Raw genomic sequence first — 261,241 nt, 5'->3', positions numbered from 1 at the left:
CATACATACAGCATAGTTTAATGAAATTACCTTTGCTTCACTGATTAAGTCACACCCCAGAGACCACCATCACTGAAATTCACGACAGCCAGTACCCCATATTAAAGGCTCCAGCGTGGTAAGGAGTGAGGGATCCCGAGACAAACTTCAGCCTGGGTCAGCCCTGACACCACTCACGGGGAGTGCAAGCACGACACTCTGGTTCCCTCTGAAAGGAGACCGCTTTGCCCACAAGCACCACCACTCTGTCCCCAGACGAGGAGCCAGGGCCTCTCTTGGCTTTGGCACTCTGCTCCCTGGAAGGGCTTCCGATTGGCAGAGGCAAGGAGGGCGTGGTCCAAAGTGGATCAGCAGCCCATCGGTGGTCCAACAGACTTCCCTGGAATCCCGCCCAGGCCAGGACACAGAGGCAGCAGCTCAGGGCAGCTGTCAGCCAGTCTTCACAAAGCACCACAGGCCCCTCCCCTCAGCCCCTGCCTCGAGCTCAAGCCCAGCAGAGAGGAGCTCCCTGGGACAGGAGGAGGGGCTGGCACAGGCGAGGGCTGTGCTGCTTCCCCAAGGCTCTAGGCCACACCCAACAATATGTCCAGGCGTGGAATGTGATCCCACCTGGAAGAAGATGGATGGCACTGTTTCCACAGAGGAGCACCTTGGGAAAATCCAGGATGCTTACTCTGAAACTTAAATCAAGAACATGGAAGCCACACCGGTATGCAGGTATATTCTCCTCTTCAGAATCTAGACAGATGCCTTAGTTTTCAAGCACCACAGGAAAACTTTTTAAAAACTTTAACCACTTATTAAAGGGTACGTGCTAAGTAGATTTTAAAAGAGACCCACATCTAGAATGGATGAAGCATTTATAACCATCCTCATGAAACATGGTTACCTCTGGTTTTTTCTAGTGAGATCTGAGATTAAACACGGAACTAAATTGTGCTTCACTCACAACACACAACCATCTACACCGCACGTACACATACAGGTTTACGCAAAAGCCCTTGATACAGCTCTACTTAGCCTTTCAGATTAGGTACCTAGGGCCAGCAGCCCACCCTGTATGTCCCACCAAGGACAAGAGCAGCAACTTTTCCACTTCACTACAGTTATGCGCAGAAATTATATAAAAGAGAAGCTCTTCTATAAAGTTCAAGGTAGAAGATAGAAAAATGGAAGACAAAAAAAAAATTCCCACAAAATCAAAAAATTCCACATTGGTCTTGTACTCCTTGAAACCCTGAGAACTGCAGTCCTCAAACAGCTTCACTTGGATCAAGGTTTGCCAGAACACTTCAGTATGCTTCAAACTGACTCATCATCAACTTCCTGCTGTATTCATAGGCCAAAAAGAGTGCCCCGTTGGCAGGGAACGCGCGAATCATGGTAGGTTTCAGTCCAGAATATAAGGCCGTTATTCCTAGAAAACAAAAGGGTGACCAAAGACTGAGCTCCCCCTCCTTGGAAATATCCCACGAACCCACACAGCACAGATATTTTTACAGTTACAAATCCAGACAATAGCGCTAAAAACCAGCAGCGATGGAACAGGTTTCCCTGGACTACTGGAACTAGACTAGTAGAAACAAGGGCAAGGGCAGGTCTGCCAAGCAAAGCTGGTGAGGCTCCGGGTACAGTCACCGATCCCGTGCCTGTTAACCTCCTGGTAAGCGGATCAGTCAGAGCAGGGGGCCTCACGTGGGCAGACGGGAGGCAGCCACAGAGCCACGGACGGCAGCAACTTCGCAGCTTCACCTGGGGGGCGAGGACCACGAGGCACTGGGCCAGAACACAGAGCACTGACATTGATGGGGAAGACCTGTTTCTAGTATTAGCACTGCCCAAGGCAGTTCTGAAGATCCAGGCAGATAAGGGAGGTGTAAGTACTTTGGAAAACTACAAAGTATAATGCAAATTTAAAAGGGGTTACTGTTAGTAATATGCAAGATGTCTGTGCTCTATTTGGGGTTAAAGCAGTTTCTGCATGCTGTTACTCTGCTCGCTTTCTCTCAAAATCAAGACAGAAAAGTGCACATTCAAGTTTTAAGACGTATAGTGGATGCTGGAAGGACAGGTCTTTACTCACTAGTGGCATAAAATTGGCTTTATACAAACACTACTTTTAAAAGTCTTTATCTAGCTGTATAACTAAAAACTGATAGCCAATCACCTTCAGAAATTGCTTAGTGCCTTTCTCGTTGCAGAAGTCTTATCATCAAGGATGTACATTCTTTTAAATGCCTTACTGATATGCTGTTAGAGCTCATCTCCTGCTGATATTGTTTAAAACAAGTGGTGCAGGACTTCCCTGGTGGTCGAGCGGTCAAGACTCATCCACGCTTCCACTGCAGGGGGAATGGGCTGGATCCCTGGTTGGGGAAGTTTCACATGCCACAGAGTGCAGTCAAAAAAAAAAAAAAAAAAAAAAGTGGTGCTAACTCTGAAACATTTGTCCTCTTAGACAAAACACATACTTTAAAAATTCCCACCAGGCTATTTAGAAACAAAATCCTGGCCCAAAGCTTAGGAATCAGAGCTTTAAACATTCCTGAGGGGACTTCCCTGGTGGCACAGTGGTTACGAATCTGCCTGCCAATGCAGGGGACCCAGGTTCAATCCCTGGTCCAGAGAGATCCCACGTGCCGTGGAGCAACTAAGCCCGTGCACCACAACTACTGAGCCTGCACTCTAGAGCCCGCAAGCCACAACTACTGAGCCCGTGAGCCACAACTACTGAAGCCCATGTGCCTAGAGCCTGTGCTCCATAACAAGAGAAGCCACTGCAATGAGAAGCCCACGCACCGCAATGAAGAGTAGCCCCCACTTGGCGCAACTAGAGAAAGCCCGCGCACAGCAACAAAGACTCAACACAGCAAAAAATAAATAAACATTCTTGAGAATAATGAAGCAAGCTAAAGAGAGGGGTCTGGAAACAAATCCACAAACGTGAATTACATACACTGTTAGAAAAGTGAGGTGGTGGAAGAGAGCGATCACCCATCTGATCAACTTCGACAAGACGAGCAGCCGAATGATCTCTCCCTATACGTACCTCCTCTGTTTCAGCAATTGGCAGACTCACCTTCATTCTTCACGATGCTTATGAAAGTTCCAATAAATCCTGCCTGTTTTCCAGACATAGAGAGAACTTGAATTCTGGATTTGATACAATCCACTGGGTAAACAGCAAGCCAGAGGCAGATTCCACCAAATCCACCACTTAACATCAAAGGGACAGGGCCTAGAGAAGAAAATGAGCAAACAGTGTTTTGTCTCAAGAACAGCTGATGTGATATGTCCAGAGGTCAGTGTAGTAGTGGCTGCAGGTAGGCGCAAATACAAACACTAAAGCTGCGGAACACAGTCCTCTGGGGCAAGTGTCAAGCTGTCTAAGAGCACAGGTTCTGTGTGGTAGCCTGGGGCTGTCCCTCATGACTCTAGGACAAGGGGCAGCCCTAGTGCAGGTCAGATTTAGGCTGGTCTCTGTGGCCCTCCTGCCCCGTCCTCCAGAGGCCTGGCCCCCCAAGAACCAGCAGGCCCCCAGCAGCAATGGCAATGCCCTACCATGAGGAGTGAGAACAGAGGCCACTGAAACACAGGCTGCATCTTTTTCAACTTTCCCTTAATTATTTTAATATATTAATGTCCCACAGCTCTGATTCTTCCTTTGCCATGAAAAAGCAAAGTTATTAAACGTAACAGTTAAGCCTAGGAGCTTGACTATCCCCAGAATAGGTCCCAAGCACTGAAGGGAGGTATTTAAGAAACAAGTAACCACTCATGTGAGCCGAACATCGATACAGTTGTGTCAAGCAGTTAATTAGGATAAACTAGAAAGAAGTACACTTCTCACTGCTCTCAAAACACTATCAAGATTTATTACTAAGCTTATTGCAAGATGATTTATAGGTGATTTCCCCAATTGTTGGTGATATCCTACAGGGAAGATAATGTCTGTATTCTCCGCTAAAATAGACCCAGAGCAAATGAACAAATGTTATTCCAGTAAAACCTGGAATTATCATTATTAAGTATTAAAATAACTGGAATTATTACTTGGTGGGGGGGAACCTTCAAGATGGCAGAGGAGTAAGCCGTGGAGATCACCTTCCTCCCCACAAATACATCAGAAATACATCTACACGTGGAACAACTCCTACAGAACACCTACTGAACACTGGCAGGAGACCTCAGACCTCCCAAAAGGCAAGAAACTCCCCACATACCTGGGTAGGGCAAAAGAGAAAACAGAGACAAAAGAATAGGGACGGGACCTGCACCTCTGGGAGGGAGCTGTGAAGGAGGAAAGGTTTCCACACACTAGGAGGCCCCTTCACGGTGGGGCTTGGGGTGGGGGGAGCTTCAGAGCCACAGAGGAGGGCACAGCAACAGGGGTGCGGAGAGATTCCCGCACAGAGGATCGGTGCTGACCAGCACTCACCAGCCCGAGAGGCTTGTCTGCTCACCCGCCGGGGCGGGCGGGGCTGGGAGCTGAGGCTCGGGCTTTGGAGGTCAGACCCAGGGAGAGGACTGGGGTTGGCGGCATGAACACAGCCTGAAGGGGGCTAGTGCGCCACAGCTAATCAGGAGGGAGTCCAGGGAAAAGTCTGGACCTGCCAGAGATGCAAAAGACCATTGTTTCAGGGTGCGCGAGGAGAAGGGATCCCCCTTCCCTGTCTGCCCACAGAAGGCAGAGCACTGCCTAAACGAGCTCCAGAGACAGGCACAAGCCGTGGCTATCAGCTCAAACACCAGAGATGGGCATGAAATGCTAAGGCTGCTGCTGCCACCACCAAGAAGCCTGTGTGTGAGCACAGGTCACTATCCACACCCACCCCAGGAGCCTGTGCGGCCCGCCACTGCCAGGATCCCGTGATCCAGGGACAACTTCGCTGGGAGAACACACAGCACACCTCAGGCTGGTGCAACGTCACGCTGGCCTCTGCCACCACAGGCTCGCCCCACATTCCAATTATAACTACCGTACCCCTCCCTCCCCCCCAGCACGAGTGAGCCAGAGCCCCCTAATCAGCGCTGCTTTAAACCTGTCCTGTCTGGGCATGAACAGATGCCTGAGGGCGACCTACAGGCAGAGGTGGGTCCAAATCCAAAGCTGAACCCCAGGAGCTGTGCGAACAAAGAAGAGAAAGGGAAATCTCTCCCAGCAGCCTCAGGAGCAGCGGATTAAATCTCCACAGTCAACTTGAGGTACCCTGCATCTGTGGAATACCTGAATAGACAACGAATCATCCCAAAATTGAGGCGGTGGACTTCGGGAGCAACTGTGGACCTCGGGTTTGCTGTCTGACACTGACTTGTTTCTGATTTTTATCTTAGTATAGTTTTTAGTGCTTGTTATCATTGGTGGATTTGTTTATTGGTTTGGTTGCTCTCTTTTTATTACTTTAAAATTTTATTTTAACTATTTTATTTTATTATTTTTCGTTCTTTTTTTTCTCTCTTTTCTTCTGAGCCATGTGACTGACAGGGTCGTGGTGCTCTGGCCGGGTATCAGACCTGAGCCTCTGAGGTGGGAGAGCCAAGTTCAGGACATTGGACTACCAGAGACCCCCCGGGCCCACGTAATATCAATCGGCAAGAGCTCTCCCAGAGATCTCCATCTCAATGCTAGACCCAGCTCCACTCAACGACCAGCAAGCTACAGTGCTGGACACCCTATGCCAAACAACTAGCAAGACAGAAACACAAACCCACCCATTAGCAGAGAGGCTGCCTAAAATCATAAGTTCACAGACACCACAAAACACACCATTGGACATGGCCCCGCCCACCAGAAAGACAAGATCCAGCCCCACCCATCAGAACACAGGCACCAATCCCCTCCATCAGGAAGCCTACACAAGCCACTGAACCAACCTTAGCCACTGGGGGCAGACACCACAACCAAAGGGAACTACGAACTTACGGCCTGCAAAAAGGACACCCCAAACACAGTAAGTTAAATGAAATGAGAAGACAGAGAAATATGCAGCAGATGAAGGAGCAAGGTAAAAAACCACCAGACCAAACAAATGAAGAGGAAATAGGCAGTATACCTGAAAAAGAATTCAGAGTAATGAGAGTAAAGATGATCCCAAATCTTGGAAACAGAATGGAGAAAATACAAGAAATGCTTAACAAGGACCTAGAAGAACTAAAGAGCAAACAAACAATGATAAACAACACAATAAATGAAAAGAAAAATTCTCTAGAAGGAATCAATAGCAGAATAACTGGGGCAGAACAACAGAAAAGTGACCTGGAAGATAAAATAGTGGAAATAACTACTGCAGAGCAGAATAAAGAAAAAAGAATGAAAAGCATTGAGGACAGTCTCAGAGACCTATGGGACAACATTAAACACCCGAACATTCGAATATAGGGGTCCCAGAAGAAGAGAAAAAGGAAGTGTCTGAGAAAATATTTGAAGAAATTATAGTTGAAAACTTCCATAACATGGGAAAGGAGATAGTCAATCAAGTCCAGGAAGCACAGAGTGTCCCATACAGGATAAATCCAAGGAGAAACACTCCTAGACACATATTAATCAAACTATCAAAAATTAAATACAAAGAAAAAATATTAAAAGCAGCAAAGGAAAAACAACAAATAACATACAAGGGAATCCCCATAAGGTTAACAGCTGATCTTTTAGCAGGAAGTCTGCAAGCCAGAAGGGAGTGGCAGGACATATTTAAAGTGATGAAAGGGAAAAACTTACAACCAAGATTACTCTACCCAGCAAGGATCTCATTTAGATTTGACAGAGAAATTAAAACCTTTAAAGACAAGCAAAAGGGCTTCCCTGGTGGCTCAGTGCTTGGGAGTCCACCTGCCGATGCGGGAGACGCGGGTTCATGCCCTGGTCCGGGAGGATCCTGTGTGCCGTGTAATGACTGGGCCCGTGGGCCGTGGCCACTGAGCCTGCACGTCCAGAGCTTGTGCTCCGCGATGGGAGAGGCCACGGCAGTGAGAGGCCCGCATACCGCAAAAAAAAAAAAAAAAAAAAAAGACAAGCAAAAGAATTCACCACCACCAAACCAGCTCTACAACAAATGTTAAAGGGATTTCTCTAGGCAGGACACACAAGAAAAGGAAAAAACCTACAAAAACAAACCCAAAACAATTAAGAAAATGGTAATAAGAACATACCTATCAATAATTACCTTAAATGTAAATGGATTAAATGCTCCAACCAAAAGACAGACCAGCTGAATAGATACAAAAACAAGACCCATATATACGCTGTCTACAAGAGAGCCACTTCAGACCTAGGGACACATACAGACTGAAAGTGAGGGGATGGAAAAAGATATTCCACACAAATGGAAATCAAAAGAAAGCTGGAGTAGCAATTCTCATATCAGACAAAAATAGCCTTTTTTTTTTTTTTTTTTGCGGTACACGGGCCTCTCACCGCTGTGGCCTCTCCTGTCACGGAGCACAGGCGCCGGACATGCAGGCCCAGCGGCCATGGCTCATGGGCCCAGCCACTCCACAGCATGTGGGATCCTCCCAGACCGGGGCATGAACCCACGTCCCCTGCATCGGCAGGCGGACTCTCAACCACTGCACTACCAGGGAAGCCCCAAAATAGACTTTAAAATAAAGACTATTACAAGAGACAAAGAAGGACACTACATAATGATCAAGGGATCAATCCAAAAAGAAGATATAACAATTGTAAAATATTTATGCACCCAACATAGGAGCACCTCAATACATAAGGCAAATGCTAACAGCCATAAAAGGGGAAATCGACAGTAACACAATCATAGTAGGGGACTTTAACACCCCACTTTCACCAATGGACAGACCATCCAAAATGAAAATAAATAAGGAAACAAAAGCTTTAAATGATACATTAAACAAGATGGACCTAATTGATAGTTATAGGACATCCCATCCGAAAACAACAGAATACACTTTCTTCTCAAGTGCTCATGGAACATTCTCCAGGATAGATCATATCTTGGGTCACAAATCAAGCCTTGGTAAATTTAAGAAAATTGAAATCATATCAAGTATCTTTTCCGACCACAGTGCTATGAGACTAGGTATCAATTACAGGAAAGAAAACTGTAAAAAACACAAACACATGGAGGCTAAACAATATGTTACTAAATAACCAAGAGGTCACTGGAGAAGTCAAAGAGGAAATCAAAAAATACCTAGAAACAAATGACAATGAAAACACAATGACACAAAACCTATGGGATGCAGCAAAGGCAGTTCTAAGAGGGAAGTTTATAGCAATACAATCCTACCTCAGGAAACAAGAAACATCTCAAACAAACAACCTAACCTTACACCTAAAGCAATGAGAGAAAGAGGAACAAAAATACCCCCAAAGTTAGCAGAAGGAAAGAAATCATAAAGATCAGATCAGAAATAAATGAAAAAGAAATGAAGGAAATGATAGCAAAGGTCAATAAAACTAAAAGCTGGTTCTTTGAGAAGATAAACAAAATTGATAAACCATTAGCCAGACTCATCAAGAAAAAAGGGGAGAGGACTCAAATCAATAGAATTAGAAATGAAATAGGAGAAGTAACAACTGACACTGCAGAAATATATAGGATCATAAGAGATCACTACAAGCAACTACATGCCAATAAAATGGACAACCTGGAAGAAATGGGCAAATTCCTGGAAAAGCACAACCTTCCGAGACTGAATCAGGAAGAAACAGAAAATATAAACAGACCAATCACAAGCACTGAAATTGAAACTGTGATTACAAACCTTCGAACAAACAAAAGCCCAGGACTAGATGGCTTCACAGGCGAATTCTATCAAACATTTAGAGAAGAGCTAACACCTATCCTTCTCAAATTCTTCCAAAATATAGCAGAGGGAGGAACACTCCCAAACTCATTCTATGCGGCCACCATCACCCTGATACCAAAACCAAAGATGTCACAAAGAAAGAAAACTACAGGCCAATATCACTGATGAACATAGATGCAAAAATCCTCAACAAAATACTAGCAAACAGAATCCAACAGCACATTAAAAGGATCACACACCATGATCAAGTGGGGTTTATCCTAGGAATGCAAGGATTCTTCAATATATGCAAATCAATCAATGTGATACACCATATTAATAAACTGAAGGATAAAAACCATATGATAATCTCAACAGATGCAGAAAAAGCTTTTGACAAAATTCAACATCCATTTATGATAAAAAGTCTCCAGAAAGTAGGCACAGAGGGAACCTACCTCAACATAATAAAGGCCATATATGACAAACCCACAGCCAACATCCTCAGTGGTGAAAAACAGAACCCATTTCCTCTAAGATCAGGAACAAGACAAGGTTGCCCACTCTCACCACTATTATTCAACATAGTTTTGGAAGTTTTAGTCACAGCAATCAGAGAAGAAAAAGAGAAGGCATCCAAATCGGAAAAGAAGAAGTAAAGCTGTCACTGTTTGCAGATGACATGATACTATACATCGAGAATCCTAAAGATGCTACCAGAAAACTACTAGAGCTAATCAATGAATTTGGTAAAGTAGCAGGATACAAAATTAATGCACAGCAATCTCTTGCATTCCTATACACTAATGATGAAAAACCTGAAAGAGGAATAAAGGAAACACTCCCATTTACCACTGCAACAAAAAGAACAGAATACCTTGGAATAAAACCTACCTAAGGAGACAAAAGACCTATATGCAGAAAACTGTAAGACACTGATGAAAGAAATTAAAGAGGATTCAATCAGATGGAGAGGTACACCATGTTCTTGGGTTGGAAGAATCAACATTGTGAAAATGAGTATACTACCCAAAGCAATCTACAGATTCAATGGAATCCCTATCAAACTACCACTGGCATTTTTCACAGACCTAGAACAAAAAATTTCACAATTTGTATGGAAACACAAAAGACCCCGAATAGCCAAATCAATCTTGAGAAAGAAAAAAGGAGCTGGAGGAATCTGGCTCCCTGACTTCAGACTATACTACAAGACTACAGTAATTAAGACAATATGGTACTGACACAAAAAAGAAATATGGATCAATGGAACAGGGTAGAAAGCCCAGAGATAAACTCACACACATATGGTCACCTTTTCTTTGACAAAGGAGGCAAGAATATACAATGGAGAAAAGACAGCCTCTTCAGTAAGTGGTGCTGGGAAAACTGGACAGCCACATGTAAAAGAATGAAATTAGAACACTTCCTAACACCATACACAAAAATAAACTCAAAATGGATTTAAGACCTAAATGTAAGGCCAGACACTATAAAACTCTTAGAGGAAAACACAGGCAGAACACTCTATGACATAAATCACAGCAAGATCCTTTTTGACCCACCTCCTAGAGAAATGGAAATAAAAATTAAAAAATGGGACCTAATGAAACTAAAAGCTTCTGCACAGCAAAGGAAACCATAAACAAGATGAAAAGACAACCCTCAGAATGGGAGAAAATACTTGCAAAAAAGCAGCTGACAATGGATTAATCTCCAAAGTATACAAGCAGCTCTTGCAGCTCAATATCAGAAAAACAAACAACCCAATCCAGAAATGGGCAGAAGGCCTAAAAAGACATTTCTCCAAAGAAGATGTACAGATTGCCAACAAATACATGAAAGGATGCTCAACATCACTAATCATTAGAGAAATGCGAATGAAAACTACAATGAGATATCATCTCACACCAGTCAGAATGGCCATTATCTAAAAATCTACAAACAATAAATGCTGGAGAGGGTGTGGTGAAAAGGGAACCTTTTGCACTGTTGGTGGGAGTGTAAATTGATACAGCCACTATGGAGAACAGTATGGAGGTTCCTTAAAAAACTAAAAATAGAACTACCATATGACCCATCAATCCCACTACTGGCACATACCCAGAGAAAACCATAATTCAAAAAGAGTCATGTACCACAATGTTCACTGCAGCACTATTTACAATAGCCAGGACATGGAAACAACCTAAGTGTCCATCGACAGATGAATGGATAAAGAAGATGTGGCACATATATACAATGGAATATTACTCAGCCATAAAAAGAAATGAAATTGAGTTATTTGTAGTGAGTTGGATGGACCTAGAGTCTGTCATGCAGAGTGAAGTAAGTCAGAAAGAGAAAAACAAATATTGTATGCTAACACATATATATATATGGAATCTAAAAAAAAAAGGTTCTGAAGAACCTAGGGGCAGGACAGGAATAAAGATGCAGATGTAGAGAATGGACTTGAGGACACAGGGAGGGGGAAGGATAAGCTGGGACGAAGGGAGAGAGTGGCATGGACATATATACACTACCAAACGTAAAACAGATAGCTAGTGGGAAGCAGCCGCATAGCACAGGGAGATCAGCTCGGTGCTTTGTGACCACCTAGAGGGGTGGGATAGGGAGGGTGGGAGGGCGATGCAAGAGGGAGGAGATATGGGGATATATGTATACGTATAGCTGATTCACTTTGTTATACAGCAGAAACTAACACACCATTGTAAAACAATTATACTCCAATAAAGATGTTAAAAAAAATAATAATAAGTTGGGGATGTCCTGCTGCAGCCTCTGCCCTGAGGAAGTTACCAAGGCTGGAGGATGGTGCTCGCTGTTACCCGCTGCACGGTACTCCCCGGCATCCAGGAACTCCCAGTGCCAAGCGGAACCCCCACAAGGGGCGAAGTGCACAGAAGCCACCGAGACTACAGCACTGGGAAGCAGACACGGTCGAATCCACCTGCTGTCCCTGCCGACACACTTACCTAGTTCATCTTTTGATCTCCCCGATGCAAAAAACGATCGGCTCAGCTCATAGCCACCGAAGAAGAAGAAGTAGCCCGGTACTTCTCGAAGTAAAGTGCTCGAGAGTCCATGGTAGAAGCCCAAGGGGCCATCCTTCCTAAGGATACTCTTCACGACAGACCAAACTGTGCTGGGGGGACACACGGGGTGACAGATAAGAACAGCATTCACACCCAACTAGCAGACCTGATGGAGCTCTAACAAGGAAGTAGCTCATTTTATAAACAGAGGAACCAGAATTCCAGCAATAAAAGGTTTTTGTGGGAAGGAAATATCTCTGAGAAAGACAGGTATACAATTACTTTGTAACAAGTTTTATTACTTGAACTAGTCTGTGTAAAGATATTTTATTACAACGAATGCATACATTTCTAGAAATCACTATCAAAGATCTAAAAGAGCCAATACCCATTTTTTCAATAGTAAGTGAAATTACAATGAGATTGTCCAAACTCAGAGAGAAGAAAATGGCACCGTACGTGCCCAGTCCCTTACCTGCCTTGATTCCTATCTCCTCAGCCTTTCTTTTGAGCTTGTGTATTTTGAGGGAATTGGTTCAGGTGTTTAGGGTTTGTTTTGTTTTGCATTCATCCAGGGAAGTGAGCAACAAGCCTTAAATGTTACTTAAAGGCAAGACAAAAGAAATTCTCAGAGCTGAGCTATAGCTCCTGTAAGGCTCTAGACGCACCCAGTATTTAGTTCTTAGCGGGGTAGGTGTGTAAAAATTTTTCACTTGAAGCAGATCAGAGCCTGCAGGAGCCAGAACACTGGCACTTTCTGTTGCAGGCTCCTCTTCCTGGTGGTGTAGGGGTGCAGGCCTATCCCTGGGAGGAAAAGCACCACAAACCACACCTATCAGCTTAGTGAGCCCCTCACTCCTCACTCTGTTCTCAGCAGGTGACCTGGCTTGGATCAGGGAAGGATCAGGCCCCCAGGGAACAAAGGCCACCTGCTTTTATTGATGATCTTCCTTCCCAGGCATCACCCCCTAGCCAGGCCCTGCCTGCAGTGCCCCCTCCTTCTATCAATACAATGAAGAAGTAACAAAGTCATCCCACTCCACACACTTAGCCTGCTTCCAATCCAGGTCTTAACCCCAAGCTACCAAATCCCAGGCTTGGGCACTGCTATACCTAAAATACAGTTAGCCAATATTTACTTTTGTACAGGGTGTCCGTCTACCTAAGTCCTTTGGATCTAACAATTGCTTTCTTTAAAAATACTTTAAACGACTTTTAAGGGACCCAAGGGCAACTTTCTGGGCACTGTTCATGATCTATTTCTTTATCTAGGTACCAGTTTACAAAGGCATGTTCATTTTGTCACTACTTGTGGAACTGCACACCTAGGATTTCCTGTGATTTCTGGGTGTGTTCCTGTTATTGTGTGTACACTGTATCTCAATAAAAAAGCATTGAAGACTTAAAGTTTTGAACTTCTAGGCTATAATAGATTTGAATTGGTTGTAATGAATCTCACAGGTGCAGGAAATAGGGCGCTATTATGAACCCCATCCTCACTGGATGGAAAGTGGTGACTCGGAAAAATGGTCAGTTTACCTAATGGTTTTTCCCAGGAGATTTACTGGCTTTGAGTTAACTTCAGCAACAACCACGAGCAAACCTTTAGTTTAGATAAATAAGCAAGTTTTGAGATTAACAAGGATAATAAACTGATTTTCAGTTCAAATATATAATAAATCATATTGTATATGATACATACACTCACAAGGTAACTAGAATCTGTTTTCAAGACAGAGTTGGAGAGTGACTGGATCACTGAAGACTTGCTATGCTGACGAGGGTTTGCGTGAATGTTTTCAGAAGCTGGCTTGTTTGTAGGTACACTTGAAGGATTCGGGAGGAGGTAAAGGAAGTCACTGCTAGAATCTGGGATGACCAGCCTGAGCACCTGTGTGAAACTGGGGAGACTGGGGAGTGAGCAAATACTCAGCCCAGAATCCAAATTGGCAGTTAGCAAAAGCCCTCAATCCCAAAGCCGCTGCTACGTGCCTCCCAGTATAGTTGGGGGTCATGCCTTGTGCACTCCACAGGCCAAAAGGGGTGTAAGCCCCTGCTTCTCCACTTCTGGGATATTAAATATTTGCCTACAACATTCTATGGGGTGGATGGTGATTCCAACCACCACAGACAGTGTGTTCAGAAAATTATCCTCAGAGTGGTGGTGGAGAGGGGTGTTTGGACTAGATAAACTGTTTCTCTGCCACTTAATTTTAGTACAACATAAAATTTAAATTTTAAAAAATTTAAAAATTTGAAAATACTGGATACACCAAGGCAACAAGACCCCACGTTTGTGGCCAAGCAGCACTTACTTCTGGCTTTTGGCTATCTTTCCCGACATCTCCATCTCATACATGGTCTGCAGCCGGCACTTCACGAGCTCGGTGGGGCAGAGGACCAGAGCAGCAAAGGCAGAGGCAAAGGAACCAGCAGCTGCATTCTGCAGATCACTGGAAGGACGCAAGCACAGGAGGCCAGTTACCCACCCATTATTCATTCGCTCGGTCTCAGCATGCCGAAACACTGGTGGTAAAGGAGAGCAAGCTTGAGGGGAGAAGAAGACTTCCTCAGTGCCCACGAGGCACCTGCTGCTTCCTCTGAGGAGCCCACGACCCTGTGAGGGTGACAGCAGTACCCCAATTTTCACATGGGGAAAATGACGCTTAGAGATGCCACGAACTGTGCTCAGAGTCACACAGCTGCTAAGCGGCAACGCTAGGTTTCAAACCCAGGTCTGCCTGATTGCAAGCCCGTGCTCCTTTTATTAGGTATAGCTCTGTGGGCTGGACGTTTGTGCCCCTCACCCCCAGATTCCTATGTTGGAAGCCATAACCCCCAATGTGATGGTATTTGGAGGAAGGCCTTTGGGAGGTAGTTAGGTTTAGATGAGGTCAGGAGGGTGCAATCCTCTTGATGAGATTAGTGTCCCTGTAAGAAGAGACCGGAGAGCTGGCTGGCGCTCTCTCCACCATGTGAGAACACAGCCAGCTGTCCCTCTGCAAACCAGCAGGAGGACCTTCACCAGACACCGAATCAGCCGGCATCTTGTTCTCGGACTTTCCAGCCTCCAGAGCTATGAGAAACAAAGTTTTGTTGTTTAAACCACCCAGCCTGGGGTATTTTGTTCTAGCAGAGCCAGAACTAAGACAGAAAGTGACACAGAAAAACCAAACCAAACCAAACAATGTGGGGGAAAGAATTCCCTATGGTCCCACCACCCCAACACACACACTATTAATACTTCAGTGTGGTTGCCACTGAGCTTTAAATAAAAACAGGTTTCGAGGCCATCCCTACGTGCCTCTGGATTCAGCCCAGAACAACCACAAGTGTAATGTAACTGCTACAGATGAAAACCCAGGATACATTCTTAACCAAAATGTTGCTCATTGAAAAAAGATTTCCCAGTTCAGCTGATGACCTCCTGGACCTCAGCAGCACAGAGGGCACGAGGTGGGCCGGTGGTGCTGCCAGTGTGAGTCAGCAAGCTCGATGGCTGTAGGGCAAATGGCGAAGCTGGAGATATAAACGGAAAATGAATGCACATAGTACAAAAATGCAAGAATTCACTTCATCTCACATGGGTTCAGTACCACCAGCCTCAGTCACCAGCAGGGGAGTGAAACTGGAAAGAATACGGGGTAAAGTACAAGAAACAAACTGCCAGGAAGACTCCTGAGAGCTCACGGGGGTCAGCAGAGGAGACCCTCTCCAAGCCCTGGGAGGACGTTCTATCACGAGAGCACAGCTGGCACCTACAGGGACGATCTTTAGTTGCACAGAAAGGACTGAGATGCTCACAGCAACAACTAGCTGTGACACTCGCCTGTTAACTGCCAGCATCCGGCTGTCCCTGGACGACCAGAACAACTCACAGACCTCCAGAAGCCCCCAAAGGTAACCCCCTAGGCAGCCTGCCCAGGTGGCGAGGTCCCCTCACGATTTCTCTTCCATCTGTGAGCAGAGAAGCCTAACAGACCTACCACATTCAACTGTCCTAAAGTTACAATAAACCACCCCACTCACACCAATGGACAGATCATCCAGACAGAAAATCAATAAGGAAACACAGGCCTTAAATGACACATTAGACCAGTTGGACTTAATTGGTATTCGTAGAACATTCCATCAGAAAGCAGCAGAATACACATTCTTCTCAAGTGCACATGGAGCATTCTCCAGGATAGACCACATGCTAGGCCACAAAGCAAGCCTTGGTAAATTTAAGAAAACTGAAATCATATCAAGCATCTTTTCTAACCACAACACTATGAGACTGGAAGTCAATCACAGGAAAAAAACTGTAAAAAACACAAACACGAGGAGGCTAAACAGTATTACTAAACAACCAATGGATCACTGAAGAAATCAAAGAGGAACTAAAAAAATACCTAGACACAAATGACAACAGAAACACTACAATCCAAAACCTATGGGATGCAGCAAAAGCACTTCTAAGAGGGAAGTTTATAGCAATACAATCTTACCTCTCAGGAAACAAAAAGAAAAATCTCAAACAACCTAACCTTACACCTAAGGCAACTAGAGAAAGAAGAACAAAACCCAAAGTTAGTGGAAGGAAAGAAATGATAAAGATCAGAGCAGAGGGCTTCCCTGGTGGCGCAGTGGTTGAGAGTCCGCCTGCCGATGCAAGGGATGCAGGTTCGGGCCCTGGTCCAGGAAGATCCCACATGCTGTGGAGCGGTGGGGCCCGTGAGCCATGGCTGCTGAGCCTGCGCGTCCGGAGCCTGTGCTCCGCGACGGGAGAGGCCACAACAGTGAGAGGCCTCCATACAGCAAAAAAAAAGATCAGAGCAGAAATAAATGAAATAGAGATGAAGGAAACAATAGAAAAGATCAATGAAACTAAAAGCTGGTTCTTTGAAGAGATAAGCAAAATTCATAAAGCTTTAGCCAGATTCATCAAGAAAAAAAAGGGAGAGGGCTCAAATCAATAAAACTAGAAATGAAAAAAGTTATAACCAACACCACAGAAATACAAAGGATCCTAAGAGACTACTACAAGCAACTATATGCCAATAAAATGGACAACCTAGAAGAAACAGACAAATTCTTAGGTACAACCTTGTAAGACTGAACAAGGAAGAAGCAGAAAATATGAACAGACCAATCACAACTAATGAAATTGAAACTGTGATTAAAAAACTCCCAACAAACAAAAGTCCAGGACCACATGGCTTCACAGGTGAATTCTATCAAACATTTAGAGAAGAGTTAACATCTATCCTTCTGAAACTATTCCAAAAAATTTCAGAGGAAGGAACACTCCCAAACTCATTCTATGAGGCCATCACCCTGATACCAAAACCAGACAAAGATATAACAAAAAAGGAAAATTACAGGCCAATATCACTGATGAACATAGATGCAAAAATCCTCAACAAAATACTAGCAAACTGAACCCAACAATACATTAAAAGGGTCATACACCATGATCAAGTGGGGTTTATCCCAGGGATGCAAGGATTCTTCAATATCCACAAATCAATCAGTGTGATAGACCACATTAACAAACTGAAGGATAAAAACCATATGATCATCAACAGATTCAGGAAAAGCTTTTGACAAAATTCGACACCCATTTATGATAAAAACTCTCCAGAAAGTGGGCACAGAGGGAACTTAGCTCAACATAATAAAGGCCATATAGGACAAACCCACAGTTAACATCATTCTTAACGGTGAAAAGCTGAAAAGCATTTCCTCTAAGATGAGGAATGAGACAAGGATGTCCACTCTGGCCACTTTTATTCAACATAGTTTTGGAAGTCCTAGCCATGGCAATCAAAGAAGAAAAAGAAATAAAAGGAATCGAAATTGGAATAGAAGTAAAACCATCACTGTCTGCAGATAGCATGATACTAAACATAGAAAATTCTGAACATGCTACCAAGAAACTACTAGAACTCATCAATGAATTCGGTAAAGTTGCAGGATACAAAATTACTACTCAGAAATCTCTTGCATTCCTATGTACTTACTACAAAAGATCAAAAAGAGAAATTAAGGAAACAATCCCATTTACCATCACATCAAAAAGAATAAAATACCTAGGAATAAACCTACCTGAGTAGGCAGAAAACCTGTACTCTGAAAACTATAAGACACTGATGAAAGAAATCAAAGATGACATAAACAGGGGAATTCCCTGGGCAGTCCAGTGTTTCGGATTCCATGCTTTCACTGCAGAGGGCCTGGGTTCAATACCTTGTTGGGGAACTAACATCCCACAAGCCATGTGGCACGGTCACACACACACAAAAAAAAACCATGCTCTTGGATTGGAAGAATATTGTCAAAATGACATACTACCCAAGGCAATCTACAGATTCAATGCAGTCCCTATCAAACTACCAATGGCATTTTTCACAGAACTGGAACAAAAAATTTTTTCGTCTGTCTGGAAACACAAAAGACCTCAAATAGCCAAAGCAATCCTGAGAAAGAAAAAAGGAGCTGGAGGAATCAGACTCCCTGACTTCAGACTATACTACAAAGCTACAGTTATCATAACAGTATGGTACTGACACAAAAACACAAATATAGATCAATGGAACAGGAAAGAAATCCCGGAAATAAACCCCCACACCTATGCTCAGTTAATCCATGACAAAGGAGGCAAGAATAAACAATGGAGAAAAGAAAGGCTCTTCAATAAGTGGTGCTGGGAAAACTGGACAACTACATGTGAAAGAATGAAATTTGAATATTCTCTAACACCATACACAAAAATAAACTCAAAATGGATTAAAGACCTAAATGTAAGGCCAGATACCATAAAACTCTTAGAGGGGACTTGCGCAGTGGTCCAGTGGTAAAAAAATCCACCTTACAATGCAGGGGGCGTGGGTTCGACCCCTGGTCAGGGAACTAAGATCCCACATGCCACGGGGCAGCTAAGCCCGCACGCCACAACTACTGAGCTCGTGTGCCTCAACTAGAGCCTGTGTGCCACAAACTACAGAGCCCACATGCTCTGGAGCCTGCGTGCCACAACTAGAGAGAAGTCTGCACACCACAAGGAAGAGCCCTTGCACTGCAACGAGAGATCCCACATGCCGCAACTAAGACCCAATACAGCCAAAAATAAAATAATAAATAAATCTTTAAAAAAATAATAAAACTCTTAGAGGAAAACATAGGCAGAACACTCTGACATAAATCACGGCAATATCTTTTTGGATCTATTCCTGGAGTAATGAAAAGAAAAACAAAAATAAACAGATGGGACCTAATTAAACTTAAAAGCTCTTGCACAGCAAAGGAAACCATAAACAAAATAAAAATACAACCTACAAAATGGGAGAAAATATTTGTAAATGAAGTGACTGACAAGGGTTAATCTCCAAAATATACAAACACCTCATGCAGCTCTATATCAAAAAAACAACAACCCAATAAAAAAAATGGACAGAAAACCTAAATAGACATTTCTCCAAAGAATACATACAGATGGCCAAAAAGCACATGAAAAGATGTTTAACATCACTAATTATTAGAGAAATGCAAATCAAAACTAAAATGAGGTATCACCTCACACCAGTCATAATGGCCATCACCAAAAAGCTCACAAACAATAAATGCTGGAGAGGGTGTGGAGAAAAGGGAATCCTCCTGCACTGTTGGTGGGAATGTAAATTGATACAGCCACTATGGAGAACAGTATGGAGGTTCCTTAACAAACTAAAAACAGAACTACCATATGATCCAGCAATTCCACTCCTGGGCATATATCCAGAGAAAACCAAATCAGAAAGATGCATGCACCCCAATGTTCACAGCAGCACGATTTACAATAGCCAGGACATGGAAGCAACCTAAATATCCATCAACAGAGGAATGGATAAAGAAGATGTGGTACATATATACAATGGAATATTACTCAGCCATAAAAAAGAATGAAATAATGCCATTTGCAGCAACACAGAGGGACCCAGAGATTATCATACTAAGTGAAGTCAGTCAGACAGAGAAAGACAAATATCATATGATATCACTTATATGTGGAATCTTTAAAAAAAGGATACAAATGAACTTATTTACAAAACAGAAACAGACTCACAGACTTTGAGAACTTATAGTTTCCAAAGGGGAAACATGGTGAGGGGGGGATAAATCAGGAGTTTGGGATTAACATATGTAACATATATATAAAATGGATAATCAACAAGGATGTACTGAGCACAGGGAACTCTACTCAATATTCTTTAATAACCTATATGGGAAAAGAATCTGAAAAAGAATGGATATATGTATAACTGAATCACTTAGCTGTACACCTGAAACACAACATTGTAAATCAATTATATTCCAATATAAAATAAAAAATTTTTAAATGTTTTAGAAAAAGTGTTTTGAAACCATAAAAAAAGTTACAAGGAACTAATAGTTATAGAAACCGAGGTCAAACGTTACTACAGGCAAACCTTGTTTTACTGCACTTCGCTTTATTACTCTTTGAAGATACTGCATTTTTTAAATTTCTTTTTCTTTTTTTTAAACACCTTTATTGGAGTACAACTGCTTTACAATGGTGTGTTAGTTTCTGCTTTATAACAAAGTTGAAGGTTTGTGGCAACCCTGAGTTATCAGAGGATGGTTAGCATTTTTTTTAGCAATAAAGTATTTTTAAATTAAGGTAGGTACATTCATTTTGGGACATAACACTATTGCACAGACTACAGTATAGTGTGAACATAGCTTTATATGCACTGGGAAACCAAATAATTTGCAAGATGGTCTGGAACCGAACCTCAAATATTTGACGTGTGCCTGCATAAAGCCAAGGGCTGCCTACAATCCCGGTCCCGATTTCCTATCCCTGGTGGTCTGGCCTTGGTGCCTCAGGTGGATGTGAAGTGGGTGCCCAGGGCTGAGCCGGCCTGTTAACACAGCCGGGCCTCAGAAGAGCTGGCTTGGAGCAGGCCTGCTTTCAGGAGGAAGACACCGCCTGCAGTGTGGCCTTCCTTTCGATTTTAAAGAATGATGTGTCAGACGGTCACCAGGAGAGCCAGCTCCACACTGTACTGGCACGTGGCTTTCTAGGGTTGGGAAGTGCCCGACGCCATCCCCTCCATCCTTCCCCCTTCACTCCTATTTAAATTGTTTGTCAAAACCAAAGCTTAAAGGGTTTGTCTCTTGGCCAGTCTGCAGATCCATACTTGGCCTCCCTCCGGGACTCTGTCAACCTGCTGACAGGCCGTAGTCAATCAGGGTCATTGACCAGAGTTTGCCAATCTTGCTGGAACAAAGGTGGTATCGACAGATACGGACGGCTGTTTCATCCGAGAGGCGGTAACGCCTGAACGAACCCCAAGCATGCTGATACAGGGCAACCCAGGGCCAAGTCAGATCTGCAGTGGACTTTGGCTTTCTAATAAATGCTTTCACCTACCAGTGCATGAGATGAGGGACTTGGGCCCCAGGCTGTGCCAATAGTAGAAACTTTAGAACTGGATCTCAAATGGCAATCGGCACAGGATGGGATTTTGTAAGAATCAACTGTTTTGTCACCCACTCAACAAACGTGTTCCTAAACACTCCTGCTGTGTCAGGGCCCGTCCAGCCAAAGGTGAAAAGAGAGCACTACTCAGGGAGTGTTCAAACCGAGAATATTTACTGTATCACTGCAGAAATTCACAACAGGTGATCACAAGCAGTTCCTTTCCCTGCTTCTGTGTAATTATTAATCTTTTCTCTAGACCTGACCCCTACAAAGTACTCCAGAGCCCCGCCTGTGGTCTTGAGGGAAGAATGCTGGATTGGGGGTGCAGAAGACACGGGCTGCAGTCCCGGCTCTGTCACTTATTAGCCCAGTGATCTTCAGCGCGTCAGTATCTGTACCAGAGTCTCCCCATCTATAAAACGGATACCATCACCTGCCTGGATCCTCGCGCAGGACCACGGTGAGGGCTAAGAAAGCACGACACGCACGTCAGAGCTTCGTAAGCTCTCAGGCAGCGTTTGCTCACTGGTAATGAGCAGCCACTGTTCTGCAGGATGAAAAAGCTGCAGCCCCCCTCCTGTCCCCCAAGTTCAAAGAAGACGCGGGTGCTGGGTTAGGCCGAGTGAAAGAGGAAGCTTTCTTCACTGCAGGACCTGCTCCAGAATCTCCTGTGGTTGCTCCATTTCCCTGTCCTTCTCCAAGGATGCTGAAGGAGACCTCAACTCCAGGTCTCCTCAGCTAGGACGTCTCTCACTCCAGTGCAAAGAGCTACAGTCACTGCAGTGTCCTTCTTGTCTGTCTCTACCACGGGACACCACATTCTCCTGGTTTATCTTCTGCTTATTTCTTTACTTCCTCTTTTTCCTGACCCCTCCCTGCTGGAGGGTCCTAGGATCTGTGCTCAGTCCTATAAACACTGTCTCCCTGGGGGATCTCATCCAGTCCCAAGCCTTTAAAAAACAAGTTCCATCTATCAAGATGGGATGCCTGCTATAAATGGGCACATCTCCAGGCACCCCGAAAGACTTCAGTACACAAGGAACCTACTTTAGCCACGTGGGACCTGTATTTGCAATAGGGTCTTGAATTCCCACCAAAACAACAGGCAAGACTGCCCTCAGCAACCACGAAGCTGATAACAATAATTTTAAATGATTTAAAATAAATCAATGGGGACTTTCCCGATGGCACAGTGGTTAACCATCCACCTGCCAATGCAGGGGACACGGGTTTGAGCCCTGGTCGGGGAAGATTCCACATGCCACGGAGCAACTAAGCCCGTGTGCCACAACTACTGAGTCTGTGCACTAGAGCCCGCGAGCCACAGCTACTGAGCCTGCATGCTACAACTACTAAAGCCCACACGCCTAGAGCCTGTGCTCCGCAATGAGAAGCCACCACAGTGAGAAGCCTGCGCACCACAACGAAGAGTAGCCCCCACTCGCCGCAACTAGAGAAAGCCCGCATGCAGCAACAAAGACCCAATGCAGCCAAAAATAAAATATTTTTTTAAAAAAGAGTGAAAACTTATAAAATAAATCAATGTTCAAAGGAGTAAACATCCCAGTGGTTTCCGAATTCCTTTTAGTCTCGGTATAATAAATACCCAAGGAATGACCAAATACACACCCAAGTCTGATGTTTGGGGCAGACTCGACCAATGAAACAGTAGGTTCACCTGCATCTTCTCAGATGCTCTGACCCTTCCTAAAATTCCAAGTTCTTCCTCAAACCTATTTGGCTCTTCCAATACCCTGCATTCTGCTGATGACGTGAAACCCAAAACTCGGGTCACAAGTTGCATCTATGGTTTAAGTTCTGCACTTCTGCCCAGAGAAGTGGCACCAACAGCAGCATTTGAAAAGCATCTTCCCCAAATATCATATGATATCACTTATATTTGGAATTTAATTTTTTAAAATGGCACAAGTGAACTTATTTACAAAACAAACAGACTCACAGATCTCGAAACCAAATTTCAGGTTACCAAAGGGGAAACATGGGGGGAGGGGATAAATTAGGAGATTGGGATGAACATAAACACACTACTCTAAATAAAGCAGATAATCAACAAGCACCTACTGTATAGCACAGAGAACTCTACTCAATATTCTGTAATAACCTCTATGGGAAAAGAATCTGAAAAAGAATGTGTATATATATATATATGTGTAACTGATTCACTTTGCTGTACACCTGAAACTAACACAACATTGTAAATCAACTATACTCCAATTAAAAAAAAGAAAAATAATAAAAAAATAATTTTTTAAAGAAAGAAAGAAAAGCATCTTCCTGAAGAATGGAAGGAACGTGAGGGTGGTTGTTTCTACGCAGTGGATTATGGGCAACTCTCCTTTTGCATAACACATGTGTTTCCCCAGTTTTCTATGATGGCAACATATGACTTCTTAATCAAAGGAAGTCGTTATTGTAAAAACAGAAATGTTCTTCTCCATAAGGTCTCATAAAAAGCTTGACTACACAAGTGTTGTTTCTCAAAGAGGTCTCAGTGACCTCAACTCACCTCAGCTTCGCCTGCTTTTCCAATCCAACCACTTTCCGTACCACCTGCTGGCAGAATCCGTAGCACATGAAGAGGACGGAGTTCTCGGCGATGTTGGCAATCAGCGCTGGGCTGGTCCCCTTGTAGAAGCCCCGGAAGCCCACCTGGGAGTAGGTCTTCAGGCAGCAGTCGGTGAGGCCCCTGTACAGGTCGGGGAACGTCTGCATCTTCACTTTCATGGTGTCGAAGGGCTGCCCGGTGAGTACACATGCTGTGCCCCCTGCAACCAGGACAGGAATCCTCGTCCAGCACCAGTCTACAGCCACGTGGTAGAGTGCGGCCTCAAGGACCCATGGAGATGAGGGACAGGCAGCCCACCACAGGGCTTACCTCTGGGTCACTTCATTTTGACCTCCTCCCCCCTTCCCCGCCAACCCTTCCAGCTCAGTCCAATAAAACTTCTAGGGGTCCTTCATGAGTCTGGCACCCCGCTCCAGCCCTGAAGGAGCTCAGCTCGGTAGAGGAGAGGACGTGTGTTTGACAGTCAAAGCCACCGGATGTGAAGGTGTGATGTGTGTTCAGGAGCATCGGTCAGAGGGACCTGGGCGCAAAGCCTGACTCTGCTGTGGAATCCTGGCTAAGCGATGTGACCTCCGAGCCTCGATTCCCTATCGGGTTAACGTGAGGATTAGGATAAGGCTCTAACGTATTGGCTGCTACACCACAAGTGGCTCATTTACAGCAGTTAACTGTGTCTGTGTGTGCGTCCACATAAAAGGAAGGGGAAGGGAAGAGTCTGGTGTTAATCACTCTTTTGCCTGATGCTCAGTGGTCCTAATGACTATCAGGGAAATAACAGAGGAATAGGCCACAGATAAAGAAAACAAAAGGTCTAATTAGTCCCTGAAGAGCTAAATGTTTGACCCTATGGGAAAACATCTTATTTGGACTCTACCAATTAATGATTTGTATTCAGACAGGAAATGGATTGAAACTTACCCCTGTTTAGCATAAATCATATATTTATATGCTTTTATACGACAAAAGCATTGAATTGCATTCAATTACTTGGATAAAAATTCTGAATGTAAGGGAAAGAATGAACTATTAAACCCTGTAATATCTCCAGACCCTGAACTGGGTCAGCATTTGGGGAACTGTCTGTCACTGGTGAATGCTTCCACCTCCCCTTGGGCCTGGGACGTCCTGTGCTTGTGTCAGGAAACAGCCACTGGATGAGGTTACTAAAACCTCAGCAAAATTGAAGAGAAGGCTTACATATTTCAGAAATGCAATTTCATAACTTAGACATAATACACAGTTACTCCAATGAAGTTGTGGAAAGTAGAAATGGAGGGAGGGCTGTTAAGAATAACTCCCAAGGGGCTTCCCTGATGGCGCAGTGGTTGAGCGTCCGCCTGCCGATGCAGAGGACGTGGGTTCGTGCCCCGGTCCAGGAAGATCCCACATGCCCCGGAGCAGCTGGGCCCGTGAGCCATGGCCGCTGAGCCTGCGCGTCCGGAGCCTGTGCTCCGCAACAGGAGAGGCCACAACAGTGAGAGGCCCGTGTACCGCAAAAAAAAAAATAATAACTCCCAATTAATTATTGGTAGATGGACATTTCCAAAGACTCTGAAAACTGATCTCTTAAGCAAGCACAAGTGTGATCTCCATGATCCTATCACCACTGTCCCTTTCTTCTAGGACAGCAATGACACATTTCTGCTTTGTTTTGCCACACTATCCCCAGTTCTGAATTAGTGGAATATAATTTAATAAGATGTTACCATAATTAGAGTTATTCTCTCCCAGGTACTGATGGGCTAGAATAAAATAAGATCCTACTTATGTCAAAAATAATCATTCCGGGCTTCCCTGGTGGCACAGTGGTTGAGAGTCCGCCTGCCGATGCAGGGGACACGGGTTCATGCCGGGAGGATCCCACGTGCCGCGGAGCGGCTGGGCCCGTGAGCCATGGCCGCTGAGCCTGCGTGTCCGGAGCCTGTGCTCCACAACGGGAGAGGCCACAATAGTGAGAGGCCTGCGTATCACGCAAAAAAAAAAAAAAAAAAAAAAAAAAACCATTCCAAAAGAGGTGAATGTCAGAATTTTTTAACTGGGTTCATAATTTTGACAACCTAGATGCATTTTAACTCTATCACAACAGATCCTACAGTCTATCTTTGATAGAGTGACTGAAGGATATAAAATTCCAAAAGCTGAGCATCCCTCATGGGGTAAAATGCCCTTTTGTTGCAGACACACAGACTGAGCCCAGGCATTCATGGGAAGGTAAGAGGATGCCAAGGGCAAGCAAGTGGGTCCAATGTTGCCAAAGTCAGCAGCCTCTGCAGTATGGCGTTGGGGGAGTGGGGGGTGGTGAAGGGGTCGGGGATGGTGCACAGGGCCTGGGGGGGCTTGATTCCACGGCAGGGTGAGGGGCTGACCCAAAGGCACTCAGCGCGTAAGAGGCCGTGGGGCGGAATCCAGGCAGCCCTTGGTTCCCCTGCTCCTTGTCGTCTCTGACCTGGGAGCACCCTCGCCTGAACTTATCAGTGTCTGCAGACTTCCTCATGAGCCTACTTTGGCCGATTTCTGGTTCATGGAAAAATACTTTGATCTTCCCTGAACCCATGATTTCCTTTTTACAATTAAGAAGACGACAGGGGACTTCGCTGGTGGCACAGTGATTAAGACTCCACGCTCCCGGGCTTCCCTGGTGGCGCAGTGGTTGAGAGTCCGCCTGCCGATGCCGGGGACACAGGTTCGTGCCCCGGTCCAGGAAGACCCCACATGCCGCGGAGCGGCTGGGCCCGTGAGCCATGGCCGCTGAGCCTGCGCGTCCGGAGCCTGTGCTCCGCAGCAGGAGATGCCGCAACAGTGAGAGGCCCGCATACCGCAAAAAAAAAAAGACTCCATGCTTCTAACGCAGGGACCCCGGGTTCGATCCCTGGTCCGGGAACTAGATCCAACATACACGCTGCAACTAAGAGTTTGCATGCCACAACTAAGGAGCCCGTGAGCCACAACTAAGACCCGATGCAACCAAATAAATAAATATTAAAAAAAAAAAAAAAGACGACGACAGGATGATAGAAGGCAGCTCTGACTACTCTTGATCTGTTGACCCAGGAGGTCCCACCAGATAAAAGGACAATGGGCAACGGGCTCCTCTGGCCTCTTCACTCCAAGGAGCGGTGACCCAATGTAAGAATCGGTGAGGGAGGCAAGGGTAAGCCAGGGTCTGCATCTGGGAAGTATGGGCATTCCAGCGCTCCTCCAGCCCTAGAATCATCCAGGAATCTGGAGAACCAAGTAACCACCCAGGCACTTCCAAGTCTGTCGCTTGCCTCAGGCTGAATAAAGGTGACCTTTCTAAAGAGTGGCCTGCGGTGGCAGGTGCTGCCCAGAACTCGATGGTGCCTAGTGGGGCCAGAGTCCGCCCCAGCACTCGCCCCGCCCACCACTCCCCGGCCAATCCTGGGGCCCCTCCTTTCAGGGCTTTAAGACTCAGTCAAAAGTCAGCCTGATTTAACAATGACATTTCTAAGGGTATCCTTTCTCTCGCCCAGCAGTTGCAAGGACAGTAACTGGGATTTCCCTGGAGAGATGGCACTGTGTTATTTTTGCACTCTAAGGCCTCTGAAGACTGCCAGGCTTGGGGTGGAATCCGGCATACCCCAGCCACATGGCAATGGACGAGTGGCTTCAGCTCTGAGCTGTGATATGTTCCAGCTGTCACCCGGGGACACTCCCACACCATACCCCTGACTCATAGCTCTAATACAGCGGGAACTACTCTACCTTCTGCTGTGTTTACAACACAGTATTACACCTGTATTAAGTGGATTCATTCCAGGGTTAAAGCATGTTGCTTCTGGAGCTACAAAGGCAATGTCTTCACCAGAGCTCACTTGCAGAAGGTATTTGAGGAACAAAGAAGGGGTTTTCTCCGGGATTACCTGCGGCCCCCGCCGTAAGGTCAATGGCAGCTTGGATGGCAGGATTGGATTTCATGTTTGCCCACTCCTCTGCTGGGCTCTGCGGAGGGCAACTCTCACGAGCTTACAATGGGCACCTCATATCCCTAGAAGGAGGCAAGAGTTCACCATCAGTCGGGCCTCTGCAGCCCCCCTTTCTCTAGGCCTGCTGCCTAGCTACTGGACTTGAACTTCAGGGAACCAGGAAACTGTCTCTACGTTGCTCCAAAGGAGGGGGCTCGAGCTGTCAGAGTAGCTTAGTGATCAGCCTCCCCTTCTCCCTGAAAAGCACACAGATCAAAAACCTTGCTCACGTATCACTGCTACAGCCACAGGTGAGGGCACTTCAACCAACCTTTCTGAAACCCTCAAGAAACGAATGCCAATAAGCAAGCCAACCGCACATCCCAAGCCCCATCAAACCAGTTTTTCAGAGGCCTAAGTTAAACCATCAATCCACTGGGCTCTGTTCCAAATTCAGACAGCGGCCTGAGACCCTAAGAGAAGGTCACAAAACAGTAGCTCTGGAAAGGAATGGGTTAGGAGCTCGGCCAAGTGACACATGCCTGGGTCTGAATGCTTGCTCTGCCACTGGTATGGTGGCCCTTTGGGCCCCTAAAGCTAGAGGTCCCCGTCTATACAAGGTAAAAAATAAAAGTACTATCACTATAATACGAGGGCAATGAAACAGCCACATCGGACAAATACGATGATGAACTGTGAACACACACCACGAGTTCTTAGAACAACTACAAAGCACAGCACCAAACATTACTATCATCATAGGCCTCCCAGAACTTCTCAACCATAAAACGTGCACACGAATCACCTGGGGACCTTGTTAAAAGGCCGATTCTGATGTGATTGGCTTCAAGTGGGACCAGAAATGCTGCCTGCCTTCACCTGCTCCCAGGTGAAGTTGATAATGCCTGGCTATTAACCATACTTTGAGAAGCAACCCCTGGGTCCATTGCGCCCCTAATTTGCTTGATAAGAATCACCTGGGACACTTGTTAAACATTCCAATAACCAGGCTGTTCTCCTGGAAATGTTGATTCAGTAGGTTTGAGCTGGAGCCTAGAAGTTTGGGAAAACCAGAGTCTACTCCTCTACTTTAGACAAAAAGCAACCATTGGCAAGGCATGGACTTAATTAATATTGACTAGAAAAGGAGAGGTGCTTCATTCACATAGAATAGATTAAAATAACCAATACAGAAACCAATTCTGTATGATTTTCAAGCTATGTCACTGACTTACACCTGAATAACAAGGAATGCTTTTTATCCATCACACTGAAGACCTGTGTGATCCCAGTCAGGACACCTCTCAGAGGAGGGGGTGGGCAGGCTGGATGACCAATGAATACCAACAGCTTCCTCATCAGCAGCGGAGAATAATTTTAGCCAAGAAGTTTTTTAACCACTTGAAGCATATCGTCAATGACTAGACACCAAGAATCTTTACAAAAAATGTGAAAACCAGCAACAACACAAGAACACTACTTAATAAAGCAACTAAAATTAGACACATACAATTAGATGTACAAAACACTGACTTTATGTTACTGATAGACCTTGGAGAGGCAGTACCAATTACTAAGGTTGATAAGACGGTGACCATCCAGTATCCAGAGAAGGGTATCAGGGTCCTAACCCAATCTCTTCCTTTTCCAGATGGAAAACTGAGTCCAGAGGAAGACAAGGACTCGTCCAAGGTCATACAACAAGTCCGTGGCAGAGACAGGATTCAACTCAAGTCTTGCCTTTTGGGTCTGTTCCTATCAAGCAGGGTATTCCCACCTGGCCAAGAAGAGAAAACAAAACACCCAACCCTGCATTTTAGAGGAAAATGGAGACAAGCGGGGAAAGGAGTCACAGACAGGGCACATCCAACGCAGCTCATTCCCTTGGGGGGTGGACATTGCTTTCTTAGAAGAGGCACAGCAGATAATACTGTGTCATCAATGCGAATTCAACCCTTTTAGATTCCACCCTTTTAGGCAAGTCAAACAAACACATCAACTCCTACAAATTACTTGTAGAATTATTAGAACAGTTAACAGTCCTAACAGATTAACTCAGAAAGGGCATCTGTTTCAAATTACGCGTAGCTTTGGCTTGAAGGAGGCATGGGGCGTGGAGGCAGCCAGACTGATCAACTTGAGTTAATTAAACTGATTCGTGAGCCTTCGGTACCAACTGGAAGAGAAAAACGGAATCCTTTCAGCGTCCCTTTACCCTTCCTTCAAACTACACCGTAGTCAAACTCCAAAAGAAACAACGCAGACCATGTATCTTTTTCATTCCTTCGGGAAATTAACTTCTCGTGTGGGAGAATCCGAGGAGGCCGCATTCCCCACTAGGTAACACGAATTGCTCCGGGAAGATTCGAGCTTCAAGGCCGAAGCTGGCGCCCGCCATCCGAGCGCCCAGAGCTGGTGGGGCCCACGGGCGCTGGGATGCAAACCAGTCTCGCCGCTCAGCAGCTGGCTCGGGAGCTCCTGCTCCGGGGCTCGGGATCCCGATCCGCACAAGGGTCAGCTTAGGGAGACGACTTCCAACTTTGTTGTCTTCCCGGCCCTAAACGTTCGCTGACTCTGCCACAACAACCTGCGAGGGTCTCTCATCCATAAGCGCCTCCGCCCTCCCTGCCTGGCGCGGAGCCGGCGTGACACTACGACCGGGCAAATGAGGGCAACCTTTCCCGGGACGTGACCACCGCGCGCAGGAGGCGGCGGGGCCCGAGTCTCCATGGAATCCCAGGCAAAGCGCGGGAAGGCGGCGCCCGCGGGTCCCCGGGCACGTGTGCGGCGCGGCGGGCCCGGGACCCCGGATCTCCACCCCGCCTCCCGGGAGGGTCACGCCGCCCGGGCGCGGAGGCCGGCCGGCCGGCCGGCCCGCCAGCTCCCGCTCCCTCTCCCTCCCCCTCCTCCCGGCCGGTTCCCTGCAGCCCGCGAGCGTCCGGCTGGGCTGCGCTCACCGCCGCGCCGACTGGCCACGTCCTACTCGCGCTCCGCCGCCCGCTCTCGACTCTGGCTCGGCGGCGGGGGCGGCCGCTTAACACCCACGTCGGCTACCGGCCGGCCCTCCGCCCCGCCTCCCGCGCCAGACTGCCGCCGGCGGGCGGCCCCGCGGGCTCAGGAGCGCCCCCTGCGGCCGGGACGGGCTGCGCTGGGGCTGGGGCCGGGGCCGGGGCCGGGGCCGGGGCCGGGGCCGGGGCCGGGGCCGGGGCCGGGGCGCCTCCCGCCCGCCCGCCGGGGAAGCGGAAGTCGGCGCGGTGCGGCGGCGCGCTCGGGCCGGGGGGCGCGCCGGGAGCGGGAGGGGCTGGCGGGGCCGGGGGGAGGGCTGGGAGCCGCGGCCTCCACGTCGCTTTCCTGCAGTTCGATTCCCGGAGGCCCTCGGTGAGCTCGTCTCTAGTTCGACCTCAGGCGGGGCGGGGGCGGGGGCGGGGGGGGTCCGGAGTGAGGACGAGGGACTGAGGTCTTCAGGCTGATTAGCTTTGCAGGGACTCGGGGCTCAAGGCTTTAATTTTATGTTATAATTGAGTGCGAAAGTACTGGAAAGGTAGTGATGAAAAATAAATTTGATTATTGCTGGTAAAAACAAAACCCCAAACATTTCCCATTCCGCCCTCCGCGAGGACATCCATCTCCACCGATGACATTTCGGAAACCACACCCACCAATGAAAACTGTAACTCTAAATGTCCTTTTAGTTTCCAGTGAATTATAGGCTAGTTCTATGGTTGTCTGGAATTTTATTAGAAAGCACAATTCGGGGAGTCTGTTGTGCACCGGGAGTAAAGGAATTTTCTCTAGTGCCCCAGGCAAGACCCGCACAGCTGGAAGTGTCTTGGTCTATTACTGACAGCTGCTCGGTGTTAACAGCCGCGGCCTTCGGAGTGCTTTGGTTCAAACCTCATGGATTTTCCTTTTCTACACCGTGTTTTCTTCCTTAAACCGTGCTGTCGTTTTCTTTTACAATTTTCTGCCCTGTTTGGATGTGGTGTTAGACTACGGCCAATGTAACTTCAGTGATTTCGGGTGAGGACCAGTGACAAATATTTGAGGTGACTTGTGTTAGTCCTTAAACACGGGTGCCAAGCTGAATAGACCTTGGGGGAGGGGGGACAGGGGGAGGTGCTGTGAAGGTTCAGAGCTCCTGATAAACAAGGGCCCTCCTCAACCCAGCCCAAGACCGTCTTCTGCTGCGCTTTAGAACTCAAGCTTCCGGAACATAATTTAATTACAGAAGCAAGCCAGGGCGTTTGAGTGACTTGCCCAAAGTGACATGTAACTTAACAAGTGGGAAGCAGATCAGGACAGAACCTATGGTATAACGTCCTATAGGACTAGGACTTTCAGTATCACCTGGCTTTTGCAAACCAGAAAGATGAGGCCCAAAGGAGCTAATTAGGACAGGCTTAGATCTCCTATTACAGATTAGAAAGAGCTGGACTTGGAGCCAGGCCACTTGTGTTAAAATCTCTGTGAACTTTAGTGAGTCATTTAACCCTTTTAAACCCCAGCCATCAGGTAACAGTATCTTGGCCTCCTCTGCACCCCCCTGCTGTGGGAGCCTTGGGGGCAATCCAGCATGGGGGCAGGGGAGGGCACTGCTACTCCAGATCTGGGTCTCCCTGAGGCATCAGCTCCCCCATGATACTTTGTCCTTTCTGGCTTTAGCACCTTCCTCTCCTACCCTCACAAGGGCTGTCCCAAACTCTCATCACTCTCCCCAAGCCTTTTACATTTCTTCTCTCCCTCGCCTCCCCTAAACAACCCTCAGCCTCAGTTCTGTAAACTAAGAAGCAATTAGGAAGCTTCTGTGCAACTCTTTAACCCCTAATCTGCAAAGTTGCCTTTTTGCACAAACTTTTTTCTCTGCCTGCTGTCTTGCTTGCTGTACCCCATGGCTGGCAATGATGCTGGTGAAGAAACTGAGACTTAAAGAGGTCAAGTGACTTGCCCGATGTGCTGGTTAATGATACTAAAAGGAGAAATAATTTCACCACTTGCAGCTTTTGGGCCCTGATACCATGTGGGTGTGTTTTAACGAAGTGTTAATTGGAGTGGCAGATAATTCGAAAACAAATTACTAAGGGGGGAGCTGGGACTCAACCAAGTTGGTGTTGTTAACTGCTACACTGTACATTAATACCTCCCAGAAGGCTTCCTCTTAAAAGCAAGAGGGTTGCAGGAACCAGAAGTTCTTTCTCCTGGAATAGATCTCCCTCCATAATATTTTATAAAATAACCTCAACTGCTTAAAATCCTTCACAGCAGTGGCCCTATCTGCTATCTTTGCTTTAGGAATAGAGAAATATGTAGATGTAGAAAAGCTTAACATCTCACAGGAGCTCAGGGAAGGGACTGGCAAACCACCCGGTTGGCATTAAATCATGAAAGTGTCCATGCAAGCTTTGTCCTAAGGGTAATTTCCCAGCAACCCAACGGCCTCTTCAGAACAGAGTTTTAGAGTCGTGTGTCACTGCTCTCCGTAGAGGTTAGTCAACCCAGTGGTATTTCAGATCCAGGTTCAAAACAGCAAATAAGTCAGTGCACTGACCTCTTTGCTCCAGGCATCTGTTTGCTGAACTTGGGATTGCACAATCCAGGAACATCAGTGAGGCTGGCTCTGGGATGAGAGAGAGGGCAGGTATGACGCAGGTCAGAGGTGAGGGGACAGACAGAGTGGTTACATGGAAAAGGGACCTTTTGCTGTTTCAACAGGATTTCACAATGTGCTGGTTAATGATACTAGAAGGAGAAATCATTTCACCACTTGAAGGCTTTGGGCCCTGATACCATGTGGGTGTGTTTTAACAAAGTGTTAATTGGAGTTGCAAATAATTCAAAAATATAAATTATCTCTGATTCAAAGGTACTTTTAGTTAATGAGAAAGAAGAAAAAAATGCTTTGATTACACAATTTCAACTCCCATTGAACATTCTTGGCTGCTGATGTAACTTATTGAAAACTCCCTCAAATTTTTTTGGAATCAGGTAGAGTTTGTATTTGAAATAAACATGGGTTTGGATTTCTGTCTTTCAATGTGGAATAAGGGGGTAATTCGTGTCCCATGAAAGAGTTGTTAGGGCCATGTTTTAAAGGGGGACAATTTCTTTTGTCTTTTCCTTGTCAGCTTTTTTTTTTTTTTTTTTTTTTTTGCGGTACGCGGGCCTCTCACTGTTGTGGCCTCTCCCGCTGTGGAGCGCAGGCTCCGGACGCGCAGGCTCAGTGGCCATGGCTCACGGGCCCAGCCGCTCCGCGGTACGTGGGATCCTCCCGGACTGGGGCACGAACCCGTGTCCCCTGCATTGGCAGGCGGACTCTCAACCACTGCGCCACCAGGGAAGCCCTCCTTGTCAGCTTTTTAATGGTACAAGCAAAAATAAGAAAAAGAAAGTCAGCAAAGGTGCATGTTTTATGAGCCTTAAGTTTGAATTTGTAAAATATGTGTTAAAAATAAGATAATTTATAACACATAGAATTAGGAGAAATGCCCATAAATGGTTAAACCTTAATGGGTTATCAATAAGAGGAAATACTATGCCATAATTTAAAAAATCATATTCTCATATCATATGTTTTAGTACATATTTGGCTGCAAGTAATAGAATGTCCAACTGTCAGTATATTTATTTTGAATATAAAAATATATCTAGAAGTAGGAAGTTCCAGGGTTGATTAATTTAGCAGCTCAAAAGTATCTGGGCCCCCTTCTCTGTGATTCTCTTCGCTTTTCCTCATGACCACAAAATGGCTGCCACAGCTCTACTGATCACATTCTCAAATGTGACATCCAAAGGCAGGAAGCATTCTCCCATACTAACTTTTTATCAGAGAAAAATATTTTCCTAGAAGCCCTCTGTCAAACTTCTCCTTATATTTCATTGGCCCAGAACTGGGTCTCATGCTCCCCCAAACATAAACATTGGGAAGAGAATGAAGTTAACATGATTGGTTTAGAACAGGGGTCAGCAAACTTCTTCTGAAAAGGACCAGCTAGGAAATATTTTAGGTTTTGCAGGGCATACAATCTCTTGCCTCTATTCAACTCTGCTGTTGTAAAGCAACAGCCATAGACGCTGCCAACAGATAAGTGTGGTTGTGTTCTAATAAAACTTTATGAACACTGAAATTTGAATTTCATATACTTCTTACCTGTCACGAAATATTATTCTTCTTTTAACTTCTTTCAACCATTTAAAACTGTAAAAAACAGAAACAAGCAATAAAAACCATTTTGTATGGTTCGTGGCCATACAAAAGCAAGTGGCAGTCTAGATTTGGCTACCAGGCCATGATTTGTCAACCTCTGGTTTATCCTCTTGGGAATAAGGAGAGACCCCCCCCCCCCACGTTCCCAGAGACATCACCACTGCAGACCTTAAAAAAATAAAATAAAGCAGGGTTCTATTAGGCAATCAAGAAGGTCCCCTGCCATGTATTTAGGATATGGATGAATGCTCGGGATATACATTTTAGAAAGCAGATTACGTGTCAATATGGACTGGATGATCCCAACTAATCCTGCCCGTTGAAATCCCTGCTGTTCACCAAGACCTGTATTAGACATGGCTCCTCAAATGCCTTTCCTGGTCCCTGGTCCTCCTAAACAAATTAGATCACTGCTTCCTATCAAACTTTCCTAACAAATTTTTATTTAGCACCGATCATGTGCTAGGCTCTTTGTCAACCCAAACTGAGTGCTGGAAATACAGAATGAAAGATACAATGGCTAGCCTTAAAGAGACCTCAGTCCAAGCAGAGGAGGAAGAAACAAATAATTATAATTCAGGGAGAGCATGCAGCAAGAGGGGTATGGGTAGTGTAGCATCTCGGAGAAGGGCATGAATAAAAGATGGAAAAGAGGGTTTCAGGGGAGGCCCCTAGGAGACCCCCATATCAGGGTGGGTTCTGAAAGACAAAGTGGCCCTTTTTTAAGAGGATGAAAGTCTGTTGATGTACCACCCAGGGCTCTTAGCTGCAATCAACAGAAGCTATCTCTGGCTGGTGGAGCACAAAAGCAGCTGGTTAAAAGGATGCTGGGTGACTCTCACCACCGCTGAGTAGGGAGATGGTACTTCCTGAAGAACTTGAAACAAGTCCTCAAACCCACTGCAGAGCTGGTCATCCATGGAACCCATGCTGCAGCTCCTTCCGAGCTGTAGATGTTATAGTTTGTACCACTGTCCCATTTGTGCCAGGGCCTCAGCCTTGTAGCTACTGCTCTTCCAAAGCTGGGCACCTTGGTTCCCAGCTCTGCCTAGTAAATCACTGCCACGCCGTGTTCACTGCCTTGTGTTTCTCATTCCAAATTGGTGTCTCCTGTAGATACAGCTGATGGTTGGAGTTGGGTCACGTGCCTGGACCCTGATCTGTAAAGGGAAGGCTGGGAGTGTGGGGTTTCTGGCTTCTGTCTTGGAGAGGAAGGACTCGCTTGTTAGGAAGTTCCCTGAATGTAGGTAGGGTTTTCAGACAATTTTAAGCAGCCAGAAAACATGACACATGCCCACGTGGGCCAAGCATTCCTGTCTGGGGAAACGGCACGTCTGAAGGCACAGAGGTATGAAACAGGACAGCATGTTTGGGGAACTATAGCAGTTTGGCTCTGCTGGAGTATAAAGCAGGGAGTGCTGGCAGGTGGGGCTCAGAGGTGGAAGGAGCCACCTGCAGAGTTCTCAGGGCTGCTGTTCTCTAATCTACTCAGTGTCCCCAGCTAAGGCACAGAAGCTGTGATTTACACCTTGCCTGGCCCAGGGCTTTGGCCATGGTGGGTTTTAGTCACTATCTGTTGATACGAATCATTATAATAAATCTGTTGGATTGCATCGTTGTTGTAAGATTTACCAGTATGAAAGTTGCCGGTGTATACAGTTCTTTCTCTTGTGTGTGTGTGTGTGCTTGTGTACACGTGTCTTTCCCCACAACTGGGCCTATCTCCAACGGATACTTTTCTAAAGGCTAATTTGCTTTCAGTATGAGAAGCATTCGATTACTAACTTTTAGAGCCGCATCCGTATTCTTTGATGATGCCTCCATTTGAATGTAAGATCAAAACCATTTTTAAAAAGTCATAAAATATGGCTTGAGAAATAGAATGAACAATAATCCATCTCATAGTAAAATAAATGGAAAACATTATCAAACTTGCAAATCGTTTACACTTACCAAATTAATAAGCCAAAGTAGGCAGTGCAAGCATTTTATATATTTTTCAAACAAAATAACTGTAAAGGCCATTTCTTTTTGCCTTTATTTTTTCTATTTCGATTATTAAAATCTGCAAAATCTACTTATTATTGGTTCTATTATCTTCAAAATACAAACATATCAAAAGCATCTGATGAATAAATTTTCTCCTGTAGGTTCCCCTTGTCCTTTCTCATCTTCACATCTACAGCAATCAGGTATATGCCTTCAAGTTTTCCGAGGCAACAAGCATTAAATTCAGCTTGAACTATCAAAGAAGTGCCGCCATCAGCTCGGGGACTTAATATATAGTATCTTCACAGTCAGATCTGGGGGAACAGTTCCTAGTTTGGTCACTATTAACCAGAGCAGGCCAGGTGACACAAACGATGGCAGAACAGTTGCCTTGGTACCCATCATGCTATGCATCAAGCCCACAGTTCTTAAATCTTTCTTCTTCTCTCACGTATTGGGTGGGCGAAAAGTTTCCTTCGTCTTTTCCTGTAAGATGACTCCAGTAGCACTTAGATGTCTTTAACTTCATTCGAAACAATTTTGTTAGATTGTATGTGACAGCTGTCATATCAGTGTGTATTTAAAAAAAAGACATCAAAATCGGTGAATTTTTGTGTAGCCATTTTAATATTGGACATGGAAAGGAAAAAAGCCACATTTTCAGCGTATTATGCTTTATTATTTCAAGAAAGGTGAAAACGCAACTGAAACCCACAAAAAGATTTGCGTAGTGTATGGAGAAGTTGCTGTGACTGATCGAACGTGTCAAAAGTGGTTTGCGACGTTTTGTGCCTGGAGGTTTGTCGCTGGACGATGCTCCATGGTTGGGTAGACCAATTGCAGTTGATAGCGATCAAATTGAAACAATAGTTGAGAACAATCAGCGTTATACCACGTGGGAGATAGCTGACATACTCAAAATATACAAATCAAGCATTGAAAATCATTTGCACCAGCTTGGTTATGTGAATCACTTTGATGTTTGGGTTCCAATAAGTTCGGCGAAAACAGCCTTCTTAATCATATTTCTGCATGCGATTCTCTTCTCAAATGTAAGGAAAATGTTCCATTTTTAAAACAAATTGTGATGGGCGATGAAAAGTGGATACTGTACAACAATGTGGAATGGAAGAGATCGTGGGGCAAGCGAAATGAACTACCACCAACCACACCAAAGGCTGGTCTTCATCCAAAGGAGGTGATGCTGTGTACATGGTGGGATTGGAAGGGAGTCCTCTATTATGAGTTTCTTCCAGAAAACCAAACGATTAATTCCAACAAGTACTGCTCCCGATTAGACCTACTGAAAGCACGAATAGCATCCGGAATTAGTCAACAGAAAACGGCATAATCTTCCATCAGGATAACGCAAGAATGCATGTTTCTTTGATGAGCAGGCAAAACTGTTACAGCTTGGCTGGCTGGGAAGTTCTGATTCATTCTCTGTATTCACCAGACGCTACACCTTCAGATATCCATTTATTTTAGCCTTTACAAAATTCTCTTAATGGAAAAAATTTCAACTCCCTGGAAGACTGTAAAAGGCACCTGGAACAGTTCTTTGCTCAAAAAGATAAAAAGTTTTAGGAAGATGGAATTATGAAGTTGCCTGAAGAATGGCAGAAGGTAGTGGAACAAAAGGGTGAATACATTGTTCAATAAAGTTCTTGGTGAAAATGAAAAATATATCTTTTATGTAAAAAACCGAAGGCACTTTTTGGCCCACCCAATATTTTGTTCACTGTGGTCAATGGGAGGTTTGAAGTTTGTCTCTATTCTCTTGTGGAGAATCCCCTTCTATGAGCCAAACAAGACAACCAAAGAAGGAAAGCTGTATATTGTATGCCCAGAAGGTTGTGTATATTGATTACTTATTTATTTATTTCCATATATTCACTGTTTTTTATTTTTTATTTTTTTAAAAAAATATTTATTTATTTGACTGTGCTGGATCTTAGTTGCAGCACACGGGATCTTCTTTGCCTCATGCGGGATCTTTAGTTGTGCTGTGTGGGATCTAGTTCTCTGACCAGGAATCAAACCTGGGCCCCCTGCCTTGGGAGTGCAGAGTCTTAACCACTGACCACCAGGGAGATCCCTATCTACTCTTTTTTAGATTTCCTTCCAGTTTAGGTCACCAGAGATCATTGTGTAGAGTTCCCTGTGCTAAACAGCAGGTTCTCATTAGTTATCTATTTTATACATAGTGGTATATATATGTCAATCCCAATCTCCCAATTCATCCCACCACCCCCCCTTGATCATTTAATACAGGGTTTAAAATTACATGTGTGATTTAACACCAAAAATATGACGGGGTGCTGGGTAGGATTTTTCTTGTCCAAACTGATGCTAAGATTCAATGCTTAGGGGAAGGGCATTCTAGAAGAGAGCCACCACAAGTGGCTAATAACGCCTCCTTGTAGGGTTAACCACAAGGTGTCACACCTGCTGCTTCCTCATCCATCAGCCCGACCCTCCTTGCCCAAGCTCCGCCATCCCAGCCTCCTATTCCATCACTGGAAGAGGAATTGATTGTGTGAGGGGAGAGGTTAGTCATGAATCGTAGGCCACCTGGGGGAGAGGGGGCAGGGAGGGTGCAGGGCTTGTGTCGAGAAGCCTATTCCTTCCCTTCACAAAACCATTTGGGTCACCAGGACATTGAAAGGAATCCACTTAGCTCTCTCCCAGCTGGCCACTAGTGCACTTACTGTCCAAGCAGAGCTGAGCATGATGAGGGGGTCTTGGAAGAGCTTGTCTTGGGACAGCTGGTGTACAGGGGTCTCATGACCATGAGAACTGGTGTCTATTTCTCACAGAGAGATTCTGAAGGTGGGGAGGCTTGGCCAGCTGGTTCGAAGGAACAGTGGCCTGGGGAAGGGTAGCAGGGTTCTCAGTGGTTCCCATGATTCCCCATGTAGGAGAATAGTACAGGAAGGGGAGATGTAGGGCTGCCCAGGGAGCCAAAGGAGGTGATACCCCACCAGAAGAGGGCATTTGGGGATGAGCTAACAGCAGCAGAAGGAAGCATGGCTGCCCTTCTCTGAGGAGGTGCTTCACCATGGAGAGGGCTGCGGTGACCCTGAACACCATCCCTTAGGAAGCATCGCTTTGCTTCATATACTAACTATATGTCTAAATAGTTAAATGTAAATACAATCACAAATGAATTAGAATTAAGAGCACCAACAACAAAAAAGGCAAGACTGCCGTTTCTATCCCTTTCCTGCCCCATCCTTGAGGAGCTTGAGAGGAAGGAGAGGAGAAGAGAAATGGGGGTTGAAATTGGATTGGACTGAATTATCGTAACCGAAGGATCCAAAAGTTCTGACATTAACTTGGCCACCCTATTTTATTTTTTTAAATTTTTATTTATTTATTATTTATTTTTGGCCTCGTTGGGTCTTTGTTGGTGCGCGCGGGCTTTCTCTAGTTGCCGCGAGCGGGGGCTACTTTTCATTGGAGTGTGCGGGCTTCTCATCGCGGTGGCTTCTCTTGCTGTGGAGCACGGGCTCTAGGCACGCAGGCTTCCGTAGCTGTGGCTCACGGGCTCAGTAGTTACGGCTCACGGGCTCTAGAGCGCAGGCTCAATAGTTGTGGCGCATGGGCTTGGTTGCTCCGCAGCCTGTGGGATCTTCCCAGACCAGGGCTCGAACCCGTGTACTCTGCATTGGCAGGCAGGTTCTTAACCACTGCGCCACCAGGGAAGCCCTGACCCCTGTGTTTTAAAATGCAACTTAGGCCCTCCTTCCTCTACTGCACATTTCATTTTTTGCAGCACATCATGTGCTATATATTTCACTTATTTATTGTTTTATTTACTGTGTTTCTCTTCCTTTCTCACCTCTACCTTCATCCCCAAAATGTAAACTCCTCAAGAGGAGAGATTTTTGTTTCTAACTGATGTTTCCCTAGCATGTAGAATTATACTGTCCATTTTGGTAGCCCCTTGTTACATGTGACTACTTAATTTAACTTAATTGCAATGAAGTAAAATTTAAAACTCAGTGCTTCAGTTGTACTCGCCACATGGAGGTGCTCAAGAGCTGTCTGTGGCTAGTGGCTACCATATTGGTCAGGACAGACACAGGCTATTTCATCACCACCAAAATTTTATTGAACGTTGCTGACCTAGAACAATAGCTGGTATGTTGTAGAGCTCAATGCGTATTTGTAGAAGAAATGATTGAATGGCTGAGTCGTTTTAAGACCAGATAGGCCAGTGGTTAAGAGAAGAGTATCTAGAGGCAAATTGCTCTATTAGTTGTTGTGTAAACTTGAGTAAATTAAGGCAGTGCACCCATCATTAGGCAATTAGCTATTTATGAACTTTTTTTTTTTTTTTGTAGTACATGGGCCTCTCACTGTTGTGGCCTCTCTGGTTGCGGAGCACAGGCTCCGGACGCGCAGGCTCAGCCGCCATGGCTCACGGGCCTAGCCGCTCCGCGGCAAGTGGGATCTTACCGGACCGGGGCACGAACCCGTGTCCCCTGCATCGGCAGGCGGACTTTCAACCACTGCGCCACCAGGGAAGATCTATTTACGAACATTTTTTTTTTTTTTTTTTTTTTGCGGTATGCGGGCCTCTCACCGTTGTGGCCTCTCTCGTTGCAGAGCAGAGGCTCCGGATGCGCAGGCTCAGTGGCCATGGCTCACGGGCCTAGCCGCTCCTCGGCATGTGGGATCTTCCCTGACCGGGGCGCGAACCCGTGCCTGAACCCGTGCCTCCTGCATCAGTAGGCGAACTCTCAACCACTGCGCCACCAGGGAAGATCTATTTACGAACATTTTAAAAGTGCTTTTAGGGAATTCCCTGGCGCTCCAGTGGTTAGGACTTCGTGCTTCCACTGCAGGGGGCACAGGTTCAATCCCTGTGGGAACTAAGATCCCACCAGCCATGTGGTACAGCCAAAAAAAAAAAAAATGTGCTTCTAGAAAATTGATGATTCTTTGCAAACACAGACAGATATAACCACTGAAAGGATACACAAATAAAGGGATACATCCATTCTTTGGAAGGCCCAGTATATTTGCGGCAACCTGGCCTAGAGATTAGCACAGGCTCTGGAGTCAGAGGCCTGAGGGGGAAATCCCAGTATCTCTTCTTCCACTGGGGTGAGAATAAAGAGAATGATTCAGTTCTACCAACTGTTGCGTTAAGTACCACTCCGCCCATGCCTGTGCCTCTCAGCCCCCCATTTTTACACTCCATTGGTCTCATCAATGAAGACTTCCACGTGCCACATTCTAACCCTCTCTTTATCATAGGATCCTTTCCTCACTGTGTGTAAAATACTAAAGCATGGCATTCAACTAATCCCCAAATAAAAATCCATTATTCAAAGCATTATTCAACACCTCTCTTCCAAGCTTTGTGCTAAACTCTGGAAATCTGGAGATGAAAAGCAAAGCCTCATCTCCCAAGTAGCTTCTACTGCAGGGAGGGAAGACAGTTTACTGAGAATTATAGAGGCATGTCAAAGGTGCTGGGGGGCAACAGAGAAAGGGCACATAACCCAGCCCAGGAAACCAGGAAGGGCATCTGGAGAAAGTGATAGCTGAGTTTTGAAGTATTAGTAGGAGTTATGAGTAGGAGTTTCAAAGGAGGGAACAAACCATACAATTGCAAGGAGAGGAAAGCAGCACAGAAAAGTCTGGGAGCCTTGATGCTTCAGTGCAGAGTAGGAGGTGAGGGAAACAAGGGCTGCTCAGTAAGGGTCCCACGTGCCCAGCTAAGAGTGCTGAGTTTATTCAGAGGGTGGGAGACGGAGCCATTGAGTAAAGTAGACCTTCTTCATGTGAATGTGGATGTGTGTAGAGGTAGCACACAGAGGAGGTTGAAAGCATGGACTCTGGAATTGGACTGTCCTGTCCTCCCATTTGATGGCTTTGTGATGGTGGGCAACTTCTTTAAGCCTCAAATTCCTCATCTTAAAGAGGGGAGAATGGGGCTTCCCTAGTGGCACAGTGGTTAAGAACCTGCCTGCCAATGCAGGGGATACGGGTTCGAGCCCTGGTCCGAGAAGATCCCACATGCTGCAGAGCAACTAAGCCCGTGTGCCACAACTACTGTGTCTGCGCTCTAGAGCCGGCGAGCCACAACTACTGAAGCCCGCGCACCTAGAGCCCGTGCTCCGCAACAAGAGAAGCCACCGCAATGAGAAGCCCGTGCACCGCAACCAAGAGTAGCCCCCGCTCTCTGCAACTAGAGAAAGCCCGCGCGCAGCAACAAAGACCCAACGCAGCCTAAATAAATAAATAAAAACAAAACCCAAAAAACCGAGGAGAATGGCCCTACCTGTGTCATGGAATTTTCTGAAGGTGAGATAATACATATAAAGCACTTAGTACAGTGACTGACACATAGTAAGTGGTCCATAAATGCTAACTATTGTTATCAATCACTGGAATAATAGATAATTAGGTATCTTCTTTGCCTCATTTTTACAGTAAATGAATTAATTTTATCACAATGATAGGAATTTAACATGTTGTTTTGTGTACCCTAATAAAAAATACAAACGTTTGCTTATTCATTCAACAAATAGTGATTGGCCATAAACGGTGTGCCAGGCACTGTTCTAGGCTCTGGGGATAAAGCAGTGAACAAGGCTGACCAAGGTCCCTGCTTCCATATCCTAGTCGGGGAGGCTAATGGAAATAAGGAAAAAAACAGGATTGACAAGATCTGTAAACTCTACGAGGCAGGGAGCTGGTCTGTTTGTACCCTGATGTATCTCGAATGCATGAGATAGGGCCCCCTGCAGGCATTCAATGAATGTGGTGAGTAAATGAAAAATCATTTCAGGTAGTGATGAGTGCTAGGGCCACGTGATAGAGTCGGCAGGTTGGCTTCACTAGATGTGAAAGTGATTGACAAAGGGACTGGCAAGCTAAGTCAAGAAGATGTGAAGGGGGCTTCCCTGGTGGCTCAGTGGTTGAGAATCTGCCTGCTAATGCAGGGGACACGGGTTCGCGCCCTGGTCTGGGAAGATCCCACATGCCGCGGAAAAACTAGGCCCGTGAGCCACAACTACTGAGCCTGCGCGTCCAGAGCCTGTGCTCCGCGACAAGAGAGGCCGCGATAGTGAGAGGCCTGTGCACCGCGATGAAGAGTGGCCCCTGCTCGCTGCAACTGGAGAAAGCCCTCGCACGGAAACGAAGACCCAACACAGCAAAAGTAAATAAATTAATTAATAAAACAAAGGACTAGTCTTTAAAAAAAAAAAAAGAAGATGTGAAGGAGCCAATCATGGAACACTCTTTGAGAAGGATATTCCAGGTACAAGAGTATTTCATGCCAAAGCTAACAGTCCTGAAACAAGGCTCTACAGAGAACAGGAAGAGGGCCCAAGTTACTGGGGTGCAGTGAGCAAGGCGTACAGAGAGGTAGGGAAGGAGGTCAGAGCAGTAGCCTAAGGCTGGTCATTTACCACATTTATGCCTATTTGCTTGCCCTGCACAGACCCCACCTGGTAAGATTATCTCTTCCTTACTTCAGTGTCTGGAATAGATTGCTTCTTAAGTCGGCTGCTCTCACTCTTGTGTAATAGAAATACCTTTTGATTGGCACTTTATCTGCTCAGTGTTGCTGGCTGTGCTGGGTTTATTTTGTGAGATCTGATGTAGTGACAAAGTGAAATCTTGCCCTCTGGGGGAAAAAATTCCAAGTGCAAGGGGGAGACTTCAATTAAATTGGTGGGGAAAATGGCCTAAATTAAGTTAAAGGATCACTTTGTTGGTTGGGTAGAGAAGAAATGGTAGGAGAGTGAGAATGAGGGGAAGGGGACCAGGCAGGTGACTAGTGGAGCAATCAAGGCCCAAGACAGTGAGGGCCTGGACTTGGGGTCTAGATGGTGGGAAGACGGATGATGGGACCCCCAGCAGAGGCTCTGATCACTGTAGTCTTTCGGTGGAAGTGTGCGCATGTGCGTGCACACAGACACACCACACACACACACACACACACGCACACGGTACACATGTTTTATGTAACATGAGATTATTCTCGCCGCCAGAGGGCACCTGAACGTTACAAATGTCTCCAAGGGTCAGAGCACATTAACTCAGGCAGAGAAGCAGTTTCCCGGAGGACATCAGTTGAGAGGGCCAGGAAAGCAAAGAGAAAACAATCTTAGCTGAAGCTACAGCCTTTGCTTATTGGAGCTTAAAACGCCTTCTTTTAAAAATTATATTTTCTTGCGATAGCTCGTATCATAAGCCAGTAATTTGGGCTTTCATATATTACTGTTAGTTAGTTAAATGATACAGCCAGTCCTCCCAGTGGATGGATGGGAGAGAGGGTGTCTGATAGACAGGAGCTGAGAAGGGAAGGCTCATTTGCAGAGGAGCCTTTGGCCAGGGTGCCAGGCCTGGCTGAGGCCCAGAACAGGGCGGCTCGGAGAAGCCCGAGGGCAGCAGAGAGAAGGGCGCCTGGAGAGGATGAGTATGAAAAGGTGTGGGGATGGGGCGACTGGGGAACTTTCAGACACTTCGGAACAGGGCCCGAGGACAGTTTTGCCTGGAAACATCTCTGTCATCTCCAGAGGTCACTTGCTAAGCGCTGTTTCACCATAATTCTCTGTCTTCTGCTGGGCAATACACGTTAGCATATGATCCTGGTCTTTGATAAACTTAAAAGTCCAAGGCAATTTTATATATAAATATACTGAGAATGAGTCATTTTACACAGAGAGGGAAAAGGCAAGCATCTAGACGTCTAATTTGAAGGGCACAAAACCACTTCCTTTTCCATCACATCTTGCATAAACGCTGCCACGGCCTGTCTCAAAGCCCCCTCCCCCCTTACCTTGTCCTTGGCTTTGAGCACTGAAGACCTTGTGAAAAGACTCACGTCATCGGGGAGGCTCCTCCACCTGGGCCCCCCAGGAGCCTGTGCCTGTGTCACTTTGCACCGTTGCCTTCTGTGTCTTGTCACACCACCTGCTAACCTACATGTGACCCCACCCAGATCACCAGCCCCTTGAAGCAGGAATGAATTCTTACTCATTTTTGTATTCCAAGAGGACTAAAACCTTATTTTCACATAACAAGTACTACATGTTTATACTGATCTCATATATCTCTATTTATTTTATATAGGTTCACATATATATTCATCTATTTTAGGCTGTGTTTGATACTCTAGTTTGCCCTGGTTTATAAACTAGATTAGCTGGAAATATATGTATATACAGGGAGAAAGATAAAAATTTCCCACTGTGGAAGGTGTGGAGACAAAACTCCTCTTACTCCACCTCTGAAAAAAGAAGACAAATTCTCCATCTAACGCTCTGCCCCACACAGCCATGCCCCACCCAGACCAGAAAACCTCGGGACAGGCTTCACCCCAAGGTGAGCCGTCCAGCCTCATTCTCTACCTCTTTCTGTGCCTTTACCTGGTACATTGCCTTTGAAAGATGCCTGTAATAATTTAACACTTTTGCGAGTGGGGTCACAAGTATATTGAAATGGTTAGCTAAAACTGCTGGATAAGTGGGTTTATTCCGCAGGCTTACTTCACAAAGAACAAACCTCAGTGCCTCTGGCGACCTGGCTAGTTGTATTTTCAAATATTTCAAATTCTTGGACTCCTTGTTACACGATGTCATCATCTGCTGTGACACACAATTACCCTGCATCGGATCATCCAGATGTTATTCAGAAATTTGAGAGACATAGGGAACAGACTTGTGGTTTTCAAGGGGGAGGTAGGGATAAGGGAGGGATGCATTGGGAGTTTGGGATTAGTAGATGCAAACGGTATACAGGATGGATAAACAACAAGGTCTTACTGTAGAGCACAGGGAACTATATTCAATATCCTGTGATAAACCATAATGGAAAAGAATATGAAAAAGAATATATATATGTGTGTGTGTGTGTATAACTGAGTCACTTTGCTGTACAGCAGAAATTAACACAACATTGTAAATCAACTATACTTCAGTAAAATAAATTTTTTAGAAAAGAAAATTAAGTGAGGTAACAGATATAAATTGTTTAGGGCTCAATACAGCAGTTAATGTTGTTATTATCATTAATTACTACACTGCAGGTATATATGGCACCTCCCAATTCTGTTGGAAAGGTTTTACTTTTTTGTACTCTTTTGCATAGAAGCATTGAAAATTGATTTAAAGTTGAGTTTAGGGAAAAAGGATTATTTTGCACGTCAAATAAAGTATACTGATTCTATGAAATGGAAATATTAAATCATAAATCCTGGATATTCAACAATGTCTACCTATATATAAAATAGGTAAACAACGAAGTCCTACTTTATAGCACAGGGAGCTATATGCAATATCTTGTAATAAACCATAACGGAAAAAAAAACAATGTCTACCAACCCTGAAAATAAAATAGAAAATTGTATAGCTAAAAATAAATATATTGGTAGCAATGTAAACTAGTATATAATAGACAACAAAGCAACATATTTATTGGAAAATGAAGTCACATATACAGGCTAGTGATTGAAAAGCAATTCATAATATAGATTAAATCTGATTGCATATGAAGTATATGCAGACAGAGCAAGTCTAATGTAAAGTAGAATAAGACAAGCAGCAAACATTTTTATGGATGCATGAGCAGGTAGTCACAGTACCTGTAAAACTCATCTGTGCTGTGACATTTGTGTTCCACTCTCCTGGCACTGGGGAGAAGTGGCCTCTCTATTTGTCCTATTGTGGTCCCCTAGCATGAGCAGATTTGCAGCAAATGTCAGATTACCAGGATATTTCTAACTTTTCCTGTATCTTTCTATTCATTTAGATATTTCCCAGATGTATTATTTACTCAGATGTAGGGTGTTTCATAGAATTAGCAGAGTAATTTTTGTTTAAAACTTTTTTTTTTGCCGTGTTTTCCGGCTTGTGGGATCTTATTTCCCCTACCAGGGATCGAACCCGGGCCCCCTGCAGTGCAAGTGCAGAGTCCACTGGACCACTGGACCACCAGGGAAGTCCCTAGCATAGTAATTAAATAATGTAGGAAATGAATCTGGGGTAGATTAGATAGTATGGGAAGGAAGTTCATGAAGATGAAGTGAAATTGCTTGTACCATTAAGCTAAACTGCTATTTTAATATCTTAGTTGCTCTTTTGTAACATTGGATAACTTAGCCTGGTTTCAATATTTCTATATAATTATTAATACTATGCATAACAGTTTTACAGTTTAGTGAACCACCAGTTATTGAATCCCACTTCTAACCCATTAGCTAACAAATTTCAAATGATCATTTTATTCATGGAGTGCTTTGGAATTAGAGTACTATATATCATTTGAGTGGAGTGTGTGTGTGTGTGTGTGTGTTACATGGCAATAAATATAACTATCGCACTGGACTCTAGGTGGCTATCAGCACAGGCTTCAACCACTGTATTCTGGCAGCTGGCCCAACCCTTTCCCTTGGTATCTGGTGACACCCAAGGGCAGGTCTAATTCTCAGAGATGGTCTTTCCTGTCTGCCCATCGTGCTACAGAGAGCCAAGAATGCCTATCTATGCGTCAGGATATGACCCCTCCTAAACTCTCAGGCTCGCCTCACCCAAGGATGTACTATCATCAGAACATTTGAAGAACTCTTCTCAATATCGAATGCTACGTGCACATGTTGCTTTAGAACACAATTGATGCGATATCGATATTCCTTTTACTTAGACTCCCGCCTTTGAATCATAGATTCCAGAGGTCTGCCGCACCATGAATTGGCTGGAATCAATCTTCTCCTGATTTAAAAAAATTCTTTCATTTCATTTCCTTTAGCACCTGCATGTAGAAATATATTACAGGTCTTAAAAACAACAGCAGTATATTCTCCCTGGACTGTCTGATAAGGGTTGACTGATGAAAGTTCACTGTTCGGTCCAGAAGTAGTAATTGCTGAAAAACAATTGCTTTGGTGCTCTCCAGGTGTGCCCCATTTGAAGTCATAAGACATTCTTATAAAGGACAGTGTTTACTAGCCTTCTTGATGATTTAGCCTTCTTGAATCTTTAGATAATTTCTTAATAATAATCAACCAAAATTGTCTTCTGCAGGAGCTTTGGAGTTGGCGAACACATCTATGTGCCGGGAGGGTGCAAAATTTTATATAGATCGAAATGTGAACTTCTTAAAAGACCATCAAGATGGTTGGAAATGGAAAAAAAGAACCCCAGCAGAATAGACTGATAAAGTGAATGGGCTTAATTAAAAGTTTGCCAATATGTGGTGGTAGACCTCCTTCTCCTCTTTCACCTCCACCTCTACTTCCACCTCCTTCTTCTCCTTCTTCTTCCTTCTCTTCTTCCCTCTTCCTATTACTCCTTGTTCCTCTTCTTTTTAAATATTGTTTTCATTATGAAACATAACATGTGACCAGGAGAGTCCATGAAGCGGAAATTATGGTTTAGATAATTACTATAAACACAAATCCTGCAGTCAGCACCAGCTCAAGAAAAAGAACATTACCCGCTCTCCTGTGTGTCCCACCCCATTTATAACCTCTCCAACTCCCCAATTCGTTTCCTTTTTCTTTAGAATTTTACCACTATGTGTGCACATCTAAACAGTACTATTTGATCTTACCTGTTTTTGACTTTTATGTAAGTGTAATCATACTATAGGAATTTTAGTGGCTTGCTTTTTTTCATTTACTGTAATGATTTATGTTACTGTGTATAATTGCAGTCTACTTATTCTCATTGCTATATAATACTCTATTGTGTATACCACATTTTATTTATCCATTCTACTGTTGGTGGACTTTTGGGTTGTTTCCAGTTCGGGCTATTAAGAACAATGCTGCTAGGAACATTAAAAAAAAGAAAAAGATGTGATGGTAGCAAGTCTCCAAAGATGGTCCCAATGAGCCACTCCTCCTGGAATTTGTGGGGTTTTTTTAAGATTTATTTATTATTTATTTATTTATGGCTGCGTCGGGTCTTAGTTGAGGCATGTGCAATCTTTGTTGAGGCGCGTGGGATCTTTGTTGCGGTGTGCAGGCTTCTCTCTAGTTGTGGTGTGCGGTTTTCTCTTCTCTAGTCGTGGCACGCGGGGTCCAGAGCGCATGGGCTCTGTAGCTTGCGGCACGCGGGCTCTAGGTGAGGTGCACAAGCTCAGTACTTGTGGCCCCGCGGCATGTGGGATCTTAGTTCACTGACCAGAGATCAAACCCAAGTCCCCTGCATTGTAAGGCGGATTCTTTACCACTGGACCACCAGGGAAGTCCCTACTCCTGGAATCTGAAGGGAAATGTAGTTCCCTCCCTTAGAATCTGGGCTGGCCCTGTGACTCATTTTTTTACCAATAGAATGTCAGAGAAGTGATGTTATGTGACTTCCAATGCTAGGTCATAAAAAGCTGTGCAGCTTTAGCCTGCATCTGTGGAAACCTCACGGCAAGGCAAGCCAGCTTCCATGTAAGAAATTCAAATACCCTAAGGTGCCATGCTGTGAGGAAGCCCAAGCTAGCCATGTAGAGAGGTGAAGGGAAGGAAAAGGATCTCTTTTCCATTTACCCATTGTAGTTTCATCGGCTGGGTCTCTGTAAATTACACTGACAAAAGAGAGGTTAACAAGAGAAAAACAAATAGCAGTTTATTAACACATGCATCATGCATACACATGGGAGCACTCAGAGATGAGTAACTCAAATGAGTGGTTGTAACTCAGGGTTATAGAGCATCTTAACAAAAAAGCAGTACATTTTTAGAGACGGGTGAAACCAAAGCGAAAGACTTTGAGTTTCTGGGGCAGTAGATTGTGAGAAGGCAAATATATGGGGGAACTAATAGAAGTTAGAGGTTAGTGAGTAAAGTGGGTTATGTGGATTCCTTTAGTGTCATCTCTGGGCTGACAAGCATCTAGGGTTGTTTTCGGTGATTAATTTTTGTTCTTTCTGGTAGAGGAGGGTGGGGACATCTCTACAAATTTATGTCCTGCTTTTGGGCAAACAGAGGGAAGGCAGAGAGGTTTTTTGTGTGTTTGCTTCTTCTCAAATGCTTACAGCTCAAAATAATCTTTATACCAAAGGGGCATATTTTGTGCTGGCATATTCTGCTATCTCTCAGAGGCCACGTGGAAAGAGGGAGAGAGAGAGAGAGAGAGAGAGAGAGAGAGAGAGAGTTGCCCAGCCAGCCCATTTCTTCCAGCCATTCCAGCTAAGCCATCAAATATGTGAATGAAAAAGCCACGTTGGACATCCAACTAGCTGCTATCTGACTGCAACCACGTGAGAGACCCCAAGCAGGAACCACCCAGCTGAGCCCAGTCCACCAGAGAGCCATGAGAGACGATAAATTGTTGTTTTAAGCCATTTAATTAAGTTTTGGGGTGGTCTGTTATGTAGCAATCGATAACTGGGATATAGAATGATTTTGTTTTTTTCATTTTCATGGCAGGCTTATCGAGTCAGTTAGTGCAGAATTTCATGAGACATTTAGGTCAAAGTCACTGATGTACGTCAGGACCTATTTCAGTTGATTTGCTGCCCCTTGCCCAAGGCACATTGCTCTAGAAAGTGCACTTCAAGGGGGCACTGGGAAGAAAATGACTGGTGAATCAACGCCAGAAGAGAAGGAAGATGAAAAACATTTTCTTTTAGGCTATGTTTTTGTCACTTTCATAAATGATTGCTCTGGACAATTGCACAAGTTACGGTTTTTCAAAGGGCAGATCTATTCTTATTTTTCTCAGAATGTATTGAAGTTCTCTTGTGGTTTAATCCGTGGCCAGTTAGAACTCCTCTATTAATTACCCGGATTGTGGTCGTCATCTCATGATGTATGCAAGTCAAATCATTATGCTGCATACCTTAAACTTACACAGTGCTGCTTGTCAATTACATCTCAACAAAACTGGAGGAAAAACAAACACCCCCCACCCCCAAACAGAGTGCATTTCCTGTAGACAGAAAAAAAAAAAAAAAAGGAAAGCATCCTTGAGTGTACTGTGTTTAGCATTGTCACAAAAGTTCTGCCAGGGCTAGTGGATCTTAGCAAGATCTGTTCAATGTAACCTGTGTTTTCAGCATCACAAAAAATTCCCCACCAGGGCTTCTCTGGTGGCGCAGTGGTTAAGAATCCACCTGCCAAGGCAGGGGACACGAGTTTGAGCCCTGGTCTGGGAAGATCCCACATGCCGTGGAGCAACTAAGCCCTTGCGCCACAACTACTGAGCCTGCGCTGTAGAGCCCGAGAGCCACAGTTACTGAAGCCCGTGCTCCGCAACAAGTGAAGCCACCTCAATGAGAAGCCCCAGCACGGCAACGCCCGACGCGCAGCAATGAAGACCCAACGCAGCCAAAAATAAATAAATAAAATAAATAAATTTATTTTAAAAAATTCTCCACCAATCTTGATTCTTTTTTGAAGCGTCAGGGAAAATGTTGATGCCAATATTCAGCCGACAGTATGGAATTCTAAGCTAGAGGTTGGCATGTGACCTACTAGACGGCATTTTTCACCCGGGTGTGTACGCTCATGCCCTTCCAGATCTGAGAATCCCTCATCTCTTCTGGGCCACTGTTCACTGCCTTCATTCGGGACAGGAGAAATCCAGGTCTTTCTCTTGCATTTTTTTTTTTTAATTTCTAAGGCCATTTTAGATCAATGAAACATATATGTCTCATGTTTTGACTCTCCGTCAAAAACAGACTGAAAAGAAATACTAATTTACCGGACAGCATGTCCCATGTTAATTTTTTTTTTAACCTCCTTGGTGGCCATGGATCATTTCGAGAATATGATGAACGCTGTGGATCCTCTCCCCCTAACGCCGCACAGCAGGCGCCGTTCTGCGCCTCATCTTACTGGCCCCATCAGCAGTATTTTGCACAGTCGATCGCTCCCTCCACTCTCAATCCTCGGGTCAGGGCCGCGTCCCCAGCGCCACCCCCTTGCTGACCTCAGTTGACTCCACCTCTGGGATGGGGCCAGAATCGCCGAGCGGGGGAGGAGTCGCCTGGAGACAGCGGGCTCGGCCGCGGACGAACCCGGAACACAGTTAGCAGCCCCTGTTGTCAGCCGGCACACGAACGAGAGGAGCGCGTCGGGTTGGGGAACGGAAGCGGGAGCGGGGGGGCGTGTTTGTCAGAGGACGCGTCGTCGCCCCTGTGCGCCCAATTCTGTTTGTTTCTCCGCAATGTTTCCGAGGGTCTCGGCTCTCCTCCCTCTTCGCCCCCTTTCCCGCCTCCCTTTGTGCTCCGGAGGCCCAGAGGTATCGGCGGCCGCCGTCGTGCTACTCGCTTCTCCGCATGGAACTGTCAGGTACCGCGTTGCAGCGCTGTTGGCCCGGCAGGTCTTCAGGCAACCCCTGTCCCCGCTCCTGCACATTCAGTTCTCTTTCTCCGGCTTCCTGGAGCCCGTGTTATGATCCGCGGGGTCTTAGAAGCCGTCGCTTTAAATCTGAGCAAAGGGAAATCCCAGAAAGATAAAATGACTTGCCCAAGGTCATGGTGACAGCTGGTCCGCTGCCCTGTGCTCTTTCTGCTACATACCGTGCCTCATCTCTCTTGCCACTTCTCTCATTTTATCCAGGTTCCAGAAAGTGAAGTTGTTTTGTTTTATTTTTTAATTCTTTAAAAATTTTTTGCCTCCCAAGTCTGTGATGGTTTCATTTTTACCTTCATTATTGAAAACGCTTACCGTGTGCCAGCCCTGGGGTTAAGCCCCGAGTAACACAGTCCTGCCATCGCCGAGCTTAGAGTTCCACCACATAGGCAATTCAAGCATAGTGGAGTAATCGCTGAGATAGTGTAGGTAGCGCAGAGTACCACAGAATTCATTGAACTGGTAATTGCTGGGTGAGCAAATCGAGACGCCTGACCATTGCAGGAGAGGTTCAGAGTATCCTTTCGGGAAAAGAAGCTTGATAAAACCTAAAGAGGGCCCAAGGGTTGGAGTTAGCCAGGCAAGAAGAAGATTTGCAGCATACTTGGTGTTGGTATTTATTCTCTGAGAACTCTCATGATTATGAAAACTTAATTCTCCTGCATATATATTCCATGCAGATCAGTTGGGGGCCCTTTGGGTTAAGTACAGCCCTGAAGCAGGTTAGGAGCAGTGGGGATGGGAAGAAGTAGCTGGATGGAAGAGAATTCACAGGTGAAATTGCTAGGATGTGATATATGATGAGGTAAGGGTAGGGCAGTCAGAGCAAAGATTTCAGCGGGCTGCTTGGGAGGATTAGGGTACCATTAATGTTAACAGAAGAATGAGGACCAGCTTTGAGAAGGCTTTTAAAATACGTCATAATTTTTAGAATACAAAAATAGCTATTTATGGTAAGAGGCCCCTTCAGTACAGAAGAGTGAAAAATGGAAAGTCAGCCTGAGAGGCAAGCTCTCGAATGTGGTCTTGGATGTGCTGCATTTCTGAAGTGCTGATGAGATGCTGTCAGTGGAAACAAGCCCAGGTGGGAGGTTAGGGCTAGAGTTTTATTATTTTAGTGTTATGGAGTTACTTCCTTATACATGATTTTCCTGGTATAAATATAGGTTACTTTCTGTAGTACTAGAGCAGCCTTGGAAGGAAACATTGAAGTACGGGTTATATGTGAGATTCTTTCTCCTGATTGCCACCTTTCTGTTATAATACCTTTAGTATTAATTTAACTTTCACATGTAAAATAATAGAGCATTTTCCTAAATTCAATGGTACCACATATTGAATATTATAATGTGTCCGTGTACTGATTTGTTTTTAATAAATTTATTTATTTATTTATGGCTGCGTTATTTATGGCTTTGTTGCTACACGCAGGCTTTCTCTGGTTGCGGCGAGCGGGGGCTACTCTTCGTTGCGGTGCACAGACTTCTCATTGCCGGGGCTTCTCTTGTTGTGGTGCACGGGCTTCAGTAGTTGTGGCTCACGGGCTCAGTAGCTGTGGCACACAGGCTCTAGAGCACAGGTTCAGTAGTTGTGGTGCACGGACTTAGTTGTTCCGCGGCATGTGGGATCTTCCCGGACCAGGGCTCGAACCCGTGTCCCCTGCATTGGCAGGCGGATTCTTAACCACTGTGCCACCAGGGAAGTCCCCTGTGTACTGATTATAAGGATATTGGTTAAGCAGTTGGTTTTCATTCTGAGTTTTAAGTGTCTGATGTGTTAGCCTCTGACATTTTTATGAGCAGATCAAATAGTTTGTTTCAGCGTTTTTGGAAATAGCCATTTCTCTTTTCATTAAAGCCTCCCTCATCTGGCACTACCACTTACTAGCTTCGAGAACTTGAGATACTATTTAACCCAGGGTCTGATGCAGGTTCTTGAGATCAGTTGCACCAGAATCACCTGAGGTCCTGATTAAATTCAGATCTTTGGGCCTGATTCCAAACTTACCAACTGAGAATCTCAGGAATCCATGTTTTAAATAAGCTCCCCAGGTGATTCATATAACCTCTAAAGGTTAAGAACCACTAATTTAACCTTTTTGAGCAGCAGTTTCTTCTATAATATGGGAATAATAAAACCTGTTCTGTAAGAGTGTAAGGATTAAATGGCATGTGTAACATAGCTACTCAGATGTGGGCCTCTGTTGGGCAGCATCAGCATTACTTGGGAACTTGTTAGAAATGCAGACTCTGAGTTCCTCCCCAAAGCTACTGAATCAGAATTCCTTGGTGGAACCAAAGAATCTGTGTTTCAGCAAGTCCTTTAGGTAGTTATTATGCGTATTAAAGTTTGAGAAACAGTGCTCTAGCCTGTTAGCTTCATGAAATAGGCACCATGAAATTTTTATTTACTAAGGCATCATCAATGCCTAGTATAGTGCCCAGCACAGAGTAGATATTCATTATATTTAATAAATGACTTTTTGTACTTTATACCCTCTTACTGAAACTAGCACATTCATTAGTTTTTAAAGTTCTTCAACATTAACTATCAAAAGGTTCTTAATGCCACAAAATAAAGTTAGATATTTGGGTTCCTTAGAATTGGGAAGTCTTTTTTTGCATGAGTTTGAAATAGATGTGGTTGTTTGTGTTGTTCTTTTTCACAAATAAATGTAAAGAAGAAAGCAGAGTGACAGCTCGAGCCACTGAATGTTCTTTTTTCCTGTTCCAGTTTAGCTTAGTTTACAGATAGTGATCAGTTAAATGGCATGGAGCTCAATGAGAAAGTTGAATAGATTAGAATCACACCCAGGAATTTGTTTGAAGAAAGTAACCTTTTTTTTACTGATAGAAATTTCTTTATTTTCATATTGTTTAATTGTGACGTTTTATAGAGGTCTTATATCATGTTAAGAGCAAGGACTTGGCAGTCTGTCAGTTTGGGGTTTGAGAATAATACGTTGAAATTTATTAACCATGTCAGTGTTTCGCAACTTTTTTAATGTCATGGAACATAGACGATGATATTTGTACCAGACCTTGAGATAAATGGGAGGCAGCAGCAGACAGGTGCACCAGCGGCCCTGCTCCTCGCCCAGCCACTTCAAGGACCAGGTGGTCAGTATTTCAGCACACCTGTAACTCATTTGTGCTCACCAGCGGGTCTTAGGCCTTAGTGAGCTCCGAGCTACATGACCTTGGCTAAGTTACTCTGGTTTCCAGTTTCCTTATCTGCAAAATGGGGATAATACCTACCTTTTGGAGTTGATGTGGGTATGAGAAAATGTACATAAAATGTTGCACAAGACTAGGCACATAGTATATGTTCAGTGAATGTTAAATTGCTGTCCTTACAGTTGCTGATAACAGTAATAAGCAAAAGGGAAGGGTTTAATTGAAAAACTTTGAGCCCTGTTATTATTTTGCAGTGGTTTTTTTTTTGTTTTCTTTAATCTTTTCAGGACAAAAAATAATATCCAAAGATATTTTGGCACTAACAGCGTGATCTATAGCAAGAAAGATGATCAGTCTGTTCCAACCCGTGAGATTTCCAAGGAGACAGAGAGCCAACACAGTGTAAAGGAGAATACGAAAAAAGACTTGGTAAATATTCTTAAGGGAATGAAAGTTGAATTAAGCGCAGTAAATGTACAAACAACAAAGCCACCCAACAGAAGACAACTTAAAAGTTTGGAGGCTTCAACTGTCAGACGTCAGAATGCTCCAGAAGATGCCCCCCAAAAGAGGTAAATTGAATTGCAATTTGAATGTTTTTCTTTGAAAGTAATTTTTGAAACTCCAGTCTTTTTCTTTTAGAAAAAAAAATTTTAAATTAGAGTACATTGGAGATAGAGTTAATGAAGACTAAATATTAGTTTGTAAACACAGAGACTAATAAGTAAATGAGAAATACTGTTATTCTATATTTAAATAAATGCATATCTGTATGGAGTCTAGAGAGAGGGAAAGAGTAGTGATCTAATTGAGAATTCCACATTCTCTTACATATTCATCACTTATTAACTGCATTTAATTGCTTCTTTAAGCTGTTAATTAACAAATTATTTACATCCTGATTTGAAGGTTGCTTTGTGTCCCTGAAGGACTTCTTTATTTGAAATTTCATTTTAAAAAAATCCATCTAGGATAGAATTTTGACATGTTAATTACAGCTGTTTTATATTACTTCCTTTGACCAGTAATTATCAGGGCTCTCAGCTTACCTGGTTTCCTCAAAGTATTGTAATTACTTGTGCTTGTCAAGAGAGTATAATATTTTACTGATTCTACGTGCAATTGGTGATATTTTAGCATTGTGTTGTAGTTTAAATGGCAGTATTTCGTTTTAGTTATATATAAATAATGTGACATAGTCAATTCAAGTAATAAGAAATGTGGCTTTAAGATCCCCATCTCTGACTTCTCTTAGCAGAATAAACAGATAGTGTAGGTTTCTATTCCCAGAATGACTTAACATTTTAACAGAACTGCTTAGTTTCTACATTGTATCATATTGTATCTGAACTACCACTGGAAAGCATAATCGAGTGGTAGAGAGTAAACAATTCAAACAGGAAACGCCCGTGTTAAGTACCTTCTCCTCCTTTTTAGAAACAATATAAAACAAATAAAAAATATATACATACATAATTAGGTAATACTCTGACACACATTTATAATTACTTATGAAGAGTAAGGTTTTTTCCCAGCTTCCAGACCTGTTTATGATTCATATTGCTTTTTATTATAATTATACAATTTAATTAACTATTAATGAAATGGTTAAAATGAGTTGATTGCTTTGCAAAGCCTCAGTAAAGGTAATTTTTAAAGTTGCTTTCCAATTAGGTATGAATGAGACAAGCATAAAAGTCCAGGAAAATTCTGCACTCAGACTGCTTTGTAAGCGTTTTAAGTTCTTGCTCCATGTTTCCACTTTAAAGAAACCAATTGGCGATGTTGGAGGATGTACTATGGGTGTAGTATACATATAAGAGATGTACCAATACCTTGGAACTTCTGTCAGTGGTCCTGTGTTCAAAGAAGAGGCTTTGATCCTGTATCAAAAGATTGGTGAATGAGATACATTTATTTTGAGTTTTTTAAAATGTATCTTTTAATGATTCCCACCCCCCTCCAGTCCGCTTTTTTTCTTTAAGGAATCCCAGATGCAGAGAATTTGGTTGGCCATCGTCTTTGATTCATGATGTACTGTCATCATTGCCCCGCGCATGGCCCGCTTTTAGCTCGCTTATTTGTATTATATGTTGAACACCCTCCCCCATGTTGATACGGTTACCATGGATGCATAACAATTGCCCCCAGATTCAGCAGCACAAAACAGCCTTTTTTCACGCTCACGGATTCTGTGGGTCAGCAGTTTGGACGGAGTACAGTAGAGAAGGCTCACCTCTCATCCGTGATGTCTGGGGCCTCAGCTGGAAGACTTGGAAGTTTGGGAGCTGGAATCATCTGTGGGTTTGCTCACTCAGGTCTGACAGTTGATGCTGGCTGTTAGCTGACACCTTAGCCAGGACCGTTACAGAGCCACCTATATGTGGCCTGGGCTTCCTCACTGCATGGTGGCTGGGTTCCAAGGGTGAGTGTCCCAAGGGAAAACGAGCCCCTAGGAATTTGTATCGTTTCATGACCTAGCCTTGGAGTCAGACTGGACACCGCCACTCTCATTCCTGTTCCATATTGATTTTTGAAGGGTTCTTGCTTTTTCATCACAGCAGCTGCTGGAGAACCATCTTCACAAAGATATGGTGGCATTGAAAGGAATGCGGTAGTCTAATGTTAAAACTGTGAACTACCTGAGTTAGTAGCTCACACAGTCACTGACAGACGTGGCTGATACTTCCCTATGGTACTCCAGGGTGCCTTAGGGCACAGTTTGGGAACCAGGGTCCTGGTCTACATTGAGCTCCCTGTGAGAGGCCCTGGGACCACACCTTTAAGTTTCCTAGAATTCTTGTTGTCTGAAGGGCACTCTAAGGCACCATCTTAAGTCTTTCTAAGATCTTAACAGAGGGTTTTACAGTCATGCCCATGGCTTTCTCTTTAGACCGTTTTCCTAATGCTGCCCTGGATTTGATCTCTGTACAGAAGCCATTTCTAAATTTTAGCATCATTTGCTATCTGGAGGGGCTAAGAATGAGAAATGTTTTCTTTTGATCCCAGCAGGTCTTGGCTCCTTTATGTGAGACAGTTCTTCTCTCTCCTCTCACATTTTACCATTGGCCACTAAGAAGGCAAGAGGCACCTTCAGTATTCTGTCTGGAAGGCTCCTTGCTAGGTCGTCCAGTTCACTGAGCATCTCTCTCATTTGTCATATTACTTCAAGCAATAATGTCGCTAAACAAAGGCCCCCTTTCCTCCAGCTTCCAGTAATGTTGATTTTCCTATAGTCCTCACGCGGCCGCCAGGCTCTAACAGTCTCTTTGAGGCCCGAAGCTTTCTCTAACACTTGCCTCAGGATCTCTCCGGTTTCCCCCCTCTGCCAGTACCCAAAACTCTCCCATACATTTTAGGTTTTTTTGTTTTTGTTTTATAACAGCAGCACCCAAGCTCCAGGCTCCAGAATCTGTTCCAGTTATCTATCGCTGCATAACAAACCATCCCAAGGCTTAGGGGCAGCATCTCTGCAGTCTGGGCAAAGAGCTGCACGTAGTTGTGTCTGCTCCACTCAGCGTCAGCAAGGGCAGCTTCAAAGCTGGCATCTGGAGTTCTCTGAAAGCTTGCCCATGTACAGTACATTCCAGTGCTTGATGCTGGCTGTTGGCTGAGACCGTATTTGGGGCTCTTGGCCAGAACACTTACCCAGGGCCTCTCCAAGTGGCCTGGGCTTCTTCACAACCTGAGAGCTGGGGTCCATGGACACACGTCTTAAGAGAGATCCCAACAAAAGTCGTGTCACATTATGTGGCCTAGCCTCACAAGTCACAGGGCATCATTTCTCTCTCATTCTGTTCCTTGAGGCAGTCACGAAGTCTCCCCTGGTTTCAGGGGGAGGGGAAATTGCCTCTCTAGATGGGCTTGTAGCAAGGTTTTGGAAGAGCTTGTGGGACCCGAAACACTGCTGTCTCTGTTTTATGAAAATATCTGCCACAGCTGTTAACCTGATTACTGTAGTTGTCAGCTGTATCGAAGGCAACATTATCATGATAAAATTGACCCCCTGAATAACTGATTGCATCTGGATTGGGCGAACTATAGGTACCTTATGGTTCAGTGTACTTAGGGCTTCCTTGAGCGCAGTTACTCTTGTAACTGCATGTCCTTTGTAGGGACCACAGATACTCTGCCTGTGGCCTTGTTACAAGAGGTACTGCTTCCTGTGGGGCACTAAGGTCCTCCTGCGCCTGCGCGATGGGGGTCTCCTATCCTAACTCCTGGATGGCTGTGTGACGTGTCACCCGCGAGTGCTGCAGGGGCTCCCCGAGAGGGACACCTGAGGCTGCCCTGCCAGCCTGCTGTGGTTCTGCCCTTTACCTTTCTGAGTAGTCCGGGCCAGGCACGTCAGTGGTAGTCTTGTGAGTCTGCATGTATTGTGAAACCTTACAAGACCCCTGGTGGGTGCAGTGATAACCATAGTTTCTAGCTCCTCCTTTAAGTAACATTCTCTTAACCAAGCAACTCCCTGCTCTGATTTCAGCTACCTATTCATTAAGGTCCCCTTTCCTCCAGCTTCCAGTAACATTGATTTTCCTACAGCCCTCACTCTCAGCGTCCTTGAGCGTTTCCAGGCTCTGACAGTCTCTTTGAGGCCCAGCTTCAGGGATGTGGGAACTTTGATTTGCAAGTTAGACATCATTTCCTAAGGTAGAAAGCCAGGTGCAGTAGAACAGTAATTCGGATCCCACTCATCGAGGTGGCAATTTTCAGTGATGTAAAAAACTTTTTATATCTGCCATATTTTTCTCCTAACTTACCCTAATTTACTGAAGAACAGCTTTTTTTTTTAGCTTATGGAAAGTTTAAAACATAAAGTAAACAAAATCGTATGATGTTTTGATAAGTATCAAATCTTGCCATTCTTGTCATCTATACCTTCACCCACTTTCCATCTCCCACGTGGTGATTTTATGTTTTTCTTTTTTCCAGGTAAAATTTACATACATTAAAGTGTACAAATCTTAGCTGTAGGAGTTTGGCAAATTGATGTGCCCATGTAACCCACATGCTTTCCAAGATGCAGAGCATTTCCCGTCTTCACCTTCCCCATCAGTAACCTTCTGTCCTGAGGCAGCCACTGTTCTGATTTTTTTTCACCTTAGTTTGGCCTCTTCTAGAACTCGATATAAGTGGAATCATACCATATATACTTTTTCTAATCCAGCTTCTTTCATTCAGTTTCATACATGTTGTGGAGTGAGTGGAGTCCTGTTCCATTGCATGGATAGATCACTGTTTATCTGTTCTGATGATAGACCTTTGGGTTGTTTCCAATTTGAGGATATTACCATTAAAGCTTGTATAAACAGGTTTAACCACTTTTATATTTGCTTGCAGCCTGTATTGTTTTTGAAATAAAACGGCATCTAACTTAAAAATCCACTAATTTATCACTTTCGAGGCTGATCCCTCCTTCCTCCACCTTAATCTGTTGCTCTGGGTTCGTATTGTGCTTCATTAAGGATCCATTAACTTTAACTTTCAATATTGTAACATTTATATAAAACCGACACCTAGTATTTAAGAATTCTTTTTTTAAAAAAAATTTTAGTGAAGTATAGTTGATTTACAATGCTGTGTTAAGAATTCTTGATTTTGTCAGAAATTGAATTGAATGATACTTTTTGAAGGACAAAAAGTTTTCTCCCAAGACATCATTTTACTTTCCACTGAAGTAATGCCTCTTTTCTCTCATTTGTCTTCCATGTTCTCTTTCAGAAGTGAGTCCCTGAGCCCGGAGTTGGTGGCGGCTGCCTCCGCGGTTGCAGACTCTCTCCCTTTGGACAAGCAGATGACCAAGTCGGAGCTGCTGAAGCAGCTCCAGCAGCACGAGGAAGCCTCGAGGGCACAGAAGGATGGAGAGAGACCTAAAGTTAGGTTGGTGAATCCAATAGCTGTGTCAGTGATGCTGATATGTCAAAATAGGCTGGCTCCATGTGAGTGATGAGCTACATTACATAATATATTCATTTATATATAAAATATGCCTCATAAGTATTAGCAGTTTGATTTCTTTTAAAACTCGTGTGTTAAGTAAGATTTCAGTTTTAAAAGACCAATTGAATGGTTAAACTTCTTTTGAGAAGTTACATAATTTCTTGTCCCTGAAAAAGTGGTAAATTCAGTAATGTTATTTAAAATAAAGAAATAAATAATAGAATAAGACAATGTCTCTGAGAAGTTTTTCTTTTAGTTAAATAATATGCTGGTTTTATGCACAATATGATCATGCATTTTATTTGTCTTTGAACAAATGCAAGGCAATAAATAAATATGGCTGAATCTCAACTTTAATATAGGTTTTTAATGTAGGTGCTAGGTATACAGATATTGATATCTACTTGTCTGGGTGTTTGACAGATTTCATGAGGGACACTTTTAATTATGCTTTAAATGAACACTTCTGAAGAACATCTTTAAAAGAGAGAAAGCCACATCAATCTTAGTGGTCTGTGGTATTAATAGGCAACATATAATTTTTTATTTAAACATGATTTTTTGTTCAGTATTAGTGCATAGAAGTGAAGTAAGAATTAAGTGATATGAATCTCATGTTTAAGAAAGTTTATTACTCAAAAAAAAAAAAAAAAGAAAGTTTATTACTCTTCTGTAGCTAAAATTTCTAACACACTTGACCTTTTTCTTGTTTCAGTTTCACTGACATCATATCAGATATGAAAGTTGCCAGGTCTGCCACAGCGAGAGTTCGCCCAAGACCAGTGCATCAGATTCAGTTTGATGAAGGGACTGACGATTTTGCTGGCCAAGCGAAGCCTGCTGATCTGAGAAGAAGGTACTCAGGCTCTGCAGTCAGTCTGGTGTTGTTTGTTGAACTGTAGATTTACTTTGTTGCTGTGCATATTGTAGCTGTTGGGTGTCTGAGCGTCACGGATGCATTTATATCTGTCTCCTTACTCTCCACGTCCCATTTCCTAGAGAGGGAAAGATGTACTGGGTTTCGCAGCCCTACATTTTTCTATATCGTAAATCAGAATGGGCCCTGCCTCACATTTACCCACGGTGAATAAAGGTCTCCTGATTTAGAGTAAGTGGAGCTGACTGAATTCTGAACAAATGAATGTTTTGCGAGAAACACTATTTTTCATTCTGATGTGTGCCTAACAGTGTAGATTCATGTACTCTATCTCTATATATAATCATCTTTCTTCATACCTTAGAGAAATAACCCACCATCAGAAAAAGAAAGAAGATCCATTATAATACCTTAAAGTAGTAGGTTATTTGTGGCAATCTGAATTTGGTAATTTGCAGTTCTTAAAGATGCTAAGCCATGCCTTACATAGTTTTTTGGTTGTGTTTTTATACATTTATTTATTTAATTTAGTTTTGGCTGCGTTGGGTCTTTGTTGCTGCACACGGGCTTTCTCTAGTTGTGGTGAGCAGGGGCAAGTCTTCATTGCGGTGCACGGGCTTCTCATTGCAACGGCTTCTCGTAGCAGAGCATAGGCTCTAGGTTTGCGGGCTTCAGTAGTTGTGGCACACAGGCTCAGTAGTTGTGGCCTGCGGGCTCTAGAGTGCAGGCTCAGTAGTTGTGGCACATGGGCTTAGTTGCTCCATGGCATGTGGGATCTTCCCTGACCAGGGCTCAAACCCGTGTCCCTTGCATTGGAGGCAGATTCTTAACCACTGCGCCACCAGGGAAGTCCTAGGCCGCTTTTTAATGCAATCATTATATGCATATAAACCCCCTCCCTACTTTTTCAGCTTCTTCCTCACCACCTTCTAATTTTTGATGACAGCTCGAATCATTAAAAATCAATCTAGGGCTTCCCTGGTGGCGCAGTGGTTGAGAGTATGCCTACCGATGCAGGGGACACGGCTTCGTGCCCCGGTCCGGGAAGATCCCACATGCCGCGGAGCGGCTGGGCCCGTGAGCTGTGGCCGCTGAGCCTGCGCGTCCAGAGCCTGTGCTCCGCAATGGGAGAGGCCACAACGGTGAGAGGCCCGCGTACTGAAAAAAAAAAAAAAAAATCAATCTGTAATATAGCATTCTGATGTAGTTGCATGGCATCATTTCAAAGAAGACTGATTTAAAGAAGACTAAAGTTAAATATTTTGGGACAGTATTTTTTGGTTTTTTTTTTAACAAATTTAATGCCTTTTCTATCTTATTTATTTATTTTTGGCTGAGTTGGGTCTTCATTGCTGCACATGGGCTTTCTCTAGTTGCGGCGAGCAGGGGCTAACTTTGTTGTGGAGCGCGGGCTTCTCATTGTGGTGGCTTCTCGTTGCAGAGCACAGGCTCTAGGTGCACAGGCTTCAATAGTTGTGGCACGCGGGCTCAGTAGTTGTGGCTTGTGGGCTCTAGAGCATAGGCTCAGTAGTTGTGGTGCACGGGCTTAGCTGCTCCGCAGCATGTGCGACCTTCCCAGACCAGGGATGGAACCCGTGTCCCCTGCATTGGCAGGCGGATTCTTAACCACTGCACCACCAGGGAAGTCCCAGGGCAATATTTAATAAGTTAACCTCCAAGTACACATTCTACTTTATTCAATGTCATAGATAAAAATATCACTTTAAATTAGTAATTCAAATAATCTTCTGAAGTCACTATAACCCCTGAACTTCCTTTGTTAACTGCTGACCATCTTTTCCAATCTTCCTGTACAAATTAATAATCTAACACCCTGAAGGAGCTAACTCAGGTTCCTGAGGTTATATACATAGAACAAAACCCATGGAATACACAACACACAGAAAACATTCTGTAAGCACCTCCTGCTATGAAGTTCAGTTAGTGTTTGTCAGACCATGCTAAATATTTGGTTCCCCTCCCCAACTGTCACTTTATAGGCTTGAAGGAGAGAAAGAACAGAAACTTTATGTAAATACAGACAGCTTTCTATTATAAAGTAACTGTGGGGCTTCCCTGGTAGCACAGTGGTTAAGAATCCACCTGCCAGGGCTTCCCATGGCCTCTCACTGTTGTGGCCTCTCCCGTTGTGGAGCACAGGCTCTGGACGCGCAGGCTCAGCGGCCACGGCTCACGGGCCCAGCCGCTCCGCGGCATGTGGGATCTTCCCGGACCGGGGCACGAACCTGTGTTCCCTGCATCGGCAGGCGGACTCTCAACCACTGCGCCACCAGGGAAGCCCCTGTGCAATCTTTTATAATTATAATTTATAGTTAAGCAGGCAGTGTTTTTTACCCTTAAACTAAGACAAATGTTGACTTTAACAACTTCTAACTTAACATATTTTAATAGCTTTCCACAATGTCAGGTTTTCTAAAACCTTAATATGAAATGGATCAAATAAAAATTGTGGCAAATTAAGCTGATCTTTTCAATTAGGTATTTTGGTAGTTAAATTGTTGTAACTTCTTTGTTGTATTATGATGCAGAAATTCAGGTGAACTTGTTCCTGTTTTTAGTTATCAGTCCTAAAGACGTGGCAATTTAGTTAAAATGTCTGGTGTGGGGCAGCAGAATTATTTTTAATTTTTACGTTGAATATTTCATATAAAATTTTCTTCTCAAACAATTTTTTGTTGACTGTGTATAAAATATTCATTAAAATATTTTTTTTCTTTTTCAGTTTTAGGAAAAATATATTCAAGGGGAAGAGGCTCAATATTTTTGAGCTTAAGGCAGTTACTGAAGAGGCACCTGAAACAGGTTTGTTAAGAAAACAGCACTGTTTCTCAGGTGTAAACATTCCATCTTTGGAAAATGTCCTTTGTGTTTTGATTGCGTAATCATCGGGTATTTTAATATTCCATCCTGTCATTGACCTGGATCTTGCTTATTAACGTAGCTGTTGACATGTTAGTGTTGGTCAGATTTCTCCCTTGAAATGCTGCAGCCCGTGAGGCAATGGGAGGTAAGTACCATCAGCCACGTGAATCCAGATCTATAGATTGGCTGCTAATTTGGGTTAGAACGTTAATGATCACCTACTATTTGCAACACACCTTTGCACTATTATGTAAAGATAAATTGTGGTGTCTGCCCTAAGGCAGCTTACTATCTAGAAGAGGAGATAGCACTTATAGGTGCTAATTTATTGAAGTGATTTAGAGATTATTTAGGAGATGGGAAGGAGAGCATTCAGGGAATATATTTAGCAGACTTGTAGTGTTTTTTTCTTAACACACAGTTAGTGTTCGTTCTCTGTTCTTCCCCCTTTCTTCTTTCGGCAAGAAGTCATATCCTTCACAGTCACCATTTTAAGCCCAATTAAAAGAGAAATAAGTGTCCTCTTGCTTGACATTAAATTTGTTTTACTGATAACTTAAAATAAATGAAGAAACTCCATACAAATGGTCTTAGCTTATAAGTGACTTTCATTTCTAAGGATTATCAGTTAACTTTTTGGACCTTGGTAGAAATAATTTTATTTTTGATATTTAAGTTTCTAGGCCATCTTCCAGTGGCTCATTTAATCTTTCAGTTACTTATAAAAACATCTGATTTTCCCACTATTCAATAAACTCCTTGATATTAGGGGCTGGGTCTCATTGATTTTTGTATACCCAATAGCCCCTAGCCAAGTGGCTTACAAATAATAGGAATCCGTTATCTGAAATCCTTTTTTAAACAAATCGAGCTATAAAATAAATATCCATGGAGGAAAGGCATTAATTCAATCACTGTTCACTTAAGCTGAAGATGAAGCTAAGAGAACAACCCCCCCTTCTTGTACAGTGACAACTGCATTCTGTCTTCTATGATTGATGAAAAGGAAATGCAAAATGCACAGGCGTGGAGAATGGATCACCTCTCCCCTGTTGAAGTGGCAACTCTTTTTTTTTTTGGGCCGCACCGCCCAGCTTGTGGGGATCTTAGTTCCCGGACCAGGGATTGAACCCTGGCCACTGCCGTGAATCTTAACCACTGGACCACCAGGGAATTCCTGAAGTGGCAACTCTTAAGCTTGCCCCAAAAGGGGAATTTTTTGTCAGGGAAGCTGCTAAGGTTCACCTAATGAACAGCCAAAAGAGGTGCTTGGGTTCTTGAAGGAGCCAGCTTGCTTTTTTTAAAAGTAAATTTATTTATTTATTTTTGGCTGCTTTGGGTCTTTGTTTCTGCACGTGGGTTTCTCTAGTTGCAGCGAGCGGTGGCTACTCTTCATTGTGGTGCGCAGGCTTCTCACTGCAGTGGCTTCTCTTGTTGTGGAGCACGGGTTCTAGGTGTGCGTGCTTCAGTAGTTGTGGCATGTGGCCTCAGCAGTTGTGGCTCGTGGACTCTAGAGCGCAGGCTCAGTAGTTGTGGTGCATGGGCTTAGTTGCTCCACGGCATGTGGGATCTTTCCGGACCAGGGCTCGAACCCGTGTCCCCTTCATTGGTAGGTGGATTTTTAACCACTGTGCCACCAGGGAAGTCCCGATAAGTATATTCTTAACTTCTTAAGAAACTGCCAAACTCTTTTATTCAATACAGGGCAGCTGTACCATTACATTTCCACCAGTGATGTTTGGTGGGAATGTGACTCATTCTTTAAAGATGTCTTAAATTTCCAAAACAAGTAAATGATTGAAACATGTGATATGATGGTGGTAAAAAGCTAACACTATATTACCTCACTCATAGAGCTGGTTGTGAGGATTAAATGAACTAATGTATAAAAAGCATTTAGCACAGAATAAGTGCCCAGTGTGCATTAATAGTATTGTCATTGTTATTGTAATTATGTTAATTTAACTTATTTGGTCTTCATTAGTAGTACATTAGTGACTTATCTTAACAGACTAAAAATAAAGATAAACAGACTGGACTTTAAAGATCTAAATCACATGTTGTATAAAAAGTATTCAGTCATAAAAAGATCTGTGACCAGAATAGAGATTTCTTTTTTCCTTTCCAATAGAGGGGGCAGTGAGACTAGCGGTTGATTACCTAGCATTGTAGTAAAAACAAAAAGTAAGGCTTGCAATTATTGTGGTTGTAGTCTTTATATATTATTTTTGTTTCAATTTTAGCTATCAAAGAGTGACCTTTCATTATATACTGGTTTTTGTTTTGTTTTTGTTTTTTGTGGGTTTTTCGGGGTGCATTGGGTCTTCGTTGCTGCACGCAGGCTTTCTCTAGTTGCAGTGAGCGGGGGCTACTCTTCGTTGTGGTGCACAGGCTTCTCATTGCGGTGGCCTCTCTTGTTGCAGAGCACAGGCTCTAGGCACGTGGGCTTCAGTAGTTGCAGCGTGTGGGCTCAGTAGTTGTGGCTCATAGGATCTAGAGCGCAAGCTCAGTAGTTGTGGTGCACGGGCTTAGTTGCTCCGAGGCATGTGGAGTCTTCCCAGACCAGGGATCGAACCCATGTCCCTCTTCATTGGCAGGTGGATTCGTAACCACTGCGCCACCAGGGAAGTCCCTATATACTGTTTAATTATGAGCTTCAAGATCTGAAAATATATTACCAATTCAGAGCTGATAACATTTTTTTAATATAAATTTATTTTATTTATTTATTTTTGGCTGCGTTGGGTCTCCATTGCTGCGCATGGGCTTTCTCTAGTTGTGGCGAGCGGGGGCTACTCTTCGTTGTGGTGTGCAGGCTTCTCATTGTGGTGGCTTCCCTTGATGTGGAGCATAGGCTCTAGGCATGTGGGCTTCAGTAGCGTTGTGGCGGGCAGGCTCAGTAGTTGTGGCACACGGGCTTAGTTGCTCCGTGGCATGTGGGATCTTCCCGGACCAGGGATCAAACCCATGTCCCCTGCATTGGCAGGTGGATTCTTAACTACTGTGCCACCAGAGAAGCCCTGATGATAACATTTTTAAAAAGAAAGATATTTATATGGAATTGTGCGTAATTTGGATGTTTTATTCTACAGAGGCAGTACCTTCTCTTTGGGATGTAGAATTTGCTAAGCAGTTAGCAGCAGTCAATGAACAGCCCTTTCAGAATGGTTTTGAAGAGATGATCCAATTGACAAAAGAGGGGAAATTGTGGGAGTTCCCAATTAACAATGAAGCAGGTAAGTCTTAATGCCATAGGTTTATAAAACTCAATGATTGAGATTAAATCTGGCAGATGTTCAGTTGCAGGTTTTGGACATTTACCTGAATTTCAAAACTTTGTGTAAACATCTTTGTGATGTCTTAAAAGAAATCTGACAGTGTTTTTTTAAAAAAGAATGCTACGATTTCACTGAATTCTAGTTGTTGGATAAGGAAAATAAAGAAGTAAAATTATATGGCAGAAATGCATCATGAATTTCTGTGACATAGAAGTGTTGAGAACTACAAATGATGACAGTTTTCTACTTGCTAAAAGCAGGAGAGTACCTGGTAAATCTTCTAATACATTAAATACTGGGTATGAGATCATCCTACAGTTTTGGGGAACATTACAACCTTCAAGTTTTATGCTGGTATCTTTTATTTAAAACGGTTGCATTAATGAGACACAAGTTTCTTGTATTCAAAGCCACTCAAAACAAATAGGTTAGGAGGCTTTGAAATTCTTTGGCTGCATACCTAGATGCTTTGAACCAGGAATAAAACATTATCTACTTTCCTGGAGATTTTTCTAGCGGTGTTACATCTTCCTCAATCAAAAGGAAAACAGTATTGCTATGCTGTTTATTTTTTATGGCGCCCGTGATGTCATCAGCTAAACATTTCATTGTACACCATTTGGGATTTCCTTGTTGTATTTAATTTCCCACACTCTCTTATTTTCTCCTTACTATATTATGTTTCTTTTGTTTATTAAAAAATATTTTAAATTACAGAAATAAATATATTAAAGTTTACTTGCAAAAAAGTTAAATAATATGGAAGAATAGAGAATATACCTTTACCTCTCAGTTCTCTCCCCTTTTTCTGAAACGACCATTGTCAATAGTTTGATAAGTGTCCTCACAGTCCACTTTAAATGGTAGTTTCACATTTATCTGTTGTTTTGGTCTATATGGGACCATAAAATGGAACTATTTTACATATTCTATAGTGTGCCATTGTATGAATGCACTGTAATTTATTTTACCACTTTCCTGTTGATGGATGGAGCTGTAGTGAATCTTTCTATACATATCCTTCTGTATATGTCTGAGTACTTCAGTTCCTACAAGGGTCAAACAACAGGCGTGTTTTATATTGCAATAAATATTGGCACACTCTCTTCTAAAAAGAGAGCCAGCTGCTCCTCCAGCTGGTAGGATGGGGGCGGGGGGCGGCATGGAATGTCTCACCATTCAGCACACAGATTTTCACTTAATTCCCCTTCTTATCAATTTAGTGACTCATTCCTCTTTCTGTTTTAGTTTCCCCAAAAAGTAAACTTCCCATCTTCTTTGGGAAATGGATGGTGTAGTCATCTAGAGATATAGGTAGAAGATGGGAGATCTAAGTATTCCCTAAACCAGTTTTAATCCTCTGTTTTTTTGTCCCTCATCCCCTTTCCTAATTTCAGTGGTATATGCTGCCGCCAATTCCCGAAGCCTTTGAAGTCTGCTTCTTAATTTGGTTTTAGCGTCTTCGACTCAGCTGAGTCAGTTACTACTTATCTGTCCACTGTCCTTCCTCGAACATTTTGCTGATACCTCCTGTCTGTTATTGTTTCTTCTTCTCTTCTCTTTGTCTTTTTATTCCTTTTATTGCCATGTAGTAGATATTACAGGGGAGCAGAGATTTTTAAAGCATGGGTTCAATCTGCTACATTTTAACTAGAAGTCCTTGTTGCTTATCTTTTAACTGTTCAGAATGCCTTCAACCAACAGTGATTTTAATTTGGACCTAGTCAGATCTGTTAGCCCTTTCCTGTTTAATCTATCTGGAACTTATTTTTGTATATAGTATCCCCTCTTTATCTCTTTCTCGTTTTTTCCTTTGTTTTATACTTGCCAGTACCACTTGGCTTTCATTCACTCGTTGACTTATTCAGGAAGGATCTGTTCATTACGCCCTGCTGGAACCTTCTGAGTTAAAAAGATGGTTGATCTCTCATCTAGGGGAAGAGTAATAAGAAATAAGATCACCTATGCCCTTAGATGCTTTTCCACCTAATATAGCATAGTCATAATTGCTATACCCATTAACTCATTATAACTTTATGTCAGAGATAGTCGATCTGTTAATGATTTAATAAATTGATTATTGAACTTGTGTTAGCACAGCTGTTTTTAAAAATGATTTGCAAAATTTTCTGTCTTGAGTCTTATATTTTAAGTACATCTAAGGATATTAATAACTAACAACAAAAACAAAATCTCAATCCAGAAGTCACCCTTGGATTTTTGAGAGCACTTATCACCTTGATTTATTAAGTCTCCAGTGCTACAGACCTTATGTCTTAGCCCTAACATACTCTTTCAAATATATTGAACATGTAAACCTGCCTTGTTTTTCACATTAGCCATATTGGGTTGTTTTTTTTTTTTAAAGAATAATTGTCACAGGAAACTGTTAGCAGTGTTTGACAATACGGAAAAGACCTTTAGCAAAGCGAGGCTTTTATTTTTCATTTTTTACCTCTCTGGATTGCATTTCTCCCATTCCTATCCCCAGGTGCATACGCCTTAAAAACAAAAGGAAAAAAAGTGAAGGAGTAACAACATGCTTGCTTGGTGGTATAAACTATTGAGAACCATAGAGAATTCTGAATGGGATTCAGAGAAAGATTTTTTTAAACAATAATTTGTCTTATTTTTAAAAAATACGTATGCATTTAGGGAAAGGACTAGAAGGATATACACCTTAGAAGTGATTAGTCTTGGAAGTGACTAGCCTGGGAAAATGTGAGTAGAAACTTTGGGGGGTTATAGGATAGAGAAAACTTCCATTTAAAAAATTCCTGCACAGCTTTTTCCCTGTATTTCATTGAATATGACTCCTTTTGTCTTTCACCGTTTTAAATATCTCTGAGATCGCGATGCACCTGGTTATGCTAGTCAGGCATCGGTGAGGGAGCAGTTGTCATTGCCTGTTGTGGATATGCATCCAGATTTGCCAGAGAGGCCATAGTGGAACACTCTTAAGAAACGCTGCATCGCAAATGTTCTTAATAGGAGTTGGAAAGCACGGCTGCTGACAACTCCGAGTTGAAAAGCCAGTTCAGAAGAGTTGGATTCTGAATGTGAAGAAGTTTTAGGAATACCTCAGCCGATCATGTCAATCAGTTTTTGCTACATAACAAACCACCCCAAACTTACTAAAACAACAGCTAAGTTGTAACTGCTCATGAGCTTATGGGTTTTCTGGTTGGTTTTGGCAGGTTGGCTGGGGGTGGGTTGCTCTAGAGTAGCTTCTCTCAAATGTCTAGTTGATGCTGGCTGGTTGGTGTCTAGTTGTTTGTCAGAGAAGGCGATAAGAGGGTTATATGTCACTCATCATCTCACAGGCTAGCCTGGGCTGTTCACCTGGCTATAGAAGAGTTCCTAACACAAGGAAGAGCAGGGACTGATGTGCAAGCGCTTTTCAGGCCTTTGTCTGCATTGTGTTTGGTAATGTCCCGTTGACCAAAGCAGGTCACCTGGCCAACCTCAAATTTAAGGGTTGGAGAAACAGGCTGTATCTACCTCTTTATGGGAAGAATGGCAAAGGCACATTGCAAAGGGGCATGTATACAAGCATAGGAGTAGTATGTGGCCATGTGGCAGTCTAATGCCTTAATTTATTTCTTGTGTGTTTTAGTTTTTATAAAAATGAAGAATAGGGCTTCCCTGGTGGCACAGTGGTTGAGAGTCCGCCTGCTGATGCAGGGGACACGGGTTCGTGCCCCGGTCCGGGAAGATCCCACGTGCCGCGGAGCGGCTACGCCCGTGAGCCATGGCTGCTGAGCCTGCACATCCGGAGCCTGTGCTCCGCCATGGGAGAGGCCACGACAGTGAGAGGCCTGCGCACTGCAAAAAAGAAAAAAAAAAAAAGAATGATGAATAGATCTTTAAAGTCCAAATAAAAATTTTAAAAATCTCTTGCAATAAGTGTAAGATAATTGTAAGTGATTAGAGAGCATTTTTAAACTTATTTTGAGGTAATTGTAGGTTCACATGCAGCTGTAAGAAATGATAAATATCTCACATACCCTTTACCCATCTTCCCTTAGTAGTTACCACCCACGTAACCACAGCACAGTATCACAGGCAGGCAGCCGGCAGCCGTGTCTTTCAGCCATGTTCAGATGTCACCAGTTCTACATGTACTCCTTTGTGTGAGTGTGTTTGTGCGCTTAGTTCTGTGCAGTTTTGTCACATATGTAGATTCATGTAATCACGACCACAGTCAGGATACAGAACAGTTCTGTCGCCTCAAGGATCTCTCTTATACTCTTTCATAATGACATCCACTCACCTCCCACTGCCGTCCTTTCTTAGTCCCTGATCCTTGGCAATCTTACTAAATCCATTTTCCATTTCTATAATTTTGTCACTTCAAGAAAGACGTACAAATGGAATCACACAGTATGTAACCTTTGGGGACTGGCTTTTTTTTTTCCCACTCAGCATGATTAATTCTCTGGAGATGTATCCAAGTTGTTATGTGTGTCAATAGGGGTCTTTTGCTGTTGTTGTTTTTATTGCTGAGTAATATTCCATGGTTTGAATGTACCTTATAGTTTGTTTAACCATTCCCCTGATAAAAGACATCTAGGCTGTTACCAGTTTTTGGCTATTACAATAAAGGTGCTGTAAATATTCATGTACAGGTTTCTGTATGAATACAAATTTCCGTTCCCCTGGGATAAATACTCAGGAGTGCAGTTGCTGGGTAGTATGGTAGTTTCATGTTTAGGTTTTGTTTTGTTTTGGTTTGGTTTGGTTTTTTGCGGTACGCGGGCCTCTCACTGTTGTGGCCTCTCCCGTTGCGGAGCACAGGCTCCGGACGCGCAGGCTCAGCGGCCATGGCTCACGGGCCCAGCCGCTCCGCGGCATGTGGGATCTTCCCGGACCGGGGCACGAACCCGTGTCCCCTGCATCAGCAGGCGGACTCTCAACCACTGTGCCACCAAGGAAGCCCGTCTTTGTATCCTTTTAACAGATTCTTTCACAGACCAAAAGTCTTCAGTTTTGATGGGGTCCAATTTTTCCTTTTATGGATTTTGCTGTTGGTGTCAAGTTCTTTGCCAGCCCTAGAACCAGAAGATTTTCCTGTTTTTTTTTCTGTTAGATATATAGTTTAGACCGTGATCCATTCTTTGTTAATTTGTATGAGGTTGAGGTTCTTTTTCAATTCTTCTGGCACCATTTGTTGAAAAAGGCTGTCCTTTCTCCATTGAATTGTCTATGCATCTTTGTAAAAAGTTGGGCATATTCATGTGGATCTGTGTTAGTCTGCTAAGACTTCTATAGTAAAATATCACAGACTAGGTACCTTAAACAACAGAATTTACTTTCTCAAAGTCTGCAGGGTAGAAGTCTAAGATCCATGTGTTGGCAGTCCATAACAGGGTCTGTTTCTGGGTCCTCGATTTTTGTTCCATCAACCTTTGTGTCTTACTGCCTGCCAATACCATACTCTATTTTTTTTTAAATTTTTATTGGCATATAGTTGATTTACAATGTTGTGTTAGTTTCAGATGTACAGCAAAGTGAGTCAGTTATACATATATCTATTTTTTAGATTTTTTTTCCATATAGGTCATTACATAGTATTGAGTTCCCTGTGAATACCATACTCTTTTGATTACAGGCATACCTTAGATATTGCAGGCGTGTTTCCAGACCATCGCAATAAACCAAAGATTGTAATAACGCAAGTCACATGCGTCTTTTGGTTTCCCAGTGCATATAAAAATTATGTTTACACTACACTGTATTCTGTTAAGTGTGCAATAAACATTATGTCTAAAAGAAGTACAGTACATACCTTAACTAAAAAACACTTTATTGCTAAAAAACGCTTACCATCATCCGAGCCTTCAGCAAAGATAACCAATCACAGATCAGCATAACAAATATAATAATAAAGAAAAAAGTTTGAAACATTGTGAGAATTACCAAAATGTGACATAGAGACATGGAAGCAAGCAAATGCCATTGGAAAAAATGGTGTAGATATACTTGCTTGACAAAGGGTTGCCACAAACCTTTAATTTGTACAAAAAAAAAAAAAGGCAATATCTGTGAAGCACAGTAAAGCAGAGCACAGTGAGATGAGGCATGCCTGTACTGTAGCTGTAGAGTCAGCCCTAGCATTACTCCTCCCACTTTATTCTTCTCTTTCAGGATTGTTTTAACTCTTCTAGGACTTAAGCCTTTCCATATAAATTTTAGAATGAGCTTGTCTGTGGCAAAACTTCGCTGGAATTTTGGTAGAAAGTACATTAAACCTGTAGATCAGTTTGGAAAGAAATGACATCTTTACTATGTTGAGTCTTCCAATTTAAATAGTGATTCTTATTTTTATGATCTTGTATCCTGTAACCTTACTGAACTCACTAATTAGTTCTAGGAGTTTTTTTGTAGATTCCTTAGAATTTTCTGCGTAGACAATCATGTCGTCTGCAAATAGTTTTATGTCTTCCTTTCCCATCTACGTGACTTTTCTTTCTGCCTCCCTCATCAGTGGCTGGAACTTTCAGTACTGTTGAGTAAGAGTAGTGAGAGCTGATCTCCTTGCCTTGTTCAGGAACTTAGGGGAGAAGCCTTCAGTCTTTCACTATGATATTAGCTGCAGGTTTACCATGTTGATGTAGTTCTTCTCTTTTCCTAATTTGCTGAGAATATTTATCAAAGTGAGTGCTGGGTCATACGATTTTTCTTCTTTACCCTGTTGATATGGTAGATTACCTTGACTTTCAGATGTTGAACCAGCCTTGCAGTAAAATCCTACTTGAGTAAATCCCACTTGATCTTGGTGTATAAATCTTTTTATACGTTGTTGGATTTGTCTGCTAATTTTGTTTAAAGGTTTTTCCTCTAAGTTTATTAGAGATATTGTTTTGTAGTTCTCTCTCTCTCTTGCTCCTGTTTTTGGTTGTTGTTTTGTCTTTGTTTTTTTAACAAGGTAATGCTGGTCTCATAAAACGTGTTAGGAAGTATCCTGTCTTCTAGTTTCTGGAAGAGATTGTGTAAAATTGGTGTTAGTTTTTCTTTAAATGTTTGAGAACTTTTAAATTACATATTTCTTTTCTTTAATAGTTATAAGATTATTCAGGTTATCTTTTATTTTGGTTGAGTTTTGGTAGTTCAATGGATTTTTTTTAAGTTGTCCATTTTTTTCAAGTTGTTGAATTTGTGAGTGTAAGGTTGTTTGGAGTATTCCTTTATTATCCCTTTAATGATTTCAGGATTTATAATGATAACCCCCTTTTCATTGCTAATATTGTTGGTGTGTGCCTTCTCTTTTTTCTTTATCAGACTTGCTAGAAATGTATCAATTTTTGTTTTTTTGTTTTGTGTGTGTGCGTGTGAAGAACCAGGTATTGGTTTCTTTGATTTTTCTCTATTTTCTTGTTTTCAGTTTTATTGATTTCTGATGTTATCTTTATTATTTCCTTACTTTTGTTTGCTTTGGGGTTATTTTGCTCTTCTTTTATTAGGTTCTTAAAGTGGGAGCTTAGATGATTGATTAGACTTCTCTTATGTGTGCATTCAGTGCTATGTATTTCCCTCTCAACACTGTTTTAGCTGTGTCCCACAAATTTTGATTTGTTGTATTTTCATTCGATTCTATGTGTTTTTTAAAATTTCTTTTGAGGGACTTCCCTCATGGCACAGTGGTTAAGACTCCACACTCCCGATGCAGGGGGCCCAGGTTCAATTCCTGGTCAGGGAACTAGATCCCACATGCATGCCACAACTAAGGAGCCCGCCTGCCACAACTAAAGACCCGCAATCCAAATAAATAAATATTATTTCTTTTAAGATTTCCTTTATGACCATGAATTACTTACATTAATTTCCAACTGTTTGAAGATTTTCCTATTGTCTTCCTGTTACCAATTTCTGTTTTGATTCCTTTATGATCAGAGAACATACTGTATATTATTTCAGTTATTTTAAATATGTTGACATTTGTTTTGTGACCCAGGATATGGTTAAACTAGGTGGATGTTCCATGGATACTTTAAAAGAATTTGTATTCTGCAATAGTCTGGTAGAGTGTTCTGTAGATGTCACCTATCCTGTTGGTTGATGTTGTTCAGTTCTTCTGTGTCTATGCTAATTTTCTACTTGGTAGTTCTCGCAGTTGTTGACAGTGGGGTCTTGAAACCTCCAAGTGTAATTGTGGCTTTTTAAATTTCTACTTTATTTCTATCAACTTTTCTTTCATGTATTTAGAAACTCTTTGGTGCATACATAATTAAGATTGCTTTGTCTTCTTGGTGGGTTGATCCTTTTATTATGTAATGTTCCTCTTTCTCTCTAGTAATTTTCTTTGCTCTGAAGTCACTTTGATATTCCTATAGCCACTCATGCATTCTTTTTTTAAAAATTAATGTTAGCAAGATATGTCTGCCTCCATCCTTTCACTTTCAACCTACCTATGTTATAGGTAAATATTTGAAGTGAGTTTCTTGTATATAGCATATAGTTGGATTGTGTTTTTCTTTTGATGGTATATTTAGACATTTACGTTTAAAGTAATTATTGATTTGTTAGGATTTAAGTCTCATTTTGTTATTTGTTTTCTGTTCATTTTCTCTGTTTCTCACTCCTCTGTCTTTTCTTGGCTTCCTATGAGCTGCTTGAATATAAGGATTCCATCTTATTTTGCTTTATGTATTTTTTTAGTGTAGTTTGTATAGTTTTCTTAGTGGTTTCTTTAGATATTAAAATATCCATTAGTAGTAATTGCTGCTACATTTTGAATATTTGTAGTATGCTAAGCATTGTAAAGGAGCTTTATAAGATTTATGTCTATTTAACTTTATAAAACCCCATGAAGAACGTGCTGTCTTAATACTCATTTTATGCCTGGGGAAACTGTTGCTCAGTGAAGTTAATTTGCCCAATCACGTGGCTGTTAAATTGGTGAGCAAACCTCTGTTTTACCCCAATGTTCATGCCTTTACTATAATACTATACTACCTCATTAATGTTAATTTTATAGTGTAGGCTTTACATTCAAAATTGTAACGTATTTTGTCTCATTTCCTAGGTTTTGATGATGATGGTTCAGAATTTCATGACCATATATTTCTGGATAAATACCTGGAGGATTTTCCAAAACAAGGACCAATTCGCCACTTCATGGAGTTGGTGACCTGTGGCCTTTCCAAAAACCCGTATCTGAGTGTTAAACAGAAGGTTGAACATATAGAGTGGTTTAGGAACTATTTTAATGAAAAACGGGACATTCTAAAAGAAAGTGGCATACAGTTCAATTGAAGATCATGGAAATTCTTATTTCAAGCTGTCAGAGATTCGTACTATAATTAAATAATTTTACTAGAACTTTTCCTATATTGTGTTCATTATTGCATCTGATTTGAATCGTATAAATGTTAAATTGTTTAAAAGTATATATACAGTGGTAACTGAAAAATATTCCTGCATGGAAAAAAGTTACCAGCTTTTATGGATTCAACTAGTAATTCTAAACAAAAAGAGTATCTTAGAATTACTAATAAGTTTAAGACGACTTCCTGTAACCTTTTTCTTTTCATTCAGTGACCATACTTCTTTGAAATATAAGTCGCCATACATGTGATGTCATCAGAGGACTATAACAGTTGAGAGGATTTACAGACAAATTTATATGCATAGATTATATTTACATATACATGTAGTTTCTATATTTGCATATATACATATTTATATTTTCACACTAAATTAACTACCCTTACCTAAGTCTGGGTCACTATAGTGAAGTAACCTTATAGAAATAAAGGGCTTGTACTAATCACTTCTCGAATTTTAGGTCATCATACTAAAATCAGAACTAATTTCCTTTTTTTTTTAATTTTAATTAATTTATTTTATTTGTTATTTTTGGCTGTGTTGGGTCTTCGTTGCTGCGCCCGGGCTTTCTCTATTTGTGGCAAGCGGGGGCTACTCTTCACTGCACGTGTGGGCTTCTCAATGCGGCGACTTCTCTTGTTGCGGAGCACGGGCTTTAGGCGTGCAGGCTTCAGTAGTTGTGGCACACGGGCTCAGTAGTTGTGGCACACAGGCTTAGTTGCTCCGCAGTATGTGGGATCTTCCTGGACCAGGGCTTGAACCCGTGTCCCCTGCATTGGCAGGTGGATTCTTAACTGCTGTGCCACCAGGGAAGCCCAGAACTAATTTCTATTATGGTGTATAGCAACGTGATTCAGATTCATATAACTGAAAGGACTGAGGATTCTTTTAAAAAAAACAAAAACAACCTCAAATTAAGAATTTAGTTTACAGTGGCCTCAGGCTAGTAGCGTTCAGGCTCTGGCACAAGCAAACAAAAATTGTATGTGAAGGAACTCACCGTAAACCCAGTCTTCAAATTACAAAACACATAAGGAAAGAAAGCACCATGAATGTATGCCAGCAGAAACAACAGACAACAGAATCAGACTCACAGAGCCTTTAAATATTGGGCTTATCATATTCAGAATCTAAAAATATGTGTAGGGCTTCCCTGGTGGCGCAGTGGTTGGGAGTCTGCCTGCTAATGCAGGGGACACGGGTTCGAGCCCTGGTCTGGGAGGATCCCACATGCCGCGGAGCAACTGCACCCGTGAGCCACAACTACTGAGCCTGCGCGTCTGGAGCCTGTGCTCCACAACAAGAGAGGCCACGATAGTGAGAGACCCACACACCGCGATGAAGAGCGGCCCCCACTTGCCACAACTAGAGAAAGCCCTGGAACAGAAACGAAGACCCAACACAGCAAAAATAAATAAAATAAATTAATTAAAAAAAAATAAAAATATGTGTAACTTAGAATGAAGTATAGAGCAGGAGACTATAAAAGTGATCTAACAGATCTGAAAAAAAAATTAGTGAAGGGTTTTTAAAAAATTTTTATTTATTTAAAAGTATTATTTATTGGGGTGTGCCAGGTCTTAATTGTGGCCTGTGGCATCTAGTTCTAGTTTAACAACAGATTAGACACTGGAAAATAGATCTAAATTTCTCCACATGCAGCAGAGATAATCAAAGAGAAAAGAAAGATGAAAGAGAGGTAAAGATGAGTATAAGAAAGTAACATTTGTATAATCAGATTTCCAGAAGAGAAAAGAAGAAATGGGCCAGAGGCTCTCTTTGGGTAGTTTAAAAGAAAAATGATAATTTAATAACCGTTAAAGAAATAGGATCTCTATTTTTAAAATCTTCCCAGAAAGAAAACAATAAGCTCAGACCATTTCTCAGGAGAGTTTAAAATATTCAGAAAGCAAATAATCCTACAAATTATTCCAAAGCATAGAAAAAGAAGGAAAAAAAAATCCAACTCAGTTTCAAGAGATTAGAATAGCAAAGATTAATCTCAATCATGACACATTTGAAAGATCCAAAATAGCAAACAAAATCCAGCAATAAATAGGAAAGAAAAGTTGATAATCTAGTTTATCCCGGGAATGCAAGAGTGGTTTGACAATGGAGAATAAATATATGTCACCTCAAAGGATATAGAAAAAATAGTGTGAGAAAATTCAACAGTCATTTATAATTTAAAGAAACTAGAAAACTTCAAGTAGAACTTCTTTAACCTGGTAAATGGCATATACAAAAAACTTACAGCAGACATCTTTCTGGTGAATCATTAAACCATTTCCTTTAAGATGATAAGACCACAATTTACTGTCGGTATTATACTGGAGGCCTAGACTGTGCAGTGTAGCAAGAAGAAATATAAAGCTCTTAGAATGGGAAATTCTAATTACCTTACCACCCAGAGATAATCTCCAGTGAATCACATCCTCTCTTTGAGCGTAGGCAGAACCTGAGACTTGCTTCTAGCAAGTATCCGTAGAATATGGCGAAGATGATGGGTGTAGGCATTCCCTTGATTGGATTATGTTCTGTGGCAAAAGTGACAGAATTAGCCACTCTTATGATTACATTGTTACGTAGGACTCTTAGTGACTAGATGAGTATGCTACTGGCTTTTTTTTTTTGCTACTGGCTTTGAAATAGTAAACTGCCATGTGAGAAGGCCTGTGAATCGGCCACATGGCAAGGAACTGTGGGAGTTACTAGAAGCTGAGAGCAACCCCCAGTTGACAGTCAGCAACAAAATGGGGACCTCAGTTCTACAGCCTCAAATAACTGAATTCTGCCAGCAACCATGTGATCTTGGAAGAAGGTCCTAAGCTCTCAAAAGGACCACAGCCTGGCTGACATGTTAACTGAAGTCTTGTGAGACCCCGAGCAGGGGGCCCAGCTAAGTGACCCACAGAAACATGGGGATAATAAGTGTATGTTCTTTCAAGCCACTAAGTTTGATGTAATTTATTACGCACAGATAGATACTTAATATAAAAAGGAAGAAACAAACCATCATTAGTAAGAGCCTGTGATTATGTAGAAAACAAAAGAATCTGTAAATTACAATTAATAGGCTAGTTTAGCAAGTTTGCAGTTGCATGTCTATATACCAGCAACAAACAGATAATACAATTTATAAGATACCATTTATAGTATTGAAAATTATAAATGAAGGTCTTTATGAAGAAAACATTTTAAAACTTTAATAAAACTAATAAAATTTTAAAAATAAGTAAGCAAATGCATAACAAGTTCATGGGTAAGCTATTTATCTATATAGCTTTAATGCAGTTTCATTCAAAATCCCAACAAGGTTTTTCACAGAACTTCACACATTTAAGCTAAACGTATAGAGGGGAGCAAATAACTAAGAAAAGTCAAAATACTCTTGAAAAAGAAGACAAGGTCAGGTAAGGAACTTGCCTTAACTTTTAAGCTATCAAGACTTTCCCTGGTGGTCCAGTGGTTAAGAATCCTTCCAGTGCAGGGGATGCGGGTTCGATCCCTAGTCGGGGAACTAAGATTGCACACGCCATGGGGCAACTAAGCCCTTGCGCAGCAACTACTGAGCCTGCATGCTCTAGAGCCCACGCTGCACAGCTACTGAGCCTGCGCACTCTGGAGCCCACGCACCACAACTAGAGAGAAGCCTGCACGCTGTAACGAAGGTACCCGCGTGCCGCAACTAAGACCCAACGTGGCCAAATAAATATTTTTTTAAAAGATTTATTATAAAGCTGTGATAATTAGGATATTACACACAGAGATAGTTAAATAGACTGATGGAACAGAATAGAGAACACAGAAATAGGCCCATTAGTATATGGAAACTTTGATACATGACAAAGTTGGCATTGCAGATCAATGGGAAGAGTGGATATTCAATGAATGGTGTTAGGACAATTGGTTATACACATGAAGGAAAAAAAGTGGATTCTCTACTCATATTAAAAAAAAATCCAATTCAGTTGAATTTGATACTTAAATGAGATAAAATTATAAACATTTAAAGTGAAAATACAGAAGAATATCTTTATGGCTCTGATGTAGGCAAGGATTTAAAATACCAAAGCACAATCTCTAAGAAAAAGATTAATAAATTTGGCTATGTTAAAATTTAGAAATTTTAATCAAAAAAGATACCACCAAGAGTGAAAAGACACGTGTCCAACATGGAGAAGATAAATGCTTCAATACAATCACCAAATGAGTAGTATGTAGAGTATACAAAGAACTCCTAAAAATCGAGTAGAAGAAAAACAACACAAAAGAATATGGTCAAAATATATAAACAGGCATTTCATAGAAGAACTAATATAACTGGCTAATATATGAAAGAATGTGAGGACAATGCAAATGAAAACCATATTGAGAAAACACTAATTCAAAAAGATACATGCACCCCAATGTTCATAGCAGCATTATTTACGATGACCAAAGTATGGAAGCAACCCAAGTATCCATCAACAGATGAGTGGATAAAGATGTGGTGTATATATACACAATGGAATACTACTCAGCCATAAAAAAGAATGAAATTTTGCCATTTGCAGCAACGTGGATGGACTTAGAGGATATTATGCTAAGTGAAATACGTCAGACAGAGAAAGACAAATGCTGTAGGATGTCACTTATATGTGGAATCTAAAAAATACAACAAACTAATGAATAAAACAAAAAAGCAGCAGACTCACAGATAGAACAAACTAGTGGTTACCAGTGGGGAGAGGGGAGGGGGAGGGGCAACATAGGGGTGGAGGGAAAGGCTATTATGGGGATTACATGAAATTATGTGTGAAATTTTGAAAATTTTAAAGCACTATAGAATTTAAAGAACCTTTCAGTTAAAAATTTTTTTTAAAAACCCATATTGAGGCCTTCCCTGGTGGCACAGTGGTTGAGAGTACGCCTGCCGATGCAGGGAACACGGGTTCGTGCCCCGGTCCAGGAAGATCCCACGTGCCGCGGAGCGGCTGGGCCCGTGAGCCATGGCCGCTGAGCCTGCGCGTCCGGAGGCTGTGCTCCGCAACGGGAGAGGCCACAACAGTGAGAGGCCCGCATACCGCAAAACAAAAACAAACAAAAAGAACCACACCCATATTGAGATAACATTTGTGTATTCTTTAGATGGGTGAAAAATCAAAAGATAGGCAATATCACTCATATGTTGAGGTTAGTGGGAGTATAAATTGGCAAATACTCTTGGAATTACATAATTATATATAATATATATTACATACATATATAGTATGTAACTATTAATATATAACATACATGAAACATTTAGTTATCTTTTAATAATTATATGTAAATACATAGTATAAACATCTACCGTGTGTGTGTGTGTGTGTGTGTGTGTGTGTGTGTGTGTGTGTATTTATATAAACTGTGAACAACGCTTCTGGAGTATATACCTAAAGAAACCCTTGCAGATAAGTGCTGGGAGGCATTTACAAAAATGTTCAAAGTAGTAAAAATTGGGGAGGAAGTGCCCGTTGACTGGAGAACTAATAAATAAATTGTGCTTTATTCAGGCAGTGGAACTCTAAACAGAAGCAAAAATGATTAAAATAGAGCCAAACACATCAATACAGATGAATTTCAGACGTTGAGTGAAAAATAAGTTGCAGAAGAAAACATGCAATAGACTCCCATTTACAATTCTGAATATATTGCAGAGCAATAAATGTGATTATAACACAGATCACAGGAATGATAAACACAATACTGTAACTCAGGGAGCCAAGGGAGACGGGCTGTGGCGTTGAGGAGGGACACCCAGGGAGCCTAAACGGCACTAACATTCTATTTCCCAAGTTGGATGGTAGGTTCACAGGTGATCATTATCATGCTTTAAAAATTATATTACAGGGACTTCCCTGGAGGCGCAGTGGTTAAGAATCCGCCTGCCAATGCAGGGGACATGGGTTCAATCCCTGGTCCGGGAAGACCCCACATGCTACAGAGCAACTAAGCCCGTGCGCCACAACTACTGAGCCTGCTCTCTAGAGCTCGCAAGCCACAACTACTGAGCCCGCGAGCCACAACTACTGAAGCCCGCACGCCTAGAGCCCGTGCTCCACAACAGGAGAAGCCACCACAGTGAGAAGCCTGCTCACCACAACAGAGTAGCCCCCGCTAGCCGCAACTAGAGAAAGCCTGCGCGCAGCAACAAAGATCCAATGCAGCCAAAAATAAATAAATAAAAATTATATTACAGATATCCCTTTGTATGTAACAACATTTCATGATATTTTAAGGAAAGAATGGAAGTGGGTGTATAACTAGAAGATATGCAGAATCTGGCCATAGTTTTGAAGGATTATCATACCTTCACAGTTGAGACCGTGACATTAAAAACATCCTTTCTTTGTCTATGTACACACTTAATTCTAAAGAATCTACTATCCTTAGATTCTAGGTCCTATGGTCTATGTGTATAATGAAGATACTCCAACCATTTGAAAAAAGAATGCTCTGTTCTCAAGCCAAATAGAGGACCACCTACCATTTCGGGAAGAAGCACGTGTTAGCCAAGGTGCAGGAAAGCTGGAAGGGTGTAGCTCGGTGGCTGAGGGCAGTAGAAGTGGTTGCTCCATGCGTGCCAGTCTAGAGTAATTACTGTCATCAGCATCATGGCTGAGATGGTCACAGGCACCACTGCAGTGGTGGGTTCCTCTCGGCTGACTGGCCTGGTGCTGTGTGCTCCACACATATTACATCACTGAGGTCTGGAATATTCTCTAAGGTCTGTATTATTCCCATTTACAAGAATTTAATAAATTTCCCAATGTTGCAAATACGTGGTACAGCCAGGATTTAAACCCTAGATCAACAACTCCAAAAACCAAGTTTTTTTTTCCAGTACCCCTCAAGAAGAGATTTGAGAGCAATTATATGGATACTCTGGAGTAAAGGGAAAAGGAATTTCTTCATTTGGGTTCAATAAAATATTCTAATGGGATCATCGCAAACATAGGAACTTTGAAGTGGTAGTTAATGTTTAGATGAAAAATCATTAAAGAGTGGAATAACAATAATAACTCAGAGTTTTGGGGGGCTAATTCAGTAGGGCTATTTGGGAAAAAATTAAAGGCAGAAAGCTCAGTGGGGCAAATGTCAAAGTGGCCACAATGAAAAAAGAATTTTTAATGGGATGGTAAGTGAGAAACAGCACTGAGAAGAGAAGTCATTTTTCCAGTGTCATTATGGGCAAAAAGAAAATTGTTCTTTTATCTAGCAATCCCACTCCTGGACATATATCTGGAGAAAGCCCTAATTCAAAAAGATACATGGGGACTTCCCTGCTGGCAGAGTGGTTAAGAATCCGCCTGCCAATGCAGGGAACATGGGTTCGAGCCCTGGTCTGGGAAGATCTCACATGCCGCGGAGCAACTAAGCCCGTGCGCCACAACTACTGAGCCTGCGCTGTAGAGCCCGCGAGCCACAACTGCTGAGCCCACGTGCCACAACTACTGAAGCCCGCACACCTAGAGCCTGTGCTCCACAACAAGAGAAGCCACCACAATGAGAAGCCTGTGTACTGCAATGAAGAGTAGCCCCTGCTTGCCACAACTAGAGAAAGCCTGCGTGCAGCAACGAAGACCCAATGCAGCCAAATAAATACATAAAAAAAGATACATGCATCCCAGTGTTCATGGCAGCACTATGAACAATAGCCAAGACATGGAAGCAACCTAAATGTCCATTGACAGATGAATGGATAAAGATGTGGAATATATATATCTCTATAAATATATAGACAGATATAATGGAATATTACTCAGCCATTAAAAAGAATGAAATAATGCCATTTGCAGCAACATGGATGGACCTAGACATTATCATTCTAAGCAAGGTAAGTCAGAAAGAGAAAGACAAATACCATATGATATCACTTATATGTGGAATCTAAAATATGAAATGAATATGAAATGAACATATCTACGAAATAGAAACAGACTCACAGACACAGAGAACAGACTTGTGGTTGCCAATGGGAAGGGGGGTGGGGGAGGGAAGGATTGGGAGTTTGAGATTAGCAGATGCAAACTAGTACATATAGGATGGATAAACAACAAGGTCCTACTGTATACAGGGAACTATATTCAATATCCTGTGATAACTGAGTCACTTTGCCATACAGCAGAAATTAAAACAACATTGTAAATCAACTATACTTCAATAAAATTAAGAAAAAAAGGAAAGTATTCTTTCAGGCTCTAGGTCAGCTTGTAATAATCCACAGACTGGTGGTTTAGGCCACCATTGTCTGACTTTGAGTCAATCTCTATTCCCTATACCATCAGCAAGAGGGATCAGGAAAAGAAAGGGGAGGAAAGAGTCAGGTGTGCCATACTTGTGGCTGCCGAACCATGCTTCCGTGGGAAAGGAATTTGAAATATGGTCCTAAAATGAAGCTTCTGATTTAGATGGATTGAATTTCACCATGTGAAAATAACTTACTGCTATTCATTAGTGTGTAAAATCAAGAGATTTAAATGAGATTAAGATCTTTGTTAAACTTTCTGAGATATTAAAAATTAAGAACCCAATTACCTCTGCCACGTACATTAACTTTGGTTAATGCCTTAATGTATTGAGCTGCAAACTGGCATTTACAGTCTTTGGTCACTTCTACATCAAAACTTTTAGCCTAACTTGGAGGTGGAGGTCAAGCTAGTAGGAGTCAGGAATTATGAATATGAAGCACAGAATTCCCCAACTGAGAAAGCCAAATATCTTTTACTAATTCACTCATTTCATAGGTGTGGAAAATGGAGGCCCAGAGGGAGTAAGTTGCCAGTGATTTCATAGTTCATTTATGACACAGCTGAGAACCCCAGATTCAGATCAGGGACCCTTCCTTCTTTTACATTAATTGGTAGCTTAAGCTGGTAAGAATTATTTTCTGAATGAACAACAGGGAGCTCCATAAACTCAAAGATAAAAGAAAAAGAGAATGCAAATTGTTTTTAAAACATTTCAGCATTCTGTGAAACCACGTGGTTCCAGTGAAGAGCAATTCAGTATTAGGGGAAATTCTGAATAATATTCAAATCCTCAGCATAGCTATGAGCAGGAGGATGTGGTTTTTAATGTGTGTTATGAAAATCATACTTCAGATGAAGCTTACTTTTAATTAACGTTTTTATTTTTGAAATAATTTTAGACTTACAGAAAAGTTACAAAAATAATAAGTCTATGTATACCCTTCACCCAGCACCCCCTAATGTTAACTTACACAACCATAGTTCAATGATCAAAATTTGCAAATTGACATTAATACAATCCTATCAATTAAATTACTGCTGAGAGCCCAGGTTCGATCCCTGGTCAGGGAACTAAGATCCCACAAGCCACGTGCTGTGGCCAAAAAAAAAAAAAAAAAAACCCGAAATAAAACACAGAAACCAAGATGTGCACACAAAGGGGCAGCTTATAATTTGATGATTATGTATCAGAAAATTTACCAATATAGGATCACGCAGCATCTCCAGTAATAATTCTGAAGCAGAGCAGCCAATTATATATGGGTTAACTTTAAACATGGTTTAAAACGCTCCGTTTGCAGCAAGATGTGCGTTAGGCATGAATGCCATTTATATCAAAGCTGAGAAGGTGCTTTTCCTTCCTAAGATGTTCCTTTATTCTTTAGCAGAAATTTTAATTTTCTTTTTTTCAGTCTCTATCCTTCTATCTATAATGTCAAACTAATTACATCTTATCTTAAATAATAGAATGATAAAATGTTCAATCTCATTAATAATCAAAGATATGCAAAGTTAGCAATGAGACTGCAGCCATCTTATGAAAATATTAACAAATATTGAAAAGCTTAGTAAGATCCAATATTGTTAAGAATGTGAGAAAGCAGGTTCTCTAGGGCACCTTTTTTTTTTTTTTTTTTTTTTTTTTTTGCGGTACGCGGGCCTCTCACTGTTGTGGCCTCTCCCGTTGCGGAGCACAGGCTCCGGACGCGCAGGCTCAGCGGCCATGGCTCATGGGCCCAGCCGCTCCGCGGCATGTGGGATCTTCCCGGACCGGGGCACGAACCTGTGTCCCCTGCCTCGGCAGGTGGACTCTCAACCACTGCACCACCAGGAACGCCCTTCTAGCGCACCTTTTTGAGAGCTATCGGTAGTACTGATTGAAACATTAAATGTGCATTTGTCTTAGCAGTTTCACTTCTAGAAATGGATCTATCAGAGATGTAGGTACAAGTATAAAAAGGTGTGTATGTGCATATGTGTGTGTGAGACTTCATTGCTGGTAATTATGAAAAACTAGAGACAAATGTCCATCAGGGATGGCTGGTTAGATGCTCAACACTGCTAATTATTAGAGAAATGCAAACCAAAACTACAATGAGGTATCACCTCACACTGGTCAGAATGGCCATCATCAAAAAGTCTACAAATAAATGCTGGAGAGGGTGTAGAGAAAAGGGAACCCTCCTACACTGTTGGTGGGAATGTAAATTGGTACAACCACTATGGAGAACAGTATGGAGGTTCCTTAAAAGAGTAAAAATAGAACTACCATATGATCCAGCAACCCCACTCCTGGGCATATATCCAGAGAAAACCATAATTCAAAAAGATACACGCACCCCAATGTTCATTGCAGCAGTATTTACAATAGCAAGACATGGAAGCAACCTAAATGTCCATCAACAGATGAATGGATAAAGAAGATGTGGTATATATATATATATATATATATATATATATATATATATATATATATATATAAAGAAACACACATACACACACACAATGCAATATTACTCAGCCATAAAAAAGAATGAAATAATGCCTTTTGCAGCAATATGGTTGGACCTAGAGATTATCATATTAAGTGAGGTAAGCCAGACAAAGACAAATATCATATGCTACCGCTTACATGTGGAATCTAAAACTATAAAAATGATACAAATAAACTTACATGTAAAACAGAAATAAACCCACAGACAGAAAACAAACTAATGGTTACCAAAGGGGAAAGAGGGGAAAGGATAAATTAGGAGTTTGGGATTAACATATACACACTACTATATATAAAATAGATAACTAATAAGGACCTACTGTATAGCACAGGGAACTCTACTCAATATTTTGTCATAACCTATTGGGGCAAAGAATCTGAAAAAGAATATATACATATATGTATAACTGAATCACTTTGCTGAAACTAACACAACGTTGTAAATCAGCTATACTTCAATTTAAAAATTTTTTTAAAAAAGAGAGGGCTAGTTAAATACTGTATTGTGCACATAGGGGAGAGTCACAAAGAAGTGATGTTTAAGTTGTGAACTAAAGGATGAATAGGCATAAGCTGTGTGTGTGTGTGTGTGTGTGTGTGTGGTGTTGGGAGTGAGGAGAAGAAGCTGCAGCACATAGGGTGGTCTTGAGGCAGGAAAGAAAATGGTGTGTTTCAGACCTGGAGACTAAGAGAGTGATCGGGAGAGTGCCTCAAGAAGGGGCTGGAAAAGGAGGTAGGCATGGCTGGTACAGGGGCTTGACCGGCATGTTGGGCTCCGTGTGGTGGATACAGCTTATCCTGAGGTTTTTCACAGCTCAGCCTACAGGTCCTCCATTGTGGAGCACAGGCTCGGATCCAAGTTCACTTTGACCTCAAGTCACTCACTTATTTCGTGCATAACTGCTTGCAGAGGCCTCCTCTGCCCCTCCTTATACACCAGGCTTTCCCCTGTCATTGCACCTGCCATACTGAATAGCCATCATCTATTTGTGTGTCAGTCTCCCCATCTTCACTGTGAGCTCCTTGAAGCTTAGTTATCCTTGTATCTCCATGTCTAGCACAGATTGACATGCAATAAATAGCTGTTGAATTAATAAAGTAATTCAACTAATCGCCCACCACGGCGTCTTAACCTGGCGTCTAGGGTCTCATTGGGGGAGGAGGTATATATGTAGATAGAATTCAGGGTTGGGGAGTGTCTGTGAACTTAGGGGAAAAAAAATTACTTCCTTATTTCCATTCGCCTGTAACTGAAAATTAGCATTTCCTTCAATTATGAATGTATACAACAAAACACAGTAGTAATAGTAGTACTAAGACTCTGTCACCCATAGAAGTCACAGCTATTTTCATATCACATTAGAGTTGTTGCAGATATCTCAAAATATAATTTACACTCATTACCGCTTCAAAGTTACAGTAATTATTAGACCTGCCACTAGATCTTGTTATTTAATGTGTCGAAAAAGAGTAACTCCTTATATAACATTAAAAATATTTTGATAACTGTATTTCAACATAACTGTCTTCCTTCATAGTCCTATATATTATATTTTATGCATTTAAAAACATTACTCTGAGAGGAAGTCCACAGGTTTCTTTATTTTTGGCCACCCTGAGAGGCTTGTTGGGGATCTTAGTTCCCCAACTGGGGATCGAACCCGGGGCCCCGACAGTGAGAGCACCGAGTCCTAACAACTGGACCTCCAGGGAATTCCCCAGAGGTTTCTTCAAGAGTTCACAACCAGGGAATTCCCTGCCAGTCCAGTGGTTAGGACTCTGCTCTCACTGCTGAGGGCCCAAATTCAATCCCTGATTAGGGAACTAAAATCCCACAAGCTGTGTGGTGAAGCCAAACAAAAAAAGAGTTCACAACCAGGTGGTTAAGAGCCCTGCCCACAGCATATACAAATGTGTATACCACACTCTCTGTGATGAAGTATTGTAAATTGAAAGTGTCACCACCCAACTCCCTTTCTGTCCAACAGGCATCGCCTTTTCCTCTCCCATCCCCAGCTCAGGCCGTTCTCGTCTCTTTCTGCCCTCTCATTTGAACAAACCACTTGTGCACATGCTCTCAATTCTCGTTTCTGTAAGAACAACTATTAAATATGAATACCTAGCCTGACCTCTCTCTGGGCCCTAATCATATTAAACAATGTCTCTATTTCTTGTTGTGTGTCCAAAATTATCTCAAGTTCTCCACCTTTCTCCACGAATAACCTCTGTTTTCTAATATTGTATTTCCCCTCTGGTCGGATAACAAAACCTATGAATTCTAGACTTTGAGTTCCACAGCGTTAGGTTGTCTGTAGGGTGATTTACTTTAAAATACTTTAGTATTAACAGTGTGATGTAGTACACCTGAAACAAACACAACGTTGTAAATCAACTAAACTCCAATAAAAATTTAAAACAAAACAGTGTGATGTATGTGTGTATAAATTAACTTTAATCCATATCCTAGAGGCTGTTCACATTTGAAGTACACTAATTAGGAACCCACACTCCAGAGGGGATTAGTTAACATTTGAAGTGCGCTCATCAGAAATTCATTCTCTAGAGGCAGTTACTCAAGCACTTCAAATCCATTATTGATTTACAAACGAAGTGATATGATGTCAGGGATTTGCTTCAAAAGAATCCAGGATGAGGGGCAAATAGGAAGGGATATGGACGAAACAATGTTGACTACAAATTGGTAATTGTTGAAACTGTGCAGTGAGTAATATGAGGGGTTTATTAACATCCTCTGTATTTTGTATACATTTGAAGCTTTCCATAATAAAAAGTTTTGACATTTGTCATAATTGCAATCTATACCAGAGTTTCTGTCTAAAGATAACAGATTGAACTCTTGCCATCTACCTTCCCTCCTGAAACCTCACTAAAATGACAGGAAAGGGATTTCTTTTTTAAGTCATAAGCATGTAAAGTTGGAAAGAATAGAGAAAAGGTGAAAAGATTTTGGAGGCTGGATAGACAATGGGTGAGTGATAAGGGATTAGCAGACCAAGAAAATGGGAACAACCTGTTTTACTCTATAGAACTCCCCCACCTCTGGCAAGATCAGTAATTGATTACACCACATTCCTCTGCAAGTGAAGGCAGAAGGTGGTAGGTATAACAAAATAAGAAAGACTGATTGAAAATATTAGGAAGCAGCTAGGTACAATGTATGAAATAAATAAGCAACAAGATATATTATACAGCACAGAGAAATATTCCCATTGTTCTGTAATAACTTTAAATGGAGCACAATGTATAAAATTGACTCACTATGCTACACACCTGAAACTAATATTGCTAATCAACTATACTTCAATAAAAAAAAAAAGCAGCTAGGTGCCTATATCACCTGCCCCTACTCTGGCAAAAACTGGAGCTTTGTTCCACAGAAGGTAAAACAGAAGTTTTGAACTGAAGATAAGATATACTAGTAAGAGGTATGGAATATTACTCAGCCATAAAAAGAAAAGAAATTGAGTTATTTGTAGTGAGGTGGATGGACCTAGAGTCTGTCATACAGAGTGAAGTAAGTCAGAAAGAGAAAAACAAATATGCTATTCTAACACATATATATGGAATCTAAAAAAAAAAAAAGGTCATGAAGAACCTAGGGGCAAGACAGGAATAGAGACACAGACCTACTAGAGAATGGACTTGAGGAAACGGGGATGGGGAAGGGTAAGCTGGGACAAAGTGAGAGAGTGGCATGGACATATGTACACTACCAAATGTAAAATAGATAGCTAGTAGGAAGCAGCTGCATAGCACTGGGAGATCAGCTCGGTGCTTTGTGACCACCTAGAGGGGCGGGATAGGGAGGGTCGGAGGGAGGGAGACGCAAGAGGGAAGAGATATAGGAACATATGTATATGTATAACTGATTCACTTTGTTATACAGCAGAAACTAACACACCATTGTAAAACAATTATATTCCAATAAAGATGTTAAAAATTAAAAAAAAAAAAAAAAAATTAAAAAAAGAGGGGCTTCCCTGGTGGCGCAGTGGTTGAGAGTCCGCCTGCCAAGGCAGGGGACACAGGTTCGTGCCCTGGTCCGGGAAGATCCCACATGCCACGGAGCGGCTGGGCCCGTGAGCCATGGCCGCTGAGCGTGCGTGTCCTGAGCCTGTGCTCTGCAACGGGAAAGGCCACAACAGCGAGAGGCCCGCGTACCGCAAAAAAATATATAGAAATATAAAATAAATAAATAATTAATTTAAAATAGGTACTGTACTTCCAATAGAAAGATTAAATAAAAACCTTCTAGGCTTCCCTGGTGGCGCAGTGGTTGAGAGTCTGCCTGCCGATGCAAGGGATACGGGTTCGTGCTCCGGTCCGGGAAGATCCCACATGCCGCAGAGCGGCTGGGCCCCTGAGCCTTGGCCGCTGAGCCTGCACGTCCAGAGCCTGTGCTCCGCAACGGGAGAGGCCACAACAGTGAGAGGCCCGCGTACTGAAAAAAACAAACAAACAAAAAAAAACCTTCTAAATATCTACATCCCTTTTTTTTAAAACATCTTTATTGGAGTATAATTGCTTTACAATGGTGTGTTAGTTTCTGCTTTATAACAAAGTGAATCAGCTATACGTAAACATACATCCCCATATCTCCTCCCTCCTGCGTCTCCCTCCCACCCTCCCTGTCCCACCCCTCTAGGTGGTCACAAAGCACCGAGCTGATCTCCTGTTGTGCGGCTGCTTCCTCTCCACTCAAGATACTGACATGCATCGGCGCCATCAATTTCACCTTCTTGAAGAAGTCTTACCTGGGAGCTTTTCACCGGCTCTGGATTGGTTGCCCTCTGCACATAGTGAACAGCTGTCACCCTGGGGTCTCTTGTTACGTTTTCTTAAGGATACCTCTCTCCTAGGTTGGTTATATTCTTGTAGGCCAAGTCTTCCTCTTTCTTAGTTTACTTAACCTTTTGGTAAGTACATCCTCCAACAGCTCCTGCTATTGCATAGCAACCAACCACAAAACCTCAAGTGGGCATCTAGCCTTCAGCCTGGGGACTAGGTTCAGCAGGCCTTCCTTTAACTAGTAATGCTGATTGGTTATAAGAATCACCTGGCATCGCTTCTCAGTCTTTTGGCTAAGATCAAGTGAAGAATCACCTGGGATGCTTATTAAAACCACAGACTCCTGGGACCCACCCCAGACTTTCTGATCAGGGTCTCCAAGGCAGGGACCTGGACATTTGTATAACAAATTCTGTCATCTTGCAAGTATGAGAAACACTGCTGTAGATGTTGGTTCTGTAAACCCAGGTCTTCAAAACTGGCCCCAGGCAGGCATATTGGTGGAGCCAGTTGGGGAGACTGATAAAAATACAAATGTTGCTAATTCAGTCCTAAGATTCTGATTTCAGAGACTCTGGGGTGAGTCTTGGGAATCTGAGGTTTTAACAATCCTCCCTCCCCATGTTGCTTCTGAAAGACAGCCAGGAGCCAGGGGACCAACGCTTTAGTAGATAGTGTGTCCACTTATACCTTTCATCATATTCCACTGATTTTGACCTTTACTATGTACAAGATATTCCCTGCTATTTACAAAACCACTGCAGGAGAGAAAGGTAAATCAGTCATGACCCCTGGCTATAGCAGCTTCAGTCTTGAGTGAGAGACAGGTATACAAACAATTAGCTATAAGACAGTGTTAATCAGTGATCAGTATATTTGAACCCAATCAGATTAGGTATCCTTCCAGTCGTCCCACACATTTATTGAGTGCCTATTTTGTGCTAGGTACTATGTAGGTTGAACACTTGACACTCCTCCAAAATTCCATGAATTTTGGAAACATGGGCTGACTTTTTGGTGGTTTAATTGCAAACCAATCTGAATCTGATGGTTTCTGGTTCTGACATTGTGTCCTCTGCTTTTGGAAAATCACTTTACCATCTGTCATCTCTCTCTCTTTTACTTGCTGGTGATATATGAAAATCTCAAGACATTTACTTACGATCCTATATAAACTCATTATGGAATGTTACTGCCCCACTCAGAGGATACCTGAAAATGTGTGTCGGAAAGATAGTTTTTGTTTTTTGGTTGTCACCATGACTCTTAGAGGAGGGTGGTGCTACGGGTGTTTGGTGACTGGAGGCCAGGAATGCTAAACATCTTGTAATACACAGGACAGTCCTGCCCCAAATGTCAGTATTGTCCTTGTTGAAAAACACTGGAAGTATATTTCTGTCAGCAAGTATTGGGTTGAACTACATGGAACTGCTGTTTACGTAGGTCAAGAATAGTCAAATAGTGACCATGTTATGTGGCCGAACCTACTACTTGTGCAGCTATTCAGAGCAGCCCTAGGGACCTAATCTGATTTGGGCAAAGAAGACCAAGAGGCTGATTTGGTTACAGGAGCAAATATGGAATTGGTGTTCCTAGAGCTGAGGATCTGTCAAGGCCTGATGACCAAAATTGTCCCCAGGACCTGCTGGGGGCAAGTATAGGGTGAAAGGTTGACCCTGTCTCTCTGTATTTTAAGTTAGAATGTAAACGTCCTTTCATTAATGCCCCTTTGGGTCTTCCGGGTTCCTAACTCTCCCCCAGCCAGTAGCAAGTCCACTGTCTGGTACCATGTATCATATGCAACACAATCTGTTACGGATTGAATGTCAGTGTCCCCCTAAATTCATACGTTGAAACCCTACACTGCTGGGATGCTATTAGGAGGGAGGGCTTTTGGCAGGTGACTGAGATTAGACAAAGTCATGAGGGTGGAGCCCCCATGACTGGGATTAGTTCTCATAAAAGAGTCACAAAAGAGCTTGTCCTCTGCTCTCTGCCATGTGAGGAAATAGCAAGAAGTCAGCAGTTTACGACGTGGAAAAGGCACCCTGATCTCGGACTTCCAGCCTCCTGAACTGTGAGAATAAATTTCTGTTGTTTATAAGGTACTCAGTCTATGGTATTTCTGTTACAGCAGCCCGAACGGACTAAGACAGCATCTAACAATTTTTAAAAAGTTGGAGTAGGAAGGAAATGTTGACTCTATTGCTTCAAATGAGTAAGAGTTGGAAATTAATTGTGTGCAAGTTTGGAAGGCCTCCAGTATCATAAAGGTCCTGTGATGAAAGTGGATGTATTTTTCTTCAAGACAGCATAATGTCAAGAGATTCTTGGACTTGTCAATAAGACTATTTCTGGTCTGTTCTACTCTATTCTTACATTAGTCTGTCTATCTATCCATCCATCCATCCATCATCTATCATCTATTTACCCATCTATTATCTATTCATGTCCACTACATGCAGAGAGCTAGATGTCTCTATTTGTATCTACTCACTATAGAGATATAGTAAGAGTAATATGCGTGTGTGTCTGGTGGGGGTGGGGGTGGGGGTTTAAGGATACAACAAATATTCTTCTTTTGGACTTCAGAGCCGGAAAATTAAATCCACCTTGCAAAGGGATGAGACCGGGAAAGCCTAGCTGCTTTCATCATTGCTCCTCTTTGCTTACATTGCATTTACTGGGGCCTCTCAATTCAACATCATAACCGAAACGATTAAGGAATAATATATTTTAGATCGTTTGCCAAAATAGCAATGTACTCCCTACAATTTAACTTCTAGGGCCTTAAAGTAAATTGCTTGGGACTTCCCTGGTGGAGTAGTGGTTAAGAATCCATCTGCAATTATACTCCAATAAAGATGTAAAAAAAATACAAAATAAATTTTTTTTTAAAAATTAAAGAAAATAAATAAATAAATAAACAGGAAAAAAAAAAAAAGAATCCACCTGCCAATGCAGGGGACATGGGTTCAAGCCCTGGTCCGGGAAGATCCCATATGTTGCAGAGCAACTAAGCCCATGCGCCACAACTACTGAGCCTGCGCTCTAAAGCCCATGAGCCACAACTACTGAAGCCCATGCGCCACAACTACTGAAGCCTGCCTGCCTAGAGCCCGTGCTCTGCAACAAGAGAAGCCACCACAGTGAGAAGCCTGTGCACTGCAATGAAGAGTAGCCCCCACTCGCCACAACTAGAGAAAGCCCACACACAGCAACGAAGACCCAACACAGCCAAAAATAAATAAAATAAATTTATAAAAAAAGTAAATTGCTTGAAGAAATTGCTTTCCAAAGATTACAGCTGGGTAATTTTTGAAGTATGTCCACATTTAAGTATAGATCAAAGAAACCCATCTAAAAGAATTGTGGACTAAGTGATTTGACAACAGTGGCTTGAGCAAAAGTTCTTTTTAAAAGGGCTATCTGGAAGATTAAGAATCAAACTTTGGAGGATTGGCAGTGGAAGGAATCATAGCATGTGAAATTCCTCAAATAAAAATTTATTGACTTAAAAAAAAAAAAAAAGGAGTTGAACTCACAAGTGTAGGTAGTGTGCTACATGAGGGGCAAGTTTTTCGCTAACATCACAAGGGTCTCTGGCCCAATGAGTGAAGTTTGATAGTAATACTTGCTACAAATGTATGATTTTAATACATGAAAGCTTTAAGGAGAGATGAAAAAACATTTTAAAAATGGCCTGTGTTTTCTTCTGCTTTTCTCCATTATTTCTTACTCCTGGACCTCTCAGGCATTACTTGACCTTTCTGTTTTCAGACTAACTTGATGTATCCTGATGTAAGATCCTAAAAAGGGAGCTCACTCAGTGGGTCTGATGTGGTGGACGCTTGCCCGGGAAGTTCTGCACGTGCGTGGCACCGTCTCCCGTGAACACCCATGGGAGGTCATGCCTGATCTCTGCTTCTACAGAGATCCTGAAGAGATTGAAAAGGAAGAGCAGGCGGCAGCTGAGAAGGCTGTGACCAAGGAGGAGTTTCAGGGTGAATGGACCGCCCCACCTCCTGAGCTCCCTGCTCCTCAGCCTGAGGCGGCGGACTGGTCCGAAGGTGTGCAGGTGTCCCCGTGCCTATTCAGCAGTTCCCCACTGAAGACTGGAGTGTTCAGCCTGCCACTGAAGACCGGTCTGCAGCTCCCACTGCTCAGGCCACTGAGTGGGTAGGAACAACCACTGAGTGGTCTTAAACTGTTCTTCCACAAACTCTTAAAATGGAAATAGGTTGATGGAAAATAAACAGTTTCTAAAAAAAAAAAAAAAGAGTGAGCAGAACATTGAGCCTATACATGGTAGGCAGTCAACAAAGACTTCAATTAACATTCAGAAACAATGCTAAGTGTTTACAAACATTTAATCATCCTAATTCTCCAAACTGGAGTTCTACTATGTTTATGAAACCTGAATTTCCTGTTGGTCAAAAAGCTTAGGAGGAGTAGACTGTTGTCTTTAAGCACACCACGCTTTCTAGATGTAACATTTATAGAGGACCCATTAGATGTAAAGTTTAAGGAACACAATGTCAGCCATGTCTGGAGTACAAAGTGAAAAGAAAATGCCTGAGGAAAATGACAAGTGACAGCATCTGATGTAAAACAATTGGACTAATAATTTGAAAGGAGAGCAATAAAATATTTAATCAAATGCAGAGTTGCCAAAAATCTGCCTTTCTGCCAACCCATCTTCCACACTACTCCTGGGATGGTTTCTAGGCACTAGTTACTTCAGAAGCAAAGACTCACTCACTCAAACCCCCTTAAGAGAAAAAGGATTTGTGATAAGTCCACATGGACTTAACCTGGATCAGAGGCCCTTCTAGGAGCCAGCTCCTCTGCCTGGTCCTTCTTTCTTCCTTCCTTCCTTCCTTTCTTTCCTGCATTGGGTCTTCGTTGCCGCACGTGGACTTTCTCTAGTTGTGGTGAGCGGGGGCTACTCTTTGTTGCAGTGCGTGGGCTTCTCATTGCAGTGGCTTCTCTTGCTGTGGAGCATGGGTTCTAGGCATGTGGGCTTCAGTAGGTGTGGCATGAGGGCTCAGTAGTTGTGGCTCGCAGGCTGTAGAGCGCAGGCTCGGTAGTTGTGGCGCACGGGCTTAGTTACTCTGCGGCCTGTGGGATCTTCCTGGACCAGGGCTCAAACCCGTGTCCCCTGCATTGGCAGGCAGATTCTTAACCACTGCACCACCAGGGAAGCCCCTGTCTACCCGGTTCTTATGGTCTGCATGTTCTTGCTACTGCTGCCCTGGCCTCCTCTCCCTACCAACGAGCCAACTTTGTCTCAACCCTGTATACTTAAACTTGGAAGGAGCCCATCTGGCTGGCTTAGTAATAACCATAGTCCATATTGGCCAGAACCATCCTCTTAGGCCACCTCATGATCCTGTCTGTGGATGGCTGGCCCTGGGATCAGAACCTCTGATCCTTTTTATTCAATCCTTGTCAACACTGCCCCAACCAGTCCAGGGCAGCTTCCCTGAGCTACGGGCTGTAGGCAGGTCAGTTCCATGTGGGAGGAGAAGTTGGGTCTGGAAACCACTGTCTACCCGACAGACATGTCCAGGGTACATACTTTTTTTAAGGCAGAAATTGAGTCATGGTACCCCTTTCTCATCATTTGTTTTTAATTCTTAAATTCTTTGGGATTCCCACATTTTATTTTTTTTATTTTTGGGGCTGTACCATGCAGCTTGTGGGATCTTAGTTCCCCAACCAGGGATCGAACCCTGGGCCCACAGCAGAGAAAACCCCGAGTCCTAACCACTGGACAGTCAGGGCATTCCCCCAACCCATCACCTATTGTGGTGGTTTTCAATAAGCAATATTTAGGACGCTTCTTGGCCTTACCCATAACTACCAAATCAGTGGCATGAAGAATAGAGCTAAGAGGTTGCTTTTTTTTTTTTTTTTTAAGCAAAGTTGCCAAAGTTCCCAAAATGTGCCTTGTTCATTTTCAGTGAACAAGGTTTAGCATGCTAGCTGGCAGAGTTGAAATTCAATAAATGTTTGATGAAAATATAACAGAATGACAAGGTTTTCTTAAACTATCCCAATATATGAAAACCTACTTTCTTGTTCTAAAGATCTCCCCAAGCTCAGGTCAGTTTTCTTGATTCCCCTCACTTGAGGGACAGAGAGCTCAGCCTCGTCCATGCTGAGCCGCCCAGTCCCCTTTCCCGCTCTCCATCCAGTTACAGGTGGAGAAGGGATCAAACGCCCAGATCTCTCCCTCAGTTCCACCATCCTTGCAAACATCTGCTCAGCACATTTGTAAGATCATTTTATAATGTATAAGCATGGAGTGGGCTAAATCCAGATTCGGGGAGGAGGTGTTCCGCTAATGAAAACATAATATACGGAACATAGTCTTATGAGAAGATAATAGTGGAGCACTTTGCATCTTCTGAAGCATCACTTTCCTGTCTTCCCCAAGAACAATGGGGTTGCATTCGCTTCTATGTGCATGATTAAAAGAGCTAAAAGTAGATCACACAATTTTTCCAGGGTGATCTTGTTTTAAAACACAGTGTTGATAATGATCATCTTCTCTTTTCTTTTCTTTTCTTTTGCGATACGCGGGCCTCTCACTGTTGTGGCCTCTCCCGTTGCGGAGCACAGGCTCCGGACGCGCAGGCTCAGCGGCCATGGCTCACGGGCCCAGCCACTCCGCGGCATGTGGGATCTTCCCGGACCGGGGCATGAACCCATGTCCCCTGCATCGGCAGGCGGACTCTCAACCACTGCGCCACCAGGGAAGCCCGATCATCTTCTTTTTAAAAAGCCTCTCCCCACCCCTACCTACCCCAAAAAAGCCCTCCATAGCTCTGCACCGATTAAACGGCAAACTTTACCCCTTTGTACCTTTCCATTTGCTCTTCTCCCTGTTTAGAGCACCACACCCCCTTCTCTGATTAGGAAACTCCTTACCATCCCTGAAAGACACAGCTCAGCACTTGGCTGCTGGGAGGCCTCCTCCCAGGCACTCGCTGCAGCGCGAGCCCCGGACTCCCCGCTTGCTCCCACGGGGCAGTGTGGCCCAGTGTCCGTGCAGCAAACAACACTTAGATCACTGACACGGGTAGCCTGGCTCCATGACCAGCTGTGCCACTGTGCGTCAATTACTTACTGCCTCTGTGCCTCAGTTTCCCCATCTGACAGCGATTGTAAAACTCAGTTCCTAGCCTACAGGGTTGTGCTGTGTTGTACAATACAGAGCTTAACACAGCGCCTGAGACACATAGTTAGCAGGAACTAAAGGTTAGTTCTTATTCATAAACATTGTGTAAGGAAGCATCAGTGAGTATCTTGTTGAAAAACTATGCAATCCTAGGTTTTCTCTAAGTTAGTGGTAAGAACTCAGCATAAAGAAAATCAGGGCAACTGCTTTTTATATCAGGGTTTCCAACTTTACCTACCTGTAGGGGTTGTGATTTCAAAACAAGAAGCCCCACATCCCCATTCAAGACTGGATAAGCCATAATGGGTTTGTAGGTGACCGTCTGTTTTTATTCTTTTTTTGGGCTAGGTATTTTAGTCTAGCTATGGAATGGAGGTGAATATGAGCTCTTTCATAATAACGATCTGTATTTTAATAGGCTTGGTTATTAAAACAATAAACATTTGTCCTGTCCCTTCCCTTCCCCTAGAGCGCGAGCTGAGACGTAAAGCTGAGTTAAATTTATAATGTGCTTCTGACCTTATGAGAAATAGGCCCTGGAGACAGCTTTCAAGTTGTCTAGTTCCTGCGAAATTATAACGGGTAGGTTTGGTTTTAGAAGAACTGTCAGTTAAGGCAGCTTTTCTTCCCCTACAGTATGACTAATAATGGCAGGTATTAAAATTGAAGCTAAAATACCTAGAATTAAGATTTTGGCAGAACATACTGAGACATTCCATGGTTTTGGACATTTTAAGTATATGCCTTGATGAAATGTTCACTTCTCACTTAACAGATTTTAAAAGCAAGAGGTGGAAATAAGTGGCAGAAGTAAAAGTTATATGACAAATGTATCTTAAATGCTCCTCCAATGAATTTTAAAATGAAAAGTAGGATAAGGGAAAAAAGTCTGAGTAGAAGGTCAAGTCTAAAGGATTGAAAACAGCTTAGAAAATCCGTGAGGAGAGTATTTCGGGAAGTTTAAATTTCCTGCGAAGCTTTGCTCTTTGTGAGGATCTAATACTTTGAGAGTGGTTTTCACTGTCAGGGCTAATCTTTCAAACCTGGTACAAGATTATGAGTGAAAAGGTTTCACTTGGCCCATATTTGACATGAAGCCATCTCTAGTTTCCCTCTGGCTTTCAAAAACAGGCTCGCCCATCACTGACTGAAGTGGAAACCCCGAATCACTGCGTCTCTTCCCCTCTTGGGCCCTTGGGACCTTTCAGCACAGACCAGGCTCCAGTTGGCTGTGGAACGCTCTTGGACGCCCACTTACATTTTCTCCCCTTTAGTGTTGGCTAGGAGTAGACAGGGAGCTCTAGGCCATATGGGCTCCCTTTGCCCTAGCTGGCTGCACATTCTACCCAAATACAATGAGAAAAAAATGGTTTCTAAGTGCAAATCGTTGTTCCAAAATTATTTTACTATCTAAAACAGGGCTTGCTTTATCAGGGACAAAAATCTTTCTCCACATTTAATTAATCATCACTCCAGTTCCAACTCTTACCCACCCTCCCCACCTCTTTGCCTTACTTCCTGTCCCATCTAGTAGTTCTTCCGTCTCCTGATCTCTTATGGCATGGAGTGTTTGTCCTTTCTCCTTACTGGGATTTTGGATTTTATCATAACGGCTATTCAGCAATCTGCCTCCATAATTATTATCCATTGTTCATGAAAATCCAAAGCATAAATTTCCTTTAAAGATGGATCCATTCCCAAAGCCTACTTCCTCCCTTTTTCTGAAGTGAAACAAAGGTTCTATTTTAGACTAATAAGCAGCCTCAGAGAGGGTGTGAAGATCTAATGGAAATTCTCTCTTAACGAGTATATTTACTTATTAAATAAAAATGATCCGGTTCCCAAAATGAAACTGATAAAGTTTTTTTCACCCCAACTAAATACTGGATAGAGTGAAAGATATAAATTAATCAAGATGTTTAATGTTAAAATATGCCTATACAATGAACAATAAAAATGGTGGAGTATCTATTACTCTTAAGTATTTATATAGTATAAAAATTAGACAAATTTTAAAGGCTCATAAAAGACTCTTTTTTCTTATCTGAGTTTATTATCTTTTCTCTAAAAGGTTAAGTGAACCTTTTTTGCAAATGGACCACTAATGTCACATACCAGTAGGGGGCACTAAAACATTGCTTTTAAACGTTATTAAAAAGCACTTTTATCAGAGTGAAAACGGGTTTTTTGGCAACTTATCTTTTGCCCCATCAGGTTAATTGGAAAATGATGGAGGAAGATGGGAGAGAAACACAGTTCAATTAGAAGATCAAAGCTAATAAGTCATCTTGGCTACGTTTGCAGAGAATCATTTTCTGTGTAAAAACTAACGTGACAGTTGTGTAATATGTTTGGAATCAGTGAACTTCTGGACACAAGACTTCATGCTGGCTCTCTGATGCCCCATAACAACTGTGGACAATTACGTATGGGGATCCCTCAAATGGAAAGAAATGGCAAAACTCAACTGCATGTGGTCTACTACGCCTTGTGATGGTCTAGGATATGTAACTTTAAAATCCTAGATTGTAATAGCTTTCAGTTAGATGGTAGTTTGGGCTTGGACCCTTTGGCCATTCACTTGAGGTGTGGCAAGAATATACCATGGGGAACAGCTAGATGACATTCTCGGGTGTCGGGTGCCACACTGATCTGGTCAGTCTGGACCACTGGGCTCCCTGCTCTTTACTGGCAGGGACAACCCACGTCATGAGGTGAATGAACATCTGGTCCTAAAAAAAGTGAGTGCTCTGGGGCTTCCTGGTGGTGCAGTGGTTAAGAATCCGGGTTCGATCCCTGGTCCAGGAAGATCCCACGTGCCACAGAGCAACTAAGCCCGTGCGCCACAACTACTGAGCCTGTGCTCTAGAGCCCTTGAACCACAGCGACTGAGCCTGTGTGCTCCAACTACTGAAGCCCGCGTGCCTAGAGCCCATGCTCCACAACAAGAGAAGCCACCGCAAAGAGAAGCCCGTGCACTGCAACGGAGAGTAGCCCCCACTCGCTGCAACTAGAGAAAGCCCGCGAGCAGCTGCGAAGACCCAATGCAGCCAAAAATTAATTAATTAATTAATTAATTAAATTAAAAAAAAAAGTGAGTGCTCTGCTTCTTGGATTGTTTATTTCCATGAGAGGGAAAAGCAAGCCCGTGCGTGTCCCTTTGGCTAATGCTGCACAGCCAGAGATTGTGCACGGAATTTAGCCTAGCCTGCGGCATCTTGTCATTTAGTTTGCAAAGTTTAGAAGTATGGAAAGAAACCAGCAGCAGAGGGGGAAAAGATTCCTATGGCTCTGAATATGTTGAGATGGCTATCGAATACAGGGCCCAGCCCAGCTAGTCTCCAGTGGGGTAGGCTTATGCTCTGTCCCTGCCAAGATGTTAAAAGCTCCTTGGGCAAGGTAATTCAGCTGCGAGGGGCACGAGATGAGGGTTTAGATCCAGACATGGGAGCAGCTGCAGTAATGTGAGCTGAGAGGAATGCAAGCGTGTGTGGGGAGTGTCGATTTCAAAAGCAGGTTCTCCGCAGAGTGTTGCCCTCCCCATCGAGAGGCCCGGACTAACCTTATGACTAGGAAGGGAAATAATGAAATGTTGTCATCAGCCCAAACAGGTGGACGGCAGAGGCATGGACGATGCGCATGAGACCAAGTCTGAGAGATGGGGGTGACCACTGACTGACAACACACATTATCAGTTGTGATTCCAAAAGGCCCAGGCTGCGGAAGGCCTGCAAGGGAGCCACAGAGGTTATCTGGATGGCCAGTATTTACAACCTGGGTGGACCGGATCCAATCGCGACATCTGAGGCTCGTCTCAGGAAAGGCTGGTCTGGCATTAGGGTGCCTTCAGCCACATGGGCCTGGAGGGGTTGTGGGGTGGTGGTGGGAGCTTGAATGCACTTTGGGTAGCTGGGTGTGGGAGGGTGGGACCTCATGCGGGTTCTGTAGGCTCCTGAGGGGACCACCAGAGGTCTACCCTCGCCTTATTCCCATTCAACAAGCTGCACACAAAAATGCCTTTCATCCAAAGGCTGTTTTTCCTAAATGTGGTATTTCTAAGGGCTCTCCAGAAGCCTAGTGAAGGTGGGAGAGAAGACGTCCAGGGTAGGGAAGGGAGAGTGAGGCCGTCGTTTCCCTGCCATTCTTACTTGTCCACATGATGGTTTACTGAGGGCAAGGGGTAGTGGACCTGTACAGTAATGTGAGCTGAGAGGAATGCAAGCGTGTGTGGGGATGGTTGAGCCCTCATGCACTACAGATGTAAGACTAACTGGAAGCGGAAGTAAGCCTTGGATGGAACGGAAAAGCCGAGGTGGATGGTGGGTTGCCACTCAGCAGAGAGCCCCTCTGAATTATCTTTAAAAGGAATCTCAGACCTTGTAAAGGAGTCTGCGATGCCTGGGGCTAATCCCACCTGCCAGGCACTTTCATATATCTCAGTGGAGCCTCACAGCAGGAAGTATTATCATTCCAGTTATTCAGATAAGGAAACTGCCTGGAGGAATAAGGAGTAAGAGTTTGAATCTGAATTTAGGTCCTTCAACCTTCCAGGCTAGTGATCCTCTCACCACATTTCACTGCCCTCTGTTGGGTTGGTGACGGAGGGGTAACAAGTATTAGAACTACTTACTAAAGAAGCCACATGGATTACTGTTTAAGAGCAAAGACTCTGGAGCAGACTGTTGGGTAGGTATCCTTGTTAGCTAGGTGACCTTGTGCAAGTTGCTCAACCTCTACGGGCCCCCATTCCCTCTTCTGTCAAAGAGCGCCTCCCTCACAGGGTTTGTGAAGATGCAATGAGTTTATATGGTACAGTGCTTGGAACATAGTAAGTTCTAGATGCATGTTTTCCTCTAATGCTGACCATGGTTCTTGTTCATAAACCATACATTAGCAGCATGGATTTTGTTGAGACTTTGCTCTCAAGTTAGTGCTTTATTTGCTTAACTACATTTTTGGGTTAGGGCCCTTTAGTCCCTCAGTGGAATGTTAAAAATCTACCCTAACCTTTGGAAAAACGTAACTGATCCTTTAGCCAGTGGATTAGTTTTCTAGGGCTGCCATGACAAAATACCACAGACCGGTTGGCTTAAACAACAGAAATTAATTTTCTCATAGTTTTGGAGGCTAGAAGTCCAAGATTAAGGTGTCAGCAGGATTGGTTTCTCCTGAGGCCTCTCTCCTTGGCTGGCAGGCAGCCTCCCTCTTTGCTATGTCCTCACATCATCTCTCCTCTGTGTGTGTTCACACACCCCTAGTGTTTCTCTGTGTGTTCATATTTCCCATTTTTATAAGGACACTAGTCAGATGGGATTAGGGACCACCCTAATGGCCTCATTTTAACTTAATCACCTCTTTAAAGGCCTTTTCTCCAAACGCACTCACGTTCTGAGGTTCTGGGGGCTTCCAAGTATGAATCTGGAGGGGTGGATGCAATGTAGCCCATACAGTCAGGTTCTTCAAACCCCCAAAACCTAGATGCACTGACTTCAATCTAAGATTGCAACAGGTACTATTTAAAGGGAAAAGTTGTGAGCTCGGAAGCAGTGTGATGACTGGTAGATACCAGTGGGAGTGCCATGTATGGGTATCACAGCACACTTAGGATTTTAAATTGCATAGTATATCACGATTTAAAAATTTCCCCTAGCTCTCCTCTCCTGCTGTCGTTCTCAGCTGCCTAAGAGAAGAACGCGGTGCAGGGCAGCAGATGGAACTGAGTGTGGACTAAGGAACACAGATGTCCCCTCACCTGGGTCCAACTCAAGAAAGGCCTTTGAATCTCTCTGGGAAACAAGAGACAGTACTTTATCCATTATGACCACCTTAATAATTTCTACATCACGACCCATTTAAAAATATTTCCATTATGACCAGTTTAAGAATTGATCAGCAAATGCAGCTATGAAGGTCCTTCCTAATGAAAAAACTTTCACACCTTTAAGTGTTTGGGGGTAATAACATTTACATTACAAATTCTTACCTTGACTGTGTAATTTTAGCAACTTCTTTTGTTTCTTAATTTCAGGTCTTCCTGATTCCTAATTTAAGAGGTTTCCATGGTTCTCATCAATTTTCGTTTATCAGTGACTAAATTTGTTGTATGTTTTAATTGGATTGTGAAAATAAGGTGGCATTTACGATCTTTTAATAGAATCCTGGTGTGTACACATAGGAACGTGAGCGTGTACGCCCTCAGGCTTGCACGTGCGCGTGCGCGCGCACACACACACACACACAGTGACACAGTTTTACAGTACCGTTGCCAAGAATAAGTAATCTAGGAATAACTGCAGAATCTGATAATACAGGTGGTGTTTCTTGTTAAAATAATTTGTCTACGTGAACAGACATGAACTCTCTTTAATTATAAAAGTGAACATTAAAATTAAGCTACTGCCTTATTCCTAAATATTTCTTTTTTTTTTTAACTATCAAAATCACTTTATTCTCTCTCATACATAAGGCATTAAACCGGAGAAGATTGGAAAAAACATCATGAATTACGCTTCACATGACTTCCTAAATAAAAATAGTTCATGGTTCAAGTTTGAAAGGTAGTTTATCTAAAAGAATGCTTTAAAATTACTGAAGCTAACCTTAATCAATTGTCTTAACAGGTAGTTAATCAAGCATTTAGAAGCTAGTTTCTAAATAAGTATTTCAATAGTCTTAAAAAAAATCAGACCTAGAAAAAAAAATTGGGGACCCAGAAGCCATTATATTCCAATTCCCTTTAAGTAGAATACTTTTTCTTGTTTCTGTTCTGTATGTTTTTGTTTTCTTTCTTCTCCTTTTTTTTTTTTTTTTTTGAGAGCGCTGATGTTGTAGGACTATTCTGTTTTCATGAGGAAGTCACTTGTCTCCAGTTGTTATGTTTCTTGGAGACATCTGACTCTTACAAAACATGCTGTGGTGTTTGAGTGGGTTTAGAGTTTTAAGAATTTTGCCCCCCCAAAAGAGCCACAGAAAACCAAAGAATACACTGCATCAATTCTCTTCTGCAATTGTTTTAGAGAAATTTGCTCTATTGTTAAAGTTGTGCTGCTTTCTATGAAAACATTATCTGTTAAATGAAGCTGCCAGAATCATCATCAGCTAAACTACCAAAATGAGTCAGCTAACTTTATTTTTAACTGCTTTTTAATTGCCTGCTGAGACTATCAAGCATAATGTAAGAGAGGATTTTTAAAGCCTTTATAGCAATGTTTTGGGATATCAGGCCATATAAAAAGGTGCATCAATGGTTCAGAATTCTCAAGTCATTTCCATGAAATTTTCCTTTTAAAACTCAGCTGTAGGGCATGGATGAGTAATAAAAATCCCTGAGATTGGAGACTTTTCCTAAATTCTTGCTATGACATACCATGGATGTTATACATACTATCTCTGAATCCACAAAGAATCAGCTGGATTTGGGCAACCGATGTGCAAAACATGTGAACATGAAGGAGCCATAGCAGGATTTAGAATAAATATCAGTGATTTAGAAATCATGTGTTTACCTAAGCTGAAGTCATTCATATAGTAACAAAGACCTACCCACGAGGTTGTACCGATGTCAAAGAACAAACATTTCATCCCTGTTTCAAAGCACTTTAAGACATTATTTTAATCCTTACAATACCTCTTTGAGGTATGTAGGTGGCAAGTAATAGCAAGATAAAATTTCAAAATGCAGAATAAATTGAACACTACCTAGGGAATAAAAGAACTTCAGTTGGTAGTGCTTTGTTGATTTTCTGCTTTTCTTGGAAGAGCCATTGGTGATTTCATTTTATCATATTTTGCAGGTAGGGCCAACATCACAGCATACTTGATAAAACAGCTGCTGTGATCTATAAGAGAGCCACTGTGTTTCCAGAGCTTTCTACTCACACTATAGCCTTGGCTGGAGATGAGCGAGGGACACACGTGATTTGCTTTCCTATCCAGGTGGAGGCATTCTGCTCCTTCCTCCACCCTACTTCCCCAGGCCTTGTCCGTCTGTGTCTACAATAAAAAGTAAAACATCAAATCAAGTATCAAATATACAACTATTGAAGAAAAGAGATAATATATTTGGATTATTATACTGATTTTACTTATCATACAAAATTATGATTATTTGCTGACTCTCACAACTGGATGCACCGGCTAATTAAAACTAGGACATCTCCTGAGGATGGGAAGGCATGGAGGGGTGATTTTCCTTTCGTGATTCATTGGCAATTTAAACTGACTGAAAGGAAAGTAGCCACAGATAAGTTCTTCTGGCTGATAGTCTGTGGGTCTTCTGACTGTAGTCTGTGGGTCGTAGAGGCTGCCAATATGTCTCTGTGATGGGAAGCTGAAGATAGGAGGACACAGCCTAAACTCTTAGCTGAAGGGTGTTTTATTCATGCTTTTTATGAAAACTGGGGGCATTAAGATAGGATCCCATCCCCCTCCCAAAGTAAGTGTTTCTAAAGGTGCTTTACAAATATTCCTGATATTTTATGCTCACCTGGTGGTGGAGAGGACACTTTCCAAGTCACTTTGAGGTGGAGAGGAACACGAGGGTTTTGTTTGTTTTGCTCTTAATTTTGCTTACTGTCTCATGAAAGTAAACCTTATGGCTTGGATCAGTCCCCAGCACGTTCAGCAACAGAGCTGGATTCAAGTAGTATTGGAATAACGTAAGGTCCCTCATTTGAATTGTAAAATACATGTTCACTAGTTCTAAGCTAAATCTGAGCTTCTGAAACTCATAGGGCGGATGGCTTTTAGATACAGGTCCGAAGCTAACCACTTTCTCTGGTGGGGACAGAGCTCAGTAGAGCTGGAGAACTTGGTTTGATGTGCTTTATTGAAGATAAGGAGAGCTTCGGAAAGAGTTCCAGATGAGCCAACCTTTCCGGAAGGGCAGGTTGCTCTTACTGTAGATGGTCTGAGGCTGTCTGTTCAGATAAGCAAGTGCTAATGGCTTGAAATCCCCGACATCATTTGTGTTATACAAATGCAAACGTCAGCATTATTATTGTCATTTATATTCTATCTCTAGGCTTCCTTCATTAACATAAACTAAACTGGTTTCAGGCAGAGCTGATTGCTGACAAAGATCCCTCCACCTCCCAAAATGTTCCAACGTCAATTTTCTGGAAAAAAACTGAATCATCAAATTAACCTCTGGTTAATTTCTAGGGCTCTAGAAAAATCCCAACATTTTACGGAGGCAGAAGGTCTGTTAACCAGGAGATGAGCTCTGTATTTCGATAACAGTAGGGTCAAGTCTGATTACAATTAGATAAGCTCCTAAAGTACAACATTAAGTTAATTTCTTAGCTCTCTGTACCTCAGTTTCAATTTCTGTAAAATATGAATCATGATAATTCCTACATTATTGGTTGGCTTTGAGGGCTGATTCAGATAATAGCTATATAGTGCTTAGTCCATAACTACTGTTGAAAAATGGTAGTTTTTATTAACACTGGGGCCTAAAGAAAATGTGTATATTCTGCTTCGGAGTAAAAAGTGATTTATGGCTTAGAAATGAAAACATTTTGAAACGAGAGGTATATATTTATATTTATCAATATACGTATCATCTTGTTTCAGATGATATATAAATCTGAAACATAGGAGGGCGAGATCTCACCAAGCCTAGTCTCGGATCGTGGGAAGAGTTTTTCCAGGTTGTAATCTTCTGGAGTGCAGGCATGCAATGTAGCTGTCAAATGTTCTGTTTTCAGTTTGTTGTTCAAACACAAAATTATTTAAAGTATATAACGGCATCATATGAGACAAATCAGTTTTTTCCTCCAGCATGATACCAGTGATAGCTAATTGGAAGTTCCATTTTAAAATGTTAAACCTTAGAATATAGAATACTTCAATGTGTTTTAAAGGCTCTATTTACCACAAAATAAAAACCTGGTATTCCAGAGAAATACTCACTATTCATCTATGTTTACTCTCTGGCATAGCAGACCTTGCATATGGGTGGGCTGTGTTGAGTCAGCCAAATCTGAAATTTGATAAACTCTTACCTCCTGTTTTTACACCATAACTGACAGTCAGTGACTATACATGTCATATTAAAAACACATGTACTCTGACTATACAGTCATTACCTCTTGTTATTGATTTTTATCAACAAATGACAAGCAACATGGTTAGTTACTATAAAATGCTGTTTCTTCTTCCTTCATTCTTTCATTACTGTCGTGGACTCCCAGGGGGTTACAATCACATTTGACGCCCTTTCTCTACTGTAATGTTATGGAAATAGGGCAATTTGATTGGGAAAAAACTGATTATAGTAAAACAGCAATTAATTCTTACCACTTAACTTGAACATTCATACATGTTAGTTTTCCAAGTAAATAAGTAGAACGCCTTGTTAAACTTCCTTTCTGCCAAAAATGTGCTACCATCTGTGATCTACATGGCAGCTTTTCCTTATTTAATACATATGTCCCCCCTTTTTTGGGAAGCATGTTAAGAGCTTTAATATGACATGAAACAGAAATAAAATAGTGAAAACACATTGTGTTTCAAGCATGAGTGCAAAATTCAGATTTGTGATATTCAAAGAATTTGGGATTTCATGTGCCATCCATTAATTTTATGGCAACTCTCAGTCCTTAATGTTAGAAAAAATTTTAATTGTAATGGGCAGGCTGTTTGGAGTTTGGGAGAGTAATTTTATTGTCTCAAAGTTAGTTAAAGACCTAGTGTTTAAAATAGGCTGAATTTCATTAAATAGTCTGAAAACCTCCAGTTAGAAAGGTAAAGTGAAAAGCAATGCTATACAAGAAAGAGTTTTGGCCTGAATGCTAGGAGGTCTGAATCCTGGCCCAGCTCTTCACTAACTGTGAGGCCTCGGGCAAATCACTTAACTTCTCATTGTCTGTTTTTTTTTTTTTTTTTTTTTTTTTTTTTTTATGCGTTACGCGGGCCTCTCACTGTCGTGGCCTCTCCCGTTGCGGAGGACAGGCTCCGGACGCGCAGGCTCAGCGGCCATGGCTCACGGGCCCAGCCGCTCCGCGGCATGTGGGATCTTCCCAGACCGGGGCACGAACCCGTGTCCCCTGCATCGGCAGGCGGACTCTCAACCACTGCGCCACCAGGGAAGCCCTCATTGTCTGTTTTCTTACCTGTAAAAAGAGGGGTTTGTGTGAGACCTGTAACGATCACCTATAAAACCACCACCCAGATATAACCACTGCCAAAATTTTTTAGCCGACAGTGGTACCTCCAACCTTTTAAATATTGTATCACCAGCATTGTCGCAATGCCATTAGGTATGCTTGGTCCACTTTATTTTAAATGACTATATATGATTCTACCTTACAGGCATTTAACCATTCTCTATTGTTGGTCATTTAGATTATCTCCAAATACATTTTTAGTATTGTTGTAGGGACCCACAGGTAGTCTCTCACTAACACTTAAAGCAAAGGAATAGAGTTTATCGAAGCCGACACACATCTTCATAGCACAATAGAAAATGTTGGATCTCTGGTTTATGATTTGCCCAATGCTTCTCTCCAGTTACAGATTAGTAAGCATCATCTTTATTTGTGATAGACAAATAATCTGACATATCCTGTGTCTTTTGTCCATTTGGAGCAAGATCCTCCCAATCCCAAAGCCTGGTCGCCAGAGCTCACACTCCCAACACCTATGGATGTTCATTTATTCAGCTTTTCTACCTCATCTTATTATTTTTCTTCAAAATGGTGACTATGATAATACATCAATTCTTTTCTGACTTAGCATTCCTTGTATCTATCAAATACTTTTTTGTGTGTAATTCCTTCAAATAAATATTGTCAGTATGCATTCCTGATTATTTAAAGAGTGACATAGTCTTAATTCTGACATCAAATATCATATAAAGGAAAATAAACTATTTATGACCTCAAGGAATTTGCCATCAAAACAATGTACTCTGAAAAAAAGAAAAGAAAAAAGAAAAACCAATGTACCGGGTGATGCATGGCACCTGGCCTGTACATAGGAGGTGCTCTACAAGTATTTGCTGAATGAATGACAAAATCTGAAGGAAATTACCCCTTGAGAAAAATAAATGGCTACTTCTGATATTGCTATAACTACCACTTAATAGGCCAGGTTTCAGGACACTGGTTTAAGAAGCTGAAGCTGTGTTGTTTCATATCATTATTTTCTATGGGCAAATTGAAGAAAGCCTGTTTTAAGTTGATAGCAATACCTCCTAATGATTTAGACAAAATATTGGAAATGGGCAGTTCTGGGGAAGGGAAGGTGAAGTATGAAGTTAAGTGCTGTGACTGAAGAATAAGCATCCAGGCTTTTTACTCATTAACTTGGACTTAAATTACCTATTTTTTGATAAGAATTTAAACCAGAGATCAGTGTGTTGGTGGTGAGGGGTAAATATAGAAATTTCTACCTGGGAATTGATCAAAGGGAACCATCCCTCAGTCTTCCTGTCAAGGATGACGTAATAATTACCCTGAAAAGAGGCAGAGGAAAGAATACCACATTGGTTTGTGAGATGGGCTTTGTGAGGATAAACTTCCTTTTTCATTTTAATTGTGCTTACCTGACATGAAACATTTTTCTTCCCAATTTGGCCACATGAACCGATGATAATGATTCACACTTACTTACTAATCAGTGAGAATCATTAGAAAAACCCTTCTAAGCAAACAGCTACCACAAAAAAAAATACTGAAGGAGAAAAGAAATAAACCTTTTTCTCTTAAGCAGAACTAGTGCCAACCTCAATCCTTTGCCATCCTTCAAAGAAAACGTTTACATTTTTTGACTAAAAAAACCCCAAACCACTTCTTTTGTAATCTTTTTTATTATCTTACTATCACTATCATTTTTGTGTGTGTCTGCTTTTTAAAAATCTTTTAAATCAAAACTTCCAGCTCAGTGGAGTTAATCTAAGTAAAATTACTAAAATCTGTGGGATTGGCTGGGGAGAAATACACCACAGTTTTATCGTGGTTATCGCATATTAGGATTACAGGGTATTTATAATTTTCTATCTGTGTGTTGAGAAGATTATGGATGGGAAAGCAAGAAATTGAAGCTCTGGTTCTAACAGCACCACTGTTATTTGTGTGAACTCGGGCAAATCGGTTAGCTTCTCTGTGCCTCGTTTTCCTTACTTATAAATTAAAGGGACCACCAGGATGATCTCCAGGTTTACTTTCAACTTTATCATTCTCTAGGTCTAGCTGAAAAGAAAGTTCAGCTTGATACAACCCTTAGGGAGGGCAATTCGGCAGTGTCTCAAAATTACAAATGCATTTAACTGCTGACCCAGTGATCTCTTTTCTGGAAATTCCTCCTATAGACATACTTGCACATACGCAAAATGAGTTATATAAGGTTATTCACTACAGAAGAAGGGTTTGTGACCGCTGAAGAGTAGAAACAAGCCAAACGTCCACCAGCTTGTATGAGTAGATTGATACATACCACGGTATTTTAGGCAGCTATAAGAACCTTTAAATATATATTTTTAATTTTTTGGAACCATGTGTCAGGGACATTGGTGCTTGTAGGTACTCTGGGCCTGCTTCAAGTCAAATTTTTTAAAAAAGACCAAACAAAAGCAAATATGTCACTTACAGAAACAATTAGGCAGGATAGCTCAGAAGATTTCAAGGATCTGGGGAGAAAGTTTGTAAGAAAACCCTCTTAACCAAATACTTTCCTCCAACTGAGGCCCTGAAAAACCGGAATTGAAATGGAGGCAAGGCCAAATTTGCCAGCTGGCTTCCTTTGCCAAGAATGACCCACTAGGGCACCGCCTATTCGCAGGGTGCGGCCGTCCGAATGGGGGCTGCCCCTGCAGAGTGCAGTGGCAAAGGTTGAGGGAAGCAGTAGTTCTACATTACGGCCTTCCTTTCAGCTCGTCTGGGTTACTGAGGTCCCCTAGCGGCGGGCAGACGAGGCCCGAACAGTCCAAATTTGATAGTAAACGCAGAGACCGCAAAACGAGGGTGGGAACCAATCCTAGCTTCCATCCATCAGGCTCACAACCTCCACCCAGCCCCCTTATCACTGGGAAGCTGTTGTGATAAGCGGATTATGAAGAAATAGTAGTTTGGACGAGTGAGAATGTCAAGGAGGAATAAATCTTTCAGTCTTTTCAAACTTTTGTAAACGAGGCCTCATTTTCTTTAGATGCCACTTTTTCAACTGAAGAACCACCTGTCAGAAACAGGGATTTTTTTTTTTTTTTGGAATTGGGAGCTGTCATTTTGGACAAGATATTTAAAACCCTACGGTCAATCTTCCATCTTAAGTGATCCCATCCCTCTGAAAGGAAATGCCTTCCATATTCCTCCTACAAAAAAAAAAAATGCAAAAGAAAACAAAACTTGACGACTGTTTCTTCTGCTCCCTGAGACACAAGGGCCATTGTCTTCCTACCTTTTGCCCCACTGATCTCGGCAGGACGTCCTGGACCTGGAGCCCAGATGGGGAAAGGTGGGGTGGGTTGATGGACGCGCGGGGCAAGCGGCCTAAAGGAACATCTGGGAGTGGGGCAGGGCTGCACCCCAAGGCTTTGGTCCTCTCCCTTCTTCCATTTTCACTTCTCAACACCTCAGCACTTCCATTCTAAATAGCAAAGAAATGGCAAGCAAACAGTTAAACTTAATTAGGGTAAGTAATAAAGTGACAAGGCTCTCACTAAATGCTCTCCTCTGACTCCTTCCCCGTCGCCCCGGACTGACTCAGTGGAGAGTCTGAGATTCCCGCCCAAGGGAAGAGGGCACGAGGATGAGGATGCCTTTGGGCCCGAGGGTGCGTGTGAGGTAGGACCATCTTCGGCCCACGCCAAGCCCCCTTCCCTCATTTCTAGTTAAGTCAAGAATGTAGTGAACCCGGCTGGTGGGCTGGACAACTGGCCCCCGTCTACATCCAACCGCAGAGGCTCAGCCCGCGGCTGCGGACAGGTGGGTTCCCGGCGCGGAAGCTGCAGCGACTGCGTCGTCCGCGCGGACTTGACCGTCAGAGCCCCTGCCCCGGGGGGCGTGTGCGGCTCGCGCCGGGGCCGGAGGACTCGACACGTCGCAGGGAAAACAAAACAAAACAAAACAAAAACAAGACCCACCGACTTCCCCACGTTTCTCTGCAAAGAAATCGTGGGCAGAGTCGAGAGGGGGCGATTGAGCAGAATGCAGCGAGGCCGCCTCCGCCCGCCCGCCCACCCAGCGCCCCCGGAGCGCTGAGCGTCCCCGGCCCCCGCCCGGCCCGGCTTTGGGCCCCTAGCGGAGGTCGAGGCGAAGCGAGCGACTCGTTCCACTCGGGCTTCCCGAGTACTCTCTGCTCCTCAGTAGTAAACAAAGTGTCGCCGTCGCCTCCACGTTGGTTTTCCTCCTAGCAATCAAAACACTGGGAGGGCGAGAGACTCACAGAAACACTCGAGAATTACCAGAAAATAATAACAGAGAGCTTAAAAAAAAGAGTGAGAGAGCGAGAGTGTGTGTGCGTGTGTGTGTGGGAGAGAAAAACACCCCACTACCCCCCACCAACCCACTGCGGCCTCCCTGTGGAAAACCGGGCCCCGCCCAGGCCGGCGTCCACTGGCTGCCTGGGCGGAGCCGCCGCGCGCTCACTGGTCTCTCGGGCTGTCAGTCAGGGGCGGGCCGGCGCGCGCGCCGCCGCGGGCGGGGGACGGCGGCAGATCCAGTAAGTCGGGCGGCAGCGTAGTTGCTGCAGCTGCCGCCGTCTCCGCCACATTCAACAGGCAGCAGCGCCACGGTCGCGCAGCCCGGGAGAGTGAACGGTCCGCGGCGTCCGTCCGTCCTTCGTTCCGCGGGCCGTGTCAGCAGGAGCGCGACGCCGGCGCTGCCGGGGCCCGGTGACTCTGGCCTGCCGTCCCGTCCGTGCAGCGGACCCGGAGGAGCCTAGATGTTGATGGACCTGTGAAGTTAAGTTCTGGGCTCGCGCTTCCACTCTGCCGCCGCGCCTTCCTCCCGGTTTCCGTCCGCTCGTGGCACCGACATCAACGCCCCCCGCCCCCCGCGCCCGGCCCCGGCAAATCTCGGACCGGCTCTTCTCGCTCTCTCCCCTCGGCCCCCGGTGCTGCACTCTCTCACTTCTTGGCAGTCCCGCGGCTGGGGGAGGGGCCGGGGTCACCATGGCCGAAGCGCCCCAGGTGGTGGAGATCGACCCGGACTTCGAGCCGCTGCCCCGGCCGCGCTCGTGCACCTGGCCGCTACCCAGGCCGGAGTTTAGCCAGTCCAACTCGGCCACCTCCAGCCCGGCGCCGTCGGGCGGCGCGGCCGCGAACCCCGACGCCGCCGCGGGCCTGCCCTCGGCCTCGGCGTCCGCTGTCAGCGCCGACTTCATGAGCAACCTGAGCCTGCTGGAGGAGAGCGGGGACTTCCAGCAGGCGCCCGGCTCCGTGGCGGCGGCCGCGGCGGCGGCCGCGGTGGCGGCGGCGGCGGCCGCAGCTGCCGCCACCGGGGGGCTGTGCGGGGACTTCCAGGGCCCGGAGGCGGGCTGCTTGCACCCGGCGCCGCCGCAGCCCCCGCCGCCCGGGCCGCTGTCGCAGCACCCGCCCGTGCCCCCCGCCGCCGCCGCCGCCGGGCCGCTAGCGGGGCAGCCGCGCAAGAGCAGCTCGTCCCGCCGCAACGCGTGGGGCAACCTGTCCTACGCCGACCTCATTACTAAGGCCATCGAGAGCTCGGCCGAGAAGCGGCTCACGCTGTCGCAGATCTACGAGTGGATGGTCAAGAGCGTTCCCTACTTCAAGGATAAGGGCGACAGCAACAGCTCGGCTGGCTGGAAGGTGGGTGGCCTCGGGGCTAACGGCCGGAGCGGGAGGGGGGCTCGGGCAGCCTGCCTGCCTCCTCCTGAGGTCTCAGTGGGGCAGATGAGGGGGCGGCTGGGCAAGTTTGCTTGGCCTGAAAGTGCAGAGCACGCGGGCAGCGCGTGAAGGGAGCGGGCGAGAAGCGGCAGGGGTGGGTTGTGGGCTTGCCCCGGACTCGTCGGGGGACCGGAATAAGTGTCTCTGCGCGCGCTCTAGTGAGAGTTGGAGCGGGACGGGGAATGGGCTCGTTGAGACCTAAGGGCGTGAAAAAAGTACGCCAAGAAGTGGACCTCCGAGCGGGCAGAAAAGTTCGCCAGTGGAAGGGAAGGGGGGTTCATTGGGAGCTGCTCCGCCACGGCCCGCGCGGACTCGTGCAGCTGCTGCTTTTCCTCCAGGACCTCGGGGGTGAGGGCGGCTCCCCTCCGCCCCCGCGGCGCGCGTCCTCCTAGCCCCGGGACGCCCCGCGGAGCCGTTTCCGCCGCTCTGGGCTGGGGAGAGCGCGGCGAGGGGCCTCAGAGCCCCGCCGCCAGGGGACCGGGCTGCAGGTGGAGGGGACAGGCAGGGCGCGAGCCGGGAGGCCCGTCGGGGATGGCGACGCAGATTTTGGAGGCCGGTGTGCATTTTGTTTTGTTTCGATTTTATTCGAAGTGGCCTCGAGTGCGCGGGGCCGGGAGCGCCCATCCCGAGGTAGCGCCTCCGACACGTGCGAAGGGGCGGCCACCGCCTGCGGAGCGCCGGCGCCCGGCCGCACGGGGCGAGCTAAAGTTCAAGTGTGACCCTCGGCGGGGGCGGGAGCTGGCGACGGCGAGGGAGGGGCCGCGGGCGCAGGAAGCGAGTGCCTTTAAAGGGCCAGCGCGCCCTGGCCTTGCGTGCCTCCGGGTACGGCCTCGGCGCCGCGCGGCCAGCTTGTTATCTGCGCCGGGAGGTACCCCCAAACTTGGCCTCGCCCAAGGTTCAAGGCCTTTAATTAGGCGAGGAGGGGCTCCCCGGATGACTGGGGCCGGGGGCGTGTATAATCTCTTGCTTTGCCACCTCAGTGCCTTCGAGCACTGAGCTACGGATCCGAGGGGCAAGGCGGGGGGCTTTGACACTAGTGTTTTGGGGGAGTTGGAGTGGAGGTTCGAATCTAGGGAACCGTAGGGAACTTCTGCCTGCATGGAGGCCTGTGGAGGAGGTGCCTCCCACTTTTTGCCTTTCCGAGAGAGACTGGCAGACAGACCCGAGGAGAGACTCTGTGTGGGCAGGCACGTCCCTACCCCGAGGTGGAGAAGGCCCTGGGGCCCTCGGGAGGTCAGGCTCGGGGCTGGCGGTGCAGAGGCTTACCGGCCGTGCGTTCGCCCTGCGGCTGCCAGAAGCTGCCAGTTTCTCACTGTCACAGGTGGAAGGATCGATGCGAAGGTTCTCTAGTTGAGCTAAACTCCTTCCTTACCCCTCATCCGGACCGTACAGCATAATACAGATTTTCCTTTGGTAAGCACTTGTTACACCAAGGTGGTTTTACCTACACTGTTATCTTTGTGGTTAATGTGTGTAAAAAAGGTTAAGTTAATCACATCGTATTAAAGTTCCTGGAGAAGGAGTCAGGATCTTATTTTTTCCAAAGCGTATTTTAGAGTAAAGGCATCACTTATAACCTCATTACTAGGCATTACATGCAATTTTACCAAGTGCTTCAAAAAGGTAAAGTGCCTCCTTACTTTAAGCTAGGTATACTTTTGAGTCAGAAAATCGGGGTTGCCTGCCAAATCCAATTTCACTTTAACATTTGAATTTAAGTATTTGACTGGTTTATTTATCAGTTCTACTTGAGCTGTTACAAAGCATTTGCCGTTAAAAAAACCATTTTTTTTGTTGTTGGGCATTCAAAGTATGTACTTACACCTTTTCTCATGTCCTTGGAAATGGATACAGCCTGCTTCAGCTTGCTGGAGTGGCTTTCTTTAAAGATAGGGAAAGGCAGAGTTTGGGGATTATTTTTAGTTTTGCCTCTCAAATGGCCTTAAGTCAAGGTATTCTTAAACTATTGTAGGACTATAACTTAAGCGTTGAAGCTTTAGTGCTTTTTATAAAAATAGATTCTAAGGCCAAATCACCCCCCCCCCCCCGGCCATTTTTATTAGGTTCTTTACTTGTTCTAATTTTTTCCCCAAATGCAATTGTAAGTTTTTTAAAAAAATTTACTGGTCAGAGCTAGAAGATCTATTAAATGTTAGTGAGAATTGTCTGTCCAGAATTGGAGGCCAGGTAGCAGCTCCCAGTGGGAACCTAGTGGAGCTTTGGGAGAGAGCAGGCTGCCATTCTCAAGTGAGGAAATGTTTCAGGTGCAATCAGAGTCAGTTGGTGGAAGTCAGATTACAGCAAGCGCATTTTCACTTTGAGTAAAAGGGTATTTTAAGAAGAAAAGAAACAACCTGAAGTGTTTCTAACTCATAGCTAGTCTTCTGGTTGGAGTTTTCATAAAAATGAGTTACTTGTTAAAACTAAGTTTCACTCTCAGATCTGAAAAACTTGCTTGTTTTAAACATTCATAAAAAGGAGAAATTTTACTCTGACTTTTAGCTTAAAAAAATTCAGTTCTAAAATGCAAATCGACCAAAACTTAACTGTTTGAGGACTGAGGAGAGGCTGCTTTGGAACTAAATTATTTCCTGTGATTTACTACAGGGAATTAGACTGAATCTTTAAGTAAATATAGTTTCTTGTGCTTTACTTCCTGGGGCCTGCCTGAGAATTTGAAAGTCATTTGCATGGGACAAAATGGTTTGAAAGCTGTTGAAAAGTTCCTAACCTTTTAGTTCCTTCAACACTGGTAGTATTTGTGGGGTATGCATTTTGTATTTGTAGGAATGGTATCTTAAATCTGCTTTGCAGTTGGTTAGAACTGTCATAAGGTTACACACAAAGTGGAAGTTGAGACTTTTGGAAATCCCGGGATCTTTTAAACCATGTACAGTATTTATACATAGTGAAACTTCATTTCCGTGACCTGTTATTTTTTTCCCCTCCTATGTAGAAAGCTTTCTAGAGCTTGGGAAGTAATATTGTGAGCTCTGGCTCTGTGTTTTGTTTTTTTAATAGTTGTTTTGAGCTGATTCTTGTGTTTTGCTTTGAAATTATTTGGAACACAATGTAGATTAAAAGAATGCTTCAACAGTAGAACTTAACACTTGTTAAAATTTTAAATTGTTTTATTATGAGATATCACAGATATTCTTTATTTTGGAATAAGGTTTCTTTAATTTGGTCTGTGAACTGAGAGTGCATTTCCTCGTATTTAAAAATTCATATCTATTCTATTATTAGGGTTTGCAACCTGCAGGTGAGTAATTTAGCCACAGAGGTTCCACGGCAGGGATGATGGCTGCTTTCTTGCTGCACTGTCACGTTTGACAGAATCCTGGTGAGGATTACTGAAATCACCTTACTTAAAGCCTTTCTTACAGTTGGGTGAAAATCTCGATATATGTATTTGGGGAAAGGAGCATGAGGAAAGAGAATTGGGAAAGGGCATAATACAGCGAAGTATGCTCTAAGGCTGAAAGTTATGTGGGACTGATGTGACCATGTCTCATGGCTGAGATATTTTGTTCAGAAATTCCCCAATAGTTGTCAAATATGAATACCTTAATTGCTCCTCATAAGAACTTTATTTTGATTTTACTTTTGGTCTTGTGGCACATCCTTGGGGAGATGTGGCAGGAGGGGTGGCTTCTATTTTTGAATGATGCTCAGCTTTGTTTTTCTTTTGTAAAGTGTCAGACATTTGAATACTGGAAAGAAGGCATTTTTAATTCTCATGTAAACTTCAAAAAAGGTTAAAGTTTGTTGAGGCACCCCCTTCCCCCCATTACTGAAGGGCCATCACGTTGGCAATGGACACAAATATCGCCAGCTATCATGAGCTGCACTGGGGTCTTCTAAGTGGATGTATGAAATGGAGAGGGAGGAGCGAATACTCAGTGGTTGGTTAGAATCCCTAATAGGGTGCCAACTTTTTGCTCGCCCTTGCGCTCTAACCTCTTCATCCAAGCTTCTAAACTGCAATTCTGTGTGACTTTCTAAGAGAACATCTGTCTGTATTGGCCTGGAATTTCTTTGGGAAGCCCTGACTATTTGCATTTTTCTGGAACGCTCTGCCCTTGGAAACTACCCAGTACCCTGGCATCATGGGAATTGACTCTGCCAGTTTTTTTTGTCTTCGTGTGCCATCACTTTGGGGCTTCCTGGAATCTTCCTAGCAAGGCAGTGTCAACCCCATGGTGATGCGAGAGAGCAAAGGAGTTTGCACTTGTACTCGGCATAGAATGAGCAGAGTGGGTTCAGCCCTGCCTCTCTGCACCTCAGGACCTGCCTTGGCCTTCATAGTAACAAGTTGCAGAGACTTGCCCCCGCCCCTTGGGTCAGATGACCACCTTTTGTTGGTGCACACAATATTCTGAAGTTGATGCAGCTGTTCCTCGGTTGTGAACCAGAGAAGACCAGATGAGCTTGAAAGTGTTTATTTTGCTGTCTGAGGGGTAAAGGCTTGTATTCCAGCGGATATGCTGTATACGAATGTACAGTGTATACAATGCACAGTAAGGTGTAGAAGGAGTCCCCCTTTTTGCTAATTCTTGATAAGGACCAACAACACTCAAGTCAGTGGCACAGAACTTCTTTGCAGAGTATTACCACTTTTTTTTTATTGGGGTCTTCTATAGAACATAAGAAACATGCAAATGAATAATTGAACATTATTGATTTCATATGGTTCAACCTTTAAGGAGAACTTTTTTTCCACTGGCATCCCAGTTTACTCCACTCAGTCTGCCTATGGTTTATTGACTTGTGGGTTAAGCAGTGCAAATAATGAACCTTGCCTTCCTTCCCCCTTCCCCCGGGCTCTTTTGTCCATCCTCATATAGCTTTGATATAACCAAAAGAAAAGAAAAGCAAGCTAGTTTTGATATTGGGCCACATAAACTTGAAAAGCTAGATCTGCAACCGTTTTTCAGTTTATTTAGTGAATTTTCACCTTAATGCATTACTTAAATAAGGACATAAATTCAACTTGTGTCCTTTTTTTCAGGCCATATTCCTTATAGAAAAGAAAAATGACAGAGCTGCGTGATGAGCTTCTGTAGCCCCCAAGTCTGGGTTTCTGATGATTGCCGAAGCTGCACTCTTTATGGTCTAAGTTCTTCCCTTTTCTCAGTTTTCCCTTGACCTCTCAGTAGAAATCCTTTCTTACCTTGGGCTCAGTTACATTGTCCTGATCCTTGCCCGCATTCTGGCTTCTCCTCCAGTTGGTTCATTTTTCCTTCTATGCTCAATTGTAAGTATGCCTAGGACTAGGTGTAGACTTATTTTGATTCTTTCCTGGATAGCTTACCCCTTTGTTGTCCAAGTCTCCAGTTACCTTAAGGCTGTAGATGTCCCACTTTCACCTCCAATTCGACATGTCTAAACCCAAGCATACTATATTTCTTATTCCTCTCAGATGAGGTTCCCATCTTGAGTTCCCTGATTTGGTTAATGGTCTTTAGCCCTTTCCCCCATTTTCACTCCTGGATGTGCCCTTCAGCACTTTCTTCTTATGGTGTTAGTGTCCCCAAGTCTGTTAGCTCTTCTTTCTCAGGGTCTCTTGAGACTTTCACTTCCCAGCTTCTAACCACTCCCCGGGTTAACTCTTATATCAGGCCCAGTCCATCCTATCCCCAGGACTTGGAGCATCCTGTGCGTCCACTGGAGCTTCCATAAATTTTGCTTAGTCTGCAAGGTTCAAGTCAGTTCCATCAACTTTCAACCTTGGCTTGTGTCTGAAGGCATTTTCGATTCTCTGAGTGAATGCCTGGTAACCGCTTAATTCTTGCTGCTGCGTATTTTTTTTTTTTGCTGTACGCGGGCCTCTCACTGCTGTGGCCTCTCCTGTTGCGGAGCACAGGCTCCGGACGCGCAGGCTCAGCGGCCATGGCTCATGGGCCCAGCCACTCAGTGGCATGTGGGATCTTCCCGGACCGGGCCACGAACCCGTTTCCCCTGCATCGGCAGGCGGACTCTCAACCACTGCGCCACCAGGGAAGCCCTGCGTATTTTAATTTAACTTTAACATCTGCACGTTTTTGGTAGCTCAGTTATATTGTAAATACATGGGCGGAAAAAATTTTTTCTTGAAACATGGATCTTTTATGTTTCAGCTTCCTCTGTGTTCAAGATGCTTACATTCTGACATAGGGAATATAGCCAATATTTTATAATAAGTATAAATGGAGTATAACCTTTAAGAATTGTGAATCACTGTATTGTATGCCTGTAGGTTATAACTTACATGATATTGTACATCAATTATACTTCAGTAAAAAAGATCACGTTCTGTAATACTTGAGGATAATTTTATTAGTAGTATTACTAAAGAACAGTGATATTTTCAGTCTATAGTCAAAGTATTTCTTTCCCATTTGTTGAATGATTATTGTGTATAAGTTGTATTAGATGCATTTGAATGATAGAAAAATGATTCAAGTGTGGATCCTGTAGGGAGATTAGATGTGACACTTAATAACTATGATACATGGTAGCATGGTTAAGTGTTTTCGAGAAAAATGGAGTTCTGGGTTGGCCATTTAGGTGGGCCTTGAAAATGGTATGTTATTCTCCCAAGATTTCATTATAAAATATTTCAAACATTCAGCAGAGTTGGAAGAATTCTCCCCTGAGCACCCATATACCTACCACTTAGTTTCTACTTCTGCCATTTTATTATACTTGCTTTATCATATTTTTATCCATTGGCACGTCCATCTTCCCATCAATCCCTCTTAGTTTCTAAAATTTATTTTTGGAATGATGGACTGGCATTCATAAAGGCATGAAAATAGGGGAAACAGTTTCTCTGAGTGATGGATGTATGCAACACACAGAGAAGGTTTGAAAAGTGTAGGAAGGAGAGTTTCTATTGTCAGACTGAACTTGGACTTTATATACATTATGAAAATAATATTGTGTTATAGACCAAGTTTTTCTGTGAGACTGTATGTTTGTTTTTGTAATATAAGAAATTATGAAAATAGGATTATATTTTTAGTTTTTTAAATGCAATTTCTCAGAAACGTGTTCATGTGTAAATATAGAGCATGGAATGCAGTGTAAAGACAGTGTGCTGCATTTGATTTAAAACTGATTATACAGAATTCGGTAATGCAGGGAACAGATTACGTAATTGACAATGCGACATTGTCATAGTAGACATGTATAAAATGTTTAGATTTTTGCTTGGTTTGTTCTTTAAAATCAACTTTCACGCCGGGTGTCCTGGGGGCAGAGTGATTCAAACAAAGAAAGATCACTATTGATCGTAATTCTTACTGGTTTATTTTAAGTGAGACATCTTGAAGTTGAAGTTAGCAACCTTTAAATATACTTAGGGCAATTATGAGTGAAAGTTATATTGACTTGAAAAGATACTTTACAATTTAAATGTCAGTTCTCATATTGTATTAGCTAAATATTAGATATCCTTGATAGCTTTCTCATTGTATTATATCTTTACCCACTAACCCAAGTACAGGATGAAGAAGGTTATAATGAGATGTCTCAGCAGATCCAGAGGAGGTTAAATTTGGATAGGCTAAACCCAAAATTGATGCCAAGCAGATAGACATAACTGCATGTATTCAGAATACTTGGAATGAGTCGGATTAGCTTTCGGTGAACTAAAAGGTTTAAACGATAAAAACTCTACTGTGGGGCTTCCCTGGTGGCGCAGTGGTTGAGAGTCCGCCTGCCGATGCAGGGGACGCGGGTTCGTGCCCCGGTCCGGGAGGATCCCGCGTGCCGTGGAGCGGCTGGGCCCGTGAGCCATGGCCGCTGAGCCTGCGCGTCCGGAGCCTGTGCTCCGCAACGGGAGAGGCCACAGCAGTGAGAGGCCCGCGTACCGCAAAAAAAAAAAAAACTCTGTGGCACATCAAAAGGCAGAAATACAGATTTATTAAAACTTATTAGCCATTTCAGAAATGACAGGTGTTGAAGAAATGTAGGAAACTATTTTACTAGTGTAAATAGTAGCAGGTAGCACTTTATTCAAAAGATACCCTGCTGTGGGGAGGGGGACAGTGAAGCAAAAATAGACTGCAGAACTCACCACTGTGAGGTTTTGTTAAATGAGCAAGTTACCTTCCACATGGATGAAACAGCTTTCAAAGCACGCCAGGCCATCACAGTTGCGTGGCTGCTAATGATGTCAGGGTAAACTAGTCAAATGCAGGTAGGAAACAATATGGAATTGGCCAATCTAATTTTTTCCCGCTATTAATGTTTGTAGATTGAGTGAGGGTCAAAATTGCAGGCTGTGTCTTTGGTCTTTTCATTCCATAAGTAGAGAGAGATGTGAAACATCTTCATTCTTCAACGTGAGGGGTTTTACCTCCCTCTGGGAGGAGAGTCAGAAGCAGTGTAGAGATCTGTGGGAGGGTAGGTCATTTCTTCCAAGGTAGCCCCATTCCTGCTGACACTGTCATATGAGTTCTTTAACTCTTAGTGATCGTGGGTGGCACTACCGTCTTTTGAGAAGAGAATGTCACCTCTGAAGCATGTGGCCCACTGGTCTGTACTGTGTGCCTGTGACCTGGGCTGTGCTTTTACCTGCAACAAGCCCTGCGCCTCTTATTTACACCCCTGCTAGCCACATGCGTGGAAATCCCGAGGCTGCCACCTTTTTTGAGTGTGACTTGTTTCTGAAAATCTCTGTGTAGATCTTTGACCTAAAAAGAAAATCTTTTTCTGCCTTGATTAATTTTCCCCCTAGATGATATTTGTGTTAATTACAGTGTCATTCTTTGTGTGGCTTAAGTTACAGAGCTGATCCTAATACTAAACTCCATGACCTTAACAGCTCTGGAGATGCTGTTTAAAAGCAAACAGCTGATTAAAAGCAAAACTGTAACGAGAGACAGGGTGGCAAGAGCCAGTGGCCTGTGTCCCTTTGTTTTTCCTCTATTTAAGTCAAACAGATATTTCTCAGTTGCCATTCCTCCCAAATCTAGAAAATGGGTCATGGTTTTGTGAATCTCTCCTTTTGTTATATTAGAGATTTGCTAAGAATCAGGGTTGAGAAAAAATGTTTTTCTGTTTACAGCCATGATCCCGAAGTTGTTACACAGCTGCCTTTGCATTGCTAGTGAGGGGCCTGGTTTGCTGAGTTAAAACTTTGAAAGTAGCTAAAGGAACCTGGCTTCAGGAAGGGGGAGGGGACCTCAGTGGTTGCCTTCTGTACCTGCAGTAAAAAAGTCTCAAAGAGCATGATTAGCCCCCTCAGTCTTATTTGGACTCAAGCCAAGAGAGAGGCCTAGTGAAGTAAGGAGAGAGAGGAGAACCAGTTTGGGTTTTGTGGGAAGGTCTGGAGGCGCACTTAGCGCCTTCTAGCACTGCCCCCCATCCCCAAATCAGTTTTTCTATTTTAGTTAGAAAATTAGTGCTTTTCCTCCACTAGTATCATGTCTCAGAAGCCCACCATGCAGGTGGCTTGAGGGAAGACCCATCTTGTCCCAGTTGAAAATGCCTGCACACAGAACTGGGGGCGGGGGCGGTATCTTTGCAGTGGTGTTTGAGGGTAAGAGTGAAAAGGGTCTGTCTGAAAAGAAATGCATTTGAATTTCAAGTCCAGTTTGGAGAGATAAATTATGATTGAATTACATAATTCCTAGATTTGTAAATATTGTGTATCCTTCAAAGCTTGAAAACAAAATAACCACATAAATATCTGGAAATGGTCTATATAAGTAAATATATCATACCTCAGACAGCTTGGTTGCTTGGAAGCTAGGTCAAAGGAAATGGTTTGCATATGGTTTAGCTAGAGGCTCTTATTTTGGCAGATTCTCGAGGCAGTGTATTTTACTGCACTCCTATTTTGACATGAATTTTTTCACTTGTTAAGTGTAGGGTTGCATCAAGATAGGTGCATTCGAGATGTTATAGTGTCTTTATTCTGTGATGCTTGATTTGCGGAATCATCAATTTGTCACACCAGGGAGTGTTCCTTGTCAAGTTTCAGCCCGCCAAACTGTGATTTGAATACTGGAGAAACCCAGCTACCTTAAGGCAGGCGTTACATCACCTGTCTGTTCTGCAGGGCCAGCTCTGAAGGGGTTGGAGGGGAGGTAGTTGCAGAGGGGAACTTGTTGAACTTGTAAATATCAACGGAGGTTGTTTGTGTACCTGGTACCTCACTGGTTTGGTTGCATCTCTCTAAACTTGAATGGAAATGTTTTTTCTCTGGATGGGTAGATATGCATGCCATCATGAAATTTACATGCAATGAATGTGAAAGCTTCCTGTGGACCATCCTACTGAGAGACCTTTTTGTAATCTGTGTGACTGTATTGGTCTCTCTCCTTCAGCCTTTTGGAATTTAACTTTCTCTTTAGTGGCCCATTATGACATTTGCATACATTGAATGTGAAAAATTCCTCCTATACACTCACTCTTCCGTTACCTGTGTGCCCAGAGGGTTTCTTGACCCCTTTAGAATTCATGAAATAGAATTACTTATGCAGGGCCTGGATTTATATTTACTATATACATTTGCATTAACATGCAGCCTTTCGGATTGTGATCTAACACTGATTTTAAACACAGTATTTGATGGCTTTACATTTTAGAAGAGGTCACCATAATGGTTTTTATTATCTTCTGAAATACGTGGGATAATTAAAAAATTAATGCTAAAGAAATTTTTTTAGGGTTAAAAATTCCTATAATTAGGCATGTTTTGATGCGATTTACATCCTCTTTTTTGCTTCTGTAGTGGATACTTCCCCAGCTGTGACCACATTGCTTTGTAGTAGTCCTGTATTATTATATTCCAGTATTTCTGAGGTGCTTCCTTAAGGTGCTTTATATTTCTTGAAATGCCATTTTGACGCCTTTGATAATTATACTGAGAACATATTTTTAAAAAGCAGAAGTCACATTAAAATTTTGTAAGATGATTGTCAAAAGCTTCAAGAATTACTCTCCCCACACTTAAGTGTTTAGGCGGGTCCTTGAGTTGGAGGACTAGTGACCCCCCCCCCTCCCCGGTCTGTCACCATCGTTTCAGAGATCCTTTCAGAGACTGCCCTTCTTCATGATTTTTTTAGCCTGAGTTTCTCACTGTGGTGTCTAACTCAGAAGTAAATATTCTTAATCTGTTCAGCCTAGTTGTTAACAAGCCATTTAGTGAGTAGCTTGAATATTAAAGTTTGTGCCATTGCATTCCTTAGTGTGACTGCTTTATTTTGAGCTAAAGGGTGGGTAGAGAATAAAATGGAGAGAATATTGATACTGGTACAACCCATATTTATGCTGAGTGTTTTTTCTCCACGAACAATGGGAGGGTGCATGTTTGAAGTCAGTCAGTTTCAGAATTTACCTTTTGATTGCATGCCTTATAAATTGTATTTCTAAGAAAAAAATTAAAAATACTGATTATTGTGCTGTGTGCTCCCGTTGAATAATGTAAATGATCTTGGGTTATATCAAATGCTGAATGTATTCCTAGAAGGAATTTCTGCTTAAATTTCTTTTGTGATGAAATTATGGAGACATTTTAATCAAAGACAGGCTGTTGATGGCTATGTTCTTAGACTAACCATAATTTCTGCCTGTATTTATATTTAAAAGCCAAGAAGAGAAAAGGGAAAACACGTTCAGTCCTGGAAGTCTTGAGCTGAGATCGATTCCACTGCGATTGACAACTCAGGGCCTGCAATTAAGCCTCATTTACACTCCCCACCTCCATTTGTGTTTCAAATAACTCTCTTAAAAGAGCCCTGGAAGGAAGAATTAATGAAGTCAGAGGATAACATGAAAACTTAAAACATTTCAGAGGGATTCCTTTCATGACTAAATTCTTTGTGATCCTTAACTGTGTGAATACACCCCTGGGATTGGAAATGGAGACACCCCCCTCCCTTTAATCACGTGCCCCATTCAGCTCGTTTCTGGGTGGCTTGCTGAGACTGTTTCAGGGACTCGCTTAAAACAATGACACTGAATTTAAGCACGCGTTCAAGTCCACCACCTGCCTTTTGCACAAAAGCTCACCTCTCCTGGTGAGCTATCCTTGCTCCCCTGGGCTGCTGTCTTGTTACTCAGGCCTGAAACAAGGTAGCAGCCGGCTTTCTGCAGACCTGCACAACGGCACATCACCACCTCACGGCCCACCAGTAAGAGCATAATGACTTGTTAGACCACATTTACTGTGCAGATGAACTTGGATGTCACTAGGACAGCATACCCCTGTAAGCTTAAAAACGTTTGAATTTAATGTCCCTTCTGTCTTTCATCAGGTTATAGCTTTTGGATTTATAGTTACTCACCCTGGCTGTAATTATATTAGTAGTATTTTTGTTTGGCCAGATCTGAGGCATGACCTTTGCCATCCTGCTTGGCTGTGCTTGGGAATTTGACATCCTTCAATTTAGATGGAATTCCCTTGCTTTGTTTCCTGTCATAGTGTGGGGAATACACATTTTGGCGTTTTCAAGAGAAGTGGAGGAAGACAGGAAAAAAGTAGAATTGGAACGCACAAAGGAGGGTATTAATTTTTTCTGCTGGGCGTGGTTCACTTGGCATGCTTTTTATCAGGAGTCTGAGCCTACAAAAGTAGTTAATGCAGAATACTCGGAAAATGCTATACTCATCCCTAGTTTTATTTTCTCTGATCTGGATTTAAATTTATCACTGGTTTGACATTTTAGGGTCTTTGAGCTGTTTTTCATTTAAGTACACTTGGTAAAAAGAACTAAAATTCTTGCGTTTTTGTGATGTCTTTACCAGTCCTAAGTATGCCATCAACTGCAAAGAAAACTGCAGAGGGGGGACATATTTGCACCCCTCTCGAGGGGGGAGTGTTTTGCCGCTACTGACTAAAAGTTTACATGTGTGATTTGGTTTCCTGAATGTAGTCAAAGCCGCCGTCAAAAATTATCCCCTTTGAATTGTCATGAAATTTTAGTATCTAAAATTTGATGAAGTGGAGAGAAAAGTTGAAGCCAGAGTTTTACAATGTTTTCCTTTTAAAAGTTGCAAAAGTCACCTTTTGCTTTAAGTGCTTTAAACAGAAGATCATAATCCGTGTCCCCTGCCTCCCAATAACCCATTAATAGGCTTGCTTTTGTGTTAATTTTCTCATTTCCCATCTAAGGTTAATATCCGGGGTAGGTTAGTTAGCAGTGTACACTGTGGGGGGAGTCGATCTGTTCTGTTCTCAATTATCCAGTAAATGAAGAATAACCCGTGCAGCCTTCTGAGCTTTTGAGGGCACACATCCAAATGCCTGTATTAAAAGGGCACTTCTTTTTGATTATCTCCTACCCCCGCTCCCTACTTTTTCATCTCCTCTTTGCTTTCCTTCTCATTTTCAGCCCCCTCATTTATTTGTTTTGAATACATTTCTCCAACTTATTAATGTAAATTAGGTGAGATCTTTCTTTAAAGGTTGTTGCTGGTTACTGGTGTGTTTTACTTCATTACAGCTACCCCATTGTATTTTCGACTGCCATTGGAAATGGTCATTAAATTATTAATAGATCTGATCCTATTAAGAAGTATTTACAAGGAGATTTCTGTCTGACAAGTTGTCTGTATAGGAGTTATGTTAAATTGTTGGCATTCCCATTTATCTCCTAGTCCTTGGGTTTTGGCTCGAGGCCTTTAAAATTTACTGAACTGTGTGTAAGAGAAGGTATGAGGAATCATGACGTTTTTAGTTGAACAAATTTTAAAACTGCTTGGTGTAGGAGCCTCCGCTTGGCCACTTGGAGATTCTGAGAATCACTACCTCGCACGCTGCTGAAAAGTGTGTTCACGTGTAATTCCCTTCCTCCCTGCCCCCGGCTTGCTTCTGGATTTTGGAGCTACATTGACTTAGCTTAATTAATTTCCCCTTCAAGTACCTGAAGCCAATTCCCATAATTATTCTTTTCCCAGCTAACCAGTCCTAGCTCCTTAATAAACCCTTCCAGGGACTTAAGATTTCTGTATGTTGTCAAAACACAGAACCCCAAACCCAGTTGTCTGTGGATGGGAAATGACCAGTGGAGTACACGGCGGGGCTGGTAGTGCCCTTGTCCAGGGACAGCATGCTTCTGGTAGGGTGGCTTGAGAAAGCCTGTGCTAGCTTTTGGATGCTGTGTCACCCTTTGACATAGAAGAGAGGTAAAAGAACAGGGCCAAGAGGCCTGTGTGGATTCTCGTCAGTGTTTGGTTAGGATGGTGGTCCTGTGATTCAGGTGAACAAGCTACAAGTCCCACATTAAGCAAGGCACATAAAGAGAAAGTCCTCGAGGAGGAGAGTAACTGAGGGGAATAAGCTGAATGGAAGAACTCAGTGTATTTTAGCCTTTTAAGCTAAATACCTGTTAGTATGTGTTTGCCTGTCTTGAAAGTTTTGTTTATTTTTTTAAACTTCAGTTTGTACTGGTAAGTAGGCAGGGTTTTGAAAGGAAGGAAACAGCTTTTTGGATGTGGGATAGTCCAAATGTATAGATGTAAATTTCCACTGAATCTGCACTACCAAATCCATCCCATTCAGTGATGTGTAGTTAACCTATATTTGACTTTTGGGACGAGAGAACCACACCAAGGTGCAAGATGTGAGTAATCATAGGCATATCGGTGTTACGCTAGGTGTGTATTGTCACCAGCTCTTCTTATTGAGCTGAAGTGTGTCTTCGAGCTTTTCAGTGGTGAATCTTGAACTTTGTCTTTAGCCATAGTCTGGATTAGTAAAGTCTGCAACCTTCCTGCTCCATCTGTGTTCAATGTGGAAATTACTAATATTGAGATGGGTGGTGTTGGTTGATTTCACATTCTGAAGTTTTAAATTTTAATTTCTGGCCTAGAGAATACGAGGCCATAGGCTGGAGAAGTCTGTGCATTAGTAAAAGCAATTAAAATCTCAGGGTTGTTTGGTTTTTGTGCTTTAATGAGGAGAGAGAATGCCGCCCCTGCGTTTTGGGTGAGTAATTCCATAGATAGACCTTTTATCTATTGATTACAGAGATTTGACCCAGTCAAACCAGGCTTTATGGGGTTGGGGTCTGCAATACTAAGGATGCTAAGTTCCTGTAAACCACTTAGGAAGCACCTGAGCCAATACTGTATGTGTGACCTGGTACATCCCTCACGTTACAGATCTTTTTACATCATGAGTTCTCTGGGTCCATTGGATTTGATGCTCACCCTTATCACTGCCTTCTCATTGGTCCTCCCAGTAACTTTTCCTTTTCTGTTCAAGGCAGCAGAGTTCCCACTCCTTCCTTGTCAGTCCGAATGGAAACATTGCTTACCTGGCTCCACTTGGGGTCAGCCAAGGTGGGAGAGGAACACTAGTCCTGTTTTAATCACAGATTGTTGGGAATAATTGGCTAGCCGGTGCCAGTGTCTGCAAAACATGCTTAGATCCATGGTTAGGTATCTTTTCTCACACGCCTGGGAGGATGACCTTAGATCACCAGGGTGTTTGAGAATCGATGTTGGGGTCATTTCAGAGCTATAAGAATTCCCTCTAGCATTTGCTTTCTGTAATGCCCTCATGAGCCTAGCCCAGATCTGTGATTTTTCAGTAAATATTAGGGGTCCTGGATTTTGTTTCTAGATTGGTAACCTGATAATTCATATTTAGACAAGTCACATCACTGCTGTGTTAGCTTCTTTATCTGTAAAATGGGGTTAATGATACCACTGGGGAGTGCCTGTAGAGCAGGTTGGGGCGCTCAGAGTAGGGAGCTATGCAGTTTAGGCCGCGTTGTACATTTTAGTATTAGCCAAGGTACTTGGGCTTAAAATTCAGAGTAGCTGAGAGTCTGGGGCTTTCATTTTTTGTTTCTGGGCTTCTTGATTATATAAAATACGTTTAGGTAAAAAACAGAATAGAACCAAAGAAAGCTAAAACACCTAACTAGGTCTTTATTTCCTAAACTTTCCTAGTACTTCTGTAGCAAGTTTGAGGAGGGTGCTCTGGAGACTCGTTTTGTGTTTTGGAAGAACTTCGGATAGTACGGGAAAAGAGCTGGTGTGTTGTATTTGGATTGTATAAATATGGGTAATTTATTTTTTCTTTATATTTTGCCCTTTTACATTTTTTTTAACATCTTTATTGGAGTAGAACTGCTTTACAATGGTGTGTTAGTTTCTGCTTTATAACAAAGTGAATCAGTTATACATATGTTCCCATATCTCTTCCCTCTTGTGTCTCCCTCCCACCCTCCTTATCCCACCCCTCTAGGTGGTCACAAAGCACCGAGCTGATCTCCCTGTGGCCTTTTTATATTTTAAGCAACAAACACTTGTATTGGAAGTATTAAGTGTAGTTTGGGGTTTTCCATCCCTCCGAGAGAGAGAGAGAGAGAGAGAGAGAGAGAGAGAGAGAGAGAGAGAGAGAGAGAATATTGGATTCAAGCAAGTGATTGCATAAACATGTAAGATAGCTATCATTACTATCTCCATTTTTTTAGACAAGGAAACTGAGGCATAAAGTTAAACAGCCCAGTGTCACACAGTAAGTGATGGAACGAAGAAGCCATGGGTTTTTATTGTAGATCTCAGACTCTTAAGCACTTCACTTTGCTACATCAGAGAGAATGATTTTCTTTGGAATCTTGGAGGAACAACTAGGACTTAAATTTAAAGTTGGAAATATGAAGGTAAAATTAACTGGTAGATAATCAGTTAATTAACAGAATCTAAACAATTAATGCACATACCGACAATCCGAAGACAGAAATTTTGCTGACCTGTCCAGTTAGTTAACTAGACTCTTAAAGATGAAAAAGTACATTGATATAGTGAGCCTTTGGGGTAGTGAATTTTCTTGTCTTCTGAGGAGAGGAAGGAGTGCATCTATGGTGATGATTAATGAGAGGTTGGGAGATGTGACCCAGTGACCCAGTCGTGGCTCACAGCGTGGCAAAAAGGAGTTTTTGCCCCATGTTTTCCTCACCAGATGGATGAGTGGGTGCTAGAGTGTTCTGTGAGCTCTGTCACTATGTCCACACACTGCTTAGGAGGAGGAAAAGTACTTCCTGTCACAGGGAGATGGACTTGGCCTGTTGATGCTCTGGGGTTGACAAGTAGAAAGAACAAATACTGACCCATTTGGACAGAAAAGACTTTGGGGTGAACTTACGCTTCAGGAAGGCCACTAAGCCCTCATTTAAGGGACAACGATGAGGTGAAATTCTTAGCTAAGCTGTCACCCAAACTTTACTAAGTGCTGGTCAGTCTTCTTTACCATTTGGCCGTGTTTCCGTTGCCCGGATGGGACCTTACTAGATAGTTCATCGGTCTGTATCATCCCGGATTCCCCTTGTTGAGAGAAAGTCTTTGGTTTTGCTTTGCAAGTTGCTTGGCGAGAGTATTGTGGTTTGGAGGAAATGATAGCCCGGGCTTCAGAGATAAATACTGCTTGGCTTTGGGTCCTGCTTCCAAATACTGTTCCTCCTCCCTACCTTTCCCATACAGCCTTTAAAAATCACGTCAACCTACTGTGATTATTTCTTCCAACTACTTTTGTGTATGTTTCTTGTGTGAAGTGGTAGCATGTTAGATTTTTCCTGAATAGGTAGTTCCTAATAGATGGACAGAATTTGTGCCATTTTATTTAGTGTGGGGTTTTGTAGAGGATTATTAATATTTATTTTATTTAGATAATGGAATTTCTGCTTCCCTAAGTAAAAGGGCTCCGTTTTGGAGAAGTAGTGTTTAGAACCTGGAGTACTGTCACCAGTCCATTCAAGCTTGTTGAACTTAGCAGAACTTTGGACAAGTTAACATTAAGTATAGGTTTCCTCATCAGTAAAATGAGAATAATACATCCTGGGATTTTTGTGAGGGCTAAGAGTTTGGGGTTGCCACATAAGAAGACAAAGGTGATTGTCTCCTTTGTCCTCGATCCATTTTATCTGGAGAGATTTTTCAGACAGAAGAGAGAAAGGAAAAAATTCTCCAGACATACCTCATTTTATTGTACTTCGTTTTATTGTGTTTTGCAGATATTGCTTTTTTTTTTTTTTTTAATTGAAACTTTGTGGCAACCATGCGTGGAGCAAGTCTATTGATGCCATTTTCCCAACAGCATTTGCTCCCTTTGTAATTTTGGTAATTCTTGCAATATTTCAAATGTTTTCATTATTACATTTGTTACGGTGATCTGTGATCTCTGATGTTACTATTGCAAAAAGATGACAACTCACTGAAGGCTCAGATGATGGTTAGCATTTTTTAATGAAGGTACGTATGGTTTTTTTAGACATAATTCGATTACACACTCAATAGACTGCAGCATAGTGTAAAGATAACTTTTATAGGCACTGGGAAACCAAAAAATGTGTGCGACTCACTTTATTGCGTACGTGCTTTATCGCGGTGGTCTGGAGTGGAACCCGCAACATCTCTGAGGTATGCCTGGATTTCTACATTCCCTACAAAAGACTGGGCCAGTGGTTCTCAACCGGGAGGGATTTTGTCCCCCAGGGGACATTTGGGAAAGATGTTTGGTTGTCAGAATCGGGGATGGGGGTAGGGTTGCTGCTAGCACCTAGAGGGGAAAGACCAGGACTGCTGCTGAGCACCCAGCAGTGCCCAGCACAGCCCTCCAACAAAGCGTGGTTGGGCCTCAGATGTCAGTACTGCTGAGGTTGAGAAGCCTTGCGCTATGCAAAATTACCCTCTATTATTCTTTTTCCTGCACTAGAATTTCGTTATTTATTGTTTACTAAGTGACTTCAAAACTTCTGCCCTCTGCCTGGTGTGAATATAAAGTTTGCTTCAGTTCTTTTCTTAGGACGGTTGCTGCCTTCTGAAATCCTAGGTCCCCCGGGGTGTGTGATGGCAAAGGCTGGTCCTCGCACGCTTATGGGGTGGGCATTGGTCGTGCCCCACTCCTTCTGCAGGGCTCCCTTCCTCCCCTGCTGCCTCTCTTGCCCACCTCCTTTAGGAAGCTTTTCCTGATTCCCTCCCAGTTGAATGGGATCTCTCTCTTTCCTTTGATTCCTGATGGGTACGCTTTCTCATGGATTTGTCTCTTGCTTTCTGTCTCTCCATGGGCTGCAAGCTCTTTAGGGCAGAATTCTTCCCTTCTCTCTCCTGGTCCCTGGAAACACCTGAGTATAGTTCCTCCCACATAAATGGATATGAACCAGACATTTAGAAAATAATACATTATTACATGGTTCTTGATGAGGGCAGAAAAACAATTTATTTTATTCTTTCATATTACATTTTCGTGCGTCACTTTAATATTCCTCTGTAAGTTAGATGATGGTGATGCCCGAGGTTCTCATCTGGCTTGACGTGTTTTTCTAGAGCAGCTTTTTCAATTACTGGGTCCTTAAATTATCTGGTTCACTGTCATTGTACTAACCTAACCTAAACCAGTCCATGCTGTTCCTAAATTTAGGAAGGAATGGAATCCTCCACAGTATTCCAGTCTTCTCTGCCGCTGAACTATGCTGGCAGAAAAAGAAATTCCAAGAATTAAAAAAATAGACACAAAAGTGGGCAGCCATGTCACTGTTAACTAAGTAATAGACTGTTGGTAAAAATGTGTATTGCAACTTGAAGTGATCCTGAAGTGTGGTGCTTCAAACATGTTATTCTCATCTGTAGTTAATTTACACATTAAACATACAATTTTCCTGAAATTCTGTAGTTGGTTATCTGAACTATAGATGTGACAGTTATTCTTATAAAGGTAATTGTTGCTGAGGAAATCCATATTCTAAAGTGATGAGAACTCGGGTTTGCTAGTCACATGCCTGGCTTGACTCCTGCCCTTAGCACTTAGCAACTTTGTCACTTGGGCCTCACTGTGCTTTAGTTTTCTCATCTGAAAAATGTAAATAGTAACTCTCTTGTAAGTTGTTGTGAGAATTCAGGAAAGTATGAACCACTCTAGGGCGGTGTTTGGGATGTAGGAAGTGTTGTTTTATAAACGGTGGCTATTATTACTTTAGCATGGAACAGAGTATATATAGAAGGCAAGAAAGATGAGACTGACATTTTTTGAGTTGGTTAAAATGTGACAGATAGGAACACCTGGGTCAAGGGTGAAATCCCCACGTGGACCTGTTGTAAGCTTTTACACTAGGATCAGTAGCCGTTGCATACACCTGCCACTGCTAGAAGGGCTGATGGCTGTCGAATTGGGAATCTTCCTGTCTGATTTCTGAATCCAGACTTCCTGACGGGTGAGTGAAATTCATAACCTCTTTGCCTCATTTTTCTCATCTGTAAATCAGGGTAGTAATGACTGAGGGTTGTTTTGAGAACTGTATGAGTTAATATGTGTGAAGTGCTTAAAGAACAGTGCCTGGCACAGTCATCGTTCAAGAAATGTCCCAGTTTATAATCACTGTCATTTATTCAGCTTGTACCTGGTGGCAGGGACTGTGCTTGGCTTGTTGTGAGATGTTATTTGGGTCTCAGAGCAACCTTTCAAGGTAAGTATTATCCTCAGGAGACCCCTAGAGTTAGAAGAACTCGCCCAAGATTGTGTAATTTGTTGTGGCAGAGGTATAACTGACCCTACAGCTTTTCCCACAGACATGTGCTACTGTGGGACTGTGAAATGCATGTATTGGGTCCCCCAGCTAGACTGCAGCGCATCCCAGAGGCCAGGGCCACTCTCAAGCCCCTGAGATCGGGCAGGGTGGGCCCCCAGTGGAAGGCAAAGGACTCGGTGAAGCCATCACACTCATCAGGGTGTTCCTGACCGCCAGAGGCCCTTCCTGCAGAAGGGACCAGCCCTGCCCAGTTGTAGAGGGCAGTGGTTAGAGGTGAGAAATCCATTCCAAGGAATTGCCCAGACATGACATCTTCTACATTTCTTATACACAAATTCTCTGCCAGGATTGTTGTAAAAGTATTTTCATTATAGTCTTAACAGGGTATTTGTTTAAGGATTATAAACCTGATTAACAAAAATTTCACTGGTGTCTGACAAGCAAATTATGAAGCTGAGTAAAAACAAAACTGACCATGGTAATTTCTTTTTTTCTTTTTAAACAACCTTGGCAACGTATAAAGTGCCTCCTCCTCATTCCGATGTGTCGCAGTATTAAACTGTAAATTAAGTCTTGAGAAGTTGCCCTTCTGTGTTAAAAGCCATTTTATTAGAAACAATTAAAATTTTTTCTTAATATTAAGAGAAGCTTGTAATGTAATGGTTCTGTAAAGCTACAGACTCCTTATCTTCTTTCTTCCTAGGAAGAATTGAAGAAGCAGAATGAATGGGAAGCAATATTTTTCTAAACTTTTTTTTGGTTAGTTAATGTGGAAATAGGCCTTAAGATTTCTTGATTGAGAGGCTCTTCTGGTAATAAGCATATCGGATGTCTAATATTTCATTTCAAGCATGTAGAACAGTGCCAGATGCCCCATAAGGTTGGTTATGACTTGTAAATGTCATGAGTTAGGTTTTAGACGCCTAGATTTTAGTGAATGATGCTAAAATGATGTTGCAATTGTACATTTTTTTAAAAAAAATTAAGACCAAAGTCACTTTTCTTAGTAATTATTACTCAGAGTGACTTAAAAATTATGTGTTTTCTACTACAACTTTTTAGGTTTGTATTCAGTTTATTGAACATGGGACTTCTTTGTTAATGTCTAAGTGAAATTTGTTATGGCCTGTATAGCAAGATAATTAAATATGTCCTCTTGTAGACATGAACCAGTTAAACTGCTGAGTCTTCTGAAGATTTCCCCAACACAAAGCAAGATTTTGTGGTGTCATTGGGAAAACTCTAAGGTGACTTTGTCATGGGCAGTTTTATTAGAAAAGTGAGGCTTCTTTATCTTTTGCTGTAAAATCACATAGCTATGGAATATCAAACCTTGGTATCCTGTCATACCTGTCCGTCGCGTGGGCAAACACTTTGATGTTCAAGAGCTTCCAGTCTTAAGTGCTTTACTCGGTATAGTGCTTTGTAACTTTGTATTTATGACCCTGGTTGCTTGGCTTAATACATACAACAGGTATTTCTACTGATGATGTGTGCCCGGGCCAGTGTTACCCAGGGGGCTGCTGAGGTAGTTTGAGTTCCTATAACTGATTATAAGGAGACTGTGAATTCTTTCCTTCGCCATTCAGAGAGTTACTGTGTGTCAGTATCTTTTAGGTAAGGAATGGATAGACGTTCACATTGATATTTTTTCATAATAGCTTTATTGAGATATAATTTACATACCATACAATTAACCTATTTAAAGAGTATAATTCAGTGTTTTTAGTATATCCACAGAATTGTGCAGCCATCACCACAATCAATTTTGGAACATTTTCATCACTCCCAAAGAAATGGGTAACCGTGGCTAGTCACTCCCCATTGCCCCTACCTTCCAACCCTAGGCTCCTAACTGTTCACCTGCTTCTGTCTTTATGGATTTGCCCATTCTGCGCATTTCATATGAATGGACTCATATAATATGCAATCTTTTGTGACTGGCTTTCACTTAGCATAACATTTTCAAGGTTCGTCCATGTTGTACATACGTACTTCATTCCTTTTTATTGCCAAATAATATTCCGTTGTGTATGACTATACTACGTTTTATCAGTTGATGGACATTTAGGTTGTTTCCACCTTTTGACTATTATGAATAATGTTGCTCTGATCATTCATGTATAATTTTTTTGGTGTGTGGACATAATGTGGACATAACTTTTTATTTCTCTTGGCTTGGATATATACCTAGGAGTGAAATAGGTGGGCCATGTGGTAACTCTGTGTTTAGCCTTTGAAGAACTGCCAGACTTTTCTAAAGTGGCTGCATCATTTTATATTTCTACTAGGAGGGTATGAGGATTCTAATTTCTCCATATCCTTGGCAATGCATGTTACTGTCTTTTATTTTAACCATCCCAGTGGATAGGAAGTGGTACCTCATTGTGGCTTTGTTTTCCATTTTTCTGATGGCTAATGACGTTGAGCATCTTAATGGCTATTTGCATATCTTCTCTGGAGAAATATGTATTCAGATTCTTTACCCATTTTATTATTTTTTAAAAAAGGTTTTTGTTTTTAGTTTTGGTCTCGCCACATGGCTTGTGGGATCTCAGTCCCCGACCAGGGATTGAACTCAGGTCACGACAGCGAAAGCGCCGAATCCTAATCACTAGACCACCGCGGAGCTCCCTGGGTTCTTTACCCATTTAAAAATTGTGTTATTTATGTATTTTTAAATTGAGATTTAAGAGTTCTTTATATATGCTAGATACAAACCCCTTATCATATATATGATTTGCAAATAATCTCTCCCATTCTGTGGGTTGCCTTTTCACTTTCTTGGTGGTGGTGTGATATTTTTTTTCTTTTTAAAATTGTGGTAAAGCCACATAAATTTACCATCCTAATCATTTTTACGTATCTAGTTCAGTGGCTTTAAGTACCGTCATATTGTTGTGTGCCCATCACCACCATCCATCTCATACAATATTTGTCTGTTTGTCACTGGCGTTTTTCCACTTAGCATAATGTTTTCAAACAGATATGGTTATATAGAACAGAATTTCCTTCCCTTTTGAGGCTGACAGATATTCCCTTTTATGTGTGTACCACATACGTACAGTTTATCCGCCAGTGGACAGTTGAATTGCTTCTGGTTTTTGGTTATTGCGAATAATGCTGCTGTGAACATGGATGTAGAAATGGCGGTAGTGTTCTTTGAAGTACACAAGTTTTTAATTTTGATGAAGTCCAATTTATCTATGATTTTCTTTTGTTGCTTGTGCTTTTGTTGTCATGTCTAAGAATCCATTACCTAGTCCAAGGTCACAAAGATTTACACTCACATTGCTTTCCAAGAGTTTAATAGCATTAGTTCTTACTTGTAGGTCTTTGAAACCTTTTTTTTTTTGGGCGGTACGCGGGCCTCTCACTGTTGTGGCCTCTCCCGTTGTGGAGCGCAGGCTCAGCGGCCATGGCTCACGGGCCCACCCGCTCCGCGGCATGTGGGATCTTCCCGGACTGGGGCACGAACCCGTGTCCCCTGCATCGGCAGGCGGACTCTCAACCACTGCACCACCAGGGAAGCCCGGTCTTTGATCCTTTTGAGTGAATTTTGGTATATAGTGTGAGGTCACATTCGTATTTTAGGGAATGGGGGCTCTAAACTTATCCTCCAGTTGTTAGGTCTACTTTGGTTCTGCTGCAAAGCTGGAGCGTGAAAGCCCTTCTCCACCGCTGTGCTGCCACGCCCACCTCCAGCAAGACCCCCCCAGCCCGGCCTCTCAGCCCCGCCGGATTGCGAACTCTGGAGCAAAGACTTAAGCAGTAGTTATTTTTGTATCCTCTTCATTTTTCTGTATTCCTCATCATGGATTCCTTCTTTCTCGCTTATCCACCCCTACAACATATTTATGTCAGGCAGAAAATTCCCCCTTACTTGAGCAGGCCTCTTTGGGAGTCGGAAGTCACACCTGTGTTGGAGGTACTGCCTCTTCCGTTCTTCTGTTCTCCTTCTGAACCACATTCCAGCGGAGTGGTGCCAGGAGGGAATCTTGGTGTCATATCTCAAGGCAACTTCCCTCCCATTTAATAAACGTAGAAGATTTAAACAAAGAAAATGACTGAGTGGTGTTGCCAAAGCAGGTAGCCTTCACAATACTTCGAGGGGATAAATAGATCGTTTTAGGCCCTTTTCTTGTTTACCAGACCAACCATTAAATGGCACGCCTTTCTTGGTTTTTCTAGTGTTGACAAATAATTTTTGTTCTTCAGTAGGAACAAAGGTAAAACTGGCCCAGGCTGTTGTGAAGGATTCCCCTGACTACATGCAGATTTTCTATATAATCAGATTCGCGGGGTTTTGGTTCCTCTTGCTGTTGAAATGAATAGTACTTGAATTCCTAGAACAAAATGCCTAGCATTTTGTCAGGTCTGGGGTTCCTGGTTTAGCGAATTACATTTTAAACCTCCCTCCCTCATTTTTTGGAGATAGAAAGGTAGATGATATTATCAACGTTTTTAAAGTCGTGGGCATTAGTAAGTTAAAAATCCTAAATGTGACTGATTAAAAGTTCTTGTCACTCCATGTGTTGATGAGCTCCATGAGTGCGGAGCTTGAGAGAGGCCTGAGCCCGGCTACTTGTTCTTTCTGGAGGCTTCCTGACCACCAGTTCCCATCTGCCTTCTAGGTCCCCTGGTTTCAGAATGAAGCGTACTCACTCCACTAGTGCTTGTTTAATCATCCTGAGTCCCGTCATCTGTAACTTCCTCTTACAGAACTCAGTACCCCAGAAGGGCCATGTGGAACCAGATGGCCGTAGGGAAACTAGATCTGTGGTCTCCTCTGAGGTTTTAGCCAAGGCTCACAACTCAGTATGTAAAAAGAGGGCCACGGGTGGGTGCGCCCCACGTCCGGCCACTTCATACATCTGCAGGTTGTGAATGAAGTCGTAGGCAGTTCAGAACTTACTGTTGTAACTACTCAGCGCCATTTATTGGTTGGGCCCCTTCAGTGATTAGGATCTAATCATCGTTCAGTATGTTATCGAATTCAGATATTGAGCTCTTAGGATGTGCGAGGAGGACACGTCAAGATGAGGCTCTCACACTTGGGGAGTTCAGATAGGTTTACCTCATTCACAGGGTACACTGTGATGAGCCTGGTGGACCGTAGGTGGTCTCTATAGTCCTGTGTGAATTCAGGGGAGAGGTGAGTCTGTTTCAGGGAAGGCGCCTGGGAGAAAACTTGGGGAAGAAGGTTGAGCCTACGGGCTTTAGGTGTGTGGAGGTAATGACACTTAACACTGTTCTGTATTATTTCAGCTTACAGAGCACTCTCACACTTCCCACCTCACTCAACTTGAACCTCAGCCGCCAGGCCTGGTCGCATCTGCACCTAGACTGTAGGTGGTCATAATCCCCACTTCACAGGTGAGGAGCTGGGCTGCCAACCGAGCATGTGACTGGATACAGCTGAGATTTGAGGCTAGGTCTTGTGAGTCCGAATTCCACTGTCCCTTTTCCAGGAAGTCGTAGTAGAAAGAACAAAAAAGAGGAAGAAAGACAAACTCAGACAGCACAGTGAGTTTTTCAGGACTGTGGCAAGGAAGGATGAAAAGTGCAGAAAAGGGACGAGAGGGCCACGGGCACAGGGTGTGTTGAGATGCTTTTGTGAGAGAGCCCTCGAAGACTGAAACCCTCAAAGAGCTGTGAATGTGTATTTTTAAAAAACTGCTTTATTGAGGCATAACTAACATTCATTGACTGCATGTATGTAGCGTGCCATTCGATGAGTTTTGACACACATATGCACTTGTGGAACTTCACCACAGTCAAGATAATGAACATAGCCATCACTGTGGAGTTTCCTCGTGCCCCCTCAAAAGATAAGCTTAAAGAGTAAAGAACTTCCGCACACCCTTTACCCAGATTTACCAATTTTTAACATCTGCCACATTTGCTTGCATTCTTATGTGTATATGCACGGGTGTGTGTAAATTTGTGTAGACATACATTCATTTTCCCCGCAGTTCAAGAGTAGCATATATAAAGAGTGGATATATGTATATGTATAGCTGACTCACTTTGCTGTACAGCAGAAACTAACACAACATTGTAAATCAACTATACGCCAATAAAGACAATTAATTTTTAGAAAAAGAGTAGCTTATATAAGTGGTGTTGCTTTATTCCTTAATGTTTCAGTGTATATTTTCAAAGAACAAGTGTAACCTCTTGTGTATCTGTCGTACAGCTATCACATTCAGGAAATTTACCATTAATACAGCCTTTTTTATCCTTTTTCCGCACCCCCCCCACCATGTTCCAGTTTTGTCAGCTTCCCAGTAATGTCATCAATAGCAGCTTTCTTTTTCTCGTGGTATGGGATCCAATGCAGAATCACACATGCATTTAAGCATTACATTCTGTAGTCTCCTTTGATTTGAACAGTTCCTCAGTTTTCATCTTCCATGCAATTGACAATTTGGAAGAATACAGCTATTTTATAGAGTGTCAAAGGGTTTTGAGCAGGTGGGTGAATATGATCCTCTGGGCTTTGGGAAGATAGGTGTGAGATGGACAGGGAAGGTGGAGAGCGTCATGGGCAGTGGCCTTGTTGCTTGGTTTTGAGAGGCCAGGTGGGTGGAGGAAGTACTGATAAAATTGCTTGGCTGTAGATGGCACTGGACAAGAGCAGAGCTCATTGCAGGGTCCTAGTAAAGCTTTTGATCTGGAAAATTAAAGAAATAATGAAAGTGGAGGGAGGAGGAGTAAAGAAAAATTGGGAAGGCATTTTTATGTCGCTGAATTGTATATGTACATTTCTGAATATTTACTGGACACCGTGACACCTCTGGTTTAGAAAGAGGTTGTGAAATCTTAGGAGTTTTGGATCCTGTGGCCAGATTGAAGTTCTTTGCATGAAGGGCCCGTGCCAGTGAAGTCACCCCTGGGCACACCTTGGTAGCTGGTACCCTTTAGCCTTAAATGGAGGGAAGTTTGTCCCCTTGAAGGAGTCAAGGCTGGTGTCATCTTAGGCTGAGTCTGGTGTACCAAGTTTTAGGGAAGCTCACGGGCCCTGCAAGTGGAACTAGGCATCTTCCCCAGCTGAGACCACACGGAGAGCGTCACCTTGAGGACAGCCTTTGAAGGGGGAGAGGTATGGGTAGAGTTTACAATTTTGTTAGGTAGCCTACGTAGTGTAGTTACCATTTCTGTGGGTGTATAACAGTCCACTAAGTGCAAGGAGTTACCTCTGGACTTTCTATATAGTAGGGCCAGGAAAATTTGGGAATCTTAACTGACAAGGAATTATTATTTTTTTGCGGTACGCGGGCCTCACTGCTGTGGCCTCTCCCGCCGCGGAGCGCAGGCTCAGCAGCCATGGCTCACGGGCCTAGTCGCTCCGCGGCATGTGGGATCTTCCCGGACTGGGGCACGAACCCGTGCCCCCTGCATCGGCAGGCGGACTCTCAACCACTGTGCCACCAGGGAAGCCCAGGAATTATTTTTATAACCCTTGTGACGCAAAGAACATTGCTGGGTGTGGGGCAGGAGATCTCTCACTGATAGGACAGCTTTAGAAACAGTGTTAGGTTTTCCGTTTGGTAAAATGTTTTGTCACTTATGTTAAACGATCATAACTACCTAAAATCAGTGATCTTACTTGGTTCCTTTGTCAGAAGACTTGGGCATACTGTATTCGGAGTTTTTACAATGATTTAAGGGTGGGATTAGTTTAAAATACATCCTATTAATCAGAATATCTGCTGGCTGGGATTTTTCTATTATTCTGTCTCCTTAGAACATATCATAGAACCAGGTATTTTCTAAAATAGTCTTAGGTTTTAAAAGAGTAGTAAAGATGGAAAAGACTTTTCACCCAGGTCCCTGATCCCTGGTCAGGTTTATCATTTAAACACTCGTGTTTCAGTTTCAACATCTCTAAAATAGAGATGATAATCTCTTCTGTCCTGGATTGGTTTTGACAGTGTGCGTGCGAAGATGTGTCTTCAAATGGTAGGGGGAAGGTTGGTATCCATACAATGTACTTATCGTGAGCCATGTTTTCCTTTAATTTGCACCTAAAATATTTTAAAGGGGCAGTTGCCTTGTGTAGAATTATCACAAGATCATATAACTACGTTTTCCTTCTGTGTGGAAAATTAGACTTTTTAACTGAGTCTGAGTTAATGGAAATTTAAGTATTATAAACTCTGTTTTAGAGAATTTTCTATTAGGCTACTACATTTGGATTTCTGCTCTTCCGTCCTAAGTTTTCTTATTCTAATTAATTAATTAATTTTTGGCTGCATTGGGTCTTAGTTGCTGCACACGGGCTTTCTCTAGTTGCGGTGGTGAGCGGGGGCTACTCTTCATTGCGGTGCATGGGCTTCTCATTGCGGTGGCTTCTCTTGTTGCGGAGCATGGGCTCTAGGCACGCGGGCTTCAGTAGTTGTGGCTCGTGGGCTCTAGAGCGCAGGCTCAGTAGTTGTGTTGCACGGCCTTAGTTGCTCCGCGGTATGTGGGGTCTTCCCAGGCCAGGGCTCGAACTCCTGTCCCCTGCATTGGCAGGTGGATTCTTAACCACTGTGCCACCATGGAAGCCCCCTAAGTGTTAATGGTGGGAAATTGTGGGTACTTATTGAGTAATAGTCAGAATTCGCTGGATTTGTTGGAAAAGTAATCCATTAGCGTTGGAGACTATAAGCAGTATGAATTGCTGACACCATATTTATTTTATTTTAAGTAGGAAGGAGACCCCTTGAGTGAGAGTTTTTGGGTGACACATTTTATACTTAATCATGAGTGCATTTGTGCTATGTCAAATTAGTTCTAGGTCATAATAAACAGTTTATCAACATGCTGCATTTATGGTAGTCCCGGCAATGCTGTTATCTCCCCACCCCAACCTTTGTTTGCTTGGATACAGATTAATTTACTGCATTTTGTGTTTCTTTTAGTTCACTGTGGTAATTCTGTTGCGTTAAAGCTTTAATCAGTTTTGTCTTTACTAACAATTGACCTTATCACAGTAAATAGTGCTTTCCTGAATTCTGCTGACTTAAATTTTTCCAATGAAAACTTCATCTATTACTAGACTTTTTGTTACTTTTCCAATAGCATTTAAAACCATGTTTTATAATTGGTTGGCAAAGGACCCTAGAATATACACACAAATCTTTACTGCTGAAACCGGTATTATTAAATTTTCTACCTAATGGATTGCCAGAAATATTCTTTGCTCTATACATGAAAAACTATTATGCATACTCAGTGAGATAGTGATTTCCATTATTGAAACAGTCTCACTGAAAGTTTTAATCATATGTTCCTTTTCATGTTTACAAAAAGATTTGGAGAGTGGGTAATTCCATACACTTTTAAATTTTCTGAAAAATAATTTAGAGTGGAGTTGATAAGCTTTAAAAAGTATTAAACTCATACACAGTGTCCTCCTGCCATTTGTCCGGCCAACCCCTGTTTAATTTACGATGAGACGGTTGCTGGTGACTGTGATTCCCCACCCCGCCTCCTTTAGTCAGAGTACCACCCTCATAATACAGCATGAATCAGTGCTAGAATTTTATAGGTGGTAGGGTAGGGTGGGCAATACCCGCTAACTGAGATTTGGCTGTTGTTCCTTTCTGGTACAAGTTTTAGATGTTAGGAAGTAGAGCATTGCTGTGGGTTCTGGTCAGTTTTGGGGAAGCTCCTGTAGTTCATTATTTCTGTATGGTCTCAGGAGCTTCATGAGTGGTCTGCTTTTGCAGCAATATTCGTTGCTGACAGCTTTGATCACATTACTGATCTGTTTTTTTGTTGATGGTGCTATCAGGCTGTGATATGGCAACAGTTCCCAGGTGCTTGAAATTTTAGAGTTGAGACTAGGTCACATCCCCTTTCAGCATCTCCTGCAGAGGGTCACCTAGTCCCTGTTTTTCTCCAGGGGTAGGGACTTCATTGACCCAAGTTTGCAGAACTGGCTTCCATTCTCCTTTTGGGATGTGCTGTCATTTATCAGTGTGCTTCTTAAAGTGTGATAATAAAGAGCTCACCTATCCTCTAGCTGTTACGTGGCCTCTTCCGAGCACATGGGACTTTAATTTCCTGTGATCTGGAAACTACACTTTGGTTCTGCAGCCTGTATCTTAACAGATTATTCAGGATCTGCATCACGCTGATAGTTGGGCTGAAGCCTGCAGTCAGCAAACATATCTCTGACTACCTCCAAACACATTTCCTCCAATTTCTCACATCCTTTTTAAAAAAATTTTTATTGGAGTATAGTTGATTTACAATGCTGTGTTAAGCTACTGCTCTACAGCAAAGTGAATCAGTTATACATATACATATATCCACTCTCTTTTAGATTCTTTTCCCGAATAGGTCATTATAGAGTATTGAGTAGAGTTCCCTGTGCTATGCAGTAGGTCCTTAGTAGTTATCTGTTGTGTATATGGTAGTGTGTATATGTCAGTCCCAATCGCCCAGTTTATCCCTTTCCCCCCTGGTAACCATACGTTTGTTTTTTACATCTATGACTCAGTCTTTTTTTATTAAAAAAATTTTTTTTGGCCACACCACGTGTCTTGTGGGATCTTAGTTCCCCTAACAGGAATTGAACCTGCGCCCTCGGCAGTGAAAGTGTGGAGTCCCAACCACTGGACCGCCAGGGAATTCCCTTTTATTTTATTTTTTTTTTGGTGTTTTGTAAGTAAGTTCATTTGTACCATTTTTTTTTTAGATTCCACATATAAGTGATGTCATATCTCACATCTTTTTTTTATATCTCTGTTGAACTCTCAATTTTATCTTGATTTTTAACTCGGCATTCTAGCCTGTCAGTGTACTTTAATTCTCTTCTTGATTTTCTTGCTTATCTCATTTTGCTGCTTGTCGTTGGCAAGTTTGCTGGTCTGCCTTCTGGGTTATCATGGGATACACAGATATGCATACAGAGTAAAAAGAGCTAATGTCCCACATGATTCCCAGTGCCGCTTTAAAAAGCCTGTGTTTGTAGAGTGGCCTTCCAGTGGATTCATGTTTTATGGTCAGATTTTTGATAGTTGGAAAAATGTATTTCAATATAGTGGTTGTGCTATTTTTCAGAAGCCAGTTTCCTGTTTCCAGTGTTCCTCTTGCCCTTTACCTGTAGTTCATTGCTTTTTAACTCTCCCATTGGAGGACTAGAGGAAAGGTGAATCAGTGCAAATTAGGTTGTTTTGTTTTGATTTAGTGGTACTCTCAGCTGAGAATTTGACTGTATAAATGTGTCAACCATCAGCATACTGAAGCCATAAGAAATGATTGGCATAGGCTTAGATCTGTGACTCTAACCCTCCGAGCAGATAGTGCCCTGAGCAGTCTCCTATCGGGACACGTAGCACCCTTCCTCCTCCATACTAACTTTTACCTCTAGGAGTTCTTGGGGAATGGGCAAAAATAGGCGTAAACTGGAAAATAATTCTTACAGGATTAGAATTTTTCATTAATATTAATAATAACAACAAAGAGCTAACTTTTTGTTTTCCATCACTCTGTCTGCCAGGCATACACTTTGCGTGTATTATCTTCTTTAATCATCACAGCAGTCCGGAAGTAACTACCTGCTATGTAACCCTGTTTCATAGTTGAAGAAATGGGCGCAGGGAACAGTGGAATTATGTGGAATTGGCAAAAGGTTTGGATATTTTTTGTTTAGATATCTTTGACTTGGGAAAGGCATGTTTGCCTTCTGCCAGAAAAGAAACTCCATAGGCACCCAAGGAGTGATATCTCAGGGTGTCATGTTGAGACTCAGCCAGTTCAGTCAAAGGTTTTGTTTTGTTTTAAACGAACACCTCCCCATTTGTAAGTCTAGCTCTTTCCATAGTTGTGATGTTTGAGATTTTTATTTTAAAATGAAGGATAAGTAATGGAATATAGGCCATTGCGTAAGAGAAATGTCAAGCTCATTAATTAGGAGAAATTATACAAATCATATATAATGCTTTATGCAAATAATTATATAATGCTGAAGAGTAATAGTAGTCTTTTGAGGAGTAATAGCTTTCGAGGAGCTCGGACATATGTAGATACCCGCCAGTCTCTTTTTCAGGATTTTAAGGAGTAAGAAGAACTCCATTTTCGTACAGCTTTCTATTTCTGGAATGGCAGTAGAAATAAAAATCAGGCTCAAGTTGGAGACCAGCTAATAAGATAGCTGCCTTTTTCCGAGTACTGTGTATCTTATGCGCGATTCTAATTCTTAATTCCATCCATATAAGGTAGATAATGTTGCTGTTCCCCTTCTTCCAAGTGGAAAGTGAGGCTTAGCTATTTTAGGTAGGTGACATAGTTAATGAAAAGGACAATCTGGAATCAAATCCAGGTCTGTCTGTCTCCACGGCTCTTAGTTTTAACTCTTGCCGTTTTCTCAGTTTTGTCACTCAGCTCTTCAATAAAATGATAGTCACTCTGCTTCATCGACCAGTTTATTAGCAAAATCACCCATCAAAATCTAATCCTGTAACATGGAAGACAGTTCTTGGGAGATTGGAAGTGTGAAGAGTGTTTATTTTATTATGAATTGGTATTTGTACATGTACATTGAAGGTTCTTAAATCTTGAACTACTCTGGAAGGAATATCTAGAAATGCAAATAATGTAATTTTTTTTTAATATATAAATTTATTTATTTTATTTATTTATTTTTGGCTGCTTTGGGTCTTCGTTGCGGTGAGTGGGCTTCTCATTGTGGTGACTTCTCTTGTTGCAGAGCACGGGCTCTACGCATGTGGGCTTCAGTAGTTGTGTCATGTGGGCTTAGTAGTTGTGGCTCGCTGGCTCTAGAGCGCAGGCTCAGTAATTGTGGTGCACGGGCTTAGTTGCTCCGCGGCATGTGGGATCTTCCTGGACCAGGGATCGATCCTGTGTCCCCTGCGTTGGCAGGCAGATTCTCAACCACTGCGCGCGCACCAGGGAAGCCCCAGATAATGTAATTTTGACAGATGTGTCACCTGTTGGTTTCTATTTTGTCAATGAAAGAATGAGGCTGAAGTGGTTGTTTTTTGTTCAGTGGCCTCAAGCGTGTGTGAGGACTAGACTGCATTTCTTGTTCATTGTAATCTTAACTTACCCTCTAGAGCTTTTCATTCTCTTCAGAGAATTTCACATGGAATGCTTCTCATTTATTGTGTCCATGTATGGCACAGAATACCCATGTTTTAATTGCATAGGAAACTCTGAAGTAAAAATTAAATACTGCTTCTGTTTTTGCTTTCTTCTTAGTTGTTCTTCAGCATTGTTACCTGACTCTTTTTCTCCTGTTTGAAAGATCATGGTCCCTGCCCCCCTCCCCCCGCTCCCCCCCAGCCGAGCAACTCATTTGATAGTGTTTCTCTTGTTCCTTCACCCAAATATAAGTTAGGACAGCAGGGGTGCTGGCCTGCCGAGGCTTGTGTACTGTGGCTCCGTGTCTCCATTGGCTGGAACTGAATTCCCACTCAGTGACTCCCGTTACCAAGTGCCCTTTCTGCTGCTCTAACCCGTGATTTTACTGATAGACTGACTTCTTGTCCTTGCCCACGTGCGTTTTGCCGTCTGCTGAGCCTTCGTTTGAAATTCTTTTTCCCAACCGCCTCATTAAACCTACATTGTCTCATCCTCAAGACTCATCTCCTCTGCAGAACTTTCTAGAAATACCTGTTTGGTTCTTCCATTTCCTTCCTTCAGACGTTTCTTCAAACATTAGGCCCCCTGTAGAGCTCTCTGACTTCATTATATGTCGCGTGTACAGTTTTCTTGTCTCAGCGTGGTCTGCTGAAGATAGCTGTGTTCCGTTTAAGTAAATATTTCAAGTAACTTTAAAGCACCTTTGAATTCAGAAGACCTTTTTCCTTTCCCATCCCAACCCACCCCACATGCAATTTGTCAGCAAATTTGGCCATCTCCTGGAATTCCCTGGCGGTCCAGCGGTTAGCGCTCTGCGCTTCCACTGCAGGGGTGTTCAATCCCTGGTTGGGGAGCTAAGATCTCACAAGCCATGTGGTGTAGCAATTTTGGTCATCTCTACTTTCAAAATACATCCAGATTTTCTTCCACTTCTCACCTCCTCTAATGCTATCCCCTTGATCCAAGTTGTGTAATTTCTCACCTGGTTGCTTGCTGGGTCTCCTTACTGGTTTCCTGCTCTGCCTTTGCTTCCCTTCAGCCCTTTCCCAGCAGCCCCAGAGTGATCCTCTGCTCACAGCCTTCCCCCGGCTGCCTGGCTGCCTCAGTGTAAAAGCCAAGGTTCTTCCAGTGGTTCCTCCCCCTGCCTGACCCCCAGTCATTTCCCTGATCTCATTTCCTTCTTCATGTCCCTCTGGTCACATTGACCTCCCTGCAGGCCAAGCATCCTCCTGCCTCAGGGCCTTGGCACCATCCTTTGCCTCCGCTTGGACAAGCATTTTCTGTGTGTTTCTGTGTGTTTTGTTTGTTCCTTCCTTTGAACCCAGGACATGTAGATGCCCAGCAACTGTTTGTTGCACGAATGCGCTTTTCCTGTACCTCTGATTTCACTGTATGCTCTCTACCTTACTTCGTGACTTGGGGTGATCCTTGGGAATATCTCCTTTTCCACTTCCCACCTGTGTCATCATGTCTTCTGGGGCTATTGAAGCATCTCTTCTCGACTGTGCATTGACCGGTCTCTCAGCTACTTAAAAATGGTCTTCTAGGGCTTCCCTGGTGGCGCAGTGGTTGAGAGTCAGCCTGCCGATGCAGGGGACACGGGTTCGTGCCCCGGTCCGGGAAGATCCCACATGCCACGGAGCGGCTGGGCCCGTGAGCCATGGCCGCTGAGCCTGCGCGTCTGGAGCCTGTGCTCCGCAACGGGAGAGGCCACAAGAGTGAGAGGCCCGCGTACCGCAAAAAAAAAAAAAAAAAGTCTTCTAGCTAGGAAGGAATGAAGATCTCAGGACAACCTGCATAATATGTTAAGTAACTGACCTTATTTTATACGAAGTTTAGATCCAGCAGGCGCTGGAGGGTCTCAGAGGGTCTCTGTGCTCTGTGGATTAGTACTCTGCTTTCATCAGTTTCTTTCTGACCTGAGTTTCTGGTTCATGTTTGTTCACAGAGTCTAAATGCTTTCTGAATGGTTGAGGTTTATGGAAGGCTGACCACCAGATATGAGACGTATTGCTGTATTTGTTCTTTTTCCTCTGCAGGGTCCAGGCCTGTGCAACACCAAAATTCTTATAGCATCATTCTCAGTAACAAAACCCTCTACATGAAGATTTGTCCCCTCTGTTCCTTAGTGTTCTGTCTGCAAAATGAGGTGGACTGACTGTATTTTCAGGTCTTTTACAATTCCAGTGACCGTGACTCGCGTAGGCTACTTTTCTGGGTATCATTTTCAGATGAATCAAGTGTGGTGCCATGATTTTGCAGGATCATGCTTTGAAACAGAGAGTCATATTCCCGGCAGTGCTCTTGCCTTCCTAAAGCAGATTTAGCTCATATCATATCCTGGGAGTTAAATGTATCTAGCCTCAAAATTTCCAGCCACTGAAGGAGATGGGGACAGTGGGGATCAAGCCTATAGCAAACACTTAGGCTTTGGGAAGCATCCTGGCATGGCTGGGTGAACTTGCACATAACCACTGGCACCAAGTCAGTTCTCTGGGACTTTTCCAACATTCGTCTCTGTACTGAATTTTGTTCGTATTCCTGAAACAGAGTGGCTACTGAAGTCAGGAGCTAGAACTGCTGGAACATACCTTTGGAAGCCGCTCTGCTGCTTGGCAGAGGAAAGGTAACTGCCAGTAGTTCACATGCTGGGTCACATGCTAGTTTTTTTTTTATTCCGTCTGATTTTTTCTTTTTAAAGAGGGGCTTGATTTACTGTCCCTTTTGTCTGTTAAGGCTCTTCTCGGGCTCTTAGAAAAATGAGCCATTTAATAGTACCAGCCATGAGGGTCCAACTTTAAATCCTGTGAGAGCTGTCCCATCAGTCCTGGTCATGGGACCCGGATGGAAGACTGTACAGCTGAAGAGGCGGGGCTGCCAAGCAGGCAGTCAGATGGTTCTGGTGTGGCATGTTTGTTCAAGTGACCTGAATGTGCTTCCTCTTTGGGGACCTGTTTTAAATGCAGATGCTAACACCCCATAATCACCCGCTTAAATTCAACCAAGGAAGAGTCAGGAGATTCAATTCACAGTGTCTGTGATTTGGCCACACTGCCCACACACACATCAGGGTCTTCAGTCAGAGATACTAGCTTGTACAGTAACACCCACATTGCACATGGGAGCCGAGTTGCTGCTGCTGGGAGAACTGCAACTTTGAAGTTCCAGACTCTGATGTGATTAACGTCTCAGACTTAAAGTCCCTCTGTGTGTGGTAACCTTTTCTCTTTGTTTAAACACCGAACTGAAAATAAAAATTGATTTAGATTGGGGATGGGGTGGAGAAGCAGATCATAAAGGAAGGAGACCTCTTGCAAACCACATGTCACTGTGTCACATCCTTAAATGCCTCAGGAAGTGAGAGATGACAGACCCCTGACCTTTTCACTCTCTCTTTGTACTCACAGCCGTTCCCCGCCCCTACCCTGCCCCCAACACACATACCACCCCACCACCCGCCACAGAAGAGGACTCTTACACTTGGCTGTGTTTCATTGACCTAGTGGTAATCCTGATGTGGAAATAAGAGTTTATGTACGCTAGGTACTCTTCTTAGCCAAGATCCAAGGTTGAAATACTTGGGATCGTTTAGTAGGTTTCTTAAAATTGTGGCTGGTAAACGTTTGGTTCTTTGCCTCTATGTTGCTGATGAAAGAAATATGGGGAAAGGGAAAGCAGAGTTTGTGGGTCATTTCCTCTTTAGAAAGTTGCCATTAAAATTCTAGATCGATTGATATACCAGTCATGGAATTGACTTTAAAAAAAACCAGCAACCACAAAACCAAGAAATTTTGTGCCTGGGAGTTTAAGATTTCTTGGCCACAGAAATCATAGGGTCGGCTTTCTTTTTGAAAGAAATCTTGTTAGGTATGTTTGTGCTTGTGTATGTGTGCGCTGGTATTTGTGTGTGTGTATGTATGAGTAACATACACAAACACATATGTCAGGGATCCCTTCTGGGGGTTCCCTGGCAGTCCAGTGGTTAGGACGCTTTCACTGCCGTGGGCCAGGGTTCGATCCCTGCTCGGGGCACTAAGATCCCACAAGCTGTGTGATGCAGCAAAATAAAATAAAATAAAATAAAAAAGAATCCCTTTTGTTTTTTTTCTTTAACGTTGAAAACCTGAGGTATCATCCCGATACTTAATTTTACAGGTTCATGGAACCCCTGTAACACTTTTTCCCCTCATAAACAGCACAATCTCTTAATATTTGAGTGTCTGTGATGTGCTGTGTGCCTGCCATGCTCTATCCCATTTGAGCTTTATGGGACCCAGTGGGAGAGGTGGTGAAGCCAGATTTTGTCAGTCTCCATGGTGTGACAACTAATAAATAGAAGAGGGAGAATTGGAATGCCCAAGGGCAGTGCCTTTTTTCCACCGGCCCTCTACCAACCTGTGGATCCTGTCCTTGGTAATCCCTGCAGGATGCAGGGTGAAAGCTAGACCCCTGGTTCTTAGGTTTTTGTTTTTTTTTTAAACTGTAGATAACACTACAGTTGTGATGGGAGGAGAGTGACAGTAGGGCTTGTGACAGACTGTATGTAGAGTTTCTGCCTTTTAAAATTCATATTTGAAAATGAGAAGAACAACACACAAGCAGCTTCTGCTGTTTGCCTTTATGTCTCCTTTCCCCATTTCCCCATCCGTGTTCAGGGCCACAGGTGACAAGGGAATGAGCAGGTAAGTCAATGGGAACTCCTAGCAGGTTTTTCTACCTCTCAGCACCATTTCAAGGAGATGGAATGGAACTGTGATGGCTTAACTCTCTCTCTTCATGTCATGAGTCAGCAGAGCTATGAATTCGTTTGTCTTCAAATGTATTATATACACTGAGTACTTTATATGTAATTCCCAATTTATTGGTCAAATCCTGAAATACACACTGTATGTACCTAATATTGGCTGCAGCAGTGTCATCTTGTTAATTTTTTTTTTTTTTTTTTTAAATATACTGAACCTACTCTAGCACAGTTTTGGGTAACAAGCAAGATTACATTCTGAAGTGGTGGCATCATTGATCTCTAGAACCCCATAAGGTCATGTAGAACGTGTTGAAATGGCAGGACAGAACAAACTCATTGTTCCTAGAATATACTGCTCACTCATTGTAGTTATTTTATCCACAGACAAGATGGGTTTTACAGTCTGTATGCATTATAGATGTCATTGAAGAAGCATTCACCTTTGGTGAAGATGTTACCTTTCCCTTAACTTCTAGCTGAGCAGGTGCAGTAGCTAAGACTTTGGGTTCTGGAATGTATGTCTGTATTTGTGTCTAAATAGATGCAGTTTTATGAAACCTGGCAACCGTAGCAAATGGCGGTGAAAGGTTTTGTCTGTCATTTAACAGCATTACCACATGGTTGACAGTTTAAATAAGCAGCACTTTATCTTGATGAAGTGAATGCATTTAATTGGTTATCTTGGCCCACCAGGGTATTTGTTGGTCAAAAACTTAATTTTCTTTCTGGATATTTATGTTATTTTTCTTTCTAGATGTTTGTGGGGCATTGTTTTTATAGCTTACATTGAAAACATGCCTTTTCTTTTTAAAGTGGATGTAGTAAAGAGCTCTGTTAATAAAAAAAATTAAAATAAAAATGGTCAGGCAGAATGACTTTTTATATTTTCCTGTAAAAACAGCCTCAGTTAAGTGAGCCACAATGAGCCGTGATGTATTTCCTCCATCAGGATGGAAAATAAGCCATTTATTATTTCAGGTCTGACTCACAGTGAACCTGCTGACACTGTGATGTTTTAAAAATCGTAATCATAAGGAACAGGTTAGGGCAGAAACTTGGGCGCTGGGCCTAGGATTACCTGCTTATTGCAGTGCTTTACAGCTTGGATGCTTTAGGTTTTCTGGTGCAGTGTCCTACACCTCACACACTAAACACCCCCTTGTTGTACAATTACTGCTTGCTGGTTTTAGATGGTGCCAGATAGATGCCTCATCGTAATTACCATTTTTTAATTTCACTGCTATAGACACATATATAGGTTGTTATCTCCTCTCCCCTCCCCAGCATGCGTGTCTTCCTCCCTGCCGTGGGCTCCTTCGTTCACAAGGACTGGGGAGTGAGGTAGGTGGATGCAGTGCATGTGATTGCAAAGCAAACGAGTTATAGCTAATACAGTTATCAAAATTGTCACTTGGTAAGACGTGTGCTTCTTTATCAATACATTAAAGTAACAGGATTTAGTGGCAAGTCACCGTAATTTTGAGGTAATTACTCATCGCAAGTAAAAAAATCTTTTGAATTTTGACAGATCCATTTCCATCGGTGTCAGAGTCACAGGTACTGCTAATACTGTGTTGCGCTGCCTATTTTCATAATTGAAAGAAATGCTAGATTTCAATGATTGGTTAGTAAATATCAAAATGTATGTCTCCCCCCCTCCCCCCCCATCTAAGTTTCTTAAATCCCTTGAGTTCTATACATAGGCTCCAGGTTAAGAACCCTTGGCCTTGAGGAATTTTTAAAATACATATATATATATTTATAAAGTGGAAATTACATCCTTTCAAGAGGAAGTATATCCTTTTCATTTTATAAGACAGAAAGAAGAATATAGAAAGGAAACAAATTAACCTTGTCATGGCAAGCAGAAGGAAAAATAAGCAGTAGATTCTCAGTTTGGTATTCTACCCTCCAGATGACTCTGTTGCGTGATGTGTTTTGTCATCCAAACATAATTTTATTTCAAGTCTACTGAGCTTTAAAAATTACAAATGATAATGATAATTAATTAAATTGGAGTAGTTTTAACAACATCGGGGGGACTTCCCTGGTGGCACAGTGGTTAAGAATCCACCTGCCAGTGCAGGGGACACGGGTTCCATCCCTGGTCTGGGAAGATCCCACATGCCGTGGAGTAACTATGCATGCATGGGAGTAAGCCCGTGCACCACAACTGCTGAGCCTGTACTCTAGAGCCTGTGAGCCACAACTACTGAGCCCTCGTGCCACAACTACTGAGGCCTGCGCACCTACAACCTGTGCTCCGCAACAAGAGAAGCCACTGCAATGAGAAGCCCGTGCGCCACAACGAAGAGTAGCCCCCGCTCGCCACAACTAGAGAAAGCCTGTGCACGGCAATGAAGACCCAATGCAGCCAAAAACAAACAAACAAATAAATAACAAAAACAAAAAAACAATAACAATGTCGGGGTATGTGCTGGAATAAGCAAGTGCCTAAATTAAAGGACGTTTACGTTGAGTGCCATTGTTTAATGTTACCCTGATTTGGAGGGCCTTTAAAAGTATTAAGAAAAAAAATCAGTGTTTTTAACATTTATTCCAGCTGACGGCTTTAAAGCAGCCTTTAAAAAATTTTTAGTACCTGCCCTGGAAGATACATGTATTCCCTTCCCATCTATCTGTAGGATCTATCACATGAGCTAAAAATTATCTTTACTAAATTAATGGTGATGGTGACAAATCTTACTGCTTTGAAGGGAGAAGGGGGCATTTCATGAGATTATACTGAAAGGATACATTTTTCTCTCACTTATATCTACCGTAAGAATCAGTGAAGCACTTGGAGATGACACTTTAATTTGGAGACAGGTTCTTTTCTGAAGATAATTCAAATAAGAGATGGCCTCAAGAAATTAGCAAAATGGAAGTAAAAGAGAATAAGTCAGTTTCTACTTATGCTAATAATTTCTGCTTCGGCAGATACCCTGAGGAGATGCAGTATTGACAGATAACCATAAGTATGCATTCTTGGCTTGAAGGATAGATGAGACATTGTGTCAGCCAGCTTTGCTGCATAACAAATCACCTCGACGTCTCAGCGCCATACACGTATAAGCATGTATGCTTATACATCTTGCTCACATGTATGAAGTTGCCTAGGGCAGCTCACTCCTTCTCACTCTGAGGCCCAGGCTGGAAGGGATACGTTCTTCTCAGGATGATGTCAGATGCACAAGAAGGGGAGCCTTACTGCGCAAGTTCACTTCCAGCCTCTGTTGGCCAAAATAAGCCATATGGGCAAGCCTGAAATCAGGGAGGAGAGAAGTGCACTTTAGCAAGGGGCCGTGGAAGTAACCACACCGGAACAATTGGGACCAACAATTCTATTTACCACAAATTCGAAAAATGCTGGCAGCTGGAGGAAGCATTTGGTTATGAGATTATGTGGTGCTACTTTGTTGCCTTTGGCTTTTGTTCTTTCCTGTGCCCCAAGAAACACCAGTTCAGCTTTTCATATGACCGTGATCTGAATTTAACACATCACAGGGGACACGTTACTGTCAGGTGAGGGCAAGACAGAGGAAGAGAATGGAGCTGAGACAGGAGATCTCGATGCTAAGTCAGGTTTAGCTGTAACCTGTTGGAAGACCCCAGGCAGTTGATGTAATTTGTCTTGGACTGCTTTGTTCTGTAAAATGAAGTTGTTGGGCTAGTCTGTCTCTGTAGTTACTAACACGACTAGAATTGAGATTTCGTTCCCTGTCTGTAACTGCACGTTTCATTTATTGGCACCACCAGTGCACCTTTATGTTGCCATGTGTCATAAGGGTATAAAACTTGGGAAACACCCAAGGGCAACAGAATGACTTTAAGTAGCCAAAGGAGGTTAAATACTGGATGAGAATAAAGGCACCGAATGTGTAGTTACTTACTATCTATGTGTATTGTACTAAAAAATGTGGACTAGTTACTGAATGCTGTATTGGGCGGTTATAGACTACCCCAGTAGGCTGTCAATTCCCTGAGAGTGGAGACAATGCGTTATCTATCTTCCTCCCTCCCTCCTTCCCATTCTCTCTCTCTCATCCATTCATTCATTTGTAGTGCCTGGTACAGTGCCTGACATGTAGTAGAGCACATTTGGAACAAATGGATGAAGTAAAGAAGCCTCAAATGGGAAATTAGTGAAGGCGTAGCCTAAAAGTGTCTCCAAGAAGAATGTGGGTTTTCTGCACTCACATGTAGTAACTAAGATGGACAGATGTTCACCTCAGGGCATTTGGAATGTTACAGGAGTCCGAGGATTGCACCACTGCTGAGACGTCATATACTCTCAGACTCCTTGCTCTGTCTCTGGCATTTTGCTAGGCACTCAGGGTGCAGGACAAAACAACATAGTCAGTGTCTTCTGGTTTTTCTGGAGTTGCTGCACCACGTGCCTCCTTCTGTAACAGAAGCCTGGACATGGCGCAGGGGAGATGTGCAGGAGGCAGCAGTGCAATGTGGCTCTAAACCAGAGAGCTCTGTATTTGCTCACATACTTGCAGATGTTACCGTCATCCCTAAAAACAGTCCTATATAGAACAAACAGCCACATACTACTAGGTTAAGATGTTTATTAACTACTATTAAGTACTAGGTTAATAAAGGCACTGCATCTCCTGCAGGAGGGACAGGGAGCTCTTGGGAGAAAATTGAGGGCTTTATGGAGAGCCTCTGAGAAGCATGAAATGACACAACACATTTTGGGAGCCCAAGTACAAAGGGAGTTTGAAGGGAGAGGGCAGGGTGGAGTAAGGCTGCAAAGGCAGGCAGGGTCAGATCTGAGAGTGTTACATGAACTTGATCTTTACCTGATGGAAAGAGGAAGCCAGTTTTAAGCAGGGTCAGGGATACGATCAGATGTGCTTTTTTAGAAAGTGGGGAATAGGAGTGGCTGTGAGGAAATTGCATTGTCAGGGATGTAGGACCCTCAGGTGGAAGTGTGGCTTGGGGATGATGGAGGAACAGGGGACACCTGCCAAGTAGAGTCTCCCAGGGGCAGACTTCCACTTCCATAGCCTTCCTCAGTCCCTGTTGGCACCCTGCCTCTCTCCTCGCCCTTCCAAAAAATAGAGAGCATGATGTGCAGTCTTTTTTTTTGTTTTTTTGCAGTACGCGGGCCTCTCACTGTTGCGGCCTCTCCCGTTGCGGAGCACAGGCTCCGGACGCGCAGGCTCAGCGGCCATGGCTCACGAGCCCAGCCGCTCCGCGGATGTGGGATCTTCCCGGACCAGGGCACGAACCCGTGTCCCCTGCATCCGCGGGCGGACTCTCAACCACTGCGCCACCAGGGAAGCCTTGAAGTCATTTTAAAACCTTTTCCTCCACTGACAGAAGCTGCTGTGCTGCTTCTGAAGTGTTGCTAGGCCTTGAAATCGTCTGTTTTAGACTAGATAGCTTCAGGTGACAGGATGGGTGTGGTGTAGTCTCTGTGTTGAAGGATGATATAACCTCAGTTTGGTAAAACGTCAACTTGGGGTGCTTGAAAACCACCTTGGTCACCAAAGTGCGGCTGTTATTTTGATCTTCAGTTTTTACATTTGCTTCATCTTGCTATCTAACATTTGGAAAAAAATGTTTTTTGCCATATTTTGGTTAGGTAGAACATGCCTTACAGTAAATTCCACCACGTCATTGTGTCAGAATATCTTTTATGTCGGTCCCAGATTTGTTGATATTTTTATCGCTCGGTCCGTGTACATCTTCTAGATTATTAGGTTCATACTTACTAGCTTTAAACACTCGTCAGCTGATATTAAGAGGCATCTCTTAGCGGTTAGTGTTGGCGCCACTGTTGGTGTAATTTGTGGCATCCTTCCACACACTAGTTGGTTGTTTTTGCCAGCCTGCATCTCCATTGATCACCAGTGGTATTATTCCTTCGCCTTGTGCAGCCGGTGATGATACAGCTTCTGCCTTAAGAGGCTAACAACTAGTCAGGGCTTAGATAGCTGCTGGTACACAGATATTAAGGGCAAGTGACTGGAGAGAAACGTAAAAGGGAGTACTGGGGTTTCAGGGGCTAGAAAGTTCACATCGGGTTGGAAGCACCAGGAGAAGCATGGCCCACGCTTAAGATGGGTGCAGAAGTGTGGGTAGAATTTCAGCGGGCTGACACTGCTTTTGGGCCAGTCAGGGAGGAGATTCAGGGTGGAAGCAGCCTGAACACAGGGATGTTGGTGGGAGAGGGTCGGCATGTTAAGGTAATTGAGAAGTGTAGTGTAGTTGGAGATGGATTACTGGAGATAATGCTGGAGTGGGGACCTTGTCCCCATCATTTGTAATTGAGAGCTGGGAGCTATTGAGAAGGGAATTTTTCATACGTGTATTGCTAACAATGATGCTGTTAATGAATTTTTTAATTGCCAATTATGGTAACCTGGACTGCTTGGATTTGTGACTGAGCATCTGCGAACAGATTGGAATTATCCTGGAAATACCCGCTTATTCCTTGGTCAGGGAATAAAATGATATGATCACGCAGTGAATTTTATTTTTCTATTTAGTCATTTACTCCTGTAGTCATGTACTGGTGACTGAATTTTAGTATCTTTTTTTTCTACAGTACGTGGTTTTGCTCACTAAAAATGAGGACTGGATTACAGTTTATCAAGCAATATGTATATTAATCATCACGTTGGAAATTTTGAGTTACCAATTTTGCCTACCTAAGCATGTTAAAAGGACTTTGACATAACTGACCGTAATTACTTTTCCTGGGGATGCCAGTTCCTTTACTATTACAAACTCAGAGTGCACATTTCAAAGTTTTAAAAAAAATGTTAAATCTCATTTTTAAAAAACCACGCTTTTTTGAGCAAATGACAAAGAACATTACTACCCAGTTTTATTTGTTTTTTAATAAATCAAGAAATACATACCAATTTTTAAATTTTGGAAACAATTGGAAACAAAGACTTCAGGTCTCTATGGTGTTTAATAAATGTGATTATTCACAGCGAAAACTGCATTCCTGAAGCAGTTTAAGAACCAGGAGAAAGAGTTTGTGTCAAATAGGAACCAGCTGGATTTTAGAAGGAAGGCGTTAACATATAGCTGTTTTGCTCTCTATTATGTTAAGTAAATACACTTTAGGTTTCTGTCTGCAAAAAAAATAACATCTTAACCTAGTAGGATGTGGCTTTTTGTTCTATATAGGACAGTTTTTAGGGATGACGGTAATATTTGCAAGTATGTGAGCAAATACAGAGCTGTCTGGTTTAGAGCCACATTGCCTGTTATGACATTTCTAAAGAAGAAAGTTTCCAGCAGAGAAAGGCTGGTGGTGATTAAGTAGCGTTACCTTTCAGTATCTGCAGTATATAGACTGTGTGTCTGTCGCCTTTTCATCCACACTGGCGTCTTGGTGTCCTTGCCTACTACCAGTATGACACTGGGCTAAAGGCCTCTGAATCAGTTCTAATATAGGGAGCACAAAGGAAAAGAACTGTGCTAAGAGAACTCCGTAAAGACCATACCATGTATTCCAAAGCCGAGGAGAGTTAAAAAAAATTATCTGGCACCCAGCTAATTATGAGATAATTGCGTTACACGCGGTCATATGTGCACGTTAATTAGCATGTACGTACACGCACATACATATATAATATCATTATTTAGATTTTCCAGAAGGTGGACTTGTAGGAACAAGTAACATTCAACTCTTAACACATTTAATGTGTTAATATTAGTACTTCTTGGGTGGCAGGTTTTTTTGTTTTTTTAAGGAAGTGAAACATTTCAAGTTAATTCAGTCGCATTTAACAGAAATCAAGTGTTAAAAAAAAAAAAAAAATCCTGTAGTCTTCCCTGTCTTTACCCCTATCTGGCAGATAAATGTTTAGGGTACACTTTGGTGGTGGCACCAGCATCCGTGGGAGCAGCTCTCCTGGTTGACCGGGCGCTTCACCAGCACATGTGAACACAGGCTCTCCATTCCCTCCGTGAAATACCCTTCCTGGTTGAATGCCTCTCTGGCTGCTTATGCTACCCTCTAGTACACAGGCTTAGTTGTGTTTTTCTTGGAACTCATTTGTGTTTTTTCAGACATGTTTGTGCAGTTGTAGTGCTTTCCCAATTAATAAAAAATTAATTAAATGTTAAATGAATCCATTCAATATGAATGTGAAATAATTATCTTTAGGAAAACTAAGTTGAATACTTTGGAAAGACTTAAATTGCTGATAAATTAGGTATGGTCAGACCCTGTAAAAAATTAGGGGGAAAGCATGAAGAATTCTGTAGTTGGGATTGCTGCGTGCAGTGGTTGGGTAAATTCCTGTACTTTAAAGAAATCAACGTTGTAAATCTTCAGTGACAATGCATTGTGGGTTTATAAGAAAGACTGGACCTTGTCTCAGAGGAAAGATTTTACCTTATCTCAAGCACATGTACATGTATTTATTTTAAGTTTTAATGTTTAAGCCCTGTATATCAATTTTTAAAAACTCTGTACTTTAACTTTCCCTTTTTTAAAATTAATTGACCAGCTAGGGTTTTGATCTGGTTTGGATTGTCCTGGGTAACGAATGTTTTTTAGCCTAATGGTCAGTGGCATTAAAAACTTCGACCACCAAAAGCCACATCTGTTTGGGATATGTCTTGTTTCTCTTCATTACCTTGTGTTGGAGTGACAGATTACCTCAAGAACGTGCTGGGAAAGTCTGAAATGCAAATAAAAGGCATAGGCATAGTAAGAAGTTCAGAGGCTAGAAGGATTATTGCCAATGCCTTAAGGTAAAACTGGGGAAATGGCCCTAACAGTGGTGTAGCTGCTGAGTGACTGAGGCAGTGAGTGGGTGAGCGTGTGTGGTGTGTACTTGCGGGTGGGTGTTCACATTCATCCCTTACGCATCCTGCACAAAATTGCCTCTCCACTGGGACCTTGAACTCTGTATCAGTTTTATGGTAGTGTGAGTGAGGTGCAGAAGATTTTGCTTATGAAGTAGATGAGTTTGGTAGTGCAGTTTTGGGCTTTGTTTTGCATTTGGGACCATCTTTACTTCTGTCAACTAAAAAGGATAGATTGTTAATCTACTCACAAATCCTGGAAAAGCCTTAAAATGATTGCCAATTAGTAGCCAAAGGTGTGGTGTGTTAGGGGCTATGTAAACCATGCCTGCTAGATAGAATGCTCTGTGTTGGGATGAAATTAAAACAACAGTTCCTCCCCCCCCCAATTCAAATGATTTTGTGTGGAAAAACATGAGCATTAAAAAAGCTCTGTTAGGGCTTCCCTGGTGGCGCAGTGGTTGAGAGTCCGTCTGCCGATGGCAGGGGACACGGGTTCGTGCCCCGGTCCGGGAAGATCCCACATGCCGCGGAGCGGCTGGGCCCGTGAGTCATGGCCGCTGAGCCTGCGCGTCCGGAGCCTGTGCTCCGCAAGGGGAGAGACCACAACAGTGAGAGGCCCGCGCACGGGGGGCGGGGCGGGGCGGGCTCTATTAGCAATTGAAGGTAAGTATCTCTCCATTGGTGTTTGAAATAATCTTTTATATTGCTTGTATGGATTTTATTCTCCTATATTTATAACATGTGCATTGGTTATGCATCTTCCCCCATCCTCCACATTTAATCCCTAAGGGATCTGTATTAATGAGTTTTATGCTTTGAACTTAAAAATTGCTTCTTGTCCTCAAAAGTGAGACTGGGGAGAAAGAGAAGGAAGGCTTTTCAAATTTCCTTTGAAAGCTTTTATCTATCTCACATACCTATTCCTTTTGAAAATTTCTCTGTGTACAGCAGCCTTAGGTTTTTGCACATGACCAATTTAAATGCCAGAGAGTATGTGCAGATTCACTGTCCCTTGGTCGTTCATGTCCGCATTCCTTTGCTCAGATTCATCTTCAGAGTTAGGGAGGAGAAGCACAACCTGCCTACACTTAAGGCATAGGTTGGTCATTTAATTTGCACTTAGTTAAGAAAGAATTTTGACAGAAACTGTATTTAATTTGTTCCTGCCATGATGGAACTAAAAATTAAGTAAAAAGAAAACCAGAATGCCTGTCTTTTTGCAAAGGTCTATGTGAGTTTTTCTGTGTGCTCTGAAAGCTATGTGTGTGTGTGTGTGTGTGTGTGTATATATATATATATAATTTCATTATTAGTAATAATATATGTACCTCTGTAGGGTTCCAATTACCTTACTTTTTAATCTCTAATATTTGAAAATGTAGTTAGATCTTCTACTGGTAGTAATTTTAGATTACATAACAGGTCTGAACTGAGGATCTTTGATGATACTTCTATTTCAAAGTATTTTTCAAATGAAGTATTAATGATTAAGCTGTACTTGTACAAAGATACGCCTGGTTGTTGCTCTATATATAGCAAAGCAAAGGTATTATTCTTAACATGTTTGAAAACGTGTGCCAAAAAGTGAAAGTCTGACAAAAAAGCCATGCAGCCACTGAGAATTTTAATGGGAATTTCAAAATCATATTTTACTGAAGTGTCAATGTTTAGTGTGTTGGGCAGTTCAGAAGAGTGATTTGTTCAGATTTGCTAGGAGACTTGATGAGAGGTAATTTGACTTTAAATTTGTATTTATAATTTAAAAAACATAATCATAAAAGAAAACTTGAAAAATAGGGAAAAGAGCCATATTTCTTTTTTTTTTGCCATATTTCTTTAATGAAAGAAAACTTAATGTTTTAGCAGTGTTCCCCTTTTCTATGCAGTATCTTTTAAAAATCACTGCTTAATGCTATGTATAAGCTTGCCAACTTGCTTTTGATTAATAAAGTAAGTTTAATCAGGGAATAATGTAAAATACGATCATTGGCAGCGTAACTGGAAGTGACTTGAGCAGATAAAAATCAGCTTTTTAAAAAATATCTTTTACTCCCAGTACTGTTTTTTCAAAAACATTTTTATGTATTTTATTTACTTATTGCTTGCTTGCTTGCTTGCTTGCTTGTTGGGTCTTAGTTGCGACACACGGGATCTTTGTTGTGACACACGGGATCTTTGTTGTGGCGCACGGGCTTCTCTCTAGTTGTGGTGCGTGGGCTCTCTCATTGAGGCGCGCGGCCTTAGTTGCCCCGCGGCATGTGGGATCTTAGTTCCCCCACCAGGGGTCGAACCCGCATCCCCTGCATTGGAAGGTGGATTCTTTACCACTGGACCACCAGGAAAGTCCCCTAAAAATTAGCTTTAAATCAAAAGCTAAATTCCTCCTTTCATATTATCTGTTGTCATCGTTTAGAGAAAAGAAACATACCTTACCTTAGGAATTCTCTCTTAATATCTCCTGAAGACTGGGCTTTAACAAACAAATTTACCAGCTGTCATCTGGTGAAGGGGGAAGATGAATGCAGAGAAGGAAGACGGGGGATTGAGCTGTGACCCATGCCTGTGGGATAATTTTATACCTCGACTAGACCCACCTCAGGCTCATGCTTACAAACACCATTACCCTGCAGACATTGATTTCAGCTTTTCTGTTTTTCTGTCTCTTTTCAGCTTTTATTTGTAGTAGATTTCTTCATGAAAGACCACTGTTGATTGGTTGTTAATCATCTAAACATTGGTTGTCATGATGACTAGGAAGTCTCAATAAAAATCTATTAGCTTCAATTTGGACAGAAATGTGAATGCCCAGTTTAGTGGATTGCCTTTAAATCATCATTGGTGATACGTGAATCGAGTTAGAGTTTCGCATATGATGAGCACCTTAGGAGTAAATTAGACAGTTTGAAAGCCCCATTAACTCTTTCAGAGCACTAAGCTACTATTTAGTTCACCCAAACAACAATTTACTAAGTTTAGCATACCCAGACAGTAATTTGCAAAGTAATACCTTGAAGATGCTAGAAAGAGTTAATGAAGCTTCTGAAGTACCTTGGAGAATCTAATTTCAGCATTTACAATGGTTACACTTGAGAAAAAGATCTTTAAATTGAGTGCCTGTGGCAGGAATTGCTGCTAAACGTATTCTACCATCTTTAGGTTTTTATCCTACTCCTGCCCTATTCCTGTCCTTGTTTTGCATACTCTTTTTTCTTCTTTCCTGTGAGTATCCCCCAAGGTACAGTCCTGTACCTCCTGCTGTTTCTTGGTGGTCTCCTCTCTTCTCACTGGCTTCAGCTGCCTTGATTCAAAGACATGGGTTTCCGGACACCGTTTAGCTCTTGCTGTCCTGTTCTTCATCTCCCACGCGACATCATCGCATCTTTTTTTGCTGAGCTTTAGTCTCATTTGTCAACCAGCTGGTGACCAAATGGCCTTAAACTTAACTTATTTTCCTCTCTTAAAACTGGTTTCCCCTCGTGACTAATTTATTTTTAGAGTAGCACCTACCACTCTTCTTTGAGTAGTCTCGTCCTGGAGCTGTGGAGAAAACTCCTCCCATCAGCTGCAGCCCCTACAGTGGAGTGGCAAGTGCAGGCTCGCTCCCTTTGGAGTTTCTCCTCCCTTCCCTTCCCTGTGGTCCTTACAATCTCGTACCTGGATCACTACACTGGGCTTGTTGCTTCCAGTTTCCTCCTCCTTCACTCTCCTCTGGGTGAGCTGAGACATCAAATTCCTTGACATGTCACTTTAATTATATCATTATATCATTCATCCCTTCAAGCACCTTCACACACTCTATTGGCATTCGAGGCCACCCACCATCTTTCCAACTTCCTTTCCTATGAACTCCTCTAGCAGCTCCCCCTTCCATGTTCTAGGGCATTCTCCTCCCTCATTCTGTTCCCCCAGCAGGGCATTCCCTTTCCCTATCCACACTAGATAGATCCTTCTAGAACTACATTCTGCACAGTTTCATTTATATGAATTTCAGTAAACAAGCAAAACTCGTATATCTCCCAGAAGTCAGAATAGTGGTTAACCTGTGGGGAAGGGGCTGCTGACTTTGTGGGGCACGGGAGCCTCCTGCTGGGGTGCTGGCCATGACCACCGTGGTGGGTGGTTACACGGGGGTGTACAAATGTAAAAATTCACTGAGCTGTACGCAGCAGATTTCAGTGTTTGGCTACGTGTAAGTTGAACATCAATAAAATGTAGGCTAAAACATACCCACCTTACAAGGCTGCGGTACGGCTTAAATTCAATACCGTATTGAAAATGCTGAGGACAGAGTCTGGCATGTGGGGAAAATCCCATTTCTTTCAGTGAGAAGAAAGTTGTCATTCTCACTCTGAATTGTATAGCAAATATTCCCCAGCAAGACTCATTTGGCAAGTAATTTTGTCTTGGAGACATGTTTTGTACCTTCTTCACTTGAATTGCCATGTTTATTGCTCAGTTGATATCGTGTGGATACCTGCTTTTATTTTTGTTTATTGTGTACATTTTTGATCATCAGTAGAAATAGTGACAGTACGGTGTGTCATGGAAAGCTTATGGTGAATTTCGAGATTTTCTTTTTTCCCCTCAAACATTGCACACAGTTAAAAAGAACTTTGAGTTTATTTTGAAAGTATTTCACACAACAGGCTTAAGATTGGAGTTCTTTCCCTGAGTATTCTAGTTACCAGGGAAGCATCCATAAATGGGCTTATGGGAGGGCATATTACAAGTCAGTATAAGGAAGAGTTTTTAGCAGAGCTGTTAAAATGGGTTTAAATAATTTTTAAATAAGAAACCATCTTCTGAGGTGGTGGTTAGCAAACTTCAATATGTGTATGAATCTTACATACCCGGGGATCTTATACAGACATAGGTTCTGACTCAGTAGGTCTGGGGTGAAGCCTGAGGTCCTGCATTTGTAACCAGTGCCTAGACGATGCTGCTGGTCTCCAAACCACACTTCGAATAGCACAGAGTCAGGGGTATATTCAGGTTTAGAGATGTGACATTTTTAAGGGCAAAACAAGAACAGCTTAGCCCATAAAAACCACTCCTCAAATTTGGGTGGTTAGTGGTCACGTGAGCCACGTTTGTGTAAAAATATTCCTGAAAGAATCCATTCAAGAAAGTATTGACTCTTTCTTTTAAAGTTTTGGTGTTACAGGATTTTTGTTTTTTTGTGCTAGTGGGCAAGACTGGTTGATTTCATTAGTTTGTTTTTGTTCCCTCTTGCAAATAATGTTGTATCCGTGGAAATGGTTGTGAATTCAACCAGAATTTTTAGGCGAAGCAATTGAGAAATAACTCGGAATCATTTGTGAGTTCCCTTCCTTAAAAACAAACAAAAAGACAAACTAGAAAAGTATCACCATAGGCCACAGCCCTTGCCTGTTTGTGACTCTGCTCCACGCACAGTCCTTGGCGGGATCACCACCGCTGTGCCCTGTGCCATTTGAAGAACCAGCTTCGCTACTTCATACTCTGCCACTTGTGTGGTAGATTTCCGTCTCCTCCTCCAAACGGGGGCCTCTTTTATCCTGTTGTTTCCTTTTGCTGGTCATATTCTTGACTCACTACACAATGATTTTATACCCTGTCAAGTCTTCAAGCTCTGTCAGCCTGTGATTTGAAACAGAGAAAAATCCAAGTTACAAATTGAAGACGCGACCTGACCCTTTGATGTTGGGAAAGCGGTGCTGTCAGAATACTTGTCCCCAGCGCTGCTCCAGCCCCGTCTGTCTGCCCGCCCGCCGTAGCAGGGTGACAGGAGGAATGTGGCTCTGCCTGCTGGCTCCCGGGCACATTCCTTTCTGTTTGGGACTGAAGTACCAGACGCTCATTATTAAATTACTTAGCGGAGATTTTGTAGCACCTCTGATGCCTTTGAAAAGGCCCTTTCAGCCAGAGAAAGGGTGTGTGGGCAGATGGAGGGAGAGAGCAGCTTTCACACTGGTGAACAGGCCCTCAGACGGTGCTCGGGATGCCTGTGAACGTGCCGAGGCTGGCTGTTTCTTTTCAGCTCTGATTCGGCAGAAGAGACTTTCCCAAGCTCGACGGAAGGTTCTTCATAGGGCAGGGCCCTTCCCTCACCGAGGGAAAACGTAGGGTTTTGGCTTCAACCTTGACTCAGCGTTGCCATTTACATTCCAACACAGGAGACCTTGTTTAGGCTATGATTAAGGGCCCACAGATGGTGGGCTGTGGTTTACAGATCCCGATAACTTAGAGCGGCTGCAGCTCAGGCTGATAAAATGGGCTCCAGTGGTCTCCGTCAGAAAGATGTGTGTAACTGAATTACGTAGGTGGTTCTGCAATGTCCTCACCACCGTCTTCCTGGGGAGATCTCTCTGTCTTAGAGAATGAGAGAAGGTACAAAGGCTAGGTGGCCATGAACTTGTCTCGTTTATCAGACTTTGTAAGCCTTTATCTGTAATGATGGTAATAAAAATAGCAGTCCTGAATACTTCACAGGGTTATTGTTGGGATTGAGTGAGATAATGTATGTGGAAAGACTGTGGACTTTAAAACATCAATCACACGCACTTATTTGTAAACAGTGGTCTTCCAGGGTTTTGCTTTTGTAAGTAGCCTTCCTGTGTGATCAGTGCTGAACTCGCAGGGAAAGGCGGTCTGGTCTTTCTCACGTGCTGCTGGGGAGACCAGTTGCTGTTGGCTCAGGAAGGACACATAGTGGGGAGATGGGGTGAGGGGACAGGCTCTCTTCCTCCTCTTTGGGGTGCTGTGCTGTCTTCAGACAGAATGAGGGTGAGGGGATGTGGTGGGAAGCAGGGAGGTTTAATGACGAGATGGCATTGGGGACAGTCTTTCTCCTCTATGTACCGCAGTGCTTAGGTGAGTACATAGAAATCAGGAATTATCAGTGATGTTTAAACTGATTACGTAGGTGGTTCTGGAATGTCCTCAGTTTAAAAAGTTGGTGTGGCTATGCGTGTTGCTTGCTGAGAACGTAAGCTCGCTGAGAGCAGAGGCTGCCAGTGACATGTGTGTTTAGTAGAGCGTGGATTGGGGTTGCTCGGCTCAGCTGGAGAAGGTGGCCGTGATGGTACCGGTGATACTTCTGCCGTTGAGCCTCACTGGGCCGACTGCCGAGCTGCTGGGAGCTCAGAGTACCTGAGCTCGCGGGAACCTCACTCGGTGGCTCTTGTCCTCATTTTATAGTTGAGGAAAAGACTTAGAAGGCTTAAGTACTAGTGACTGTCAGGGTTTTGAGCCAAGATCTCCAAAGCCACATTGCTTCCTAAGGCTAGCTTTAAAAATTTGATTCCTCAAATGTGGAATAGCCCACAAAGACTATAAGACAGTCTTCAGAAAGCTTGCATTTCCACTAAGGCACGTGAGACCGTGGAAGGAAATGGTGTCAGGTGTTAGAGAAATGATTGTATGCCTGGGTTAGAGCAACCCTGCTCCACGGTCTTAGCCCAGGCTTTCCCGTGGGTTGTCACAACAGAAGCCTCAGGACTCCTGGAAAGTAACACAGGACCCATTCTGAGTGCAAATGGGGAAGATTAGCTTTCATGCAAAAGAACACATGGTCCATTTGGCCACCCAAGAGGACTTAAATGAGGTTCTATTAACTCCGGCCTTTGCTCTCCCTTTCTTGTCTGACAAACATACAGGCTATGATTTTTTTCCCCCCAAACCCGGAGCCACTTCTGTTGTATTAAATAATCACAATGCCGTGTATTGAATGCTTTTATGTTTACTTGCTGGACTTGGAACCCGCCCCCCAAGAAAAAAAAAGTTATGTTGACATTTCTGCAGAGCCTGTCACTCACCAGAAGGAAAAAGACTCACATGTCACTGTTTTATAGCCAGCGATCCAAGTTGTGAGATAAACATGCCTTGAAATGTAGTTTTCATACCTCATGTTGTTTTATGGCCTTGCTGCCTGAAGTACGGTCCATAACCGGCCTGGTGGCATCAGCATCACCCAGGAGCTTGTTAGAATCTCAGGCCTGACCCTAGGCATCTGGAGTCAGAATCTGCATTTTGATAAGATGCCTGGTGATTCCTGTGCAAATTTAATAGCAGAAGCACTGGATTTTATGGTACTCACTGCCCTAAGTTAACGGTTAAGCTTATTGAATAGAGGTTTTTTTTTCCTTTTCTACAAAGCCTGTTTCAAGAATATAACCGTATATTTTTAGAGCCAGGCCCTAAAGAACAGAAGTCTCAAGTATAGCTGTTTAGCACCAAAGGGGCATTTTGCCATTTCTAGCAAAGTCTGACATTTATTAAGCCTCTTAATCACTCCATCTCAGTTTTCTCCATTTGTAATGCAGAGTTGCTAGTGTTCCTTTATTTGGGGAGAGGAGTTGACCTTGGCTTCTTAAGAGTATAAAAACCACAACCCAGTTACAGATCTCTCACATAGGTACCACTGAAGATCGAAGCCCGCAACCAACCGTATGGTCCAGATGGCCCCTCCCCCTGCTGCAGCTCTTCTGCTGCCCTTTTCTTTCTTTTTTTTTTTTTTTTTTGTGGTACGTGGGCCTCTCACTGTTGTGTGCTCTCTGGAGCACAGGCTCCGGACCCGCAGGCTCAGCGGCCATGGCTCACGGGCCCAGCCGCTCCGCGGCATGTGGGATCTTCCCGGACCGGGGCACAAACCCGCGTCCCCTGCATCGGCAGGCGGACTCTCAACCACTGTGCCACCAGGGAAGCCCTTGCCGCCCTCTTCTTGTGCTCTTCCTTGGAGGGGAGAGTGTGAGGTACACACGTAGAAAGGTGGTCCACACCAAGCCGTTTGAACCTCTTCATTCATTGTCCACGCATCTTGCCTTCTCAGCGGTGGGACTAGCAACCCAGGCCTGATTCCTGTCGCTTCCTGGCTTCGTGCGCACAGCCTCAGTTTCCTCAGCTCCGAAATGAAGGCGTTAGATCCTGACACCCCGGAGATCCTCACCAGCCCATTTCCACTGCCTGCAGCCAGCTCTTCGTGACCCGGGGCCGCTTCTGCCCCTGCACTGCTGACACCCTCCTTTCTGCTGAGTGCCTTGCCTTCTGCTAGGCTCCTGCTGCCCTCATGGGCCTCCTTAAACTCCAGAAGAGCGTAGCGGTGACCGCGTGGGCTTTTAGTGCACTGTCCATTAACTGCTCAAGGACTCGGAGGTGAACTTGTGAGTGTATTTGAATGTATATTACTGCTCACTTGATAATGGTGCAGCTCTCTTGGGGGCCCTTCAAACAGAAGACACCCCTGTATGAAATACTATCTCTTTATTCCCCCATTTTTAGCGAAGAGGGTTCCTTAAATCCTTTCCAAATTCAGAGGAATTAGGAAATCTTGGATCACTTTAGTATTAACTAATTGTGGGTTGTTGTCAAGTGAGCCTTTGTCTAAGAGGACCTCATTAGGCAGTGCTCTATGATGGTGACAGGGCGGCTTACGATGTCTCGCTAAATGTAAATGATCTCAGAGCCAATTGTTAGGTTTCACTTGAAAGTCTATGAAACATCTAATTAAGGAGCAAAGAAGGATGTCAGAGAAGGATCCAAAGTCCTGAATTTTTGTTATATTGGGGTAGATTTTACTGGAAACTAGAGGATTCTTTATATAATAAATTGCTGTTTGATAAAATAGCAAACAACAGAAAGCTATATCTTCACTTTTCTTTACCTGTGGTATAAGTTAGAACCAGCTTATAGGTTGGGATGTCCAGTAGTTTAGTTTGTATTATTTATTACCAGAGTTCAAATCTGAACTTGAAATATTTTTTTTTTTTTGAACTTGAAATATTTTTAAAGCACACTGTACAGTGGTAATAGCTTTTCTTTGCAGCATGTATAATCATCTTGCTAAGCTTTTTCATATCACCTAGGTAGAAAACAGTAACGTCTCGGAATGATTGTACACCGGGGCTTGAGACCCCGGAAGTGAACTGTTTTCTAATGACTGTATTATGTGTGTGATCCAAGGTTCAGTACCTCTCCGAGTCTTAGATGTTAAATGATCTCATTCAAAATGCCTCCTTCTGTTCTTGAGGCATAGTTGGTATTTTACCAGTGTTAAGTTTTATAAACATAACTGCTATGTAGGTGGTGAAATGATTGCTTATTAGATTGGTAGTATCGTAAGCCATGTACCTTTTTATTGTGTTTAATAATGTGAGACCCAGCAATGCCCCCAGTATATTTATTTAATATTTCATGGCAAGACGGTAGGGGCCTGCCATCCCTGGTAAGCAGTAAAGTAATACAAGGAATTGGAAAATAGGAATTACGATTACTGAAATTGGGAAGAAGGAGGGAGTAACTCGGATTCTTCTCAGTTATTAGAAGTCTTGTTTCCTGACTGTGCTAAGCACTGCAGAAAGACAGAGTCGGAGCTTTAGTCCCTCGGGAGCTTACATCCAAGGCAGGGGTCACCTGATGCTGCATTTCCAGCTGTAGAATTGGAGCTATTCAGAAAATGTTCCCGAGGAATGTAGTAATCAGGGCACTCTTCTGGTTTAGTCTTGCTTCTTCCCTGCTTTCACTGCTATTCAAAAACAGAATGTTCTTTGTTCTGGATCTTTGAAATACAAATTGATCTGCTGCTTTTAAAAATTTAAGATAATTCCCGGGAAGGCATTGTAGGCTTAGTTCACAAAACAAATTGTGCCGTGGGCAGGAAGCAACTGGCCGTGTGTCCTGAGTTTTGATATATATATATATTTTAATGGAGGGCAGGTACACAGGTTCTTAAATTAGTTTGTCCGTAGCTTAGTAACCTGAGAGCCGTTGGAAGCGGAGATGAAAGTAGCATGAAGATGAAATGAGATGGGGATCGCACACTGTGATATATACTCAGCTGGGAAGAGTGAAGCGTACGTAGCTATGGAATGTTGATGGGTGAAGATGCCAGTGTGTGAGAATTCAGCCTAATGATTTATTTCATTTAATCTACTTGCAAAGTTTTAACTTATTTACCGAGCTACAGCAACCAAAAATTTCAAATAGTCTTTGCTGTAGTTTTAAGTTATGCGCTGCCCCCTGGAAATAACAAACAGCCGGCAGCCCGCAACACCACGGTGTGCACAGCCTCCTGTTAATTGGAGATTTAAAGTCTCTTCCATAAAAGACGTGGTTAAACAATAAAGTGATTGGGAAGATGATGCAGTCACACCTTGATGTATCTGTGTTGATTCTGACTTAAGGTGAAGTATGCATTGAAACCTCTTATCAATAGAATTTCACAAAAGTCACTGAATGAAAAAGCCTTCAGTGTCAGCTGTTTTCACCCTGAGATGCAGCAGGGCCGCATTCAGTGTTTCTGTACAAGTCGTGTTTCTTTTGGAGATCTTGAAGAGATCAAAAGTTAACCAATCCAGGAGGAAAAGTATTGTAAATTCAGTTTTGTATATGAATTCCTATGACAGTAGCCATGTCAAGGATATGCAGAGACTTTTCTTACTGTTCCCCTTTATTATTCACCTGGTCAGTGTGTACTGAATATCTAATACGTGCCAGATACCATCCTGGGGACTGGAGACCCACCGGTAGACAATACTCACAAAATTCATGCCCATGCAGAGTTTACAACCCCAGCAGGAGAGACTGCAATAATTGGTACTAGTAATTAGATAAGTAAAGTGAAAGAAGTGTGTCATGGGGCTAAGTGCTCTGGAAAACAGCCAAGCAAGGAAAGAGGGCAGATCCTGAGTTCCAGGGTAGACTTACTAGGGTAACACTTACGCAGACACCTGAAATGGTGAGGTCTTCTTTCAGATCTTTTGAATTTTGTACCGCATACATATATTACATATATTAAATATGTATGTACATAATAAATATGTACCGCATACATATATTTCCATATTAGAAATAAATCCTCAGGAAAAGAATATATGGTGTCAACTCTTGGCTATGCTATGTCATTCTTTCATGATCCTGGCCCGAATGGAATCTTTGAACCCAAAGGTGGGAAAAGTCGCTGAATATTGGCTTTGTACTTAAGGAGATGCTAGTTTCAGCTGCCTCAATTTTTATATTGAAGGTTTTAATGAAATAGGATGTTTTTGTTATCAGTTGCTGATTAACAAAGTATTCCCAAACTTAGGGGTTTAAAATAACACACAGCCCTTATTTCACAGTTTCTGTGGGTGAGGAATCCTGGGCTCAGTGTAGCTGGGTGCCTGTAGGGGAGGAGATGACACAGGGCCTGAATATCAGGAGGAGAGCCTGTGACATCTTAGAGACCCCTTCCCATGTGGGGGTCTCAGGTACTGTGAATCTCTTCAGACTGGCCTTGAGATTGGACGGACAGTTGGATGGAAGTACCTTTCTTTCTGCCCTCTAAGGAAGGAGAAGAAACTCTTTCTTCGTTTTTTTTTTTTCATCCAGTTTTTCAATCAAATATAACACTTATCACAGGGAAACAGTAGTAGTAAAACAATAAAGTGACTGTCCTTTAATGGTTTTACACTTTCTCATTTATACGCCCCTTTGGGGGTTTCCTCTCTCCTCCTCCACTCTGCTCTCTGTCCTACCCAGCCATCCTGGGTGCCCTACCTGGTGGGCCTGCTGGGGAAGGATGAGGTTTCCTGTTCTGGGCCTTTGGCTGGCAGTACTAACCTCTTCATCACTCCCTCCACTTCCTGGCTGTCTCTGGCTCAGTTGCTCGAAATTCTTTTACCTCCATCTAGTTTGCAGTTCTGCCCAGTTTGGCTGAAGCTCAGTGCCGGTGATGTGTGATGATTTCTTCTTTTTGTGATGCTTGCCTTCTCCATATGAGCCACTGTCTGCTGGACCATGGCTTGACCCAGTCATAATGCTCCGTGTCCGGAAGGTGGGAGCTACTAGGAAACTGTCTACATCAGTGCCATCCCTCAGCAGCAGGCTGCCAACTTGCCCTCTTCCAAAGTCTGCGTTCCCTCTTGGATTTCTCGTTGCTTCCCCTCCGTCCTCCTCACTTGTCGGCAGAAGGGCCTCTTTGATTCTCAGTGGGTTTGCAGAGCAGAAATGATGGACTTCTGATGAACTCCCTGAGTGGCCATCCTCTCTGCCTGGGACTGTAGTCCTCTTGGCCTCCCTGCTCATCCTGCACCCTTCAGTCATGCTGCAGACCTCCAGAGGTCTTCTAGAACCTACGCATGGTGTTTTTAGCAATACCTACCACCTTGAAAACCAGAAGGGAATAAAAGGAAGAGGGGAGTGGACATTAAGTAAAAGAGCGTTTTGCTGGGCAACTTGTGAAGTGGAATGTTAAATGAAAAACTGCCATGTGCCAGGCAAAATGTTTAGTTAAATTTAAGTCCACTCCACTCCTCAAAAGTAATTTGATTTTCTTTAAAAAAAAAAAAAAAAAAAAAGCTGTACAGAAGGCATTAATATAGTTCTTGGTGTGTTATTTAAACAGGGTTGGCATTTCAGCATGTCTCCTCATTCTCATTGCAATTCCATTCACAGCAAATCTGAGCCAACGTAACAAATCTAGACTTTCAGACTGTTGGGATTAACCTATGCTGCGGAGATGGAAAACTCAGCTTTATCTGCTGAATTTTCTGGGTTTGTGCTCTTTTGGGTTCATCTTTAGATTTCCCTAGTTCCGGTTTTGAGTATCTATATTTTAGTTCTGGTTAGGGTCCTACTTGGGATGCAGGTGTGCCTTGTTTTACGCTGAGCTTCACAGATACTATGTTTTCACCGGTTGAAGGTTTGTGGCAACCCTCTGTTGAACAAGTCTACTGGCACCATTTTCCCAACAGCATTATTTTTAAATGAAGGTATGTAGACTGAAGGCAATCTCTGTCTCCATTCTGCACCCTTGACAGACAAGTGCTTCTCTCAAACTTGAGTCACTTTAATTCTGGAAGGGGTGGGTATTTGGATAATGGTCATTTTGGAAAGAAAGCTCTTTTAGCAACAGTAGCAGCCAGGAGTTATTATGTAAGAAGGGACCCAGGAGCCTCAGCAAGGAGCAGATTTCCCCATTTGTGGCATTTACGCTCTGGTGTAAATTCCTCTCATAGTGTTTTGTTTGCATCCTTTGGCTTAGATGTTATTAGATGTTACTAGTCTAATCCAGTCCCTTGTTTTGTGAAAACAGGTTTTCTCTTTATCCGAGAGAGCCTCTTCTCTGACATTGTCCTGGAGTAGTCATTCTGGGACAAATGATGGCTTTTGAATCTGTTACATTTTCAGACTTGCTGTAGGCTTGTAAAATAACACCACTGTTACTGGGAAGAGTTGGGCAGGGGCCACGAGCAGTAGGGAGAGGAAGGCTGCCACAGGACCAAATTGCAGACTCTTGCTAAAACTTCTTGACTGAAAGTTATGGCGGAGAGTAAGACCTCTGTCACTCTCCAAGTTACTGGTCTCTGCGTCTTCACCTTGTTGTTTCCAGGCACCCCTCAGACACCTGCTGCTTCTGCTCTTGTCCAGTCATGCCCTGGTGATCAGCCCCAGAAGTCTGGCGGCTCTTCCTGCCAAATCCGAACAGCCGCACTGTTCTGAGCACCCGGGAACGGTGGCACTCCTGAGCACCTCTGCTGCTGACATACAGAAGCACATGCCTTCTTTCTTAACTTCCAGGCAGAGTCACCGTGATGGCTTTGAAATGTGTTCTGAAACGGAATAAACTCAAAGGATTCTGTTAATCTATTCTGATTTACTTAGGAAGCAGCAGCGTTCATTATTTGACTTATGTTACTGGTTAATTAACCAGACTAGAACATGTTTCCTTTTTACAAATTGAATGCTGAGGGAGTAACAAAGACCAAATATTTTACAACATGGATCCTTGAGTTTGAGTCTGAAATACCATATTTTATTTTGCAGCAACTTCCGGTTTTAGTGACAACTGAAATACGTTCTATTATTAGCAAGTTTTGAATTTTAAGTAAATTGAAATGGAAATGAAAGTTGTTTCTAAAAATAATACTGACTGCTTATGTGATTTTTTTTTTTTTTTTTTTTTTTTAAAATTCCATGTTGTTGGTGAGGAAGGTCTTGATTGGGAAGAAAATGTAAATTTCATGCCAGTCTCTTCTTGTTTAGAATTAATGAGAATAGATGGGACTGTTTGAGGGTTCTTTTAGTGTCGGATACTCTTGTGGTCATTTCGTGATGGTCTACCCTGACTGACGGTCCTATGGGCTGCTGGCATCAGCGGCATTTCTAAATCCCTGTCTTGTTGACTGTGAAGGACCTGCCCTTTATTGTACCAAGGAAGGCTCCTTCGTTGCTTAGTCTGAATTCTCTAGAGAAGGTTTGGTTGAGGACTGCTCTAATGAGGCTGGTGCCTTCTACCAGTAAGGAGGTTCGATGGATAACGGGGAAACGAGCATATTGCTTCCTGACTCCTTTTTAGTCGGCATGGGGCGGGGGGGCTTCTTTAGGTGACTTTCTACTTGGAATAAATTCCCCTCCAAACCTGATACACTCATTCATATATAAGGATGGAGATATATACCAAAGCTTAAAAGTATTTTTTTCTGGACTTTGGGATTCTGTGAACATTACTTGCTCTTGCTAGCGGCGATTGTGGAGGGTTTAACACCCTCTTTTTCACTAGGATTTTAGATGACTCAGTGGAAAATGAAAAGGAAGGCAGACAAGTTTGTTTCACTCATGGCATCACTTGGCTTATCCAGCTTCAGCTGAATCAAGATGTGATAATGAAAGTAGAGGTCCTTTCTCCAGATACATCTGACCTTCCTGCTGAGAAGTACAGTTCAGGGAATTACCACCAGAGCCTGTCTTGGGAACACACAAGTCATTCGGGGAGGAAAGGTGGGAGATGTAGCACTCCCTTAATCCTCCACTCTTGGTTTCTTTAGGATGAAATTAACAGTTATTTAAATGTAGACCTCGGTTTGCCTGAGCTCCTAACCTTTTGTTAATTGAGTTTAATTTGTGAGATTCCAGGCCTCCTACGCCACCTGTACCTTAGGGCATGTAGGGGTATGGAACACGATGCAGTATTCTGTACTCTGCATGATATAATTTGAAAAGCACTGTCCTAACCTGAAAAAGTTTGTATGTTTGTTCTCTTTTGTATGGAGGACCCTATGGTTTGCTTGGAGGTCAGCCTACATAGCACAGAGGCAAAGACCCATTTCCACTGCCAACCCCCTGGCCATTTTCAAAGACGGGGAAAGGATACTGTGAATGCCAAAGACAGCACTTTAATTGGATGGGTTTCATAATTAATGTCTCCTTAAGTGAAGACTTCTGTTTAATTTGCTTTTCCAGACCATTTGGTAGAAATTGCAGAGGAACGGAGGGAGAACAGCACGTTGTAGTTGGCAGGCGGTGGTGAGAGCAGCCGTGGAGGTGCCAACTCCTTTGTTTAAAGGTGGCTGTTTTCTTGAAGTTCTTGAAGGAGATTTGAGCTGTGCTGTACGTGCAGGAGAGTAATTCCTACGGTTAGTACAAGTTTTGCCCCTCAGTTCTCGAGTCTTTCTTTTAACAAAAATGACCAAGGTACGTAACCAGCCTTGGAGAGGAGACGAAATTTGGATAAATACTTTAAAATTTGTATTTGAAGGGGAAGATGAAAACTATTCATGTAAATAACTGTTGGGCTTATCTGGACTTTTCCATTGTTTCTGTGTTCCTGCCTCTTGTGGATAATTGACCATTGGCTACCAGTTGATGCCTGGGGACCTTTTCACTCTAGTCTGCGCTCTCTCTCTCTTTTTCTTCTTTGTTCTGAGCCCTGCTCCCCAGGCAGAGGAGGTCAGGCAGGTACACGTGCATTTGGGAAGGAGGAGGTGGGGAAAATATGCAGTAATGAGCCCTTCTGACTTTGGATTCAGCAGTCTAGCATTGGTGCAGTAGGTGGAGTTATTCCTGGAGCCCCATTTTGAAGATTGCTGTGCAGAAACCCATCTGTGCTGCTGGTTGCCAACATTTCTGGTACAAATATTGTCATTTGCTCTTGAGGCAATCTGCTATTTCAGTCCTAGATGCAGTTTTGTAATATGCTGGGCAAAATAGTAGAGAAAAAAATATCTTAAGTGGTGGTATAATCTTCAGTTTAAAAACACTTCAGCAATGTTTCCAGTAGAGGATTTGTTCAGCGTGTCTTCTTTTCTCCTTTCCTTGGCTTGTAAACATAATCTAAATTCATCTTTCTCACTTGCCCGAGCCATGGTTTCATTGTGCTGACTCTGCACCCACCCAAAGGCAAGATGGAGACTTAAGTAATAGTTCTTTAAAATCACACTTCTAAAATGTGAAGGTTTCGCATACCACGTTTCTTCTCTTGATGAGAAAGTAACTTGGCCAGAAGTTACCTGGTTAAAAAAAAATTGTCCAACAGGATGGTACACAACCCTTTCCCAGCCTGTATTCTTCCCCGTCCCACATAGTGAGTCACATCTGCCTCACAGGACGCTGAGAAGAAGGCCCCCTGTTGCCTGCACAGAGTGGGCGCTCCCTGAAGGTTTTGGGGTATCTCCGGAAACCCTGGGGATGGAGTTGTACTCGCTCCGTTTCATTGGGCTTTGTCGTTAGGCCTTTCCTAGAGAGGGAAAGCGTGTCCTCTAGGAAGTGATACATTTCTTTCTGTTTCTGTGGCTTTCTCGTTTTTGTCCCCAGCCTGATGCACAGTAAGAAATCCATTTTCCAGTATGACTCAGTGTACACGTGCACAGACGCGATACAGGAGTTTTACAAAATAGAAAAGCTTTCTATTTTGTTAATTAAAAAAAATGCTGGCCTCCACCCTCTAGATGGATTTCACTGCCTTATGGATTGTGATCCAGAGTTTTTAGCATGAGGTTCTTTCCCACATTCATTCTTAAAAGAGCTTCATGTCACAGTAACCTTGGAGTTAGGGGAGAAGTGGATGCCTCCATATATGGAAGACTGGCCTTCAGTCATGGAATGGAAGGAGGGGCTTCACACTTCCCTTGGGCACACACTGAAGGAAGTAGCCCCTTTTTGGATTGGTCTTGTCTCAAACATGATCTTGTTAAAATGATGTACTAAGTTAAACACCCTCAAAGATGTCTGATGCCATGTGAGCCCTTATGTGACATACTAGCCAGGATAATTTTGCACTTTTCTGGACATCTTTGTCATTTAGATTCTGCTTTTGACCCTTGAAAACTGGCGGCTGCTTGGATCCACTTTGCTGGATGGGGTTTCGCTCTCCTTTCCTTCTGCATTAACCTGGGTCAGGCTCACCTGACCTATGGTCAGCTGTGTTCAGAACCTTTGATCCCATGAAAGTACTTTCCACTGTTAATTTCCAGAGCAGATGTGAAGTCTCCCTCCACCCTGGAGTCAGATGGCTTGTCAGAAATGTAAAGGAATTTTAGGTGATATCAATGTTTGATAAGAAATGATTACCCTTTCTTGGCCAAAGCAGGAGCAGTGGAAGCGGGTGCAGTCAAGCTGCAATAGTGTTCCTCCCGCTGAGTCCCTGGCTGGCCTGTTGGTATCTGGAGCAGTGATCTTGTAAAGACTTCATTGTGAAGTTGGCTGTGTGTGTGTCCAAAGGAAATACTATATATTAAAGAGGAAAGCGGGGGAGGAGAATTCCAGGAAATTGAAAGGTGAGGCTGACACGTCCTCATTCCCTAACGATGCTTCTGTTTTTCTTTCTGAAAAACAATGATGGTTTAAAGTTTGATCTCAGAACAGACTGGCTTTTATCCATAACCTTATAATTACATTTTTAAACAGCCTTTCTTAACTACTTGTTAAGTAACATCATACTAACAAGTTGCCTTATATTATTTGGTGTTAACGACCCGTCCAAGTCAGATGAGATAACTTGTTAAGAATATTCTGGGACTTCACTCTCCTCCTGTTGAGTCAGACTCAATATGGAATAAGACAGTTGAGTTATTTTCTTAGAATATTAGAACTGAAAGGAATGTTGGATGTGAAGCTAGTCCAGGTGTTCCCAAACCTGGTGACCCTCAGTAGTATTATGACTTTTTAAGATATAGAACCCTGGGCCACACTCCATATGTGCTGTGAATCCCAACCTCCAAGCCAAGGGCTTTAGGGTTTCAGTTTTCACCACACTTCCTAGAAGATGCCGATCATTAGTCTGGAGTGGTAACCACCCATCTCTTCAGACTCCTTCAGGAAAGGGAAATTGACCAGGTGTGCTTGGTTATTGGGCTACGAGATAGCAGCGCAAGAAATCCTCTTCTGATAGCTATTGACTCCCTCAAGGAATATTCATGTCTCAGGTCCTGACTAGGTAGGTGAGCCCTGGCAGTTTCGGGATGAGTGAGTGTGGCATCCCTGCCCTCGAGGCGTGTGCACTGCTACTCAGCCTTCCCGAAGGATGAGCTTGGGGGTGCGGCATGACAACTTGGGGGAGCTTTTCCAAGCTGTGTGCAGTGTTGCCCCAGCTCTCAGATGGGCCTGCGCCTGGGTGGGGGTCAGAAAGTCTAGGGCGCTGATTCTCCTTCCCTCTTGGCTGCTGCCCTGCCCCCCCTTGTCTTTCTCTTACAGCTTTATGAACTAGTCCCAACATCTAGAAGTGCACAGAGGCTACTACAGTTGGTACGCACATGCTGCCACACGGTTTTAACAATTGTCACCCATCTTGCTTGAAGCCTTCCTGTCTCCCCAGAGGCAGTCACTGATTCAGAGGTGGGCTGCTGGGGGCTCCTTTCCTTAGAGAAGCCTGCCCCCCCCCTCCCCAGCTGGGCTGATATAGGCGGGTCCATAAATCCTATATAGTCACCCCCCACCCCTTTACATTTATATAAGTGTTGTCAGTGTAGGTATCATTCTGCGACTGTTTTAAAGTCAGCATGGTGTTTTTGAGTTTTAGCCATTGTTATTACATGACCTGATGTGGCCCCATACTTAACCGTAAAGTCAGGAAATTGAAGCCAGACAGCTTGAAAACCTTCTTAATGGAAAAAGTGCAAGAAGATGTGGGTGGGAGAGAGTTTCTGTTGAATTTTTAGTATAGAACTTTGTCATTTATGGGAAAATCGTTAATTTGAATCAGGCACCGTTTTGAATAGCCCAGTATCAACTTAACAAGAACTAATTGCACGTTGTATGAGAAGTTCATTGTTTTTATTTACTGTGGGTGTAGTTATTGCAGTTTGGTTCCAGACAGGTGAAAGTTAAGATTTGTGGCATAAAACAGGAAGCAGATGGGGGCTAATTAAAGTTCTGTTGATGATAAAAGGATGACTGATCAAGGAACAGCTGGTTTCCCAATTTAAACACAATTTGTACTACTGTATGAAGACAGCCCTCCGCAAGTTCTCAAGATTGTCTTTCAGAGGTGAAGGAATGTGTTTCAGCAAAGTGTGAAGGCTGTTGCACTCTATTTTTGTTCACCTTTTTTGCCTTTAAGCGGTTTCTCTTCAGGGTTTATCCACGATGAGGGAAGGAGTCACAAAACACAGCTGAGATTTTCAGTGGTGCTCTGTCCACTCCAGACACCTTTTTATACCCTGGAAAAACCCGAATTCCCTTCCGTATTCTCCAAAGACGTGCCCAAGCATTTGATTTTATTCTGTACTTTTTTCTTATTTCTTCCGACACCCCCTCCTGCTGGGTTTTAGAATGTTGGTGCCCATATCTCCCTAACTGCATCACCCGTGTATGTCTGTGTGTAGATGAGGGCTCAGAAGTGCTTTGGACGTGGTCTTGAACTGGTGTGTCTTTGAGCTCCTGGCTGAAATTATTTTGTTTGATCGTGCCCTGGATGACTTTCATCTTCAAGTGGCAGCATCTTTTGTTGCTACTGCTAATAATGGTTGGATAAACATTAAGACCCAGGGTCCAGGGATGTGTTTTGCCTAAAAAAGGTACCAGCACTCGGTTCTCTTTGAATCTGTGCAGGGTGGCGACATGAGGTTTGGTTTGCCTTTAGTCAGAGGCTAGACTTTTGCTTGACATTTTGTGTTCCTAAGTGCTTTGTGTGATTGTCTCATTTTAATCCTTATAAAAACTCTATTTAAAGTGGCAACTGTTGTCCCCATTTTGCAGATGAGGCAGTTAAAGCATGGGGAGTTGAAGTGCCTCAGCCAGGATCACATTCACTAAATGCCAGGACTGGGTTAGACTCCAGGCTTGTCTGGCAACAGGCTCGTGTTCCTCAGCCACCATATTCTACTGGTTTTGTGTAAAACTATCATAAAACTATTGTTTTTTCTACTTCTGATTAAGGAAAGAGCTATTTCCTGAAAAAATAAAAAATCAGGATGTAGTTTGTGAACTTCATCTTATTTGATTATGTAAATATTTGTGTGTGTGTGTGTGTGTGTGTGTGTGTGTATTATATGATACAGGTCCTGGCACTTGGTAGGAAATCAGTGTTTTGAATGAACACATGAAAGGGGAACAGGCATCATTTTTTTTTCTTTTTGGGTCCCCCCGCCAAGGAAGTAGCTTTATTCTGATTTTAAAAGTTATACGTACTCTTTCTTTTAACAACAGCTAAAAGGACAACATACAACTAGAAAGTAAAAATCCCCATTACCTTCACCACCGAGAGACATCATCATTATTATTCATTGAGGTAGTCTTGTAAAAGAAATAATTGACCATATAGATCCCATGTAACTGGTAATAAAGGTCACCGTTTATGTTAGCGACAAATAGCATGCACTAGAGGTTTCGGGGATGTGATAATTGACATTCATTGTCGAATGTTGTCTATAAGTAAACTTTCCAGTCCTAGCTGCTGTTTTTCCCCAATCTGGTTCTACAGTAGTTCTGCTACACGTTGTACTAATGAGGAGCGCCTGTGTGCAGGTTCCTCTCCTCCAGGCTCTGTTTCCATGACCCTAGAAAACTGTCTCCCTGCTCACATCACAGCTCTTACAGTGTGTGGTGTCACGGCCAGAGCTGGAGTATTTTCCTGACCTGGGAGCTGTCTCCGGAATCATAGTCATTTTTTTCATTCCGCTGTCTGAGCAAATCAACCTACCACACTCTACTCCTACCTTCTCTCCTCCCCTTTTCTTCTTCCTCCTCTACCTTGCTTGCCTTCCTTCCTCTCACAAAAGCATTAAGGGAGGTGGGAGAGATTTGGAAATGAAATTAGAGTGGGCCCATTCTTCCCCCCTGGTAACTCTGCCTTGTGTATTTTTGAAGATACTGATGTTGGCTCTTACTGTGAGATCTCGGCCGAGAGGCCTGTGCGGGACCTGCTCCGTCCTGAGTAACCTGACCTGCTTGGAGAGTCTGCGTCTCCTTCGTCCTTCAGAGAGTGAGAGGGCATGGTTCATGGTTCGCAGAGTGCCTGGGCTTTCCAGGGTACCTGGGACAGGTGTGTTCTTTTGTAGGAAGTGTGGATAGCTCTGCAGCTTTCAGGTAGCCTACCCTTCTACCCTGGGTGTAATCATGAAATCTCACAAGTGCGCAGTACTCTATTTATGCTTTTTGAAGAGGTTGTATCCATTACAACTCCTCTGCGGAGTTAGGACAAGCATTATTTTTTCCACTCTATAGGCAAGAAAGCGGAGATACACAGGATATAAAATTTGTCCAAAGTCGTACATACAAAGATAGAGCCAGACCTAGGTCTTCACTCTCTTGACCACTGTCTTGCCATTAGACCAGCATTTCCCAAAGTATGTGCTGCTAAACGTTGGTTCCACGGTATGGTCTGTGAGGAGGTGTCAGAGACGTGGTGGGTGCATGGGATCACACCCACAGAACAGAACGGAACATCTTAAGTTAGTGAAGGGCGTTGTGTTTTGCTTTGCTTTGCTTTTGTACATTAACGTGAAGTTAGTGTATTAGAGGCTCCAAGAATCCTGCAGTTGGGAGTCCTGTTTGAGTCGGTGTGGCCAGATATCCCGAACATACTTCCTCAGTGAACTCCTTTCACCCTAGGAGGAGCCGTTATTCTTTGGAGCGCATGTTGGAGATGCTCTCCTTGGCCATAATGTACCGCCTTGTCCTGGATTTACTTTGGAGGTGCTCCAGGAGCCCTCAGTGGTTAGAGGAAAATCTAACCTTTGGCGACCTGGAGGGCGAATCCACATGGGCAGTGGTTGGAGATAGAGACTACCCTGGGGGTGGGGTGGGAGGCTGGCCATGGGGAATCCTGTCTGTCATCATGTCATTGTCGGCAGTTCAGCAGGAGCTTTGTGGAGTAGAATTTTAACCGGGACGCAGGAAGGTTCTCAATCAACAAGATCAGCATTCTAGGAACGGTTGTCGGAGTTATTAGGTAAAGATTCATGAACTATAGCCTGAGTGACAGCTGCACTGTTTGGCAAGGATGGACTTAAGAAATTTGGACCCAGAACAGCACACTGCTTCCTCTTGGCAGGTGTTGGACCAGGCACATTCCCCGAGTGAGGCTGTCTGTGTCAACACCCCTCCCCCCAGCTCTCGTTTAATATTTAATATACAGCTTTGCTGCTTTTGTTGCTCTCATTAGATTGCTTGATTATGGTAGCGCGGCAGGGTGAAGGTGCAAGCGGCAGGTTCTGCATCCCTCTCATCAGTCAGCCCTCTGCTTTGGGGGAAGCAGAACCTCTTAACAAAACTCTTTTATTTTGAGGTGAATTGTTCCAGCCAGGCAGAAATGATTTATTATTTTGCATTGAAACCTCAAACTAAGGAAGCAAATCCAGCTTCTCAGAACTGATCTTGGGCATTGCACTTGATGTTCTCTTCTTTCTCTTCTCTATTCTCCTCCCTCCCTTCCTTCCATACCTAAGCTAAGCTTTTCCAGGAGTTGAGTGTATGTGAAAAGTTCACATAAAGTATTTTCTATCCAGAAGATACAAACTCGGAATTAATGGAACTGCTTTTGTTCGGTTTTGTTTGCTTTGGTGGGGAGAACAGAAGGATCCTAGTAGGAGCAATGGTTGGGAGAAAGCGCTGTGAAATAGATGGGAGGTTAATAATCTGTGGTGTGGTATTTCTCTCAGCAAGTGTTCCTCAGCGCTTCTCCAGAAAAGTGATCAGACCAAGTATTGGACTGTGAGATCTTCCTTTTACAAAATGTTTGAACTGCCTGCTATTGTTTGTTTGCTGGTAACTTTGTGACTTTTAAACCTGGTTGTAAGTTGCACAGCACTAACTTATTTTGGGGGCAGAAAGGAAAGGAAGCAGATAGAGGCCAGGGCTCCTGGGCTGTGGAAGAGGAAAGGTCTATGGGATCTGCTGAGGGTAGGGTTTACACCCACGCTCATGCTTTTGTAATCAAATTCTGATGGGATAGTCAACCGTTAAAAAAAGTTCCCAAGATTTAGACCTCTTTCCTGTGTGTGTGCGTGTGTGGTGCCTTTCAGGATGATGGAAGTGTGTATGTGGTTGGAGGGAGTGTTGTGTGTGTGGGTGGTTACTGGGGAGAAAATGCCATCTCAGTTTATCCTCATACCACTGCTGTCCAGCCATGGGCCAGTCTCGGCCCTGGATCTCATATGCATCTACTAAGGTACTGAATAACTGAGTGATTTGTTGTAGCTTTATCCTTGTTTATGTGGAACAGTCCATGGTTACATTGTAGGGCATTATTTCCTTTAATTTCCCTTTAGCCTTTCAAAACAACCTGAAAGATGTTATGGTTGAGCCTAGACAATGACCTCAAGAAACAAAAATAAACCTTTCTAAAAGTAAGAACGGGATCTGTATGCCAAATGTTGTGAACGATGGATAAAAGTATGAAAACACAGCAGACTTCACGAATTTTAGAATTTGTTTTCAAAACAAATGGTCCCAGTCCCAGTCTCCTGCCCTCCTCTGACTATGAAAAAATCAGATATTATACCACGACTTTCAAAACAACCAAGTAGCATTTGAATCATGAGGCAAAAGCCCGGCAGCAGCTTTAATATAAAACCCCATCATTTTCAGCGAGATCCTCAAGGTGACCCTTGTCATCCGCCTCTCCACACAAGCTGTGGCAGCCTCCTGTTGGGGGAGTGATTTGAACAAAGGGCACCTTTCAGGGTGGGGAAGAACCATACTGAAGACAGCACCTCCCCAAGGTGCTTTTGCTTATCAACAAACATTTATATGCACATGAAAACACAGACGTCGCACATACTTAAATTTTTGGATAATCAAAAATATCTGCTTTCCGGGCAGGACACAGTCTCTCCATTTTCCCTGCTGTCTCGTGGGAAGACAGGTTGGCCCTTTCCTCTAGGTTCCACGTCGTAACTTTATTCTGATCTTTTCTCGCTCTCCTGAGTGTTGCGTGTCGGATAAAATACAAGCTCCTAGCTCATTTTTAAAAGTCCCCTCCCACCTTATTTTCCCCTCTTTCTGCGTCTGAACTCAAATACAGCCACTCTTACCCCTTCTTTCTTCTCCAGACACATCTTGTTAGTGCTTTTAACAAACTTTTTTGCATGTACCGATACTAATATTTGTTGGTCACTTTGTACACACTGAGCATTTAGTACTGTGGTTCAGTAAGGTAAGTACTGTTAGATTGTAAGTCACTTGCCCAGGATTACTCAGGTTTGGGTTTGAATCCAGGTCTCTCGGGTTTTAGAACATGTTATGTAGTATACCCATCACCTTTTATTCGTGTTCTGCACTCACATCGACAGTTCCCTTCTATCCAGCGATCTGAATCTTGCCTCTCCTCAGTTCTAGGTTAGGGTCTTTCCTTTCTTGCTTTGAGCATGTACCACCTTTCATTTTCGTGTTGTCGGCCATCTGTATACGACCCTGGGAGGCAGGAAAAGAGCCTCATGTTACTTAGCTGTTTCAACAGTACCAGTATACAGTAGGGGCCCAGTAAGTACCTGTTGAATGAAAATGACATTGATTGCTTTCCGTTAAAAGACCCTGATTTATGTTATTGAAATGTGAATGGAAATAAATTAATTTCTGAGATTGTCTGGATTTAAATAGTTTACGTTAGACCCACTTCAACTAAGCTTTGCTTGATTTCTTGATTAATTTTGGATGGATTTTTCCATGATAGAAATGAGGGTGAAAGTTTATCTTCTGTTTGTATTTCCAATAAAAATGACTGACTCAGGATTCCGTGAGATCCTTGGTACCTCCGCCCCCCTCCATCCCCCAAGAACAGAACAGTGCTCTGGTGCTGGCTGGGGCAGTGCTGATGGGACATGTTCTGCTCCAGCCCTGACTGACCCTGGGGTCCTTTTGGAACAGTCGGGTGTCTTTATAATTTAAATAAACAAAAAACTAAATAACCCAGCCTTGAAGACGCTTCAAAAGAAAATATTTTGTTCTAAAATTGCATGCTACTCCAGTTTAATGTATAGTTACTTGGAGGATTAAAACAGTTATATAATATATTGGTGTCTGTCTTCATCAGTTGTTTGATAGAGTTGTATCATGGACTTTAAAAATGGTTAAAATGTAAAACTTCTTACCTTTGGGGGTAGAGTTGTAGTGAAGAGCGATTGTTTGAAACTTTGTTCACCCACTAACAATTCTGAATGCTCCCTTACAACCTTATTTAGGTTGTCAGAATTTGTCTCAGTTACTTTTCCGAGGAATAAAAAAGAAAGACAATAAATTAAGACAGAAGAGACTACCTGTTGTTTAGAACAAAGCGAGAGGAGTTGAAATTAGACTGACCTCACTGCTCATAGTTGTTTGAGTATCTGTGGTAATAGGGCTAACAACTTCTTCCAGAAAATCCTGCTTTTGTTTTAGAATATCGAGGATTTCTAGAAATTGAAATTGTTAGTGTCCTTCACATTTTTAACATGCTGTGTGGTTTCCAAACGCACTCCCACTTAGCTTTCACCGTGCTCCTTTGGGTTATATGATGGTGAGGCACAGGCGTCATCTAAAGAAGCCCTTACTCTTCAGGGAAGACCCTTAATACTGAACCATTTGGGCAAATGCATCATTTTAAGGAAGTGGAGAAAAGGCACCCCAAATGTATATACTAATATATTGCGGCGGAAACTGTAGCAGTGGTTCAGAGTATCCTTGAATGCAGTAGCTCGGAAGAGATACAAAACATTTGTAGCATGTGCAAGATTCCAGCCACAATGGTTGCTATTCACAGTTCCATTTTGGACAAAATTCAAAGTGACAAAACTGAAAACAGTGAGCAGTGAAGTTGCAAAGAGGAGTTTAATGTGTACCATCACAGACTGTGGGCTCAGGTGAGACGTTTAATTCTCCATGGGTTTGAATCATCCTAAGAAATGGTTCATATAGTTATTTATTCATTCTTTCTTTGTTCGTTTCCCTCTAGTATTTAAAATAGAGCTTAACAAAACTCTCTCATTGTTTTCTCAACCCAGAACAATGAATGTGTGTTGTGTGTAGCCGGTGCATTGACAATGTTGTTCATATTTCTAAAGAGGTTATGGGTTCAAACTGTAGCATTAGAGTAAAAAGTTTAATACAAGGAAAACTTTCCAGATGGGGAGGTTTGCTGATCGCTCAGTTGGGGATCCTCAGGTGATTTGAGGATCCTTTTTGTCCTACTTGGCTTTCTTCCTCTCTTCGCTCTGGAATGTGGACCAGCCTAACCCTGGGGCTAAGCTCGAAAATAATGGAACCCACCGGAGTCATAGTAGACGTCCCCAGGTCGTCTAAATCTGGTTCCAGGGCAAACTCAGTTTGGAGCCTTCCAGCATCCCCTGAGCCCTGGAGTGATCGTGGCGAAGCACATTCTCCCAGAGCTGGCCTTAATCTTGACCTGAGACCTGATTTAGGCTGCAGGTCCTGTGGGCATCACTTTATAAACGTGTTACTTCTGGTGGAGCGTCAGTGACTATGCAGGAGTGAGGGGGACGTTCTCAGGCTCCTTCCTTGTTCAGTTGATGCAGTTTTCAGAGGTGAAAATGCTGTTCATAGCATGGGTGACAAACAAGCACAGCACCATGTTGTCGCGACAGCGCCGTGGACAAATACTGCTTGAGAAGTTAGGTGCAGGCCTCGTGTGCAGGACAGGGGCTGTGCTGGTGAGGAGGTGTGGTTTTAAGGTGGACACATTCTGAAAGGCCTTGAGAGACATGTATATGTAGGCTTTTAGGTAACCTAATAAAGCTGCATTCCCGAAACATTTTGGGGGGTTCTTTTGGACTCCCTGAACTGGTGTGGGTCCCGGTGGTACTGACGGAGCCTTTGTTGTTTGGAAGGAAGGTGTGGAGGGTAGGGCTCTTGTGCAGCAGACCTGCTGCGTCTGTGGTCTGTTCACTGAGGTGGATCCCTGCCATCTGCAGGACGCCTGGGGACAGCTCTGGCTGGCCCAGTCTCCCACGGTGGGGGGCGCTTTGCTTTATCATGAAGTAAATGGGCCCAAGTGGTTTTGCTAATATTGGGTCAGTCAGTGAATATTTGTAACTATTTGACTTGGGACAAACTCTGAAGAATCTTTTGGGGGGTAGCCCTAAAACAATGTGTACTTGACAAATCATTGTTGCATTAGGTTCCTTAGCCAGAATGATGGGCAGGAACGCTGGTTTCAAGATTCTGTATAACCAAGAAAACCGTACAATGCAAATAATGTGTAATTCAGAGTGTTATAGTTTATTGCAATTTGTTGTTGTAATCTGGGTTTATCATATTTGGGTTCCAAAACAGAAAAAAAAAAAAAAAAACCCACATAAACCGAGATTTTGTACTTTTTAATTCCGTTGACCATGAGTAGCAGTTTTTGGTAAATAGCTTATGCATTCAGTGGATTCATCTTTCCCTAGATTTTCCAGACAGTGAACATATTTAGGATAAAAAGCAATTATAGATAGTACGTCCTATGGGTGGGATCTTATCCTAGAGATTCTAATCTGTCCAAGTTTCAGCCTTATTGCCTTTACCTTCGTAAAGCTTTTTGTGGCTCTTGTAAGCAGTTTGGTTGCAAACCTTGAATAAACATTTACTTAACACGAACAGGTTTAACGGGCTCATCACTAACTCTGACAAAATACTTTAAAATTCACTTTAGTTCTCTTTAGAAAACTTTAAAATGGATCAGACTATTGATATGTGCTATGTTTCATTTTATGCCTAATTTAAGTTCTTCATCAGAAGAGAGTAAATCCTAATGTGTTCTTTGTTTTTGGCTTTTATTTTGTTTTGCCTCATTCCGGTAGCCAAATACATAAGGTAGTTAATTGCATTGTAAAGCGGTGCGTTTCTAAAGCCACTGAAGATTCGAAAAATGGTATGGCCTATAAAATAGACAAAGATTTTCATTAGGAAAATGGCAGAATCACTTCAACAAATGAGTTTCCTCTTAATATTCTGCGCTGGTGGGGCCTTCTGTGTCTGAGGCAGTCATTAGGCAAGAGCACAAAAGAGTCTGTATTCTGGGCAGTTAATGAAAAAGAAGTTTCGCAAAGGATAGGCTCCTTCAGGTCAGCTGATGGGCAGGGTGGGGAGTGGCGGCTCCTTGCTGTGGGCTTGGCAGTGCCCGCCGGTCTCTGTGCCTCCCTGGGGAAGGAGTGACTGGGTTAAAGGGTGGCCAGGGATGCCTGCTTGCCGCACTGGAACTAAATCCCAGGAGAAACAAGCTCCACTTTGAAATCCTTAGTAGCCAACACATCCTTTTTATTTTTTTTTAAAAAAAAAAGGCATTTAAAAGAATTTTAGCTAAGTGAAATTTAGTCTCTGTATATCCATTACGGGGACCTTCCTAGCCAGGGTTGATGACATTCACTTGAGAGTTAGCTCTGTGGCTAGTATATGGCAACATCAGGCCCAAGTGTATAGCCGTGGGAGGTAGTTTCTGTTTTCCAGACTTTACTAAGCAGGGCTCCACAGTAGCAACTTTCACGGAGATTGTACAAGGACAGTGATTCAGATAGATGCCTCATGATCTGGAACAGAAGGGAAGATGCTTGCATCTAAGGTTTCAGCCTCACCTGGGTTGTTCTGGGTTTTGTCTTTCGGAGTTCCTGGTTTCTGATAGTGTGTAAAACACAGGGCATGAAGTGGTATAGGTTTTCACATCTGAAAATTAAGGACTTACCCCTTCCTCTCCTAAGATGTAGCTTTCTCTGATACAGGGTTTTCCTATGGGACACAGCGTGGGGAAACATGGTGCTTCTTTTTTAATTACCACCTTCTGAGAAGCAAAAGCTTGGGATACTTTTAATATCATTAAGTAAAGTTTCTCTTCCATCCCCGAAGATTTTTTCTTAAGTCCTAAATGTCTGAGGTTATTGGCTGAAAATTTACCCTGAAATATGGAGGCTTTTGGCCGACAGGAGAGCTTATTAAAGGCCAGGCGAGCCGTGGAGCATCGTCTGTTTCTCTGTCACAAGGTTTCCTCCTTGGCCGTCCTTCTAGGCCAGGGGTGCTTCCATCTGCACGCCTTGTTTCCTGATAACACGGTCCCGTTCACTTTGTAACCCACCCCTTTACCCAGCACTCTGCCCTGCAGTCTGCTCTAAATCCCCCCCACCCCTCGGGGGCTCTTTCAGGGTTTGCTGTCTGTGAAGCAGGCGGCGGTGGGTGGCCACTGTGTGGGAAGAGACGCGGAAGAGCGTTGTTCTCGTAATTGCCTTCCTGGATACCAGCTCTTCACTGGCCGACTGGTGTATGTCCCGCTCCTTGAACAAGCTCGTGGACACAGGTTATGACAGGGGTCGCCCCCACAGCTGACGGAACACGGGAGTCAAACGATCCAGACTTTTACCTTTGAAATCCTCTTAAAGGGCGAGAATAATTTCTCTGTCAAAGAAGGGTTTTGTAGCTCAGTTGTGAGGACATGGAAACAGCCTCAGGAAGGCTGGCTGCCTGTTGAACAGGAAGTTTGTGATGAATGGATTTTTAATCAGGTTGTAACCATTCATGATGGCTAAAAAAATTCCTGTTTATACATCTCTTTACTTCCCATCACAAAATAGCCAACCTCTGTTCCCTCACTTTGTGCCAGGTGATGCGCTGAGCACTTTCCATGGAGATGGTGCCGTTCCGCCCCTAACGATCCCAAGTAACAGTTGGTATTGTGTCACAGACATCAAGACTGGGGCTTGGGGAGACCAGCTGACTCAGGGGTCCCACATTCTGACCTTGGGATCCGCCTCCCCACTGCCTCCTGAAAACACGAAGGTTCGCATGAGGTCTTACATGTGTCTTTCTGGTTCTGTTTTACATGAGAGCGTAGTCTCCGATGTGCTTTTTTTAGTAGAAGCCGATTTAATGTAGTCATCTTTTCCTTCCTTTGGAATGATTTGAGTCAGAGATAGAGCTGCTTCGAGCCAAATGTGTGTCTGTCTAGCCGCTGGAGAAATCTGTAGCTGAGTATTGGTTTGGTCGGGGGAGGGTCATTGCATGTCCTTGACACTTGTTCTTCTAGGACTAAAGCCCCATGTGATTCTGCTTTTTTGTAAATGAACACCCATAAGCCTTTCACCCGCGTTTTAATCTTTCTGAACTCTATTTTCCCTAATATAAAATGAGGGTGTTAGGCCACATGACCTTCCCAGGGTTTTCCAGCTCACGAGTTTTATGAGGCTTCGAGTCCTCTGTCCACAGGGGTTCCCAGGGAAGCCTGAGTCCTAGTACAGACTGGGGGTGAGAGTGGCCTTTAGGGGGTCACTGATGTGCAGGCAAGAAGGACAGGTTTCGGGGAAATGAAATCAGCTTTACAGAAGAGCTGGATGCCAGGGCCTAGTGTGTAAGCATGTAGATCAAGCTCTTCACAACAAATCTTCCACTGCAGCACTTTCTCAAGTTGAATTTTTATGCTGTCGGTTGGTAACATACATCTTTCGACATCACCTGTAAAAAAGAAGCATGGGCAAAAGGTCACATGTTTCCTTCTGTTTGCAAGCAAAATGCATTATTTTACGAAGTTGTTGTTTTATTAGCACCTCTAACGGGAACTCTGTTGAACAGAGATTATTCCTGCTTTCTCCTTAGTTTGTTTTCATTCTTGGAACTGCAGGAAGGGATGTGTAAAACAGAGGAAGCAGGAGGAGGGGGTGAGTCCATGCTGGGAGCCTACGAAACCGTAGCGCACGTTGACAGAGTTCACAGAAATTAGATAAAATGCTTTTGGAAAAACCTAGTGTGTCTAGCGTTTTGAAAGAATTTCTAGAATTTCTAGAACAACAAGTTCATTTAGTCACGTGTTCCAGCGCCTTAGCTTGGAGCTCTTTTTGTTTGGCTTGGTGACTGTAGCTCACACCCACCCTCTCCCAGGACGACGGGCAGTTCTAGGCTGTGGGACCTCTGAGGGCCTTTCCATTTCCCTCGTGGGTCCTCACAGCCCCTTTGCACAGGCTTTCCCTGGGCGGTGCTCACATTTGAAATTCACACTTGAGCTGCTCTGCTTTCCTTCCACAAAGAGTAACCAATTAGAATTAAAAGCAAACCATATTTTGTAAATTTATTACCCGTTGAGGCAGAACACGAGTTTTCTAAACTAGTGTTTGTAGACAGAATTATTTCCGCTCCCTCAAGATGCATACACGTAACCTCAGTCTTAAGTATGTTCCTTTGATTCTTCTTCATGATGGTGAAGCCAAAAAATGGTTTCTCCAGCTGGCAGTGGTGTTGTGTGCAGAGTTATTTTGCATGAGATTCTTTTCTGAGCCTCAGTTTTCCTATTTTTAAAATGGGGCCAATAATACCTGCCTTATATAGGGCTCTCGCAAGGATGGAACGAGACATGATGTATTGAAAGCTGTTTGTAAACTGTAAGGTAAAATCCACGTGTAAAGTATGAAGGCCAGGGGATCCTGAGCAGGATGTATTCAGCTTAAGTTGCTGGCTTTTGTTTTATTCTTGGTTAAACACAAAGACCAGAGTAGTCTTAGAATGCCCAGCAAGAAAGTAGGATGCAGCAGTGATGGGTAGAGTGGTGGCTGAGAGGTGGTGGTCTCCACGTACACTCGTGGGTGGGCTTCATGGAGCCGGGTGGGAGCTCAGGTCTGAAGGCGGGATTCAGGAGGGCAGGGGAGGAGGGAAGCAAACCGAGGGTTGGACCCCAGGCCATTTCTTCAGCCCAGGCCTTGCGGGACCAAAGAAAGAGTTTGTTAGACTTGACGGAGGTCTAGTTCTGTCTGCTCCCTTGGTTTTCTTTGTCGGGGCTTCTAGTAGACTGGAAGTTTATTGTAATAGACTAGTGCTCTCTAAATGTTTTTGTAAAAATCACACCCTTTTTGATGGTACGTTTATTCATTTATACTGTACCAGCATATTGTATATATTGTATAATGCATTTGCTCATTTTTATTTACTTAATTTTTTTTGAGGCTGGAACAGACAAACTATTCAATGGCTAAAGAATGGAGAAACGGAACTTAGCTCTCAAATCAACTTCTCCATGCTCATTTTTAAAAAATGAGATAAAAATGCAAAATAGGTGAAAAGTGTAAAGATTACTTCTTGCATGTCGATGGCTGTCCGATTATTGCTTTAGACATCCAGGCTAAGGGCGTCCAGGGAAGGGGCAGTTCCTGCCCTATGTCTTCAGCGTCTCTGGGGCCCAGCCTTGGAGCGTGGCTTCTTGCAGCCAGGAGGGCGGTGGGCCCGCAGAGCTCAGTCACAACGGTCCCCCGAGGAGACACACCAGCCTGTGGCCTTGGGAGTGGCCCTGCTCTAACACCTGCCGCTGCTTCCCTGTCACACGCCAGCTGAACTCAGAGCGCGGAGCCCGCACGCGAGGCTCGGCAGCCACCTTGAGGATTCTGAGAACGTGCCCGGCAAGCGCGTTAACAGACCAGCTGTAGTATCTAAATTCCTTCATTAACACCTGCCCACAGCAGACACTGTCTAGTGCGGAGAGAAAAGATCTTAACTACTACCTCAAAACTGGCCTATTTTCCCAGTAACTAACATGTAAAAGCCTCGTCTTAGTGGGAACAGTGCAAGGTACGATGATAAAGAAACGAGACCAGTGTTTGTAATATGGGTGAGTCTCTAAAACACAGACATGTTATCTTATAGGTGCCATTATCTTAATAATAACAGCGGGCCTATCGATTGAGGTAAGGACACCTGTTATCTCATTTAATCTTCACAACAAGCCCGTACATGTAGGACCTATTAATGCATTCAGCAGATACTTGAGTGTCTACTTGGTGATGGAGCTGTGAGGACATAGCGCACAAGAGGACAGCCCAGGTCCCCGAGCTCATGCAGCTCACAGGGTAGTGGGGAGCCAGACATGGCAGAGTCATGCCTGTGGTGAGTAAATCAGGTCCTATGTTAGCTGCAGGCTGGGATGGGCTTCTCAGGAAATGCTTCCGGAAGGAAAGGACACTTGGGCTGAGACAGAAGTTGGGGGTGGTGGTGGCCTTTGGCAGGAAGAAGTCGAGGCTCCTGGACAGTCCTTTGTACATCATTTTTTGTCCTGAGTGGCCATTTAGGTGGACTTGTTCCTTTCCCAGGTAGATCATAAAACACCCGGAGGGCAGACTCTGTGACTAATTCCTTCTGACGTCCTTCACTGCACCCAGCATAAATCAGTCCCAATAAAAGTTACTTGGCATGAATTGGTGCACGAACGGATAGAGAAAAGATGTGGAAGGCATTACATCTTCCCTGTGATGTTTTTGGGATGTCAGTCAACAAACGTTCATTGAATGTATCGTGTGTGTAGAGCATCTCTTAGGGGCTTTGAGATTAGGAGCTAAAAACACACTCCAGCCCCTTGCCCTTTAAGAAGCCTGGAATCTGGTCTGTAGAGTGCACAAAATGAACACCCGGGCATTTGAAACAGCTGGCAGAGCAGGTTGAGCAAGCCAGGGCACACTGGGTGCAGGCTGCCCCTTCCCCCAACACGATCCACGGACTTCCATTGGGTCAGGCTTCCCAAGAACTCGCTGCCCTGCTCGGGGTGGCCAGGCACGCAGAAGCCGAGGGAGAGTCAAGGGCCAGGCGGCCGAGGGGCTTGTGCAGAGGAGAGCCAGCCGGGCACCAGCGAGCGGCAAGCCCGGACTGCGGAGACTACGGCTAGTGGAGGGGAAAGTTGTTGAGTGGTCTTTTTCTCTGATGGTCTCATGCAGAACCTCAGGATTTAGGTATGTGGTTTGCAGTGCACGAGTCTCCTGTCCTCTCACCCTACCTCTCTCCTCACATGGTATTTATGCGTGGTCAGAGCACTGCTGTCCGCGTGTGGCTCTCCGCACAGGTCACGGGGAACCGCAGTTTCCCTGCCTCGGCTGTGTCCACCGCATCCGGCAGAGATTTGCAGACATAACATCATTAACAGCGACACGTATTTTTACAGCTTTACCTCTTCAACACCCTCCACTCCGATATTCCCCGTTGGAAATCATGGCTTCTTTAATGTCCTGCCGGCTGTGTGAAAAACAGGAATTTATGTAACAAGCCCTGCGCAGCAAACCTTTTCCTGTTCGGAAAAAAATTTTTTAATTGTTGGCAAAGTTAGGAGACAGCTCTGTTGCTCAAAGAGCGACCTGAAATGTCCTCTTAGGAAAATATGTAGCATAATGTTTTGATAAGTAAGGGATTGTTCTACCTCTACTCCCCACCCTCCCCCACCCTTTTTTTTTTTGGTAAATCTAAGTGGTAAGTTAGCGTATGTCCCATCCGAGCTAGTGAATGCTTCCTGAACTTTTTAAAGATTTCATCATGACAGATTCTGCAGTCTTGTTAGAAATGTCCCCCAGGGACGTCCCTGGTGGCGCAGTGGTTAAGAATCCGCCTGCCAATGCCGGGACACGTGTTCGAGCCCTGGTCCGGGAAGACCCCACATGCCGCAGAGCAACTAAGCCCGTGTGCCACAACTGCTGAGCCTGTGTTCTAGAGCCCGCGAGCCACAACTACTGAGCCCATGTGCCACAACTACTGAAGCCTGCATCCCACAACTACTGAGCCTGCGCTCTAGAGCTCACGAGCCACAACTAATGAGCCCATGTGCCACAACTACTGAGCCTGCACTTTAGAGCCCGCGAGCCACAACTACTGAAGCCCGCGCACCTAGAGCCCGTGCTCCACAACAAGAGAAGCCACCACATTGAGAGGCCTGTGCACCGCAACGAAGAGGAGCCCCCGCTCACCGCAACTAGAGAAAGCCTGTGCACAGCAACGAAGACCCAACGCAGCCAAAAAAAACCCAAAAAACAAAAAGAAAGGAATGGCTTCCAGGCAAAAATAAGATTAAAAAAAAATGTCCCCCAATTGCAAATGATCTGATCTAATTATGTGAATCAGAGAGCTGTGCCACCCCCTCCCCCAGGCAGTGCAGACAGCCAGGAAGCCACCATCTAGGAAGATCTCCCCCCCTTTATCAGCTACTAAGTGTGACAGGGACAGGAGTCAAGCTTCCTTTCCTCCAGAGATTTCATCGTCACTTACCTGTGTTTCTGTTGTGTTCAAAGAACAAAATAGTCATGATGGAATATTGGGAGCACACAGTATGTGCGTGCGTGCGTGCGTGCGTGTGTGTGCATGCGGGCGCGTAAGTAAAACCTTCCCATAGGGTTTGGGGAATCTTATGGGGATGAAATAGGACATTGGGGAATTGCAGTGCTGGGCCTCTTGTAGAGGGTTCTTGTATGTCCACAAAGTCCTCGAAGCCGGTCTTGAGTTGGGGATAGATCTGTAGGTGAGAAGGAAGAGGAGAATCTTGGCAACAGAAGAAAACCCTCACTGCCATCCACTTACACACCTGCCCAGCGTCCAGCCTGGAAGTCCCCATTCAGGGCCGGGGCTGACCCACACTCGCCTGGGCCTGGCAGAAGGGCTCATCACATAGCTGCTGTGTTGCAATCCTTGGGTGGAATGTAGTACAGAGGGTCAGAGGGCGTTTTGAAATGTGGATTTCTCAGCCTTGACTGTCCGGCCTCACTCTGACTTTTGCATCTCCTTTTAGAAAGTGAGATTTTTTCCCTTTGTTTTCTGCCTCCTTTTAATGAGGAAAATTGTGAACTCATAGTCTGTGTTGAGTCCCGGCCTACCCTGCTGTGTGCCAAGGCTTTGTTGTGGCGCAGTGATTGGCATTCAACCATCTGCGTCCCACGGCGATGGCGTGAGGGTGTGGGTGTCGTGGCTGCATCCCGGGCGACCACAAATCCAGCCAGAGCCTTTCCGTGGTCAGGGAGGGGGGCTGCAGCGGTTCGGGGGGCTCGGTCGGCTGAGCCTTGCATTCAGTCGGCAGAGGAAGCCAGGGAAGTCTGGGGGCCACGCACACAGCCCTGCTCCAGGTCCCCAGGTCCCCGCCCCTGGACTTGGGATCAGGGCCCTGATGACGGAGTCTGCTGCGTGCCCTGTCCTGTGCTGGGGCAAAAAAATCTATCAGAGAAGCTCCCTCCTCCTCGGAAGCCCCCCTTTCCTTGTCCGCATGTCCCAGAGGCTCTCCAGATGCTGTCAGTCTCGCCGCGTCTCCTGTAGGGGAATTGCATTCGGGCTTCCTTGTTTACCGCCTGGCTCCACGGCTTCTGCTGGAGCTTGCGACTGTCTCTGGCACCCGTTGCAGTGTGTTCCGAGTGGAGTGGTGGGTTTGTGTTTGTGATACCCGTAAGCTCCTACCGACACCCCAGTGACTAGGAGGGGGGAAATGGGCTCAGAATGGGCGGTGCCTTGGGCCCCTCCTCCCCATCCCCCAACCAAATTGGGATCTAACACCTTCTCCTTGGTGACCGCTTACCATGTTGCACACACCACTGAGCATTTGACCTACCTTATCTCGTGGAATCCATAGAACAGCCCCAAAGGGGCTATATGGTACATGGGCGCCAAGCAGTTACCCAAGGTTTGTAGCCAGTGAGCAGCAGAGCCACCCAAGTGCTCCAAAAACAGTTGATTTCCTTTACTAACTGTCCTAGGGGGCATGCGATTTAGTTGTGGAGCCGTACTCAGTGGATCAAAGCCACCAGCTCTCTGTCTTCTCCACCGCTCTGTCCCTCCCAGACCGGCTTTTTGGCCAGAGTGTAACCTCTGACGGGTGTCAGGGGCTGAGTTAGGTGGTGCGTGCTACTGCTTATTGCTGGGAGGAGAGGGTTGTGAACGTTTGAATTTAAACTTTCTTTTCTTTTCTCTTTTCTTTTCTTTTCTTTTCTTTTCTTTCTTCCTCCCTCCCTCCCTCCCTCCCTCTCTCCCTCTCTCTCTCTCTCTCTCTTTCTTTCTTTCTTTTTCTTTCTTTCTTTTCTTTCTTCCTTTCTTTTCTTCCTTCCTTCCTTTCTCTCTCGTTTTTTTTGGCAGTTCAACTTTCTAAAATTAAACAACAACAGCCCAGTTGTCCTTATATTCACCTATATCTGCCTAATGGACTTTAAGGATGTAAATGAATCTACGTCTTACTAGTTTTCAGGCTTTTAATTCTTGACTAAGAATATATCCTGCTTCTTTTCTCTCCTTTCCGTGACCACGTGGGCCCCATAATATAAAACTTCTCACTTTGTGTAAGTGGCAAATGTGCCATCCAAAGAGAATTTGCAGTAGTTCTAGGCGTGATAGAGTGGAAAGGGGTTTTGATAGCACTTTGTTGTGGAGTGCTATTTGCATAGCAAATCCAAGTGGTTTAAAAACCAGTTCCTGTAATTTCCCTGCAAAATAGAGCTATGTAAAAGAAGGTGTTTATAATAATGCTCATTTAACTTTGTCCCGTCGTTAAATTAAGACACAGATACTGTTTTTAAGATAACGATACTGTTTTTCCTTTACTGATTTGAGCTCTCACGTAGTGACTGTACAGGTTGAAATCTATACCGTAAACTCTTTCAAAACTTGACTTGTCTTCCATGTGATACGTGTCTGTATCGAATAGTGGGTTTTCCAATTGGAGGAGTATTGTATTTCTAACATGGTGTTTTGCTTTACAGAATTCAATTCGTCATAATCTGTCCCTACACAGCAAGTTTATTCGAGTGCAGAATGAAGGAACTGGAAAAAGTTCCTGGTGGATGCTTAATCCAGAGGGAGGCAAGAGTGGGAAATCCCCCAGGAGAAGAGCCGCCTCCATGGACAACAACAGTAAATTTGCTAAGAGCCGAGGCCGAGCTGCCAAGAAAAAAGCATCCCTCCAGTCTGGCCAGGAGGGTGCTGGGGACAGCCCAGGATCTCAGTTTTCTAAGTGGCCTGCAAGCCCTGGCTCTCACAGCAATGATGACTTTGATAACTGGAGTACATTTCGCCCTCGAACTAGCTCGAACGCTAGTACTATTAGTGGGAGGCTTTCTCCCATTATGACTGAACAGGATGATCTTGGAGACGGGGATGTGCATTCTATGGTGTACCCACCGTCTGCTGCAAAGATGGCTTCTACCCTGCCCAGTCTGTCTGAGATAAGCAGTCCCGAGAACATGGAAAACCTTTTGGATAATCTCAACCTTCTCTCATCACCCACGTCATTAACTGTTTCAACCCAGTCTTCACCGGGCACCATGATGCAGCAGACCCCATGCTACTCGTTTGCGCCGCCAAACACCAGTCTGAATTCACCCAGCCCAAACTACCAAAAATACACGTACGGCCAGTCCAGCATGAGCCCTTTGCCCCAGATGCCTATGCAAACGCTTCAGGACAGCAAATCGAGTTACGGAGGCATGAGTCAGTATAACTGTGCACCGGGACTCTTGAAGGAGTTACTTACTTCCGACTCTCCTCCCCATAATGACATTATGACACCAGTTGATCCTGGGGTGGCTCAACCCAGCAGCCGAGTCCTTGGCCAGAATGTGTTGATGGGCCCTAATTCGGTCATGCCAGCCTATGGCAGCCAGGCATCTCATAACAAAATGATGAACCCCAGCTCCCACAGCCACCCTGGACACGCTCAGTCGACGTCTGCGGTTAACGGGCGTGCCTTGCCCCACGCGGTGAACACCATGCCCCACACCTCGGGTCTGAGCCGCTTGGCCCCAGTGAAGACAGCTTTACAAGTGCCTCTGCCCCACCCCATGCAGATGAATGCCCTGGGGGGCTACTCCTCCGTGAGCAGCTGCAATGGCTATGGCAGGATGGGCATTCTCCACCAGGAGAAGCTCCCAAGTGACTTGGACGGCATGTTTATCGAGCGCTTGGACTGTGACATGGAGTCCATCATCCGGAACGACCTCATGGATGGAGATACGTTGGATTTTAACTTTGACAATGTGTTGCCCAACCAAAGCTTCCCACACAGTGTCAAGACGACAACACACAGCTGGGTGTCAGGCTGAGAGCGAGCGAGTGAGCAGGTAAGAGCACCCCGATATCAAAAGACCTTCTGAGAGCAGGACTTAGAAGAGAGGAACCCAGTACCTTGCCTTGTGTCTTCCATGGTCGGGGATTTTTGGATGGCAGCTGGCCGCCCCTTGCCGAGAGGCACCTTTTATCATTCATTCTCCACCCCTTTCGCAGCTTATAAATTTTCCTTTGGAGCTTAAACGTAAGGAAGCTTTTCCTCTAACTGCTTTAGAGAGTTTCTTTCGACAGACTAGATGGCTGCATCTTTTTAGCAACTCTTCAATAAGTGAACCCATTTGATACAAATCAAATGCTGAAGGGTTTTTTAAAGTGGAATTTTCTCCCACCGAATGATTTCAGAGCTGTTTGAGAAAGTCCAGCCCCCCCTGCAAGCATGTCTGTCACCCTGATATGTTGAGTTGAATTGATTTTAATTTGGCTGTATATTCAATGAGTGTGTGTGTGTGTGTGTTTTCTTTCCTAGGCTACACTTAAAAGTACTTCAGATTGTCTGACAGCAGGAACTGAGAGAAGCAGTCCAAAGATGTCCTTCACCCTACCTTTTCGTTTTCTTGATTAAAAAAAAAAAAAGAAAAAAAGTGTTTCTTTTTTCCTTTCGTCAGACTTGGCAGCGAAGACACTTTTCCTGTACAGGATGTTTGCCCGATGTTTGCAGGTTACGTGCTGCTGTAGATAAGGACTGTGCCATTGGAAATTTCATTACAATGAAGTGCCAAACTCACTACACCATATAATTGCAGAAAAGACTTGGATCCTGGTGTGCTTTCAAGTTTTGTATATAAGCCGTAGCTACAGAATTGTATTTGTGTGCATTTTTGTTTTTTTAAATATTCATTTGGTCCAAGGAAAGTTTCTACTCTTTTTGTAATACTGTGATGGTCTCATGTCCTTGATAAGTTAAACTTTTGTTTGTACGACCTGTGTTCTGCTGAACTGATGAATGACAAAGAACCAAGCTCTCCATTCTGCACCTCCACGGAACAGCTCTGGACCTGTTCACATTGCCACATAATTCACAGGAGAACCAGTAGCCTGTTGTCCGTCTGCTGAATTAATGGACTTATCAAAACTCTTTTGGGAAAAAAAAAAAAGAATAGAAAATAGGTTAAACGCCAGCCTTGTACAAGTCTTTTCTATTTCTTTTTTGTTTGTTTTGTTTGTTTATTTTGTTATTTGCAAATTTGTACAAACACTTAAATGGTTCTAATTTCCAGATGAATGATTTTTGATGTTATTGTTGGGACTTGAGATCATTTTTGGAATAGATATTGAACTGTAATGTTTTCTTAAAACTAGAGTCTACTTTGTTACATAGTCTGCTTGTAAATTTGTGGAATCCCAGATATTTGAAGCAGCATCCGTAATTTTCATTTTGTATTTCTAACTGGATTAGTACTAATTTTATACGTGCTTAACTGGTTTGTACACTTTGGGATGCTACTTGGTGATGTTTCTGACTAATCTTTCAATCATTGTAATTAGTACTTGCACACTCAACATTTCTGGCCCTATCTTGGCAGGAGAGTGATGTATAGTTATGAACATTTTGTGTTTCACGTTTAGGAGAACTTGATATGTTTTTATGTATGCGTTTTTAAAAAATTCCATCCGCTTCTACTATCCTGTGAATTAAGCATACCACACAGCATTGACTCTGCTGACGGATGCCTGTATGCTCTTTGTTGCAAATACTCCTGGCGGGGGGCCTCGTAATATTTGTAGATCAGAAGGGGAGATCCACCTCTAAAACAGTGCTCCTTTCTCAAGCTGGGGGTTTTGATCAACTTAACCGTTTTGAGTTGAGCTTCAGCAAAAGTTTTCCCTCGTAATACTGTGCTCTTCCTGGTCTAGGTGGAGGTTGGTTCTGTAGCTCTGCCTTGAAGAATCAGGTCCACACTCATGCTTCATCCCTCTCTCCCTCTGTCCTTGGGCTACTTGGCACCCTGTGGAAGGCCAAGTCGAAGCGGGGAATTTTTAAGTGGCACTCAAGTGATTTTTAGAATGTTTTGTGTTCATGAGTGCAGGTGGCTACCAAATGGAATAGAACTTGCTTAAAAATCGGGGCAATGAATTTGAAAACCAACAGACCAGCTGTAAGTGGTATATTTGAATTTATTTTAAAAAGCCTTAGCGTAAGTTAAGAATTGGAGAGTTTCTTCTGCCTTTAGCAACGCCAATTATAATTCTGATCATTATGTTGTAATATTGATACTTTCCAATTACCTGTACTGACAGACCAAGTTAATTGGCTTTGTGTGCCATTTAATCCATCGGTGTGTTCAAGTCATGTGGAACGCCGAGAATCCGCACCATGAAAGGAACAGGTGCACAAAAACGCTCGTCTGGCCTTCTTGAGAAGGCTCTGATCTCTGTGAACCCAGCCCACTTCACACTTGCTGTGTCTTGCCTGTGAGTTGCGTCTCTGTTGGCTTGGTTTTTCCTCCGTGTTTAACAAGAACATAGGTGTTCTGATGGCGCTCTCCTCCAGGAGACAGGCTCTACTGTAAGCTCCCACAGTGACTTCTGTGCTTCTGAAAATTCATTAAACAGCCGCCTCTCTAGCCATCTTCATTGTTGGCCACTCCAAAATAAGTCTGGTCATAGAAACCCTAGTTCTTCTGAGCAGTGCCTCCTGCACATGTGCTAGAGCTCGCTGGAGCCAGAGTACTCGTGTTCCCCTCTGGGCCGTGTTCCCCTCTGGGCCCACCTGCCACCACTCCCCGCCTCCCAGGCATCACGCGGTGAGACTCCCCACCGCCCTGTTCATTGAAGAGGCAACCTAGCTACAAATCACTGTTAAAATCTTACTACTTCGTAGGGTGACTTTTAAAAAGATGTTGCTTCCTCTTGAGTCTGTGTAAATATCTTTTTTTTTTTCCTTCAAATTTTTCTTTGTGTTGAAATTCTAACAGGAATCCTGGGTAGCTCTCCGGGGTACAGTGAAGTCCAGTGAAAGGCACCTTGTCTATTTTGAAAACAAAACATTATGTGACCTCTAGTAATTCTTTTTCTGTAAGAATACTGACTTTCTGGAGTAATGAGTATATCAGTTATTGTACATGATTGCTTTGTGAAATGTGCAAATGATATCACCTATGCAGCCTTGTTTGATTTATTTCCTCTGGTTTGTACTGTTATTAAAAGCATATTGTATTATAGAGCTATTCAGATATTTTAAATATAAAGTATTGTTCCCGTAATATAGACGTATGGAATATATTTAGGTCATAGATGTGTTACTTGGAAAGTTCTGCTTTGACAAACTGACAAAGTCTAAATTAATTAGCAAATGTTGTACCCCAGTGAGCAGTAAATCAGTGAAACATCATCCCCAAAAGAGGAGAAGAGACACTTAAAATGGAAACAGTTCCCCCCGAATATATGATTCGGACCCGTTCAGCTGCTGGATATATGTTATCAGTCCTCCCCTCCCACCCACCATTCCCCAACCCCCAACTGGAAATTCTTACATTCAGCTCCTAAGAGTTCTTAATTTATAACTGACTTTTAAACAAGAAGTTTCTCTTGTGGTTTTAGTTTGGGAGTAACCATTCAGTAAAAGTTGCAGTGTGGTTTATGCAAACAGAACAGCCTAGCATTACTCTTGGCCTCCTCCCTGACGGGGGCGGGGGGCTGACAGCCTGGCAGCGTGGCCAGGTGCGGCCACGTCCATCCCGTCGGGACGCAGTCACTCCCGCCCACATTTCACTACTGGAGTTTAGTACCAGGTTCCACGTTCCCGTTCCCATACTCTCTGAGAAGTGCCTGATGATGCTGATGTACTTACAGACACAAGAACAATCTTTGCTGTTACTGTATAAAGCCATAAATGTACATAAATTATGTTTAAATGGTTTGGTGTCATTCTTTTCTAGTTGTGCAGAATAAGCTCTTTATTAGGTTTATGGGTTTTTTTTTCATGTTTTGCTCTCACGTGAGTTCAAACCTTGTCAGCCACGGTGCCACGGTTTATTCAAATCTGGTATTTCTTTGGGGGGGGTGTGGTGGAAACAGTCCCTCTGGGACCAAACTATCATCCCCAAGAACTGAAGAGCAAGTAGACTCCCTGGTAACAAACCACCCTGAAGCACTTCATCTGTGGAGCACCTGACACTACATCTGGCACAGAAATGACCAGGCATATGAGATCTCGTGTTGGAATAGGTGGGGCTGAAGGTAGAAACACCTGGGGAGGGCCCTGGCTAGGAGGTCAGCGAGCAGGGATGGGTGGTGTGGTGGGAGCAGTGGCTTCCCAAGGCCACATGAAGGGGGCGTTGTGCCTTCCACTCAGTGGCTGCAGGTTGAGGTTTCTTTGTTTGCTTTTTTTTTCAGAAAATGCCTGAGGAATGAGCTGGGATTAGATTAATGATGTTACTAAATCCAGGATTAAAACCAGGATTAAGTCCCGTCTCTCCATACTTCTGGCTCTTTTGCTAGGCAAGGGGACATCCAAATGAGTTGGAGTAGGAAAAAGGAAATAGGTCATTCTAATGTTTGTCTGTGTAGACACTGGAAGATCAGTCCAGCTTTCAGAGTTTTCGTTTTTTCCTTACTTCCTTTCAGCAATGGAACCCTTGCTTTAAAAGACACGATAGTCAGAAGTCCAGAGTGTGGAACAGATAAGAGCATCTACCCCCAGACCTGGGTCTTGTGCATAGGTCACTTTGAAAAGTGATCTAGTCCAAATGCAGAAAAACGCCTTGATTGCACCACCAGAACTCAAACCAGCAGGCTCCTTTCAAAGCCCTCTGTACATATACATAAAATCACGCACCTGATGTCATTCATTAAGACCAGTTCCCATGTTTTAACATCAGTTGATAAGAGGAAGCAACACAGTGGGAAGCGACAGATCCCATGGTTGGAGCTCTATGGTTAACATGGAGGGAGAAACTTCCTTCCTCGGACAGTATCTAGGCCCCTGCTGTGACCAGAGACTGACGGATTGTCTCTTGACCTGTGGACCTGCCACACTGAAGGACTCTGCCTTGGCTATTGTTCTCCACGTTGGAGCTGACCTACTGTAACAGTGATGGCGCTGGTTAAACTTATACCCGTTGGTGTGGTTAGGTGGGTGGCAGGCTGTCCCAAGAGACGTGTTGCACTAAGTGGCAGTCTTGGCAGTAGTCACTGTCACGTAGACATTGAAACTTGTATCATCTGTTAGTGTTCCTCATGGGTCATGAGCCTGCAGCCAGGCTGGGCCGTGACCTCTAAAATGACAGTGTGTTCATGTTAGGTTTCCTTATTCTCATTTATTATTTCGTGTAGAAAATTACCCTGGTGATCACATGGATACATGGTCTCTAGGATGTTTTCCAGTTTAAGTAACTGGAAAATGAGTGAAGTTAGTGTGGAATGGAAAGGGAGGTCTGTGCTGGCATGAAAGAATGAGGAAGGGGCTTCCCTGGTGGTGCAGTGGTTGAGAGTCAGCCTGCCGATGCAGGGGACGCGGGTTCGTGCCCCGGTCCGGGAAGATCCCACATGCCGCGGAGCGGCTGGGCCCGTGAGCCATGGCCGCTGAGCCTGCGCGTCTGGAGCCTGTGCTCCGCAGCGGGAGAGGCCGCAGCAGTGAGAGGCCCGCGTACCGCAAAAACAAACAAAAGAATGAGGAAGGCAGGTAGTCCTGGGTGGTGGTGGGTAATCCGGATGTGAGATGGAGACAGCCGAGGTACGAGCTGCAGGTGAAGGGCAGGCCTTTGGATCCTTTGACCAGAGGAAGCTGCAGAGTGGCATGGGCATCTAGAAGTTCAAGAGAGAACTTCTAGTTTTGCAGGTGGCTGGGAGAGGAGGCTTTCTATGCAGATCCCAGGCTTCGCCAACATGGCTGTGAGAGGGAGAAGCTGCATACTTGAGAAGGCATTCACCTGTTAGGGAGAAAAGGAGATGGAGGCCAACTTCCTTAGGCCGTCTTTTCTCTGCTTGACTGGGAGCAGGATACTGTTTTCAGCCCTACTGCCCATGAACTCAAAGGCAAAGTTGAAACTTCTTGGCATTAGTACTTTTATCACGTTCATGTCTTCGAAAAGTGAAAGTCTTGTTTACACTGGCAGCCACTGGTGGAAAGTAGAGATTTACATCCTCCAGGAAGAAAGAGGGCAACTTTTGGGGGGCTTGTTAGTCATTCTTTACATTTCCTTCCGCGAGCTCCAATCCCCGACAAGCAACTTTCAGAGTTTGCATAAAACTTAAAATTGCCTAAGATGGTAACCCACTTGCTGGAGTTTCTCTAAACCCACTCTGGGGATTGTAACGTTACTAAAATTGCTGCTCCAGTGGGGTGATCTTAGCTGCTTAGAACAGAGCTCACAGTGGGCCATTTTAACACAGATTTCTCTCTCTGGTGAATTGGGGTAGAGGACGGTCCGCTTTGCACTTTGGTTGCAAACTGGTTCGAGAACAAACCAGAGATGCCCTCTGCTTAGTCTGTGCTGGTGGCAGGGACACTCGGAGTGTTTGCAGAGCAGTGAGCTTCCCTGATGCGTGGGCAGTGATTTCCCCACAGATGAGGTAAGTTGAGGATACCTTCTACGTGCCTCACCGGTTTGATGTGAGGATTGGAGGGTGAGATAGTGTCTGCAGATGACTTCCCCTGTCAGGGGAAAAGCCTCAACTGAGGAGTTGGTGTCAGCATAGGTAATGGTAGGCCTTGGAGATTCGTTTCCTTAGTGGGGCTTCTGGACAGTCAGCATTTCCCCGCAGGGTAAGTGGAAGAGCTGCTTGGCTCATTTCCGTGGTTTCTCCGCATTGCCATTTGCAGGCCTCCGTGTCTTACACAGGGGAGTGGGTAGACATTTTACCAGACCCAAACTCCAGGAGAGTCCATAACCTCTCCTTGGTAACTCTAGAAGCACTTAGTAAGTTGTAAGCCCATTATGTGCCCAATACAAACTAGTCGAGATACTTGTTTCCCAAGAACAAGTGGACCTATATTAAGAAAATTGAGAGACATTTGTAGACTATTTGACCTCGACGTCACCCTACTCATGTTCACCCAGAGCCTGTGGAGGACGTCAGCTCCGTGTGCCCTTATAGGCTAACCTGTAAGGTAGGGAATGAGGAGAGGAGAGGGCCAGGCTGATGTTGAGGGGGTCTCGTGGTGTGCTGGAGCCCGATCGCCCATTTCACAGGAGCTGATGCTTAAGTGTGCAGGAATTCTGTGAGCCGATTTCAGATAGCACCATTATTTGCAATTAACTTAGACAAACTTACGCAGTTACATTTAAAAACAAAGGCAGTAAATACTCAAAACTCATCATGTCCTCGTGAACTACACGTGGCTCTTGTCTGCTCTGGAAGTAAATATTTGCCCTGGTTGTATCTTAGAATGGGGATGCTCCCACTGCTGGTGCTGAAGCTGAGCAAAGTTTCAGTTTAATAAATATAGTTTGAACGAGGGTGGGAAATGGCTTAACAATAAATCATATCAGTTTTTTGTTTTTATTTTTTGGCGGGGGCCCATGCTGCATGGCTCGTGGGATCTTAGTTCCCCGACCAGAGATCGAACCTGGGCCCTCGGCAGTGAGAGTACGGAGTCTTAACCGCTGGACCGCCAGGGAAGCCCCATGTCAGTTAAATTTATTGAGAAAACAAATTTATTAAGAAAAGAGTTAGTGGATTGGGATGCAAGTCCCTTTGTCAAATCCTGGCTGAATTGCCTTCACTGCCATATGTTGGCTACAGATGAAAGAGTTCGCCAAAAATCAATTGGCCTGATAGAGTTTACAGTAAAGGCTGTTGTGTATTTTGTTATTTATAGAGTGTGTGTTGCATATTCTTTATATCAGTACATTCATAATAAACGTATACATATGCGCAGGCATATGTTATATGTGCAGCTCCGTGCTGCCTCCACAGAGCAGGTTAAACATTGACCGGTGCACCACGGACGGGTGTAACGAAGGCATTAAAGGACTCGCGGTTTGGATGACACAGGAGAACAGGTGGAATGGCAGTGAGAGAGGGAGAGAACAGGAAGTTGTCTCAAGGTCCAGGGTGTGGTCACGCCAGTCGGTGATTGACAGGCAGTGAGGATGGGGCCCTAGAGTGGAAGAGGTCGGGGAGGAGGAAGCCTGAAGATTGCATGGGGCATGCAAATTAGACTTCAGAGCCAACAAAAGAGACTGCAAGGCCGGGGTGGAGAGGAAGTCTCAACTTCAAGCGCCCAAGCCTTTAATCTGGGGGAGGAACCAAGTGGCAGGTAGATGTCAGTGGCTAGGAAAGGTACACGGGGGAGTAGCTGAATGCCCTAAGCATCGACAGAGGTTTTTAATTTTTAAAATTTATTATTATTATTTATTATTGTTATTTGCCATGCCGCATGGCTTTCGGGATCTTAGTTTTCCGACCAGGGATCGAACCCGGGCCCTCGGCAGTGAACGTGCGGAGTCCTAACCACTGGATGGACAGGGAATTCCCCAACAGAAGTTTTTGAAACAGGAGGGTGGAAGGGGAAGGTTCTGGAGCCGGGAAAGGAATACAAAAGGATGCCAGTTCTGCCTTGGGGACTCATGATGGTTTGCCAAATGGAAATAATCACAGCTGCTCAACCGGAGTTACTGAGGGAAACAAATGACCCGAGTTAAGACCCTATCACAGTGCCTGGCACATAGGAAGGGCTCACAAAATAGTGGTGACCAGACATTCCGGTTTGGCCAAGACAGGCTTGGGCTAATTGTGCCCAGCACGATTATTATTAGCTGTTCTTGTCAAGTGTTTGGGTGGTTAATTATATGTTTGACCTATCAGCAAATGACTGTTTTCCAGTTAATCACTTCCTAGAACCCTCACTTCACAGTGGACATACCAAGAGTCCCCCTGGAAGAAGCGGTCTCTGGCTGGAGGGCTTTTCTTCTAAAGGAATGTTCGCCCGGTGTCTGAATAGCATAGGTTAATCTAAGGCGTACAAGGTCTTTCCCTACCTTCTTCCGCATTCTCATCTCTTCCACCCAATGTACCAGTCACACCCGACAGCCATTCCCTTTTATGCTTCCAGCTGTTTCACATGCTGGAAGATTTTGTCTGGAATGCCTTTCTCCTCCTTTCCTTGTCAACAAGGTACAGCTCAAAGCCTCCTCCTACCCTTCGATGCCCTCATATCAGAGTCGTTCCTTGCATAGGTGGGCTAGATGGTTCTCAGGACTCCTTTTCCAAATGCAGGCACGTGTCTTTGTTTAGCTCTGGCTCCATCGTCATAATCCTCAATAGTCCTCCCTAGGCAGCCCCCTAGCCATCCTGCTGAGAAATTCAGAGCCCAGCCTGACTGACTTGGGTCATCACCAGGCTCCAGTGAGGCTAAAGCAACTGGTCAGTGCTTGCCACTGGACACAGCCAAAGGCATTCCTCTGGGGTGAGCCAGTCTGCGTCTGCCTACATTCCAACAAGTTGAAAGCAGACCAAGAAGCCCAAGATACTTGGACCAGTCTGGAGCTGCTATTCACTTTCTTCAACCAAGGAAAGTTCAGAGGCAAGAGAGGGGATGTGACCAATGATGAAATGGGATCATTGGCTTTCCTTCCAGCCAGCCATCCCCACAGGCTGCTGAATCCTCCCTTTCCGTATACCTCTTCTCCGGGCTCAGGGACCAGGGTCAGTCCCCTTTGCTTAGTTCCCACCTCCAAAATTGCCAATAACAAGACTGAAATGCCAGTTTATCTGCTTACCCTCCGGAGGGTTGTACGTCTATAGAAATGGCTAGGTTGTGTCAATCCTGGAACAGTCCTAGGCTCTCCACTTAAAAAAAAAAAAAAAAAAAAAAAAGCACAGCTGGTCACCCTGAGATAGTTGCTGACTTGTTTTCACAGAACCTGGCCGGAGAAAGACACTGTCATTTGTAATTTTTGCCTTGGTGTTGTGTCATTGGATTGTCTCCACTCTTCCCCTACAGAAAGGAATTAGACAAAATAGGTGGGTTTTGCATTCTGATTATAAAATAATATTTTGAAATTAATTTGAAATTTTCAAATATTTTTTGAAATACAATGTTATTCTGAAAGGAACGTAATCATTCTCCTTTACAAGATAACAGTTTTTCCTACCTCAATTCACCACATGTACCAAAACAATGACTTGGTAAAAAGGAGACATTTCCTGAAGTCAGGCAATTCTGTTTGAAAGTACGTGTGAAGTTGTGATAAAACACACCCTGAATAGAACATTTCATTTATTCTTAAGAAAGTGTCTTATGAGATCTCAACAGTTGTTAGAGCCCTGTGGGCTGTATTTTAGATTAGTATTATCTTTAATGTTCCAGTTCCCTTTTGACTCCTTTTTTTTCTTTGTCTTGATTGATATTGTATTAAAAGCATGAATAATTTTCAAAAGCCTGGATTGGACTGGCTGGAGGCATTTAACAGCTGTATGGAATCTCATGTAACCATCACGTGCCTTTCTTTGGAAACAACAATTGTCCTTGTCTTTTGTAAGAAAATCACATGATTAAAAAAATAGATGGCTAGCAATAATTCTGTTGTCAACTTGGTTACTGGCAGGAGTAGGAATAGGGAGGAAGATGTAAAAAAAAAATGCATTCTTGGATCCCTTAGCCACACCAATCTGCAAACCTTCCTGGAGTAAATAATTTCCTTTGTCATTTCTGGGTAACTAAAAAAAGGCTTTGGAATGTTTCCAGGCTTGGGCATTCAGTTGTGTAATACTTTTGGAGTCTGAGTTACCTTACTTTGCTCCAAGAGTTGGCTCAAAACCCAGCCATCGTCCCCCCTGCTGGATCTGAGTGTCAGAGAAACTGATATCAGTTGAATGAATGAAAATTCAGTCTTTATTATGGACAATAATACTCCCTCTGGGATTAGACTTTCTTAATATTCTTGACAGCAAAAAGAAGTTTGTATCAGCTTTGGATCCCAAAGATGCTGTTTTGACCTAATCGTCTTGAGATGAAGCCTGACTCTGTCTCAAATGTCCCCACCTGGGAAGGGAGCTGCCGGCTTCCACGGCAGAGAGCCTGCCCACGTGGGGAAAAGGGGAAGGCCTCCTGCCACCTTCTAGATTCCAGAGAGTGAATGTTCCAAATACGGAGTGTTTGAAAGCTGTAGGGCTGGTCACTGACCAGCACAAAAAAAGTGTTGGAATTGAGTGCTTCTCTGAGAAATGAGCCAATGTTATTTTCCAGGGCAGTTCTAAGACTTATGGAAGAAAAACTATAATTAAGGAAAGTGGGTGGATTATTAGGAAAGGTTTGTTTCTTCCAAAGGTTTTGTGATCTTAGTAGCATTTTGCAGGGGCCATACCTAGCATCTGGTGAAGTTAGTTCCTCAGCCTCCCTTTGAATTAAAATGAGCGGAGGAAACCCACTCTGTATGGATCACAGACCAGGGAAGATGTCTAGAGACCCCGAGGAAACTGGCTGAAGTAAGACACCGTGTTTCTCTAAGTGTAAACTACCAATTGCGGGCAACAGAATAATTTGGGAAGATTTGTAAAAATGCAAATTCCTGGGCTCCTCCTCAGACCTGTGGATTCAGGAATCTGGGATGGGGGGAAGGGGGGGTAGGATGGCTGAGAAATCTGCATTTTAATCATTCCAGGTGATTTTTGTGAACACTGAAATTTGAGAACCACCACCAGTCTCTGGAGATACTGCGACATTAACTGCTATTCGTTCATTCATTCAGCAGTTAAATGTCTTCTGAGCACCTGTGTACCCGGCCCTCTGTGCTGGGATGCCCCGTGTGGTGCACAGGACAGACCCGTCCTCTGCCTTCATGAGGCTTTCCGTTTCCTGCCCTCTTCAGATGTCTAGTGAGGTTTACCAGAAAGACGTCATGAAGTGTTCTTTAAAAATAGGCTACTGGGGTCAGGTAGAGTACTGGCCTGATAACTGGTTCCAAAACTCTAAAATTTCCAACATCCTTCAAAGGCTTTTACCTGCCTAACCTGCAGGGCATACTGAGTAAGCTAGTTGAGGAGACTGGCCTTCTGTCCTCGAGGCGCTAACAAATCCAGGCCCGGTCTGGCCTCTAGCCAGCACCAGGATCCATCCCTGAGTAACACTGTGGAGTGGCACTGAAGTAGCTTCAGCCAAGAGGCAGACCTGGAAACACAGCCAATTTGATCCCTACTAACCAAAGGGCAGTGCGAAGTGCATCCAGGTCTGAGGAAAATAACCCAGTCTGTGTAGGGTCTGTTTTCCATTGGGAATGAAGCTTTTTTTAAAAAAAACAATTTAATTTTATTTTTTAATAGCTGCAGGAGAGAAATAGCTCATCTTGCAAGATTTTCGAAGGAATGTAAGCTGGACCCAGATGTCCCGGCTGAGATGAGCTTACAATACCGAGCTGGAGAGCCAGGCTGGGCCGACACTGCCTTGCCCCTGGGCCAAGCCTGCGCAGCTCTAGGGCAGAGTGCTCCAGGGTGGAGATCTCCAGGGTGGAGAGCCTCTCTTCCAAACCTTGGTGAGGAACAGCAGCCACGGCCCTGGGGCAGGGTCCATTGCCCCCGTGATGATAGCACCTTGACACTTCATTTGGGTGGTGTCCTCAGGCTGAGCTCTGCCCCAGACAAGGGAACAGTTCCAGATCACTGGAAGTCTCTGCCTCTGTGGTTGCCTGGATTTTTTCTATTTTGTTTGTAAAATATCCTCCAAAGTAGGACATAAGTCTCTCTTGCAAAAAGAACCATATCCAATTCAGCTTGACCAGTTCAGGGTCATCACAGGCATGTCTATGATTGAGCCAAGTTGATGACTGGAGGCGTCCTCGATGCCAGAAACTTGGCCTCCGTGCACCGGTGCTGAATTGAATTTCGGAGAAAGAGTTTTGGGTGAAGTAGAAAAGAATAGCTTTATTGCTTTGCCAGGCAAAGCGGGGCACAGCGGGCCCATGCCCCTCAAAACTGTGTGTCCCAACCTGGGAGGATTTGGTGAGGAGTTTTATAGCAATGGTTCAAGGGCAGGGTGGCTGATAAGGATCAGGGCACAGGGCCTGCAGTCCTTTAATCTGGCTTCAGGTGGTGTCCTGATGAGCTTCTCAAGGTTATCAAATTGTGATCTTCTGTGGAATGAAGAACGCTAGCATCTTCCATTTCTTGGGGGTTTTAGTTCTGTAGAAGAGCGCAAAGATATCGTTTTATGTGTATTCCTTGAGGCGGAACCAGGACCCTGCCCCAAGGCTGCACTATTGTTTCTTGACTGCCCCTCCCTTGTCCCTGCATCCCCTCCCTTCCCTGATTAGCAATTGTTTGAATCTGCCCTCTGGAACTCAGGGAAGGTCATGGAAGCTGGAGTCTATTCCCTACAAGCAAGAAATGGGGGAACACAGAAAGGCTTTCTTCATGCCCAGGAGCCCCACAGGGTCCTGCTTGGCTTCATCCTCAGTGCTTTGAGGTAGATCTCATGGTTGGACCCTTCCTCCTTCGTTCCCTCCCTCCATCTCTCTCCCTCATCCCCTCACCCCTTCCCTTCTCTTTCTCTCACTCACTCTTTATTATGGAAAATTCCAAACATAAACAAAAGTAGGAAGAATTAAAAAGTATCATGAATCTCCACATACTCATCACCCAGGTTGAATAGTTATCAACTCATGGCCAAACTTGTTTCATGTATACTCACCCTTGAATCTGGATTATTTTGAAGAAAACCCCATATATCATATAATTTCACTTGTTTAAAAATAGATATATAATTATATAGATAAGAATTCTTCTAAGTTAAAAAACATTTTTTGGCCACATAATTTACATACATTCAGATCCTTAGAACTTGTGTACCACTCAGTCAGTTGGACAGCTGCAAATCAAGGAACAGCATGTTTTTATCACCCCATGCCTTCGTGCCCCTTCCCAGTCAGTGCCCTGCATGAAGAAGCAACCGTTGATCTGATTTCTGTTGCTACCGGTTATTTTTTGCCTATTCTGGAATTTCATATAGATGGGCTCATATACTGTACTTTTCTGCTCCTGGCTTCTTGCATTCAGTGTGTTACTTTGAGATTCATGCAGGTTGTTGCTTGCATCAGTGGCTTGAGCCCTTCTATTTTTGAGGAGTGTCTCATTGTATAGATACGCCAGTTGGTTGATCCGTTCTTCTGTTCATGGGCATCTGGACTGTTTCCAGTTTTTGGCGAGCATGAACAAAGCTGCTCTAAATGTTCTTGTACAGGGCTTTTTTCGTGGACATATATTTTCATTTCTGTTGAGTAAATATCTAGAAATGGAATTGCAGGGTCATAGGTATATTTTCCTTTTTTTGTTGTTTTGGGTTTTTCATTTTCTTTTTTTATTCCAGTATAGTTGATTTACAATATTGTGTTAGTTTCAGGTGTGTGGCAAAGTGTATATATGTATTCCCTCTCAGATTCTCTATTTTCCTTTTTAAGAAATGCCAAATGGTTTTCCAGAGTGACTGTCTCCATTTTACATTCTCACCAGCAACATATGAAGAGTTCTGATTGGTCCACATCCTTTCCAAAATATAGTATTTTTCATCTTTTTAATTTTAGCTATGCTGGTGTGTGTAGTGGTGTCTCATTACGATTTTAATTTTCATATCCCTGATGATTAGTGATGGTGAAACCTTTTTCATGTGCTTATTGGCCATTTGTGTGTCTTCTTTTGTGAGGTGTCCATTCAAGTATTTTGCCCATTTTTTAATCGGGTTGTTTGTCTTTTTATTTTTGTGTTATAGGAGGTCTTTATGTATTGTGGATACAAGATATAGGTGTTTAAACCAATCAATACATAACCTTGTTTTGTGGGTGACTGTTTAAAGACACCTTATTAAAAAAAAAGATATAGATGTTCTATCTATGTATCTATCTATCCATCCAGATATACGTGTTGCATGTATTTTCTCCCAATCTGCTACCTATTCTTTTGATAGTGTCTTTTGATGAATAGTACTTTTAAGTTCAGTTTATATTCATTTTCTCTTTTATGGTTTGTGCTTTCTGTGTGTTCACCAAGAAATCTTTACCTACTTCTGTATTCTCTTTTTTCTTTTTTTAAGTAAATTTATTTATTTACTTAATGGCTGCACTGGGTCTTCGTTGCTGCGTGTGAGCTTTCTCTAGTTGCGGTGCGCGGGCTTCGCATTGCGGTGGCTTCTCTTGTTGCAGAGCTTGGGCTCTAGGCGCACGGGCTTCAGTAGTTGTGGCATGCGGGCTCAGTAGTTGTGGCTCGCGGGCTCAAGAGCGCAGGCTCAGTAGTTGTGGCGCACGGGCTTAGTTGCTCTGCGGCGTGTGGGATCTTCCCAGGCCAGGGCTCGAATCCATATCCCCTGCGTTAGCAGGCGGATTCTTAACCACTGCGCCACCAGGGAAGTCCCCTGTATTCTCTTATGTTTTCTTCTAATCACTTTGTTGTATACATGGGATCAAGAACTAAAACAATAACAAAAACATAACCACAGTACCGTTATTACACATAAAGAATAAAAAAGTTCTTAATATTATTAAGTATCCAGTCAGCATGATGTTCAGATTTTCTCAGTTATTTTCTAATTTTTCCTTACAGTTTTTGACATTTACATTAGAATGCAAATAACATTCATATATTGCTATTTTTATATGTTTCTAAGAATCTCTCTTAAGCTATATATATCTCCCCCCCACACACTTTTTTTGCACTCTGTTGAAGAAACTGGGTCACTTGTAGAGTGTCCCACAGCTTGGATTTTGCAGATTGCATCTTCATGGGGTCGTTTATTATATTTCTCATCCCCTGTGTATCCTGAAAACTAATAGATCTAAAGGCGTGATCATATTTAGGCTCAATTTTTGTCAAGAATACTTCATAGTATTCTGTGAATACATAGGGCTGGAAGTATATGGTGTTTGATTCTCTCTCTTTTGTATGATGTTAGCAACCATTGACAATCGTTGTTATTGTGATTATTTCATTAGGGTCATAAAATGGTGATATTCCATCATTTCTTCTAAATTCACTAGCTGAAACTTTCAATGAAGAGACTTCCCTGAAGTAATGATATGGATGTCCTGTGGACTTTATCTTGAGTAGTTCTGGGAATGCCAGTGTTTCTAGAGTTATTAATCTGCTTTGTATCACTAGATTTAAATTTTCTGCAAGGCATTAGGCTGAAGTTGTTGCTTATTGATAGTTACAACAACAGCAATAATAATCGCTACATGCTGAGCACCTTGGGGACAGGTTCTAACCTAAACACTCAATGCATTTCACTCATCAGATATTCTGAGTTGGAAATTATTACTCATAGATCCTCATGGCTTCTACCGTAAGATGATAGCAGACTTATCTAATGATTTCCGATCTTCCAGGCCACTGTCTCCACTATGGATATGTGGAAGACTTTCCTCCTCCTTTAACTTTATAGGTTTGAAAAGATTTATATCATTAAATGCCTTTCCCTGTGTGAAAAAATATGAACTCGGGACAAACAGTCACATAATAGGATGTTGACTATTCCCATTAAAGTTGAAAGAGAAGGGCCGTGGCTACAGCATGAGTAATCCCAAATCTGGCTGCTTACTGATTCAAGCCAGAAATTTAAACACATCATTTGCCCCTTACAAAGGCTCCATTTCCTCCTTGGTAGAATGGGAAAAAATAATACTGGGTCATGACTTGCTGCCAAAGAGGTGTTTCCTACTAGAGACCAACTGGAGACAGCTTGGGTAGGTGGTGAGGTCTGTAACTGCTCCCAAGTGAATATAGAAAAACATTCCAGAGAACACACCTTCCCTGGTGAGAGCCCCCATTTTTCCTTCTTTATAGCTTCGTGTCTTTTAAGAGGAAATGATCTAAGTGACTAGATGTTTGAAGGAAATTATTAAACAGAATACTTAAAATTGGGTTTGACTTGAAAGAAGAAAGTGTTTAAGGTTTGAAAGACTAATGGGTTTATGCTACATAGCAGTCCGTTCTGGGATGTACCTCTCAGCTGGTTCGTAGGCAGAGAGGTTTGCATTCTCTTTCTTGATCTGAGGAACAGGATTATGTCTTGTGTGTGCAGCTGCTTGTGCCTCCTTCTGTTTCCTTGCCTTTGAGTCCCTTCCACAAAAATATCCTCCACATACCCAGCAGTTTCTATCCCTTTGCACATTTAACTCCATTATAAGACAATCTGTTCTCCCTGAAAACTTCACTGAGGATTGCTGTTGGCTTTCCTGAAGATGCAGATATGTTTAGTAAAAGTTTACCAGTCTCCATTGCTTTAAGGGTGGGATTCTGATTTACGTAGAATGAGGATACACCCCAGTTCCTCCAAGATAGCCTCAACTTATGACTGTCACCCAGTTGTGATTATTAACAGTATCCTCTTTCCCTTTCAGAAGTGTCTTGGTGTAGATGAACATCATGTGGGCACGTTACCTGTACCCACTAGTCACCCATTACTTTTCTTTAGGCCCAGCCATGAAATGGTGGAAGTGAGCCCTGGGGGAATGAAGATTAGAGTCAGCAGGTTGAACAAAAGACCTCCTGGCTCTTCTTGAATAAAAGAATCACTAGTGTTTCATGACTGTTCCTCTGATATGGTCAATGAGACTGAGAAGGCCACCTCATTCTTCTTTAGACTTGTTACTTTTGATAACTAGGAAACATGTTTTTCATCTGAAGCCACTTCAAGTCAACCATGAGGCAGCATATTTCAAGCCAGTTTAGCAAGAAGATAGCAACGAACATGCTCCACGTAAGGCTGTCCACATGGATCTGAGTTGCCATCTTACAAAATGAGGCCAGATGTTCACGGCTGGGTATAATACTCCAGAAGCTTTTGCCCAACAATCGAGAACAATATTAAGAGGGTGTGATGGCTGGGGATGCTGTCCACTTCAGACGGGTGTCTCAGTGCTCTCTACCTGTGTACCACAGCAGATTAGCGTCGTCCAGATGAGCAGAGAGGCAGGGGAAATTCAGCTTGATTTGAAACACAAGCATGCAAGCAAAAACAACCTAAGGTCTACTCATAAGAGCCCCATACAGAGTTGGTCTGAGTCAGAAGTGGACACAGCTGGACACAGCTAAAATAATCAAGTGTTTTGCCTAATAGCGGCTCTAGACTCAAACAGGGAAAGACAGATAAAAGCTGAGCTCCTAAGTGAGTTCAATTTAGGTAACTTTTTGGGATATACACAAAAATCATTCATGAATTAGTCTGGTCCTTATTCATTTATACATTCTTCTAACAATGTAAGAATCAAGATAATTGACCTGAAAACATTTGAAAAACTGAAATGTATATAAATATTAAGTATTATTATTGAGAATCAACTATATTCATGATGTTGTGTTTAGGACTGTGTGAACAAAAAGACCAGTAAGACATGATTCTTATCTTCAAAAAGCTTATAATCTAGTAAAGCAAATTATGGCAATCCAGACGAGCTCGCCCTGACCAAAGCTAGAACAAGTTGAGCAACAAAATAAATCACAATAGTATCTATATTTAATAGAATTTAATATAATTTATAGACAATACATTATACATAATTTATAATGACTGTAATTTAATATAATCATATATTCCGTAATGTAATATATAGCACAGTTATATTTAATATTAATTTTATATAAAGTAAGCATCCTTGAGTTGATACTGATAAGTACAATATAAGTGACTGAAATAAATAAATATGTGAGGAGGAGGGACAACTCTTCTTTACAGAAAAATCCTCGTGAATAAATGTGGAAGGAATGAGGGAAATAAAGATTACTGATAGAATATCGTCACAGTGGGGCTTCCCTGGTGGCGCAGTGGTTGAGAGTCCGCCTGCCGATGCGGGGGACACGGGTTCGTGCCCCGGTCCGGGAAGATCCCACATGCCGCGGAGCGGCTGGGCCCATGAGGCATGGCTGCTGAGCCTGCGCGTCTGGAGCCTGTGCTCCGCAGTGGGAGAGGCCACAGCAGTGAGAGGCCCGCGTACCGCAAAGAAAAAAAAAAAAAAAGAATATTGTCATAGTAATTATTGTAGGAAGATCCACCGATGAACAGTAAATTAGAGGGCCAACGTTTAAGGAGAAACAGTTCATCCCCCCTGGGGTGGAGGGATGCAATTACCTGCCGTCAGGTGGGAGGTATGGACCTGGGTGGAGGATGTGGATGGGGAATCAGGCTGCCTTCCTGGGCAGGGAGTGTTTGGCTGGTCCTTAAAGGCTGGGAGAATTTCGATACGCATGTTTGGGCTGGGCAGGTGAGGCTTCTAAGGTGGATGGTGTTTTAAAAGTCTGGGCCAAAGCACAGGGTGGGAGAGGGCAGGAAAAGAGTGAGTGGGTAGCTTTGGCTGGAGGTCAACATCCTCAAAGAGGAATGGCGGAGGCCAGGCCCCTCATGGCAGTAGGTGGAGGGCCAGAAGCCAGGCCGAGGCTGTTGAGAACACTCCTTGGCCGAGCATGGGGAGACTTCACCCACTGAAGGGATCAGGGACACAGTCTGAACCTGTCCCCATTGCCTTGAGAGCAACTAAAGGTGTGATGAGGGAACAGATGGTGTATTTTAAAGGCCTTTGTGGAGGCTGAGGCCGCAGTGGGGGAATGACCAGGAGACCAGTGTGTGCAGAGAGGCGGGTGAGATTCCCATTGCACAGGGGGGTCTGTTCCGTGAACGCTGGGTCACTTGGGAAGCAGGTCTGGCCCCAGGTCTTTGTCCTTGGCTACTGTCTGCTCTGTGACTCTCTCACAGTACCAGGGATTGCTGCTGTGACGTGGAACCTTCCTGCTCAGAGAGAGAATCATCTCCTTGTCAGGCTCTTTCACGTTCTGGGAGTCAGCTCGTTGGCCTGACAGGGTCACTGGGTCCAGGGGTGTCGGGAAGGTTCTGTGGGTACGCTGAATGTCTAGAGGGGATGTTTGGGGCTTGGCCTAGTTCCTCTTACTCCCAGTGGACACGCTGTCTCTGGAGCTTCCCCCTACACCTTTCCCCGCAAAGTGGGGGTGGATTTGGGCATGAATGTTCCTCTGAAGAAATGTGCTGGATTCTTATGTCATGGCTAGACAGGCCCCCCGCTGGGCCTGTTTGCTGTCCCTTTCCTGTAGTGCTCCCGACGGTGTCAGGAGATTTGGGGAACTTGTGACTCATCATAGCCAGCGACTGTGGCCATTCTGCTGAGAAGCCCTGTCTCAAGGGAAGAGGCAGGGGTCACCAGGTAGGTGCCAGCAGTCACTTGACTCCCAGGGATGACAAGCTCAAGTGGGACTTTATGGCTGGGCGTGATGGAAACCATAACACATGGCTCTCTGGAGCAGGGCCGTGCTGGCTGGGAGGATGTTTGGCTCTGCTTGTGTTTGAACGGTCTGACGACAGCTATAAAGCTTAGCAGCTGTGAGGTAGATCAGGTACTGCAGGACTTTTGGACTTAGGTTAACCCTGGGGTCTTGAGACTAGAGCTGCAGCTTTGAAGAATTCAAGCATTGAGACAGCACGTACTGAGAAAAGTAAACTCTTAAGCTCTCTGCATATTCAGTTCTGGAGGCTCTGTTGACAGCAGCCCTTCCATTAATTAATTTTCTGAAGAGATGAATTACCATTTGTCTCCTTCCAGGAGCTGACCTCTAGATGCCAAATAAATATCCCTTTACCTTCCGGGAACCTAGTGTTTTGACTTGGGCCCACTGTAGACACTAGAACTAACTCCTTCATGGAGAGTTGGTAGCAAAACTAGGGAGGGAGATTAGGCAGGCCTCTGCCACCCCTTCCTTCGTGTCACTGTGATAAGGAGTCACGAAATCACGGGGATTAGTGTAGACCTAAAAACACCGCGTCCCGGCACGGGTGCGGTCCCGGCGCGAGTGCGGTCCCGGGCCTTTCTGTGTCCAGAGCGGGAAGCTGAGTGGCAGGCGGTAGGGAGGAGTGGTTGGAGGGTTGGGATCTGTTCTCAGACTCAGTGTCGAGTCCCGGCGCCTCCACACACAGGTATGTAAGCTTGGGCCCGTGCCTTCTCCCAGCCGGGCCTTTCTTTCCTCCCTGATAAAATGAGATAACGATGCGTTCTTTTCCGGGTTGTTGTGAGGCTTCAATAAATAACAGTGACCGTGAACTCCCTGTACAGAGTCTAGTCCCGGGCAGCGTGAGCTCCCACCCTTCCTTCTTTTAACCTCCTTAACGAGGTAGATGTTCCCAGCTTCACTTTCAAGGGAGGAGGCCGAGGTGAAGCAGCTCGGCCAAGGATGCAGACGCCCCAGTCCACGCTCTTTCCGTCACACCAGGCTCCCTCCGGAGGTCAAAAGGCTGTGTGGGCCCCGAGAGGCTGGCGCCGACCTTTGAAGCTCTTTCAAGCGTCTTTGCCATTTGCCGAATCATGCCTGGAAAAATCTGTTCATCAGACATGTGCCCTGCCAGGTCGTCCAGCAGACCAGGCGCTTTATTTTTTTATTTTTATTTTTTGCCAGTGAAACAGGCTGCAAGGTCCACCTCCAGTTTCATCTTCCGCAAGTCTGGGCGTTAGGAACCATCACAGCAACTGCTTTTGGTTAACATGTCTTACATGTCAGGCGTGGCGCTAAAAGCGTTCCCTGCATTGTCTCATTTTATCCCCTGCGTCGACCTTGAGAGGGAGGTGTTTTTATTCCCATTTCCCTGATGAAGAGTGTGAGGATTAGAAAATGGAAGAATTAGCTCCATCCTGTTGAAAAAGAGCCCATCTGTCTAACTCCGAAGGCCGTGTTCTTTACCACCTAACTCAGATGAATCCAGAAGAAATGTCAGTCGTTTTCTGTAGCTGAGTGTCCAGGGCAAGTGATGTTCAAATATGGAAAACCACGTTACACACCTGACAGGTGTGACCCAACACAGGCCACACTTCAAGCAGCCCCTGGGAGGTAAAGATGGTTTATCATACTAACACTGTTCTGGGTTGAATGACATCCCCCAAACCAGCTCCTGGAACTGATGATTCTGGAACAAATAATCTAGGATTCAAGAAAAAAAAAAGAGGTGGGGGAGTTAGAATGAAATAAACTGTGTAAACCAATATGAACCATTACGCAAAGCTATTGTGAGGCCTTTATACTCTGCAGGGCTGTTTTACCAAATTTTGTGGGGAAAGCTCAGCTCTTACTCAGAATCTTCCTGCTATAACGTTACTTATGGATACGTAAGCTCTGACTTCCATGAAGTGTGAAGTATTTTACTTTATAAAAAGCTGTTGAATGGATCTGGGGATCTTACTTCATCAGCCTGACTATAGTAAATCATATGAAGTCTGTATGCGGCATTGGGACGTGTGTGAACCATGACTAAAACATACTCTGATCATTGCCCATCATTTGTGGGTCAAGTCCACGTACGTGGCTGGTTTCCAGTTTCCTTGCAACATCCCTGGGGTGAGAGGCAGTAGTTCCATGCATTGTATAGTTATGAAGGTACAGCATCTGGTTTACAGTGTTATTATTTATATGCCATTCATTCCCACAAGGCATTTGCATTAACATCAAAGGCAGAAAGATAAGAACTAAATAATGAAGGAAGAGAGAACTGATTTATTAAAAGACTTTCTCTTCCTCACTTTTTCTTTTTTCCTTTTTGTTTCTCAATCATCTTTTTATACCTCACTCTTTTTATTATAGAACACAAATGTAGAAGAGTATTGTTATCCAGACTTGACACCTCTAGCCCTCATTCACCCCACACCAGAGAGCTTTGAATTCAAATGCTTCAAATTCTCTGTATCTGCAAATACTTCAGCACTCTTTATTTAAAACCACAATATGATTATCATGCCTTAAAAAATCAACAATTAATAATAATTCTTTATTATCCATTGGTGTTCACATTTCCCTGATAGTCTGACACACTTTTTTTTCAGTTTTATTGAGGTATAATTTACAAACTATAAACTTCACCCATTGTAAATGTACAGCTTGATTTTTAGTAAATTTATACAGTTGTGTAAACATCACCACAATCCAGTCCTAAAACACTTAAACATTTTTAATGGTTTGTTTACATCATGATTTTATTAGGGCCCTTATACTGTGATTGGGTGATGTCTTCTAAGTCTCTTTTAATGTATAGGTTTGCCCTCTATAACAGTTTTTTTTTTTTTAAGTGAAGAAATAGGTCTTTGCCTTTAGAATTTCCTGAAGTCTAGATTTTGTCAGCTGCATCGTTGAGATATTATTTAACATGTTTCTCTCCCCCTGTATTTCCTGTAAGTTGGGTTTAGAGACTCATTCAAGTTCAGTTCTTTTCTTTAGCATGATTACATCATGAATGGTGTAGTGTACTTCCAACAGAGTGTCATGGTGTGTGATTTATCTCTTTTCTTGATGTTAGCAACCTTCGATAATTATTGCCTAAGTCTATTATTTCATTAGGATTGCAAAATGGTGGTTTTCTACTTCTGCCTTTATTACTTCTGTAAGATAAACTTGTCCTCTTAAACCATTTGGTCTCCTAAGGATGAATTTGAATATGAAAGGCAAGATAGATGCTTAATTCTTTTGCTTTATTATTTTTCAAAATAATGAGTTGATTCCCTAGCATCGTCCAAAGACAACCATTGAGTTTTGTTTTGTTTTTTACTGTCACTATAAAGTCAGAGATCCAGACTTACTGAAAGTGCTTCGATTTATTGTGGTAATTGTCCTCTTTGATGCTTGGTTGTTCCATTTTGTGCAGATTGGAATCTAAGCAACTTGGCATCTCCATTCTTTTGGACATGACTCTTGTAGTTGTTGGTAGCTTCTTTTTTTTTTTTTGGTGGTATGACAAAAATTTCCAGGCTCATCTGGTACATTTTGTGCCACAGATCTGGAGTCAATCATTTCTTCAAGGAGTACTTGTTCTTTTTGGTGGAAAATTGTATTCAGAGACCATAGTCTGGGCGCTAGGAGGCTCATTAATACCGGGTAGGTTATTTTTCACTAGGATTTTTAGTGGGCAAAGCTAGAAAAAAGGGTTTAAGGTAAAATACATCTTAATTCATGCTGTTACTTCCAATTCAAACTCAAGAGCATAAAGTTTTTTAACCTAATTCATTGTACAATTATATTTCTTTCCTCCTCTCTATCAGTCGTTTGTTCCTTTTAATTTCTGAACGGTATTTCATTGTACAATATAACACATTTCGTGTATCCATTTACCAGCTGATAGACATTTGGATTGTTTTCAGATTTTGGCCATTATAAATAATGCTGCTATGAATAGTTTCATCCAAACATATGTTTTAATTTATCTTAGGCAGATACCTAGGTGTGGAAACTGTTTTCCAAAATGGTTGTACCATTTCACACTCCCACCAGCAATGTATGCAGGTTCCAGTTTCTCCACATCCTTGCCAATGCTTGCTTTGCCCTGTTCCCAGCCTATCTTTCTGATTATAACCATTTCAGTGGGCGTAAAGTGCTTTCTCATTTTGGTTTTAATTTGCATTTCTCTAATGTTGAACATCTTTTCAAGTTCTTATTGGCCATTTGCATATTTTCTTTGGTGAAATGTCTATTTAAATCATTTGCCTAATTTTAGAAATTGTTTTTGTCTTGTTATTGAGTTGCATAAGTTCTTTATATATTCTGGATGCAAATCCTCTGTCAGATACAGGATTTGCAAATGTTTTCTCCCAGGTTGGGGTTTGGCTTTTTGTTTTCTTAATGGTGTCTTTCGAAGAACAAAAGGTTTTAAAGGTTTAAAATCAAATATAATAGTTATTTTATGGACCATACTTTTGGTGTGATTTTTAAGTCTTTGCCCACCCCAGGATCATGTAGATTTTCTTTTATATTTTTTTCCAGAAGTTTTAAAGTTTTAGCTCTTTTTTTTTTTTTTTTTAAGTTTTGGCACTTATAGTTAGGTCTTAGAGGCATTTTTTAAAAGCATTTATTGACTGATTGATTGATATTTATTTATTTATTTTGGCTGCACTACGCAGCATGAGGGATCTTAGTTTCCTGACCAGGGATCGAACCCTTGTCCTCCGCAGTGGAAGTGCAGAGTCTTAACCACTGGACTGCCAGGGAGGTCCCTTAGATCCATTTTTGAGTTGATTTTTGTGTATGGTGTGTGGTAAGGGTCTAAATTAATCTTTTTTACTTGTCAGTATCCAATTGTCCCAGCACCATTTGTTGAAAAAACTTATCTTTTCCCAGTTGAATTGTCTTGGAATTTTTGTTGAAAATCAATTGACTGTAAAAATAAGGATTTATCCTTGACTCTTAATTCTCCTTCATTCATCTATATGCCTGTCTTTACAATAGTACCACACTGTTTGCAGTAGAGCCACACTTAGCTATATAGCTTTATAGTACGTATTGAGATGAGGAGATGCAAGTCTTCAATTTTGTTCTTCTTTTTATATATTGTTTTGGCTACTCTAGGCATTTCACATTTCCATATAAATTTTAGGATCAGCTCATTGTTTTCTGCAAAATCATCTGCTGGGATTTTTTTGCTTGGGTTTGCATTAAATCTAAGATGAATACTCATTCTTCTCAAGTACACATGGAACATGCTCTGGAATAGATCATATGTTGGGCCACAAAACTAGTCTTAATAAATTGAAGAAGATTAAAATCATATCAATCATCTTTTCTGGTCACAAAGATATGAAACTCAAAAGCAATTACAAGGATAAATGTGGAAAATTCATAAATATGTTGAAATTAAACAACATGCCCCTGAACAACCAATTGGTCAATGAAAGATCAAAGGAAATTTAAGAAATCTTGAGACAAATGAAGATGGAAACACAACATGGAAACACAAGATGCCAAAATGTATGGGATGCAGCAAAAGCACTTCTAAGAGGGCAGTTTATAGTGATAAATACTTTCATTAAGAAAAAAGAAAGAACTCAAAGAAACAACCCACCTTTACACCTCAAGGAACTAGAGAAAGAAGAACAAATTAAGCCCTAACAAAGCCCAACAAACTAAACGAGGTTAGAAGGAAATAAAGATCAGAGAGCAAATAAATGAAATAGAAAATAAAATGAAAATAGAAAAGATCAATGAAACTAAGAGCTGTTTTTTTGAAAAGATAAACAAAAGAAACAAACCTTTAGGTAGGCTTGCCAAGAAAAAAAGGGAGAAGACTTAAATAAATATAATTAGAAGTGAAAGAGGAGACATTACAGCTGATACCACAGAAATACAAAGGATCATAAGAGACTACTATGAACATTATACACTAACAAACTGGACAAGCTAGAAGAAATGGGTAAATTCCTGGAAACATATAACCTACCAAGACTGAATCATGAAGAAACAGAATGCTTGAACAGACCAATTACTGGTAAGGGGATGGAATCAGTAATCAAAAACTTTTCAACAAAGAAAGGTCCAGGACCACATGGCATCAATGGTGAATTCTACCAAACATTTAAAGAATAATTAATACCAATGCATCTCAAATTCTTCCAAAAAACAGGAGAGGTGGGAACATTTTCAAACTCATTTTATGAGGCCCGCATTACTCTGATACCAAAGCCAGAGAAAGACACCACAAGAAAAAAAAATTATAGGCCAATATCCCGGATGAACACAGATACAAATTCCTCTACAAAATATTAACAAATTGAATTAAACATTTCATTAAAAGGACTGTACACCATAATCAAGTGGCATTTATTTCAGGGATGCAAGGATGGTTCAACATCCACAAATCAATAAATGTGATATGCCACGTTAACAAAATGAAGGATTAAAATCATCATCATCATCTCAATAGATGTAGAAAAAGCATTTGACAAAATTCAACATGTTTCATGATTGAGACTCTCAACAAACTGGGTATAGAGGGAATGTACCTCAACAGAATAAAAGCTATATGAGACAAACCCAAGGCAACATCATACTCAATGGTGGAAAGCTGAAAGCTTTTCCTCTAAGATCAGAAGCAAGACAAGGATTCCCACTCTCACCATTTTTGTTCAGCATAGTATTTGAAGTCCTAGCCAGAGCAAAATTAGACAAGAAAAGGAAATAGAAGGCATCCAAATTGGAAAGCAAGAAATAAAATTGTCTTTATTTATAGACGACATAATTTTATATGTAGAAAATCCTAAATATTCCACCAAAAAACTGTTAGAACTAACAATGAATTCACTAAGGTTGTAGGAAACAGAATCAATATACAAAAATCAGTTGCATTTCTGTACACCAACAAGGAACTATCAGAAAGAGAAATGAAGAATATATCCCATTTACAATTATTACAAAAAAAAATAATAAAATACTTTGGAATAATTTTAACTGAGGAGGTGAAAGATCTGTTCACTGAAAACTACAAGATGTTGATGAAAGTCAAGAAGACACAAATAAATGGAAAGATATTCTGTGTTCATGAGTTGGAAGAATTAATTGTTAAAATGCTCATACTACCAAAAGTGATCTACAGATTCAATGCAGTCCCTGTCAAAATTCCAATGGCATTTTTCACAGAAATAAAACAGTCCTAAAATTTGTATGGAACTAAAAAAATACTCTGAATAGCTGAAACAATCTTGAGAAAGAACAAAGCTGGAGGCATCACACTTCCTGATTTCAAACTATGTTAACAAGCTAGAGTAATCAAAACAGTATGGTATTGGCATAAAAAGAGGCACAGAGATCAATGGAACAGAATAGAGATCCCAGAAATAAACCCATGCATATACAGTTAATTAATTATGACAAAGGAACCAGGAATACACAATGGGGAAAAGGTAGTTTCTTCAATAAATGGTATTGGGAAAATTGGATAGCCACATGCAAAAGAATGAAACTGTACCACTCCCTTACACCATAGAGAAAAATGGACTCAAAATAGATTAAAAACTTGAACATAAGACCTGAAACCATAAAACTCCTAGAAGAAAATATAGAGGGTAAGCTCCTTGATATTGATCTTAGCAATGATTTTTTTAGATTTGACATCAAAAACAAAGGCAACAAAAGGAAAAGTAAACAAATGGGATATGACAAAAAAAGCTGCTACACAGCAAAGGAGACTATCAACAAAATGAAAAGGCAACCCAGGGAATAGGAGAAAATATTTATAAACCACATATCTGATTAGGGATTAATATCCAAAATATACAAGAAATTCATACAACTCAAGAGCATAATAATAATAATAACCTAAGTAAAAAATGGGCAAGCTACCTAAATAGACATTTCCCCCCCAAAAAAAAGATATGCAAATGGCCAACACATACATGAAAATGTGCTCAACATCGCTAATCATCAGGGAAATGCAAATAAAAATTATAATGAGATATTGCCTCATACCTGTTAGGATATCTATTATCAAAAAGATGAGATATAACAAATGCTGGTGAGGATGTGGAGAAAAAGGAACTCTTGTGTTCTGTTGGTGAGAATGAAAACTGGAATTATAGCCACTAGGGAAAACATTATAGAGGCTCCTCAAGAAATTAGAAGTGGACCTACCATATGATCCAGCAATCCCACTTCTGGCTATATATCCAAGGGCAATGAATTCATTATCTTGAAGAGCTATCTGTATTCCCATACTAATTGCAGCACTATTCACATTTAGCCAAGGTATGGAAACAACTTAAGTGTCTGTCAATTGCTAAATGGATAAAGGAAAAGTGATATAGATATATACACACACTGGAATGTTATTCAGCCTTAAAAAAGAAGGAGGCTTCCCTGGTGGCACAGTGGTTGAGAGTCCGCCTGCCGATGCAGGGGACACGGGTTCGTGCCCGGGTCTGGGAAGATCTCACATGCCGCGGAGCGGCTGGGCCCTGTGAGCCATGGCCGCTGAGCCTGCGCGTCCGGAGCCTGTGTTCCGCAACGGGAGAGGCCACAACAGTGAGAGGCCCGTGTACTGCAAAAAATAAATAAAAAAAGAAGGAAATTCTGCCATTTATGACAATATGGGTGAAACTGGAGGTCATCAAGCTGAGTGAAATAAGCCAGACACAGAAAAACAATGGTGTCACGTACATGTGGAGTCTAGGGGGAAAAAAGTCAAAATCACAGAAACAAAGTAGAAAAGTGGTTGCCAGCAGCTGGGGATGGGGGAAATAGGGAGAGGCTGGTAAAAGAGCACAAATTTTCAGTTCAGAAATCCCACTTGGTTGTGGTAATTCTTTATATACATTGTTTGATTTGACTTGCTAATATTTTGTTGGGATTTTTGTGACTGTGTTCATGAGAGGCACTGGTCTGTAGTTTTCTTTTCTTGTAATATCTTTATCTGGTCTTGGTATTAGGGTAATCCTTGCTGCATAGAATGAGTTAGGAAGTATTCCCTCTGCTTCTATTTTCTGGAAGAGATTGTAGAAAATTGGTATAATTTGTTCCACAGAAGTTTGGTTAATGCTCCTCAGTGACACCATTTGGGCCTGGTGCTTTCTTTTTAGGAAAGTTACTAATTACTTACTCAATTTCTCTTATAGATATAGGTCTATTTAGATTATCTATTTCTCCTTGTGTGAATTTTGTTAGTTTGTGTGTTCCAAGGAATTGGTCCTTTTCATCTAAGTTATCAAACTTGTGGCCATAGAATTTTATATAATATTCCTTTATTCCTTTTAATGTCTATGGGATCAGTAGTGTTGATTCTCACCATTTTTAAATGAACTTCTAAATTTTATCATTAGTAGTTGTAAAGAATATAACTTAAATTCAGATATCCTTGGCTGAATATAATGTTGTTTGAATGATACAAGATTTGATATCAATTCTGTAACTATTTTTGATTTTTAGAGATGTAAGTGCTAAGAAATCTTGTCTGCATACGTAAGTAGATAGGAGTGGAAAGATTCTCTTAGAGCAGTGTCATCCAATTCTCTGAACTCCTTCTGATTTAAATGCCCAAATCACTTGGGGATCTTTCATCAAAAATTATTTTTAGATGAATATAGTGAATAAATCTATTAGGAACTTCTTGCATTTTGTTAAAAACAATGAATTAGAAACTACTTGAGCTGCAAGAAAATATTTTATTTACTCGTTAGTGTTGTACACTTTCTCAGATGCAACCTCAACCTTCCAAGTAAAACTTTGCCTGGCAACCTGGAGGTTTTACATGGACAAGCCATCATTATAAGATCTGGGATGAGGAAGAGGTAAATATTTCTTTTGTAAAGTGACAGAAGGATCTGTTTTGAAAGAGGAAGTAAGAAGAGGGAACTTGTAAGATACTTGACCCTAGTCAAGTCAAACAGTTTAGGAAAGAATGAAGGTAGAACTTGAGGCTCCAAAAGGTATTTCTCTTAAAACTATATAAGTGCCTAGGTGTTCCTTGGGAAGATTTCGTATATCTGGAGGCACGTACCCTATTTTGAGGATCCTCCTATGGAAAAGGCAGGAAGGCATCCTTAATAATGTGGCATTTGATAAGAGACCTGAAGGAAGTGAGGATGGAACCATGTAGCCATCCAGGGGAAGAGCACTTCGGAAGGAACCACACAGGCAAAGGCCTTGAGGTAGGAGTGGTCTTGGAATGTTCTGGAAATAGCAAGAAGGCCAGTGTTCATTGTTGCAGAGTGAATAAGGGAGAGGGTGGTAGGATATGAGGCCAGAGAGGCAATCTGCATCACGTTAGACCTTAGAGTCCAAGGTAGGAATGTGGGATTCTATTCTGAGTAAGATGGGAAGAGTGGCTCTCCTTTGGAGGGTTTTGAGCTTGGGGGTGACATGACCTGATTTTTGTTTTAAAAGGCCCAACCTGGCTGCTGTGTCAATTATTACATAGAAATCTTGTTGTCTTTGTCATTTCTGGGCAGTTTTGTTTACAACTCTTTCTGGGTTCACAACTGAGGATGACAGTTGTAACTGTGTGTGACTGTGCAAATAAGCTGACCTTGGAGGAATTTGGGCTGCCAGCTCGCTCTGAGTGTGGCTTTCTCAGCCCTGTGGCCTTGGAACGCTTGTGTTCAAAAGGGAGCCACCTCCTTTCTGGCTGCCACACCACTGTACTTGAACCATAAATGTTGGGATTTGAGAGGCAGAAAAGCTCACTAGGGTCCCAGCTGATGACCTGCAGCTCGTGGAATCACAGATACTCTTGTAGGTCAGTGCCCAGGACACGGACCCTGATGCTCAAGCTGGTGCGGGGAACGTTTATTGGGGAGTGTTCTTGAGGACATTACCTCTTAGGGGTAGGGGAGCCGGACTGGGCAGAAAGGGATGCTGGATTGTGAAGCATTTGCCACAGAACTCTTGGCCTTCCTTAAAAGAGGAAGGCCCTTCAGAGTCTTCTCAGTTGAGGCTCGGTCCTGGGCCTTCGTACCTTCCACATCCATGGCCGTGCGTAGCGCCTAGAAAGGGAATGTGAACTTGGGCCAAAAATAGTTTCTGTGGAGGGACTCATCTGTGAGTCCCCGGCAGCCAAGATGCCAGGCAACCTGGGGATCGAGTGTCCCAGTGTTGAACGGGGGGGCCGGTCTCCACCCCAGCTGGTTAACTGGAAGCACCTTTTTTTTTTTTTTTTTTGCGGTACGCGGGCCTCTCACTGTTGTGGCCTCTCCCGTTCCGGAGCACAGGCTCCGGACGCGCAGGCTCAGCGGCCATCGCTCACAGGCCCAGCCGCTCCGCGGCATGTGGGATCCTCCCGGACCGGGGCACAACCCCGTGTCCCCTGCATCGGCAGGCGGACGCCCAACCACTGCGCCACTAGGGAAGCCCCTGGAAGCACCTTTTGAAGATCATCATCTCCCTCCTAGACGCCACCATTGTGAAGCTAAAGAAGCTGAGGCCCAAAGGGAGTGCTCATGTCGTTTATCCATTCCTCATTTTCTTTTATGTGAATTAGAAAACACAAACATGACTTCAACAGCGAGGCCTTAGTTTCTAAAGGAGGGAGAGTGTAAAACTTATTCTTAATTTTAAAAAGAATTTCTGTATTTCAAAGGATAGTTTGCAGTGATTGTTAGTGCTGCATTTATATATTTATTTATTTCGAAGAAAAAGTTCTTTTACTTCCGGACAACCGCGTTGGTTATTCAGGCGATCACCAAGTTCACTTCTCACCCGTGCTATACACATTCTGTTTCCTTCATTGGTCCACACATTATTCATTACAATAAAAATACACTCTGTGCCCACAGCTGTGACAGGAATCGATTCATAACATTGAGATAATTTCAACCAACGGGAAGGACACTGCTCAGATAATGTCGTTTGCTTGGGTGGTTCTGTCTTCCTGAGCTCACTGTGAAAGGAACATCTTTGACCACCCAGCAGTAAGATTCCCTTGTTTGTGAAATATTTTTCCCTAAAAAAAGAAATCGGATAGGACCGAAACAGCCATATTTTGTAAGTTGTGGACTGAATTCAATAAACCAACTATGGGGAATTCCCTGGTGGTCCAGTGGTTAGGACACCGAGCGTTCACTGCCGAGGGCCCAAGTTCAATCCTCGGTCGGGGAACTAAGATCCTACAAGCCGCGCTGGGAGGCTGGAAACAAAACAAAACAAAAAAACCACGACTGTAAGAAGACATTTCGGAGACAATTGGGGGAAAATCGAATACATTAGGAAATATATACACTAACTAATATGTATAAAATAGATAACTAATGAGAACCTGTTGTATAGCACAGGGAGCTCCACTTCGCTGTACAGTAGAAACTAACACAACATTGTAAAACAACTATACCCCAATAAAAATTAAAAAAAGAAATAATATTAAGTAATTATTACTACTTTTCTTGGGAGCGATAATGGATCTGTCGTCATGTTAAATTTAAGTCTTTATGGATGATGATCAGTACTGAAATTTCCAGGTAATATAATATGAGGCCTGGGACTGGCTTAAAATATTCCAGAAAATAAGAGGAATAGATGAAGTAAGAACGGTAAACTGTTGATGGTAGTTGGAGCCGGGTCAGGGTACAGGGGGGTTAATTTTTACCACTTTCTTCACTTTTGTGTGTGTTTGAAATTTTCTGTAATAAAATGTTAAAAATATTTTTTCATGTCTGGCTTTTAAATTTTCATTTTACTGGGTAGAAGCTAAAATAAGGGGTTGTCTAGCTCAGTGTTGGATTTCTGGCAGTATGTGTCCTAGTTTAGAGAAGAGGCATAGCCCAGCCCGCAGAAATGCCCAGCTGGACCCCATGTGATTATGTTCACCCTCCAAGGCGAGCAGTGCCACCCGCTGTGGGTTTCACTGGGAACGACCTTAAGCGTGGCAGAAGGAAGGTTGAGCTGACAGAGCACAGGGGCCTGGGTTCAAAACCTGGGCCACCTTCCATAGTATAATGATCTTTCCTAAGTATAATAAACATAAATATAATGCTCTCATATGTCTCTTGTGCCCTCTCAACCTCATTTATAAACTGAGACTTGTTTTGAGGGTTGGCAGTAATGCACAGAAAGTGGCTTGTTTTGAGGGTTGTTTTGAGGGTCGGCAGTAATGCACAGAAAGTATCTAACGCATAGTTGATGTCTGATAAAATGAAAATCATTATTAATGAAAAGCCTGTTCGTTCTCCTGTCCTAGGGAATAGTCCTTTGTCTTGTGTCACAGAAGTCACTCACCCAAGAAAGCCAGATCCATGTTGTGGGAGAAGTTTTCCCTGGGAGCTTATCTTTGGGAGGAAAGGGTCCTTATCACTTGAGTTCTTTCATGAAGCCCCTCAGCGCCCTGAACTTCTACCCTGTAATCCTTTTATGAAAGTTTATTTACCAGTCTGTCTTTAAGAATTTGAAATACATGTTTATTTAAAACATGAGGATATGGGAGGAAGCTTAAAATGTCTCTAACACATTTTTTTACTTGTTTGGTTGGCCATGTATATTTTTGCTCCTTTGGGCAGCTAATCAAATAAAAAGTACCCAAGGACCTTAATTCCTTGGCTGGGGCTCCATCCCCTAGAATGAGGGAACCTGTTCCTTGGTGCGAGGTGGAGGCTAGTATAATAATATTCGTAATACCATGCATAAAGATTTTTCAATAGTATTTTTTTACAATTTCTTTTTGCTTATAAAAGTAACACAACGTGAAAATCCACCCAGTTCTCTTATATTTCATTTGTCTACTTCATAAGTACTTTTTCCGTTTTTAAAAATATGTATTGATCATTCCATCTTATTTATACTAATGACATTCCTGGGAAGTAGAGAGGTGGGAAATACTATCATTTGGAGACAGAGAGGGTCAAGGTGAAGGACTTCATTCCAAGCACAGATCTCACTTCCACCCCAGGATTCTATCCATTCATTAGACCCGGATTATAACCCACCCATTGCTCTGGAAGTCATGCCTGGTTAATTTCCCAGCTAACAAGTGCCCTCCGCTCCCCTCCCCCTGGGAATTTCCCAAGGGGAATGTGACCAGTACTGACTCAGCCAGCCCACACCTCACAGCCTTCTAGCAGCCCCCCCCACTTCACCCACCTTGATCGTACTTGAAGGAAATCAAAAGTAACACCTAGTTGGGAAAGGGCTCGGTCTCTTGCAGGAGATGATACAGCCTCCCACTCATCAGTAGGTGTCTTGTTCATTTGGACACACAGATCAGGCTGAGGTTCAAAAGCTGCTGTGTGGACCAGAACTGGGGGCAGAAGTTCATTTCCCGGTGAACTGTGTGGGTGGTAGACTTTGCGCCTCTGAATCCCCTGCTTCTCTGCTTGGAGGTGGCAACAGAGGATACAATACTCGTTCCTTTTTCATGGAGTCCACTTACTTTCTCAATACTGAGGTCAAAGGTCTCAGCAGATAGCCTTTTGCTGACTAGCAATGTGTCCCTGTTTTTATCAGTTTGAGCTGGATGTTAATAAGAGCTATCATTTATCAAGCCCATACCGTGCACCAGGCCCGGTGTGGAGCAAATCATTTTGTCAACAATTATAGAGCCCCCGGGAATATAGTTGTGAATAACGCTCTCCAGAAGCTTATGATCCACTGGGGGCGACAGCCACTGAACAACTGCTATTTGAATGATTACAAGAGAGCAAAGCCCTATGCAGGGGGAGGCCAGGGCACGTCGGGAGTGTGTAAGTAACTTTACTTCTCTTTTATTCTCACATAGCTGTAGGAGGTAGGTATTGCTATTCCTCCTTTTTCAGACAAGACAGCTGATGCTGAGAGAGTTTAAATAAATTTATTAGTGAAAAGGAGTGCCGGGATTTGACTCAAGATCTATCTAATGCCAAGGACTTGGTGTCCTCCTCGCCTGTACTTAGTGCTCATATCCAGAAACAAAGCTACTCCTCATTGCAGGAAGCGTACATCTTCTGTAAGTTTCAGTTTAGCCATATCATTGTTGTATTAGACAATCAAATCTTCTTACCCCATGGAGGGGCTTCAGGGGACCTGTGAAAGTGCTGAAACTCTATGCAAATTTGAGGGGATATGTGAACGTATTTCTTGGCAGAGTGTCCTTAGATCATACTGTGTTCTCAGAGGGATTAATGACACCAAGAGGTTAGTAGCCACTGTATTAGTCCGTGTATTCCTAGCCCTGATCCTGACTTTGGTCTCAGCCTGCCCAGCAGGCAGCTGAACAAACCCACCGCAAAAAGAGGTGGCTGTTCATCCATTGACATTTTGCAAGGTGTCAGTAGTGATGACTGAGAGTTCACCCAAGTCTCAGTCTTACTTTTTCCTCTCACCTGCCAAGCCCCGTGGTTGGGGGCAGGTAGAACAGGTGGGGTAGGTCTCTCCTAGGGCACTTAGGATCTTCTCCCAATATATCTCTCCCACAGGTTCACTGGTGCCTGGTATTCCAGCATTTCGGATGGCTTTCTGGGCTGCTGTAACCAAACACCTACACAATCTCAGTGAATTAAATCAACAGAAATGTGTTCTCTCACAGTTCTGGAGTCCAGAGTTCCAAAATCAAGGTGTTGGCAGGACCATGATCCCTCTGAAGGCTCTAGGGAAGAATCCTTCCTTGCCTCTTTCTAGCTTCTGGTGGTTTCTGGAAATCCCTGGTATTCCTTGGCTTGTAGCTGCTTCACTCCAATTTCTGCTTCTTCACGTGACTATCTTCCCTCTGCGTCTGTGTCTTTCATGGGCTTCTAATAAGGACGCTGGTTGTTGGATTTAGGGCCCACCCTAATCCAGTATTACCTCACCTTAATTTAACAATTACATCTAGAAAGACCTTTTTTCCAAATAAGGTCACAATTTGAGGTTCTGTGAGGGGGGGGGGACATGAATTTCAGGGGGATACTATTCAACCCAGTACAGATATATTCTTTGACTTTGGCTTCCGCTAACAAAATAAGTACTTCTCAGGAAAGGGCAGTTCCATCAGAAGCCTTCTCAGTAGTTTATACAGTGGTATGAATGAATTGATCAGATCTTTTTCCCAAAGCAGGTTCTGTCTGGGCATAGGTCTGAAGTACTGGGTAGCTGGGTAGGGAGGGCTTAAGCTCCTCACAGGGAAGGGCAATTGGCGATACCAAGGACAAGTTTTCTTCACTTTGTAGTTTTGCTGAGGGTAGATCTTGATGTGGAATCCATTCAGTGTGTGATACATTCATTCTAAAAAGATTGAATAGTTGGTATGTGTAAGGAAGTGTGAGGACAAAAAAATGAATCAGATATGGCCTCCACCCTAAAGGAACCTGTGGTCTCACAGGGGAGGTGAACAGACCTGACTTACCCAATAGCGAGGCTCTGAAAGTGGTAACAGTCCCACTCGATAACAGAGAGTCTTACCCGAGTTGAGAGGTGGGAACACCTGTGCGTGTGACTAACCCGGGTGGTGGGTCGGGAAACGCCTCTTGTCAGTGGAGGTATTTGAAGTGGGATTTCAGGGACGGAAACGTGGAGAAGTAGGAGAGAGGCGAGGGGATCCATAGGACGAAGGCACGGAGGTGGGAGGTCTGAGGCATGAGTGGGAAATGGCCTGGTTTGGCTGGAGCTTAAAGAGCATGAAGCAGCTGGATTGTGGAGGCCTTGAATGGCAGGCTAAGAAAGTCAGGCTCTAGATTTTAATGCCAGGGCCACGAGGGGTCACTGAGGGTTACTGAGCTGTGAAAGGCAGGTTTAGTTCTGCTTCAAGAAGGCTCACTGGACTGCAGTGGGTTTGAGGGAGGGAGACGTGGACCGGGATCCAGTTGTGAGGACTCAGCAAGGGTCCTGCGGAGAGGGGACCGGGGCTGGGAACTGGACAGAGTCCATGTGAACGGGGCAAGAACATGGGTAAATCAGCATGAGACAGAATATGTAGTGAGGCCAGCACTGGGCCACTCATTGGGCACGATGCCAAGTGTTGTGCTTTGCTTTTATAAGTTGGAAACATTTATTAACCTAACATTCTTTTTTTTTGCTTGGGCCTCTCATTGTCGTGGCCTCTCCCGTTGCGGAGCACAGGCTCTAGACACACAGGCTCAGTAGTTGTGGTGCATGGGCCCAGCTGCTCCGCAGCATGTGGGATCCTCCCAGACCAGGGCTCGAACCCGTGTCCCCCGCATTGGCAGGCAGATTCTCAACCACTGCACCACCAGGGAAGTCCTAACATTCATTTTTTAATCATTTTTTTTATTATGCAGTATATCATACAGAGCGGAATATAGGTAATGTATATGTAAGTTATAAAGTGTAACATTCAAATAAGTACCCTTGAACCTACCACTTACCTACCACTCACAATCACACCTGTGTGCCTGATCTCATCCCTGGTTCTACCCTTAATTTTGTGTTTGACCATTTTCTTGCATCTTTCTTATAATTTTACCTTATCTGTTTGTATCTCTAAAATGTTATTTTGTTTTGTTGGTTCTGAGCTTTATAAAAGTGGTATCATACTTATGTACTCTTTCTCTCTATTATATTTTTATATAGTAGATTATATCATAGATTATATAATACATATAATAGCATATATAATAGATTATGCCTTTAAAAGAAATGGGAAAGGTGATGAGTGCTATTTGTTTTTTTTATTTTTAAATTACTTTTTTATTGGAGTAGAGTTGCTTTACAATGTTGGGTCAGTTTCTACTGTACAGCAAAATGATTCAGCCATACATATACATATATCCCCTCCCTTCTGGCCTTCCTTCCCGTTCAGGTCACCACAGAGCACAGAGTAGAGTTCCCTGTGCTCTACAGTTATGTTCTCATTAGTTGTTATCTATTTTATACATAGTATCGGTCGTGTGTATGTGTCAATCCCAATATGGGTGCTATTTGGACATTTCCATATTGTGCGCAGAAGGCACTTCTGACTGGAGACTTCCAGGAAGGGAGAAGTCTAATTCCTTGGACGCCCCCCCCGCCCCCGCCCCCGCCCCTGGAAGGCACTTCTGAGGAGCTAGCTTAACCTTCTCTTTGTTCTATCCCTGCCCTGCAGAGCAGCTTCTGCCTGGTGTTAACTGAGGGGCAGGCACCATAGTACATTCTGTGCCAGGAAGCTCCGTAAAGAGAACTTGCTGGTTTAAAAATGACAACAACATTTATTTTGCTCACAAATCTTCAGTCTGGGCGGGGATAGCTCATTTCTGTTCCACTCTGTGTTCAGCGGGGCGATTTGAAGCCTGGGGGCTGGAATCGTCCGGAGACTCACTCGTTCACACTCTGGCACCTGGGCTGGAAAGGCTGAGACAGTTGAAGGTTAGAACAGCTGGGGCTCCTTGGGCAGCACCCTCTCTGTGCGGTCCCTCTGCAGCTTCCGAGGGCTAAACTTCTTATAGGGCGGCTCAAGATTCCCAACGTGTGCATCCCAAGAGAAGGAGAGCCAGAGGGAAGCTGCATTGCCTTTTACAACCTAGCCTTAGAAGTCCATTAGCTGTACTCTACTGGTAGAAGAGTTACAAAGGTCCACTCAGGTTCAAGGAGATGGAACATAGACCCCGCCTTTTAATGGGGAAGTGTCGACATCACATTGTAAGGATGGAACATAATAATGCGGTCATCTTTGGAAAATACAGTCTGCCACAGACTCTGACCTAGAAGAATGAAATGCCTTGATGTGTTTTCACAGGAGACTCCTGTGAAGCAATAGGAATGTGCATATAAAGAATAATGGCCCGGAGAATAACCAGTTAGACATCCAGGTCCAGGGTCTAATATATATCTCTCCTGCTTCATAAACCAAGGAAATGGCATTGACGCACAGAAATTGGGCTTGTGTAACTAACAATCGCTGTGCAGTAGCATTTAATTCAACCAACAAGAATTAATTTCGAGCTCCCATTTCTCATGAGGTGCCGTGGTAGGTGCTGGCATACAAAGACAGGGTGGTCTGCATGTCCTGACTTGTTGGTCAGCTGCTTCCTGGAAAATGTGGCGACCAGACAGGAGAGAGCAAGGTGAAAGAGGGACAAAGGAAGAAAGGCAAAGAAATAAGACTAAATAAAGGAGAAATAAAAAGGATGGAAAGAAGAGTTCTTAAAATTTTCCGTTTCTCTGAGTTTCTACTTTTCTGCTCCAATATAACTTTTGAGTTCTTTCCTCACAATCTCACACACCCCAAATTTTAACTACCAGGTGGTTAGGAGGAATTTGCAATAATACTCTGTGAAGACAGCTTTTTTTTATCTTAAAAGCTCAAAACCTCAATACTCCTTTTTGAGGTAAATCTTCAAATACCACACCAGAATCCTCGCAATGTGTACACTGTTGCCAAGCAGGCATATTCTCTAGTTTCCTCAGTTTCAACTCCTTGGGATGCCATCTTCCAAAACACAGCCTGCCTCGTCGTGGTCCCTCTCCTGAGGGTTCTTACAGCTAGATTCACGTGATTGGGTTTGAGCAGGGAAAATGAGCTGCTTACTTGCGTTGTGACCCAGTTCTGTTTTATTGGGGGGAAGAGGGTTGGTACTGTGTATCTGCATCTCCACAGAACTTTTGACAGTGAATCCAAAAAGGGAAGGGGTACAGGGAATTCACACGGATTCAGCAGCTGGTTCTGGAGGCTCTTCCAAGCTCTCTCTCTCTCTCTCTCTCTCTGGATCTATCCAGATGGTTCTGTTGCCAGCCCCTACTGTTTCTGCTGGAAGATAAAAGTCTGGCGCCCATCTGAAGTTCCACAGAATTGGTCCTCCAAGCTGAGGAGGCTTCTGAAATTTCCGTTGTTATCTTTAAAAACAGTTTTATTGAGATACGATTCACACACCATACAATTCACCCATTTAAAGTGCACCATTCAATGATTTTTAGTATACGCAGCTGTGCAGCCATTACCACAATCCATTTTCGAACATTTCCTGATCCAAAAAGGAAGTCTCATACCCATTAGCTTTCACTCCCCATTTCTCCCTAATCACTTTCCTCCACACCGCCACCTCCAGGGAACCACTCGTCTACCACTAATCTAATGGATCGATTGAGATTCTGGATTTTTCTTATGTATGTAATCTATCTATACAACATGTAGTCTTTTGTGACTGTCTTCCTTCAAGGTTTTCAAGTTTCTTCCATGCTGTAGCATTTATTAGCACTTCATTCGTTTTTATTATTAAATATTATTCAAGTTTATGGATGTAACACATTTTATTTATGCATTCATCAGCCGATGGACATCAATTTCCACTTTCTGACTATTGTAAATAATGTTGCTTTGAGTGTTAGTGTACAAATTTTTGTGCAGACATATTTTTATTTCTCTTGGGTATATACCTAAGAGTGGAATTGCTGGATTGTATGTTAACTCTATGTTTAATTCTTTGAGGAACTGTCAGGCTGTTTTCCAAGGTGGCTGCAGCATTTTACATTCCCACTAGCAGAGGGTTTCAATCTCTCTGCATCCTCATCAGCACTTCCTATTTCTTCCTCTTTTATCATATTCATCCTAGTGGGTGTGAGGTGATATCTCATTGTGGTTTTGATTTGCATTTCCCTGGTGGTTGGTGATTTTGAGAATCTTTTCATGTGCTTATTGACCATTTGTATATCTTCTTCGGGGAAATGTCTATTTAGATCTTTTGCTCATCTATTAACTGGGTTATTTATCTTTTTATTATTGAATTATAAAAGTTCTTTATGTATTCTGGATACAAGTCCCTTATCAGGTATATGATTAGCAGTTATTTTCTTCTGTTTTCTGGGTTGTTTTTTCACTTTCTTGATGGTGTCAGTTCAAGTGCAAAAGTTGTTGAGTTTGATGATGTCCGATCTGTCCATTTTTAAATTATCGTTTGTTGCTTGTGCTTTTGGTACAGTAGCTAAGAAACCATTGCCTAATCCAAGGCCGCAAAGATTTATGCCTGTGTTTTTTTCTAAGAGTTTAATAGTTTAACTCTTCTATTTTGGTCTTTGATCTATTTTGAGGGAATTCTAGTATATGATGTGAGGAAGGGGTGCAACTTCATTTTTTTGCATAGGGATGTCCAGTTTTCACAGGATCATTTGTTGAAAGACCATTCTTTCCTCATCGAAATGTCTTGGCATACATTGTTATGTCTTATGGCATGGAAAAAGCAACAATGAGAAGTTAAAGAAATTGCAGAGAAGTTTCTTGATGAACCCTGGGCAGTAATGATTCATGGCAGCTACACTGCGCTGTGCTCGTCACAAGCACGATCTCATTTAATCCTCACAAAAACTCCAGGAGGTACGTTATGATTCTTCTCATTTTATACACGAAGAAGCCCAGGCTTAGAGAGGTTAGGAAGCTTGCCCAAAGGGCCATTGCTAATAACCAGTGGCGCTGGGCTTTGAATCCAGGTTCATCTGACTCCAGCACTGCTGTGGACAATGGGTGGCTCATGCCAGAAATAACAACAGCAGCTAACTCTATGTCAAACACTATTCTAAACACGTTACTAACTCATTTCATTTCTACAATAACCGTAAAAGGGGTGCGTATTCTTTTTGTACCCACATAAGGATGGATAAACTGAGATGCAGAGAGGTTAAAAACCAGCTCAACCAGTAAGTGGTAGAGTTAGGATTTGAACCCCGAGTCTGCTTTTTAACCGCCACCCTATACTCTTCAAAGCTTGGTTGCTGGCATTTTCAATTTTCGACTGCAGCTTCTCTGTTTGGAGAACTTTACGATCTATTCATTTGTGATTTCCAGAAGCAAGTCGCTTTAATTCACCAGGGCTCCTTTTCACTGGGATTGCTCATTGGAATAGTCTTGAAGAAATTTCCAGGAGCTATTTTTGTCTTAATGAGATGAGCAGTTTTCATAATGCTGAGCATCTGCTTTTCTAAATTAAGGGAGTTTCTTGTAATAACAGGGCATCAATAGCCTATAGGTAACCAACCAATCCCCACTGTGGATTACATTTAAGGTGAGATGGATGAGTTTCACCCTTTAGGCATGGATCCTTGTTCTTGGCCTACACAGGTAGAGTAAATGCTGCTGTTCCAAAAGATGTCTGGTGCTGTGCTCTCCATTTTTAGTGTTTCTTTTGAATCATGAAATGTCACAGTTCATTAATTCCACTTGTTCTTTTTGCACATGAAAAAAAAAAAACAACCCGAGTCTCCCAAAGGTTATGAGCCTTGCCCAGGACTTCTGATCCCGGTCCAGTACATTTCCTGACCCCCAGGCTACCTCTCCCTGATGTCAGTATATTTGTTCTCCTTTTCCTGAAAGTGAACTATCGCAAGGTGTCTGCTGTGAATGTCTTAATGGTGGAGTGCAGAATGATACAATGCTTTTCAGCCGTTTTATTGTGAATTTACTCCAGATAGTTTTTGTTTAATCAGAACAATATTTTCTAGGTTGCCAGGCAACGTAGTGATGGAGTTTCAGGCTTTGTTACCAGCCAATGAAATAGAAAAGGCTCTATCTTTTGCTTCCAGAATGGACTTCTCTTTCTCTCTCTTTCTAGATTTCTGTTCACTTTATGTTGAGGTCAGAGAATCAAATAGGCATAAAGAAAAAGAAAGTGGAAAAAGCTCATTTAAGAGGAAATTAGCATCCATCTTTTTTGGTCCTTGTACCTGACTGAGTAAGTGGATAGGTAGACATTCAGTTTGTGTGTGACGCTGTGTTAGGCTGGGGAAGTTGGCACCCTCGAGAGTTACATTAAATCAACATAGATCTGGATGGGGATTGACATATACACACTACTATATAAAATAGATAACTAATAAGGATCTACTGTATAGCATAGCAAACTCCACTTAGTCCTCTGTAATGACCTATAAGGGAAAAGAATCTAAAAAAGAGTGGCCAAATGTATATGTATAACTGATTCACTTTGCTGTACGGCAGAAACTAACACAACATTGTAAATCAACTGTACTCCAATAAAAATTAAAAAAAAAAACCTCAACATAGATTGGGACAATTTGGGAAGGAGACACAGTTAATCAAGATGAAATTAAAGGTTACAACCACAGAGTAATTTACTTAGGTAAAATATGCACCCATCAAAGGAAGGGCTATTGTGAAGTTTGAAGTAGAAGGGGAGGGAAAGATGAGGCGCAAGTAAAAATACAAATTCAAAATTGAGTAAATTAGGTTGTACTGTTCTCTCACTGCTTATCAGCATGGTTCTAACCCTGTCAACAATTTTGTCACGTTTGGGAATCCTGAGTGGAAATGGGAGGATGGCGATCCTGGAGAAACTGAAGACAATGAATGAACGATTTGTGATGAGAGGGAAGAGTAGGACAACCTGTGTTGTGTTAATTAATTGGACTGAGTCAGAATGCTTCTTGTTTCCCATCAGTACCTCTCCAAGCGTTCTAATCCCGCTGTTGCCATCTGTAGGTGCTATGTGTTGCTTCCTCTCCCATCACGTCGTGTCCCTGACGACCTCACCTTCCCCCTCTAGGAGAAGGTTGTGTTGTCACACTCCTTTTCACCAGGAAGCTCATTCCCTTGTGCTGGTGTCGTGGCCCTTGAGGTAAGCATTTCCCTACCAGGGGCCAGGAGGCATGTGTAATGATCCAGGACCCCATATCAAACATACCCATTAAGTCACTGGTTTCATGAAAGCCCTTTGTCACCCACATCTTGACACCTCCCTGCCCTGCCTCTTCCCTCCTAGCTCCCTTCTGTACTTTGGGTCCTAGCCCTTATTTTTGGATACCTTCTCTTATAAAATAAAACCCAGATGTTTGGCCCTGTGTACAGCTGCACTCCTCTCCCCCCTCCCTCCCTGCGTCCTGAAGCATGCATGCACAATGAGTCTCCTTAATAAACAACACTCTTCCGGAATTTCTCTGATCTGATTTCCTCTGCTTCACCTTTGCCAGAATCACACTTGCCAAGGGTTTCCAATGACTCCTAACCACCAACAAACAAGGACCGTTTCCCATGCTTGGTCATTCATCCATTCACCCAGCAATAAAGCTGATTTTGCTTGTACCAAGCTGGACACATGAGATGAAGGATGCCATCCTTGCCCTCAACACACTTAGGTTCTAGCTGAGGGGAAACCAGTGAACAGACCGGCCCAATCTGAGGATAGGCAATGGGTTGAAAGATGCTTCTAGGATTCCGCATAGCTTGGTTGGTCGGGTCATCAATTTACTGCTTCATACTCTTCTTTGCCCGATCTTGCCTTTTAATTCAAGCTACTCTTCCAGCTCCTTTGGAGATACGTTGTTCTGTGATACTGCCTCTACAAAGCCCCTGAACACAACACATCTTTTAAAATGTCTGATTTACCCAGATCAAGTTGCAATATCATAAAAAATGAGAGATTAAGAATGCAGAAAACGGGGCTTCCCTGGTGGCGCAGTGGTTAAGAATCCACCTGCCAATCCAGGAGACACGGGTTCAAGCCCTGGTATGGGAAGATCCCACATGCTGCGGAGCAGCTAAGCCCGTACGCAACAACTACTGAGCCTGTGCTCTAGAGCCCGTGTGCCACAGCTACTGAAGCCCATGTGCCTAGAGCCCGTGCTCTGCAACAAGAGAAGCCATCGCAATGAGAAGCCCGTGCGCTGCAACGAAGAGTAGCCCCCGCTCACCGCAACTAGAGAAAGCCCGTGCACAGCAACAAAAGACCCAACACAGCCTAAATAAATAAATAAATAATAAAATAAATAAATTTATTTAAAAAAAAAAAAAGAATGCAGAAAACGAGTTTAAAGGAAGGCGAGAATGAACAGTTTAACAAAAGAAAGGATGGCAAAACAGAACTTGTAACGAGTTAGAATGAGAATTGGGTCTTTATGGGCATTTATCATCTATGGATACTTATAAACGTCAGTAGTCAGCATTCAGGGATGTTCATTCAGCCAGTATGTGCCAGATGATGGAGCTGGTTGTTTACACCCAGCATTTGTTCTGATTGGTTGGTGCCGGAGTGGACTTACATAAAGGTCGTCAGGCCTCAGCTTCAGAACCCTTTATTTTCACAGCTGTGTGACGGCCCTAGGAATGTGTTCATTGCCATGGTCATGTGTTTTTGTAAAACTTGTACACCTAAGGGAAATTAATTCTACTTGGTTAAGACCACTCCCTCCTTCTGTGGGACCTGTCTGCATACGCGTCTCCTTGAATTGGTGGCTGCAGGCACTTTTTGGATCATGCTAAGGGAAGTGGAGTTGGGCAAACATTCAGTCTGGGTTAGAAGCATATATTGATGAGATTCCCAGTCACTTCTGTGCAGAGTTAAGTGTCTCTGGCTGCTCTTATTTAAGAGTAGTTTCCAGAAATACTCCCAATGCCCATTATACTGACTCCACCAGTGCCATGACTGAGCTGGTATTTCATGTGGACAGGTGCTGAGGCACCTGGTACTAGAAATATGTGGGTAGTAGAAGATAATCAGGGTTGGAAATGGAAGGAGCCAGAAGCTATTCTATAGTAAATTATTCCTTTATCAGATATGTAAAAGTTTAAGCTGAGGATTCAGTTCTTATCCATGCCTCGTCAAAATAGTTCTCTCCTGGGCTTCCCTGGTGGCGCGGTGGTTGGGAGTCTGCCTGCCAATGCAGGGGACACGGGTTCAGGCCCTGGTCTGGGAGGATCCCGCGTGTCACGGAGCAGCTGGGCCCGTGAGCCACAAATACTGAGCTCTGCGCGTCTGGAGCCTGTGCTCCGCAGCAAGAGAGGCCACGACAGTGAGAGGCCCGCGCACCGTGATGAAGAGTGGCCCCCGCTTGCCGCAACTGGAGAAAGCCCTCGCACAGAAACGGAGACCCAACACAGCCAAAAATAAATAAATGAATAAATAAATTAAAAAAAAAAAAATAGTTCTCTCCTATCCAGTATGTACTTGGTAATGCAGCATCTCAGTTATAAATGTACCATGTAAAAATTCTTTTTCATGCATTTCCATAGGAAGTCCATAGAAATATTTTGATGTTAAACAAGTGAATTGTAGCAAAACATTTCAGATCACAGTAAAAGCAGTAGGATGTTAAGAAGATAAGATCGTTCAGGGACTTCCCTGGCGGTCCAGTGGCTAAGGCTCGGAGCTCCCAGTGCAGGGGGCCCGGGTTCCATCCCTCGTTGGGGAACTAGATCCCACATGCTGCAACTGAAGATCTCGCACTCGGCAACAAAGATCCCGCGTGTCGCAACTAAGACTCGGTGCAGCCAAATAAATAAATTAAAAAAAAAAAAGAAGAAGATAAGATCTTTCAAAAGAAGTCACGGATACACGCTTGGATTCTTGACACCTCAATTAATGAAGAACAAACCTGCTGTCACCCCTAGACCCCAGCAGGGTGGGCCTCTCTGCTGTGGGCACCTGCTTCCCAGGACCCAGCCCTAGGTCTCCTCCCGCTTTGCCCACTCCAAGGGGAGGAGTCCACGTGGAGCCAGGCGCCCCTTGTCTCAGTTGTGAGAACCGGCAGAACATTTTTTTTTTTTTTTTTGCGGTACGCGGGCCTCTCACTGTTGTGGCCTCTCCCGTTGCGGAGCACAGGCTCTGGACACGCAGGCTCAGCGGCCATGGATCACGGGCCCAGCCGCTCCGTGGCATGTGGGATCTTCCCGGACCGTGGCACGAACCCGTGTCCCCTGCATCGGCAGACGGACTCTCAACCACTGCGCCACCAGGGAAGCCCCCGGCAGAACATTTTTGATGAGAAATCTAAATGCTGCTCCCACACTGGAGACCAGTGTTTGGAAAGCACATTCAGGAAAGACTGTGTTAAAAAAAATTATTATTACTTTTTATTGATGTTCAGTTGATTTACAATGTTGTGTTAGTTTCTGGTGTACAGCAAAGTGATGCAGTTATACATATAATATTCTTTTTCATTATAGGTTATTACAAGACACTGAATATAGTTCCCTGTGTTATACAGTGGGACCTTGTTGTTTATCTACTTTATATATAGTAGTTTGTATCTGCTAATCCCAAACCCCTAATTTATCCCTCCCCTCCCTTTCCCCTTTGGTAACCGTAAGTTTGCTTTCTCTGTCTGTGAGTCTGTTTCTGTTTTGTAAATAAGCTCATTTGTATCATATTTAGATTTAGTGATATCATATAATATTTGTTTTTCTCTGTCTGACTTACTTCACTTAATATGGTAATCTCTAGGTCCATCCATGTTGCTGCAAATGGCATGATTTCATTCTTTTTTATGGCTGAGTAGTATTCCATTGTATATATGTACCACATCTTCTTTATCCATCTGTCAGTGGACATTTAGGTTGTTTCCATGACTTGGCTATTGTGAATAGTGCTGCCATGAACGTTGGGGTGCATGTAGATTTTCGAATTATGCCCAGGAGTGGGATTGCTGGGTCATACGGTAGTTCTATGTTTAGTTTTTTAAGGACCTGCCGTACCGTTTTCCATAGTGGCTACGCAGGAAAGCAATTCTTAAAGAACCCTGGAGAGAGAGCGGCACACCAGGTCATATAGCTAGTGTATGAGAGATGCCAGACAACAGAAGATGAAACACAGCCTTGTGACATGTGGAAGACAGCCTCCCACTTGGGCCACCCCACAGGAACAAGAATGAGCCAAGGACCTCCAAATAATAGAGCTCAGAGGAAGTTGGCCCGTGAGCGAGGTGAATGTCTTTGCTATGGGTGGTTGTGGGCTGGCGTAGCCCTGGTTGTGAGAGGGCTGTGCTTCCAGAGTTGGGAGGGATATGTGGTGACCTTGCCTCCTGCCTGCCTGCCTAGCTGAGGCTGCAGCCAGACCTCGAACTGAAATGAAAATATCCTTCTAAGGGTATTTCAGGTTCACGATCCAGTTGGCTAGTGGGAGGAAAAGGATATTATCTGATGACAGATAGTGGTAGCCAATGTCTGACGATTACTCATAGAATCAACATATGCTGGGAATTCCAGGGAGGTGCGTTCCAGAAAGCCTGCATCCCAGTACTTGACTTCTGGTTTAGGGAAACAATGGGGCCTGGCGGGGGTGAGGGCTGGGCTGTTTGTGGCGCTGAACATTCATCTCTAGTCATGGTGTGACTGGCGCTGTGAGGTCACGCTGCCATTCTTCAATAGCTTGGGGGATTCCTCAGAAAACCAAACCCCGGAGTGTGAAGCTTACCTTGATTCAACTCACTTCACAAATATCTATGGTGAGCTTGGTCAGCCATTTGTGTTAAGAATGGGAATGTAAAGACACAAGAGAGAGGGCCCCTCTCCTTAGGGTTTTGCAAATTGGGTAGGAGGCTTAGAGAGTTCTGTTCTGACGGAGCACAGGGACTGGCAGCTCCTTGTTAATTCTTTGGAAGCTGGTGTTGGCTGAATTGTGTGACTGACTGGGAACAAGGATGGATGTTTGGAGTAAGTTAATTTTGGGCTCCAAGACTTTCTGTCTCATAACAAATCTATTTTCCCTTCACTCTGCTTTTCAGCACATCGAGGTCGGCTGCCTCGTGGGTCTCTGGATGAGTAGAAGTACTTTGAACATTCAGTAGAGGTCATGACTCTCGGTTACTAATCTTGTAACTATCTGTTAAGTACAAAGCCCTCCAGTGGCTCCTTCCAAATTGGTCCATTGCTGCTTGGATGGTGAGGATGGCTGACACAGTAATGGCCCTTAATCTGGGGCCCATAGCTCCAGCTGTTGGGAATTTTGCCAAAGCCAGAGTGTACTTCGGTTAACCCTGCGAATCGACACAGTGGTTCTGCTGTAAGAGTGTATACTCCTCCCTCAAGAAAGCCAGTTAGGCCAAAACAGTGGAATGTTTTCAGGGCTGTAATGTGAGTAAATTCTGAGACAAATGGCTATGAAGTCAGTGCTTTATCTTCTTCCAAAGCTGGAAACACGGATGCTATTCTGTGCTTTAAAGTTTAATGGCTTGTAGCAATAGGGTGGAACATTCTTACGTTATGAGGTACGGGCTGTTCTGTATGGTGGTCAGCGAGCTGGCTGAGGTGACTCCACGTTTGGGGTAAAAGGGAGAATGTCCTAAAACAAAGGATCAGAGAAGTGAACAAAAGTTTCATAAAAAGTTATAGTTGACATTATAACTATATAGTTACATAGTTATAGAACTATATAGTTTATATAACTAGATAGTGACGAGGACCACTTAGCTATAGTATTACCTCTATGAACTTTGAAATTAAAGGAGCAGAAGTAAGATTACTATAGTTATCAACCTCTCATTCAATGGGACTGTGGGTGAAGGAATAACCGGCTTCAGCCCTAGAGCACCTAGCTAACGAATATCCAGGCAAATGGGCTCTTCTTTGTTATTACCTGCTTTTCAAAGGAGTTTGAATTATTTATAGGGTTAAAAGCTAATGCTGATGGGATATAATCTGCTTTGTAGTTCACAAAAGTGGTGATAGTGATAGCTGTTTCTCGAACACGTTTAAATTTATTGTTACGTTTGATAAATAACCTCTTAAGTTTCTCGGACATGCTTCCTAAAGAGAGCCTCAAAACGTCTCCTTCGGTGCCTTGGACAGTTCTTTGAATGTAGCAAGTGATTGGAAGTTTGTGGTTGCTGATACCTGATGATGATGATAAAGATGATGATGGTGATGATGATGACAAAGATGAAGATGGCTAATGTTCTGAGTGTTCAGTATGCACCAGGCTCTCTATTCTGTGCTCTGCACTCATTAGCTCATCAAATCATCACCCCTCTATGAGTCAGGTACCCTCAGCTCCATTTCATAGATGAGGAGACCGACACAAGGAGAGGATAAGTAACTAGTCTATGTTCACACGGTGCATTTGTAGCCACGCTGGGAAAGGTTCCCAAGTGTTTCAGCCTCTAAAACCTAAGCTCTTGGTCGCTCTACTCTACTGATTCCTTTCTTTCTTCCTTCCTTCCTTCCTTCCTTTCTTTCTTTCTTTCTTTCTTTCTTTCTTTCTTTCTTTCTAAATCTTATTTAGTTTTTGGCTGTGTTGGGTCTTCATTGCTGTGCACGGGCTTTCTGTAGTTGCAGTGAGCGGGGGCTACTCTTTGTTGCAGTGCGCGGGCTTCTCATTGTGGTGGCTTCTCTTGTTGCGGAGCATGGGCTCTAGGCACGCGGGCTTCAGTAGTTGCAGCACGCAGGCTCAGTAGTTGTGGCGCACGGGCTCTAGGGTGCACGGGCTTCATTAGTTGGGGTGCGCGGGCTCAGTAGCTGTAGCGCACGGGCTTAGTTGCTCTGCAGCATGTGAGATCTTCCCGGACCAGGGATCGAACCCATGTCCCCTGCACTGGCAGGCAGATTCTTAACCACTAAGCAGCCACTAGGTAAGTCCTTCTACTGATTTTTTGATTCTAATGAACCTTGGCTCCTTTCTGCTCCTGTGCTTACCATATAATTTATATCAATCCTTATAAATAAACCAGGGTTCCTCCCCACCCAACCCTGACAAAGATGTTATTGTTACTTTACAGGATATATCTCAGAGATTTTAAAAAATTAGCTAAATTGGGAATCCAGTCTTCTTTTAATGGCATATTTCTGCCAGGTCCTGAGGTGTATCTGAAGATGTGTTTACTTTGTTGTTATCAGACACTTTTTCCCCCCTTTTTCCCTTTTTTTTTTTTAACCTACTGAAAAAAAGAGAAAGCAACATTTACTGTCCAATGGGCCAAGCAGTTCTGGTTTGGAGACCCTAGTTCTGGCCCCATCACCCTCACTCACAGGCTGTGTGTAAATCCAAGATACTCGATGATCTATCATGCAGAAAACTCATGGAGATCAGACAGTTTGCCTCCCAGCCTGGAAAGGATGCAATGGTGTTTAATGTAGGGATGGAGATGGCTGGTACTCAAGGGGAACAGGGCAGGGCCTCCAAGGGATGGGGCAGTGGCTGCTGCCAGATTGTTATTATTAATCATAACCTTCTACCACTTATTATCATGGCATCTTCAGTCTTTTAGCTTCTAAAGCAAGTGTATGTATATTATCTCATTTTCTTCTTTTTACTGGAAAAAGTGGATGGTGCAGAGATTACCCCATTTTCCACTTAAAGCAGTGGAGGCTCAGAGAACTCAATTGACTTGCCAAGAGTTAGTTTACTGTGTGGATTGATATTTGAGGCTCCTTGACTGTGAACTTGCTCCATGCTATACAGTCTGCATTTTTCAAGTCACAATAATGACCTGATAGCAAACGCCATTTCTAAAACACTGGCCCCTGGAAATTATAAAGAAAGAAACAGTTTTCAAATTGAATGATTTAACATGCATTTGGGCATAAAGTGCTACAAAAGTATAATTCATTCTTGCTAGTGAGCCCAGAGATTAAGAGACTTGGGGTCTTATTTTTTCATAACTCTACTTTTTAAAATCTATTTAAAGAAGAAAAGAAATCATCTGGAGGCCTATAATTTTTTCCTGTGTGCCTACAACGAACAGGGATATGTTTTCTTTCTGATTCTTAAGTAATAAAGCATGATCATTATATAAAATTCAAATAATATATAAAAATATAAAGAATGTAAGAGAATCCCAAGGTAATCACCATTCATAGTTTCAAGATCAGCGTTCTATCACGCATTTGTCCAGATACTTGGAGCTTCCTAGATCAAGAGAGCTAAGCTAGCAGACTTTTATAAAGAGAGATAATCACCTGAGATTTTCTTTTAAAATACAGATTTTCCCTAACACCAGTTTGCTTAATGTGAAGCCCAGCTATGCTTGATAATCATCTCGTAAAAATAGAGAAAATGAATACATTTGGGGCCAGCCTGTGTTGTGAAGGGCCAGGAGCTGGGGAATTGTAGGTGACGGAATGAGCTGGTATCGACGCTGAGGAGAGGGGTTAGTCTGTTCCGTTCAATAAGCTTATCTTGAGATCCTGCTCTGTTCCAGGCATGGGCGACACAGAAAAGGAAAGCGTCTGTCCCGCTGGTGGGGTCTCATGGGCCAGCGATGGCAGACAACTTTTGAGTAAGGGGCACGGTGGTCAAGGTGGATCTGAGTGCTGTGTGAGCTGGGGCTGAGCATGAGGGTGGGCACAGAAGGTTTCCTGGAAGGAAGAGAACCTCAGTTGGTTCTTGAAGCACCAATTAACCTGGTGCAGGAAGGATAAGATGTTCCAGGCAGAAGGAAAGGGGTAGAAAAAGACTTGGAGGTAGGAAGGAAAAACCACCGACAGTAGTTCAGTATCACCAGAATTTGTGTGTGTGTGTGTGTGTGTGTGTGTGTGTGTGTGAGTGTGTGTGCACATGCGTGTGTTTAGTGGTGGGTGAGGAAAGATGAGCCGGACCACGTGGGTCTTGAATGTGAGGGTAAAGAACTTAACATTCAACCCTGTAAGCTGGGCAAAGCAGTCACATGGTAGGTATGCATCTGGAAAGCTCGCTAGGGCAGCGGGAGGTGTGCAGGGCGGGTCTGAGAGCGCCAGAGTGGGGCAGAGAGGAGACTAGGCCAGAGTCCAGGTGAGGTGTTGAGGAGACCTGGGCGAGGCAAGGAGCTGGGCTGGAGGGGAGGCTGGAAGGGAAAAGCAGAGGGTTCAGGGCAAGGGCCTCAGAGGCAAATAGGAGAGGCTCAGCCCAGAGCTCCAGCAGCAGGACTCGGGGCCCAGGACCCGCCGCCCTTCCAGAGGCCGGGGTGCTGAGGAACCGGGGGGGCGACTTCCTGAGTGTCTCCTCAGGTGAGCCGAGGCAGTGGAGAGAACACTTGTTACCTTTGTTGGGAAAGAAGGAAGAATAAATTAAAAAAATAATACTGAGGCCTTTGAAAGAAGAGTATAGGAAAAATGTACAAAATTGGCATGGCTTTCTCCTCAGACCCAATCCAGACATCTTCTCAGAGATGTGAGAGATTTGGAAAGGAGGCCAGAGGACAAGTTCAGTGTGATGGGTGCCGGGTGCCCACTCAGATAGCAGTCATTCCCCCAGCAGCAGGGACCGGTGGCAGCTGACAGCTCTCCGATGAGTCCCTCTCTGGGATTTGCGGGGCCAAGGTCATGCCCACTTCCTGGGGCAGCCTGCACCCAGCGACTGCTCATCATGGGGTACAGAGGGACAGCCCCCTTGACTTAATTTGGGGCACTTCTCCTCCCCATGGGTAAACTGAGGCTTAGGTTCTGGCGGCCTTGAAGTTCAAGGTCTCTCTCTACCCAATCTGACTTCCTCTACCCACCCTGCTCCCCTGCCCCAGGTCTTGACCCACAGAGCACTCCTTAGGGACCTTAAGCATCAAAGACGGGAAGCTAAGGGGATGCTCTGAGAGGACGACGGAGACAAACTGGATTCTTCTTTTCTAGGAAGATCCGTGTCAAGAATCTGTCTTCTCAGCGAGGCGGTGAAGGTGTTCTCTGGGACTCTGAGGTCTGGAAAGTAGTCTGGCCAAGTGCCCTGAGAATGTTTTTTTTTTTTTGCAGTACGCGGGCCTCTCACTGTTGTGGCTTCTCCCGTTGCGGAGCACAGGCTCCAGACGCGCAGGCTCAGCGGCCATGGCTCACGGGCCCAGCCGCTCCGCGGCATGGGGGATCTTCCCGGACCGGGGCACGAACCCGTGTCCCCTGCATCGGCAGGTGGACTCTCAACCACTGCGCCACCAGGGAAGCCCGAGAATGGGTTTTGACATCGGACAGACCTGAATTTGAATCCTGCTCTGTTACTTATCAAGTCTGGGATTTTGGGAAAGTCACGCCATCTCAGGGGTTTCATCTGTGGAAGAAGAAGTCGTACTCACCTCTCAGGCACGCACTTACCTTACATGCTTTTGTTGTGAGGACAAGTGACATGGCTGTTCGCGCTGCAATTCCTAGTGCTTGGCGCCTGGAAGGGTCCTCGGTGGATGTCGAGAAATAACGAGTGAGCGACACTGATGGTAGATGTCATTCAGGGCGGTGCTGGCAGTGATCCAGGCTTCAGAAATTAAGGAAAGAAGGGTAAAGGATTAAAAGGAAAGTATATCATGGAGGAAAGAGGAGGTTGTTGCTGCCCATAGATGAGTAGACGGATCCAAACTACATATATCTGATTCCCGAACGATGTCCTAGCAAGTGAATCCAGTTTAAAACATTTTAAAGCACCTGCTATGAATAAGATGCTGGAGGACCCTAATTACAAGTCTGTTAGTGGCTTAAAGAATTTATTTTATGAGGAAAAAAAAAAAGCATATATAATCATTAAATGTAGTCAGAGCACAGAACGGGTGCTCAAAAAGTATTTACTGGATGAAGTATATATTATATGAAATGGTTCAAGTTGTTGAGTGTCTTAGAGCTAGTAGAATTTATACCATATAAGAATGAGATAGTTAGAAGTAATGATGATATGCCCCAGAAGTGAGGCAGATGAAGAAGTGGAAATTAGGAAAGAGTACTTAATACAAGAACATTCTAAAGTCTTAAGGGGCTCAGTGAGAGGTGGGAGGGTACAAGATAAGGAATTTGAGAGTCCTGAATGGATTTAACCCTTCTTATCTATGCACACAGAAGGAGCTATCAGAAGGCAATAAAACAAAGCAAGGATGAGCTCTCAAGAATTCCGTATTTGTCTTCGAGTGTTTTATGGGCTGATTCTTTTGGCTCACGTCTACTGTCCTGGTTATGTTGGTTCCAGTGTTGCATTTCCCGAGCACATGCCAGCTAGTAGGAAGGGATGAGAGCCAGCTATGTGCTGGGGAACCTTTCCTCCCTGGGATTAAAATTGTGACCTGTATAATCCACAGAATGGACAGATAGAGTTGAGAGGAAGTTAATCGTTCTGGATATCTGAGTTTTCCAGATCCCAGGTAAGACTGTACCCTAGAGGTCACAAGTTCAAATGCCCATGGGGGTGGAGGGGCAGATGAGGCAGGTCCTGTAAATGAGGAAAGCGGCCTATGTATATAGGAAAGAAGAGTGGTGGCCGTGTCCTTTAATGACTCTGTTTCATCCATGCTATGGACCACTATTCAGCAGTGAAAAGAAACCACGTATTGATACACTCAACAACTCCAGATAAATCTCCAGGGAATTATGATGCGTGAAAAAACCCAATCCTATACACTGTATGATTTCATTTGTATCACATTCCTGAAATGACAAAATTATAGAAATGGAGAACTGAGGAGCAGCATTTACCATGGGGTCAGGGATGGGGTCGGTGATGGAACGCGGGTGGTGCTCATGAGGGATCCTCCTGGGGACTGAACTGTCGGGATCTGGACTCTTGTCAGTGTCAGTCTCCTGGTTGAGATGTGATGCTAGAGTTTTGTAAGATGTTACTTACCGTTGGGGGAGACTGGGGACAAGGAATGTGGCATCTCTCTGTATTATTTCTTACAATCGTATGTGAGCCTACAATTATCTTCAAGTAAAAATTCAGTTGAAGAAAGGAAGGGTGGGGGCTTCCCTGGTGGCGCAGTGGTTGAGAATCTGCCTGCCGATGCAGGGGACACGGGTTCGTGCCCCGGTCTGGGAAGATCCCACATGCCGCGGAGCAACTAGGCCCGTGAGCCACAACTACTGAGCCTGCGCGTCTGGAGCATGTGCTCCGCAACAAGAGAGGCCGCGTGACAGTGAGAGGCCCGTGCACCGCGATGAAGAGTAGCCCCCGCTCGCCGCAACTGGAGAAAGCCCTCGCACAGAAACGAAGACCCAACACAGCCAAAAATAAATAAATTAATAAGCAAATTTTAAAAAAGAAGTGATATGAAAAAAGGAAGGGTGGGAGCTGTAGTGAACTAGACAGTCCCTGACCCTTTTAACGGGCAGCGGCCATGGAATTAAAAAAAAATGTTGCCATACGTGCAATCCCAAATAACAAACACCTTCCCCAGA

The 261,241-nt window shown here is 43.2% G+C and overlaps 3 protein-coding genes and 2 pseudogenes across 5 annotated transcripts; 4 read left to right on the top strand and 1 right to left on the bottom strand.

The window, feature by feature from the left end:
* Positions 1-1,292: 1,292 nt before the first annotated feature.
* On the bottom strand, positions 1,293-27,796 carry SLC25A15 (solute carrier family 25 member 15). Its single transcript, XM_065896102.1, has 6 exons — positions 27,742-27,796; positions 23,801-24,059; positions 14,120-14,257; positions 11,745-11,914; positions 3,080-3,238; positions 1,293-1,417 (listed from the first exon to the last, which is right to left on the bottom strand). Exons 1-6 carry the CDS (start codon positions 27,794-27,796, stop codon positions 1,293-1,295), a joined length of 906 nt encoding a protein of 301 aa, XP_065752174.1.
* A 25,229-nt stretch (positions 27,797-53,025) lies between these two features.
* On the top strand, positions 53,026-78,774 carry MRPS31 (mitochondrial ribosomal protein S31). 3 transcript variants are annotated; one of them, XM_065896169.1, is made up of 7 exons: positions 53,026-53,231; positions 56,758-57,042; positions 62,192-62,350; positions 63,126-63,266; positions 66,031-66,110; positions 69,263-69,406; positions 78,474-78,774. In XM_065896169.1, exons 1-7 carry the CDS (start codon positions 53,107-53,109, stop codon positions 78,701-78,703), a joined length of 1,164 nt encoding a protein of 387 aa, XP_065752241.1. In that variant the 5' UTR covers positions 53,026-53,106; the 3' UTR covers positions 78,704-78,774. The 3 variants fall into 3 exon arrangements, with proteins under 3 accessions (XP_065752241.1, XP_065752242.1, XP_065752240.1); XM_065896170.1 differs by having other exon boundaries at positions 53,097-53,231; positions 62,195-62,350; XM_065896168.1 differs by having other exon boundaries at positions 53,107-53,258; positions 66,037-66,110.
* Positions 78,775-95,931: 17,157 nt separating this feature from the next.
* On the top strand, positions 95,932-98,560 carry LOC136137507 (small ribosomal subunit protein uS2-like; annotated as a pseudogene).
* Positions 97,863-97,999, top strand: LOC136137909 (small nucleolar RNA SNORA62/SNORA6 family; annotated as a pseudogene).
* Positions 98,561-117,203: 18,643 nt separating the features above from the next.
* FOXO1 (forkhead box O1) lies at positions 117,204-209,412 on the top strand. The gene is made up of 3 exons (XM_065895889.1): positions 117,204-118,308; positions 204,090-205,445; positions 205,919-209,412. Exons 1-2 carry the CDS (start codon positions 117,655-117,657, stop codon positions 205,425-205,427), a joined length of 1,992 nt encoding a protein of 663 aa, XP_065751961.1. The 5' UTR covers positions 117,204-117,654; the 3' UTR covers positions 205,428-205,445; positions 205,919-209,412.
* Positions 209,413-261,241: the final 51,829 nt, after the last annotated feature.

Source organism: Phocoena phocoena, chromosome 18 (genome assembly GCF_963924675.1).
Source record: "Phocoena phocoena chromosome 18, mPhoPho1.1, whole genome shotgun sequence".
NCBI classification, from domain to species: Eukaryota; Metazoa; Chordata; class Mammalia; order Artiodactyla; family Phocoenidae; genus Phocoena; species Phocoena phocoena.
The sequence above is the reverse complement of the archived record's forward strand: the minus strand, read 5'-3'. Positions and strand labels throughout refer to the sequence as shown.

Coding starts and splice junctions, on each gene's coding strand:
- SLC25A15 (XM_065896102.1), bottom strand. CDS start 27,796: ATGAAATCCAATCCTGCCATCCAAGCTGCCATTGACCTTACGGCGGGG. Junction 11,915..14,119: donor AAGATAGCCAAAAGCCAGAA/GTAAGTGCTGCT, acceptor GTGTCCCCCCAG/CACAGTTTGGTCTGTCGTGA. Junction 1,418..3,079: donor AAGCATCGTGAAGAATGAAG/GTGAGTCTGCCA, acceptor TTTGTTTTCTAG/GAATAACGGCCTTATATTCT.
- MRPS31 (XM_065896168.1), top strand. CDS start 53,107: ATGTTTCCGAGGGTCTCGGCTCTCCTCCCTCTTCGCCCCCTTTCCCGC. Junction 66,111..69,262: donor TGAAGAGGCACCTGAAACAG/GTTTGTTAAGAA, acceptor TTTATTCTACAG/AGGCAGTACCTTCTCTTTGG. Junction 69,407..78,473: donor CCCAATTAACAATGAAGCAG/GTAAGTCTTAAT, acceptor CTCATTTCCTAG/GTTTTGATGATGATGGTTCA.
- FOXO1 (XM_065895889.1), top strand. CDS start 117,655: ATGGCCGAAGCGCCCCAGGTGGTGGAGATCGACCCGGACTTCGAGCCG. Junction 118,309..204,089: donor ACAGCTCGGCTGGCTGGAAG/GTGGGTGGCCTC, acceptor TTTGCTTTACAG/AATTCAATTCGTCATAATCT.